This window comes from Mesoplodon mirus, assembly GCF_964341445.2.
Source record: "Mesoplodon mirus genome assembly, chromosome: 6".
NCBI lineage: Eukaryota > Metazoa > Chordata > Mammalia > Artiodactyla > Ziphiidae > Mesoplodon > Mesoplodon mirus.
In genome coordinates, this window is record NC_138982.1 from 41,722,156 (window position 1) to 42,010,513 (window position 288,358).

The window sequence follows — 288,358 nt, forward strand, 5'->3', positions numbered from 1 at the left end:
ATATCTTGATTTTTATAATAAAAATATATTCATCTATTACTTCTATAATAATTAATAAAAAGATACAAAAGTAAAATTCATCCATAATTTTAGCCCTCATAAACCAAATGCTGTTAACATTTATACCACATACTTCCAATTTCATTTCTGTACACATATCCTTTGTTATATAAGTAAGATGACACATTACCTATATTTTTATACACTGTTTTTCATTGAACAACACTTACTAATATTTTTAGATGTACAATCATTCACAGAAGGAGAGGTTGAGGCTGGAGTACTTGGAGATGCAAGGTTTGGAGAAGGAACCTGAGTGAAAATTTTCCTTTATAGTGTGCATGTGGGATACAAGCAACCCAAACCATGTACACTAATTAGCTTTTTTGTTTTTACATAGCCTCTATGTGTCCCCCCACTGTAGAAACTTACATAGTCTTCTAGTGATTGTTACTCGTATTCTGCTTCCTTAATTAAATCATACACTCCTTTAGGTCAGAGACAGCTCTCATCTTTGTATGACTAATTGGGCCCAGCAATTATTAGGTGCTCAAGACATATGGAAAGGAAGGTGGTAAAGGGAACATTGAATTAGGAATGAAGAGAACTAGATTCTATCTAGTTCAGTAAGTAGCTACCAAGAAGTATCTTAAACAAATTTATTCTGAAACCCAGTCTCTTCATCTGTAAATTGAGGGGAGGGGATTAGATCACTTTTAAGTTTCCCATCTCCTCTGACATTCCAGACTCTCTTGTTTCCTTAAAAAGAGAAGTATTCACAGGGCCCATAAATATTCTTTAAAAATGTATATTTCATGATACTATTAAGTAGCCCAGGCTTTCAACAACTTATGACATCTTACAGTAACAGGTGCTTACTTAAACACAGATGGAAATTGTGGTCCCTTAAGAGTGCCAATTTTTCAGTAGAGATGTCCTTGCAGGTTTGGATGGATGAGCTGTTTTCTGGTAAGTAGCCATCGGAATACCAGAGAGTGAGCTTAACGTAAGATACCCATTGGAGCTCTGTTACCACTGAGATTTCTGGCAGGATATAGGGCCATGTCATTTCCTGGCTCGTTTGCCTTTCCATCTGTCCCATGGACTCCAACCTACTAAAGGGAGTTTGTGATTACATCTCCCTCTAGTGACTAAAACCTTTGCATAGTGCAAAGTCTCCTGTGGCACATGAGAAAGAACATTTGGCTAGAAAAATATAAATGAAAAGAGAATATATTGGTCCTTTGATAATTCGAGGAAAATTTTCTCACTCTCGCTCTGTGATAGGAGCAAAGTTCATCATATATTTAGCTTTGCATTGGGAGAACTAATAGTCAGCAGGATTTTTTTTTTTTTGCATGTCTGAGAACCAAATAGTCAGGAGTCTGCCCCATTAATACAATGCACCAGACCAACCATCAACCAAAGTCTCTTATAAACATATAATAGGATAATCTCCAGTGCAAATATACACAAAAATAATCTCTCTTCTATTCATTCTATGTATAGTGGTCCACAAAACTGGTTGTGGTTGAAACAGCCATAGAATAATTTTTTATACTAAAGAACTAAAAATATCAGGAATACAAATTTTCAACCTAATAATATACATTCATAAGAAAAATTCATAATAATAGCTAGCCAAGGTTAACTCAAAATCAATAGTTGGAGAAATGAGATAGACCAGACAGAAGGCAGTTCATCTTTTAGGATGTGATTTCTCATAAGAAAGCTGGTAGAAATGGCCTCTTGTGTATTTGCACCATCCCTTCAGCAATAGTCCATTGTGATTCAAGGGAAAATATTAGGCAAACAAACAGCTATTTTGTTTTCTCCATATTTTGTTTGTGATAAGTGCTGTTGTGATTGTCCAGTACTTATCACAGACCAAATAAGGAGAAAATCTCCCCTGCATTGGCAAAGAACTTACTTGTGGTCTCATAAGCAAGGGGCCAAACCAGTGACATCACCTCAAGACTCTAACCTCAGGATGTCTCACCTTTCACATCAAATACCCTAATCCCTCTATTCAGTACAACTTCAGGTCAAGGGATTAAGATGTCCTGGATCTTTAAGAATTTGCCATCACAAACAGATTCATTTCAGGAGCCTTCTTTTCATTGAAACTGTTATATCTGCAATGGAAGCTAGGAACTGGTCTCTGGGGAAGAAGGGATTTTCACCAGCTCCCTGGGAAGTCCCTCTGGTTTCTAAGTTCCATCTCTCAGTTCATTTTACGAAGCTCTTTATACAGCTGGTCCTGTAATTTTAGACCAACATGGTCAGTTTTTTTCACCATTGACCTTGTGGTTGGACAACCGAAGAAGTCAAGTTTATGATTTCTATACAGTTGTAGTCACTGAATTGACCCAGATGTCAGAAACTAATCAGTCAGACTTCTTAAGTTTACAGCACAGAAAACTAAGGCCTGGAGTGGATAAGACTTCCCAAAATCACACAGAAAGAGTAAGACTAGAAGCCAGATCTCAGGATTCCAAGGACTGAGTCTTTTGCATCTTGCCATACTGTTTTTTTTTTTTTTCAAAACAGACCAGAGATCACATTTCCAAATAAACATAGATTTATTTTTGCCCATTCAAAATAGTCTTTTTAGAAGTTTATGGATATTTAAATAATGGTGTTTTATGCAAATGTATTTAGAATTCATCTTTGGGCATTACACCTAGTCTATGGCACATTATTAATGATTTCCTTAGCTACCAGGCTGTTAGCTCATTAAACTCCCAGTCTTCAGTTTTGCCTGTATCTCCAGCACTTAACATATAATTGGTACACTGTAGCTCATCGCAAATATTTTTTGAATAAAACAGCTCATCACTGTTTATCATTTGATAAAATGTTTAATTATTAGAAATATCCAATATCACAAAGAAAAAAATCATAAAATCAGTGGTTGGATGGATACTCTGCATCATGTGATTGAGTCCCTGTCTCTCCCCTGAAGGGCTAGGGTAATTTGAGGGCAGAAACCATGTCTTATTCACCCAACATCTCACAGCAACACTGCCAATTCTTGCACAGAAAAAGAACTCGCATAGATAATCAATACATGTTTAATGAATAATGGCACAGCAGGTAGGAATTTGGATGAAGGTAGAGACCCATTGTTTCTAGGTTGCTGCAACAAGAATGTAAGGGTAATATTTCTTGGTTGGAACACAAAAGTCAACTTGACCTATTGCCGAAGTTCTAACCCTTAACTGACCCCTTTGAATTGTGACCTTGGATGAAAAAGCATGACAAGGACAATAGATTGTACCATAAGCTGACATCTAAATGTCTTTAGCTGCCAATATTCTCATCCCAGAGTGTTTCAAAGACAGATTTTTCTCTTTTGCAAAGATCTCATCTTGCTCCTTCAATGCAGTGTGTACACACTGCCAGCAGTATATTAAAGAAGGAGTAATATGACTACTGTAAGTTCTCTAATACTTAGGGCTGGTTGTGATCGGTGTTTGGAATTACATATATTATGCTTGGGTATAATGCACAATGGGATATTTTCTGGAAAAAAAACTATACACACACATAAGTAATCAAAGGCTGTGTAATAAATGCACTTGGGCAAAACCAGTGACACCTATCTACCCAAGGTTGTCCCTTTTTAAATCCACAGTTAAATGCTGAGGCTCAGGTGCATATTTTCATCTGATCCCATTTTCTTTCAGAAATGAGAGTTAAAGAACCTTCCTTTTTACCACACATTGTCCTGGGTAGAGTAGAAGTGAATTAATATTTGTGGTAAATAAACTTCAGGGCTCTGAGATCCCATGAAGCTTAATGAGATGTATAAAAAGTAACTTTAAACTTGGGCATAACTACTAAGGTCCTCAATAGTACCTTGGGCATTTTCCCAAAATCCAAAATAATTTTTCTTTATAGAGGAATGTGCTTGAAATATTATGTTTCATTCCTTAAGGGGAATCATCCCTATTTGGAATTCTTAATATATTCTAGTTTAACACGTAGGACTTATTTTTTACAAAGTGTGTTTTATCACTGAATCAGTTTGTGGAAGAGACCAAGAGCTGGTTGCATTCAGTCCCGCCCATATACAAATAAGAATGTTTGTTTGGCAAGGGAAGGAACTTTGTCTTCCATACTATTCTGTCCTACTGTTGCTGACCTAAATCTCCATCTAGAGTGGACGAGTTTATAATGTTTCTTTATAAATATTCTGGCACATTAAAATGAGTGTCTGTACATGGAGCAAGTCGGATGGAGATAAAGTGTGGGGCAGGATAACACTTCTGTTGGACAACTTGCTGGCTGCTGTCATGTTTGCTGGATGCCAACATGAAAGATAGGTGAAAAAATCCTTCAACCCAGGCAATGTACATTTCTCATTCCAGTGAAAATTGAGTGAGTGGCTGTGGCTCTGATTCTACTTCCATGTGGCTCCTAAGCCCCAGCCAGCAAAGGCTCTATCTTAAGTGAGTGCAATGGTGAGGATCGGAAGTCTTCAGCTGCTGATGCTGCTACCATCTGTGCCACTCAAGATCAGTTTGGACCTACCGAGTTCCCCACTTACCACATCAGCACAGAATCTCTTTCCCCCTGACAACCCAAGGGATCTATTGAAGTCTCCAGAATGGGAAGCACCTCTCTTCTCCCTCACACCCTGTAGTATTCTCTATAATCTGATTCGAAACATGTGAATCCTACCCAGACCCCTGAAATTAAGACTTTCAAAAGCCAAGAGCTAACTCTATTTTTCTCTTTTATTTCTGCTATGTCATCTCTTCTTTGAGGCAATACAAAGAATGCCTACCTGGATGAATGGAGGAAATATTAGGAGTAAAAATCACATCATAATCCTTTAAAAATATGATCTCACAATAACTTGTACATGCATGGAGAGAGAAAAAAGGGATACAAGCCCAGAGAAATGCATTCATAGTTTGTTATTTTAAGACCATGGAGACAAATAGAGATCACCTTGTTTAATCCTTTCATTTATAGTGGGTAGAACCAAGGTCCAGAGGAAGGAAATGCCTTGCTCAATGTGACAGTATAAGTTATTGGGAAAAAAATGGGATTTTGGACCCATTTCTTATCAATTTAGTTTACAGAAAAAAATACATACTTTAATGTTAGTCAAATCCATATTTTAATTCATATCTGAAAAAGATTTGTAATTAGTATATGAAATAAATTCTGTCATTTATTAGCATGTGCGATCTTTGGCAACCATTAAACATCTCCAAGGGTTATCTGTAAGTGGGGCTAATATACTCTGTAGACTTGTTATAATCAAACTGTAAGTAAAGTATCCAAATTTTTGGCATATACTAGATGCTCAATAATTCATAGCTATGGTATGAAGTATGATACTATACTCTAACTTTCATATCTGTAGTTGTAGATTATCATATGAACTTGTAGATGAAAGATGTTAGTTAGATGTTTAAATAAATAAATATTATTTATGCTTTTTTAGCAAAATAATGTGCTATATTGAAGGCTATAATATCCCTTAATAGGCAAGGTTAAACCAAAGTACTTTTGAACCTTTATTATTCACTTCCAAAAGTATGCATCCAATTAGAAACACTGAAGCATTTACAAATAGGATTTTTTGACTTTTTAGTTCAAACAGTTCAGCCAATCTGAATACAGGTCAGTCAAAAGATGTAGGATAAGAAATCTAGGTTAAAGGATTAGTATACATTTTTCACAGAAGAAACTGAGCCCTACAGAAAGGAAATGACTTCCCCAAGGTGGCAGAGCTAGTCCTTACAGAGCCAAGCTTAGAATCTCCAAATCCAGATATCTAAACTAGGTCACATTACCCTCTCTGTCCCATTTGTAATTTAAGAGTTAGGAAACATAAAGCTCAAACCTAGAAGTAATCCAGACTCTTCCTCTGCCTTCCTACTACACCTTACATCAACTATCAGAGGTACTATAAATTGCCTTATGTAACTCTTAAGATTCATTTGCACCAGTAAAGCGCAGGTTATGAGACAGATCTTACTGCCCCAAACTTCTTATCAATGGATTCCTAATTTCCATAAACTATTTTTTCTTATTTATAATGCTTTTAAAATTACCTGTTATTGATATATTACTTTAAAGCCTTTTTAAAGCCACTTTTTTTGCTTTATTAAATTCCCACAATTTTATTTCTTTGGTATTTTCTCATTTTTATTTGTCCAGATACTCAATTAAGAGAGAAAAAAAAAAACACAAAAACTGGTTGCTTTACCAGAGTTTCAATCTAGTCCTAAAATAAAGGAGATAGACATTTTCTGATTACTCCCTTTACTTAAACAAGTTGAAAAGATAAAAATAAACAAATGCAGGAGTGATTCAGAGATAATAAAGGAATTTTATCTAAACAATTCCAGTCACAAAGACACAAAAATACTAGTTAAACACACAAAACATATGAAGGAGAGTGAGAACTGCCTTTATCATAGACACACCTGAAATATGTTCTCAAACCAGTCATGTTCAATTTAATAATAGTTCATATAAGCTGTTGCTACAGTATTTTTACTGTTTTTAAATTAAACCTCACCCATTTATAATCCATATAAACAGACTTAAAAACAAAACACAAAATTCTTAGCATCAGTTTCTTGGTCAAAGTGCAGTAAAAGAACAAGTGAAAATGTCAACAGTGAAACTCAGGAACAAGTTCAAACATCATAGACTCAGTTCTTGAGACTCTAAGAGTTGTATCCCATGGTTAAGAAAAAGGGATGCTTTTATAAATAAGAAAAATGTCTTCATCAGCATAAAGCATAGTCAAACATCATTATAACATATGTTTTTGATGTGACACTAAAGAATAGGATTTGCAGGTAAGGGAAGGATCTGTGAGGCTGACTATTTTCCTGTTTACATCTTCTAATTTTTCATAATATATTTTTGTTATGTGACTTTAGTCTTATCACACTTAACCTCCTTGAGTCTCCAGTCTCAAAAGAAAATTAATAAATTAATAATCTACCTCACCTGTCATTTGTGAAGAAAAAGCCCACAGAATTTTTTGACAGATTGAATGTAATGGTGAGAGAAAGAGAGTTGTCAAGAATAACTTTAAGGTATTTAGTCTGAGGGTCTGGAAGGATGGTGTGGCCATCATTTGAATTAGGGAAGCCTGTGGAGAGAGCGTCTGAGATTCCACACTTCTCCAACAGACGTTACCCCAGCTCACTGATCACAGAAGTCAAGAAATTTGAAGGAATCAGAGTTCTGTACAATCCATTATCTAGCCCAGGCCTAGCACACCTGTGCTATGCTTTGTTGGATTCTATGGTAACAGATTTCTACAACTGGCTGCTCAGATAATTCAATATGAAAAAAGCCTCTTTCTAAAAAAGATCTTTACTTCCCAGTAAGGTTACCTGCAGAAAGGTGGTTCCCAGTTATCTAGATTATATACTCTATTTCATGAGATACTTGCATATCCTGATTATTTTATTGTTTAATACATTTTATGTTAGTGGGAAAAAAACATTTGGGATATATTAGATATCATATCTAAAATAAAAATGCAATATACTTTTAGACATAATCGGAAGATAAAATTGCAGCTGAAATGGAGGATATAGTGATTGAGGGACCAAGGTCAAAGGTAATTTTAACATGATATTTTTCTATTTATTATTTTAAGAAGGCACAGCTCCTCCTGTCTGACAAATACCTTCCTTTAGTAACTGTAGGGGAGCTAAATTATTTATCTTTTCTATTGGGAAGTCTAAAATGTATAAATAAAGAAATAGAAATTGCAGTCTATTATTTAGAATTAGAAAGGTATGCTGGGTAATAGAAAATTAAGATCTATAAATTAGTGAGTCAATGGTGAGAGGAAGTATAATTTTCATAGGAAGGAGTCATTAAATACTGTGTCAGTTGGAGTCTGAGTAGAAAACAGATGGCACATTGTTGTTGAAGAGAGTTTAATGAACAGCAATTTACAAAACTATGGACCATGTTTAGGTAAAACAATCAGGGATGATAAAGTACCCAGATTACATGAAGGGGCAGGTGCAAGAAACAATTGCCAATGCCTGGCGTGACCTATAGCTGAAAGGGAGGGTCCCTCACAGGAGCTGTGGCTGACAGGAGTTGTAGCCATAGATGGGAGCCACTTCCCAATGATCACCTGATAGAAAGCTAGCCAGCAAGACAAATTCCCTCCCTTGATCTCAGGATGATGCTTCCCATTGGCCAAACCCATTTGGAAGACTCAGGGAATGGGAGCCTAGACAGTGAGATCCAGAGGTCAGCCTCCTGGGTCACAGTGCAAGGTGGAATATGATGGACAATGGGTGCGGAGAAGCACAGAAAATTCCAGCTTGGATACTCTCTAAGCGGGGAAGCACAAACATGTTAAAGTTGCCTGGGAAAACACATAGATGTTTACAAAGAAACATCATTATTTTTTAATAGAGAAAAGTTGAAAGAGTAGGGTTAAAAATAATTCTTACCACTCGAAATAACCATTGTTTATACATTATTTCAGATCTTTCTAGATAGATAGATAGATAATCAAAATAAATAAATATGTAGGTAGACAGAAGGGTAGAAGATATTTAAAATTATATTACATCATAATGTCTTATAAAGAGTACTAAATATAATACTACTTGAATACAATGGAAGGTAAGTCTAAGATATTTAAAATGTAACTGAAGTGGAATTCAAGGATTTACTGATACATATTTTTTTACCACAAGCTTTATTAGTATAGTTGCCTTAGCACATTTTGCCATGTTTTAAAATTTACACTTTATGTGACTTATTAAACTTTGCATTTATCATTTATTTATATTTTTATGGTTTCATAGATATTTATTTTATTCTAATGGCTACATTCCAATCTTATTATTTATTTGGGTGCTTAAATTGACCCAGATTTGGCCAGTGGGGGTCCCTTCAAACTAGCTTCTCTGTCCTTTTGACATGTACCCATCATTCTAAGAGTATCTCTTTACCCTTTCAGCATTACAGAATGTTCCAGGCTCATCTCATGCTTTCCCTGACCAAGCTCTGGAAATAGCCATTCCTTCAAAGATCCCTGGTTTCTTTTAGTGGAGAATTATATTTCAAAACTAAGACTTAAGTGATATTATGCTCATTTATATAAGCATACCTCTGCTCCCAAGTCCTCTTAGTGAATAGAGCTAGGGAATGCACACACACATTCATTTATGCCTATGTCTATTTATATATCTATTAATTAATTTAGCTATCTCTGTATCTATTTATCTATCTAAACTGAAAACTGAGTTCACACTTATATCTTCAATTCTAACCTAACACTAACAGTTTCATTTTGTTTTTCCCTTTCCATATTTTCAATGCCCTTCTCTAACACTGAGGCACTTGGCTCCCATGATACTTAATAGTTTTGGTTATTTGATTAACCACTTATATGTTAAAAATCTTCCTCACTGCTGACACATGCCCCTACCTTCCACTGCCAGAACTCCAATGTTCCATGTTGAGCTGTCCCTCTCCCCACACACAGAAACTTTCCTCACCCCTGTCAGGCTCCAATGCCCTGTGCTGGGCTCCAAAATCTGCACTTGGACACCTCTCTCACACTAGTTGAGCTCTAAAATCTCACTCTGGGTCACCATAGTTTTTCCTCTCTTCCCAATTTTGATACCAAACTTTCTTTGGGCTGAATTTTTCAGGAAGAAGTGGGAATAGAAAGAAGAATAAGAAAACTATTATTTTAAATACCTATGTTAGAAAGAAAAGAGAAGTAAAATCAATGGGCAAACTTTCCACCATTTAAAAAATCTAGAAAAATAACAAATTTTAGAAATACTAAAAAATGTTTTTAAATAATTGTGAAAGGAGAGAAAACTAGCAATATCAGTAACAAAAGAAGAGACACTACAGGTGTCAAAAGATAATTAGGTGATATCATGAATGACATTATATCAATAACTTTGACAACTTGGATATAAAGGACAAATTCCTTGATAAATACAACTTACCAAGATGAACATCGAAGAAATAAGAAATCTGACTGCTCATATACTTATTAAGGAAATTGAATTCTTGATCAAAAACCTTCCCACAAAGAGAATCCTGGTCAAAAATGGCTTCAGGATGCATTCTAACAAACAACTAAGGGAGAACTAATATTAATTCTGTAGAATATATAGAAAGAGGAAACACTTTCCAAATTATATGCATAATCCTAATTCCAAAACTTGACAAAGATATCACAAGAAAATAAAATTATAGAACAATATAACTTATGACCAAAAATTCAAAAATTTCTAACAAAATATTAGCAAGTTAAGCCTAACAATATTTTTTAAAGACAATAAATACATTGTGACTAAGTGATTTTTAGCTCAGGAATAAAAGCCTGGTTTAATAAGAAAATCAATCAATGTAATTTATCACATAAATAGGACAAAGGGGAAGAATCATACATTATCTCAATAGGTGCAAAAAAGCAGTTATGATAAAACTCTTAATATCCAGGAATAGAAGAAAACTTCTTCAATCTGACTATGGGCATCTAAAACTAACCTATAATTAACATTATTCTTAATTGTGAGGGACTTAAAGTGCTTTCTTTCTTTTCCCATAAGGAAAGGGTGTCCTATTCCTCCTCAACCTTTGCCTTCAGCTTTTTAGTGAGAGTCTTAAACAGTGCAATAAGGCAAGGAAAATAAAAGAAAGGGTAAAAACTGAAAAAAGAAAGTAAAAGTATTGTTATTCATAGGTGAAATAATGTTAATATTAAGAGGCCAATAAACTTCACAAAAAATACTTTTAGAATAAATGTATATACCAAGTTCACAGCAAACAAAGTTACTAGTCAAAAATTAATTGTTGGGCTTCCCTGGTGGCGCAGTGGTTGAGAGTCCACCTGCCGATGCAGGGGACATGGGTTCGTGCCCCGGTCTAGGAGGATCCCACATGCCACGGAGCTGCTGGGCCCATGAGCCATGGCCGCTGAGCCTGCGCGTACGGAGCTTGTGCTCTGCAACGGGAGAGGCCACAGCAGTGAGAGGCCCGTGTACCGCCAAAAAAAAAAAAAAAAATCAATTGTCTTTCTATAAATAGGCAACAAATAATTGGAAATTGAAAAATTTTAAATACCATTTAGTTTATCATCAAATCCATCAAATATATAGTTATAAGTATAACAAGATATCAATGCTGAAAACTACAAAATATTGCTGAAATTAAAAAATTAAAACAAATAAAACCTGAAGATATTGGAGAGATATACAATATTTATGAATTGGAAGACTGAATATTGTTTATATCTTCCCTGTCGAAATTAATCTCTAAATTCACTGCAATCCAAATGAAAATTTCAGCAGGCTTTTTGAAGAAAATAAGATGATTCTAAAATTTATATGAGAATGTAAACGATCTAGGATGACCAAAACAATTTCACATTTGTACACTGTAACATTTATAAGATCCAGAATCAGAAAGTGACAGTTCTCGCAATGACAGAGCGACCTAAGGTAAGGGAAGCCAAGAAGAGGAACTCAAAAATAAAGATTAATAGCTATCTACTTACTGTGTTCCAGGCATTATTAGGACTTCGTATGCATTATGTCTTTTAATCCTCACAATAACCCTATGAGGCAGGTATAATTAGGACCTCTACTTTATAAATGAAGCAGGTGGTGGAGCCAGAATACAAAGTAAGGGTGTTCAGATTACAATACTATCCATGAATGAAAAGGAACAGACAAAAATGCCATTTACATTTCATATCCAATATAAACAAGGTGAAACAGTCTAAGCTTTCCAATATATTATTAGTATCTCTAAATAAGAATGATGTATCACTATAAAGTGACAACTTGCTCTTCATGGTGTAAACTAAAAATATTTCTTTCCAAAATTTTTCAAAATGGTTGAATGAACAATATGTTGATGTAAAGATTTAATGATGACTTGAAAGTAGGAATAATATTAAGAGACGATAAGGTGGGGCTGGATCCCAAGCAATTATTTCCAGAAGTTATACAGTAAAGAGGATAAACATGGACATTCTCAGAAGTCCATTTATGCTACAAGTATGGACACCTGAATTAAACAGTTTTGAAGGAACAAACCTTTATTACTAAACAAGGGTCATTCTCAGAAAATAAAAGAAATCAACATGGTGATAGAAGGTTTTCCCTGTATCATTCATTAGAAAAAAAAAAAAGAATATGAGTAACTTCCCTGTTTGCACTGGGAAATATTTTTTAAATATGTTATTAAATATTTATTCTAATAATATTTGTCGAGTTTTCCTATAGGGAGAAGAGATATAAAAACACAGCTATTGTGTTTGAGAAATTCATTTTAGTGAGTAAACAAATGTATAGGCCATTAACTGAAACTATAGTGAAATCAGAACTGAGAAGATTGTGTAAATTGCCAAAGGATAAATGGATAGTGGAGGCCTGGGGAAGGGAGTAGTCAAGGATGGATGCAATGAGAAGAAATTTATGAAGAAAATGTGATAAATCACTTGTGGGGCAAGGATAGTAAATACATTCTGGATAAGGTATCGCTGTAATCAGAGACATGGTGGCCTATAGAGTGTTCTGGAAACTGCAAGAAAGCCAATATGGTTAAATAAATGTGTGGTAGATGGGCAATCAGTGAGGCTCAGGGGGCAGAATGTGCAGGATTTTGAATTTTACCCCGAGGTTAGAGAACCATGGGAGGTTTTACACATTGGGGTAATCTATTTGTAGTCTATCAGTAATCTGGCCCAGGTTGCAGCCTGGATGATGATTAAAACTCTATTGCAATAGTTCACAGGGGCAAATCTAAAGACATAGAAATGAGATCAAAAGATGAATTTGAGGACATTTAGGAGACAGGATCAATGGAAATGAACAAGGAAAGCAGAAGGAGAGGGGTCACTCCAGGCTGACTCAGGGACTGGAGGCACACGTAGCTGGATGAACATGAGCGGTGCTAAAGGATGCCGCCTTTGATTTGATCGTCTTTCCAGTTATAGACTTCTAGAGCTAAATCGGGGGGGGCAAAGCATAAGATAAGTAGAACCCCAGTTTCTTAATGTGAATTTCACCCACCTTTCTTTTGTGAATTAAGTTTTCATAAAACAAGAGCAACCCTGAATTTTCTAAGCTTTGACTTTCACCAAATGACAGAATGACCGCTACCAACTTTGGCAAGCCTAATTCTACCCAGAACCTGAGAGGTCAAATTTACTTGTCCTAAGGATTCAGATATGTAATTCCTTTCTAAACATTGTGCATGATTCACTCTGTCTGACTAATGACCTGACAGTAGGTAAAAGAAAAAAAGAAGAGAAATTGCCATGGAACAACAAATAACGTGAGACCACACAAATATATTGAATGTGAACACCTGCTATTCCACACATAATGAGTTTCTTTAGAAGTTTCAAGTTGAATAAGCACCAAAAACCCCTGCGGAAACAGAAATATCTCCACCCAGAATGATTTCTCTTCTTACCACACTCTGGGACATTTCTCTGTGCTGCTGAAAGTGAGCTAAGCACAGATATGACTGTGTACTGTTGGTGTTATGTGCATATGGTCCAGGATGCCATGAACAAAATGAATCTCCTCCACTTGTCCTTCTTCCATCTCTACATTTGTTCAGAGCCTGATCTCACCCACCATCTCAATCTAAGCTCTGGAAATTCAGCCTCACACCCTATATCTGACCTCAGGCCAGTCCTCCAGGAAACCCGCTGGCCCTGGGCCCCTTTTTACCTCTGAGGAATCCCAACACAGATTTGTGGTTTCTTGGGAAGGCCCAGGACTGAGGATCAAGAGACCTGAACTACTATCTCACCTCACTTCAAGCTTCCATTCTGTAAAGTGAAATCAGGCATGACTCAGCCACTACATCATAGTAAAAGCCAAGTCAAATGATGTTGTAAAATGGCCCTTGTAAGCTTAAAATGCTATACACATGTGGGAGATTATAATTGTCATATAGTCTTTCTCAGCTAGTTTATACATTTTGTCTGAATTACATGAACAATTAACTTGGGTATCTTCTTTTGTATTAGGAGGATAAATGCACTGCCTTAACAGAGTGGTTATAAGAACAAAATGAGTAAACATGTGGAGCATATGGCACAAGTCTTGGAAGCACTACACACTGAATAAAAGGTAGTAATCTTGGTAGTAATACTTCTATTATTACCATTACTCCTATTGATCTGTTCCAAAGAAATCAGTATTTGATCTCAGCCTATTTACAGGGCACAAATGCAGTGCTTGGTGGGGAATCTGCAGATAGATGGTGCAGAGGGAATGGTGAGCGAGTTGCTTGGTGTTTTTGTTCTTTTTTTTTTGGCCATGCCATGCGGGATCTTAGTTCCCTGACCAGAGATCTAACCTGTGCCCCCTGCATTGTCTTAACCACTGGACCACCAGGGAAGTCCTGTGAGCTGCTTGTTTAAGTGGGAGATGCAGACTAGACCATGGCCCTTGCTTGGTACTAGTACAGCATTACCACTGCTAATAAATAGGGACTGTGAGACAAAATTTTCTTAGAATCATGGAATGATTCTGGAGTGATGCATGGAATGAGGGACAAGAGAATATGTTGTGTGTGTTTTGAATCATCACTGACAGTGAACTTGAGCTCCTGGTCCTTCCCCCATGGATACAGTTGCTACAGGCAAATATCATTATCCTTTCAGGTATGGAAAATACTTGGCTTGCCCTTTATTTCAGATCCTAGAATTGGAGAATTGGACAATACCACAGAGATCATTGAGCTTGACCCACTTACTTCCCAGATGATGAGACTAGGCCCAGAGAGAAGCAACTTGCTGAAGGCTGTATACGTTACCAGTGGAGAAACCAGACCAAGTCTCCTGACTCTCAGCTAGGGCTTTCTTCCTCTTTTATTCCGCACTCAGTAAATTTGGTCTCTGTTGGCCCCGACCACCTTGCTGTTGGTTTTCTGAGATTGAGCACCTGGATGGTTTCTTATCCAAGTCTTGGACAGCAACCAAGCATGTGGATGGGCAGAGGTGGCTGACTCAGACTTCGGAACACTTTGTGCCTTAGGGGCCAAGGTACAGTGTAAAGGAAGGGTGTGTCAGTGTGACTGGGTGAATGAGAGGGGAGGAGAGTGGTTTTACCCTTAGGGGCTCCTGCTAATGAGTTCTGGGACATGGAGCAGCTTCGATTACTCACTCAACTTAAGATATGCTTGGCTCAGGTAAACTGAGCCATGAATTAGAGGGGCATCCCTCAGCATAAAACAAATAAAGAGATTTGCTTTTGCAGGGAAAATCATTATCATTTTTTCATGAATTCATCCATTTGTGCAAAATATATTTGTTGATTACCTACCACACGCCAGGAGATGTGCAAATATTCAGGTATTCAATGGCAAATTACATGATCCCTGTTCTCAGAAAGTGAGAGATGGCAGGTCAAGAGCTAAAGTTGATACAGTGAGATATATGCTGTAACAGTGGTAAGCACAAGGTGTGTATGGAAGCTCCAGGGAGGACCGTCTTGTGTGTGTTTGTGTTGTGCGTGTGTGTAGTGCTCAGAAAGACTTCCCTGGATGTGATGCTTGAGCTGAACCTTTAAGGATACAGAAGGAGTATAGCATCAGAGTGTGAGACAGCATGGCTGTTCTAGGGAATTAGCAATTCCATATGGCCAAAGTACAGAATCAAACACAAGGATTATTAGAAGAGGCTTTTTTAAAAATTTATTTTATTCAAGTATAGTTGATTTACAATGTTGTGTTGATTTCTGCTGTACAGCAAGAAATTACACATGTATATTCTTTTTCACATTCTTTTCCATTATGTTTTACCACTGGATATTGAATATAGTTCTCTGTGTTGTACATTAGGACCTTGTTGTTTACCCATTATATATGTACTAGTTTGCATCTGCTAATCCCAAACACCCAATCCATCCCTCCCCCACCCCCTCCCCCTTGGCAACCACAAGTCTGTTCTCTATGTCTGTGAAGATGCTTGGCATGTAACTATCAACTCGCTGTAGAAATGTCCCATCTCACTTTGCTATCAAGCAAATGGAAGCTCAGGGAGACCAAGCCATTCTCCCAAGACTCAGCAGACATCAAGCACCAAACCACGATTAGACTGGACCTTCATTTCTCATGTGCCTCTTATCCTCAACGTAGAAGGTCATACTTGAAAAAATTATCTTCAAGTCTTCCTTAACATAGAGACTGAGCAGTAGTTTGGAACTGAGATTCAAATTTCCTATGGAAACCATGGCATAAATGTTGGTTAGGGACCCAGGTTTATCTCACAAAAAGCTACTTAGTCTATGATGCACTTATAACACTGTAGAGAACAGTTACAGTAACTGACTATGAAATGCAACCAAGTGTGTGTGGGAAAATGGACTTTCATTTAGAATGCTTGGAAACTCTCACCACCACCTTCCTGAAGTGGGAGATGGAGACTTCAAGATCATACTAACTGGGTCCAGGAGGACAGGGAGTGAGAATGCAAAGGGAGAGTATGACCACAGGACACTAGGGACCTGGAAAATGTGGGACAGAGTGTCTTTTCCAGAACAAATTCCCCATAGATATCTCTCAGTCCTGCAGTCTCCATAATCATCCTGTTCCTCTTCTTCAGGAAATCTTTCCATGATAGCACCTGAGGTGTCAGACCATGTTTTTCTCCTCTCTGATGTCCCATAGATGCGTTCCTTCCCTCCTGAAATAAGCACTAAAAATTTAGAAGTTTCATGAATGGCATATATTGCAAGAAACTATGGAAAACTGAGGAATAAAAAACCCTCTAATGTCCTTTATACTTTTTTCAAGTAGATCCTTTGAAGAAAATCAAAAGTGTATAATCAAACCTGCCTTCATTGTAAAGAGGTTAGGAATAATTCTTTGGCTAGGGATCTTGGGCCAGTCTAAGTTTAGTGTCCAGTACACAAGACCTTGGTAGATTTTATTTCATCTTTACTTTGAACTTACTGAAAACAAAAAACAGAGGGAGGGAAAGTCAGCATGTGGGTGCTTCTCTGTGTCTGGACTCCCCAGCCATCCTGTCACTATAGTCCTGCATGCTCAGGAAGAGAAAAAGGGGCAGGGTGGATAAAACAGAATAAAAAACATGGCAGCCCCTGATATTATTGTCCTTTTACCAGTTTTATCTTCCCACTCTAACAATGACAAAAACAAATATTTACCTATGCTTTAGCGTTTCCCAAAAATGTCTAAACACTTTAACATATTAAGATACAGTTCTTTAAATGTGAATTACGGACTGAGTTAATATAAATACTGGAAGGAATTCAGAGATGATCCTGTCCAACTTATTCATTCTACATATGAGGAAACCAAGGCACACAGAGAGAACTCAATTTGTTCAGGTTCACAAAGGGGACCAGAGGCATATGCAGTTAACTGAGTAGTTTCATATCCGTTATCTCATTTGTTATTCACAAAACTCTGGGTTTACCCCAAATCAGTTTGGTTAAAGCGATTTGCCTAAATCCACACAGTTAATGTGACAGCTGTAAACAGACCCCAAAATTCTTAGATTCCAATTCCAGTGCTTATAAGACTCCATAAAGATGGCCTTGTGGGATTCCCCTAGAAACATTTGACTGGTGGAATAGATTAAGAACTTAAAAATAAATGATTGCTTTTGGGTAATCCCAGATAGCAAAATTAAAAAAGCCCCGAAATCAAAACTGTAAGCAGAACTCTTCTCAGAATGAGTGTTAAATTAACCATCCCCCACCCCTTTTTTTTTTAGGTAATATTTTACATGGCCCATCACATAGCAATTCAGAACACTCTAAAATTTAGGATTTCTATAAATTTTTCATTTAAAGAAAATTCTCTCATACCTTAACTTATTTGGTTTGACCTTTCCTTAGAACAAATTGCTGCCATTGTTATTGTTATTATTATTATTATTATTATTACCATTATTATCTCCTCTTTGTAGATGAGAAACTGAAGCTCACAATCTCAAAGGTAATAAATGAAAGCGTAAACCTAGGTTTTCTGTTTCTAAATCCAGTAGGTTAAACATTAATTCTGGCACATTTCAAACCATTTCTTGTTGTATTTGCTTTACTCTCATGGAGAAACACATTTGGGTACCCACAGTCCTGAATAGTAATTGTATATTTAAATGTCAGTTTGTTTCTAGGTAAATAGTGACCTATAAATTTGAGACCAATGGATCATTATGTGAAGGTTTTTGCTATAAACACTACTAGTAAATATTGGTTTTCAAGATATATTCATAAGTACTCACTTACCAAATATAGGTTTCCAGTTAAATGTTTAATTTTCAATCTGTTCCTCAGGTTTACTTATGAATTAATGAAAAACTAAAGTGTATAAATTTCTAGACTGCATATTCCTCTGAACAATGAACATAAAAAGGAGAAATGATGAAAAATTTTTCTTTAAAACTTTGAGTACTTTAGTGGCCCTTTTAAAATCTTTTTCTTGTTTAATTCCCTTTCACTTGGTCAATGTAAAGTTTTGTTAAATTTTATTTGTTTAATTAAGTTCATACTAATTTAGTGCAGAAAATGATTTTTTTTTCCTTTGGTTCCAAGCAGGTAGATTTATTCTCAGTTGCCTGAGCAGATATATCTCTGGGTAAGTATATGCAATAGATAACAGTTCACAATCAGAACAGTTTTATCTTCCTGGATCCACATGATGAATCTGATAGCAATTCATTGTTATATAGCCTGAAAAAGTACCTTACCAATGTTGAATATTGTAGTTCATTTCAACCATTGTGACTGAGAACTAGGCTAGGTTGTTTTGTGAAGGTTAAAATTTAACTTCATTCTGGAACTGCTCTCAGAATCATGGAAGCCAGAATAGCACTCAGAACTCATTTTAACCATCATCAGACAGCAGCAAAAGACAAAGCAAACAATATTTACAAATGAAATTTAACTTTTATACAAAACAAAATCAATTTATAAGTTTAAAAACATATCTCCTAAAAGAAAAATTGTGTTTTTATCAGTAACTTTTAAAAAATTAGTTATTTTTCTTGTTAGGGTGTTTTTACTTGCAATAACAGAAAACCAGTCAAAAGTAATTTAAACAATAAGGGGTTTTCTATCTCGTATAAATCCTGAGGTCAGTAGTTCCAGTGAAACCTAGCAGTTCTATGGGGTAAAATCATGATAATCTCACACCACTAACATCACTGCCATTAAAGAGATCCAGAAGTGAATGTAATAAAAAAAATGGTCAATGAAATATTACTCAGCCATAAAAAAGAAAGAATTAATGCCATTTGCAGCAACGTGGATGGATCTAGAGATTGTCATACTGAGTGAAGGAAGTCAGAGAAAGACAAATATCATATGATATTGTTTACATGAGAAATCTAAAAAAAGGTACAAATGAACTTATCTACAAAACAGAAATAGAGTCACAGATGTAGAAAATAAATTTATGGTTATCAGAGGGTAAGGGCAGGGAGGGATAAATTGGGAGATTTGGATAGACATATACACACTACTATATGTAAAATAGATAACTATTAAGGACCTACTGTTACAGCACAGGGAACTCTACTCAGTACTCTGTAATGACCTATGTGGGAAAAGAATCTAAAAAAGAGTGGATATATGTGTATGTATAACTGATTCACTTTGCTGTACACCTGAAACTAACACAACATTGTAAATCAACTATATTCTAATAAAAATTTTTAAACGGTCAATACTATGGCTTATTACAGGTAATTTAATATTTTAAATATTAAGACATTATGATGATGACATTAAATGTTTTATTTATATCTTTATTAATGTGCATGTCCTAAAATATTTATGAAATTCCAATAACTCATTAGATTTCTGAAATTAAAAGTTTGATTTCTAACAAATTTTAAAAGTCTGATGTCAGTTATCTTAATATTGATAAAAAGGATATGAGAGGTATACTTCAGAACTTTATTTTTTATAAAAAGAATATTAATTAGTGATATTTATTTATGTAAGGATTATTTTAAATCCTTACCCACATACACACACAGCTTGACCTGTGTTATTTTGAATTCCTGGAATTTCTGTTAAGTGTAACTTTTTCTTAAACAAGGAAAGTGATTATGTTCCGAACTTAAAGAGATATTGAGTGAAAGTGAATCAAATGTGAACATGTACCTACCTCCTTCTGATCTTTTACACCCTTAGAAATCACTAAATGTATGTACACATGTGAGTATATATGTGAAAATTATAAGTGTAGAATTATATATTAAGTACTTGTATCTATTATATATACGAATTTTGAATCAATATAAATGAATTACAGTGCTGAAAAGAAGGAAGATTCACCTCCATTTAACAGAAATTTTACTAGACCATTGTTTTATATATATATATATATATATATATATATGTATGTATATGTATATATTACATATATATATATACAACACACACACACACAAACACACACACACACACACACATATACACACACACTATTTGATTCCTGAGAAAATCACAGTTCAATAGACTTAAAAGGGAGCACTGCTATAAAAGGTAGAAATGGCTTTGGAGGTTTCTTTGCCAAGTTTAAAGGTAATAGATCCTTAAGAAAGGAAGTCTTGGGGCAACCTTCAGGATAATATTCAGAGAGATCTGCTCTTCATATCTCTCACTCCCCAGGCAATAGACAATAGAGGAAAATATGCTTTCACTCTAAGCAAAAGCAGTAATTATGAATGCTTAGACCTGAGACACAGGGTAGGACCTTGGATGACTGGTTACATTTAAAAGGAAGAGGAAATTCTCATATTTTCAATGTCAGCTGTTGGTAAAACCTGACAAACAGCACATTTCTCCCTCTTTTACAATTTTGAAGACAGTCTGGAAAACACAGAAATCATATTCTCAAAACATTAAACATTCTTAAATACAAAGATGAAGAGACAAATTAGAATCATCAGTATCTGAGGAAAACCAATAACATGAGTAATGTTATTGAGTAATTAGTAGTATATATTAGTATAATAATTAGTAGTATAATAGTATAATAATCCTTTAATATAATAATATGCAATAATATAAGTACTAACATTTATTTTAAGTGCTTTACTTAAATTTAGCAGAAGCAATAGAAAGTGAAATTAATCTGAAGTTGCTGACTTTTTTGTGTTTCTTTGCTACAAGAAATATTATTTTGTAAAACATTCTTCTAGATTTAAAACTATTAGTATAGAAAAACAGGTGAAGTCATTATGTTTTAACTATGCACTTTGAATGTAGACAGGATTGTGAATCCTTTGGCTAAAAAGATAAGCATATGAGAACTCTGACCATTACTGCATCAAATCCCTCCTCTCAGCTTGTAGTTTCTATTAGTTTTACACTGCTAATGTTTGTAAAATATACTTCTGTTATCATAATTAGCAAAATTGTTTGGCATTTTTTTCTGTTTTTAAGTGGAGTCACTTACTTACTTAGTCATCTTTATTATTTTTTTAAATCATGCATTTTTCATTTCTGTATTCTTTGAGTCATCCTTTAATTGACTAGATATTATTGTTAAGAAATGTTTTCCAAAAGGGCTCATGCATACTTACACTCCCTGGATTCTTTCATGTGAGAGAATGTCTATCTGTAACTGTCTTTATACAATGAATGAATCTTGACTAGTAGAATATCATTTAGTCAGAGTTTCTTTCCTTAGATACCTGAACACACTGCTCTGTTGTAATCCAGAATTGAATGTTAGTGGTGTAATGTCTGATTTTGGCCTGGATTTTTATATCTTGTAGATTTGTTTTCTCTAATTGGATGCTGGAACAATTCCTTTATTATTTTTCTTCAGATTTTTTTTCTGTTTTCTTTCCTTTTCAGAGAGATAAAATATTAGATATAATTTAGCTACTTATAATTTCCTTCCTGATTCGAATCCCACCCCCATCTCCACAGAACCTCTATTTTGACTTTGTGTTTTATCAAATCTCTATAGACTGTTCTACTTTTACTGTCCAAATTCCATATTATGTTTTTGAGATATATCCATACTAATATACATGACTTTTGTTTATAAATATTAACTGCACAGTTTTTGCTGGATATTGTATTGTTTCTAACTTGTCACTAATGCAGCACTGCAATGCAATGAACATCTTAAAACACATCTCTCAGGGCATGAACACAAGAGCAATTCTTGGGGAGAATTTGAGGGGTCAAAGAATATACCTTCAGCTTTATTAGATATCTCTAAAATTGTTGTATAATCTTATTTTTCCACCAGCACTGTAGAAGAATTTCCATCTTACCACTTACTCTTAAAATAGTATGTAACACATGGTGTTACCAAACCAGACTTGGGTCCACTGACCCATGTGCAGTAAAGTCAATCTACTGACACTGGGTTGAAGTAAAGGAAAGTTCAGAGTTTATTGCAGGGCACCAAGCAAGGAGTCCAGGCAGCTATTGCTTAAAAGGTCTGAACTCCCCAATGGCTTTCAGGGAAAGGTTTTTAAAGACAGAGTGACGGAAAGGGTTTTAGGGTGTGTGATCAGCTCATGGACTTTCTTCTTGTTGGTGATGGTGAGATAATCGGGAGTCAACCTCATCAACCTTCCGGTTTCAACTGGTCTGGGTTCTAGGTGCTTGTGGGCAGCATATAGTTAACTTCTTCCACCTGGTGGGGGTTTTAGTAGCTGTCAAACAGCTCAAAGGATATGGCTCAGGATATTATCTATAGACCTTGAGGAGGAACTAAAAGTCCTTGACTTTGTTTAATGACTAAACTGTTATTATTTTGTCTTGATTGTTTTCCTTTGTTGCTGCATTTTCTCACTTCTCTGATTAAATTTATTCTTTGAAACTCGGAGAAGGCCTAGGAGGCTAAAGTTTTTCTACAAACAAGAGGCAGGAAGAAGAGACAGAGAATTCTGTCCCAGGAAGTCTCCATAGGGTCCTGCTTGGCTACAATGGTAAAGTACCATATACGTTTTACTGTTATTGAGATTAAGATAATATCTACTTCATAATATGAATTGAGTTGCTTTTTCTATATATTCTCTATTTTATATATGTATTTATGTGTGTGTGTATATATATATATATATATATATATACATATATATAAAACATATTCCTTGAATGTGTGGTAAAAATCAACATTAAAAACCTGATCTCTGGGCTTCCCTGGTGGCGCAGTGGTTGAGAGTCTGCCTGCCGATGCAGGGGACATGGGTTCGTGCCCTGGTCTGGGAAGATCCCACATGCCGCGGAGCGGCTGGGCCCGTGAGCCATGGCCACTGAGCCTGCGCGTCCGGAAGCTGTGCTCCACAATGGGAGAGGCCACAGCAGTGGGAGGCCCATGTACCGCAAAAAAAAAAAAAAAAAAAAAAAAAAACCTGACCTCTATATTTTGAAGGGAATATTTGATTATCAAACCAACTTTTATAATTACTATTCATTTAATGCATTTATTATTTTTTGTTAAGTCAAATTTAAAATTAATATTTTTCTAGAAAACAGTCATCTAACCTCATCTTTTTTTTTTTTTTTGCGGTACGCGGGCCTCTCCCGTTGTGGAGCACAGGCTCCTGATGCACAGGCTCAGCGGCCATGGCTCCTGGGCCCAGCTGCTCTGCAGCATGTGGGATCTTCCCGGACCAGGGCATGAACCCGCGTCCCCTGCATCAGCAGGCGGACTCTCAACCACTGCGTCACCAGGGAAGCCCCTGTTGTTTACTTTTTTAAAAATTATTTTTGGCTCTTACCATTTGCATTTTTTTCCTGCAAATTTCTTTATTTTTACACAGTTCCTCTTTTGTAGTTTCTTGAGTTGAATATGAGTTGCTCACTAACTCATGACTTATTTTAGAGTGTGTTTCTTTATTTGCAAATGTGTTATTGTTGAGTGTCGGTGTGAGCATTCTTTTATGTAGCTGATGTCTAATTTCAATCCACTTTGGTTCATGAACATGGTATTGATTCTTTGAAACTTGGTGAAACTCCCTTTGTGACCAATTGCATGGATATTTAGATCAGCTAGTTAATTTTGTCTTCAAATCTTCCATATTCAGCGCTAAATTTTATTTGATTGGTAGATCGGTTGCCGACACGTGTGTTAAAAATTTTCAGCGATTATGAATTTGTCCAATTCATTTTGTGAACTTTGTATTTTGAGACAATATTCTTTATCAACTACAAGTTTATGATTGTCCTCTGTTCCTGGTAGATTGTAGCATTTATCATTATCATTATCATTATTATCATTATGCTGTTTTTGTTATTGCATCTTTCTTAATTCCACTGAACTAAAATAATTAATTTGCATTTTTGTCTTTTAGGAAATATCTACTGAATTATCTGACATATTTTAGCTTGCAAACTCATCAGTGTTAGGAGTACTCTTTCTTCATGAATTCCCAAAGGTGATAAGAGAGGATTTCATATTGCTCAGCAATTCAAAATCATGCTAATAATTAATTAACTGAGGAGATCCATGAGAGATTGCATTGGATTAGGGGGATGGTAACAGTGGTGCTTGTGGTGTGTGTATACACGTGCATGTGTGTATAAATACAACTTAGTGTTTGTGACTAGATAAATAAAACCTGGTGGAGACCTAGAAGCTTTTGAAGTATGGTGGCATGTCATGCTATAAATCTTCACAATTTTAGAAAAAAATTGTTGTTACTGTTGTAGTGGTAAATCACAGCATACTTGTTTTCACACTCAATAAAAATTAATTGGCATTAGTTGTCATAGAAAATACTCTTGAAAAGCCCCTTTTTAATCCATTGTAATCCTGCATGTGGTATTAATTTACTTAAATTCTTATTTCTATACAGTTCAACAAACTTTAGTGATATCTTTGTTGCAGTCTCATGATTTCTAATGATTTTCCTTTTTCTGGTATCAGTATGCACAGTGCCATCTAATTAATTAATTTGATGACTATCCATACCGTGTTCATTTGGAACAGGACCCTGTCTAAGGCTCTGGAGAGAAAAAGACTAAAGGGCAACCTTTTGTAGACTCATACTTTAGTAACAAGGATAAATATATAACAATGGTATTATATGAAAAATGTTATGGGAGCACAGAAGAGATTGTAATGAATTCTGCTAAGCGTTGCTACAGAAGGGCATGGTGTGAGAAGACTTCAAAATGCAATGTCACAGGATCCGAAAGCTAAAGAATGAGAACATTTCATCAAGAGGTTAAGTGAAGGAAGTTCATTTCATCAGAATGAATGACTCAAGACTAAGGGAAGAGATGGGAACATGCCTGGTTTGATTGGGAAGAACAGGGAGTCTGGCATAGTTGGTGTATGAGGAGCAGCGTGAGAACAGTGGTTAATGCAACTGAATAAATTAATTAATTAAAATTATTACTATTATATCTAATACTTTTATGATGCTACTGTCTGCCAAGCTGCATTCTAAGTTCTTTACATATGATAATTCATTTAAGCTTCAAAACAACTCTATGAGATAGCTACTATTATTATCTCCATATTACGGATGAAGGAACTAAGTACAGAGAAGTTACCTTTGCCAAGGTCTCAGAGCAAGAAAGTAGTAGGAGTGGAATTAAAATCCAGGTATTGGGCTCCAGAGCCAGAGTTCATATTATTTTACACATTATTTTAAGTAACTACACATGGAGGGAATTTTTGCAAGATCAGCTGCTATCATAAAAAAGAATACAGATTTCATTTATTTTTCTATTTCCATGGCATAAATGATTCCCCTGGGACAATAGTTATTTGTAAGTACCATCCAGATATAAAGACAGAGGCAACACAGATAGAAACTGACAAAAACCCTAGAGCCTGGCAAACCTAATACCATTTTTTAGAATTATTTGTTTTCATTAACAAAAGCTAAACCTTATAATGTGTGAAGGTAAGACTGTGTTAAAACAAGCCCTCAGGAGGAAAATCATAGTAGACATTGTCAGCTGCTCCTGTCACTCTGAAAATGCAAACTTGTGAATTATTTCAGGCCCTTACACAGCCCTAAAGGTCTTATGGGCAACTGGTTTTATTTTAAAACAATTTAAAACACTTTAAGTTAATTTACCAATGTATTTCTGTGTTCTGGCCTAAAGCCAGCATTTTGCCAGTCCTAATTTGGTACCTAGTTGAACTCAAATTTTAAACTTAATGTTCCCAGTGAAGCTAACCCTAATTTCATTTACCTCCTTAGGGATTCAGACAAAGCTCCTCCCTGTTAATTTCCCATGCTTAGGTGTACTTCTGAAACATGCAAACAATGTATTTTTCCAAACAGGGATCTGGTTAACTTTGCCAAACTTAATTTTAAGAGACTCTTGAGTCCACTGACCTCACACCATTGTTCATTTCCTTTAAACTCAATGACTCCCTCTTCCATGGCAAGGTCCCAACACCAGAACTAACTTCCAGCCTTGCCATGATTCTGGGTACATCAGTAAAACAGAGATTTCCCCCCCAATTTTCTACATTCTCTTTCTTTTAAACTTCATTGATGTTTTTTTTCCACTCTGAAATATCTTTCCCAATTCTTCCTACCCCACATTTCTGAAAAATTTACCCAAATTTCAAGGCCCAGGTCAAATACTATTCATCTCCCAGAACTGTGTTCTTTTTCAGTTTTATATCCAAAACACTTATTTAAGGATTTTAAGAAAGCTCTCAACAAAGCCCACTTGGAATTGTGTTACCTGATATAATTTTAAAATATGGGTGCTTCTCCTCCCACCAAATATGAGCACCACCCCTGATGACGATGACTCACATAGCTTTCATAGCATTCTGTATACAACAGATGCTCAGCAATAGTAGTTGGGATGAACAACAAAGACAGACATGTTGAAATTTACAGCTTTATAGTTAAATCTGGAAGAAGTAGTGAAAAAAACATAAACCAAAAAAAACTCATGTTCAAAGCAGGGCTCTACCACTATCATTTGTAATATCAGACAAGTAACTCTCTCTGGACCAAAGGAGAATGCATTAGATAATTTCTAAAATCCCTTCTAGTACTTGAAATTTGTCATTTTATGGTTTCCCCAGCAATATTATACACACAGAACACTGACTACTTCTATCCTAACCCCTAATCCAGTTTGAGAAATTGTATTTTGGACTATGATCCATGAAACTACATCATATGGGGTCAACTAGTGAATCTACATGGTATAGCTTGACATTCCCTAACATTCTTGGCCACCTGGAGGACAAAAAACAAAACAAAAACCCTAAAAAAAAAACCATTCTTAAAGAGAATTTGAATATAGATTTAGAGGCAAAGCCTCATTTCACTAAAGAAGAATCTCAGTTCCAGGAAGATAAATTATTTTCACTTGTCACACAAATAGTTATGAGCAGAGCACAGGCTTCAGCCCAGAGTTCTTACCTCCCTGAAAAAGCTTTTCCTATAGGAATTTAGAATTTAAATATTTAACTGACTTAAAGGGCTGAGATAAAGGTAATGAAGAAGAAAAATAGAGAAACAAGGATGTGTTTAGAGCTTCATCCGGAGTACTAAAATGTGGTGGAATTAATCACTGGGTTTCTGAAAGGCACTGTAATTTTAGTGTATATGAATTGTAGTTCAAACATGCAGGTGGGAAAAATTTTTCATTTTCTTTATTTGTGTGTATTTGAACATACTGTATATGCTGTATTCCCGTTCTACCAGGAGGTAGAAACTTAATCTTGGTCACTTAAGGGATCCTCTCTTTGTCCCAGGTTTTCAGTTCAGTTCCAAAGGATTTATTTTATGCTGAGGCACCAGGAGACATCTGGTCCTCTACTGCCATCTAACCATTCACTGAGATATCCACCATGAATTTAATTCATGTCCCTAGGTCCACACAGGTCACTGCTCAGTCATCCCTCATTCTCATGGCCAAGAGGTCTGGTTCTCTTCCTGTGTTTCCTTCGTCACCTTCTGCTGCTTCTGGGCCACATTCGGCCATAGGAAACTCTGTGAGGCCAAGGTTCTATTTGCACACACCATACACTCAGTTCCACACTGGGTTTTGTTTCTTGCCCAGGCTTTCCTGGGAAGTAAGGCACAGGCCTCTCAGCTCTCTAATTCTACAAATCTATATGAGGATTTGAGTATCCTTCTCAAGGTTTTAATCTGGGATAAAAAAAAGTGGTAGAATAACTTTTTCAGGATCTCATATTATCTACATGTTCATATCTTTGTAACCCAGTTCTCTCCCCAACCTAAGAAATATTTTCTTCTTTTTTTAGACTTTTTAATAATAAAAGTTTGCAAATATATACAAAAATAGAGAAAATTTCATGAACCCCATGTATCCATTACCCAGATTTAGCAATTATCTACCTCAAACCAATCCTGTCTTATCTATACTCCCACCCATTCCCCACCAAGGTTATTTTGAAGAAAATCCCAGACACCATATTATTTCATTTGTAAACATTTAGGCAATCTCTAAATGATAAGAATTCTTTTAAAAAGCAAGACATAATCCTATTAGCACACAAAAAATAATTCCCTAGTATCATCAAATATCTACTTAGTATTCATATATTTCACACTTAAAGTGTCTAATAAATATTTTGCTTTTTAAACAATTTGAGATCCAGACAAGAAGGGTTTATTGCTACTGAATGATACATTTTATAAATCTATTTTTATCTAATAGGTATGGCTCCATCAATCTTCACACACATCCCTTCCCAAAAAGCAAACAAACAAAAAACCTTTTCTTGAAAAAAAAAAAAAAAAGCAGGTCTTTGTCCTATATATTTTCAAGAAATCTTTATCTGGACTCCAGGTGGGGAAACTCCAGCCCCTGCCCCACCCCTTCCCCTCACATATACATATTCATCAGATATCCTCTTCAGTCTATTTTTCAAGTTTTTTTCCCTGTATTAGTGCATGATACATAAACCCCAAATTGGAGTGGCTTGACACAATAGAAATATATTTCTTCAAGTTTAAACAGGTGTTGCTGATCCTCCCAACAGTGGCTCTCCTCCATGCAGTGAAACGGCTCCATCGTGTCTAACACAACACTCTTGAGTTTGCCAAGCATGTCCTCTCATTCCAGTCAACCAGCCAGCAAGGAAAGAAAAGGAACTTGGATTATCCCATGTAGAGGTATTTGTTTTTTTTAATGCTCCCAGCCTGGATATGGTGCACATCACTCCCATTCATATTCCATGGCAACACCTAACTGCAAAGGAGGCTGGAAAGTAACAATGAGCTGTGTGCTATAGGAGGAAGAGGATATGGGGTGAGTATAAAATCAGCTGGTCTCTGCCCCTCCTCAAGAGCTATACTTTTAAAGCTCAAGAGCCAGGGCTTCCCTGGTGGCGCAGTGGTTGAGAGTCCGCCTGCCGATACAGGGGACGTGGGTTTGTGCCCCGGTCTGGGAAGATCCCACATGCCACGGAGCGGCTGGGTCCGTGAGCCATAGCCGCTGAGCCTGCGTGTCTGGAGCCTGTGCTCCACAGCAGGAGAGGCCACAACAGTGAGAGGCCCGCGTACAGAAAAAAAAAAAAAAAAAAAAAAAGCTCAAAAGCCAAAATAACAGTCTTTTTTACTCATCCTTCTCTGCCACCTCTTTCCTCAATTAATGCATTTAGATTTACCTAGTTTGGCTGGGTAGCATCACGGCATTAAAGGGAGTACCAGGGTTAAGGAAGAAAAATATCAGTTATAATTTCCATTTTTTTTCCTGCCACTCAACATAGTATTTTTAAAGACAGGCTTGTAGTAGGGTTTGATTGAGTTTGGATCCTTGATCTACCCCTATCTAGTTGTGTAAACTTGGTCAATTTAATTCCTCTGAGCTGAGCTTCCCACATTTATAAAATGACACTTACCATTCCTTATTTCATAGGTTGTGGTAAAAATGAAAGAGCATAAACAAAGATTTTAATACAATGCCTGATATGAGGTAGAAGCTCAATAAATGGCAAGTAGTAATAATAAAGCAAATGATGAATTTTTCTGTAACTATAACTCATTCCTCATTACTTTAAGCCTGGTTCTATAGATCAAGCCTCTACACAGGTACATTTCATTTTCTAAATGTAGTCTTCAAAATCTACCTGAAAAGTTTTGAATGTCTATCTCCTCATCATGAATATGAATAACTACAAACATCAGAAGCAGCAGAGTTACAGAACGCTATAAAAATTTGTCAATCTAAATAGTGTATGTGTTTGATTCACATTTTAAATGGATTATTTCCTTTAAAAATGATGGAATAATTTTTGTTTTTATTCTGATTCTTGATTTCTGTTTTGTTTTGTTTTGCTTTGGACTTGTCAGCTTTTTTGCCTTGAGCAATCTTCACAGCTGAATCTCCAAATGCCTGGAAATGAGAATTTGTCAAGGTAGTTGTTGCTCTTCTTCCCTGTCAGGCTGAGGGATCCAGCTGGAAATAAGAGCAGCTGCTCTTGGTGCCCTAGTTTAGGACACTTCAAACACAGCTTTAGCTTTATCCCGTTTTAAGTCCAGACATTTCAAGATCCCATGGAATGGGACACGACCCATATACTTTATATTTGGATGCACTTTTACTGAAGATAGACTGCAGGGGTGGGGGGAGGGGAATGAAGGGATGTAGTGAGAGCCTACTGAGGCCAGGTCAATGATATTTGTATTTTTAGAGTACCTTTCATTTCCAAGAATGTGTCCACTATAGCTCAGTATTCTCAGTCATATCAGGCCCTCAAAATTTAGGTGGTTTAAAAATAAAAAAACAGATAGTGATATTTCATTTGAGGTGAAAAAAATGTGAATCTGGTTGGGAATTGGACCTGTCCACTTTTGTGGTTACTCACCTAAAAGAGACCCTTCCTTCCTAGGGTGGAAGGGAGTCACCATTTCACTGCTGTGCTAACAGCCTATTTTTACGTTCAGGAAGTAGAGTTATTGCAGAATCATGAGAATTAGATATGGAAAGAATTCATGAAGCAATCCATTCCAACTGAGGGCCGTTTAAGAAGAATTTTTAGTCTGTTCTCCAATGAGGTGCAGGCCACCACATTCCTCTCACTGTGTGCTGAGCTGATTTTACCCAAGGCTAAACTTCTGTCAGTTTCATAAATAAAAGTATAGAGGTGTTAATGGTCTATTTACAGTTAGTTTTAAGTGGACTGGCTTCCCATGAAAGAGACTATGTTTCTATAGCTATTTTCTTTCACAGGATAGTTAAAATCCAAAATCCCCATACACTGATGAATATATATATATATATATATATATATATATATATATATATATATATATACCTGTTAAAAAATAAACAAAACTAAAATTCTATATAAAATACTTAAAGTACTTAATGAACAATGAGATAACAATTAAAATTTGCAAGACATGAAATACCCTTTAAAATAATGGGACTCATCTAGCCATTATCATCCTGAGTATTTATACAATAGCCAAATTTGAGTTATAGAGTCAGAATGTAAGAAAAAACTGAGATTTTTAAACCAGTCTCATAATTTTACTAAAGAAAAATGAAGACCTAGAGAAATCAAGGGACTTGCTTAAGGGCTCCCAAAAAATTATTGGTACGATTCTTCACTGATTAACAGACTAGGGATCTTTGCACTATAGAATACTACTGTCAATTAATTGCTTAGGAACTCTGCAAATATCTGATTGAAGTTTCCAAGAATGACTGGTCCAAAATAGCTTCAGCAAAATTTGGTACAACATCTGGTGCACTAGAAGTCTCTCAAGAACTTATGATTAAATTAAGGTTGTGGTGAAATGGTTGGGCCTGGGAAAATTACCTGCTTGAAAATACCATTGACCTTAACTCAGTTACAGAAAATAGCCTCTTAGGACAAAAATCAACAGTACAATATTTTAGTGCCATCTCTGCCTCTGAATTGTTGGGTGAGTTATGGTATTTACTGATCTTCTCTAAAATAAATGTATTTAATTAAATCATTCCTAAAGCTCCTCTGAGAACTCCACTAGTTCACCCAGCATAGCTGTTCTTGCTCAATAAGTATTTATTAAAGGAATTTAGCGCATATGTTCAGTGAAAGATTCTTTCATCATGTAAAGTTCAGAGCACGTCTTACATTGGAAAAAATTAGTGAGGAAATGTTAACCAGGCATATTGATTTATTTTACAAACAACTATAATCTATATAGTCTTTGTGAGGTTATGCCCTAGTGCTCTATAATAATAAATATACATATTTAGTTCTGAAAGGAGTCAAAGACTTGAAAAATGATATAAAAAATAAGTAACCCCCCTATTGCAATGGCCTCTATTCACAGAGGGGTTTTTAGGCTGAGAATTTACCAATGTAGAAAATATAAAATGAAGGGTAAGAAGTGAAGGCAGGAGAAAGACTAAAATGTCAGGGAAATTCTTAAATTAAAAAGTTTCTGCAATGTAGCACAAGTCCTATGAAGGAAAGGTTACGCGCTTGCCATGGTCCAATAGCTTAACATTGCACAGAATGCCTGGAACTGGCCATTTCCTTACTCTTTTTTCAGCAAAATATCTTCAAAATCATATTCTGAGATGTTTATCATCATGAAACTATGTTTGATTTATAATTTAAGTGAAGTGATTAATTGTATTTGTTTTACAGAAACAGGCATCACAGTCAATATTTCTAGAAGGCATTTATTCTACATAAATTTTTATTCATATGCACTCTACATATTGAATTGTTTGATGTTAAGGAGTAGAGTTATAATAAAATGAAGTCTAAATGTTTGTCAGACAGGAACCTTTTATAACTTAGAGATTGAGAGTAAACCTTGTGACTTCCTTTCCTGAAGCTTCCAGCTATATGACCCTCCTTGACATAGTACTGTCATCACATCACCTAGACCTCATGGTTGCACTCTTTCACACACTTGACCTTCCCACCTGAATCGCCTTTGAGGACAGGAAACATGTCTACCTTCATAAGCCCAGGTAAGTCCTATTTCTAAGACATATTAAATGTTCTTAAATTAATTAATGAAAATTAAGTTCTGTGTTTTGGTGACATTACCACACTCACTATCCATGTGAACAAAGTCCATGATCCTCTCTGATCCCATATCCCAAATTTGAAGAAGGAGAATAACAGTTATTACTTGGCCACTTTGTAGGGGGATTGTATCAATCAAATGGAAAAGAGGGTGTGATTGTGTGCTGTAATTGTAATGGGATCTAACAGATGAATTATTATTTAATGCAATTTTTCATGTTTTTTGGTGGTCACCACTTAGTAACAACAACAACAAAAAATTAAGGCACTAAAGAAGAGAAAATAAATTAAGTTCACACAGTTTTGCACTTTGGGCATTAAGAAGGATTTTTTTTCTTTAAGCTATATGACAGTAAACACTTCCCAGAAAGGTTATCTATTAATGCAAGAAATCAGTGCAACTGAATTAAAAATTTTACCAGGCAGTATTCATTATTCATTTCATCCATTAGGTCATTTCCCCACTGCTATCTGCATGACTCTGTGCCTTTCACTCTTCAGGTTGGTTTAGCTCAGAGCATGGATATGAAAAACAGAAGACAGCACAGACTCATAGAATCTGGTCACTTTCATTCTGCATCACATTGATTTTTCTTTCATATCTATTAACTTTCCTATATCTGGTCCAGTTCAGTGCCTTTTCAACCACTAGTGAAATAAATGCCTGCCAGGTTGCCTCTCTCAAATCTCCTTTAGACATATTATTTGGTGAATAAACATCACTGGTTGATTTATTAACTTATAATGCTCTCATTGTCCTAGTCTCTTTGCCTCAAAATCCACAACTTACTCATTTTGCAGTTACCCCAGTGAAAGATTGGAACCCCCCCTAGAACCCGACCTGGGATCGCTATGTACAGTATGTGGAATCACCATAGAGAAATCCAACATTCAAGGGAGTCTTCACATTTTTATTACTTAGACTCACTGAGGGCAGGAAGTTATCAAGTGTACTATTTTCAACTTAAGGATGAGAAAGAGAGAGAGAAAGAGGGAGAGACAGAAAGAGAGAGGGAGGGCTCATTGTTCAAGGTCACTCAGCTTATTAGTAGGAGAGCTGGAATTAGGATTGTAGTTTCCAGACTCCTAATTTAGAGCTCTTTCCACTGAACAATTCCATCTCCTTTTCTAGTGCTAAAGTTTTAAATACTCAGAATTGTTCAATACCTTTAAATGGTTGAGTGTAAATTCCAAGGACTGTTAGCTTCATTCCTCCTGGGGTCACCCTGGCACACAGGCCTAAGCCAGCCATTTTCAGAGCAATCCAGGGACCAAGGAAGGTATCTGTGTTATTGAGTGTGGGTACATTAGTGACTACAAGTAGCTGAAGTTTTAAGGACTCTTCAGGATCGCATTTCCCTGCAAGTTGCACTGCAGTGACCCAGACACAACACTGACAGCTGTAGAGTAAATAAATAAAAACAGAGTATTTTGATCCGAGTGTGGAGGAGGGGCCAGTGAGAAGTTGGGGACAAGAGGAGAAAGAGGCAGACAGAATGAAGCAGCCACAGCTGGGAAAAGAACAGATGCTGGCCAGGAGAGAGGGAGAGCGCGAGAAGGGAGGAGATGGGAGATTAGGGTTCCGCCAATGTCAGAAATGTCGGAGCTCTTGGAAAGGGATACACATACTTGGGACAGGTGGGAAGTGTTTACATTAAAACCAGAATATCAAATGCCTTCCTAAATGCTAGCCAGATCATTAAAGACCCAAGTTGACCCAAAGAAAAAAGCTGAAGTCCTTATCCAGGGAGCCCATTACATAGAGAGCTTCTAGAATTCTTTATATGCCATTCAAATTACTGGACATCAGCTGTGTGTGGCTGGATATCAACTGTGTGCATTAACTCATTATGCTGTAGGCCAGTGGATCTCAGTGTGGTCTCCAGACCAGTAGTGTCAGCATCACTAAAGAAATGGATAGAAATGCAATTTGGGGGACCCTTTCAGATATATTGAATCAGAATTGGGGGGTAGGGCCCCAAATCTGGGTTTTAACCAACTTTCTGGGTGATTCCGATGCTCAAGATTGACCATCTCTGCTCTATTTGCCTGATACTGCTCAGCTTCCTCAGGACTCTCCGTAAACCCATCACCCCAGGCAACAGGCCTCCCTGTGACCTCACACGTTGTCTCTCTGGGTTCTGTAGGACCCATGCCCTGACATTAGCAAGCACAAGTCTCCCCAGAGGGGCAACAGAGGCAAGAGATCACACAGCCTGAACCTCCAACAGCTGGGCCAACAAACCAACTAAACCCACAGGACAAAACCCTAAAATCCGTGCATTGAGATTCCATTTAGTAAGTGGTATCTGACCAGAAATTGGCCCCATGCAAGGGCAGCAGGCTCAGTCTCCAGGCCATTTTAAATAGCCTCTGCAGTGTCTTTCGTTTAAAGAATAAGTTACTGAACTTGAGTGTCTAGAGGAAATTTGGAAACTTTGGTGGAAGGAAGTTCAATTTAACATAAAGAAAAAAGTATTCTCTATCCCTTGACATTATTTTCGGGCATTGGTGATGTTGTAGCGGGGGGTCAAGAGATCTAGCTTTCAGTGTTACCTCTTCTACTGATCTCTCATCCCTGAGCAGTCACTTGTACTCTCTCATCCCTCTTTCCCCCTCCTATAAAATGAGGAGCTTGATTAGAGAGCATACTTAAGATCTTTTTTCAGCTCTCTTAGATAATATCTTTGTAGTGAAGCTGACTGGTTACTAGAGCCAATGAGAGCAATTAATTAGGTGAGGCTTCTAAATTCAATTCTCTGTGTGGTCTGCAGGGCTTGGCTCAGTACAGTCCATCCTCCTTTAATAAACATTGGTTTCTAAAGGACTTTGGTGGTTCACTGTATATGGATTGGCACCAAGAGACCGATCGCCACTTTGGAGAGAATGACTCAAAGTATGTACTGATTTATACCCAGTAGTGTCAACCATAAGGACATCCCAAATTTATCATTAAAGAAACAGTCTTAGAGGTAGGCTAGGGAAGAGTTTCTCGGACCAGGAAACCATATCCTGATTTCCTGGGACTTTTTCCACTAGGTTCTGCCTTATATTAAATACCTCAACATATCTAAGACAGAGGGGTCTCACTTTGCCGAAAGACACATTTCTAAAATTATCGAATATCAGAACTAGAAATTCCTTAAAAAGGAAAGTGGGAGAAAATGACTATGTATTTAGTACTAATCCTGTACCAGAAACTGTGTTAGATGCTTTACCATGACTATGTACCACATTGAGGAACTCTAATCTTACCCTCCCCATTTCACCACTGGGAAACTGGAATTCTTAGAAAAGACACCTGAGGTGATAGCTCACACTATGACTTAAAAGCAGACCTAGAACTAGATTCCCAGCCTAGTAACTCCTTAATCTGTTTCTGGTTCCCTTTCCTCATATACTGCCATCACCCCCCGACCAAGTTTCACTATCCTCCCAGAAAACTTTAGAGGTAATACAGAAGTAAGAAAACATGGGAAAGAAAGAATCCTTTTGATTTTTTTCACTCCTACTGCCCACTATAAAAATAGCTGCCTTTTAAAACTTGGGAACAATGAAATTTCCAAGGATAGTTAAGGACTAGCTCAAAAGAGCACCCGGGCAATTGCTTCAGTGTAAGAAATTCTAGTATGGATTTCCAGAAAGACTTTCTCTTGCAGTTTGGGAATCACAGCAGCCGCAGTTTGTAGATGTGGTGTCGTAGTAATAGAAACATGTGCCGATTACTTACTGTGTGTCAGCCTCCGTGGCATTACCTAATTTAACCCTCAGAGACATCCACTGAGGGGAGGATGCCTTTTCAGAATGGGGAAACTGAGATCTAGCAAAGAGACACAACATGTCTGAATTTAAACAGCTTCTCAGAGGCAACAGCAACATTTGAACAAACTTTGTTTAATTGTAGATCCTGAGCTTCTAAGCACTATTCTACACTCCCCTTGGGAATAGATGGTGTTAATTAACACCTATGTTGTCCTTCAGGGTTTACAAATGTTAATACCCTCCATCTTATTTAGTCCTCATAAAAATGTGGGAAGGTGTCATGGTGGGAACTATTAAACTCCATGGAAGGAATGAAAACACGGAAGCTCTGTAAAGTTAAGGAACTGGCCTCAGATTTTAGCGGTGGAAAGTGCAGAAACAGAACTTCTGAGTCATAGCACATTGCATTTTCCCTCACATCATAATGACAGACCCTAGCTAACCAAGAAGGGGATCGTGGAGATGTATGACCAAGCTTCAGTCCAAGGCATTGCTTAGTGGGCTAAAGGTCAATCCCACTTGACCCTGGGGAAGACAGGAAAGGTTGGGGAAGAGCCCAGAGGTGATGGCAGTGATGTAATATGCACTCAGTGCTTGTTCCTCTCACTACCAAATCCCAGGTTATTCCTCTAAATACGAGGGGGAAATGAGAGCAGAAATCATGGAAGATGGCTGCTCTTCCTGATAACCAGCAAGCCTCTCTCCTTCTTTATCCTCTTATTTTTCTGTCTGTAAATGGACCAGAGCATCTTTAAGCTCTGACATCTGCTGATTCCACCGGCCCTGGGCAGTCAGCTTCGAGTGGGAGTTAGGAATACTCTGCTTTCCCCTATGTTACAGGGTCATGGCTGCCATTCCTGTTGGTTCCCCAACTCCAAGTGCCACTCCCTCCTTCTGACTGTCTCCACTGAATGCGTTCTCATCACACTTTTTGGCAAAATGTGCCTTGTGTTCTGATGAGTCCACATTACACATTAAAGTACAATTTCAAAAACAGAATATAAACTATCATAGTCAGTTTAATCTTTAACTGACAATGATTTTTATACAAAGAGAAAAGTCCCTTTTTTATAAGCAAATTTTACAGATGCTGGATATCTCACCCCTAAAAACAAAACAAACAAAAAATATATATACATAAAAAAAAAAGAAAAGAAGGGATTATGTGACACAGTTCTTGAATTATTCAAATGCTGGTTTAATTGGAAAGTTTTCATTGATTTTTAATGGAATATAAAATTATTTTGCAATTACTCCTTTGCTGCTTTAAAATATATGAAGTCTTACCTTTTTCCCCATATGTCCCTATTTATTGGCCATCAAAACTCTGTAATATACATTTTTAAACACACAGAGATTTTGACGTGCATACTATTACAAAATGATAAGCTATAAATGCATAAGCACTAATGAAAAGCTCTAAGGGCAAGAGTTGATTATTAACCTTTTCTCTTCTTTGACCTTAGGCAAGACTTTTAATATCTCTGGTCCTCCATCTCCATGTCTGTAAACTGGAAATAATAATCTCTACCTTGCCTCCTTCACTACATCACAGAATTTGTATAAAGATTAAAGAAATCATTTATATTAAACAATTTGGAAAACTATATGGCATTGCACCTGTGAGGTATTTTTACTGTGATTATACTTATTTCTCTTTTTTAACCTCCTCCTCAACTGCTACTCCATACAATGTGAATCTGCTATCATATTACAGATGTTGCTCTCTTTAGCTGTTTTTATATCCTAGGAATATATGACCATTTAGCTTGATGATCATATAAATCTTTTCATTATTTATTTTCTTAGTTACTTGTAATTTGTTACTGTTATGTCATTGTTTCAAAACTTGGGCATGCCAGGTGCCAAGTCTTATTAAAAAGATGCAAAGTATAATATTGTATTTATTTGTTAATGATTAAAATAGTCATGTTTCTTTTCATTCATTTTTCTATTGTTTTATGATGCTTTTGTTTTTTTATTGGAAATATCACATTCGATATTTTAATCTGAATATTTATTCAAGCTATCCGATACTGCAACACCCAGAACCTAATAGTAAAGTTGTTGCTATATCAAAGAAATTTTTTTTTCTTTTTGTAAGGATTAGAAGAGTCATAAATCACTGTGGGACACTTTAGATGTCTGCCTGTCACAGCCATCTTAAATCTACTGAATTAGCAATTACACATACATATACATGCACAAAAGGCAAAAAATTTAAATTGTTTTACTTATACAATGGTGGCAGCTGTAAGATTTTGGGAAAAGTCTTCATTTCTCTGAGGCTCAGTTTCTTATCATTAAAATGAGGTTAGTAATACTCCCTTTATATGTCTTATAGGTAGTTGTGGGGAACAGTTATAACAATGGTTATGAGTGAAACTGCTAAACGGTAGAAAGTGACCAGAACAGAGAGAACGTGTTTCTCGAATTTGTTGGCCCTGATGTTGTTTGCAGGTAGAGCTAAGCCAGGGACCAGGGTCGACATTCACAGTCCATGAATCATCACTCAAATCCTTAGTCATAAAGTGAAAGGCAAGTCTAAGCTATCCTTTGATTTGTTGTGGTTTTATGCCCTTTAAAGCCACGCCTACCTATATAAGAACGAAGAACTTATGAGAAATTCATTTGAAACGTTTGTTCTATTGGGTACAGCAAAGTGGGGCCCAACCCTTTTATGATGAACCCAGGTTGATTTAGTTAACGGCTTGCATCTGGTTTCCAAACTTGCCCTTACGTAACCCTGGTGAGTCCTAACTCAGCCTCAAACTTTAATGAAGACAGAAACCTCTCACATCAGGGCAAAAAACCCTTGTTCTTACAAACCTCCAATCAGCACAGCTTGAGTGTCCAAAGCTACACAAAAGATACTAGTGTTTCAGGGGCTTAAGGAGCCATTGGAGTCATCCAGATCTCACCCTGAGCTCATTACCATAACCCAGTTTAAGAGCACAGAGACCACAAAATTGCTGTGTGTGCCGAAGCGGGTAATGCAGTAATCCTCAGCTCCTGGATTATCGTAGGGCCAGGGAAATGTTAAAAAGCACAAGGCCTCGGGTAGCCTCTAGGGGAACTACTGGAATGTTGTTTATCTTCAGACCGCAACAACTGGTCCAGTATTTCACAACAGGAAGGTCTGTCCTGGGGCTCAGACGTTGAAGGCTTAGAGAAACAAGGCCTGAAATAACCCCCCCCTTCTCTTCTACCTTCTATCTCCCCACCCTCTGGGACCCCTCTTCCACCCAACAGTTCAGATGAAAAAAAAAAAAAAAAAAAAAAGGCACAGCCAGGGCTGAGACCTTGAAATAGATACAGCTTTCTGAGCAACTTGCAGTTAATTTAATACTCTGGCTGGGAAGGGACACAGCCTGATCCAACAGGATTTTAGGTAACAGGGAAACTAGAAACTATGCCTTTTTTTTTTTATAGTCTTAACCCCTAAGTTTATAAAAATCAACCTTCCTTCTACAGCATCTGTGTTTTCAGAAGTTCAGATATATTCTCTTAGATCTCTTATATGACAGAAAGGAGAAACTGATCTGATTCACGTTCCAAAATGATAGTCAATGCCTGGTAACTTCATCTTAGCTCCATGTGATGCGGGAAATTCATTTTTAAAAGTCATAATAAGTATCTCTGTGATCTTGGACGAACCAGTTAACCTCTCTGAGACAGTGCGTGAACATTCAGAGGACAGATGACAAGAGTTTATATTCATGCTCATGAAATGGAGAGGTTGCATGAGCTTTGCTAGTTCAGGATCCAGGGATCTCTGAATCTCTCTGGCAACATAGAACTCAGAAAAATCTCGGTGGTTTTATTATTTAAAGAAATGGGAGCAGATTGTTGTTGAGAAAGGAATCTTTATACACCAGACCATGAGGAGGTTCCTGAGCTTTTTGGGAGTTACAGTAGGGACCCATTGGTCTCTAATATTTATAATCGTGTCTCATCACTTCAACTGCTTTTGCACAAACTGCTTCAACTCGGCTCTTCTTTCCTGTGATGGAGAGAAGGAAGAACACTGGATTCAAGATAAATCTCCTTCTGGACAAGCCAAGATGGAGAAGCACTACACCTCAAGACAGATGACTAAATGATAATTGTTTAAGAAAAATGTAACTACTTCACATGCAACTCCTTCTTGGTTACATTTAACCCTTAGCATTCTGGCAGGTCAAAGTGTACCTACTTCTGGTATACTTTCCTATCACCAGGATTTGACTTTGGCTCATGTCATTGAGCTATACACTATCTTAAACTTTACTGTTTTAGAGATGTTAGTAGATATTCTGGATGTGGTGATGTGCACTCGGGTGGACAGCTGGAGAGATGCCAAGACATAGGTAGGGGATTCCTTGGATCCAGTACTCTGCCATTGCCTGGTCTTTCTCTCTGAAGGATATTTACTTGGTTTGTGACTAAATCCCATCAATTGTAAGACAAAAATAATTACAGTGACCACTGAGTAGGGCAAGATCATTAGATGACTCAAAAACAAAACAAAACAAAACAAAAAAACCTCTTTGAAATGGCATTTGGCTAAAATCTAACCAGATAATGAGGTGTCCCAGGATGCCAGAGAGAATTGCAAGAACAATACCATTTTAAACAAGCCACTTTAACAAACTCCTCGGGTACTTTCTTACATTCTGAACAAATTCAGAATTAAGGATGAAAAAGTAAAACCAAAGTTAGCAGCTATGGGGTAATAAAAACTTTCCGATGTTAAAAAGAATATGCATATCAATACATAGAATATACAGATATCTAGTTCTTTTGGATGGGGAATTGGATGCATTAAAAAAATGCATTCCTTCCTAAATTATCCTCAGGTCAGCTAAAAATGTTTGGCACTAGGGAGGAGTAAAAGGTAAGGATGCAACAACAAAACAAAAACCACTGTGGAATGGCTGGAGATTCTTGAGGAGTAAATGTAGAGAATTTAAAAAATATGCTTCATACCCATGGCCTTGCAGACTTGTGTGAATATTGGTATTTCTGTACAATTGATCCTAAAGAGTAGATTTGCTAAATAAAAAAAAAGGATGGAAAATTTAAAACTAATAGGTGCTGTCAAATTCTCCTTTCAAACTATTGTAGCAAGTTATACTTTGTGCCTGGGGGCCCTGTCTTTGACGTCCTGGCCAACAGAGTCCACTGAAAAAAGAATAAGCTGAAAATTGGAAACAATCCATCAATCCATCAACAGTTAATGGATCAACAATTTTGGTATAACCATGTGGTGGACAACTACTGCACAATAAAAAGGGAAAAAAGGTCACTGATGTACACAGCATCATGATAAATCTCAAAAGAATATACTAAATGAAAGAAGTCATACAAAAATAATACATAAGATTCCATTTGTTTGAAATCCTAGAAAAAACAAAACTATTCATAGTGACAGGAAACCAAGGCTGGAAGGGAGAGTGGATTGTCTATGAAGTGGCAAGAGGAAACATTTTAGGTGGATGGAAATATTCTATATCTGACTGGGGTGGTGGTAACATGGGTGAATATATTGGTCAAAATGCTAAGTATATCTCAATAAATTCCATTAAAATTTAAAAGAATAAGACAAAAAGAGGGAGGGTGTGATCCCCAGGATTCAAATGTGGTTCAGATTGTATCTGATCCTGGATTCTAGTGTTTTTTCTCTGTCACAACATCTTCTTTTAGAATATTTTATTTTCACTTTAAGCTCCTCTAAAAGTTGAAATCTCAATCACCAGGGCACTCTTAGACTCTTCCAGGGCTGCCAAGCAAGTAAATTCACTCGGTCTGTAGTCTTTTACATCCAGTGTAAATTTGAAGGAGTCACATTCTGTATGTATACAAGCGCTTGCTTCCCTGAGACATCCATACCACCCCTGGGCTACTGGAAGGCATTAGGGTGCCTTCTTGCCTCCCTATCGTGTGCTTACCTTGGCTTTGGGTCTCACTGAGCCCTTTCCTGCCACGGAAAGCTTTGCACTTATCTCTTCTTACGATCTTTTGATTATATTCTCTTATGGTCCAAGGATTTTCCCCACAAAATTGAAATGACAGAAAATATAAAGATTTCTACATACACATGTTCCTACAAAACATTTTCACATGTCTTATCTCATTGGTTCTTTAGCAACCCTGTAAAACAGGAACATCTCCCATCACTTTCAGGATGTAATTCCAACCCTTTGGGTTAGCTCACAAAGTCCTTTAGCATCTGGTTCTGTCTCATCTGGCTTCCCTCATCTCTAATCCACAATCCCCTACATCCATCCACCTTTTCCTCCAGCCAGCCTGAGACACTAAGGCTTCCTATCCTTCCATGCCCCTAGACATTGATGCATGTTACTCTTCCTGCCAATCACAATCTTCCATCATTGCCTTCTTGCCTAAAACCTAATTACCTCTAAAAGTTGGCCTGTGTCAACCTTCTGAAGTCCACCACTAACTGCTCCCAGGACTCTATTGTAAAGCAAAGCAGAGCATTCTTATTGTTGGTTTCCTGGATTTCCACTCCCACTGTGAGCTCCTGAAGGCCAGGACATTGCCTACTTTATCTTCTAGCCCCACAGTGACTAACATAACGACTGACACATAAGAAGTACTAAAAAAGCATTTGCTGAACGAATGGATGTGATGTGAAATTTCTGGGCAAAAAGATGACTGTCCAATGTCTAAAGTCTGAATTGCAAACTCAAAGGAGAAGACAAGATCCCGATTCTGAGTTCTACCCTGAGTTCTACACATGCCTTAGTGGCATGACTATAGTCTTTTTGTTTGTCTGAAAAGTCTGAGGCCAACTTAAGGACACAGAGACTGTAATTTCGCTGTGTCGATCTCAGCTGAAACCAAGATGTTTTGGCATGAGACAGTAATCACTTAACTGCCTTGCACCTAAGAACACTAATATTTTGGCCTTTCCAGACAGGCTCGGGAATGTGATTAGGAGCCATTTGAAAAATGACACCTCACAGTAAAATGGAGCTTTGTGGCCTCTTCCTCAATCCCAGCTTCTGATCCTTTAAAACCGCCTTTAGAAACATTTTTTTTTCTCTTCTTGTGTATGTTTATTAAAAAAATGAAAATAACAACTCTCTTCTCAAACTACTCTTAGCTGTCAAATTATCCAGTATTTATCTAGCCAAAATTCAAGTCTCCATATTTAGAATAAACCTAAAATCTTCCTATCCAATCAGCTAATGAAAGTCTACACTAGAAGATGTGGTCAGTCATTATAATTTGCCAAATGCATACAAGCAGAAAATGACTTCATGAGTTAGGTCCTCATTTTTGGTCTTCCCCATATCCAGCTGAGCCTTTGAGATCAATTTGTCTCTGTCGATGTTTTCACAGTGCCATCATTAGCTAATAGAATCTCAGGTTTGGACTGGAACTTGTTGTTTGATCCTTTCTGTACAGTTCTCTGCCAAATGGCTCTGGAATTTCTGTTTGAAAACTCCCTCTACAAAGAACTCACTAACTCCTAGGAACAGTTCATCCCATCTTTGAACAACACTGGCTATTTCACCTTGTGAAATCATTTTTCCTGGAGCTTCCATAACTTTAGTCCTACTCTAACCCTTAGAGCACAAGTATAATGCCTCCTCCATGCCAGCTCTTCAGATGTATGAAAATGATAAAGATAATTCCATTAAATCCTCTGCAAGTGACTCCCTCATAGGAAGTGGTTTGAGTCATACTCCCTAAAGATTCCTGTCACTCAAAGGTCTGGTCCCTAGATCTAGGACCTGCCACCCACGTATGTTCTGATGAAACACAAAGAGCAGGACCATTGACTACCTCCGTCATCAGTTTACATGATCCCCAAAGCTCTTTCCTTCATCTTATATTTTCCATTCTGCTTTCAAATTTCCCTTTCAGTTTATTCTTTCATGAAGCTCATATACTCATTATATTGTCTTTCCTTTACCCGTGCTATTAAAAAGTGTAGCACATATGGTATTTCCAATACAGAAAACACAGATACACAAAGAAAACTGTAATACAATACATTTGTATATAATCTTTATATATAGATATAAAGATTATATAATCTTATATAATTGAAATCCCAGTACTGTCTGGTGGCAAAAATTGTTAGTTTGTTATTTGACTGTTTTTTCCTGACCATGAGATTTTTCCAGATCCACAGGCTGCTATCTCTGAACCCTCCAAGTTGATGCATGGAGCATTTCCCATACCTTCCATGCCACTCTGAGGCTTCAGACCCTTCTGAGGTATTTCTTTGTTCTTTTTTGCCCAGACATGATGCAACACCAATCCTTGTTCAGTGCTGCTCCTCTGTGTTAGACAAAGTATCCTAGAACCTGCTAGAATCCAGACAGGGAGTAAGCTCCTGTTCAGCTATTAATCTCAGATCACCTCACCTGGGGAAAGTGTAATACTTAACCACTCACCTCCCAGTTCTTTCAAGTTAACCACTGAGTAGGGGGAGTCACTTTCTCAGGAACTTTCCTCAGCTTCTCACTAGTTTGTTCATCTCTCTTCCCTATCTCCAGATTTTTATCTAGCCACCATCAATATGAAAACCATTCTAGGCTTGCTTCTAGGCCAAAACCAATCCATGTCAGAACCTTCATTATGAATTTCTAAAACAGCCAGACTCTTAAAAGTTCTACTGCATTTTCTCTGAAAGTTTTCATTTCTGTCATGGGCTTTGAAAAGCCTATTTTGAAACTAAAAAATCAAGCCTTTCCTCCTATCTTGTTTCTGTACTTCTGTAGTAACAATTCACCTTGGCAGCATGAGGCTAAAGAGAATAGTCCCAGGATCCAAGAAATTGGAAGGAGGTAAAAATATCAATTAATATTTTAAAACCTTATTTAGCTTTCCAGAAAACAGAATGCTTGGGATTCCTTGCCAGGAAGGAAGGGTTAAAAAGCACTTATAATCCAGAATTCCCATATCCCTAATCTTTCAATCATCCAGGTGCTCCTGCTGCAGGGTCTTAAGAGACAGGCTCAGATGACCCTGCAGGGTACCTTATTCCTCCTACTTTATTAATCTCCTATCCAAGTGATATCACAGAATGTATCCCTATCTGATTTATCTCCTGTCCAGTTAAAATGCATGTAAGTCACAAGAATTCTTTTTGGCCCTTAGAATCTCAGGTAGCTATTAGAGTCTCAGTGCAGAATCATGTCAGCAAATGGACAGGAAGCCATCCTAGGGACGGCCTAGGAGGGGATATAGGCAGGCCCAGGATGGGAAGGAAGAGGGTGGCTGAGTCTGCTCAGAAGGCATCCGTATGTTGGTCTGCTAACCTGGAAAGTGGTGACATCTTCCTGGGTGAAAAAGGAGGGCACTATGAAAAAATGATCACCAGAATGTAGAGCTATTCCACCTCTACTCACGTGCAAGCCAAGGCAGATCTCCACCGTCAGAGTACCTTTCAAAAAATTTTTAATTGAAGTTGATACATCATTCTTAATCAGTTCCTTATGGGTCAATCAACTATTCAAATTATGCAGTGTTTTCTAGGTCCTAGTCTCAAAACCAGGTGAGAGCGGGAGTGTGTTGCCACACAAGAAACATCAGGGAAGTCCCAGGACCAGAGTCAGGCTAAGGTGAGTGGTCAGAATGGGAAAGACAATATTATGGCTCCGATGAGAGGGAGCAATGAAGGAACTGGCAAAAAAGAAAAAGCTCAGTGGCTAGGAGAGCCAAGAGGCTTTGAGAAGGAAGATTTAATCCGGGGTGTCATTTTTATTGCATTTCTAGCACATCTTTCCTTTGCATTCCAATTCTACCATAATCCACTGTGAGCTCAGGTAATGCAAACTCATTTTCATATCAGCAAAAGGGATTAAGAAGGTAAATCTTCAGAGGGAGAAAATATCCATGATGTATTTTAAAGCTGAATGCAGTATAAATGATTTTGTATCCACTCTTTTGTATTATTCATGCCTCAGCTCCCTGTCATGGCCATGAATAAATGAAATTTAACAAATGTTGTTTGGTCCACAGTGGTCCAGAATCACCCTAGAAGATGAAGATCAGCTGCAACCCCATTCCAGGAGCTCTTAGAGTATGAATGTGAAGGCCTTGGAGATAATCAAAATCAAAATTAAAAGACTTCCTCAGTCTTTTCAAGCTCCTTTTGATAAACAAAAAAATCACATGCCCACATTTAATTGCATTTGAAATTCGAGGTAAATTAAGTATTGTGACAAAAAGGCAAATCAGATCAATGGAACAAAGTGTGCTGCTGTGTATTCATGGCACATGTCTCCCTTGAACTTTCACAGACCCTCCTTGGAGAACTAAGATATACGTCAGTGATTGGTAAACTATGACCTGCAGCCTGCTTTTATATGGCCCATGAGTTAAGAATGGTTTTTACATTTTAAATGGTGCTGAAAAAAAAATCAAAAGAAGAATAATACTTCATGACATGTAAAAATTATATGAAATTCAAATTTCAGTGTCCATAGATGAAGTGTCACTGGAGCCCAGCCACACTCACCCTTATTGGCCATGGCTTGCTTTTGTGCTATGGCAGCAAAGCAGAGTGTGTGCAAAAAAGATCATGTGGCCCCCAAGTCCTGAAATATCCACTATCTGGCCCTTTACAGAAAAAAAAACAAAATTGTCTAGCCTTTGCAAACCAATGCTTTCTTTTAAAGATGAGAAAATTAAAACTGAAGGAGAAGAAAGATCTCAAGGTCGCCCAACTGGTATTCAGCAGAGACATCTCCAGAATCCACTCATCTAAACTCCATGTGGGATCCTTTCTCATTATACCAAGTGGCCTGGGGTAGAGGTGAGGGGGGCTATACACAGCATTACAGACAGCAAGCCCGTGACTGAACAGGCTGTAGGAACCAGAGCTACGGTTTCAAGAGTTCAGGAGCATACATGAATAATGTGTTTCCTAAGGAGAAGAGAAGAAAAAACAAGACAAAACAACACTGAAACTAATTATGAAGGTGTGCAGCAAATTAATTTTGGCCCAGCACATGCTCTACTGTGAGATCTGGCCACCTAACCTGGTCTGAACTGAATGCTACATGCCTTTCAGTCCCAGTATCCATCCACTGCTTGTACTTACTCTTACTTTGCTGCTTCCATTTAAGAGCCCTCAGAAACAGGGATGTGGAATGCTTCATGTAAGGGAAGGCACTGGGAATAAACAAAAAAGAGAATCTGGGAGTGAGGGAGAGAGTTGAGCTTGGTTTTCTGCTGGAGGCTACATTTTTATTTTTATTTTTTTCCAACTGGCACGCGTCTTCTTTGTTTTGAATAATGCAGATAATTATACATTCAAGGGATCACACTCTAAACCCCCCAAGTGATTAAGAAATCTTATTGCAGGCAATCTTGAGAAAATGTAAGGGAGGATTACCCAGAGAGACAATGCAAATCATACATCTTCAAGTGCCTCGCTTAGCACAGAGACCTAATCACCATTCTCCTCTCTTTCCCATGGCTGAATTGTTTATATTCCAGGCCTCTCTCAGGGCACAGCAATGTTCTTTCTTAAACCCTGCTCATGTGTAGTCAAAGATTCGGATGGGTCCCTCTTGGGAAACTGCTACCTCGGTGATTTTGATTCTGACCTGTAAGTTCCCATTTACCAGCAACTGGGAATAGAACAAAAGCTTGCATTGTGTTCAGGCTGCAAGATTCTTTATCTAGGGAGAAAGGAACCCTGTGTATCATTTGCTCAATTCAACAAATATTTATTGGGCAGCAACCACAAAGCAGACATTACTCTAAAAGCTGAGATAAAACAGTGGAAAAAAAATAATCCCTGACCTTATGGGTCTATATCTAGTCAAGCCAGATAGATAGACAAGGAAATAGGAAAATCAAATGTGTGTCATGAAGGATACGAAAAAAGTAAGTCCAGATTGTTCAGGGGTTGCCTAGGTGGAGCAAATCAATTTGAAGAGTACATGGAATTAACAAGGAAAAGAGCTTAGAGGGGGCATCTGTCAGGTGAAGGGGACAAATGTGAAGCCCTGCAGGTGAGAGAGGTCATGGATTGTTGAGAAAACTAGGGTGAGACTGATCAAACCTTGGGGAGGGGAATAGCAGACACGTGGATAAGGAGGGACGATGACCAAGGATGGGGCTGGGAATGTCAGCTGTTGACAACCAGGAAGGGTCTTGTGAGCCTTATCCTGGGGATATGGAAGGCAGGCATTTCGGAAGGCAATGCAGAGTCTCAAAGGTGTTTTAGTGACAGTGGGTGATGGGATCAGATTTGCCATTATCTTCTTACCATACCTCGCTGTCCAGGGATTACATATCTGACTCACTATGCCCTCAGTTGTATGGTGTAATGAAGAAGAAGAAAGAAGAAGAAGAAGAAGAAGAAGAAGAAGAAGAAAGAAGAAGAAGAAAGAAGAAGAAGAAGAAGAAGAAGAAGAAGGAGAAGAAGGAAGAAGAAGAAGAAGAAGAAGAAGAAGAAGAAGAGGAAGAAGGAGAAGGAGAGGAAGAGGAAGAAGGAGAGGGAGAGGGAGAAGGAGAGGGAGAAGAAGAGAAGAAGAAGAACAAGAACAAGAACAAGAACAAGAAGAACAAGAAGGAGGAGGAGGAGGAGGAGGAGGAGGAGAAGAAGAAGAGCTAATACATATTGTGTTAATATGTGCCTGGGATTGTGTTAAGCACTTTACCTGAATTATATGATTTACTCCTTACAACAATCCTATGAAATAGATATTACTATTATCTGTAACTGACAAATGAGGAAACTGAGGCACAGATGTTGAGTAGCATGCCCAAGAGTGTACAATTCTTAAGGTGAGGAGCTGGAATTGAAATCCAATGCAGTCTACCTCCAAAGCTCAGACTAAACATGGGCTTGTGAGTGAAAAAATCAAATACAACTTCCAACTCTGATTCTCAGTGTGATCATGGGCTTTCACTCTCTGGTTTCCTTGTCTTTAAATAAGAATGAGCTACATAACTTTCAATCCTCTGTCTCTAGTCTAATATCAAGATATTGTATTTCTCTTAGATGTCAGCAGAAAAGCAGTAGTTCAGGGTAGTCATTTGACTCTTACTGTTCTTAAGGCAAGAAATAGTTACAAGAAATCAACCCCTGTAGAAGATTTATGATCTCTCTCGGGGATAATTCCAAATCTTTCTTCCTCTCCCCTCACCCTCCCAGTCTTCTTCCCCAAGGTTTGTGATGGAAATCCAGTGACAGAGTGATTTCCATAAACAAGTGTTGATTGTCAGTGGATCAGAAAATACAATATCGCTGGAACTTCCCCCCCACACGTCACTGTCATCAGGTTTTGTCTTCTTTGTGATCCATCGACAGTGACAATAATCCAGGCTCTGTTTTCTCTCTGTCAATTACACTTTAAGCTGGTCAGGGTGAGACTTATCATTAAAGAAAAATCAACAGCTCTGAAAAAGCCGGTGTTAAAAGTTAACAAAAGGATTGAATATTCATAGTGGTTAAATTGTGTTTGTTGGATTTGGCATGGCCAACAGGTACCTTTTCCTGAATTTGCACCACCATCCATAATATAGAATGGAAGTCGTGACTGGCAAAAAAAAAAAAAGGTTAGAGAAAGGTAGAGGACCATCTTATTTTAGTGTCTTCAGGATGCCAGGGGACTATCCATGCTCAGTTGGCTTTCAATAGTGGAAACGTAACTCAGTGGTCTCAGCTTCAGAATTCTTAGACTTTGTGGAACCACAGGTCTAAAACCTTGGCAAGCCTGAGTCATGGTTTCAGTCTCTGTCTCCTTAGAAAAAAATCTGAAGAGCAAGTGATTTATAGTATTTGTTCTTCTAGAAAAGCTCTCCAACCCCTGGCCACTGAATGGACTTTGAAATATGCCCACAGGGATCCTTTATCCACAGACAATCTCTGAGTGCTTATTATTCACTTTACTAGTGTAGAAGCTCTTTAATCATTGTCTCTGCATTTGCTTTAATCTAGAAACTGTCAATTTATTAGCTCATAATGTGCCTGAAGCTTTTCACCATCTTACTGGAGAAAGACTTGTATAAATCCAGGAGATGATTCTAAAAAAGTCAGATCGATATGAGATAAGGATAGGAAGAGACAAAATAATATAGCAATTAGAGTACAGAACTAAAGTTTATTTATGAAAAAAAAAGCATTCCATATTTTGTTTCAAGAAGAGTAGAACCATTTTTAACTCCACCCAGTAATAACTGATGAGTGAGTAAAAGAATTATTTATTATAAACATGAAATTATCCATTACAAAGGATTTTCAGCACCAAAGTTTTAGGAAGTTACCCAGAGTGCACACTGGAGGGATATTCCTGAAAATGAAAGTGATTAAGAAATCAAAGACCATGACCCACAAATATATATATATATGTATATATATATATATATATGTATATATACATATATATACATATATATATATATATTCTGAGGTTGAAAAATCTCAAATGTGTGTATATATACATATGTGTGTGTGTGTGAGTATGTGTGTGTTTGTGTGTTTTCATGGAGAATAATCAGAGCATCAAGAAAAATAATGTTCAGGATACAAAGATAAGTAAGGAGCCCAGCACAGCACAAGAGCAAAGCAGCATAGAGTGTACATGCTATAGAGAAGATGGCAAAAAGAGTCCAGAGAGAAGGCACTGAAAGAATGACTCCACCTTGAAATAAAACTGTGGAATACTTGGCTTCCAGATGACCTAAAGACTGATCACAGCTAGTCTAATAGCTATAATTACTATGAACTCTACCTATGACATTCCTCATCTGTTGCTGTTTGTCTTCCATCTTTCTCCCACAGTGGTTTCATTATCAAGTAAAATATTTGTTTCTTTCTTTTTCCTTACAGAATAGACCTTTACAATTACCTAGTCCAATTCATTCACTTTACAAATGAGGAAGCCAGGACCCCGAGAAGTTAAAGTGAATTGCTCAGTCACCTAGATGGAGAGTACCATAGACAGGACTAAAATCCTGAATCTTCTAATTCCCAAACCACACTTCATTGCAAGAGCCCATTCTTCCTCTGGAATAATTACCACTTTCCTCTTCATCATAGTGGTAATTTCTGCAAAGGCAGAGAAATACTGTGGGTGATTCTCAAATGTTAGATGTTTAAATTAGCATTTGGGAACTATATATCTACATAGAATTACTGGAAGTTGAAAGGAAGACAAAATCATCACCTTTACTTTTAAGAGGGCCCCAACAAAATCTTCCCGCATACTTGCTTAAAATTGGTTCTTTTGGGGGCTTCTCTGATGGCGCAGTGGTTGAGAATCTGCCTGCCAATGCAGGGGACATGGGTTTGAGCCCTGGTCTGGGAAGATCCCACATGCCGCGGAGCAACTAGGCCCGTGAGCCACAACTACTGAGCCTGCGCATCAGGAGCCTGTGCTCCACAACAAGAGTGGCCGCGACAGTGAGAGGCCCGCACACCGCGATGAAGAGTGGCCCCGGCTCGCCGCAACTAGAGAAAGCCCTCGCACAGAAACGAGGACCCAACACAGCCAAAATTAAAAAAAAAAAAAAAATTGGTTCATCCTTCCCTGTCAATTAGCCATCTTGTTTTTATTTTCTTACCAGAGATAGAATTTAATGGTTCAAAGGATCTTGGAGATCACCTAGACTTACTTTCTTATCTTATAAATGAGAAAGCTGAGGTTCAAAAAGGATGCCTTACCAAATCAAAAAATATTCGAATTTGAAGAAGCAACAATTTAGAGAAATAGGAGAAGTACTTAACTATTATAACACCTGTCTTTTTCACTACCTATAATTAATAATTCTTCATATTTTGCTATATTTCTTTCAAATATTTTATATAAGAAATAAAGCTATGCAGATACAGTTGAAATACATTTTTCCCAACCCCTAGTCTTACTGACATCCTTATCAACCCAAGGACAGCCAATATTAGAAATTTGTGAATCCTTGTGATCTACTTTGTATAATTTAACATACACATATAGATATCAATGGACAATGTATATTCCCAGCTAGTGCCAGGGGGTTAGGGATATTAAATCAAAACTATTCTGATTTTGTTTGATTGTGTGTTATTCTTCCAAGAAATATTTAATAGAAAACTACTGTAAGACAACAAAATTATAAACAGTTTCAATCTAACAGACCCATTTAACAGGTCAGAGAGGTTAAGTGACTTGCCCCAAGTGACACAATGTCACCATCCAACTAGAACTCAGATGTTTTCCCCCTACACCCATCTCCACTTATCTTTTCACTAGAAAACCCCACCTGATTGTCTCTTTCCCCTTAAGTCCACTAGATGTTTTTCTTTATCATTTTCAGAAAGCCACATTTCTCTCCCTTACCTCCCTTCAGAAAAGGAACAATTCTGGGGTTGAGAAATCTCATACCAGAAACAATATACTCTTTAACTTCACACTTTGTTCTGAACAGCAGGGTAGCCAGGCAGACACCAGGCTCACACACCATTATGAATCTGTCAGCAATTAGAATACTAAACCCTATTCGGTTTTTACTTGCTTCAATCAACTTGTCACTGCAGTGAGGATTATCTACTTTCTCAACATAAACATCAACAGAAGTGAGTGCAATGGCTTGCGTCCTTGGCGACGGCACCACCAGGGAGAATGTTAAATAGAACATTCTGCAGACAGGAGGGATCTGGGGCCTTAATGGGCCATAATTAGAGGGGCAGAGCCTACACTAGCCTTTGTGTAAGGCTTCAGAATTCCCCTCCGTAGGATGGTGAGACATCTTGGGACATGCAAGGAAACTGCTGTTGTCTGCTTTTCCCTTCTCTGTTTCCTGAGCTAGAGAAAGAAAGGGAAAAGAAGAAAATGTATCCCTGCAATGTCTTCACTCAAAACCAAAGGACCTTGGGAGTCATGCCATTCAACCTCCTTATTTAAAGTATTAGGAAGCTGAGATCCAGAGAGGGAAGGCTGTGGCCAAGGTTGAACCCATGAGCCCAGTGTCCTGACTCCCAATGCTGAGCCCTGCTCCCTTCAGGGGGAGTAGAGAGGTTCTAAGTCATAAGCCATGTTCTAACCCAAATACCCAATGATGCAAAAGACCAAGCAACACAGTGCCAGAATACGAGGACAGGGTAAGCCCACGTTGCCAGGGTCACCGAGAGAAGAGATTCACTCCACCTCAAATCCATTGTGAAGACAGAGAGTGTGTAAGTACACAAGTAGCAATTAATTTGATTCCTTTCAACAAGTTATTTTTTTAAGGATTATCTAAGGAACTTAGAGTTAGGTGGGTCAAGACAAAGAAAGTTTGGTATCTTCTACTACTAAAAAGAGCTAAATTATGTATACTAACTTGTTTAATCTTCATAACAACTTTACGAGGTTAGCACTATTATTTTAGTCTTTTTGTTACAGATGAAGAAACTGAAGTATGGAGGGTTGGGTACCTTGTTCATGTTTATGCATATGGTAATGGCAAAACTAAGATTGGAACCTAGATGGACTGGGTCCAGAGGCCCCACTTAACCACAAGAGTAGGGTGACAAACCATCCTGATTTCCTGGGACTGTCCCCATTTTAGCAATCAAAGTCCCATATCCCAGGAAACCCCTCAGTCCTGGACAAACTGGGACAGTTGATCATGCTACGCATAACTATACAGACTCTGTGGTTTGTCAACGATTCAACCCAAGCCTCAGAAAATGATCCAGTTAGTCTGGTTGCCATATCTGTCTTCAAGCCTTGGGAGGCTGAACTCACAGGGAAGAACTTAAATATTCATAGGTGCCAAGTACTCTTCTGAGCAGTTTTGAGGCTTTATGTTATTTAAATTCTCACAAGCACCCTAGAGGAGGTATATGGATAAGAAAACAAAGAATCTGAGAGGAATGGATCAGTTGCCTAAGATCTTAGTGTTAGCAAGTATAAAGCTAAGATTTGAACCGAGGCAAGGAGGAAGATCTTGGGACTTCTTTATAGAGAAATAGCTAAAATGAGGGAGTCTCAAAATCTGAAAGTCCTACCTACTTGGTGTTTTTTTCTGGATGTGGGAATTCACACCTAGAAAATTAGATATAACTCTGAGAATTCCCTCTGAGTAGAGTTTTGTGCTTCCTCCTCCTTCTGACTCAGCCATGGGGTATAGCATCAGCTGACCACAAGTTGGCAACAACACCCTCAATGCCCTCCCCATCTCCATGCTGCATCCACACTACTTCCCCCTCTTTGATGATCACCCCCCTGCCATTGTGTGTATGTAAAATTCTTACCCATCCTTTAAGATCCGGTCATATACTACCATCCCCAAAAGCCTTCCTTGGACTTAGTTTAAATTAACCTTTCTCTCTTCTTCTTTCCCTTAGCCATCTTAAACCTTTTAAAAATAGGCATCCCAATCTGCCTTATTCTACAGTCACAGTGTGCAAAGGTGGGAGAGGGCCATGCCTGACTCTCTTGCTGTGTTAGGGACTCCACCTCAGCATTATCTTATTTCCTCTCTCAGTAGTTCACAGGACAAGAGACAGCACCTGCACACAGCCCATAGTTTGATAGCCTCTTGAATGAATATATGTATACATCAGTTATGAACTATGATGTTTGTACGTGGAGATTTGGATAAGGAAAACAATATCTAGGATGTTTGTGTATGTCAGGGGATAATTTCTTTGGCACTTCTAGGCTCGGTTTTACTCCCAAACTAAAGTAAACGATTAAGGCAATTCGCTCAATGTTTGTAGTAGGTACTTAAGTCTATAAAACTTATCTAAAGTATCTTTGCAAAATTATTTAGAGTTAAGAATAATGATTATTAAATGGTCTAATAGAAATAAATACAGGGTAAGGAGTTAGTTTCCACTTTCGCGGTAATGACCCAAACTCACTGCATAAACTTTGGTCCTCTTTTTGCCCAAACTGTAGGATGATGGTGGTAGAATTACATGATTTCTAGGATCCCCTCCAACTCTACATGCCTATAATCCAATAATTCTAATAAGTAGAGCAAGTCTTCCCCCACAGGGACATTCTGTTTCCTACTGTAGCCTTGGCATTCAGAACATTCTGGGTGAGTAGTAGAATCGATAACAAAGTCAAGGACCAGTCAAAGCCACTGAGGAAGAAAAGGGTGTTCTGTTTGAAGAAAGGAAGCCAGAGATTCTGGAGGGACATGATGTGTGAAATGCAGGCTGGGGGTTAATGAGTTTGAGGCGTGAAAACCCAAGCTTCAGGACGCATTCTCTGGCAGTGTTGAGCACAGCATGTCTCCATGCCCTCTGTGGCAGAGTTCTATTTTAGAATGTACTCGAGCTTGAATCCTCTTAACACAGCTGTGACTGTCTGTTAAATTTTAGGCATGGTTCTCCATTCAAGCAAGTGGCTCTTGGTCTTACATTGACAGACCTGGGGAAAAGCAGCTAGAGGAGGACAGACCTGGAAACTGTCAGAGAATTGATTGGTAGTGAAAGAGGTGTATTTATTGAGATTGAGATGTAGTTAGCTTAACCCAATGAACCAGGGTAGAGAGAAGATTGTTCTATGAAGGTCAGAAGCAAATGGGATGGGGAAGTCTCGCTGGACAGCCCCACCCACCAAGAAATGTTTCATTCAGCATTTGAGAGCCCCTTAAGCCTCCTTAGCCATTAACGTTCCTTTCTAGCTAAGACACACCTCTTGAGACCTTAACCCATGGAAAAAATGAGAGCACAGTTGAGTTGTTTCACCATGCTCCCACCCTTCTCCCTTCTGGAATCCCTTCCAGGGCCCAAAGTGCTGAGCTGTCAAGTCCTGCCCTGAATGCTTTGGTTAAGTGGATGCCCAACCCAACTGAGGAAGCTGTGTCAGGGCTGGGTTAAGCCCTCCAGCTGCTGGAAAGAGCAGAAGTGGTCACCATGGAAACAAGCCTCTCATCAATCTTGTAGTGACTCACAAGATCACTGGGATGCACAGGGGACTAGAGTCCCTGGAAAGACTACACCTTTTTCCTTGAGAAGAGATGACTGCATTCTTGAAAACCAAGGCAGCTGCTTCTAAAACAGAGTGAAAATAGCCAGGGTTGCTTCTGCCTACTGAATTTAGGCCTAGATGCTATGTGCCCTGAGACTGTGAAGGCAGGAAGGTCCACATTTGTGTGGATTTTGCTACTGCAGCCAGTTCTATTTGACACAATTCAATGTCAGAGAGAGAAGAGAACTCTGGGTATTACCTAGTCAAACTCTTATTTTTTAAAGGAATAACTGAGGGGCCAGGGGGTGAATAACTTGTCCAAGGTCCATATTATGAATCAGTGGGAAAGCCAGGACTAGAATCAATAATTTGCACTCCAAATCTGTTACTCCTTCCACAATCCTAAGGTCAGAGTGGATTTTTTGTGAAGCTAATAAAGATTAAATTTCAAAATACCTCCCTTAATGGGTCCATTCTGAGGCTGTGAGAGGAGCCCTAGCAATATACTCCCATGGCCATTTTTCTTTCCTTTTATTCCTTAATTTTCAAAAGTAAATTTTATTTAACTGAAATTGGTTTAAAATGTTCCTTTCCATTTTGTCTCTCCCTTTATCATTCATCCCCTCAAGTTGGGTGTCAGAATGACCATAGGCATTTGTGAGATATGGTTAAAGGGATGTTGAGGTAGACTAGCATTTAGTTGTGGTTAAGCAGATAGGATAAAATTATATGGTTTCCACTCACTTTCACAAAGAGTTGTTATCCCTTATCTTGATTTAAGACTGGCCTCTACTTCCGTAACCAACTAGCAACAAGATTCAAAGAAAGGGCAAGACCAAAGTTCAGCTCATATGAAGATACATATGGTCCCTCAAGCATCTGGCACAGGAAACATGAGGGTAGTGGAGAAGAACAACGGTTAAAATATGTAGAGCCAGGAGGTAGCCCGTGAAAATTCTTCCAAATCTCATATCTCATATGTGGAAGAAACTTAATGAATATTTTGCATTATCAACAATGAATTGTAAAGCTGAATGAAACTTTTCAAAACTATTAACAATAATTTTATGAAAATACACTTCAATAAACTGAAGAAAAAACGAATTCACAATTCTCCTTATGGAAAATATTTTTTTTCTTGTTTAAAAAGCACAATTTATTGCTTTTAGTATATTCACAGAGTTGTGCATCCATAGCCATCAATGTGTATCCATAGCTGTCACTCCCACCCTCCCCACCGCCCAGCCCTGGGCAACCACTGATCTACTTTCTGTCTCTGTGGATTTACCTCTTCTGAACACTCATGCACATGGAATCATACAACATGTGGTCTTTTATGACTGGCTCCTCCCACTCAGCATCATGTTTTCAAGGTTCATTCATGGTGTAACTTGCATCAGTGTTTCATTCCTTTTTATGGCTAAATAATACTCCATGGTGTGTATTACTCAAGATCATCTTCCTTGGTTATCCTTGGAGGAACCAACGCGGATGGTCTGAGGGAACCTCACTCCTGGACCCCAGACCCCCTCAGGTGGAATAGCCTTTGAGGATCAAATGCAGAAGGAGACACAGATCTTTTTTTTTACTTTCTTCTTTTTTTTTTTTTTTTTGGCCGGGCCACTCGGCATGCAGGATCTTAGCTGCCTGAAGTGGAAGCATGGAGTCCTAACCACTAGACCACAAGAGAATTCCCTTTTTTTAACTTTCTTAAAAAACAATCTGTATAAGTGAAATAGGTACCAAAATCTCGGCATTATCATTTTACTCTGCTGTTGCAGCCCACACTGTTGACTTCTGGCTTAGGATCCAAGGCCACCTGCTCCCCTTGTTATAGGAAGAGGTAGTCAAATAATATGCAGTCACAATGAGTATGAACAAAGTATTATTATATAAGTGTGCTAATTAACAAAGGTATTATGTTATTTTCTGAATTTTTAATTTTGTAGTAAATTTCAGGTTTGTAATATCTATATTTTTTAATATTGATTGGGATGATATTTGATTGGGATGTATTTTGCCATTCAAAAACATTCATTTTTGTGCCTAATTTTGTATTTATAGTATTACAGTCTTTTTTTTCTCAAAGAGAGCCCCCTTGTCATATAAGCTGCATAAAATCTGGATCTCTCTCCTGCCTGAGATACCTCTTTAATGAGTTTGCATTAATCACAGTGTTACTGAAAATGATAGTAAATATCCTGGGTTGGTTTTGTGGATCAGGGACCCATTACTACTGCACAATCATGCTATCATGATCCTCAATGGAATTTAGCAATTTAGAAGAGTGTTCGGAGTCATTTGCGTTGTGCACGAGAGCAGTTCCCAATGCCAATTCATTGGGGTCAGTTTCACTACCGGTAACGGAAGTAAAGCCTCATAAGACTTCACTATTACTCATCAGTGTTATGTTTGTCTACACCTATCTCCCAAGTAACCAAACCACTTAATCTCATTTCCTTTTACCACATTCAATTCATCTTCCAAATATGCACACTTGCAAAATATGTCTGTGGGACAGGTTATTCTACCCCATTTTAAAGGAGAAGACTCAATGATAAGGGTGAGTTATTGACATTCAAATTACTCAATTCCATCATCTCTGATATGTTCTCTACTTAAAGAGTTGCTGTGAGGGGCAAATGAAATATCCTAACCCAGACACTGGCACATGAGTGCTCGGTAAATGTTAGTTTAATGTTGGATGATTCTTTACCGATAGGTAAGCATTTGCCAACTTGGGTTCATGATGTACCCAGATGCCTGGAGGTATTTCTACAGTTCCTTGAAAGAAAATGTGGCCACAGTACCCAAACTTCAAATTTCTCTGCTCCAAAATGAACCATGGATTTTAAACCTAAAGCAAGAAACCCAACCCATTACTTTTTTGCAAACTTGAGTGGTCAGGGAACTTTAGTGAGAAAGATTTGCAAGGTGATATGTCATCAGAAAACCTAACTTTACTGTCAACTTCCCTACTTCCTAGTTGCATGACCTTGGTCAAGTCATTCTATTTATTTCTATTTCGATTTCTTTATCTGCAAAACAAGGATATTAATAACTTATAAGCCTGTAAGAAAATCATAAGATACTATATGGTAAATTTGGAGACATATAGACAATGAGTTATTATTTTTGCACCAGCAAAGTAAAACGGAGAACTAAAGCAAAGTGTAAATAATTTGTCTCATGTTCCTCCTTCCACAAGCCTCATCACTTCTTTTCTCAGAATTACCAAGTGCAGACAAGTGTGACGCACTTCATATGATTCCAGAACAGAATGTAAATGTATATAACCTGGATAAGGTAGAAGTAAATGCATATTTGACAAAAGGCAAAAAATAAGAGTTGCTGGAGAAATCCAGAGTTATCTCATCAACATCTTTATTTTCACAGAGGGGAGATGAAATAGAAACTAAAATTGATAGAGAAATAGAAGTGAAAATGTATTATTTAAGTAACAAATTTTATCAATAGAAAAGTGAAAATAAACAGGTAGAGAGGATAGAGAAGTGTGAAGGATAGTGTATGTGAACTAAGTCTGGTCCTTTCATAGAAGGCAGTCAACAGATAATATCTGATATTGATGAATCAATATAGAGAAATAGAAACATATTTTTCAAAGTTATGAAGGTAACTACCAGCAGAACCAGAAAGAAAGGCTCTTAAGATAAGTTACCACTAAGCTGGAAGTGGGAAGAGGTGAGTTGGGAAGCTGTTGGTTTCCAACACAACTGTTTGGTATCATTGGATTTTCTTTACCATTTGATAAAATATGAGAGGAAAAAAAAACTCAAAAAGGCATGTGTTCTTTTTTATCTTTGGTGCCATCAATATAAGCTCAGATATTCAATATTGCTATTATTAAGTATTTCATTTTCAGCATCTTTTCCTTTATTCCTATACCTGTGCTATTCAATAGGATAGCCACTAGACACTTGTGGCTACATGAAGTTAAATTCGTTAAAATAAAATAGAATTTCAGTTCCTAAGTTTCATCTGCCATATTTCACAACAAATGGCTACTGTGTTGGACAGCATAGAATTCTGGAATTTTCCATTACTGCAGAAAGTTCTATATGCTCACTCTAAGCAATTTCATCTACACTAAAGGTTTCAGCTACCACTCATTCTTGGATGACTCCCTGGCCTTTATCTCAAGCCAAATATCTTGTCTCCTGAGCAACATACCTTCACATGTACCTGTTGATGAGACAGGAATATTTTCACTTATGTCCCACAGCCCTTCATACTAAACTTATCCAAATCTGAACACGTTGTATTTCCTGTGGAAGTCATTTTTACTTCTTACATTCTCCACCTCTCCTGTTGGAATCATCATCTGAAAAGTCACTAGAATCAGTTGGCTGGTGTCTACTGCTTGCAGCTCACTTTCCCTGAAGCTGATGGCAGCCTGGGTGAGCTTCAGCTCATCTCTTCTTCCTGACACACTCCTTCTGGCCAGAATACCTACCAGGTCATCATGTTCTGCTTATTCTAGGTGTGGCCTACACTTCTGGTAAACTAGCTCCATTCTAAAGCTGTCAAGCTCCTGGCTGGTGCTCTGGGCATCACTCAGCTAGTCTTTATGATTTTTTTTTTTTTACCCCAGGAAAATGCCATTCCTCACTTTCTGTAATGATGACACATTCTGAGTGTTGCTATGTGTTTTTGATTTAACCACAACAAAGTATGGGAATAAAAAGACTTTTGGTAAAATCAAAATACTGTTTCTTTTTTTCTTTTTTTTTTTTTTTTTTGGTGGTACACGGGCCTCTCACTGTTGTGGCCTCTCCTGTTGCAGAGCACAGGCTCCGGACACACAGGCTCAGTGGCCATGACTCACCAGCCCAGCCGCTCTGTGGCATGTGGGATCTTCCTGGACCGGGGCACGAACCCGTGTCCCCTGCATCGGCAGGCAGACTCTCAACCACTGCGCCACCAGGGAAGCCCAAAATACTAGTTCTTTTTAAAGTCAGGGAGAAGGCCTAAGTGGCTCTGCTGCTCTATAAAACCAGACTACAAAAAGGCAGTGGTTTTCTGGAAGCTTAAACAAGTGCTACTGACATGGCTTGAAACCCAAATGCCTGTGAGATCAGCATCATAAAACACATTTATCAATTACCTAGGTAACTGTGTGTGGTGGAGGAGAAATGTGGATAACTTCAAGGAGTTGATAATCAGGCTGAAAAATAGTTCAACATTTATCTTAAATATGTCAGGTTGAGGATTCAGTAAAATGGCCAGCTCAACATCTCTTCCAACCTTGTTTTAGTAGGCTTTTTTTTTTTTAACTGAAGATGTTAGAAAACTAAACATTACAATTCTCAGATTCCTTTCTAGCTAGATTCTGGATATGATTAAGTTCTAGGTTAATCCAGATCTTCTACCAATGAGTACAGAATCTTGGCCAAGTTTCTTAGCCTCTTTGTACTTTTACTTTCCCCATTTCAAGATGGAAGTTTGACATTAATATTATATTGAGAGATTTATTCGAGGATTCATTGATGTAATGAATGCAAAGGCATTAGCACCCTGCTTGGTACCTATAGATACTCAATAAATTCTTGCAATCACTATTAAGAGGAATAAACAGAATGTTCTTCCCACATCCTACTTCAGAGTAAGTAAGGAGGAAGGGGGCAGAAGTTGTCATATTCATTTTGCTGGTACAGATCTAGCAGATGTAAAGAGGCTCTGAAGCCAACAGTTCCAGGAGAAAACTCCTGGTTATTGAGTTATAGCTAAGGGGCTGTGTTCCTGGTACCTGCTATTGTGATAGCAGCCTCCTGATTGCCTAGCTTCTTGTGTATGGCAGAGATAACTAATCCTTGGGTGCGCCAATTTTGCAGTGTTGTTCTGGGAATCACTTCCAGAGTCCCAGCCTGTGCCTCCAGCCTTTGTAACAATGTTGTAAATACTTAATTCCGTATATTAAAACACTTTGTGTTTAAAATTGTGAAATGGTTTCTATTACATGGAAATGTACCCAACCTGATATAAGCAAAATGGAAGACAGTATCATGTCTCTACCATTAGGAAGCAGTGGTGGCTCTGTGAGACAATGTGTGAGAGTAACTGGATCACACCCCTACTCCAGATATGTTTCCTCAGTTATAAACTAGAAAGTAGTCTTGAAGCAGAACATGGAAATGGAATTCCATTTACTCTGCCCACTAGGAGGCATTTTCTTCAGCATCGTCTTTCAGGACCACCATGGAGAAGATGTCACAGCTGTCCACTTCCAGGTTATGCAGCAAATCATGCAGAGCCATCTATGAATCAGGCTCATTTTTCTTGCCTCAGTCTATTGATTGTAGGGAACCCTCCATGAAGCCATAGGTGTAGGTTGAGAGAGAAGAAAATGTAGTAGGAATAGGTACCATTGTTCACTTACTCATGCAGCTTGCTTGGCCCTCTGGACCTACTTGAGCCTTATCAGGTATATGTCACTTCCAACTGATAAGAGAGTGCTTCTGTGCATGCCTAAACTTAAGACTTGGTGGCTCAGACTACATCCAGTTCATTATGGGCAGCTTAGGCTGCACTGCAACTTGATGGTGTGTGGTCAAGTGCTCAGTCTCTACTAGGGCCCAGTAGCAATCCAAAAGGAAAACTGTTATCTAAAAGAATGGGATATCTTTGCTTAATATCCTAAGGTCTATCCAGTGATTCATCTGGAGGGGCTAGCCAAAGATTCCCTGCAGCATTTCTATCTGCCACAGAGATTTTAAGCATCACTGAATCTACTGCGGATATAGCCCAAGTGACAAAGTAGCTTTCACAGCAGACTGTACCAGTTGCAGAGCCTTTTCCTTTTCTGTCCCCTACTCAAAACTAGCAGCCTTTGGGATTACTTGATCAATAGGTTCAAATAGCAGACCTGAAGGAGATAACTGTTGCCTATATAATCTGAGGAACCCCATTAAGCATGGTGGCTTTTTCTCAGTGATAAGAAGGCAGAAGTTTGCCATTTCCCTTAGGAGGAGTATCTTAACATGTCCCAGACCACTGACACCCTGGAAAAATCACCAATGTGACTTTTGGTGATATAAGCCTCAGAATTTGGAGAGATTTGTGTCACACAAGTCTTGGAATACTTTCTACTTCCTGTTCACCTGGTTAGGTCATTACATGATAGCATCAGGAAAACAGACCAATGCCATGTCTTACAGAACAGAGAGGTGATCAAGTTTCCTATTGACTAGAATATGACATAGGTTTAGAAGGTTGATGCACATTGCTGGTCCTAACACCTGGCAGTAAACTGCCACTGATGATTTTTAATATCAAGTAAGAAAAAAAAACTTGTCAGATCAATACCTGGCAATACCAGGTGCCAGGGAATTTATTGTTTCACTCAAGAAAAAAAAAATACACAATTGGATCAACAATTGTAGTCAGCACGTGATTAAATGTTTAAATGTACAATAATCTATTCTCATTCTGCATTGTTTCTAGTCTTATAACCAAATTCAGCTTCTAACAAATAAGTTAAAAAAATACTATTCGTGACAAGGTGCAACGTGCCCCTAAATAATTTTGAGGTTTTGCCAATTCATACTAACAGAAAACGTGTATGGGAACTGATTCAAAGCGTATTAGATCTAGGTGGCAGCAATATAATGTTGGGACAAACAAAATGTTGATTAGAGGGCACCAGGATAAGATTCTGAATTCAATGTGCTTGAGTCACTAAAAATGGCTCCAACAGGAGGGCCTGGCACAGGGTGCGCAGAGAGCCACGCGGCCGCGGGGCCTCATGTGGAGGGACCCACAGTGTGAAGGTGGCGCAGAGGGTGTGCAGGCAGATGTACTGCCACCTGCCCAGGGAGGCCCTCGCCAGGGCCTGCACCTACAGGGACTGCCAGGGACCCGGACTGGTACTGCGCCTCATACAAGAGCCTACAGTCCAGCAGCCCAGTGCTCCTGTCCCAGGTACACTTGGAGAAGGGCGCAGATTCATCTGAGCGAATCATTGCTGCCATGCCATGGGGCTTGGTCCCGTCTTGGTTCAAAGTACCAGCTGTTGTAGTGACACCATAATGGAGAAACAGTCCTTCAAGGTGCCTCTGGGAAAAGGAAGACACTGTTTTGTTTTAGCAGATGGATTCTGTGAGTGGCAGCTATGTCAGGCAAGAAGCCAGAGGCAACCCTACTTCATCTACTTCCCCCAAATCAAAACAAAGGTGAGTGCTGCATAGGGACCTGAGGACTGGGAGAAAGTCTGGGACAGCTGGAGGCTGCTGACAATGGCCGGGATCTTTGACTGCTTGGGGGTGGGATTGGAGGGGGTTCTTGTATTTTTACACCATCATCACAGTGGATTCCTGCAAAGGCTTGAACGTCATCCACCCCAGGAGGCCTGCCATATTAGATGGAGTCTCTAAGTGGCTGGACTTTGGTGAGGCCTTAGCTCAAGAAGCTCTAAAGTTTAGCCACCCCACAGAGAACATCACCTTCCATCCAGTCTCTCCCTTGGTGAATGACTCCCAAAACAGCACTCCTGAGTGTCTGCTTCCTGTCCACTTACTGGTCAAAAAGGAGCAGCAGCCAGAAGATACTGCAATGGCTGGCCACAAAGTCACCCAAAAAGGAAGACCCCAAAACACTCCAAAAGGTAGAGTCAGATGTGCCCCAGTGGTCCAGGTGGTTCCGGCGGAAGGACCTCCCCCGCCCTGCCCTCCCCCCAAGAGAGGTGAGGCAGGACTCCTGGAGCGACAGCTGAAGCAGAAGAAGGAGGGGCGGGGTTGCTTGGGAGGAGGTAGCACAGTGTTAAAGAGCTGTGGCTTCTTGGGGGAGTGGCTGTCCTGGTTGAGACCAGGAACCCCCTAGTGGGGTGGGTGGGCAGCCTGGGAAGAAGAATGGCCACCGCCATCAATTCCTGGTTGGGGGGGGCCGCTCTTGTGCCTATCACGGTCTCCTGGTAGGACCGGTGCACTTCCCCTCAGAGCCTGACCCTGGTGGCTGTTCTCAGCCTGACCTGACCTGGTGCTCTTGCAGAGGCTGTTTACTGCTCAGCCTTTGGGCTTTTTCAGTCTTCTTTTGGAATTAAGTTTTAAAACACTGTATTTTTTCTGAATAAATTATATTTGATAAACTGTCTACATGTCAGAAAATGCTGCTGGTGGGAGGAATTCCAGATCTCACCGTTTTCTCCTGGCATCAGACCTAGGGAATGATTTTGTAACAAATGTGGGGCACTGGGATTTTCTGTGGACAAAATTGCTTTTTTGGAAACAATAAAAAGGATTTGTGGGAGAAAAATGGCTCCAATAATTTGCTTGGTTAATTGACTGAAAGGTGGACCCAGAGGAAGTGTATACTGAATGAAGTTGAAATGCTAGAAGAAGGTATCCAAAGGCTTAGGGAGATTGTCATGCTCAAGTGTATTTATTATGTAAGAGCTTCTCAGTTTCCCGTTAACTGTATCCCCTCAGTAGATTCAGAGACACTTCCTTCACCAAGGCCAAGAGAAATACATTCGTGAGGGGAAACCCAACATTCTTAAACAGCTTCATTGTGGCTAGTCTCCATAGGCCAAAAATGACAGTGGAAATTATTACCATTGAATTGGGCAATCTGCATTCAATGAAGATTATAGTATTGTGGTGAAATGGAGCAGGATCCTATGGCCTTCTCCCCCACGTCCTCTGCCTGCCTTTTGTCTGTAGAAAAGCTTTAGCCAAAGAATAACTTTAATCAGAGAAGTGAGAAAATGCAGAAGCAAAGGAAAACAGTCAAACAGGACAATATAATAATAGTTTAGTCATTAAGCAAAGTCAAGGACCTTTAGCTCCTCCTCAAGGGCTATAGATAATACTCTGAGCCATATCCTTTGAGCTGTTTTGTAGATACTGAAACCCCTACCAGCTGGAAGAAGTTAATTACATAATAACCAGACTGTAGCCATGACATACACTGCCACAATTCTGAGAATTGGCCTCAAGAAAATGGGAACAAACTGACTCTGGAACTGAAGACTAACTGTACTTTGAACAATCAAGATGATGCTGATCAGACCACCACATGATCAAGTTCAAGATGACTGTCAGAGCTAGCTGTGCTGTTGCTGCATGTAGCCCCCTCCCTCTGCCTATATACCCCTGAATCTCCCCTTTAAAGGTCTTGCCCACTGGTTGTCAGCATGGGGGATTTGGCCTTTGGACATGAGTCCACAATCCCCTCCAACCCCATGGCTAACCCCTGAAATAAAGCAAATTTCCTTTCCACCAACCTTGTCTTTTTATTGGCTTTAGAGTGGCAAGCAGCTGGACCCCACTTTCAGTAACAGTGGGGTGGTAGATGCTGATTCAAGTCAGCCTTCTGTTTACTCTTGCTTACACAGACCAAATAAAACTTGAGTGGACTGCCCATCTATTTTTGCTCTGAGGACAAAATGATCAGCTAGCCAATACCAAAGATCTCTATGGAGTAAACCATTCTGATTACTGTACTTCTTTGGCTCAGCTACCCATCATGGTAACAATTCCCATTTTGTCCTCTAGACTGAAGACAGAAAAAAAAATCCCACTTAAAAATAATGTTGGGGCTTCCCTGGTGGCGCAGTGGTTGAGAGTCTGCCTGCCGATTCAGGGGACACGGGTTCGTGCCCCGGTCTGGGAAGATCCCACATGCCGTGGAGTGGCTGGGCCCGTGAGCCATGGCCGCTGGGCCTGCGCATCCGGAGCCTGTGCTCCACAACGGGAGAGGACACAGCAGTGAGAGGCCCGCGTACCGCAAAAAAAAAAAAATAATGTTGGTTGCCAGATACTATAGAAAAATAAGTCTGACACTGATTCAGGATAAAATATTAAATACATACTTTAGAAAAAATTTAACAAATAAATTTAAAAGTCAAAAGAGAAAAGCAGTGAAACCTGGAGCTAATCTAGGTTTGTTACAATTAATCCATACTTAAATGGCCTCATTGGTTCCTTAAATGAGATTATTAAATCAGAAAAATAATGTTATGTATTATATATAGTATGAAGTTGAACATAAACTTGATGAGAACAAATAGTATAATAAAGAAAACCTGGATTTCATTAATAATAGTACATTGGCAAGTGAAGAACTACTACATTCTAACCTGAACTGGTCAGCCTATATTTGAAATGCAATGCCAGTGTTGAATACAATATTTTAAAAGAAATGTTAACCAAACAGAATAGTCCACAAACAAGGAGGAGTTCAACAGGGGCTATGGATAATCCAGCACATGAAGAATGGTTGTGGTAACTGGGGGTTTATGTCAAAAAACAAAAATAAAACTACTTTGTTGGGAGAGCACCAGTTAGCTGTCTATTTGAAGTGTGGCCATATGAAATAGGAAATTGATTTACCTGGGGTAACTTCAAAGGAAGATCAAGGACCAAATAGGTAAATTTCCAGGGAGGAAGGTTTGGATGTAATATTTTAAAAAACCTTTAACTCACTGCAGTTGCTTGGCAGTAGAATTAGCTGCTGTAGAAAGCAAGGGATTCTCTGCCCTGGCAATGTTTTTGCAGAAGCTGAGCCTGCATCTGCTGTGTGTTTTGGTTGAGGGCGTTCCTGCAATAGGTAGGAGGTTAAACTAGATGATCTTTAGGGTCCCTTCCAATCTTTTTCAATAATTCCATAAAGAGTGAGCAGGGAATATAAAAGGAAGGAAAAGTAGTTCCTGAGATGCATGAGGTAAGCACTGTGGACAGGATGTGAGAGACAAGGTGGTAATTCAGAGAAACTGATCTCAACATACTCTCTACCCATAATGTAACATCACAGTCTCTCATATCTACCTAAAAACATGAGAGTTAATTAAACTGGACCTATTATTTTCTCACCTCAAAGTAACTTATGATACACCGATTTAGATGACAACTGTGAAACCCTGATTTAGATGATATGCCTTTCCCTGGGAATGGTGATATACGGAAAGGGCAGTGGCTAGGAGTAGGAAAATGGAAGCTTTAGAGTTTCATCTCAGTATTGCCCAAAACATACCATCTGCTTTTTGAATGATTTTTTGCAAATTCCATTTAGCTTCACTGAAAAGGAGACTTTGAGTTTACTACGAATTTTAAAAAATTGAGTGTAAAATAGCTCATCAGATACAAGATCTAGGCTCAGAAGCAACCTCCTGACTTCGCCTCTCATATTTCATATTGCAGCCCTGAAATGAAACAGAGCTCGCATTTTTTTTTCTTGGGTTTTGAGGTTAAAGGGAGGATTTTGCAGAGGATATCATAATTCCTCCCTGTGGCTATAGAATTATCCTAAGGGGTTGCTACAATTGAGTGGAGTAAGGTAAGTACTGATCAAGTCTCAGTCCCTCCCAAGGCCTTAAACTGAGTTCTTCCTTAGTCTCTGAGGAACTGGTATCTGTAAGAAAATCAGGAGGCCTGGTCCCCGAACTGCCTTCAGAGCACATTGTGGGAGGTGCAGACCAAAGGTGAGTTTACACATCAGTGACTAAAGTTTCCTGCCACTAAGCATAAGAAGTCACTCATGAGCAGCGTCCCTAAACCACAGCTACAGGATGTGGGCACAAGCCCTCGTACAGTTGTTGGCCAAAAGCCAATGAACATTCATCCTTGTGCAAATACTTGGGCTTTGTTGTTGTTGTTAACCTTTGAAAACCACAGGCATTCATCTCTCTCTTTCTTCCCCTTGGCAGGAGTCATCTTCTTTTCTCCAACTTGGTCTCCTGTGTGTAAAGAATTTCTGAGGAGCTTTTAAGCCTGAATTTAATACTTTTGCCCTCCCCTCTTTTGCCCCACAAAATGCCAGGCAGAGGTAAAGCTGCCTTACAAAATATCTGCTGGCTTCCGCAGCTTTGTTTGGGCTTTTAAATCAGATAGGACATCAGAGAGCTCCATGAGTGACCTTAGCCTTTAAGAAAATACAGGTAATTTCTGGAAATTCCCCCTAAACAACGGTGACCTATTGTTTTCTCACGTCAGAATGAACACAGAAACTATGATATGCTGATTTAGATGACATGCCTTTTCCTGGGAACGGAGGTATATGGAAAGAGCAGTGGAGCTGGAATTGGAGATTGGAAGCTTTAGAGTTTAATCCCCATATTGCCAAAAATTCGCCATCTGCTTTTTTGAGCAATTTCTTTCCAGTTTCTAGGCCTTTGCTCTGTGTTCTGTGAAATGAAAGCACTAGATTAGATGGTTTCTTTGCTTCCTTAGCCCCAGGGCTCTATGAATCGGCTTCCTTAGTAATGCTTCAGCAAAGGGACAATGAGAAGGGGGCGCAAGGCAAAAGATCCTCATAAATTAGCTTCTCTTTTCTGCCTTAGAGGCTGGCCAAATGTCAGCCTCCAAGAAGGCCCAACTGCCCACTGGGAAGCCAGGCATGGTGATTTGTGGCAGCTCACCTTCTTGTCAAGTGTTAGAGAATCCATCAACCTTGGCTCTGTAACCCCAATGCCCCACATCCAGGTACTGAAACACAAGCTGAACCTACTCCAGCATGGGAATCTTATTTTTAAATAAAAGAGATGGTAGATGGATGTTCCAGAATCTAAATCAACAGGAGAACTTTCTAACCATCAGAGCTGCCCAAGATGTATCAGAAGACTATGAGCAATCTGTCAATAGAATTGTTCAAATAGTTTCTGAACAGAGATATATTGGAGATTTTCTAGTAGGATTTCTTGAATGGACAAAGATCAGATAGAGAAAATGGCCAACCATGACATTTTTATGATGATATGCTTTGTACTTAATGCCTCTTGTATCAAATCTTATTCCCAATCAGACCTAGGATGCCCCTTTGAGAGATGTTATTGGTATAGTTCAGATGATAGCCTGAAGGAAAAGCCCAGGTATACATATAGGTCTCCTGGTTTGTGGGTTGTGGTTACTTGTCAAGCTTATGCACAAGGAACCCAAGTGAGAATACCATGTGTCAAATGGGAAAGAGATGGTCGGCAGGTCCATGGTGACCAAAAAACAATTCCCAGAAGTGAATTTAGTTCCCTTGGATGGTGTTCCAGTTTCTGCTGCCAAAGTGACATTGCACTACAGGCAGATACTCAATGATTTTTATTTAATAAAATAATTTAACCTCATTTCATTGAATCCTCACAAGGTCTTTATGAAGTAGACAAAAGAGATAGCATCGTCTCCATTTTGCAGATGAGGAAATTAAACCTTAGGAAAGTTCAGTTAATTTTCCAGGGTCTCACATGATTGATTCAACTCTTTCCAAAAAAAAGGATGTATTACCTAATCATCGACAACAATTATTTGGAGAATCATAAGGTCTCTGATTTTAAATGATTTTATCAATAATCCCTTAACAATCCCTTTCACAATATCCACTTTATCTAGTCCCTACTAGTACACATCAAGTGATGGGAGACTCTTTCAAGGAGCAAAGCTTCCCATCTTTGGACATTTTTAACTATAAGAAGTTCTTTCCTGTCTTAAACTGCCATCCAAATCCCTGAATCCTCTCATCCTCTGGTCACAGTCCTGCTTCCTAGATCCCATTTATCAGTTTCTGGAATATCCCACAGGACAATCTGTGTGAAACGTGAAGACAATTCTCATGTCATCTCTGAGATCATTCTTCTCCACACTAAACAGCCTTGGTACACTATTGGTACAGACTGACCTCAGGGCTAAGAGATATTTCCCTCCTCTCATCTTTTCTGATTTGCTCCATTGATGATGCTGCATTGTGTCCTTTCGAAGGTCATTTGGGAACAGTCCAACCTACGTTACAAGGGGAATAAATATGCAGAAAGAAGTCACTTGTCAGACTGATCCTTAAATGGTAACCCAAGAGAATGTGCTGGACATTTCAGAGGCTTCCGTCAACAAATGCCACTATCTTGAGGCAAATGGGGATTTTCGGGTAGTGGTGTTATAATAATTTGCCAATTGTGCCTGCTTCAGAACCACTGCCAAAACAATCCAACGACTTTTCATTCCACTACTGTTGACAGGACAGCTAAGGATTTCAACATTTCCTTTTACAGTCTGAAAAGAAGTTCCCTGTCTTGGGGACTATACCAATATTTGCCATCGTGAGGGGAAAAAAAGTGGGTGCTGGGAAGTGGAAAGAGAGGGAGAGAAATACTAATGGAAGTAAGATAAAGACAAAATTAAATGAGGGTTATTCAAAGTTTGGATTTTGAATGCCTCCATCAAATTGATGTTTGTGAAATATCAGAAGAAATCTTTGAAATCGAGGAAGTGAGCATTTTGAAGAAAAGACTTTAGACTTCACATAAGCACCTCCTTCCCCCTTTCCACCCCCCAAAAAACAGCTGGAATTTTTAACTTGAATACCAGCCAAGGTGTCTCAACTTTGGTTCTTTGGACAGGCAAAGAGCTGATTATAATAATGTTTATAGTGCTCAACATTAAAAGTTTCTTTTCAAAATAAATTAAAAATACAATAAAATTGAAAAAAAAATTTTAGAGATGAAAACAGAGGAGATGACCTCCTGAGTTGTTCACAATTAGACCTAAGTCAAGGAGAAACAAAGAGGAAATATGAGAGAAAAGAAAATAGAAACAGAATGAGCTAGAAGAGTATTTTTGGAAACATTCTTCTTAAACTCCTGTGGGATCCATAGACATCCCAAAGAGGCACTTCTGACACCCAAAAAAGAGGAGATCAGTGGCATTCCCATCTCTATTTCAATCATAGTGGTCCTACTTCTATCTGTTTTACATATTGGGCAACTGAAACAGATTTCATTAGAAGGAAAGGTCTGCTGTTAAAAAAAGAAAACATATGAGCAAACAAAAAAAATCTGCAAAAGGAAATGAGCCATTGAAAGTTCTTGAACAGGGAATGATATAATCAAATTGTGCTTTAGGAGTCTTGCAACCAAGTATAAAATGGATTAGAAGAGGATCAGCCTTAGAGCAGGGATACCAATTAAAAGTATATAACAAATATCCAGGTAAACAGAATTTAAAACATGATCTAATAACATACCTGTGAGAATGGAAAGGAGAAGGAGTATATGAACAGTTTTGAAAGAAGAAGGAACTTTAAGTTTGACATCCGGGCATTGGGCACAATCTAAGTCACATACAGATGTGGTACTTCTATGGTCTGAACGTTTATGTCCCCCCAAAATTTATATGTTTAAATCCTAAAGCCCATTGTGAGGGTATTAAACAGGGGGCCTTAGCTTATGAGGGCAGAGCCCTCATGAATGAGATTAATGCCCTTATAAAAGAAGCACAAGAGAACACTCTTGCCCCTTTACCTGTAATGATATAACAAGAAATCTGAGCCCCAGAAGAGGGCCCTCACCTGACCAGGCTGGCACCCTAATCTCAGAATTGCAGCCTCCAGAACTGTAAGAAATAAATTTATGTTGTTTATAAGCCACCCAGTATGTAGTATTTTTGTTATAGCAGCCCAGACAAAGACAGATACTATATGGAATGTATCTGGCAAGAAGTTTAAAGACATCAAAACTGATGGATTTCAGGAATGATGACTGGGACCATTAAAATCCCATACAGAAATCCAAGATTTTGAAGATGCTGAGTATAAGTGTCCATTGGAACACTGATATAGATGATCAGCAGACAGAAATGCAAAACTGAGTCTTAAACACCAGAGATGAGAATATGGATTTGGAAGTCATCCTCATAAAAAAAGGTAGCTAAAATAATATAGATTGAGACCCCAGTGAGAGAGAAGATCAGGATCAGAGGGCTGAAAATAAAGACCCAGAACATGCCTACATTTAGAGGACAGAGAAACAAGAACCTGAGGGCCCTCCCCAAGTTTATGATCAGGTGTTCATTTGTCATTCATTTGCCAACATTATTTGATGGGCTCAGGAGAATTTATTTTCTGGTTTTAAGAAATTTGATTATCCTTATATAAGGTCTGAAGTGTGCATTTATCAGTCTAATCAAGCTTTTAGGTCCCCTAAGATACTGAATCTTCAAAATCATGTAATACTATTTAACAATAACTAATGGTTTCAGTCCAAAAATATGGTGGGCTGAAACAGAATCTTCAGTAATGAGTAGCTATGGATGATGTACTTATCCCCCAAAAAGAGTGTCAAAAACCAACACTCCCCCGGGCAAGGGAATAGCCAAGTTTGTTGCAGTTTCCAATGAATGACATCAGACCCATGTAGGTCTCAATCAAAACGGGCTCAGTTAACACCATCAATCCCTTTCCTCTTCCAGATCCAGTGGAATTCCTGTGGGCATTCTGGATAGCTAGAACAAGCTTAGACATGAACCCGGACGACTGAAGAGTAAAAGAAGGCACAGAGTTACTGAATTCAGAGTAGGTCCAGAGACACCCCCTCCCCAGCCAGTGCTCACAATGGTTGACCACTCTCCTGGAGCTTCAGTTATTCTTACTTCTTAAACAGAAATCGTATCTCAGAATTGTTAACATTGCTTCTGTTAGACTTTTAATAAATCAATCAGTTAATAAATTATGTACATAATAAAATTAGCTGCCACATCTTGTTTATTTTTCATTATTCATAACTTGTACAACATTAAGAAGTCAGTTTAATAAATATTTACTGATAGTCTATTATGGATCAGACACCCATCAGGTACTGCTGAAGATTCAAAGACAAGGGAGAAATAGTCTCTGCCCTCACAGAAGTGACACTATAATAACATAAAAAATGAACTTGTGATGATAGTACAAAGTCCATGAAAATAAACAGCAAAAAGAGGCACATGATGCTAAAGAAACACAAAAGAGGGAGAAATCATATGTGGTTAGAGGATTAGGAATGACTTCCAAAGGAAACTCTTGAGACAACCCTTTAAGGGTTAGTAGGGTTTCAATGGGTGAAATGAGGTTAGAGAGGGCCTGTCAGCAGCTGTTCTTTCCAAGCCAGCATCCCTTCCTCCATTTGAGACTCTTCTTCCAATGAGAGTACCTCTTCCTTTGGAGAACCACATTCTTCCATTTAGTCCAAATAGCTTAAGCGGAGCTGACTTTAGCACAAGACTCAGTCCTAACCAACCAGAGGAATCCATTCCTCTGGTCGAGGAGATTGATTCAGTTATGGGCACATGACCAATGTGGCTGTGAAACTGATAGCATCCAAGCCCGGAGGTATTCATGGTCATTTTGGCCACACAGTGAGAAACTGACTGAGACTGAAACCAAAAAAAGTGAAAGAACTAAGACATGGAGAGAGAGTAATTCTTCACAAAGCCATTTGGGTTACTGGATCAGCCTATCCTGAACTTTAAGTTAAATGAGTGAAAAAAAATTCCTTCTTTTGGTCAAATCAAGTTGAATTGGGTTAAGAGGAGGGTAATTCAGGGAGCACTGCAAACAGAGATATAAAGAAGGAAATGAATTAGGAAAGCTCATATCTTTCTATTTCCAATAAGCTCTCTTATATCCATTATTTCATTCCAATATAAGCCTATCAGGTAAGTAAAAGAAAGTATCATCATTCCCGTGTTGGAAATCAAGACTAATAGAAGGTAAATGATTTGTCCAGAATTACCCCACTTTCTGCACCATGGTAAAAAGGAACATTAGGAATAAGGGCCTACTCACAGTAAGATCCAAATATGTTTCCTAGGCAACTGGCTTACAAGTCTAAATTAAAACTTTTAGAGTATATTCCAATATCAATCTAAATTATTAAGCATGTTCAATAAAGACACCATTGTTTTTCCTTTTCTCCATGAGGAGACCAATCTTGGCTTTGAGGGACTAATATAGAATGATGATTCAATGAAGAATGAGAAGCCTGTAGTCTTTCCCCATAATCCCATTTTCAATATAGGTTTTATCCTGGATTCTTAAGTTTATACCAAATTGCCCTTGGGCAACCACTTCTCCATTGTAAGCTTAGTTTCCCTGTTGGTAAGAAAAAGAATCTGAAATTTAGAATATGTCCATCACTACTATTTGACCTAACCTATAAGAAAAAAAAAAAAAGAAAGAAAGAAAAGCCATGCAAATAAAACTGCTGATTTACTTGCTCTGTGACATTATAAATTCTCTTCCCCTTTTCGAGCCTCAGTTTGCTCTTTTGAAAAGACGCATTTAAATCTATGATTTTGGGATAATATCAGAAGTTAAAAAAATAGTGACTTTATGATAAACAACATAGAGTTTGCTAGAGTGCCTCAATAGCTGTGGGCTTTCAAAATAAACTAAGGTACTTGTCCCTCTACTTTAGTTCAAGTAATATTTACCGAATTAGATAATGTCAAACCTTAATTTAAAAAACAGACTCACGGAGAACTCAGCGTGAAGGGGGCTAATGTGCCACAGCTAGCCGGGAGGGAGTCCGGGAAAACTCTGGAGCTGCCGAAGAGGCAAGAGACTTTTTCTTCCCTCTTGGTTTCCTGGTGCGCGAGGAGAGGGGATTAAGAGCGCTGCTTAAAGGGGCTCCACAGACGGGCGCGAGTCGCGACTGAAAGCGCGGAGCCCAGTGACGGGCGTGGGACGCTGGGGCTGCTGCTGCCGCCGCCAAGAAGCCTGTGTGCGAGCGCAGGTCACTGCCCACACCGCCCTTCCGGGAGCCTGTGCAGCCCGCCACTGCCGGGGTCCCGGGATCCAGGGGCGGCTTCCCTGGGAGAACGCACGGCGCGCCTCGGGCTGGTGCAACGTCACGCCGACCTCTGCCGCTGCAGGCCCGCCCCGCACTCCGTGCCCCTCCCTCCCTCCCGGCCTGAGTGAGCCAGAGTCCCCGAAGAGGCTGCTCCTTTAACCCTGTCCTGTCTGAGCGAAGAACAGACGCCCTCCGGCGACCTACACGCAGAGGCGGGGCCAAATCCAAAGCTGAGACCCAGGAGCTGTGAGAACAAAGAAGAGAAAGGGAAACCTCTCCCAGCAGCCTCAGAAGCAGCGGATTAAAGCTCCACAATCAACTTGATGTACCCTGCATCTGTGGAATACATGAATAGACAACACATCATCCCAAATTGAGGAGCCCGGAGTCAGTGCTGTGCCTCTGAGGTGGGAGAGCCAACTTCAGGACACTGGTCCACAAGAGACCTCCCAGCTCCACATAATATCAAACGGCGAAAATCTTCCAGAGATCTCCATCTCAACACCAGCACCCAGCTTCACTCAACGACCAGCAAGCTACAGTGCTGGACACCCTAAGCCACACAACTAGCAAGACAGGAACACAACGCCACCCATTAGCAGAGAGGTGGCCTAAAATCATAAAAAGTCCACAGACACCCCAAAACACACCACCAGACGTGGACCTGCCCACCAGAAAGACAAGATCCAGCCTCATCCACCAGAACACAGGCACTAGTCCCCTCTACCAGGAAGCCTACACATCCCACTAAACCAACCTTAGCCACTGGGGACAGACACCAAAAACAACAGGAACTACGAACCTGCAGCCTGCAAAAAGGAGACCCCAAACACAGTAACATAAGCAAAATGAGAAGACAGAAAAACACACAGCAGGAGAAGGAGCAAGATAAAAACCCACCAGACCTAACAAATGAAGAGGTAATAGGCACTCTACCTGAAAAAGAATTCAGAATAATGATGGTAAAGATGATCCAAGATTCTATTTCCCAGATCCAAAATCTTGGAAATAGAATAGACAAAATGCAAGAAACAGTTAACAAGGACCTAGAAGAACTAAAGATGAATCAAGCATCGATTAAAAACACAATATATGAAATAAAAAATACTCTAGACGGGATCAATAGCAGAATAACTGAGGCAGAAGAATGGATAAGTGAGGTGGAAGATAAAATAGTGGAAATAACTGCTGCAGAGCAAAATAAAGAAAAAAGAATGAAAAGAACAGAGGACAGTCTCAGAGACCTCTGGGACAACATTAAACGCACCAACATTCGAATTATAGGGGTTCCAGAAGAAGAAGAGAAAAAGAAAGGGACTGAGAAAATATTTGAAGAGATTATAGTTGAAAACTTCCCTAATATGGGAAAGGAAATAGTTAATCAAGTCCAGGAGGCACAGAGAGTCCCATACAGAATAAATCCAAGGAGAAATACGCCAAGACACATATTAATCAAACTGTCAAAAATTAAACACAAAGAAATCATATTAAAAGCAGCAAGGCAAAAACAACAAATAACACACAAGGGAATCCCCATCAGGATAACAGCTGATCTCTCAGCAGAAACTCTACAAGCCAGAAGGGAGTGGCAGGACATAATTAAAGTGATGAAGGAGAAAAACCTGCAACCAAGATTACTCTACCCAGCAAGGATCTCATTCAGATTTGATGGAGAAATTAAAACCTTTACAGACAAGCAAAAGCTGAGAGAGTTCAGCACCACCAAACCAGCTTTACAACAAATGCTAAAGGAACTTCTCTAGGCAAGAAACACAACAGAAGTAAAAGACCTACAATAACGAACCCAAAACAATTAAGAAAATGGGAATAGGAACATACATATCGATAATTACCTTAAATGTAAATGGACTAAATGCTCCCACCAAAAGACACAGAGTGGCTGAATGGATACAAAAACAAGACCCATATATATGCTGTCTACAAGAGACCCACTTCAGACCTAGAGACACATACAGACTGAAAGTAAGGGGATGGAAAAAGATATTCCATGCAAATGGAAACCAAAAGAAAGCTGGAGTAGCAATTCTCATATCAGACAAAATAGACTTTAAAATAAAGACTACTAGAAGAGATAAAGAAGGACACTACATAATGATCAAGGGATCGATCCAAGAAGAAGATATAACAATTGTAAATATTTATGCACCCAACATAGGAGCACCTCAATACATAAGGCAAATACTAACAGCCATAAAAGGAGAAATCGACAGTAACACACTCATAGTAGGGGACTTTAACACCCCACTTTCACCAATGGACAGATCATCCAAAATGAAAATAAATAAGGAAACACAAGCTTTAAATGATACATTAAACAAGATGGACTTAATTGATATTTATAGGACATTCCATCCAAAAACAACAGAATACACATTTTTCTCAAGTGCTCATGGAACATTCTCCAGGATAGATCATATCTTGGGTCACAAGCCTTGGTAAATTTAAGAAAATTGAAATTGTATCAAGTATCTTTTCTGACCACAATGCTATGAGACTAGATATCAATTACAGGAAAAGAGCTGTAAAAAATACAAACACATGGAGGCTAAACAATACACTACTTAATAACGAAGTGATCACTGAAGAAATCAAAGAGGAAATTAAAAAATACCTAGAAACAAATGACAATGGAGACACGACGACCCAAAACCTATGGGATGCAGCAAAAGCAGTTCTAAGAGGGAAGTTTATAGCAATACAATCCCACCTTAAGAAACAGGAAACATCTCGAATAAACAACCTAACCTTGCACCTAAAGCAATTAGAGAAAGAAGAACAAAAACATCCCAAAGTTAGCAGAAGGAAAGAAATCATAAAAATCAGATCAGAAATAAATGAAAAAGAAATGAAGGAAACGATAGCAAAGATCAATAAAACTAAAAGCTGGTTCTTTGAGAAGATAAACAAAATTGATAAACCATTAGCCAGACTCATCAAGAAAAAAAGGGAGAAGACTCAAATCAATAGAATTAGAAATGAAAAAGGAGAAGTAACAACTGACACTACAGAAATACAAAAGATCATGAGAGATTACTATAAGCAACTCTATGCCAATAAAATGGACAACCTGGAAGAAATGGACAAATTCTTAGAAATGCACAACCTGCCAAGACTGAATCAGGAAGAAATAGAAAATATGAACAGACCAATCACAAGCACTGAAATTGAAACTGTGATAAAAAATCTTCCAACAAACAAAAGCCCAGGACCAGATGGCTTCACAGGCGAATTCTATCAAGCATTTAGAGAAGAGCTTCCCATCCTTCTGAAACTCTTCCAAAATATAGCAGAGGGAGGAACACTCCCAAATTCATTCTACGAGGCCACCATCACCTTGATACCAAAACCAGACAAGGATGTCACAAAGAAAGAAAACTACAGGCCAATATCACTGATGAACATAGATGCAAAAGTCCTCAACAAAATACTAGCAAACAGAATCCAACAGCACATTAAAAGGATCATACACCATGATCAAGTGGGGTTTATTCCAGGAATGCAAGGATTCTTCAATATACGCAAATCAATCAACGTGATACACCATATTAACAAATTGAAGGAGAAAAACCATATGATCATCTCAATAGATGCAGAGAAAGCTTTCGACAAAATTCAACACCCATTTATGATAAAAACCCTGCAGAAAGTAGGCATAGAGGGAACTTTCCTCAACATAATAAAGGCCATATATGACAAACCCACAGCCAGCATCGTCCTCAATGGTGAAAAACTGAAACCATTTCCACTAAGATCAGGAACAAGACAAGGTTGCCCACTCTCACCACTCTTATTCAACCTAGTTTTGGAAGTTTTAGCCACAGCAATCAGAGAAGAAAAGGAAATAAAAGGAATCCAAATTGGAAAAGAAGAAGTAAAGCTGTCACTATTTGCAGATGACATGATACTATAAATAGAGAATCCTAAAGATGCTACCAGAAAACTACTAGAGTTAATCAATGAATTTGGTAAAGTTGCAGGATACAAAATTAATGCACAGAAATCTCTGGCATTCCTATATACTGATGATGAAAAATCTGAAAGTGAAATCAAGAAAACACTCCCATTTACCATTGCAACAAAAAGAATAAAATATCTAGGAATAAACCTACCTAAGGAGACAAAAGACCTGTATGCAGAAAATTATAAGACACTGATGAAAGAAATTAAAGATGATACAAATAGATGGAGAGATGTACCATGTTCTTGGATTGGAAGAATCAACATTGTGAAAATGACTCTACTACCCAAAGCAATCTACAGGTTCAATGCAATCCCTATCAAACTACCACTGGCATTTTTCACAGAACTAGAACAAAAACTTTCACAATTTGTATGGAAACACAAAAGACCCCAAATAGCCAAAGCAATCTTGAGAACGAAAAATGGAGCTGGAGGAATCAGGCTCCCTGACTTCAGACTATACTACAAAGCTACAGTAATCAAGACAGTATGGTACTGGCACAAAAACAGAAAGATAGATCAATGGAACAGGATAGAAAGCCCAGAGTTAAACCCACAGACATATGGTCACCTTATCTTTGATAAAGGAGGCAGGAATATACAGTGGAGAAAGGACAGTCTCTTCAATAAGTGGTGCTGGGAAAACTGGATAGGGATATGTAAAAGTATGAGATTAGATCACTCCCTAACACCATACACAAAAATAAGCTCAAAATGGATTAAAGACCTAAATGTAAGGCCAGACACTATCAAACTCTTAGAGGAAAACATAGGCAGAACACTCTATGACATAAATCACAGCAAGATCCTTTTTGACCCACCTCCTAGAGAAATGGAAATAAAGACAAAAATAAACACATGGGACCTAATGAAACTTAAAAGCTTTTGCACAGCAAAGGAAACCATAAACAAGACCAAAAGACAACCCTCAGAATGGGAGAAAATATTTGCAAATGAAGCAACTGACAAAGGCTTAATCTCCAAAATTTATAAGCAGCTCATGCAGCTCAATAACAAAAAAACAAACAACCCAATCCAAAAATGGGCAGAAGACCTAAATAGACATTTCTCCACAGAAGATATACAGACTGCCAACAAACACATGAAAGGATGCTCAACATCTTTACTCATTAGAGAAATGCAAATCAAAACTACCATGAGATATCATCTCACACCAGTCAGAATGGCCATCATCAAAAAATCTAGAAACAATAAATGCTGGAGAGGGTGTGGAAAAAAGGGAACACTCTTGCACTGCTGGTGGGAATGTGAATTGGTACAGCCGCTATGGAGAACGGTATGGAGGTTCCTTAAAAAACTACAAATAGAACTACCATATGACCCAGCAATCCCACTACTGGGCATATACCCTGAGGAAACCATAATTCAAAAAGAGACATGTACCAAAATGTTCATAGCAGCCCTATTTACAATAGCCCGGAGATGGAAACAACCTAAGTGTCCATCATCGGATGAATGGATAAAGAAGATGTGGCACATATATACAATGGAATATTACTCAGCCATAAAAAGAAATGAAATTGAGCTATTTGTAATGAGGTGGATAGACCTAGAGTCTGTCATACAGAGTGAAGTAAGTCAGAAAGAGAAAGACAAATACTGTATGCTAACACATATATATGGAATTTAAGAAAAAAAAATGTCATGAAGAACATAGGGGTAAGACAGGAATAAAGACACAGACCTACTAGAGAATGGACTTGAGGATATGGGGAGGGGTAAGGGTAAGCTGTGACAAAGTGAAAGAGCGGCATGGACATATATACACTACCAAACGTGAGGTAGATAGCTAGTGGGAAGCAGCCGCATAGCACAGGGAGATCAGCTCGATACTTTGTGACTGCCTGGAGGGGTGGGATAGGGAGGGTGGGAGGGAGACGCAAAAGGGAGGGGATATGGAAACATATGTATATGTATAACTGATTAAATTTGTTATAAAGCAAAAAAATAAAATAAAATTAAATTAAAAAAAAAAAAAGTAATTCGTTTTGTTAGTAAGTCTGTTGTTTATTCTTGCCTTTCCACGTAATTTTCTGCTTTTATGGTTATTTAATTCGTTTGAATTTAAAGTATTGTTCATTTTCTATCATCTTGAGTTGAATGTTTATTTCATTTATTATCAATAAATTTAATTTTGTCAATTTAGTATGCATTAAGACTTCATTTTTCTCTGAATAGTGATTAGTCAATATCCCATGGATTCTGATAGGTAAAACTTTCATTGTCATTTATTTCTAAATAAAAAAAATCTTGTTTTCTTTTAAAAAAAAAAAAAACAGACTCACTTCTAAATATCACTGACTAAAGAATCCAACAGACAGGTAGGATTTTGCTTGTTTTCCATGAGCCTATAGTGACAAAGACAGACAGAAGTTAACTCTTATTACTAGTTCCCAGTCCTAGCATCCTCTTTAAGACCTTAGAATGGATCTAAATATTAGTATCATTGAATGAAACAAACTATAGTCATGTAACCTGGGGATTCTGGGAAGGAGGACATCGTCCCTTACAGAAAACTCCACCAGTTCTTTAGTTGATTGGATAAGAAAGCCAGAAAGGGGACTTCCCTAGTGGTGCAGTGGTTAAGAATCTGCCTGCCAATGCAGGGGACATGGGTTCGAGCCCTGGTCCAGGAAGATCCCACATGCCACGGAGCAACTAAGCCCATGCGCCACAACTACTGAGCCTGCATGCCACAACTACTGAAGCCTGCGTGCCTAAAGCCTGTGTTCCACAACACGATAAGCCACCACAATGAGAAGCCTACGCACTGCAATGTAGGGTGGCCCCTGCTTGCTGCAACTAGAGAAAGCCCGTGCTCAGCAACAAAAGACCCAACACAGCCAAAAATAAATAAATAAATAAAATGCATAAAAAACAAGAAAAGAAAATACATCATCAGTATCTTAAAAAAATAAAAAAGTCAGAAAGAAGTGTTCTTTCTTAAGTTTCCAAGAGAGAAAAGCAAAATCGGAAGAATAAATTAATAACATGGAATAATCAAGGTCAGAAGTGATCTTAGGTTTATAGATTCTAGCCACTCATTTATTGTTCAATTTGCCTACATTCATCCTCTCCAAGAAGCCACACCCCTCTACATGGACATATCCAGTGATATGGAACTCAGTGCAATCTAACTATGTCCATTCCATCACTGCGTATAGTGGAAAAAAAGTATGTTCCCTCGCCCTATCTGTTACTGATGATTAGACTTTGGAAAAATCATTTAATCTCCCTGAGCCTTAGTTTACACATCTGAAAATGGGAAAATAATAATAATGATAATGATGGTAAATACCTACCTCATTAGATCCAAGTGCATTGCTCAAAAATATTTTTAAAGCATACTATTTATAGATATAAATATTATCACTTACAAGAAAGAAGAATTTTAGCTTCCTTAGTCCTATTCCCTTCAGTTTCAGACTTTGAATGCCATTTCTTTAATACGCATGATAGACTCCAGAAAGCACTTTTGTAAAAACCTGATATGCACTATTTTAAAATAATAAAATTTCCCTAGATGCCAAAGGCTATATTAAATTCCACTCAGAAACCATGACTTCAAAAAACATGAGTTGAGCATCAAAGTACCTCTTCCAAGATATTTATCAATTATAAAGGGAAAAATACTAACTTTACAAAGGAGCAATATAGCATACCCCATCTTAGACAAGTGATCAAGGTTAACATCACTGGTAATAAGACATACAGGCATCGTGAGGCTGCAATATGAGGTAGTGAAAGGACACAACATCATTTCTGCAGTATCTGTGCCCCCCCAAAATCTAATTCAATTCAATCTAATCATGAGAAAGCATCAGGCAAACTCACAGTGAGAACATTCTACAAAATAACTGACCAGTATTCTTCAAAATTACCAAGGTCATGAAAATAAAGGAAAGACTGTGAAACAGAATAAAGACACAGAATAATTAAATGTAATATGGGATCCTGGATTGGATCCTGGAGCAGACAGGGGACATTAGGAAAAACAAAACAAAAAAACGATGAAATTTAAATAAGGCCTGTAGTTTAGTTAATAGTATTGTACCAATGTTTAATTTCCAGGTTTTGATAGCTATATTATAGTTATGTAAGTTGCTAGAAGCATTTGAATGAAATCCTAATATTTAGGAAAGAATTTATGTTCCTCATTTTCAAAAGGGATAGAGAAAAAGTCAGACTCAATAATTTTCATAACTTGTTCCTTAGAACACTAGATTTCTTCACAGGTTGGGTGACCATATAATTTATTATCCAAACCAGGATTCTTTTGAAAAGAAAGAAAGTGCTATTATTAATAATGTTAAAACAACAGATACCTGAGGATCTGGGGAGAAGATATGGAAGAAAAGGTAAAAGGTAAGCTTTAATCCCTATAATCACATCAATCAGAGCTGCTCAATTTTTATAGGTTTTATGTATTTGGGTTCTGAGTAAGATCTTATTTTTTAAAGTCTTTTCCTTTAAAAAAATTTTTTTAAAAACCCACTGTATTAAGCTTGCCTAAGAACCTCTAGCTCTGACAGTCTGTTCAATCCACAAAGATCTATAGTGCTCAAGCTCTTACTCATTTTTCAAAACCAAGCTCAAATCCTATCTCTTCCACAATGCCTCGCCAAATACTCAAGGCAGAAATTATTTTTTATTCTGTTGCATTTCATATATGCATCTCAAATATTTCATCCAGTTTTCTAAGAATTAAAGTCAGAAGTATGGCTGTCCATCTATACAACTAATCCAAGATTTCTCTACATTGGAACTATTGCTGTTTTGGACCAAATAATTCGTTGCTGCAGGGGAATATGTCCTCTGTATTTTAGGAAGTTAAGCAGCATCCCTAGCTTTACCCACCAGATACCAGTGGCACCACAACCCCGGGTATGGCATATAGTGTTGCCCAGATATTGCCAATGTGCCCCAGGGGTAAAATTGTCTCCTGTTGAGAACCACTGAACTAAAGGAAGTATATAGCATGATGTAACATGAGTATTAAGATAAAACAGATCTGCTCTTACATTGCAAATATGGCCCTCACTAGCTGTGTGACCTTGGGCAAGTTATCTATCCACTCTGAATTTTATAGTTTCCTTTCTATAAAATAAGGCTATTAATACCATCAAATTCATAGGTTGGTTACATAGATTAAACTAACTTTAATAAACAGAAGGTTTGTAATAAGCTCTATGTGTGTGTGCCCACATGCTAATGTCTTTCAGGAAGGGTTTGGGAAGGTGAATAAGATGAGGCTGGAATTTGGAGTCATATTGCAGAAGCATTAAAGGAAGCCTATTGCCAATAACGAATATTGTCAATAAATCATTAACTACATCATCACTGTCATCACCGAACTATGATTTCCTAAAGTCCAAAGTGCAATTCATCAATTCACCTCAACATTTCCATGGTCAACACTCTCTGGATTGTCAGGATGCCCTTTCACAGATCAATATATATCAGTTTGGGTTACTGGATGCCTCCCCAGTCCTCATCATAAGCTTTATTTCATGAGAATTCTCTGTGGCCTCAGAATCAAAGTGCTGGAAAGAAAAAGTTGACACTATTTCATACTCAGTGAACTTGGCATTTCATTCGAGTCAGATGCACTTCATTTCTAGTCATTTCTGTGAGCCCTTTAAAAAGAGGAGGGGCTGTGAAAACAGAGGGACAAGCTGTGCATTGAAGGAGGCAGACAAAAGGCCAAGTCCCCAAGCTGGCTCTTGAGCATTTCAAGCACCTGAACTCAATCTGTGTGACAGGAACGCGGTGTCATTTGATATGAATGCCACCAGCCACATACTTTTCTCTAAAAGCTTTTATACACCCACCTCTGGCTCTCTCTTTTATTCCAGTCTCAAAAACAGAGGGTCAAGTTTTAACAACTCTGGTTACATAGGGTCTGTATGCTGCTTAGGGTAAAGTATAGCTCTGTGTGTGTGTGTGTGTGAGTGTGTGTGTGTGTGTGAGTGTGTAATGTTCTTCTTGACTTTACAGCGATTATTTACCAGCTGAGTGACTGGGCCCCTGGTTTGCTTCAGATGCTGTCTGCCAGCAGTTCACTGCCCAGAGTCTCAGTTTTCCTTATTACAACCATCACTTGCTTCCTGTTTACACTGGGTAAAGAGACCAGGTTTCATGCCTGCAGGCCCACATTCTTTAGCTGAGCAGGTTTGCCAAGCCTTCAGGCTACAGGTTTCAGCCACCCCATGCAGCAAGTGAAGCATGTTGGAGTAAAACGTCCATCCAATACCCAGCAATGGAAACCACTTGGGAAGCCACACAGCTGAACAGAAGATAAACAGATGTTTATATCATCCTTGCACGTATTACTTGGAATTACCTTTATAGAGACACCATGACTGTGGGTATGTTCAGGCACATAGACGGAAAAAGGAAGATGCAGCAAAAGCTTTTTTTCCTACAAAAGTGTTGTTTCTACAAATCCTAATTTCCATCCTCATCCTATTCCATTTTCCCAACCCTCCCCGTGCACACACGCACGTGCACACACACACACACTTTAAACTCTAGCTTAAGTTAACAACTCTTTGTCCAAGAACATTTTATACACCTCTGTAATTTGCAGCTTCTAATCATGTTTCTTTTATTTAAAATGTCTTTCCCCACCTGCTTTGATGCTTAAACCACTCTTACCTTGAGTTTCACATCAAATGTTATCACATTTGTTAACTTTTGGACTTAACTGTTCTCTCTGTTGGGCTCTGATAAAAACTTTGAATCTCTCTATCAACAGTATTTGCACATTAAATTATAATTTGTTAATTACCTTTTTTGCTTTCTTCCTCTACACTATAAATGTCTGGGGGCACAATCTGTTTTATTCTTCTTGCTATCCCAACAATTATCTACAGCATTGCTCAGCATGTAGTATTCAATGCCAGGTAGGTATTCAGTAAATATTTGTTAGGGAATTCCCTGGCAGTCCAGTGATTAAGACTCAGCGCTTTCACTGCCAGAGCACGGGTTCAGTCCCTGGTCAGGGAACTAAGATCCCAAAAGCCGCGTGGCCAAAAAATTTAAAATAAAAAATGTATAAATAATTAAATAAATATTTGTTGAATTAATGTGGCAGGAAACCAAGGGGTTAAGAATATAAAGTTATATTTGATTGCTAAAACATTGGTTCACTTTCATAATTCCCTTGAAAATAAGGAGAAAGATGTCAGACAAAAGTTAAAAGTGTTGGTCTATAAATCACTTTGATTAAGCTGTAGAGCATCCATGATCCATTCACTATTATTCCACAGCTCTGGGCTCAATCACTAGTTCCTCTCAGCAAGACTCCGCATAGTCTAAGAATCCATCAAGACCATGTGAAACCAAGGGCAGTCATCAATTAGGTCCCTTGAACTAAAACTTGCTTAATAAATACTATTCTGTAACCTGCCTTCATTGACTAAGCTCTCTTTAATTGTTCCTGCAAATTGCATGCCCTCCAAGCTTCATGTAGGTTAGAGAATACATCACAAGATTCCTTTAACTGCCCCCTATAGATAACGCCTCTAACTTATGGGTGGCCGGAGAAATGGTGGCTTAAGTTGTTTTTCAGGAACATGGAGCTAGTCTTATGCAGTTCACATTGGTCGAGGCCACCGACCGTTCCACTGTGTAAGTGTCCAGAGGAAGACCTTTTGATATCAGAAAGCCAAAAACTCCACCTCAGATTATATCAACATCATCATTTTCTGAATAAGCACTCTAAGAAGAAGAATGTAACTCCGATACGCCTGCAGAGAACACAGATTACCTCAGTGTTTTCTTGCCTCCAATCACCTTTCCCCATGCCTCAGACCACCCTGTTTCTTTATCCTATAAATATCCCAAGCCCCTTGTCTTTGGGCAGGCTGACTTGAGATCTGTTCATCCATCTCCTTGCTTGGCTGCCTTGTGAATAAACCCTTTCTCTGCTGAAAACCTCGGCATCTAAGCGTTTGGCTTGCTGCCCATTGGGCAAACAAAACTGATTCTGTTACAAATGGTTAAAAGAGGAAAGATAATGCTAAAATTTGCAAATATAAAGTGGATGAAACAACTGAGAATAATTAACCTTGGTTGTAAAGTATCATATATTATATCATAGCAATGACTATGAACACACACACACACACACACACACACACACAGTTCTTTCTGGTTTTTAACTATTTCCCTGAGCATTTGCAAATTGTTTGGGTATGGAAATACAGTTATTATTATAATACCTCAGTCAATTCACTTAGTCACTCTAAGTACCTTCACTTTTAAAGTGGAGATAGCATCTTGCCTTCAAAGGGTTTTTGTTACTTGAATTACATGAACACATGCAAATTGTAATCAATAAATATAAAGTGTAATTACATAATTGATGAGATCATTTTATGTCTTATAATATAAAATCAATACCAAAATATTATTTCCTATTTTCACAACTGTTTTATATCAGTAATGCAAAGTATGTGCATGCACAAGTTGAAAAAAGTTGGTAAGGCTTGGAGATAAGCAAGAATGTCTGGAAAGAAGCCATTTGACCATCACACCGGATATAGAAGTGAAATAGAGTTAGTGAGATGGGTAAAAGAAGTAATGTATTTTGACCTAGTATTTCATAAATTTGACAGTAATTTTCTTATATCAGTGCTGAAGGACTTAGAGATAGTATAAATTTGAATTTGAATGCAATTTTTTCCATTAATTCCTCTTCCTCAGGTAATTTTCTGACCAATCAACCCCATCAGTCAGATTCGACCCAGTGTTGTGTGGTCTGAAACCTATATAAACAGCTCAACTTTCTCTCCTGAGCTTCAGACAGACCTAAATTTCTAACTGCCTGGCAACCAACTCAACCTCACATTCCATGGACCTTTCAAACTCAGCATGTCTTCAACTGAACCTTTAAACCTACTCTTTTTTCAGTTTTCCCCATTCAAATTAATGGAATCATCACCTACCCAAACCAGACCATGTCATCTTTGATTCCTTCTTCTCCTTCACCTACCATATCATGCCAGTTACTGTCTTCCATTGATACCCTGAATATCTCAAAATCTCTTCATCTTCTCTCCATTCCTAGCACTCCTAACTTAGTCTAGGTCCTTATACCTATCATCTGAGCCAATACAATTATGGTGGGAAATATACAAGATTAAACTCCAGCTAAGCTGTCTGTGTCTAAGATACTGCATGTACCTTCAACTATCTCCAATTCTCTTCATCTGATCCAAACTCTGTTTCAGTTCTTTAGCACTTATTTTAAAATCTTTGCATTTTTATCTGCCTCCTCTATTAAGCAATGCCTTCCACAAAGGCAAGAATCTTGTCTCATTTATGTTTGTATTCTTTTTTTTTTTTTTTTTTTTTGTGGTAAGTGAGCCTCTCACTGCAGTGGCCTCTCCTGTTGTGGAGCACAGGCTCCAGACGCACATGCTCAGCGGCCATGGCTCACGGGCCTAGCCGCTCCGCGGCATGTGGGATCTTCCCGGACCGGGGCACGAACCCGTGTCCCCTGCATCGGCAGGTGGACTCTCAACCACTGTGCCACCAGGGAAGCCCTATGTTTGTATTCTTAACAACAATCAGAATAGCTGCACATTTTAGGTACCAGAGAACATTTGTTAAATAGAGAGAGTCCAGGTTCTGTAGAAGAAAAGACTCTGAGTAAAAACAAAAACATGAATTTTATAAAAGTACTTTTAAAAATAAGTTATTCAATTAGATTGTAAATAATTTGAAATTTTTGACTGTGGATAGCTCAGCTGTACATGATTCCCTCTCCTCTGCCATAATAGGTTTGCTAAATTGAATTAAATTGCTTCAAGTATTTTATTTAGTTATGCATTTCCCCCGTGTTCTTCTACTTTTTCCTATTTCATTCATAGGGGAAATGAAAAAACTAGTTTATATCACCCTTTTAAAATCTTATTATGTCAAAATATTCAAACAAAAGATTCTATATCCCCAGAATTACTGTTCATCTTATTTATACTTTTACATGAATAAAACTGAATATTAATCAGCCAATTTTGGAAAATGTCCTAGACACAAATAACTTTGTGACATAAAACCCAACAACAAAAGAGAAACCAAGACACAAAGAACTGGATCAGAGTAGACATCATCTCATATCCCAGACTGAGATCACTTGTTTTCTTAGGGAGCTGGGACTCGGGGTGGCCTTTAACTGAGAAATGGCTTGGCAAATGAAAGTTCCAGACTGTTTTCAGGAATGAAATAAAGACTTTAAAACAATAATTTAATGAGAAAAGCCTTAAAGAAAATACACTTAACAGATTCAAAACGTAGTTTGATTGACTGGAAACCAACCAACTAACAAACCACTCATGGGGATCATACCCATGCATGCATGTGCACACATACACACACACACACACCTGTTGTTCTTTCTTCCATCCAAGGAGAGCTATATGAACATCAAGTTTCCCCTTTAGCCTTGGCTGATAGGAAGTCTTAGGCAAAACTTAATGCTCCAGTCTGCTAATTGTGTTTATGGGCATTTGGGGAACAGTTATTCCATTCCCCTTTTTTTCCATTCCCCTTTTGATATTTTATTTTTTAGCTTCCTTTTAAATTATTTAATTTTATTTCTCTATGACAGAAAAACAATAAAGCACTATCAAGTATTAGAGTAATGCAGTGGCATATCTCTGTAGTTCATACAATTTCTTTTTTAACCCTTTACCCTGAATTTCTTCCAGCAAAGGACACTGAGAGAATAAGGGCATAAACACACCAGATATGAGAAATAAGAGAAGACTTTGCCCAGGAAGTGATGGACATAATAACCCAGGCAGTTGGTATTTATTTTTGACTTAAAATAAAAAGAATTACTACTACTTCAAAATATATATTAAATTAATTATTAGAACCAGTTTTCCTTTAAAGGCAGGAAATGGCTTTGGAAACATACATTATTAAGTTCTTTCAGTTGGATTAACAAGTGTTAAAAAAAAGAAACAGATAAATGACTGCACTTTAAATAAGAAAGAGAAAAAGAACAGGAGTTTGGGGAAGAACAAGGGCAGGATAGAGAGGAAAGGTGAGGAGATTATGAAGCGATGCATCTGAGCATTATTATTAATAAATAAGGAGAACAGATATTCCATTTGAATTTTGGGGCATTATTGTGATGTAAACTCCCACTCTATCTCCCAGAAGTCCTCAGTGAGTCTACTCTCATATAAATGCCTTTGTGTCAGTGTTATGTTGTTCTTTCTGGTTTTCATTTTGGTTTTTTGTTATTGTTGATTTTGGGTGGTTAAGAGTCAGGCTAGGGACTGATGTTGATGCATGGGTTGAGGCATTGTGAAATAGGAGTATAACAGGGAGACGAGCAAAACGATCCATACAAAGAACTAATTTAGTGCCTTCAAGAGCTTGGTGTCAGAGGCAAACCTGGAGACCAGAAGCCCCTGAGGACATCTGCATAAATCTTGAGAGGACAATTGAGCAGAATGGGATTCAAGCCAACTTCACCTACATCTTAGGGTGAATGGAGGCCCCATCTAGCCTCTAACCACATACATTTTGCCTCAGATCCTTTTTTATAAAATAGGGAACTTACCAATTAAAAATATTTGTTTATACATATACATATTCACTTATGTGAATAAATGTGTTTAGAATAAGGCAAGAAATGTAATGTATGCCATCCAACCACAGAAGGACTTTAGATGTAGATTGTCATGTTTTGAATTTATAGCAAATAAAGTTATGCTATTCTGAAGTGAATGACAGCATATAAAGATAAACTTAGAGAGAACAGAGAAGGCAAGAATTTCTAGGCTGTAAGCACTCTCCTATGTGTACATCTGGTTTTGTCGAAAGTATACAGGTTGCTCTTTCACTGCATTTACAGCTCCAGGTGTTTTACTTCCTGACTACTCAGAGTGTCCAAAGACTGCTTAAGTATCCCTAGGGAAGATGAAACAATAGTAGAAGGGGACCTCCCTGCCACTAATGACTTTTAAATTTGCTCGGGTAGATGAAATTTAAAGACATTAAAAATAACTCTTAATTACTTTACGATTTATGGAACATTTATATATGCTTTATCCCGTTTAACCTTACAATGGCCCAGTGAGGTTGAGAGGAAGGGCAGTTTTTCATTGTGTCCATTTTAGAGATGAGACTACCAAGGCCCAGAGAAAAAAAGTGACTTAAACATGACCACCGAGCCATATCTGACTTCATATTTCACACTATTCCACATTCCTTCTTTGAATAAAATAATTTGAATTTAATTATACACAGAAAATTTTATGTACCCTGTAAGCAATAAACACAGACAAACAATACTACTGCAATTTTAAAACAATATTACACTACAATTTTTGCTCAGAGATTAGCAAAGAGGAAACAGCAGTGGTATGGTTACTATAAATATTGATATATATTTTTTTCAAATATAAAACAGCTCTACTGTTTACTGAAAAAGTCCTATAAACCTATTATAGCTTTTATATATATAAACCCCAGGTTGTATCTTATTTTTTTTTAACAGTACATGGTTTAAAAGCACATATCTTCACCAAAAAGCTAATTGGAGAGTGATGCCTAAGCTGTCTCCTACCTTGCAGATTTCGAGAAACGCCTCACTGGTGTATTTCATAGGGTGCTCAGTGAAGGTAGCAAAAGGCACCTCAGTGGACCACGAGTTCCAACCGGATAATAGTGACTGCTGCTTTGGACTTCCCCAGTAGATCCTAAGGCCTTCTCCTTGTCTCCTGCAAGAAAGGAGTTTTTCTTTAGATTAGCCATTTTCATTAGATTAAAACAAACAGAAAAGTGTGGGAAGGGAATGTAATGCCCCAGTCAGCCTTTGTATTGATGCTGAGATAATTGGCTGACCAACTAGTTAAATTACTCCAGGGAATTTAGGAGGTGAGAAGAAAAGAGTGGATTTGGTTTCAAACATGATGAATTCAAGATGTTGTTGAGAATTCTGTGGGTAAATGCCCGGTTGGAAATGTGACTCTGGTGCTCTGGACAGAGGTCATGGCTGGAAATATGGATACTGAACTCATGCCAATATTCTGATGGACAAAGTTAAAAGAGAAAGGAAGAGTCAAGGTGGTGGGACAGGAACTGAAACATGGAAGACATCATCAACATGGAAGACAGTTTTGAGGAGAAGGAAAATGACTACAACTACAGTATCCACTAAGCAGTAAACTCAAGCAAGAAATGACTGAGAAAAGAACTGGGACTTCCCAAGAACTGGGAAGAACTGGGACCTTCCCAAGAGGGTATGCCTGATCTTTAAGAGGGTTGATGACCAATTCAAAATACCCTGTGACCTCAGCTTCTATGTCTCATGGTTCTCTATTCTCTGCACACATTCCTTCTACCAAAATTGCAGCAACAAACACATCAGAGCTCATAGGAAGACTATGCCTGGTCACAGTCCTGACCCACATTTTGTAGGAGGCAGTAACCGTCTGTTATAGCACAAGCCTGGTCATCTGGTAAACCCAAATAAAAAGCAAGAGAAAGTCAGCTTGGGAGTGGTGATGGGAGGAAAGTTGTGTCAGGGGAATGTGGCCACACTGGATAACAAATTTGTAATTTCTGTGGCCTCTGCTTTTGCATGTACCCATCAGAATTTATGGTTTATGGTTTTAGACATCTCTGAATGCAAAAGAGGTCCCTGGAGATTAAGCCTAGCTCAGGTGCTTTGCATTCAACAAGCTTTAAAACTAAGTTGCCTGTAATTCTAAGCAGCTCCATGGAACATCACAGAGCTCTCGTTTCTTCTAGAAATTAAATCCTGGGATCTAGAAGGAAAAACCAGACCGCAAGGCAAAACCAGAGCTCAATTGTGATGCCTTCACAAAGCTGTCACTTCCTGTATTAAGGACAGGATTCCTCTGGGAATGTCACTGTGGTTTCTGAATGCTTATCCGTGTAGAAATGTCTATAAACACAATCTCACACGTATGCATATAACACCCCAACGGGCTGATTCCTCAGCTTCTTCTTTCAAAAGGGAAGTAAGAAAAGAGCCTGGCTCATTCTGCTGCTCAGTTCTCAGATTCTTGATGATTATATTTGAAGGCTGATACCCACCTTTTTTGTACTTAATCCTTTGCCAAGAAAGGGGAAAAAAAGAAAGAAAAAGAAGAGAGAGGAAAATAAAAACATCATAAATACCTCTGAAGTTCCCTTTCTAACCCTTCATTTTCTCAGCTGCTATACTGACATTTATCTTCCCCCCCACCCCCGGTACTTTCCTTCATTCTTTTTTTTTTTCCACTGGCCTGGTAATAAGCCCTAAGCTCAATGAATATTCTATGCATGCTAGTTAATGGAGAATTCTGTCTTGAGTCCCTTAAAACAACTTGCACGATATAATTATTTACGCTTCATATGTCAATTTATGTGCTGGGTGCAATTTTGCTTTTATTCAAAGGCAATGAAAATCTTCCAAGATAGATCAGGTTTCGGTCGGAGCGCAGGGAGAGGACTGGGGCTGGCGGCAGGAAGAAAGGCTGAAGGGGTTGGTGCGCCACGGCTAGCCCGGAGGGAGTCCGGGGAAAAAGTCTGGAGCTGCCGAAGAGGCAAGAGACTTTTTCTTCCCTTTTGTTTCCTGGTGCGCGAGGAGAGGGCATTAAGAGCGCTGCTTAAAGAAGCTCCAGAGGGCTTCCCTGGTGGCGCAGTGGTTGAGAGTCCGCCTGCCGATGCAGGAGAAACGGGTTTGTGCCCCGGTCTGGGAGGATCCCACATGCCGCGGAGCGGCTGGGCCCGTGAGCCATGGCCGTTGAGCCTGCGCGTCCGGAGCCTGTGCTCCGCAACGGGAGAGGCCACAACAGTGAGAGGCCCACATACCGAAAAAAAAAAAAAAAAAAAAAAAAAAAGCTCCAGAGACGGGCGCGAGCCGCGGCTAAAGGCACGGACCCCGGAGACGAGCGTGGGACGCGGGGGCTGCTGCTGCCGCTGCCACAAGGCGTGTGTGCGAGCGCAGGTCACTGTCCACCCCCCCTTCCTGGGAGCCTGTGCAGCCCGCCACTGCCGGGGTCCCGGGACCCAGGGACGGCTTCCACTGGAAAGCGCACGGAGCGCCTCGGGCTGGTGCAACATCACGCCGGCCTCTGCCGCCGCAGGCCCACCCCGCACTGCGTGCCCCTCCCTCCCCTCGGCCTGAGTGAGCCAGAGCCCCCGAATCAGTGGCTCCTTTAAACCCGTCCTGTCTGAGCAAAGTACGGACGCCCTTCGGCGACCTACGCGCAGAGGCGGGGCCAGGTCCAAGGCTGAGACCCCGGAGCTGTGAGAGCAGAGAAGAGACAGGGAAATCTCTCTGTCCAGCCTCGGAGGCAGCGGATTAAAGCTCCACTGTGTGCTTGATGTGCCCTGCGTCTGTAGAGTGCAAGAATGGACAGCGAATCATCGCAAATTGAGGAGGTGTCCTTTGAGGACAAGATTTAAGATTTTTTCCCCTTTTCCTCTTTTTACAACGAATTATCCCAAATTGAGGAGGTGGACTTTGAGAGCAAGATTTTCGATTTTTTTCCCCCTGTTCTCTTTTTGTGAATGTGTATGTGTTTGCCTCTGTGTGAGATTTTCTCTGTATAGCTTTGCTTCCACCATAGGTCCCAGGGTTCTATCCGTCCATCTTTTTTTTGTTTTTTGTTTTTTTTTCAATAATTACTTTTTTATTTTTAATAACACTACTATATTTTATACTTTATCCTATTTTACTTTATCTTCTCTCTTTCTTTTTTTCTAACTTCCCTTCCTCCCTCCCTCCCTCTGCCCCTTTCTTTCTTTCTTTCTTTCCTTCCTCCCTCCCTCTCTCCTGTCTTTCTTTCTTTCCTTCCTTCCTTCCTTCCTCCCTTCTTTCTTCCTTTCTCCCTTTCTTTTTCTTTCCTTCCTCCCTCCCTCCCTCCTTTCTTTCTCTCTTTCCATCCTTCCTCCCTCCCTCCCACCTTTCTTTCATTCTTTCTTCCTTCTTTCCTTCCTTCATTCTTTTCCTTCTTCCTTTCTTTCTCTCTCTCTTTCTTTCTTCTACTAATTCTTTATTTCGACTTTTTCTCCCTTTTATTCTGAGCCGGGTAGATGAAAGGCTCTTGGTGCTGCAGCCAGGAGTCAGTGCTGTGCCTCTGAAGTGGGAGAGCCAACTTCAGGACATGGGTCCACAAGAGACCTCCCAGCTCCACATAATATCAAGCAGCGAAAATCTCCCAGAGATCTCCATCTCAACACCAGCACCCAGCTTCACTCAACGACCAGCAAGCTACAGTGCTGGTCACCCTATGCCAAGCAACTAGCAAGGCAGGAACACAACCCCACCCATTAGCAGAGAGGCTACCTAAAAACATAATAAGGCCATAGGCACCCCAAAACACACCACCAGACGTGGACATGTCCACCAGAAAGACAAGATCGAGCCTCAACCACCAGAACACAGGCATTAGTCCCCCCCACCAGGAAGCCTACACAACCTACTGAAACAACCTTAGCCACTGGGGACAGACACCAAAAACAATGGGAACTACGAATCTGCAGCCTGCAAAAAGGAGACCCCAAACACAGGAAGATAAGCAAAATGAGAAGACAGAAAAACACACAGCAGGTGAAGGAGCAAGATAAAAACCTACCAGACCTAACAAATGAAGAGGAAATAGGCAGTCTACCTGAAAAAGAATTCAGAATAATGATAGTAAAGATGATCCAAGATTCTATTTCCAAGCTCCAAAATCTTGGAAATAGAATAAACAAAATGCAAGAAACAGTTAACAAGGACCTAGAAGAACTAAAGATGAATCAAGCATCAATTAAAAACACAATAAATGAAATGAAAAATACTCTAGATGGGATCAATAGCAGAATAACTGAGGCAGAAGAACGGATAAGTGAGGTGGAAGATAAAATAGTGGAAATAACTGATTCAGAGCAAAATAAAGAAAAAAGAATGAAAAGAACAGAGGATAGTCTCAGAGACCTCTGGGACAACATTAAACGTACCAACATTCGAATTATAGGGGTTCCAGAAGAAGAAGAGAAAAAGAAAGGGACTGAGAAAATATTTGAAGAGATTATAGTTGAAAACTTCCCTAATATGGGGAAGGAAATAGTTAATCAAGTCCAGGAGGCACAGAGAGTCCCATACAGAATAAATCCAAGGAGAAATACACCAAGACACATATTAATCAAACTGTCAAAAATTAAACACAAAGAAATCATATTAAAAGCAGCAAGGGAAAAACAACAAATAACACACAAGGGAATCCCCATCAGGTTAATAGCTGATCTCTCAGCAGAAACTCTACAAGCCAGAAGGGAGTGGCAGGACATAATTAAAGTGATGAAGGAGAAAAACCTGCAACCAAGATTACTCTACCCAGCAAGGATCTCATTCAGATTTGATGGAGAAATTAAAACCTTTACAGACAAGCAAAAGCTGAGAGAGTTCAGCACCACCAAACCAGCTTTACAACAAATGCTAAAGGAACTTCTCTAGGCAAGAAACACAACAGAAGGAAAATACCTACAATAACGAACCCAAAACAATTAAGGAAATGGGAATAGGAACATACATATCGATAATTACCTTAAATGTAAATGGACTAAATGCTCCCACCAAAAGACACAGATTGGCTGAATGGATACAAAAATAAGACCCATATATATGCTGTCTACAAGAGACCCACTTCAGATCTAGAGACACATACAGATTGAAAGTAAGGGGATGGAAAAAGATATTCCATGCAAATGGAAATCAAAAGAAAGCTGGAGTGGCAATTCTTATATCAGACAAAATAGACTTTAAAATAAAGACTATTAGAATAGACAAAGAAGGACACTACATAATGATCAAGGGATCGATCCAAGAAGAAGATATACCAATTGTAAATATTTATGCACCCAACATAGGAGCACCTCAATACATAAGGCAAATACTAACAGCCATAAAAGGGGAAATCGACAGTAACACACTCTTAGTAGGGGACTTTAACACCCCACTTTCACCAATGGACAGATCATCCAAAATGAAAATAAATAAAGAAACACAAGCTTTAAATGATACATTAAACAAGATGGACTTAATTGATATTTATAGGACATTCCATCCAAAAACAACAGAATACACATTTTTCTCAAGTGCTCATGGAACATTCTCCAGGATAGATCATATCTTGGGTCACAAATCAAGCCTTGGTAAATTTAAGAAAATTGAAATTGTATCAAGTATCTTTTCCGACCACAATGCTATGAGACTAGACATCAATTACAGGAAAAGATCTGTAAAAAATACAAACACATGGAGGCTAAACAATACACTACTCAATAACGAAGTGATCACTGAAGAAATCAAAGAGGAAATTAAAAAATACCTAGACACAAATGACAATGGAGACATGACGGCCCAACACCTATGGGACACAGCAAAAGCAGTTCTAAGGGGGAAGTTTATAGCAATACAATCCCACCTTAAGAAACAGGAAACATCTCGAGTAAACAACCTGACCCTGCACCTAAAGCAATTAGAGAAAGAAGAACAAAAAGACCCCAAAGTTAACAGAAGGAAAGAAATCATAAAGATCAGATCAGAAATAAATGAAAAAGAAATTAAGGAAACGATAGCAAAGATCAATAAACTAAAAGCTGGTTCTTTGAGAAGATAAACAAAATTGATAAACCATTAGCCAGACTCATCAAGAAAAAAAGGGAGAAGACTCAAATCAATAGAATCAGAAGTGAAAAAGGAGAAGTAACAACTGACACTGCAGAAATACAAAAGATCATGAGAGATTACTACAAGCAACTCTATACCAATTAAATGCACAGCCTGGAAGAAATGGACAAATTCTTAGAAATGCACAAACTTCTGAGACTGAACCAGGAAGAAATAGAAAATATGAACAGACCAATGACAACCACTGAAATTGAAACTGTGATTAAAAATCTTCCAACAAACATAAGTCCAGGACCAGATGGCTTCAAAGGCGAATTCTATCAAACATTTAGAGAAGAGCTAACACCCATCCTTCTCAAACTCTTCCAAAACATAGCAGAGGGAGGAGCACTCCCAAACTCATTCTACAAGGCCACCATCACCTTGATACCAAAACCAGGCAAGGATGTCACAAAGAAAGAAAACTACAGGCCAATATCACTGATGAACATAGATGCAAAAATCCTCAACAAAATACTAGCAAACAGAATCCAACAGCACATTAAAAGGATCATACACCATGATCAAGTGGGGTGTATTCCAGGAATGCAAGGATTCTTCAATATATGCAAATCAATCAATGTGATACACCATATCAACAAATTGAAGAAGAAAAACCATATGATCATCTCAATAGATGCAGAGAAAGCATTCCACAAAATTCAACACCAATTTATGATAAAAACCCTTCAGAAAGTTGGCATAGAGGGAACTTTCCTCAACATAATAAAGGCTATATATGACAAACCCACAGCCAACATCATCCTCAATGGTGAAAAACTGAAACCATTCCCACTAAGATCAGGAAGAAGACAAGGCTGCCCACTCTCACCACTCTTATTCAACTTAGTTTTGGAAGTTTTAGCCACAGGAATCAGAGAAGAAAAGGAAATAAAAGGAATCCAAATTGGAAAGAAGAAGTAAAGCTGTCACTGTTTGCAGATGACATGATAATATACATAGAGAATCCTAAAGATGCTACCAGAAAACTACTAGAGCTAATCAATGAATTTGGTAGAGTAGCAGGATACAAAATTAATGCACAGAAATCTCTGGCATTCCTGTACACTAATGATGAAAAATCTGAAAGTGAAATCAAGAAAGCACTCCCATTTACCATTGCAACAAAAAGAATAAAATATCTTGGAATAAACCTAACTAAGGAGACAAAAGACCTGTATGCAGAAAATTATAAGACACTGATGAAAGAAATTAAAGATGATACAAATAGATGGAGAGATATACCATGTTACTGGATTGGAAGAATCAATATTGTGAAAATGACTCTACTACCCAAAGCAATCTACAGATTCAATGTAGTCCCTATCAAATTACCACTGGCATTTTTCACAGAACTAGAACAAAAAATTTCAAAATTTGTTTGGAAAAACAGAAGACCCCGAATAGCCAAAGCAATCTTGAGAACGAAAAACGGAGCTGGAGGAATCAGGCTCCCTGACTTCAGACTATACTACAAAGCTACAGTAATCAAGACAGTATGGTACTGGCACAAAAACAGAAAGATAGATCAATGGAACAGGATAGAAAGCCCAGAGATAAACCCATGCACATATGGTCAACTTATCTTTGATAAAGGAGGCAGGAATGTACAGTGGAGAAAGGACAGCCTCTTCAATAAGTGGTGCTGGGAAAACTGGACAGGGACATGTAAAAGTATGAGATTAGATCATTCCCTAACACCATACACAAAAATAAGCTCAAAATGGATTAAAGGCCTAAATGTAAGGCCAGACACTATCAAACTCTTAGAGGAAAACATAGGCAGAACACTCTATGACATAAATCACAGCAAGATCCTTTTGGACCCACCTCCTAGAGAAATGGAAATAAAAACAAAAATAAACAAATGGGACCTAATGAAACTTCAAAGCTTTTGCACAGCAAAGGAAACCATAAACAAGACCAAAAGACAACCCTCAGAATGGGAGAAAGTATTTGCAAATGAAGCAACTGAGAAAGGATTAATCTCCAAAATTTATAAGCAGCTCATGCAGCTCAATATCAAAAAAACAAACAACCCAATCCAAAAATGGGCAGAAGCCTTAAATAGGCATTTCTCCAAAGAAGATATACAGACTGCCAACAAACACATGAAAGAATGCTCAACATCATTAATCATTAGAGAAATGCAAATCAAAACTACAATGAGATATCATTTCACACCATTCAGAATGGCCATCATTAAGAAATCTAGAAACAATAAATGCTGGAGAGGGTGTGGAGAAAAGGGAACACTCTTGCACTGCTGGTGGGAATGTGAATTGGTACAGCCACTATGGAGAACAGTATGGAGGTTCCTTAAAAAACTACAAATAGAACTACCATATGACCCAGCAATCCCACTACTAGGCACATACCCTGAGAAAACCATAATTCAAAAAGAGACATGTACCAAAATGTTCATGGCAGCTCTATTCACAATAGCCTGGAGATGGAAACAACCTAAGTGTCCATCATCGGATGAATGGATAAAGAAGATGTGGCACATATATACAATGGAATATTACTCAGCCATAAAAAGAAACGAAACTGAGCTATTTTTAATGAGGTGGATAGACCTAGAGTCTGTCATACAGAGTGAAGTAAGTCAGAAAGAGAAAGACAAATACCGTATGCTAACACATATATATGGAATTTAAGAAAAAAAATGTCATGAAGAACTTAGGGGTAAAACAGGTATAGAGACACAGACCTACTGGGGGTGGGCTTGGGGATATCAGGGGGGTGGGCTATGACGGGGCGGGGGAGAGGCATGGACGTGTATACACTGCCGGGTGTGGGGTGAATGGATGGTGGTGGGTGGCCGCGTGGCACAGGGGGATCGGCTCGGTGCTTTGTGGCCGCCTGGAGGGGTGGGATGGGGAGGGTGGGAGGGAGGGAGACGCAGGAGGGAGGGGATGTGGGAACAGATGTATATGTATGACTGATTCACTTTGTTGTAAAGGAGAGACTAATAATAAAAAAAAAAAAATTAAAAAAAAAAAAAAAATCTTCCAAGATAGCTTTCCTAGTAAATACAGTTTATATCTTTCACTTTAGGGAAACCCCAAATGAAGTTTAAGCATAAAATTCAAGAGGGACCCTATTTCTAAATAACCAATCAATTTGAGTGTGGCAATGCCCTTTCTCAGAGATGTAGTATACTTCTAAACATCCAGGCTCAACCAACCTTCTCTCCTGAACTCCAAAGGTGATAGATGGGAAGAGAAATCTACAACCACTCAGTCTCTCCAAAGGTAAAACTAAGGTGGTATTTCTCAGCAAAACTTTTAGTACTAGAGTGCTATAAAAATCTATCATATTCTGTCAAATGTCTCCTTTGGAAAAGTGCAGAGAATATAGTTGCCTTTATGCCTGGGAATGCTTTATTAAACAGTTACTCGTGCTTACCATGAGAGTGGTCATCCGAGGTGACAAGAATAGAGTAAAAAATGCAGTGAACAGGAGGTCAGGGAGTGCTGTGTCAGTCTTGGTTTTGACACTTAATGATGTATGACTATGCGACTATAGGCAAGCTCATTTCTCTTTCTGAATCTCAGTTTCCCCATATATCCTTCAGGGTGTCTCAATGTGGTGATATTCTATGACCTCGGTAACTGTGTAAATGGTGTAGACAGCTATGGTCATGATGCTACTAACATTCACCCTGTCAAGGACATACAGGATCCATAAGAAGCCTCTGGATTATGGCTCCTGTAATTTAGGGGTATCAAAATAGCCTCCTTATGTAGAACAGATCTTCTGCTGCAAAGCCTACACCCAGTATTATCCCATCACTCCTCGGAAACTTTAGCACCTACCACGTTATTTTACAAACATGGAAAAGCACAAATCAGCCACCATGTGGTGGAAGAGTAGTTTAAGGTTTATAAACTGTAGAATGTCAGAGCCAGAAGGGCTTTAGGAAGCTTTAGCCCAGTGCCTTCTTTCTGGAGATGAGAAAATTGAGACTCAGGAAGGACTAAAACTTTCCCAAAGCATCTCAGCGGGCAGGGCTGAGCTGGTGAGAGCCCTGGTCTCTCAAGACTTTAGTTAGGGGTATTTTCACCATCCTGGGCTATAGTCACAAAATACATTCAAAGTTAAGCCCCTGCCATTACACAACATAGCCAGCTTTATTTCCAATAGACACAGAGTTAAAAGAATTGCCCTAAGGAGCCTGCCATAATCTGCGGGCAAAATACCTGCCCAGGGATCCTAGCTAAAGGTCAGAAAGAAAATCTCTGTCTCAAAAGGAACTGTAAATTTTTATATAAGCTCAACAATAGCAATTATGAGATTATAGGAAAATAAGTTAGCACTAGAAGGGTAGGGGGAAATTACAAAAATGTTATGTTGTCAGGGTGAGAAAATTGGGTCTTTCTCGCTGAGCTGCTTTGGTCAAATTAATCAATGTGGGAGTATAGTCCCAGGTAAAGAATGCCAAAATCAAATTATTTAGCAAAGAAAGACTTGGTAGCTCTCTTCCCCATATCATACTCTGAGTGTAAACCCTGGCTTTCGCTAGCTCTGTGTCTTTGGGCATTTCACACCACCTTTCTCATCTTCAGGTAACAAAAATTTCATGAGGGACAAGAGGATAATGTATGAAAAAATGTTTTGTATGCTGGAAGGCTCTGTCTGACTAAGCAAATATTAAGTCCCTATTATGTACCATAATGCTTACTGAGTACTGTTAGAGTCTTTATATATTTTTTTCATTTTATTCAACACTTATAAGCAATTTTTAAATGTTTTTGATAGAAATAGATGAAGTTAACAGGACATAAGATAAAAAGTACGACCAGGTTTAATCAGATCATCAAGTCAAGAACCACTAATGGAAGAGAATAAAAAGAGGGAGGATAAACACCATGATCCCTGGACATAGACAAAACCAGAGGAGCAAATCTTTAGCACAGAGGAGGTGCTGGAATCTTCTATGTTCTGCTTCACCTATTAATCCCTTTCTTTCATCTGATTCTGAGTCCCAGGGTATTTCTTATGCATTCAGCTTCTGTTTCCCATCAATGTATTGATGTATATAATTTTCTACTTAAACTTAAATCCATCAGAGAGGCTCTCATTCACCTTAAAACACCATTTCAATTCTCTGTTCTTCATACTGAATAAGCCTAGTTCTGTAAAACTTTTATAATAGGTTAAAAATGATCTTTTAAATCACCTTAGAGCTGGTTCTCTGAAACATTCATAAGTTGTCTATCTTCAATTCCACCATTTAATTAGCACATTCTCTGTGCAGTGTGTTATCTCAAGTAGAGAAATGGATAAGGCCCAATCCCTGAACTCCAGATGCCCATGCTCTAATGATCTCTGGGCCTATTTTACTATTATCTGCTTCCCAGGCCTAAACAGGTACACATAGAAACTTGACAGTCCCATTACGGAAGTAAAGGAGTTCACCTATTGCAACTTATTTTGTTCGCACTTTCTATCCTCAGAGACACCACCTGGATCTGGCCTCCATTCTCACAGTAGTGGAAGCAAGAAGGTTAATGTACCCTTCACTTCTGATAAATTTCTAAACCTCACAGAAAGGTATAGAAGTAAAAGAAAGGATCCATTAGGACTCAGAAGAACTTGGTAGAGGAAGAGGGTTTATAATAATAGCTGGAGATTTTTAGGATCCTAGACTGTCTGAGTTGGAAGGCCCCTTAGAGGTGTGTTTCTAATTCTTTCATTTTATAGATATATAAACTGAGGACCAGAATTTTCAAAGACCAGAGTTCTTCCTTTAGTCATGTTAATTACACGTTTTACTCAGTGACTCAGATGCAAAATTCTACTCAAATACAGTTGCTGGCAGGGTGGAAGGCCCAAGCAATTACTACTTTGAACCATCACAGCAGCCCAGTAGAAGATTTGCTTCCTACACCAGAAAAGCAAAGGCACGTTGAAGCGATGAGGCTTATACAGAAGAAGCTATCAAGCAAGTGCCTAAGGACCAATCATGGAAAATAAATATGGTTTAACAACACAAAGAGGAGCTCAAGTTCAATGAAGGGAAAACTTTCTTCAATTACAAGCTTTGTGAGACAAAAATTATTTTTGTCAGACTCCTCTCCTTGAAGTCATTTTTAGCTGAAGTAGAAAAATATGCCAGCCGGTCACCAGTCTGGGTTCATTTGCTCATTCCACACATTCTTCTTTGTTCGGAGAGAAGCCATGCATCCTTTTGCACAGTGTGAGACAGCCAACATCTTTTCCCACGACGCCCCCCGCCCACTCTCCTTCCATCCTGGCCTTCACAGATGCTGTGCTGAGGTATAAACTACCTGTTCAAAGAAGCAAATGAGAAATCTATCTAGCTCCCCGGAAGGAGCAATGGCGGCTTCCATTACTACATCCATCCGCTGCCCCTCCTTTCTACTCATTCTCGACTCTCAAAGCTCCACCACAGAATTAAAAACATAGCTCCAGGCAGCAAACCGAGATTTATGAGGAAGCACAGACATTAACGCTTGCTCTAAACGCAGGGCGTGTGCTTGTAAGTATGGGTGAGCAAACAGAGGGAGGCCGCACTGGAGGAAGGAGGAGGGCGGGCAGCCAGGGGGAGAGAGCAGTTCAGAACAGCACAGCGTATTTTCTAAATGGCTCCTTTTCCCTACCTCCCAGCCTGCATTGTTGAAAGGTGGGCCTTCTAGGCCCATGAAACGTTAGTCCCTTGCTTATTTAACCTGGACAAAAGGGGGGACTGGGTTGGCACCCTGGAGGGTATTCAGTGCTCCTCTGTTCAATGAATGACCTCAGAGGAAACATTTTCCATGACAAGAACCCAAAAGACGCTGGCACAGAGTCAGACAATAAGATTTGCAGAATGTGTTTACATTCTCTCCGTGTCCCCAGGCTGTTCCAAACCCAAGGCAGGTGCTGCCTTTATCTGCTCTCTTTGCTCACCTGGCTCCCTCCCAGAAGTTTCCAGGTCCTTGGACTCAGTGATATTAACCATTTACTGGCATGGGTAACCAAGAAAGTCTGTGAGTTATATTCCTTGAGGAAGAGGTGAGTGATAAAGTTAATAACAGATCATCAGTGTCTATAAAGAGAGAATTAAGGGGCAGTGTGGTGCCAGAGGTGGAACTTTGTGTGGCATTTAGGAAGCCTGCATTCAACGGATTGATCTGCCACCAATTTGCCAAGTTACTTGAACCAGTTTCTTCTCTCTGGGCTCCAAGGATCCTCTGTGAAACCAGGTAGTTGAACTAGATCATCTTTAAGATCCTTTTCTGTCCCAATAAATTAATATCTGTGCAGAAAGACCAAAATAATGTATATTAATAATGTATATTATTAGACAAAAAGCCAAAGGATAACTTAATGGCTAAGAGAAATTCTCAGACGGCTGCTGAGACCTGACCTTTCTCCTCCTAGAAGAAGAAATCATCTTAAACAGCAGAATAAAAGACTTAGGGTGAAAACAAAAGCAGAACTCAGAGAAAGTGAGGGTGAATAATTACACCCTCGCAGGGTAACAGAAAAAATGTATGGAAGCTCCAGGGCTGAAAGTCCTTAAAGGAGAAGTTGATCTGCTTGGGAAACTTTAGATGTGCTTGTCCTTGAGGTGGTCACATTCAGGGTTGAGGTGAAGAAGACTGAGGTCCAAACCAAAGGTATGACCTTTGATGAGCTAAGATATCATGGCTCACAGTGCTGGTGTTGCATGTGTGTGTGTGTGTGTGTGTGTATGCTCACAGCAAATACTTAGAATAAAGTAAACATGGACACTTATAGTGCCAGGTACATAGCAATCACTTAATAAGTCCTTCTTTAATGATGATGGATGAATAAATAAATTCACAGACCAAGTTACGATGCCTACAAGTTTGAATGCCATATGAGTCCATTCTTAGAATGTTACATGTTATGGCAGTATGTTTCCTGAACTGGCAGTCACTAAAACCTGGGTCTAATCCTAGCACCAATGCTAACTTTCTGTGTGGCTTAGAGCTGGGCACACTATCTCTGGATCTTCATTTCCCTTTGCTATGTTTTCACAGTGTTTGTGTCCTCCCAAACCTTATATGTTGAAATCTTAATGCCCAAGATGATGGAATTAGGGAGTGAAGCCTTTGGGAGGTGATTAGGTCATGAGGGCAGAGTTCCCATGAATAGGATTAGTGCTCTTAAAGAAGAGATCCCAGAGAGGTCCCTCACCCCTTCTGCTATTTGAGGACACAGAGAGAAGGCACCATACTTGAAGCAGAAAGCAGGCCTTCACTAGATGCTGAATCTGCTGGCACCCTGATCTTGGACTTCCCAGATTCCAGAATTGTGAGAGAGAAATTTTGGTTGTTTATAAGCTACTCAGTCTTTGATGTTTTGTTACAGCAGCCCCAAAAGACTAAGACACCCTTCTTATAAAATACTAAAGGCTCTAGATTAGTTACCCTCTAGAAGACACTCAACTATGCACATATCTAGCATTTCTGACCAGAAAGAGCCAAAGATTATCTACTGTGGGGTTTCATTTAAATGACATACAGAAATTTTTTTATTTTCCAGAAGTTGTACGAATGGATTATTTGGATGGATATCATTTTAAAACTTACATTCTTACTTTCTTAAACAGTTTATATTAAAAATAACTAATTCTTTTATGGCTTAATAAAAATCATCACGAACCCCAGACTTTAAGACGTGGAAGGGATTTATTATTCATGTATGTCCTATGTCCTTTGCCCATTAACTTTGTCAAAACAGAGACAGAAATTTAGAAGAGTACCTAGATTAATACTTAAACCTCCATACTTCTTTCCTATGCTCTCACGTTTTCCTTTAAGAAAGCCAACTGTTGTATATGAAGAGTAAGACTATTACTCAAGTTCTAAAACATTCTTGACTGCTAACTTTATTAGTTCTTATATCAGCTCTCTCTTCTCTCACCATCATGCTGTCATTTCCTGCTGCTATCAACACTCCTGACTCCAGAGCTCTTCTTTCTAATTTGCTATTTCTATACTCCTATTGACAGGTTAACTAGGAATATGTTACTATTGGAGTCATGGGCAAATAATTAAACAAACAAACAAAACAACCTTCTTCTCAGTCCCTTTCCTAAAGGGAAATGTGTCCATTTTATAGCAAAAGCTTTGGTTTCACAGATGCCACTTAAATGGAAAGCTAATCCCATAAAGTTGAGGGTAAATAAGTTTTAGATAAAGGAGAAGAAACTGTATGGTTCTTTTAGTCTTGGGCACCTAAATGCTCATGTTTTAGAAGGTCATTTGGAGCTCCATGCTTGTCAGAATGAAACACATTGTGATCCCAGGATTAAAAATGATAACCTGCTTGTCACTGACGAAGATGACATGAAATTTTGTCATCCTTAGAGACATACTCTGGTAGACTGGCGTTATGATATTCTATACAAGGAGCCTCATATTCTGATCCTTCCTTCAAACCTTTTAGAGTGTAACTCCCACAATATTTAACAATTGCTTTGAGTGTCAACATTATCAGCAAATCCCCATTAACATTCCTCTATAAAGCCCAGAGAAATTGCTCTGGATAAAATTGTAAATAAGACTTAGAGATTGGAACAATCCCTTAGAGTTGAATCAAAGAAGGTTTCATTTATTTAACACATGTTTAATGATCTTCAACCCTGTGTCAAGTACCATGCAAAGAGCTTGAAGAACATATAACAAGTCTTCAAGAAACTCAGAGCAGTCTAATGGTTTTGTAAAGTAGATGGTCTTTAACTGGGGTTTGATGGATATGAGGATAAGTCAAGAAGGTGATTGAAAAAGAATAGCATTAAGTGCACTGAAGACAGAGGAAATCATGAGAGCAAAGACTCTTTTGGGTTGGGGTTGGGGAGAGAAACAGAGAAATTCAGTGTATGTGTCATGATTTGTATTTTTATGATGCTCTTATCTATTTCCAGTTTGACTACATACGAGTCAGCAGGGTAGTGGGAGACAGGCCAGAAGAAGGCTACATAACTGGTAAGGTTGAGGTTAGGTGGTTGATCAGGACTGTGAAAAGTCTGGAGCAGGCTAATCCTAACATAGAAGCTAAGATGGGACTTCCCTGGTGGTTCAGCAGTTAAGACTCCATGCTCCCAATGCATGGGGCACTGGTTCGATCCCTGGTCAGGGAACTAGATACCGCATGCCACAGCAAAGATCCCACGTGCCGCAACTAAAGACCCAGTGCAGCCAAATAAATAAATAAGTACATATTTTTAAAAAAGAAGAAGAAGAAACAGCTAATGAGAAGCCACTGGAGAATCAGTGGGGAGTGTTTTAATTAACTGAGAAAATATGTCCCTGACAGCCACACTCAAAACTACAAAAAATATCAAAAACAATAACAACAATAACAACAACCCAAACAAAAATGAGCAGAAGACCTAAATAGACATTTCTCCAAAAAAGACATACAGATGGCCAACAGGCACATGGAAAGATGTTCAACATCACTAATTATTAGAGAAATGCAGATCAAAACTACCATGAGGTATCACCTCACTCCAGTCAGAATGGCCATCATCAAAAAATCTACAAATAATACATGCTGGAGAGGGTGTGGAGAAAAAGGAACCCTGCTACACTTTTGTTGGGAAGGTAGATTGGTGCAGCCACTATGGAGAACAGAGAACTCTAAAAATAGAGTTACCATGTGATCCAGCAATCCCACTGCTGGGTATATATCTGGAGAAAAGTATAATTCAAAAAGATACATGCACCCCAATGTTCATAGCAGTGCTATTTATGACAGCCAAGACATGGAAGCAGCCTAAGTGTCCATCAACAGATGAATGGATAAAGAAGATGTGAGATACACACACACACACACACACACACACACACACACACACACACTCTCACTGGAATATTATTCAGCCATGAAAAAGAATGAAATAATGCCATTTGCAGCAATACAGATGGACCTAGAGATTATCATACTCAGTGAAGTAAGTCAGACAAAGACAAATATCATATGATATCACTTATATGTGGAATCTAAAAAAATGATACAAGCGAACTCATTTACAAAACAGAAATAGACTCACAGACATAGAAAACAATCTTATGGTTACCAAAGAGGAAGGGTGGGGGATAAACTAGGAGTTTAGGATTAACAGATACACACTACTATATATAAAATAGATAAACAACAAGTACCTACTGTATAGCATAGGGAACTATACTCAATATCTTGTAATAACCTATAATGGAAAAGAATCTGAAAAATAATAGATTTGTATATATAGGTACAACTGAATCACTTTGCTGTACAGCAGAAAGTAGCACAACATTTTTACAATATAAAAATGTTATACTATATATAACAACTATATTTCAATCAATCAATCAATAAAAAATAGAGATATTTATCCCAACCAGTCGTTCATTCCCTCAGTGAGCCAATGTAAAGACAGTCATTTTGTTTGTTTGTTTGTTTGATTGTCTTAACATCTCTATTGGAGTATAATTGCTTTACAATGGTGTGTTAGTTTCTGCTGTATAACAAAGTGAATCAGCTATACATAAACATATATCCCCATATCTCCTCCCTCTTGCACCTCCCTCCCACCCTCTCTATCCCACCCCTCTAGATGGACACAGGGAGGGGGAAGGGTAAACTGGACAAAGTGAGAAAGACAGTCATTTTGGAGCTCACATTTTCATTTGTACTCTCTCTTCATCTAAATTAACCCACCCTCTGCCTTTCTCCTCAGTGCTGATCCAACCAGCTCAGAAACTTAAAGGCACTTACAGATGCCTATCAAATTCGAAACACTTTCCCAGCCTGACATTCAAGCCCTCAAACAGTAGAGTCCTAGCATTCATTTCCAATATTCAAAGCCAGAACTCCTCAAGCCTCTAACCAAACAATTCAACTTGCTGAGCCTATCTTACAGCATGTGTGATAATTTCACCAACATGAAAGTATTCTGAATATTTGTCTTATATCATCAGATGAACTGGAACTGTTCAAGAATAGAGTCTATGTCCAAACCATGGCCATTGCTTTCACAATATCTACCTTGTAATTCATGGCCAACCAGTTTGGAAATGAATAGACCCATGGTCTTTACTGTTAAAAATACAAATCACAACACAACAGAAATAGTCATCCCTCAGACCAGATTGATCTGGCTGCTGCTTTTTCCTTTCATTAGTCTACATTTCTCAATTTCATAGTTTTAAAAATGAGCTCTTGAATTGTTTTTTGTTTGTTTAAGAGAGATTGGGGAATCCATCCATTCTGAGGTATACATAAAGTGAGATTTTTAGAGAAATGCCCAGGACAGAAGGGGTTGTACTTTTGTATGCAGGTAGTCTATCTGTGATCCTGCTCTGAAAGCACTGTGCTGCTGAGGCTGCCATGCCAGTTCCATATTGGGATCCTTCTGTGCCAAGAAGCTGCCATGTATACAGAGGAGAGGTTAACTCTTGCAGAGCTACCAAGAAAAAATGCCACACAATAAAGGAAATAATTTTGAGGCAACTCCCTCTATTACCAATTGGGATGTTTGGCAAATTGCATTGGCTTCAGGTTTGTATAAGTTTTTGTTCCTTTCTTAAAAGGAAGTTACTTTTGAGCACCCCCAAATAACCAAGTTTCAACAAGCACAGAGTAGCTAAGTTAAAAAAAAAAAAAAAAAAAAAAAACAGCTTCTTCTGAGAAAAACATTTTTTGAATCTTATCTGTTTCATTTCCTCTCAAGAGAGGTTGAGAGTAGATTGTCTGGAGTACATAAAAGGGCAATTAGAGAGACCAGTTATTGCAAACTCCTGGCCTACCTCTCCATGGCCTTTTGGGAAACAACCAGGGCTGCCCAGAAAGGCAATGGACAGAGAAGACTCTGACTGACAGAGCAGAAACCCAGATCCTCTCCTAACACTGCCGCTTGGATCATGCTCCAATGGCTGCAAACGTTTTGCTTTTTTCCACTTTGGTGGAACTGAAACAGAATAAATTTCAAGAGACTGAATGTCATATACTTATTTATTTTTCCCTTTAAGTTTATGAAAACACTTCTTGAGGAAGTTTATTTATGGTATTTAATACAGTACATTTTGTGGACAAAGCAAAAATGTCCATCTCTAACTTCCACACAAAAATGTAGTCATAATGAACATCACGTTCCTTCTTGGTCACGGTCAACATGAGCCGTTTAAACTGTTCAGAAAGAATTGGGTGTTCAGTGGCCCCTTCCACCCCTGCCCAAAAGGAATATACTCTGCCTATCACAAGTGAAACTCAGACAACAAAAAACCTCATGGTATTTAATGAGGAACTTTGATGTACTAAAAGAAGTCATGAAGTTTAGAGGATACAGATCTGGGTTCAAATTTCAGTGTCTTCATTTACTACATGGTCTGGGGAAGTCACTTCAATCCTCATAGTCTGTTACATGGTTTGCAAAATGAAGATAAGAATGCCTACCTTGCAGAACTATTGTAGGGTTATATGTAGAGTGCCTGGTACTTCTCAAAACAGGTATAAAGCACTCCTTTAGCAGAGATCTGTAAATTAAATCAAAAGAAGAGTCTGAATTCTCTTGCCCTCCTGCTAGTTTCTTTTGCATTTTTGCAAAATCTGCCAAATCATAATTTGATGGGGGAGGGTATGTGACAAAGATGGAACATGGTGTAAAATACTAAGCTATGTACAAAGTTAAGAAATTCCAGACATTTCCTGAAATAGAACTGATTTACCTACATTCCACAGTGTATATTTGCTTTGAGGTAAGTGAGGTAGGGTTTACTTGGGGTTTTTGATTTATCTTCATGTTGAAATAGTATTGCTTTGCATACATATGAGCTTGGGGTTTTATGATTTTGTTTTTACTTAAGATTTACCTGTACCACAGAGCTTTATATTTCCACCCAGGCCCAGAGCAACAATACAGATAAAGAACTGAGATCCTCCCTCTTATTTCAATCCTTGTGTTCTCTCCATCAGTGTGGCAGCTTTGCATACATGAGTGAGAACAATCAACCCATCTCTCCAACTTCCATCCATAGGTGTGCTTCCTAAAGGGTCATCTCTTGGTCACCGCTCAGGCCTAAGTACATGTCCATTGGCAGCATGGTATGCTCCTGGGAGGACAAACCCATTGAAGAGCCCTGAAAGCAGGTGTGAGGCCACTTGGGCCAAGAATACTAGCATCTCAGGTACCCAGAGCATGGTCTAAAACAATGCTTGACAAACTTTAATACATATTTGAATCATCTGGTGACCTCGTTAAAACACAGATTCTGATTCAGTTGTTGTAGTGGATCCCGAGGTTCTGGACTATACTTCTAATAAGCTCCCAGGTGATCCTAATACCACTGGTCCTAGTAAGAAGTAGCTGGGAGGGAGGGACATGGGCTATGGGTGGGCATAGCCCTTTGGCCCTAAATGCTCCTCACCCTGTAGGGATGGGCACAGCTAGATAAGGATCAAAGGAGGGCTATCTACACTGAGGACCTAGGGCAGGGGTCTTGGTTGGCTGGTGGAAGGCACAATGGTTTGTACATAATTGCAAGGCAGGTATGTAAGAGAAGAGGGTTCTGTTGGTAATCTATTATAGTTCAAGGCAAAATCCAAATGCTAAAATTGAGACAGTTCTCCTACCATATAATGGAATTATCAAACAGAAACCCTCAAGAAAATTCATTTTTCATCAAGAAAATTGACTTGTATTAGGTTTGCTTGAAGATTATTCAAATGTTGACCGTGATACAACTTTCTATCATAGAATCTCCCTCTGTGTGTGTGTGTGTGTTTTAAAGCAACAACAATGACAACAAACACCTAGTTCCTTCAACCATTCCTCACTTGACAAGGTCAAAAATCCCTGATCAGCCAAGTTACCCTCTTCTGAATATGTTCCAGTTTCTCAATGCCCTTATTAAAGTATGTGGCCAAGAAAGGAAAACAATACTCCAACAGTGATTCAGGCACTGTGGAATACACTATGACAGCCCGCTCCTTTTTTCTAGAGGTTGTATATCTGCTAATTTAGCCAACAACAACATGAGCTGTGCTGGTGACTTACCACATGGCTGACTTACCTGGAGTTTACCATCAAGTACAGTTTCTAATACCTGAGTCTTTTTCACACCTGCTGCTGCTAAAATATCTTGTGAAAAGTTGATTTTTCAAATTGACTTTTGGAGAAAGTAGACATGGAAAATATAACTCATAGTTAAATTCTACCTTTGGCACCTGATATTTCATAAAGAAGTTTTTGATCAGAAACTATATGGCAGAACAAACAAGCCCTTCCGATGACTTATGTAGGCTAAAAGCTCAGGGCAAAAGCAAAAGGAATTCAACATGCTATATCATGGTAAGACAGGCATTGAATTACCAGCTTATCATACAGTGTACCTCCATTTTAGAACTAATTCTTGAATTAAGGGAGATAGAATCCCAAACAGGTGACATTGATAGATAGATTGATAGATAGGTCTCCTATCTCCTAACCTGGCCAAAGGTTAAGAAATGGCTTAAGTGTTAAAAACAAAAGAGATAGTTTAAAAATGAAACCAAATAAATCATCTTCCCACAACATAATCAGGAAGTGGCAAAACATTTCAGTGTCTGGCAAAATTAATTCCATTTGTATTATGAGCATTATCCAAAATGCAGTAAGAGCCACAAAGACAGTTTGAGCATCATCTTTAATTAATCCTGCATCATGTCTAATACAGTAGCATGCATCCTTGGGAACTTCTAATCATTGAAATTAAAATTTGCACATACGTGAATCCCCTAAAGATGCTTCCGGTCCAACTACAGCCTTCTTCTACCATATCCCCACATATTTCTACAGACAGCAGAGAAGAAATGAGTCTCAGAATATCAAAGTAGCTTCTTCATAATAATTTAAAGGACAAAGAGACCAAGGTCCTTTTTGTAATCAGAGTGATGCCCAATAGAGTTTATGCTAACTAAGTACTGAATACTAAACAAAGATGAATTTCCGTTTAAAGCCATAGAGACGATGGAGTTTTAAAGATGTAAAGGATTGAACTCTATCTTAGCAACAATAATATTCATTCAGCAAATCTGAGCTCAGTGGGACCAAATACTGCCCTAGCAGCATTCACTGGTCCAAACACTGCCCCAGCAGCATTTACTGGAGATAAGCCAGGGAAGTCCTCTGCATTAGGTTGTCACAGTCTACTGGGAAAGACATACATGGTCTAAGAAAGAAGGGAGGAGAAAACCATGAAAAGAAAAGCAAAATGAGAGATTTCACCACCGACTTAACGATCAGTGAATTCTGAAAGAAGTAGCAACTGGAACATGAAGGTATAAGAAGAAGTGGATACCCATAGATGAGAAAAGTTATTCCAAATAGAAAGACATGATACAAAGGCATGAATGTGGGAAAGTGTTGGAGTTTTTCGACTTCTCACGCTAGGCAAGATGAATATTGAGAACTGTCAATATTAATATTGCACTTAAGTCATGAACCAGTTGCTCCCTGCTCTAAAATAAGGGAGAAATTCTCTCTCTTCACTGCTCCCATTGTGTGTGCATGTGTGTGTGTGTGTGTGTGTGTGTGTATGTGGTGAGTGATTGGGGATGACACAGAAAAGGGGAGCATTCATGTTCTTCATGGAAGCATGTAGTGTGTACATAGAGAGCTCTCTCTGGTAAGTCATGGCCTGGTATGATAAGAAACATGGCTGCTATTTATTAATCAGACAGTTTACATTCATTGCCTGTACACCTTATAGCAATCTTTCAAAGCAGATATCATTTTCTAGATTTATGAGGAAATTGAAATGCAAACTATTCAAAAAGCCTAGTTGAAAGTAGTGAATTATTGTCTTTGGTCTATTTGACCTTAAGGCCTATGTATTTCCCCCTAAGATACACAGCCTACTCTTCATCTCTCCAAAGGAGGTAGAGGCAGGCTGGCAGTAGGTTTTACCCAGCCAAACTCCCCGCAAAAATCGCGTAAGATGCAGAGTCTTTCAGTAATGTTAGTTTATCATTCTAGTTCTACCTTTGCTCAGTCTCTCCCACTCAAGAAGTAAAATGGGTCCCAAGCACAAATTTTATTGTCTCATATGGTGATATTATGCCATCAATCTGATTATTACATTATTTAGAATTTGTTGCAAAAAAGCTTGTTTTTTTCTTTTTTGTTTGTTTGTTTGTTTTGTTTTTCCATCTGTAGGATCTTAAATATCACTGTTGCAGAAGCAACACAGTCTGAACACTGGATCCCAAATCTTCTTCACACTAATCCTTCTCTTTAAACTTCAGTTAAAATCACCAGTCAGTCCCCCGTGGGCAGAACCAGCTGGTGGGAAGGTTAAACTGACAGGGAGACATTCACATATTTCATATATCCAGCTACCCCCTTGTACTTAGAATATTGCATCATATTCCCAGAAGAAATTTTCAAACATTGCACAGAAAATGTTGAGTGTTCCAGTGTGACTTAAGCCTAGTATACATGGGAGAAGAAGTCAACCCAGAGGTTGGACAAATAGACTGGAGCCAGGTAATAAAACATATTGAAAACTAGGCTAATGAGTTTATCCCTATCCTGTAAGATATGATCCTATAAACAACTGGGGGCTGAGGAAAGCTTTTCATAAGAGTAGAGATATGAACTTGACCACAGTTTTGATTTGAAAAAGATTAAGTGGTCAAAACTTGAGAGGCAGGTTGGATTTGGGAGAGTAAAATGTAAATGAGATCATTTAGGAGCCTCTGCATGAAGGAATCGCAAGACCTGGATCAAGGCAGTAACAAAAATATTAAAATTTAAAAAAGAAAGGACTACAAATCTACAGTAATCAAGACAGTATGGTACTGGCACAAAAACAGAAATATAGATCAATGGAACAGGATAGAAAGCCCAGAGATAAACCCACACACATATGGTCACCTTACCTTTGATAAAGGAGGCAAGAATAAACAATGGAGAGAAGACAGCCTCTTCAATAAGTGGTGCTGGGAAAACTGGACAGCTACATGTAAAAGAATGAAATTAGAACACTCCCTAACACCATACACAAAAATAAACTCAAAATGGATTAAAGGTCTAAATGTAAGTCCAGACACTATCAAACTCTTAGAGGAAAACATAGGCAGAACACTCTATGACATAAATCAGAGCAAGATCCTTTTTGACCCACCTCCTAGAGAAATGGAAATAAAAACAAAAATAAACAGATGGGACCTAATGAAACTTCAAAGCTTTTGCACAGCAAAGGAAACCATAAACAAGACAAAAAGACAATCCTCAGAATGGGAGAAACTATTTGCAAATGAAGCAACTGACAGAGGATTAATCTCCAAAATTTACAAGCAGCTCATGCAGCTCAATATCAAAAAAACAAACAACCCAATCCAAAAATGGGCAGAAGAACTAAATAGATATTTCTCCAAAGAACATATACAGGTTGCCAACCAACACATGAAAGAATGCTCAGCATCATTAATCATTAGAGAAATGCAAGTCAAAACTACAATGAGATATCATCTCACACCAGTCAGAATGGCCATCATCAAAAAATCTACAAACAATAAATGTTGGAGAGGGTGTGAAGAAAAGGGAACCCTCTTGCACTGTTGGTGGGAATGTAAATTGATACAGCCACTATGGAGAACAGTATGGAGGTTCCTTAAAACACTAAAAATAGAACTACCATACAACCCAGCAATCCCACTACTGGGCATATACCCTGAGAAAACCATAATTCAAAAAGAGTCATGTACCACAATATTCATTGCAGCTCTATTCACAATAGCCAGGACATGGAAGCAACTGAAGTGTCCATTGACAGATGAATGGATAAAGAAGATGTGGCACATATATACAATGGAATATTACTCAGCCATAAAAAGAAACAAAATTGAGTTATCTGTAGTGAGGTGGATGGACCTAGAGCCTATCATACAGAGTGAAGTAAGTCAGAAAGAGAAAAACAAATACCATATGCTAACACATATACATGGAATCTAAAAAAAAAAAAAAAAAAAGGTCTAGGGACAAGACAGAAATAAAGATGCAGACCTACTAGAGAATGGACTTGATGACATGAGGAGGGGGAAGGATAAGCTGGGGTGAAGTGAGAGAGTGGCATGGACATATATACACTACCAAACGTAAAATAGATAGCTAGTGGGAAGCAGCCACATAGCATAGGGAGATCAGCTCCGTGCTTTGTGACCACCTAGAGGGGTGGGATAGGGAAGGTGGGAGGGAGGGAGACCCAAGAGGGAAGAGATATGGGGATATATGTATATGTATAACTGATTCACTTTGTTATAAAGCAGAAACTAACACAACATTATAAAGCAATTATACTCCAATAGAGATGTTTAAAAAATAAAGTTAAATAGGTAAAACTGTTCTATTACAGAGATTATCATTTTTTTTTAAAAAAGAAGGAAAGTAAAATCCACTATGTTCTGCTTATAAAAAATACTCCTAAAAAAAAACCACACATAAACACTGAGTATAAAGTGAAAGAAAAAGATATGCCTTGCAAATTATTGCACAAAGTATTTTAACAATATTAATATTAGTCAAATAGAATTTGAATAAAAGAACATTAAGAGAAATAAAAATTTTTAAATATTAATAAAGAACAATCATCACACACAGACACACAAAAAAGAGGTAGACTTCAGAGTCAAAGGTAATAGGTTCTTGACCTCAAGTTGGAAGTATCCTTGAAAAATTGTTTAGTGCACCCTTTGCTCAGCTTTTTGATGGCCCTGAAGTTTTCATTCTCAGTGAGTGAGAAGACAGTTGTGCCCATAACCAGAAGAGTCAGTGCAGGTCTGGGAGGAATATGGGTTTATTCCCCATCCTGCTGAGTTTGAAGAGTCTGTGTTGTAGCAAACCCACCCTTGACATTTCTTTGCTCCCTTTCCTGCCACATCTTTCCCCACCTTCCCTCAGCCAAACCCTCACCAGGAATGAAAAAGCTCTTCAATTATCCAGGCCCCAGATCCGGAGGCCCTAGGTTTTACGTGCAGAGGGAAAAAGGAAAGTGGCTGGTTCCTGTAGGCACTTTGCCACCAGGGCTCTTCCCTGTGTGCGAAAGTGAGGATAGAAGATGGGGGCCTCCCATCCACACAGCCCAGGCCTCCAACTCTGTGGAAATTGGGAGACAATATAGGGACACTGCCAGAGGAGCTGCCACAACACCTCATTTATAACCTGAGGAAAAACAAAACAGATATGGGTGTCACGGAATCTCTTCTCACAGTCTGGCTTCAAGTCACCAACTTTAAAGAAAAGAAATTCCTAAAGAATGACATAAACCAATTAGAGAGCTGCCTACACTGAGCCCAAGCTCTGAAACCTAGGCCGCAGGTTCCTGTGGAGTGACCTGAACAAGGGCCAAAACAAGCAGACGCAGGACCCCGGGATGCCTGAATTCTGGCCTGTCCCAGGAGAAAGCCAGACACTCCACACTGCACAGGCTACTGTCATCCGTCTCCTCACAGCTAAGGATGTCTTTGCAAACAGTGCTTCACAGCCTCCTGTCTATGATAACCTGGCAGGCTCCTCTGCTCATTGCCACGTAGCATTTAATTAGACTATCTTGTAAGAGCCTGTCACCAAAGGACATGTGGGAAAGAATTGAGATTTGGGTAATTAGTCACCTTAAAGCATTCACTTAGTTTTGCAAATGTGTATATTTTATTCCACATAGGATTATTTTCCAGCCTAAAACTACTATAAGTTTGAAGAGTAGGAAAGAAGAGGTTAGGGTGATGGTAGATATATATTCATTGATCACCTATCATATGCCATGATCTTTATGTTATTTCTTTTAATCCCTCACAACTCTGTGAGCTGTGTGTTATTATTACCTTATTTCATAGATAAGGAAATTGAGATTCAGGGAGGTGAAGGAAGTTTTCCAAAGTCACCCAGGTAGCAAGTAGAGGAGACGTACACCAGCTCCAAAGTGTGGTAGTGTTGCCAACCTAATATAATTGCTATTTTTACATAAAATTTAATGAGGAGTAAAAAACAAGCAGCAAGTCCAGAGAAGCAAAAAAGCAAAAAATAAGGAAAATTACATCTAATCCCACCACCCGGAGATAATCCCTTTTAATATTCTGTTGTAAATCCTGCAATTGCAAAAGTTTTAACTCACTTTTTGGAGCTCCTACACTGATGCTGCAGAAAGCTTTCAAACAAATTACATCTTTTTGCTATATTCGGAATCATCAAGCAAAAACAAAAAAGACGTCTTTAGAGTTTTTAAAAAGTGAATTTGAGAAGTAGTCAACAAGGCCTCCGATGTCCTTGAACACCACTTGGTATGCAGAAAATTAAAAGGCATTGGTGTTCTTTTAGTACCTGTCTTCCAGAAGCTCCCCCAAAGGGCAGCCATGGATGAGTAGAGGAATAAACCGGAACTCTGCGAGGTCTCTGCAACAGCAGCAGATGGATCCACTGTATCCTCCATAAGCTTGTTTTGTGACCACGGCCATAAAACAATGCTCCCGGCTACAATTTGTCCATCTCCCAGTTGGTGTTTGTCACTCTCACCCTGCCTAATGATCAGGATTGTTTTCAGGGGTTAATCAGATAAATATTTATGAAAGCCCTTTGAAATAAACAAAGCACTATGCAAATGAAAGATAATTGTCAAAATCTCTAATAATTAAGGACTTGACTTCTGAGATGAAGATTTTGCCAAGGGGTTAAGGGAGTCGTGATACTACTTCTTTAAAACCCTAAACAATAAATTAGTGGCAAAACCATAATCAAAATGCTACCATAATAAAATCATACCTTTTCATAGGTGTAGAATATAAGTAGTAATAATAATGATCATGATAATGATGACTAATACCTATTCCCCTTGGCATCATTTTTCAAACACTTTGTAAATGATTTGCATGGCTTTCTCATTTAATCCTCAGAATAACCTTTGTGGAGATATATTATCTCCATATATATTATCTCCATTTCACAGATAGGGAAACTCCACTAAAATTTACAAAGTGTTTTTATATATAAACAGATCACCTAATTTGACTCTTATATCCCTACTATCATTTCTATTTTTTGGATGATGAAACTATGACTCAGAAAGTCAATTTACCTAAAGTCACAAAATTTGTAGAAGTCAGATCTTGGTCTATAACTGGGTCTATCTAGTGTTTTTTCAACTAAATTGTGACTGCCTCAGTGTTCAGTCACACAATCATCAAAAACTTCCTCATCCAGTTAACTCCCCAAATACCCCAAGGTCGGTACCTGCACCCCCTATTTTAAGAGGGGGTTTACCTGACTTAATTCCAGCCCATATAACTCCAAAGACATCTGCAAAGGTTTTCCAAAATGACCACTTCCCCAACTTCTTCTCTACCTAAAGCAGTCTGCAGTCAAACATAGCCATTCCTCTCTGTCCTGGAATCATTCAGAGAACTTTACTTCACAAAACCTTATTCCTTCCAAAGAGATCCAACCTCTCTTTAATCAATGCTCCCCCCTGAACTGCTGATTCCACTGATGACAAATAATATATCTATTTGTTTATTTATCTCTAACATGGCTTAAGACATAGCTTTCTACGTTAGGGTGTTCAATGAAAAAAACCTTCAAGTCACCTTTCATACCTCTCTTTATCAATTCATCATCAAGACTCTAGCTGTAAGACATGGATGAACTTAGACCAAAGGAAAGTACATGCAATGTGTGTGAGTGTTGGTGGCGGTGGTCGAGTGGTTTAGAACAGTTCAAGAGGAAGGAACCAGTTGAGTCCATTTATTGACAGAGGAAAGATGGGACATGTATGGGAAACATTGATATGTCTGATTCAACAAGGTTTTGAATTATATAAAGGGAATTTAGGAATGGACAGACTAGAAAAGTAGGTTGGGACCACATTGCAAAGATCTTTTGAGTCAAGCTATGAAGGTGTATATAACTACTTCTCACACTTTGCAGCAGAATATCATCAGTGCTGTAGGGTCAAAGCCACTCACCACAAACACAAAATTTATTTGCAATCTCTTGCTTTGTTTTGTCATTAAAATCATGTAATTATGTTTCCTACTGCATTTAATTTGCATGGATTGATGTTAACAAGAATTAATATTCTAAAATTTAAACCACTTAACATTGATCAAAATTTAGACTTCAGAAGGATAAGGCATGTTTATCCTGTGGCTTCTCATAACCCCTAGCACAACTCTCTGTTACCTGAGATTTTCTGTAATCCAGTTTATGAAGCATAAGGAGAAAATGGAGCAACACTGGTGGAATTTTGAGCAGAGAGATAAATTGATCAGAGTGATATTTGAAGAAGATAATCTGGTAGCACTAAATTGCATGAATTTAAGGACTAGTGGACAGTGGAGGCAGGAAAATCTAATCACCTTACAGTACTTAATATTTATTCAGTGTTGTGTTAGACATTTAAATAGTCTCAATTAATCCTCACAATACTATGAAATACAAAATAGCATCATCTCCATTTTACGGATGAAGAAACCAAAAGAAAGAGAATATAAAAGATATTCTGAAGAGTCTATAGTAGGTAAGTGGCTGAACATTAACTTAAGCCAGCACAGAAAGTCAGGAGAGTCCAGGCTCTTAACCGTTGCATTGAAGCACAGTCAGGAAACAGTCATAATTATTAAAATGAAAATGAAAGATAAAGACCCAAAAGAGGACCCGACACTGGAAATGGAAAGGGTTAGGTTTAAGAAATGCAGCAAAGATAAACTTGACAGTATGTAACAACCTGATTAGACTGGCGGAAATAAGAAGAAAAAGTCAAAGATGAGTGATTTTTCAAGGCTGGATAACTGGGAAGATAATGAGGCCATCCTCATAAATGAAGGCCTGCAGAAGAGAAACAGGTTTGTTAGGGGAGCATGAGATGGGGGGGCGGGGGCGGGCGGAGATGATGTGTTGAGCTTGAGATGCCTGTGAGGCACACAGGTGGAGACAGCCAAGGGGAAGAAATGCAGGTGTGGAGTGCCTCCCATCACTGGGCCTCCGCATTTGCTGAAGGTCCAAGCAGCTATTGTCAGCCTAGGTTTTCAGTCTTAGGCTTACTCTGCACCTTGGTGAGAGACACAGGATAAAATTTGCCATAAATGCTTGGAATTGAAAACAAGAAAAAAGGCTCACTCACAGACACAGGCACCCAGAAACTCGATCACCTCATAATAAGCTGGAGTCTTTTCCAAAACCATCTTAGGCTGCTTATTTTCCAAACTCAAAATATTAGGCACATGAATCAGTGGCTTGAGGATAGATGCAGTGACATCTGAGTATTTCCTTCCTTCCCTGCAGCAAGCTGCCCTTGTAAAGGTGAATTTGCTGCAGCAGGATAATGAAGTCTATTTAGGAATTTTGAAAGTGCAGGTTGGTTCAAAATGATTTCCACTGCTCAGGGTTGGGCTTAAAGGGCCCCTGGCCCTGCTGAGGTGGAAAGAGAAAAGAAAGGCAAAAGGGGACAATGGAGAAGAGTCCAAGGTTGGCAGAAAAAAGAGGAGATGAACTACAAAACCCCCAAGGTCCTTTACATAGCTGGCTCTGGATGTCAATTACTAGGGATTTATGGTCATGGGGTAGACTGGGTTTGCCCTTCCTAAAAATAAGCATAAACCCAAAATTATATGGTAAATAGTATGTAACTTTTCATAGTAGTTTTTTATACTATTCTTATCTTTCCTTTCCTCCTACAATGTATGTGGACCTTTGGAATTATGTTCTTACTTCTCACTGCCATCTCATTACAGATTCCAGAAAGAACTAAACAGAGTATATAAACTTTGCTATCTCAGTTTTTCACAGATAGCAGCATCTGCTTGTTACACACAATATATTATGCACTTTTTAAGATAAAAGTGTAGTAGCAACATTATTTGTCCAAAGCCAAAAAATTTGAAACTAGTTTTATTATTTAGCTGAATTTTGGACATGTACACACACACATTTTGCACATCATTCTCTCTTTTTCTCTCTCTCTCCTCTGTCACTGTTTTTAATATAAACTGTTTGTTAAAAATCAAAATGCTAATTTCCATGAGTATAGAGTTAGGTGATATAGCCCTATTTCATCATTGTGAACTCAGTTCTCTAAATCTTTCCCCATACTCCCACCTAATTTTTTTCTTTAAAAATCAGACCTTAAGTTGCGGAAAATTTTACAAAGATGAACACATTTGAGTTATGCTTTCAAAATTTGACTTTGCATTGAAAATGCTGATATATTAAATACTCATTACAAAACCCTGGTGATTTTTCTGGGCAACACTAACTCAGCATCTTCAACCAGATTGACATTGGTAATGACAGATATTGTGATGCCCATACTTAGAACAGTAAAGCAACACCAGAAGCTCTGAACACTTCCCCTCTGAAATCATCAGTACCCAGAGCAAATTGTTCAGATATTAGAAACGCTTTCCTGGAAAAACCACAATCACAATGCCCTTTGAGCTGCCTGGAGTGCGAGGGATCTAAAGTATTTCTTGTTTCTTTTCTCATCTTATCTGTTGGCTTCCACTTTCCCTCTCACTAGTGCTCATAGTCGAAGTCTATCATCACAGTACTAGCAGATGACCACTTAAAACAAGCATTATAATCACTTTCGGCAAAGTTTATAGTCATGTTCTTTTTACAGAATCTTAAGCATTTGATGGTATCTATAGGAAATTTATTTATTTATTTATTTATTACTAAAATCAAATAAAACATTACTTTTATTTGAATTCTAGAAAAATATACAAAAAATTAAACAGTACCAAAAAAGTTTTTAAATGAGTAAATAATTCACCCTCTGGCACAGAGAGTTCTAAGATCTGGTACTCAATGACATGTATATTCACTTTTTACAAATTCGTTGAGCACTGACCATGAAGATAGCCTTGTTAGAAGTGTATAAAAGAAAGTTAAGGCCCAGCTCCACCAGCAACTGCTTACAATGGAGCTATAGAAGAGTTAAGACATGAAGTTACACAAGGAACGCTGCTGGAGTCAGAGAAGATGGCAATTAATATGGTTGGAGCTGAGCCTTCCCTTATGGAAAATAAGATTCTCAGACAAATTAAAATCCATGATTACATTTCATATGGATACATGTTATATGTCCAGCACTATACTGGGTGCTCTGAAGGTCACAGGACAAGCATTAGATGTGTTCCTTCTCCCAATGTCTTGCTTTCAAATTGGATAGAGAAAACAACTGAGAGCAACTAAGGCTCAACTCTGTGATACATAGCAGGTTCTTTGGGCCTCTATTTGCATCACATTCTGTTGACCAGCTAACTAAAAGTCATTAACAACTTCCTTTTCCTTTGCCATCTGAATCTAAAAAATCTAAAAGCTAAAATGCTTGATTTCTCTGCTTAGGAATGGGACACTCTTCTGGACAATGAGATACACGTAGAATTCCCCAAGGAAAACTTTCTGTCCAAAATGAAAAGGCAAAGCCTCACCAGGAGAACATTCTTTGCCTCTTCCTCCTTCCCCTTTTCTCTTGTATGACGTGCAGAAGTGAGGCCAGGAGGTGCAGTGCCATCTTGCCCATGACATGACAAGCATGAACACCATGGTCTTCAGGTGAAGGACGACAGAATGGGAAGATGAAAGAAAGGAGGCTGAATTCTTGATGGCCTCAGTGAGCCATCATGGATGCCAGCCCTGAACTTTTAAGTGTTTAAGCCACTGCTAGTCTTAATAGCTACAAATCAATCCCTACAACTAAACCACTCAAGCTCACCTGAGTGAAAAGAAAGAATTTATTATAAGGATACAGAGATCTCTCACCAAACCTGGTAGAGAAATGCAGCCTGGCTTCCTAAGAAGTAGAGAACAGAAAGTAGAAAGCTGCCCAGGAACCCAGACAGCTATTCCATCTCCCTCTATCTCAGGCCACATAATCTGTTATGCCTAAACTTCTCTGTGAAGCCTCATCATTATTCTCTCTTTGGAAAAAGACCAGATGTTTCCTCTGCCTCCATGCACATGGCTGGCCTCCAAATCTAAGGTTACACGTATTTTCTCATCCTACTCACAACCCCAATTCCTAATCCCCACCTAGTGTCTCTCAGACCCAACTCCAAATACCTGGGTGGGAGAATATGATTGCTTCTGCTTGGGAGAGGTATCTGCTCCCATGGCCTTGTTGTAGGGTAGCACAGAATGAACATTTATTCACTTAGTTGCAGTCAGCTATTATTTATTGAGCTCCTACTCTAGGCTGGAGCTGTTTTAGACACTGGGGATACAGCAGTGAACAAAAACAAGTCTTAGCTCTTGTGGAGCTCACCTTCTGGCTCTTGAAGACAGGCAAGAAACAAACAAATATAAAATATGTTGTGGAAATATGTGGTGTAAAGAAAAATAAAGCACTATAAAGCAAAAGATCAATACAACAGGGAAAACTATTTTTTTCTATAGGGTGATCTGGGTTCTGGAAAGGTGACATTTAAGCATAGATCTAAAGAAAATAAGGGATCGATCCACGTGATATCTGGAGAGTGATGTTCTCAGCAGAGAACAGCAAATGCAAAGACCCTGAAATCAGAGCATTTGCTTGGCATTTTTTAAGAAACACCAAGGAAGCCAGCATATTTTCAGCAGAGGGAGGTAGGGTGCAAGTTGTAGCAGATAAGTCAAGTGAGGGATCAGACTGACTTCTGGAATTTCTTGGGAGCAGGGTCCCCATGCAAACCAGACTGATATGGACTGGACAACAGTCCTCAAAATATCTAATACAAACTGGTATAAATGGACTAGAGTACTTACAAAAGATAAATCATCATATGTGGAAAGTCAGAGAAGTCTCTATGGAGAAAGTACAGGCAGAATTGAATAAAGGGTAGGTCATGGGGTGTAGAATCAGAAAGACCTGAGTTCAGATCCTACCTGGACCACTAGAACTGCAGGATCTTCGACAAGTGAATTACCCTCTTTGACTCTCAGGTAAAACAGAGTTAATACCCACCTTAAAGGATTGTTGTGAGAATGAAATAAGTTAAATTATGCACAGTGCCTCTGATATTTACATGCAGAAAGTCTATGAAGAAAGAGTTCTATGATCAAAGAACTTTGGGAAACACTTCTCTCTTCTAGACATTCTCAATGAACGTTAGTCTAATAATATTCTGGATGTGCATCAGGAAGAAATCCTTGTCTTTATGCAGGCTGATATGTCTTCATTTACTTGGAGCACTGAACACCTCTCTTATGTATGTGATTCCATGGAACATATCAGGCCTGATGTCCTGGAAGGACGCTTCCCTCTCTGACAGAGAAAAGCTGCAGTGGCTCACTAAGTGGAGCCCTGTTAGCACCGCAGGCCCACCTTCCACAGGTCTGCTGGGTCCTGGCAGGTATTGGAGAGAAAGATTCACAAATCAAAGTCCACCAACATTTTCCAAACTACTTGTAACACCCTTCTTCTCCCAACAACGTGACAACCAGTTTTACAGAAGAACGATAAAGTCCATTCTTAAGGAAAAGTGGGGAATTTGAAAGGGAAACTAAAAATGAGGACAGAGGACAGGGAGAACATTTTCTTCCTGAAGTTAATGGGACAACATTGATCCAGAACTTGGGAACATGAGTGGGACGACGTTGAATACCTGCCGTTGTATTAATAATATCTGTGTATCCTTTTTCTGTTAAATGTCCCTGCTCTGCCCTGCTTTTAATACAATTCTGGTCATAGGAGAAGGGAGAAAGTCTCCAGTCATCTTGTCTATTGCAAAACATAAAAATGGCAAAGTTCAAAGTGTCAATCCCTCTATCCAGATGTTTGATTTATTCAACACAAAAGTCAGGTTTAGATCTTGGCTCTGCTAATTTCTAGCTCTGTGATCTAGACAAGTCACTTAATCTCCCCATGCCTTACTTTTCCTGTTTTTAAATGAAACATTTGGGCTGGAGGCAGTGACAGTTCCTTGCCATGCTCAGTTTTAACAGGTGTTTATGGAAGCAGTGACTGACTGGTCACTGCTAACCATTCTCCATCATGAAAATACCTTCCCTTTTGGCTTTCATAACTCCATCCAATATTATTTTTAAGGATATTGTTGAAAACATCAATTTCATAGTCAGTAAACTCTAACTGTATCCAGTTACTCTCTAGTAAAATATATTTTTAAAAAATAAAGCACTCTAATTTCATAGCATGAAAATTGCCAAGTCATATTATAAGAAAATCATTTTGTTTATTAATTTTCATTATTGATATAAAATAAATGATTCATTGTCTTTTTGAAAGAAAAACCAGAATAAAACCTAAGAGTCACATAAGAGACATTCCCAGTCTTAAATTCTGAAGGAAGTCGAATACCTATTTAATGGATCTGAAAATGATTAGCAGTCCATAAGATCTAAGATGTCCCATTACTTTAAAAAATAGGCACAAACATGAGGCACAAATAACTGAGGTTTGATATAAAAATGAAAATGAATGATTGAGGAACGCCAAAGCCTTTAATAATTAATACATAAACCTCTGGTAATTTAAATTATGGGCAAGGTAACTCAGACCCAATATACTAATTCACCTTGAGAGTGGGTCGACTTAAAGTTTCCTTTTTAGATATGCATGGTTTACTCAGTAATAATAATGAAAGACAACCACAAAATTCCACATATATAGCATCACTCCCTCTGAACTAGCCCCAGCATGCCAGGTTGCAGAGCTCTTAAACCCACACACCAAGAGTTTAACTTGAGCTTGGCTGGAGGACTTGGATGAGACTTTCACTATTTAGACACAGAAAATATTAATTATCATCAAATCTGTCATTATCTTCCCATCCCCCCTCCACATCCTCATCTCACCTATCTGATCCTTTTTCCCTCCAGCCAGCAAAATGAAAAGCAGTGATTTGCTGAGTGGATTGTGGTTTCACTCAAAAAGAAAAGGGGCCAGCTGTGTATACCTATTCGAAGTAATCAAAACAAGGAGATGGGAAAGATATTCCTTGAAGTGCCCCAAGGCAATTTTGTAGAAAATCCAGAAAATATGATTTCTTTAGAACAGCTACAAAAGAAAGGCAGAGAGGAAGAGGGGAAAGGGAGAGAGGAAGACAGAGACTGAAACAGAGAGAGACAAAGGGAGGGAGGGAGGGAGGGAGGGATAGAGGGAGGGAGCGAGAGAGGAGATGACTGAGAGGGAGATGGGGAGAGTGAACTGACAAGAGAGGAATAAAGGGAAAGAATAAGAGAGAGGAAAGAAATCAAAGGAGAAAAGAGGCAAAAACAAAATGAGGCTCGAAACCACGTATTTAATGCCCTCTCCCCAACTCTCTCTGACTTTTGAACTGCATGTCCAGGCAGATAAAGGTGTGCAGAAGCAGCAAACAGAATTGGCCTGGCGTCCTGAAAGAATACACAAACGCCTACAAGATATGACTTCAGGAGCGCCTGGATGACCCACTGCCCAAAATAACACCATTCATCCACTGGCTGATGTCTAAAATTCCACTGTTCATGCTTCATTTATTTTGGAAAGCTCTATGATGCCTACTGACATTGCCCTGGGTTAAGGAACTCTTTCAGCCTGCTTGCAACCATTTCTAATCTTCTTGTAGGTGACTTTCAAAATCTTTCCTGGGTGCTGGTTTGGACCCGGGGGGTAAGAAGAAAATATATGACACTAGTAGATACCTGAGCAGGAAAAAGAGTCAAACCAGAAAGCTAAAGTCATGGAGGACAAAAATTAGCCTGCTCAACTAGTGCTCAATCCTTGTGAAACTCAGGCTTACAATGAACATTAAGTCTGTATTTAGAAATTAAGGATGATGAAAAAATACCAATTATTATACATTTTGACTTTATAAAGTTATATATGGTCCTCCCAGATGTTTACTTATGTAAGAAGTAGTATTGTTTAGTGTTTAGGAGTAGAGAATTTGCTGCCATACTCCTAGGTTTGAACCCAGATCTACCACTTATTAACTGTGTTGCATTGGACCCGTTACTTAACCTCTCTGTTCATTAGTTCCCTCATTTATAAAATGAGGTTAATTAACAGTATTTACCTCATAGGATATATGTAAATGTATGTAAAGACCTTAAAATAGCATCTGGTTCATAGAAAGTCCTATTACATGTTAGCTGTTGTGTCTGAATTGGGTCATACACTTATCCCTAAAGCCTTCACTGACAAGAGAGGGAGCTCACCAATCACTCATCTCAAGTCCTGGAGAGCCCCTTCTCTGAATCACATACTTCTCAGAAGAAAATCAATACACAAATAAAACTAGTTCTGGCTAGAATGGAAGAAAGGGGTAAGTGATTGCTGGGTAGGCAATCAACAGTGGCTGCTACATGTGTTGTATCCATTCATCCTTATTACAACCCTATAATGCAATTGCATCATCCCCATATTACAGAGAAGCTAAGACTCAGAGGGGTTAACTGGCCTAAGGTAATGGAAATAGCAATGATAGGCTTGGTACTTTAAACCAGGCTGTTTGCAAGTCCTGTGTTCTCTCCATCATGATCATCAGATCCACTTTAATGGAAGATCCAAGCCTTCTCCAAGTCTCCATTTGTATAGCTCTCCATTTGTATAGCTTTCCCTTAGCCCTAAGGAGCTGCATGCAGAAAGGATTTATGCCCTTGTCTCTATTCTACAACTTAGGAGAGTGGAGAAATGGAGGAAGTGGGTAAGAAGGACATAAAAAGGAGCCACAAGTTCTTCATTTCTTATTATTAATACATCTATTAAATGAACTGTGTTTGAGTCTCAGCTCACTCAAGACACTCATACTCTTTTTTTTCTAAAAGTTTGAAAGGCATTAGAAGTATCTTAAGTGCTTACAAATAAGAAAGAAATGATATGAATTCTGATGCACTTTTGATAGACCTTGACTCATTTTTCTAATATTTTCCATGATAATAGGTTTTATGGAGTTTTCTTCTTCATGAATTATTTTTTGTATTTTACATTTTGCCAAGAAATCATGTTTCCTTTCAGATGTCAAATATTTTCCCATGTTTGTAGTATTCTCTTATGATTATTTTAACCTTTTCTCCAGAAGTGGTTCTACTCTTTTCTCTTTCCTAATTTTATCTATTTCTGTCTAAAATTAGTGATTTTAGTACCTAATTCTCTGTTTTCATATTAGCGACAGCTTTATCTTCCTTGTTTTGCCTTAAAATGAATCAGGTTTTAGACGATTTGTATATTTATTGAGCTAACTTCTACTGTTTTTTTTTAATTTCTATTTTCTCATTTCTTTTCGTTTTACTTTAATGTTCTTTCTCTGTTTTATAAATATGAGAACTAAGTAATTTTTAGATAGTTTCTCTTCTGTAATGAATGTATGAAAAAGTTTGCTGAGTAGACCATGTTTCCTTTTAGAATTTACTATATCACATAGGATATGATATATTTTTTCCTAACTAATTTATCATTTCAAGTATGATTCTCATACTTATAAAAAAAAATCATTTTCTCCTATACTCTGCTAGGCTAGAGGGACCCAAAGCTAAGTAGAACCCAGTTCACCACCTGGAATATCTTCAAGTCTAGCATGGTGATAGTCCTGTAAACAGCTGATGCTGCTGATATAGGATTTATATTAACAGCAAAATCCCTAAATAGCAAAAGAGAAGGTTATTAATATCACTACTCCCTCTGTCCTCTGCAATAGGAATCCCATCCAACCACAGAGATCACAGGAAGTGGCTGCAGATCCAGTTCAGAGATTTTCCAGATAAAAACCTGTGGTTTAATAGAATATTCAGAATATTCTAACTCCTTGTTTAGAGACCTCTTCTTCTAATTGCTCTGCCTATTTGAAGGACTGGACCCAGTCTACCCTTTTATTCATAAGTTCCCCCTCTGTAACTTTCTGTAAACACTTCACTAAAGAGGGAATCACCTTTCTGCACTGTTCCATTCCAAGTCACGATATACAGGTTGATAATGTCTCTAAACATAATGTGAAGTAGCAGTTGGGGGATTCTGCTTCAGTGTGATGAATCAGCTTATGTCATTTCTCCTCCAGACTGGACAGCTTCCTTTGTTCCTGTAATTGATTCAATGAGGTTACTCATGCTACCTTTCATTGAGGACTTACTACGTGCCAGATATTGCATTAAATAATTTATATACATCATCTAATTTAATCCTTACAACAGCCCTTTAGACAGGTAAAAATATGGCTACTTCACAGATGAAGGAAATAAAACTCAGAGAGGTTGAATAACTTACACAAGTTAGTAAGAATTCTTCCAAATAGAAAGTGGCAAAGCTACGATTTAAATGTTGGTCCACCTAACTCCAAAGGCAGTGCTCTTAGCCACTAGACTATACCTTCCCCCTTCTGCACCCTAATCATGTTGTATAATATATTAGAGAACATTCTCGATTTCCTGAAATAGGCAGATTTACCAGGTGTGCCCTCTGCCTTCAACTGAATCACGCACAGGAATGTTGAACAGGACAGAACAAGACCTTGCTATAAGCCGCCAAGGACTATCCTCCACAACACTAACTGTCCACCCTCTGGGGTAGGGATTGACAAACTAGGGCCTGTGGCTAAATCTGACCCACTGCCTGTAATTACTTTAAAAAGCTTTATTGGAACACGGCCACATCTATTCATTTATATATTGTCTACGGTTGCTTTCGTTCTGTAACAGCAAAGTTGAGTAGTGTGATAGGCACTGTTGCTTTCATTCTGTAACAGCAAAGCTGAGTAGTGTGATAGACACTGTAAAGATCCCACATGCCGCTGAGCGGCTGGGCCCGTGAGCCATGGCCGCTGAGCCTGCACGTCCGGAGCCTGTGCTCTGCAACGGGAGAAGCCACAACAGTGAGAGGCCCGCGTATCGCAAAAAAAAAAAAAAAAAAAAAAAAAAAAAAGAATATGTGCTTCGTATATACAATGGAATATTACTCAGCCATTAAAAAGAATGAAATAATGCCATTTGCAGCAACATGGATGGACCTAGAGATTGTCATACTGAGTGAAGTAAGTCAGACAAAGAAAGAGAAATATCGTATGATATCCCTTATATGCGGAATCTAAAAAGAAATGACCCAAATTAACTTATTTACAAAATAGAAACAGACTCACAGACTTAGAGAACGAACTTATGGTTAACAGGGGGAAAGGATGGGGGAAGGGATGGTTAGGGAGTTTGGGATCAACATGTACACACTGCAATATATAAAATGCATAACCAACGAGGACCTACCGTATAGCACAAGAAACTCTGTTCAATGTTACGTGGCAGCCTGGATGGGAGGGGAGTCTGAGGGAGAATGGATACATGTAATGTATGGCTGAGTCTCTTTGCTGTGCACCTGAAACTATCACAACATTGTTAATCAGCTATACTCCAATATAAAATTTTAAAAAGCTTTTTTCTAATAGAATAGAACTGTGTTGCATTCCTATTCTTAACTTCATCCTACTATCTGCATTCCTTCTTCCACCAGACTATCAGACAACCCAGATCAATTCCTCTCCTTACTTTGAACTAACACTTTTTCTGCAACATGTATAGGGGTTTTGAAATTCCCCTAAGATTGCAGAGTAGGAGGTGTTGTGTTTGCTTATATCTGTGTTTAAGCTGCCCCTTCAGAGCAAGATAAGATACTGGGGACAAAAGCAGTATCTTACACTCCCATCTTACACTCAATGTCTTGAAAGCCCTCAGAGGGCTGGGACCTGTAGGGGAAGCTGCCTTGGGGGCAGAAAGCCACAAGGCTACACGTTTCACACAGACCTCCTGTCCCATGTTATTTCCTCTCTACCTTTCTGTTGCCAAACCACCACAGTGTAGCTAATTCCTCCTCCAGCAGCATCTCCCCCAGCCCTGCAATTACAGTGGAGACAGAGATGGGGTTGCAAGTGATGTAATAAGGAGGCAAGGAGAGGAGACCACCATGATTCACCCCTAAAGCATGCGGGGTCATTAAATATATATATGCGGTCCAGTAATCACTAATTTTCGCCACTACGTTAAAAGAAAAGGGGAGAAAGAAATGAAAATTAGGTGTTTGGAGAAAACCCTGCCTCTGTTGGTTTCTTCCCCAGGAAGAAGTTTGCTTAAGGGGGCAGTTATATGTTCCAAGAAGAACGCCAAACCTGTCATCATAAATAATCCCAAGGTATTATTTAGAACATCCATAAGCCAAGCCAAGGAATTGTTAATAATATCTGGTTTTTACACTTTACAGTTAATACACACAATCTTTTCGCCCTAGACAACAGCACTTTAAAATGTACTTGAGGCAATATTTGGCCACTTGTCCTATGTCCTGAAATTTTCCAGGAAGGAAGAAAGAGAAACTATGACATCATAACCCAAGCATTTTGCTCATGGCCCAGTTTTACGGAATTTGCTTTTACTGCTTTTCAGTAGTCACTCAACACTGAATTCCACACATTTCCCCTGAAACCAGCTTCTCATGACTGCTACTTTCTCTAATAATAATAGCATCATCTTCCTCACCTCTCAGACTGTCAATCATTGTTTTTAACTCCTTTTCTCATTCTCTTCCACTTCTGCCTTTCCTACACCCATCCCCACTTCCAACATCAAATCATGATCTACTGCTGCTGCTTCTTTCATAGGAGTCACCATCTCCTTATCCTCACAGCCATCTCAATGGTCCAGGCTCATCCTCTCTTACCTATTCTGTTGCAGCAGCCTCCTAACTGGCCTCCCTCTCTCCCTCATCCTTCTTTCCCCATCCCTCCCACTCAAATCTCTCTTCCCGGTGTTCCTTGTGTTAACAATCATATAAATTGTTCCAAGGGTCTTATTGGAGCAGAATTTCTCATTTTCTCCACCTAGATGACTCCCATCCAATCCTTAAGGTTTAGTGCCTTTAAGAAACTTCCCATAATCCCCTAGTTATGTGAACAAGATATCCCTTTTTGTACTCATGCCTGTATTAAAATAATTGTATTTGCTTCTCCTCCCTGCAGACTTTGAGGTTTGAGATTGTCTATTTTCTTTCTTTGAATTGTCAATAGTTTACATACTGCCTGACCTATACAGGGCACTTCAAAAAATTTCTGTTAAATGGAGGCACTTCCTCATTTAAAATTCAGTAGTAGCTCCATTTCCACCAAGAAAGTACACACACTTTATACTGGCATTCCAATCCTCCCTCTTTTATCTGGCCCCATCTCTAGGCTCATCATTCCCTATGCCTTCATTATACTCCAGCAAAACTGCATCCACTCACTCTTCTCTGAATTTCCCTGCTCTTTCCTGACCATATGGCTTTATTCTTGTTGTACCTTCTACCTGGACCACCCTCTTCCCCTAACCCTCTCTTTACATCCCAGCTCACCACCAATATTCTAGCTCCCTCCTTCAAAGTCATGTCATAAAGTATTTCTTTTATGCTCCCCAGATACAGACTCAGCTGTCTGAATTCTCTCTTTGGTGCCAACTTCGTTCCAATGGCAAAGCTTACTGCACCTTAAAGCATAGCTGTCCGTATACTCAAATTAGCTATTGCAAAATGCATCCTTCATAGCAGAGACTATGTTACTTAGCTCTATATCACTACAACACCTGATATAGTGATATGCACATATTCATACCCAATGCATGCTTATTCTAGTTGAACAGATTGTTTGAACCTGGCTTGAAATATTACTTTTATGTATGCTACTTGGTGTCTGAGCCAAGTTATCGAGTAGAAGCTTGATCTGGGGGAGATCAGTCAAAAAGGAAAAGGCCTCAGGCCTCCCTATAGGTGATGCATTTTCCATTCTCTTCTTTCTAGAGCAATCAAAAGGCATAAATATGTGCAGTGCCCTAACCTTAGTAAATTTTTGATAAATTAATGGTTTTGTGTCTTACAATTATTACAGTAAATAATAAACTTCACTTTTATACATATATCAAAATTCACTAAATTCCCAAGATATGCCCTCGGGAAGACTTAGTGTCTTGTATTTGTTTTAGAAGAAGCATAAATGAAAATTAAATGTAAGGTAGGAATTGATAGCTATTCATATGTTCTCAAATATGATCAAAATTAGTCAACTCTCTCCAAATGTTTTTAAATCAATGAGAAATACCTATTGCCAAGTTGAGGGACAAGCCTTATTTCCTTTAGAAAAAAAATCAAAAAAGGAGGTAGAAAATCCTGGGGATTCTTTTGCAAAAATTTGAATCAGTGGTGGAAGTTTACTGAAATTTCATTAGAAAACCTATACCCTGACAACATGGTCTTAGAGAATTCTCAGTGCTATTACCTAAGTCCCATGCCTTAATTACTACTCTCCCTACCACACATGTGAGAGTCATTCAAAATCCAAAATTCAGTGACTCCACTGTCTCTGTGAGTCCATGTTCTGATTTAAGTTCCGCCTAATATAAAAATACCTCCCAAGAAAGATTGGCATTGACCTTGAAATTTACCCAGACCGGCCAAAAAATAGCAATTATATTTTTTCCTATTCCAAAGAAAAGAATATTTGATGTAATGGGACTTGGAGACTGGATTCCATATCCCATCATTAAGAGATTTCCCTCCAGTGATTGTGAGATGTTCCATTCACCCAATATTTTCATTTTATTTTAGTTCCAAGAGCTTATCAGAGCTTGGCTGAAGCATGTGGGAGTAATGCCTATCTCAGATCTAAAAGACTTCTCAGACCCCTGAGTCTGGTCCACTAGCTCTTTCTCTGAAAATCCCTCCAAGGATCAGTGAAAAAAATTGGAATGAAAGAATTTTAAAAATAAAGGATTTGAGATATCAAGGCATTTGGGGTACAAAACAACTTGTCATCAGACCATCTCCAACATACATTTTTTCATTGTCCTTCAGACAAACACAACATTATTTCCACATAGGAGTGGGCAGACATTGCCTTAGTCATCTTTTTTGTGCTGGTCAAGGGAAAGATCCCAGGGGCAACTTCCAATTTGCCTGGACACGTTTAAAATTTCTGTGGGTTTCTCTAAGTGTGCTTTTAAATTTAATGCTTTTTAATTTAATGCTGGGAACTGTTCAGGCACAAGCTAAGGGTCACCCCCATGCAGGCACATAGTATGGAAGAGGGGGGCTCAGTGAGACTTGATAAGGCCCAGATACAGGGAGAATTAAGTGCTAATTTTCTACTCTAGGCTAACCAGTGAGGAGCAGAAATAAAGAAGAGGGAAATATTGGGAGATTCATCAGATGAGTGCATCGACTGTTCATTGTAAAACGTCCAGGACTAGTAACATGAAATGGTGCTATCTGCGTCCTTTACTACAGGACATGGGCTGATGTGTTCCATGTCTCACAGGGACAATGGTAGCAAAACTGGGATTAGAACTCAAGTCTCCTGAGTCTTTCTGTAACTTCCAAAATTACACTGCCTGTCACATCCTAGAAGTACAGTTAACCTGCAGAGGATAGAGATGAAGGAGGACATAAAAACATTTAGTTTTCAAACTCTTTGGGGTATCTTTCCTGCCCTCCTCCTCTGAGTAAGATGCACTCCTCTGTGTCTCCATGTTTTAAAGCAGCAATTGCTACATCATACTGCAATTGACCTTGTACTTGTCTAGCTCTTCAGCTACACTATAAGCCCCTGAAAAAAAAAGTCATATTTTGCCTTTCCAGAACTCAGCACAGTGTTTGACATATAATAGGAACTAAGTAGTTGTTGAGTTAATGAACTGACGTTTGATTCTGTGTAGCTACAGAGGACAATACTAGGACCAACAGGTGAGAGCTTCAAGAGAAGCTTATTTCAACTCATTAGAAGAAAGACCATTTTAACCAGAGTCTCCCAGAGTGGGACAGACAAGGTGAGAAATAGTGAATTCTCTTTTACCAGAAGCCTGAAAACAGAGGCTGGATAACCACCTGTCAGGTTTACTGGAGAGAAGATATCTGCTTTGGGTGGTCTCCAATTTAGTGATTCTATAATTCCATTCCATTCCAGATCCTAGGCCTCCTCATTTTTCTGAGACAAGAGTCTCTAGTGCCATCTTCCTGTAACCTGGGGTACTTTGTAAAGGTCTATCCTTGCCTGAGCTGACTAGTGAACTTGCCGATCTTATTTAGTATTGGGGCTCTGCAGTTAATACCAAAACAAAAACCAAGAGCAAAAATAACCAAAAACCCACCCAATTTAGCAGAAGTCTATGGTTGGGAAGCCGCTAACACTTGCACTATTAGGTTGATTTGAGTTAGAAGAATGACACTTGCTCACATCCCACTAGAGCACAATACAGTCATAATAAACAGGGGTCTCAATATATACCAGTAGAAGAAATATAGACAAATGAAATCTGAAAACTTATCAGAACCTTATAGATCACCTGAACTAATAATGCTCATGTATAGTCCTCAAGAGGAGGCATTTATAATCACACAGCTAGTGCCTGGTAGAGTTGGCACAAAATTCCGCTGATTACAAGGCCAGAATTCTTTTCATTACCCAATGCTGTGAAGCCCACTATAATATAACACTTAATTACACAAGTTCAGAAATACAAGTCAAAGCAGATCCCAATGTGATAAAAGATGCTAAAACTACATATGGGAAAAGCATGCTATAACATGGTTAATCTATGATGTAAATAAATTATACAGGGATTGATTGCACTGTATTTTTCCTATCAAGGACTGAGTTGTACTCCTGTATCATGTAGTTCATCTGTGCTGTAAACTCTAAAACACATGATCCCATTAGAATCCAAACCAAATAAGAGACATTGGGGCATCAGGCTACATAAGAAAGACAGAGTATACAAGCACTAGGCTTTTGAATACACTAGCTTATTTAGACTAACCAACTACCCGTAGTTATAATTATCTCTATTCTTAAAGATGAGACTGGGGCTCAGAGACATCAACTGTTTAACCTCTTGTCACACTGCCAGTAAATAAGAGAGTCAGGATTCAAATCCATATTTATTTGGTTCTCAAGCCCAAGCTCCTGTCCCAAGGGATGAGGACACCCCAGTCATCCATGACTCTATAAATGAGTTTGATTTAAATAAATAACTTTCCCTCTTTTGGACTTAGTTCATCTCTAAGGCCCATTCTAGTTCCAGAAGTTCTCTGATGCAACCTCTGATATTCAAGATTTGAAAGTTCTTATATATATATTCTATCCAAAAATAAATAATGTAAAAGATAAGCATGCACAATAGCCAAGATATCTAGATTACTTTCTTTGTTATTTTCTGCTAGGACTCATTTAGCTAAGTTTGTCTGAATGTTGGCACAAACTGAGGGCCTTCAGTAAAGAAGCAACACATTCAGTTTCTTTATGTGCATGATGGGCAAACTTAAGTGAAACATATACTCTGTGCAGAGCTCTGTAACCAGCTGCAGCTTACATAGGCATCATCATAAATGCAGGCTGGAGTCAGCTTGTTTTGAAAGATGAGGGCCACCAAATGGATGGAGACCATCTCAGTTCTATGCATTAAGGCAAAGGTGAACGGTCCATCTACCTTTGGTCCAATTGATCTTAGAGGACAGCCCGTGTAGAGAAAATAACCCATCTCTTCAAGGCACTGTGGTTTAGTGAAAAAGCCCCAGCCTAGGGATCAGGAGACCCAGCAATGCACTATTTACTGAGGATTTTGCCACCTTGAGGGACTCACCTTCAAGTGAGTCTCAGTTTATTCACTTATAAAATTCAAAATTAACCAACCCTCCTGCATTTATTATGAGATCGCACATGCCATGTGTGTGTGTGTGAGAGAGAGAGAGAGGAGAATCAAATCAAATAATGAGTGTGCAAGGTGTCTTGCAGATTCCAAGACACTAACATACTGGGAACAGACATTACTATTCTCTCTCTAGCCAAAATTTTGCCTGACCCATTGATTCACTCACATCAAAAACAGAAGTGAGATTTCTGTTGTTGGCTTTATTTTTTCAGCACTCCCATGGTAGGAAAAGTCTAGGTTTTGGTGTCATATGGTAGGAAAAGTCTAGGTTTTGGTGTCATAGGGATCTGTGTTTCATCCCAGGTAAAGTGCTGGCTGGTTTTGTGACCTTCAGCATGGTTCAGATAATTTTTCTTTTCTTCAGTTTTCTCATCTGTAAAATGGGGATAATAACACCTTGCTAATGGTGATATATGAATTCACAATGACATATCTAAAGAGCCTAAGGCAGTGCCTGGTCCATGGCAGCTGTTCAGTAAATTGTAGTGGCTACCATAATTATTTACCACCCTTTTCAAAGGACCAGTGACAAACAATGGGAAAGGAAAGCTTCTTCCTTTATCTGCCAATCCCAGCCCTACTAGCCCTTCCAGCTATATCACTCACTTGCTATGCAGACTAGGGCATATACTTGGTGCTCAATGAGCCTCGGAATGATTTTGCCATTCTGCTTTTTACATAGGCCACCACTTCAGCACTTCTGCTGCCACCCAGCAACTGCCCAGGGAAACTGCATAGATTTTTAAGAAAATTAGGATTTAAAGAGATGGTTATTTGAAAATTCTAAGAAGCAATGAGAGGAAACCTTTTTTGAAAGACTCTTCCCAGCAATGACAATTGACAAAGGCACAAGGGATTAAATGCTGAGATCAGGTCAAATTTAAAACTACTTCCATATAGTATAATTTCTATAAAACCACCTGGACCTTTTTTCCACCTTAGTATATCACTCTTATTATTATTTTTAAGAGCAATAACAGTTTCATATTATAGAATTTTGGTTTTGAAAGACACCTGGAAGATCACAGACTGCTCTCATCGCTCTACAGATGTTTAAAAAACAGTCCAGAGAAGAGAGAAGATATTCAAGTGTGATGTCAGGGAGCTCATTTATGGAAAGTCGAAACTCTTATTCTACATCTTCTATCTACCTGGGCAATGCGTCATTCTCTAGATGTTTCTGAAAAGCAGATTCCCTGTTTTCTGATGATATAAGAAGAAGAAAACCTAAAATGCTGGAATTTATAGACTTAAGTCAATGAACAACTTCCTTGGTTGTCTCTCCATCTTTAAGCTCTACTCTCAGCGTTGCCATTGGGGGTCTGGACCACAGTCCCCTAAGACCACAGTTTACATCTATAAAATGAGGAAGATTTACCCAGATACTCTAAATTTCTTTCCAACTCCAAACACCTATATTTCTTATCACTCATTCTCATTTATTGAATTATAATAATAGCACATTGAAAGAATTTAAACACATCATAAATAGCAGTTTTTTTCTGCAATAAATCAGAAGAAACAAATCTTGAACTTTGACTCTGCCAAGTGTCCCCCAGTCCCCATGTCATTCCTCCAGATGGATTCTCACCAAAACAGACCCTACATAGACCGGGGGCTCAGCCCCATCTGTTAAACTAGCCTCTTCTCACTTGTATTTTAGCTGGTACACATGGGTAAGGTTTCTTCTTTCTGACATGATCTATGTCAGTGGATCCCCTAATGAAAGGCATCCAAAGTGTTAAAAACAAAAATAATACATTGAATCATGGGGAGAGTCACAGCTTGTGACCCTGATGCCACATGTTGTCATGGAGAGTATGTGTTTAGGATGGATCTTGATAAGAGGACCCCAAAAATGAACTTTGATCCAGAACATTTGAGTGAGGATCTCTTTACTTGTGTTTTTGCTTATGCCTTGTTTTTTGCTGTGTGTTTTTATTTGTATTTTGTTTTGAGTTCTTAAAAGAAAAAAATGAGGGTGTTAACTGGGGAATTTCTAAGGAGAGACGATTCCCAAAAAAGTTATAAGATTTAATTGCTGAGTCCTAATAGTCTCATTCAGTGAAAATGGAAAGAAAATACATAAACTAAAAGGATTCTCTCCATAGAGAGACCAGAAAAAGCTAAATTGGTGGGGCCTGAAAAACCAACATTCAAACATTGATTACAAAGAGCAATAGCAAAGGCAAGAGTGTCTTACGTCTGAAAGATCCAAATTCCCTAGCTTTCCAGATTCTGTGATTGGATTCCAGAAAGAACCAGGCTCTTTTTCAGAGAACTGATTTCTCTCTTTAAATCCAAATCCTTAACTTGGATTCCATTTGTTCTTCAGAGTCCTGCCATTATGACACTGAAGACCAGAAGCATTTCCCCCAGACAAATGTAGTGTCTCTAACACTGCTGGGTTTTCTTGTAATTCAGAGCAACAGAGTTCAGAGAGCCTCAAAGTGGATGCCCTCACACTAAGTGTATAGTGAGTACAGAAAACATTTTAGGGTGGTTCTCAAACATTTCCTAGCAGGGGTGGGATCCTGCCCTCTGCAGGAATTCCTAGGCAATAACTTCCTAAGGAGGTATTTCTCATTTAAATATAACCTCCTGGCAACCAAATATTTATCTAGAAGAATGGCCCTATCCAATCAGGCACCTGGGTTCAGTCCATTACTCAAAAATAACAGTATTGTGGCATTTGGGGAACGCCTCCTCTCAGAGATTTGCCAAGAAATAGCTCAGCAAAACCCCACCATCCACCCATCCTTGTCAACACGCCTCCAAGGGCATTATGAGTGAGTGGACAGCACCGCACCCAAGATCAAATCCAGGGCATTCTTGGCACAGATTTCCAAAGGCAAAGTCAAGAGCATGTGTGACAAAATCCTTGCCTGTTGCCCAGTTCATCGCAGTATGTGATGTAACTTGATACTTGCTGAAGATGGTAGGTCCGTAAACCCCAAGGCAATTCTGTTTCCAGATTTCATGTCATCCAAGCAAATCTCAATGACTTTGCTCCACTGGAGTCTGAGGCCATTAATCAGTGTTGCCTGCAAGAGAATGATACTCAGATTCTCATTTATGACTTCTCCTTTCCACACTTAGGTCAAGCATCCAACACTTCTCACCAGGACTGACTCAAAGATCCAATTATATTTTTCTCAGTGCTCCAATCCATCCCAAACACCACTATCTGGTGTGGTCAGGTACTCACCAGTCACTGAGTACACAGTGATGTGCCTGCCACATACTAATGTACTATAGGCTGTAGGGACACAAGAGAGGCAGAAAACCTCTCTGCAATGAAACCTCTATGACTCCCACTAGCCAATCAAAATATATACAACCTCCTTATTCTGTCATTTGCCACTCTCCACGAACAGGCTTTCCTCTCCCCCTCCTCTCCCCCACCACTCTCCCTACACTCCAGCCACCCAGGAAGCTAGTCATGGTTTCTGAAGCAATGTTTTATACTTTTATATCACCACATCTTTTGATAATACTCTTCCCCTAGTCTATGAGGCACCTTACTGTTCTCTACCAAAATTCAGCAGTCTGTTTCTTTAGCAAAAACTCCCAACCTTAAAAAGAAATAATTGGGGCTTCCCTGGTGGCACAGTGGTTGAGAGTCTGCCTGCCGATGCAGGGGACACGGGTTCGTGCCCCGGTCCAGGAAGATCCCACATGCCACGGAGCGGCTGGGACTGTGAGCCATGGCCGCTGAGCCTGTGCATCCAGAGCCTGTGCTCTGCAATGGGAGAGGCCACAACAGTGAGAGGCCTGTGTACCGCAAAAAAAAAAAAGAAATAATTACCTCATCATTGTTCCCATAATACATTGTTTCTGTCTTTCACTTAGGGTTTGTCATGTTATGTGCTGTTCTGTGAAAATAAGTTTTCTATATATTTACTCTCCCTGTTCCCAATTACAGCTCAGACTATTTGAGGGCAAGACCAAATAGGCACTGTCTTCCATTTGTCAAATCAGCACATTAAAACTATTACAACTAAATCTTGTTTCCAGAATCTAGGTGCAGCAATATCTAATTTACTGTGAAGGAGAAAAAAATGCAACGGCAACACACAAAGACTGTAACTATATGAAGTATCTGAAACAACTTTTTAACTAAAAAATCAAAGATTATTAATTACTTAATGTTCTTAATTATAAGTCAGGTTTTACGCTAGAACCAGCTTCCTCTGCCTGCTGCCACATCACCAAATGGTAAAAAAAAAATAACCCTAGTTGTTTCAGGTGGCCGTGTATTGGGTTTAAGGCCACTTCTCTATGCATACCTATAGAGTTGTCCCTTCTTATACGTGCCTCCTGCTTGGTCTAAACTGGGGGCTACCATCTTGTTCCTAGGAGCATTTTAACATGTACTTTCCATGCTCCCAGAAATAGACCCCATCTCCCATTAACAGGGCTTAGGCTTTCTAAAACCAACTCATCAAGTTCCTACTTCCACCAGAAAACAGGCTCCAGCTCTCCATTATTTTGCTGCAGAGTAACAGGCCTTGAGTTGAGTGAATAATTAACATTTCTTTCCTGTGAAACTTACAGCATAGGCCTGTAGTCCTAACTGTCCCATCAGTGACTCAGTAACTTTTCAGGGAGTGTCTCTCTATTAGTATTATGTAATACTTTAAAGGATACTTGTAGAGTGCCACCTTACTAATTAAAAAAAAAAAAAAAAAGCAGAGCATATTGGAAAGCAAAAAGAGACTAATGTGTTTGGAGCACCTATACCAGTCATCAGCTTGGCACTTCTCAAGTGTTCTCATTTAATCCTCACAACTCTATACGGTAGATATTTATTAACCCCAAAATATGAACTATATGGCTGGGTCCAGGGAGTTTGTACTAAGAGAAGAGCAGGGGGGTAAAAAAGAGGAGAAAGAAGAAGAATGTGTCAGTTGAAGCTGGAAAAAAAAATGTATCAAACACCAACTCTGGCCTATATTCTCTCCACTGGTTCCATCTTTCCCTGGGGTCTGCAAAATGAATGCACAAAAGTTCAAGTTCTGCCACCAACGTTAAACACTTTCCCAAAACAAAAACTGTCATTGGTCACAATATTCCTTCACTGTTGACAAGAAGTTCTTATTGTTCTCATTTCACAAGAGCAATGGTGGAAAGAGGTTATAAAATCACTGGTCCACAAGATGGCAGAGACCTTAAAGATTGTCTGATTTCATCCCTTTCATGTTACATGGGGGTAGAACAAGTCTCTGAGAGGGGAAACAACTTTCTTTCAAGGACACACAGAACACTGAAGACACAATAAGGATAAAAATTCAGATTTTCTTACTCCCAGCCCAGCAGAACCTCCATGGTGCATTTCTAAGTAGTCACATTCATTTGACTTGGATTGACGAAGGCTAGTGCCCTTCAATAGCAGAGCAAATAGCTAAAAAGAGAGACCTCCCCAGCCCCCACCCTGCCTCTCCATGCCTACACCCATTCCGTCCACCTCCCAACACCTTGCTGCCTCGACTTCTTAACGTGAAACCCTCCTCAAGAACTCACATGAACTTCCCAGGTCTCTTAGTTGGGAGTAAAATGCCATAGCATCAAGGTGCACATCTGATTTTAATCCCCTAAATCTGTTTCCATCATCACTGATAAAGCCTTGTGTTTATATACCTTTCCCCAAGAAGCCCAGGGTGATTTATGAACATTATTACATTACACAGTAAGTAAGTATCCTAAGAGATAAGTGGGCAATTTGATTCATTTTATACACTGAATCAGACCCATTTTCCATCAGTTCAAGAAACGGTCCTACAGTTTAGAGCGAGGGCTTTCAAACTAGTTTTACCTGTGAACCCCTTCCCTCTAGGGAATGCCAATGCAAGTGACAGATACAAGCTGAATTACTCTAATTCTTCCAAAAGCCATAGCTCATCAACAACTAAATATAAAACTCATCTCCACATCGGTGTCCCTTGGGCCCTCATGTTGGCCTGTTTTGAGTTCCTCAGAGGTGCCAGGCTCTCTCCCTCCTTTATACAAACTCTTCTCTCTCCCTGGACCACTCTCCATAACTTCCTTCACCTTGTCAACACCTACTCATTCTTTCAGTCCAAGTTCCAGAAGCCCTTCCTCAGAGAAATCTTCCTTCATCTCCACCCTCCGACTTAGGTCTAAATCCTGTAATAAATGCTCTGAATCGCCTTCATGCAGTAAGCTACCTGTCCCACAGCCTCCAGTGTCTACCTCCTGACATGCATGGCCTCGTGTGGCATCCACCCCTTGAGCATAAGCTGGATTTAGCGACTTGCCTCCAGTGAATAGAACATGGCGGAGGTGATAAGCTGTCCCTTCCAAGATTAGGTTACCTAAAGACTGTGGCTTCTGTCTTGCTTAATCTCTCTCTTTCCCTCTCACTCTCTCCCTTGTTCCCTGTGAGGGAGGCCAACAGCCATGTTGTCAGTAGTCTTAGAGAAAGGCTCACACGGCAGGAACCGATCTCTCTGGCCATCAAGGACTTGAGCCTGCTGACAACCACATGAGTGAGCTTGAGATGTCACGTCCCCAGTGACCTGAACCACAGGACTCAGCTAAGCCACACCCACAGTCCTGACCCAGAAACAGAGAAATAATAAATGATTTTTATTTTATGCTACCAAGTTTTGAAGTAGTTACATAGCAAGCTATAATTCACATACCACATATAGCTCTTCTTCAAAGCACTTTCACTGTTGTAATTTTATACTTATTGGTATGATAATTTGACTGTCCCCTTGACTGTGAACTCCGTGAGGTCAGAAACTCTCTCTTTAGCACAATGGCATCACCATGCCCAGCCCAGCACCTGGTAATGGCAAATGCTCGGTAAATGTCAGTGGCATGAATAGTTTATTCCAACCATCGACTTTTCCCCTAGCCAAGCAGGCCCCCAAATAATAAGCGTGATGAACGTCTTCCACTTGTAGGCTCATAGCTCCTTCCCTCACTCCCCCTCCCAAACAAAGAACACCTGATTCGGTCATGAGGTGCCAGAGTTTCTACTGCAGCCAAGTCTTCTCACATCTATGGTCTCCTTTTCTCATCCACTGACCCAGTTCAGATTATTATAATTTCCCAACTCTACCCTCAGAGAATCTGAGAATCTCTCCCTTAGCCTGCCCCTTTCTCCAATATCTGTTTCCTCCAAACCATCTCTTATACTGTTGCCCCCCCATCTTCCCAAAGAAAAATGCCAATCGTTTTAGCTCCTCCCGTAAAACCTTCAACGTCTCAGATCCTAAGATGATTAAAACCTAAACACCTCATATTACAAATATCATATGATATCACTTATATGTGGAATCTAAAAAAAGGGTACAAATGAACTTATTTACAAAACAGAAGAAGAGTCACAGACGTAGAAAACAAACTTATGGTTACCAGGGGATGTGGGGGGAGGGATAAATTGGCAGATTGGGACTGACATATACACACTACTATACATAAAATAGATAACCAATAAGAACATGCTGTATAGCAGAGGAAACTCCACTTAATACTCTGTAATGGCCTATATGGGAAAAGAATCTTAAAAAAAAAAAAAGTGGATATATGTATATGTATAACTGATTCATTTTTCTGTACACCTGAAACTAACACAACATTGTTAATCAACTATACTCCAATAAAAATTTAAAAGAATAAAAATAAACACCGCATATAATTATCCAAAACCATTCAAAAGCTTCCACCATGCCTTCTCAACAGCTGAGACCCAGCCCCACAGGAGAACTGGCATGATCACACTAGTTGGGCATTTGTCTGCTTATGCCTGAACTACTCCGCACTCTCTGCCCAAATTCTGCTCATCCTATAAAGACCTCCTCAAATTCCACCTCCTCTCTAAGACCTTCCCATATCTCCCAGGAGAAATTCTCTCTCCCTCTCCTGTGCCCATGGCACTGTTGGCTTTCCACTGGAGCAGTAATCAAAGCCTGGTTAAAGCATTAGCTCATATGTGTTTGTCTTCCCATGAGACCGTAAACATCCTGGGGACAGAATCCAGGTCTCATCACCTTGTCATCTTCATGCCTGCCATGTGGCCAGAGCTCAGGAAGGACTCAGTGAATGTAATCGAGTTACTACTTTGAAAGAACACACATTTAGGGAGCCGCTTTTTATTTTCAGAATGCTGCTGGGAGGGCAGATGACTAAGTCAGTGGCTTTTTTTTTTTTAAGCAAAGAGACCACAAACCACCTTTGAAGCCAAGAAAAAGATGTGATTGGAGGGAAATGAATTGCTACCTTTAATCCTCCAGGGAGTTTGGAAAAACAACAAAATGCCAGCTTCCACCAGATCATTTCTTTTTAATTAAAAGTTAGTTGGATTCCTTTGGAGCACTCAATTTTCTGGTCAACAAGAAGTAACCAATGCTATCCACACCCCCTCCCCTGTCCTTCCACCACCACTCCTGGAGTTAGGCAACGCTTGGGGGTGGTAAACACTTCAGCTGTTTGCTCCACGCTCATAATTAGATTGTCTAGACAGGAGATGTTGCTGGAGCAATAGGAGAATATTTTACAAGGCGTTCCACAGAACCACACTTTATAACAGTGATTAGGATGCACTGACAGACGCGAAGCCAGCAGAATCAGCCTGGGCCATGAGCTGGTTTCACCCAGAGCAGAGGAGAGGCCCCTTTGAAGCTCTCATCTGACAAACATATGCCAAACTAGAACTCTGGGGGCACAGAGCAGCTCGTTGGCCTTTGGATCTCAGGGAGCAAAGTTGAGGTGATGGGTTAATGTCTGGGATGCCCTCCTCTCTCATGCATTCCTCCTGCTGATACTACGTCAACAGGGACAGCTCCTAGCCCCTGCTTTCACCAGCATCTCTACGGACAGGATGAGGGGTGACCACCTCAAGCAATTTCCAAGCCTCCCTCCTGCAGCATTGCTATCCCTTATATTTTGCAGAATGCAAATTTTAAACGGCATGGAGAGATAAATGTGTAATGCCTACTCTTTCAGGAAGGCATTTCTAGGCCTGACCTTCCCACTCAGCTTTTGTTGGCATATCAATGTGTCAGCAACAATATTTTCCAGCAGAAAATCTTAGATCTTTTTCACAGGAGTAATTGATTAGGTAAAATCATTCAGCCCTCTAAGATAAATGACTTGGGAAAATTGCTACATAAATAGAGTGCCACAAAAGCACAGGATTTCAAGACCAAAAAAAAATTTTTTTAAGGAAAACATTTTTTAGAGATTTAGGGATAAATTAGGAATTTGGGATTAACATATACACACTACTATGTATAAATAGGTAAGCAACAAGGACCTACTGTATAGCACAGGGAACTATATTCAGTATTTTATAATAACCTATAAGGGAAAAGAATCTGGAAAAGAATATATATGTGTGTGTGTACATGTGCGCATATATATATATATGACTGAATCACTTTGCTGTACACCTGAAACTAACACAACACTGTAAATGCTAGGAGTTGCCCCCTGTTGACTTAGTATCAGCAGGAGGAAGGCATGAAAGAGGAGGGCATCCCAGACATTATACTTCACAAAAAAATTCAGAGATTTTATAAGTGAGGAAACTGAAATTCAGCCAGGGGAGGAGACTTTCCTGATTAAGAAAGTAGATCAGGACCCAGATCCCTGAGTCCTCAATCAGTGTCTTTCTCCCAAACCTGTTATAGAAGCTTACATCCTTCAAGTGCTTATTACATACCAGATATTTTTCTAAATATTTTATATGTATTATCTCATTTAATCTTCAACATGGACTGAGATAGATACTATTACCCTCTCCAGTTTCCAAGTGAAGAGACTGAGGCACAGATTGTTGTGTGACTTGCTCTAGGTCACCCAGAAGCAGATCTAGGATTGACTCCCAGGCAGCCTGACTTCAAAACCTGCTCTCTAAGTTCTAAACTATTTATACTCTACCTCCTGATTACAGACTTCAGATAGGAACAGAGGTCATGAAATGGGGCCCATTTATCCTCAAAAATTACAATGCATTTGAGGACCAGTAGGAACTAGGTGCATGACAAAGGGAGGATTTGAAATCAGAGGATCTCATGTTCCAGACCCCACCATCATGTATCTGTTTGATTACATACAAGTCACTTGACCACTCAGTTTCCTCATCATTATCTCTTGTGGGCATATTTTTTAAAATGGGAGAGTTAGCAAGTAAATATGGATTTTTAGAACTCTTTAAGTAACAATTATTTTAACACCATACAATTTACAAAACACTTTTATATCCATTATTTAAATCTATAATGACCTATGAGTTAGGCCTGACAGGGATTTTTATTATTGACATTTTAAAGATCGGAAATTGAGAGCCCAGGAATTAAAATGAATTGTCCAAATTCAAGCAGTAAGGAAATCGCTATGGTTAAAATTGGTCATAGCTTTAACCTAATGGTTAATCTCATAGAAATGGAGTCTTCCTTTCCCTCCTCCACTTTTCTGGGAGGTTATAGACACAACAGGATTACAAAAATTAAATTTTAATTAAAATCTGGGAATGAATCCAATTATGATAGAAATAAGATATAAGGTTCTTATCTCAGATAAGGAACAATAACAAAGGCTATGTACTAGCAACTAGTTAAGCTAGTTACTCTGTAAGATAAACTAGACCTTTTACCATTTCCTGGTTTTGTGTCTGGTGAATGTTCTAATCCAAAGAGAATTTTCCTTCATCTCACAGATAAATGATCCATAGCCTGTAGTTGTCTCTTCCCATCACACTCTCACTTCATATTAAGCCAAAGGCAAAACAGTGAATAAAACAGAACAACTCTGTTTTGTAAGTACCAATACGTGGGATACACTGGCACAGGTTCTGCTAAGTTCCAATATTCCTCTTCACAGCTTCTTATGAGAAGCAGAAGCTGCATTAACAGGAGAGGTTATCTTCACCCAGAGAGACAGAGAGGAGGAAAGGAGAGGACAGAGGATGAAAAAACAGAAGCAAGATCATAGAGAGAGAAAGAGGAGAGGGAAGGGAAAGGAAGGGACAAGGAGGGAAGGGGAGGAGAAGGGAGGGGAGGGAGAAGAAAAGGAGATAAAATATTATTTATTAAAGGAAAAGAACACTGGACAGGAAGTTAGAAGAATTGATTTTGAAGCCCAACTCTAATACTAAATAGCTGATGGTGCATGAATCCCTGGACCCCTCTCAGTCTTACTTCTCTCATCTCTAAAATGTAGTCAGTCCTTGCTATTCATTCTTGCTGTTGAAGGTCAAATGGCACGAGGGAGGTAAGAGCTCTTGGTAAGCAGTGTCAGCATTACCTTCTGTAGCCAGCACGTGCTAATGTTAAGTCACTGCATTTTCTTATAACAAGGGAATTTGCTTCACTCTATTCAGGATTTCCTCTGGATTCAGTTTATGATTATTTAGCAGGTGATTTTCCCTTGCCTCTTCCTCCTTTCCCTGCCTGCTGCTGCCTGAAGTCTGACTTATAATGGTGACTTAATGCCCAACCAAGAAGGGCTAACTGACTTGGAAATAAAGATAAAAATCAAATTAATCTACTTAGTTCCATGTTAACAAAAGCTTTCATCTGAGAGAAAAAAATCAGAACTTGTTAACACCTGATATCTATAAGGCATATTACAAAGTGCTTTCAAATTATCTCATTAGAGCTGTACAATAAGACTATTAATGAAATAGAATGACAGTATGAATGACCTTTTGAAAGATGAGGAAACAAAGTTAACAGTTGTAAAATTAGGACTGAAATCCAAGACTCTATCCCCTGTCCAGAACTCTACTATGGAGGTTTGCTAAAAAAAACTGAGCAGAACTTTAAAAACCACCCTTTCATCACACCATGTTCCTACACCCGGGGGGCCCAGAATAAGCATTTTAATTTTTTTTTTTTAAGATTTTTCTTTTTAATTAATTTATTTATTTTTGGCTCTGTTGGGGCCTCGTTTCTGTGCGAGGGCTTTCTCCAGTTGCGGCAAGCGGGGACCACTCTTCATTGCGGTGCGCGGGCCCCTCACTGTGGCGGCCTCTCTTGTTGCGGAGCACAGGCTCCAGACGCGCAGGCTCAGCAGCTGTGGTGCACGGGCTTAGTTGCTCCACAGCATGTGGGATCTTCCCAGACCAGGGCTCGAACCCGTGTCCCCTGCATTGGCAGGCAGACTCTCAACCACTGTGCCACCAGGGAAGGCCCAGCATTTTAATTTTTAACAGCATGCTAGCTGCTGGGACAGGCTTTCTTACTCTAACCCAGGATGAAAATCTGAATAAAACCACACAAGTTAATTAGGAGGCCCAGAATTACACCAACTCTCTATGGTAATAACTGGGTGCCTCATGGGAAATCAAATAAAATAAGCCATCAAAAATGAAATTTGTCTGGTAAAACTAATGAAAGAAGGGAGGTGAAGGATAAGAGAATGTGAGAATAGTATGAATATGTAGATTTCTTATGTTTCACAATGGAGCTTTAATATACACTGCTGAAGATGGCATATCAAGTGGGGCATATTCTTTAAATAAATAACCATGATGTAACTAATAACAATAATTATAAGCACCTTTTAAAAATGAATGATAGAGAAGTATAAAAAGAAGATGAAAAAGTGGGTTGTTAATGTAAATGAGTTTATCTTAGGAAGTAAATAGATAATATTCAAAAAAGATAGCATTAAGATTACTATAAATTACACTTATAGTCACTAGTAGAAAAAGACGCTAAACTTTCTTGCTTAAAGAAAAATATGCTCAATGGAAAACAAAGGAAATATAGAAAATATGGTAATATATTTAGAAAAATGCAATAATACAAAAATCAAGATGGCAGAACTAAGACTGTAACTGTCATATTAATACGTATAAATAGGTTAATCTTACCAATTAAAAGAAAAGACCCTCAGGTTGGATCACAAAGTAAAATTCAATCATATGCTGCATACAAGAACACATCAAAATATAAAGAAACCCCAAAAGTTTACAGTAAAAAACAGGCAGAAATATATGAAGAAAATTCAAATAAAAAGGACATAAGGTTCACAATATTCAGCAGACAAGACCAAAAGCAAGGAAGACATTAAAGGAGATAAACTTTATAATGAAAAAGATTATAATCTAAAATAAGGATTCAACATCTATAAATGTTCCTACATCAAACAAGACAATATGAACATTCATAATGTTAAGTCACAAAGTAAAAAAAAAAGCATAATAGTTAAGGAAAATTTAATTCTCCTCTCTCAGTCTATGAGATGAAGTAGCCAAAAAAACTGAATTAATGAATAATAGGCAAAGACAAACAAGACACAAAGAACATAATGATAATGGATCTAAGTACCATTTATCGAATTCCATACAAAGAAAGCAGAGACTGCACATTCAAGCATTTATGAAATGTTGATATAAATTAACAATTGAAATGTAAAAATATTCAGTAAATCCTAAGGAGTAGAAATAGTAGAGAAGACATTTTCTAAACAGTGTAATATTAAAACTTGAAATTAATAGCAGAACTCAAGGGAGTAGGCACATTATAGTCAAACTTCTGAAAACTAAGATAAAGGTAACATTTGAAAGCAGCTAGAGAATACACAGAGGAATAGCAAGTCAAATGACTGTGGACTTCTCTTCAGAAATTATGGAGGCCAGAAAACAGTGGAACAACATCTTGCGAATGTTGAAAGAAAAAAATGTCAAGTCAGAATTCTCTAACTAGAGGAAATATTCTTTAAGAATAAAGGCTAAATAAAGACCTCCCCCAAAATAAAAAATAATAAATTTTATCATAGTAGATTACACTACAAGGAATGCTAAAAAGTAACTTTTCATGTGTAAGGAATATGACCTCAAAGAGAAACTTGAATCTTCTGTAACAAACGAAGAGCATCAGAAATGAAAACATGTGCATATAAAAGATAACTTTATTTTCTAATTTCTTTGAAATACATACGATTTCTTAAAGCAAAATTTATAATGTTATCTGTAGGGTTTAAAATGCACATGAAAGTAATATGCATGACAACTGCAATGTAAAAGGCAGTGAGGAGGGGATGTAAATGGAGCTATATGTATATTGTATACATATATTTTAATTTTCTGTGTATTATAATGTTCTGACATCTTTCTGGCAGGGAAGAGACTGCCCCTCTTAGGGGTAGCCAACCCTTAGAGATAGCAAAATGCCCAACACATGGACTTTGATATGCAAATTAAACAATCCAGAGGCATACCTCCTCTATCTAGCCCATACTTCCCATAAGGCAATATTCTTTTGCCTTAGCCAAAAACCAGGTACCAGGCAACCAGGAACCACCTGCAGTTTAAAGTTTATCAAAATTATTCATACTGGCCAATCATAAACTGTTTACCCTGCCCTGCCTTGCCTTTCCTGTGGAAACTCTAATAAAGATCATGGCCTAAGTTGTCCCCCAGCTCCTGCCCCTCTGCCTCTTGATGGACACTGTGTCTTCCCTTATGGCCCTACATGGCATCTGGTGACTCCCTTTCTGGGACTTGTGAGTATAATAAACTTCTTCCTTCAAAGCCTCATTCTTGTTTCCTCCTGTGACTACACTGACTTTATCATAATTACAAAAGGAACTAAACACTAATTAAAAGGCAGAGATGATCAGAACAGATTAAAAGTATGACTCAATTACGTGATCTCTACAAGAAATGCACTTTGAATAAAAGAGAGATAGTAAATGGATGAAAAAATATATACTATGCAAAAATAAGTATAAAAATGATAGAGTGGCTATAATAATATGAGATACAAAATAGATTTCTAGACAGAGTATTGCCAGAGATAAAAAGTAACATTTCATAATGAAAAAAGGCTCAATTCATCAAAATGACATACCAGTCATGAATGTGTGTGCATCTAACATAGACTCTCAAAATACATAAAGCAAAAAATAATAAAATTAAAGAGACAAGAGAAAATCCCACAATAATAGCAGATTTTAACATTTCCCTCTCAGTAACCAATAAAAAAAAAAACTAGACAAAAGTCAGTAAACCCATAAATAATCTAAACAACATTATCAAACTCAATGAACTAATTGATATCTATAGAAAACTAAACACAAAATTCTTTTCAAATGCACATGGTACATTCAGAAAGATGTACTATATAGTTAAGTCAATAAAAAAGTCTCAATACATTTACAAGGATTAAAGTCAAAGACAGTATATTCTCTAAGTTAAAACTCAGTAATGTTAAAATATCTAGGAAAACTCAAAATATTTGGAAATTTTCCAGTACACTTTCTAAAGTATCCATGGGTTGAAGAAGAAATCACAAGGAAAATTAGAAAATCTTTCTAACTGAATGATAGTATAAACACAACATACCAAAATCTGTGAGATGTAGTGAAAGCAGTGTGTAGAGGAAATTTATAGATTTAAATGCTCACGTTAGAAACAAAGAAAGGCCTAAAATAAATGCCCTCAGGTTCCACATTAAGAAGTTAAAAAAAGAAAAAGAGAAGTAAACCAAAAAGTAAGTAGAAGAAAGAAAAAAATAAAGAAAATAGTAGAAATCAACTACATAGAATCAGACAATCGTGAAAATTAGCAAAGTGAAATGCATGTTCTTGTTAAAACAAACAAACAAAAAAATCAATAGGTTCATCAACAGAAAAAATAAAGAGAGAATGCAGATCACGAAAATTAAGAAAGAAGACATTAAATGGATAATAATGGAATATTAACAACTATATGCTTTCAAATAAAACAACTTAAACAATAAATTCCTTGAAAAATATAATTTACCAAAATTAACACAGAAGAAAAAATACGAGTAACTCAATATTTATAAAACAAATTAACTTTATTATCTAAAACTGTCCCACAAAGTAATCTCAGGCCCAGAAAATTTCCTTTGTAAGTTCTATCAAACATTCAAGGAAGAGATAACACCAGTTATACACAAAATCTTTTAGAAAATAAAAGAGAAGGGAACACTATCCAACTTGTTTTATGAGGCCAGCATAACACAAATACCTGGCAAAGACATTACAAAAGAATGAAAATAATACACTAATATCCTCATGAACATAGACACAAAACTCTTTAATAAAACATTAGGAAGCTGAATTCAACAATGTATAGAAAAGATAATACACCATGACTAAATGTGTTTATTTTAAGACTGAAAGGTTGATTTAACATTTGAAAATCCTATTAATAATAGGATTTTTTTTAATTAGGCAAGCTGATGGAAAAATAAATATGCATAAATAAATAAATTCTTGTAAAAAATTAATAAGAGGGGAGTAACTCTACCAGATATTAAAATGTAATAAAATGTTATAATAATTAAAACCATTTTGTACTCTAGTAAACAGATGAATGGATAATCCAGAAATAAACACAAATACACATGGTAAAATATGTATTGATAAAGGGGAGTATTGAATAAACAATGTTGAGAAATCTAGCCTGCCATCTGGTTAAAAAAATAAAGCTGATTGCTTATCTTTTTTCTTACTTAAGGTAAATTCCAGATGAAACATAAATTTAACTATTTTTTAAAATAAATTGTAAAAACTTTAGAAGAAAATGTGGAAATATATTTTATAATTTCAGAGTGGAGAAAACCTTTCTCAAAAAGAAATGAACTCAGAAGTCTTGAAAGATTGATACATTTGACAACCTAAAACTCAAAGACAGTAAAACATAGCATTATAAAGTTAAAAGAGATATGACAAATGGGAAAAAAATATTTGCAGTATATACGGCAGAAACAGGACCAAGTTCTTTGATATATAAGGAGCTCTTACAAATCAGTAAGAGAAAAATCAATATCTCAATAGAAAAAATATGGGCTATGATCAAAAATAGGCAGTTCACAGAAAAAGAAATAAAATTACTTTCTAACCTAAGAAAAACACCCTCAACTTCCTTCAAATTCTAGTGATGGAAATTAGAACAAAAATAAGACATTTTTCTTTATTTCCCTGGCAAAGAAAAAGAGTTTCATAATACACGATATTGGTGAGAGTGTGTGAAAAAGGATACTCACACATTGAGCGAGCATGAACTGGCATCACCTGTTTAGAAGGCAATTTGGCAGTAGCTGTCAGTTGAAATTCACATGACTTTTGACCTAATAATTCCACTTGCAGAAATTTACATTACAGATACATTTGCACATATGCGCAAAGTCCTGTAGACAAGGATATTTATAGCAGCTTTGTTTGTAGTAGAAAAGATAAAAATAAATATCCATGAATGAGGAGCTGGATAGATAGATTAGACTTGAAATGGAATATTCTGCACTATTAAAAAGACTGAAGTTAATCTTTCCATGACTACATAATAAAGTCTCCAAGGTATATTTTTGGGTAAAATAGCTTGAGGCAGGACATTTTATGGTATGTGTACCCACTGGATAAAATAATTTGTGATAAATGTATGTGTATATCAATATTACAAATATGTGTAAACCCACACATATACATACAAAGACATTTTTATTCTTATATATTTGCAGATTATTTCTCAAAAAAAAGAATAAAACACATGAAACTGCTAACTAGCACCTATGAAAATAATTCTGGAAAACTGAAAGTCTGGGTTAGGAGAGATATCCTGACAATAAATAAATTTCTGCGATGTTTAAATAGACGTTTACCACGTGCCTATATTATTGAAAAATCCACCAGTTCAAAAAGTCAGTGAACAAAATCAATCATTTCTAGCATCCATGAAAAGAGCAAATAAGAAATAGGTCTCTGATATGATATGCTTTATGTAAGGAAACCCAATCACTTGATCGGTCTATACTTTTTTCAGTATTTTAGAAAGATTTTTCAGCCAGGTGCTTAAAGAATGACAACAACAAAAGGTACCTGCCCTGAAAGAGCTCACAGTTCCACGGGAAGAGTTCACATTCAGAGGTTCAGAGGAAGGAAGCTGTCCTCCAGCTTAGATTTAAAATGTTGAAGAAAGTCAGTTCCTCCTGAGACCATAACAAGAATTTGCTCAGTTCAGCAACCCTCCTCTATAGACCTCACCAGGTCTCTTGGTAACTGTCAACCTCTCCGAGAGAGGTGATGTCCCCTCCTCCACTAAGCTTCCAGGAAAGATCCCAAAGAGACTTCTTTCAAGAAGTCTTATTAGCCATCTTGGGTTCTGTTCATTAAGCTTTGTAGAATAATTTCAATTCCCAAAGGCAATTGACAGCTGCTGGGGGTGAGGATGGCAGCAGGACCTCAAGAACAAGGTCCTCCAGTGGTTGCTGTTATAAAGCCACACTGGTGTATTTGGCTGCACCTCTCCCTGGAATGTTTCAGACCTGGTTGACCCTGTGTGGAAGGCATTACCTTTGTAGAAAAAGTTGCAGGAACATTGTACAGCAAGGAAGGGTAGAAATGGTTAACTGCTTGGGGCTAGAAGCCACGGGTTAAAATGTCACGAATAAAGGCACCAAGGTGTCTAGAACCAGACTGCCTTAATTAAAAGTGCTGGGTATTTTGCAGGTGACAGCACTCTTAGGAGACAGGGGGGTATTCAGGCTTACATCACAGATGGGAGTGGTACTATATGGTGTTTACTCTACAGAACTTTTTCCCACCTTCATTCCTTTGGTTGTTCTCTCTTCCTTCTGCTTGGAATATTCTTAAGCTTTTGTTCTTCTTCGGCTGACTCCTACCCCATGTCAAATATTGGCTCAAGCTCTTCTCCTGGAAAGCTTCTCTGATCTCTGCCACAGGAATTAGGTTAAAACCGTTTCCTCCATGTCCCCACAGCTCTTTCCACTTTACATTCAACCACTGACTTGTCAGGTACTCATATGAAAGTACAAATGTACTTAAAATTGTATCCCTGGTGTCTGACGTAGAGTGGAAACTCAAGGATTGTTTGATGAATTCAGCCACAGCGTCACTGTTCTCCCCTGGATTCTCCCAGCATACAGCACTGAACTGAACTTGGTGATTGTTTCCCCTGCCTGCCCCACACCCACTGCACCATTTTCCTGAGTCTAAGACATCATACTCACTTGTCCAGTGACATTGTAGGGAAGGAAAACTTGCCCAGGCAGATGCGATAGACAGCACTCGGGAATCCATTGCAACTGCACACAGCTGAGCATGATGAAGTCGTATTTGCAGATCAAGAGAATCCTGTCTGTGACCAGCAAAATCCTCTCCTTCTCATTGTTCCAGCAGTCTATCCCGTGAAAAAAACACCACAGAGAAGAAAAGTCGTTTGCATAATCTTTCCAAGTTGAAAATAATGGAATTGTCTGAAATGTATCTGCTGACACAGAAAATAATGAGGTTTGATCACCTCAGAAGAAAGAGAAGCTGAAGAATGACATCCCTTTTCTCTCATTCTGGTCCCATGACTAAGGGAGGAGGGAGGTGGAGGATCACAGGGAAAGGTATTGTTTTTTGGTTTTTGGTTTTTTTGGCTGTGTTTGGTCTTGGTTGCTGTGCGTGGGCTTTCTCTAGTTGCAGCGAGCGGGGCTACTCTTTGTTGCGGTGCACAGGCTTCTCATTGTGGTGGCTTCCCTTGTTGCGGAGCACAGGCTCTAGACACGCGGGCTTCAGTAGTTGCAGCATGCGGGCTCAGCAGTTGTGTCTCGTGGATTCTAGAACGCAGGCTCAGTAGTTGTGGCACACAGGCTTAGTTGCTCCATGGCATGTGGGATCTTCCCGGACCAGGGCTCGAACCTGTGTTCCCTGCATTGGCAGGTGGATTCTTAACCACTGCGCCACCAGGGAAGTCCACAGGGAGAGGTTTTATGGCCACAGAGCTCAGAGATGATTAGCCTTGACAGGATCCTTTAGGGGAATAGCAAGATTGTATCACGCTGGCAGTCAACTGATTCATGCTCCTCCGTGTCTTCCCAGTTCTCTAGAAAACTTTCATGGAGCTCACCTTCCTCAAAGCACACCAAAAATAATCTTTGTTCTAACTCAATCTGGATGACTCACTAAGCATTAGTTTATGCTAATCTCCAAAGGTCGCATTGCTGACTGAAGATAAAATGGAGACTTGAATATAGGTCCAGTGACCTCCACCCAAGCTACCACTATTTCAAGCTCATTCTATCATTTTCTTATGGTAGAAATACAGTGAAACAAGTGAAGTGAGATTCTTACAAGCCAAAGACAAAGCAGACACTGGATAAGTGTTTACTGAATTGATTTGCTTCAGATTTCAGAGCCTTTCAGGGTATGCATGGAAAATTCTGAGGGTTAAGAATCTCTGCAACAGAGAGAACAGAGACAACCAGAAGCAATGGCTTCTGGTTAAAAGAAAGTGAGCATGGTCTGAAATTCTCACTCTCAGTGCTTTTGCTGTCTGTCTGCTACAGCCTTTGTATATAGCACTGCATGACTTGTATGATAACTGTTTCAGTACGTGTTTTGTCTTCCCTAAGAGACAGAAAAGGATGATCTGTGACTGATTCGTATCTGAATCCCCACTACACAGAATCAATCTAATGTAAGATTAGGACTGGGCACCCTGCTCCCATCCATTCTCACATAGTAACCAGAGTGCTATTCTTCAAATACAAAAGGAATGATGTGACTCCCCTGTTCACTCTATTAAATGACATCTTTTTGATTTCAGAATCAAATCTAAGTTACATAACATGGACTACAGGTCCCTGTATGGTCTGGCCTCTGCCCAGCACCATCTCACAGCAGGCTGAGAAAACTCATTGTTCAAGTCATGGTTCAAATGCCTCATTCAAAGAAGATTTCTTAAACTCCTATATAAACTGTCCCCCTATTACATTTTCTCAAAGCTTTCTGATCCTTTTCCATTTTCAGCACTTCTCATAGTTTGTAAGAAGGAACAATATGTTAAAAGTTTAGTAACTGGTACCACATGAACACTGACAAATCAGAATGGACACCAAAGTACAGAGGGTAGGGCAATGCCAGCGAGTGTCATCTGAGGATCATCCCTATGTGTGTGTGTGTCTGTGTCTGTGTGTGTGTGTGTTCCATGAGGGCTGTGACTGTGTCTGCGCGGCTGTTTACTCTGTTCCTGTTGAAGAGCCTGCTCCAAATAAATATCTGTTGAGTGGTAAAGGAGTGCCAATCATAATCATTTTGGAGGCCTTTGGGTTGGGTGAGTATGGGGATGAAAACTTCCAGCTAACTAACTCTGTAAGATTGTCTATTGAGCCTGTCTGTAGCTTACGTTCCTTACCTGTGAAACGGAGACAGTACTCATCTCCTAAGTTTGGGGAGAGGATTAAGGGACATGATTCTCAATCGGTGGTTTGTAAATGAGCTGTTATTATCATTGTTATTATCATTGTCAGGGACCTAAGTGACTAAGTGACCTTGGGTAACCCCAATATGTGCCATTCCTCAATGTAGTCTAAAGACAGGCGAGACAAAATTGTAAGTTTAATCAATAGGAAGAGGAACAGGAGGAGACGTAAAGGAGAGAAAAAGGGAGATGAAGGAGGAAGAAATAGGGAGAAACAGAAGGAAGGAAAGAAAGATGAGATCATGCCTTATTATATGCCAGCCATTATGCATGTACAAGTATTAGCTCTACATCTCCCCACCACCCTTTGAAGAAAGTCACATTGAAAGTCACTCAGCTAGAATATGGTAGTAGTGTTAGTGATGTAGGGTCAAGAGATCTGGTTTAAATCTTGGTCCTATGGTTTCCATCCACTCTAAGAATGCTGCAATAGTCAACTTCTACTCCACCAAGAGAAAGAGAGAATTCTTGATAATCTGTTTAACATTCTCCATCTTAGTCAGAAAGAGATGAGGATTCTGAAATGTTTTATCGGATATCTACATAAATTTCTCTAAATAGATTGTATCTACTTAGCAGCAAGTTATAAGCTGCTGCCTAATAAACCAGACTTGTTTTTAGTCTAAAAAAATCCTCAGATTTTAGTTTAATGGTTTTACTGAAAATGTCAGCACTCCATAATGAGATTTATTTTAAAAGGTAGAGGATGGATTCAGGAAAAAAAAAAAGAGAGAGAGAGAGTTCTTTTTAGGAACAGAGTGCTCTGCTGTGACACAGACTCTGCATAATTTACATGTCGGAAAAGTCTGAATCCAAGTAAACACACAGGCTTATACATAGTTTGGGGCCACCATCTCTAGCTTCTGGGTGGTATATTTATTTATTTAGACTTCAATCACACCTTTTTCCCAGAGAACCCTTGGAGAAAACATTGAATTTTATATCCCTAATATTAATATAAGTTTGGCAGTAATATTCAGAACAAATATAGGAGTAGGAATAACAATCACATATTGTGTTTGTGCAGTCCATGGACATTCACAAAGCTCTTGAATATCAATGCTTTTGTTTAATTCTCCCAACAATCTTTTGGACTAAAAGCTACTACCCTCATTTTAAAGATAAGAAACTAAGGTCCAGAGACCCTTAAAATGACTTGCCCAATGCTTTACACCTAGCAAGTAGTAGTTCAAGGCCCTGAAATAAGTATGGAGACAGCAAATCCAGGCATAGTGTTGGCTTTCTCCATGGGACCACTCACCCCCAAATAGAGGACCCTTCAGTGTGGTGTGCAAGTGTGGTAGGAGCTATCTCTGCAAGGAGCTGAAGTGATGATCTACAGCACTCCTGAAATTGTTCTCTCTGGGAAACAAAGCAAACATCTATGACTGTCCCCTCCAAACTTTCACTCTTCCAGTGTTCCTATCTTGGGGGAATACCCTTCTTCCATCCAGTTAGGTATGCTAGAGACTTAGGACTCTTTCGGGGCATATCCTATTTCTTCACCTCACATGACGAGTCCTAAACATTCTACTACCCAGACATCTCTCAAAACCATCCACTTCTCTCCAACTCGACTTTCACTATCTTAATCCAGTCTTCCCACAGCTCCTGCCTGGACTCTTGCAGTCCCCTTCTCACTGGGCTTGAGCAACTAGTCACCTGGACCTGGTTTATCTACATATACTTTAGTTCCCTCCCAGCCTCATACCATACTGCAATGAGGTAGACCTTTTTAAAAACAAACCTGGGGCTTCCCTGGTGGTGCAGTGGTTAGGAATCCACCTGACAATGTGGGGCACACAGGTTTGAGCCTTGGTCCAGGAAGATCCCACATACCGCAGAGCAACTAAGCCCATGCACCACAAGGACTGAGCCTGCATTCTAGAGCCCGCGAGCCACAACTACTGAGCCCACATGCTGCAACTACTGGAGCCCACACACCTAGAGCCCGTGCTCCACAACAAGAGAAGCCACTGCAATGAGAAGCCCGTGCACCGCAACGAAGGGTAGCCCCCGCTCGCCACAACTAGAAAAAGCCCTCATGCAGCAACCAAGACCCAACACAGCCAAAAGTAAATAAATAAATAAATAAATAAAAACAAATCTGTCTGTCCTTTACCTCCCAAGCCTGGCTTCAAACACTTCAACAGTTCCCTATAGCTCTTACAAGAAATGAGAATTTTCACCTGGTCTAAGAGGCTCTGTAGAGTCAGGCTTTACCTATTTCTTCAATGACATTTCAGGCCTCTGCACTCCCTTCTCTTTGATCTTCTTTCAGTTTCTTGGACTCAACAATGCCCACTCCTGCTGAAGAGACTTTGCACGTGCTGTTCCCTCTGCCGGTCATGTTCTTCTTGATCTTCTTTACTTAATTAACTCCTATAGTGCTGAGCTCAATTACTCCTTACTCTGGAAAGTTTTCCCAGAATTCCATGACTACTTCTCTTCTTTCTAATATATACTTTCATAGAACTTCACATCTCTCCTTCACAGCACTTCTCCCAGATGCAATTTTATAGTTATTTCTGTGATTACCTAATTCATATCAGTCTTCTCTCCTATACTGTAAACATCACAAAGAGTCAGTTCTTAGCATTGTGTCACCACAGTAGTAAGTGTCCAAAAAATATTTCTGAAATGAATTGGTAAAGAATTAACAATTCTTGTGCAGTGCAAACTATATGCTTTGCCTCATGCTGCTTGAAGAATCCTATCCACAGTTGTACACAATGAAATACTCCCCCATAAAATAGCACATTTTCAAAAAAAAAAAAAAGCAACATTGGGAAAATGTTCATACCAAAAGAGTGATAAAGAGCAGGATACAAAATGGTACCTTCAGTGTACTTCCAATTTTGTAACAACAGCAAAATATATAGATCAAAATATTAACACTGATTATATCTGAGTGATGGGATTTCAAGTGACTTTCATTTGTTCTCATGCTTTTATTAGCCAAAGTTTAATCTTTTATGATAAACTTTCTACTTTTATGATAAAAGAGATATATCTTTTAAATTTTTTATTGAAATACAGTTGATTTACAATGTTGTGCTAGTTTCAGATATCCAGCAAAGTGATTCAGCCATACACGCATATATAAATATATATATTATTTTTTTTACATTCTCCTCCTTCACAGGTTACCACAAGATATTGAGTATAGTTCCCTGTGCTATACAACAGGTCCCTGTGAGCTATTCATTTTATATATGGAAGTGTGTGTACTTTAACCCCAAACTCCTAATTTATCCCCTTCCCACTATCCCCTTTGGTAGCCATAAGTTTGTTTTCTATGTCTGTGAGTCTATTTCCGTTTTGTAAATAAGTTCATTTGCATCTTTTTTTTTTTTTTAGATTCCACATATAAGTTATATCATATGATATTTGCCTTTGCTTGCTTAGTATGATAATCTCTAGGTCCACCCATGTTGCTGCAAATGGTGTGAATTCATTCATTTTTATGGCTGAGTAATATTAAAAGATATATATATATATATATTTTATTATTATTATTATTATTATTATTTTTTTTTTTTTTTTTTTTTTTTGCGGTACGCGGGCCTCTCACTGTTGTGGCCTCTTCCATTGCAGAACACAGGCTCCGGATGCGCAGGCTCAGCGGCCATGGCTCACGGGCCCAGCCGCTCCGCGGCATGTGGGATCTTCCCAGACCAGGGCACGAACCCGTGTCCCCTGCATCGGCAGGCGGACTCTCAACCACTGCACCACCAGGGAAGCCCAAAAGAGATATTTTTTAAATTAAAAAAATCACCTATCCTTCAGGTTCCCAGCTTAAATGCTATCTGTTTAATGGCACCTTCCCCTCACCTCCCTTGCCCCCAAGTCGATACCATCTCTCTTTCCTTTAAATACACACACAGCCTTTATCAAGGTTTCAGTTGTGGCCTTAGTCACAATTTTCTATACTTGTCCTTCCGTTCCCTGCACACATGATGGAAGACCCTATGGTGTAGAGACAGTGATGGAGCCTTATCTGGGTCTCCTCACTGTGCCCAGCCCAGAGTCAAAGAGAGAGCAAGGTCTTAGTAAAAGAACAGAGCATGGAATAAAAAATTAGAATCATAAAATTCATCCCCACAGTGATGAGAGCCTGTCTCTCCTGGCAGAGAATTTGCTACATTCTCCTACCACTGCTGTTCCTCAGCAGTAGTTGCATTTCCCCTCTTTGATGGGGAAGGGGCCTAGACCTCCTGGTGGAAACAGGGAACCTAGTTGCTCCAGATTTGCAGTTTCCTGGTACTACAACAGTTTGGCCAGCAGAGGGCAACAGCGAACCACCAATGACAGGTGGGACCCATCTGAGCAAGTTTCCAGGACCCCCACCCCATTACTCAAACCATCCCAAATGCTTTGCCAGTTGCCCCAGCCCTACTCCTAACAATACTCTCAGTTGCTCTTTTAAGTCCATGTCAAATCAGTTTAGGGTTTGGAAATGATTTTTCTCCCCCAAATATTTTCTTCTAATATTATTCCCCCAAATATGCACACACATGCATGTACATGTGCATGAATACACACACACACACAAACACACACACACACACACACACACACCACTAAGACATCGCCCCGATATTGAATAGAGTGATTATACCTGATTTACAAATCAATCTTCTTTCCTGTGCCCCTCTAGCCTCTTAGAATAACCAGCCCTTGAAAGAGGAAGACAGCTTCTTGGCTATAGCCAGGAATCAGGACTCAGGAGGAAAACACTGAATCATTCATTCCACACATATTCCCTGAGCACCCACTGGGTTCCAGGCCCTGAAGAGAATCCAGTTTGGGTTTGCAATTCAAACACAAACAGATGAAAAATGCATGGCATTGAAGCAAAGCAATTTGCCTCCCCCTGAGTTAAGTGAAGTCTTATAAAACCTTTAGCTAAATAACCCACATGCAATTCTTTCAATCATTTGGTTAATCTCTCCCTGGGCCTCTCCAATGTGTTTAAAATAGGGGACCCTCCAAGTAAACACAGTATTCTAATAAAAACCCGATGTCCACAAACCTTCCCTGTTCCCGTCCCCTGACTTGACTTCCTGTGGTTCATTTTTTTCCCACTACCCCATGCAGCCAGCCATGTACCTGGCCCTGCACTTAGCTACTGGGAATACTGAGAAAACCATTCAACTCTTAAGGAATACACAGTTCTCTAAGATGTGAGGTGAAATCAACTAAGGAAGAGTTAATGGGTATGATGATGAGACTGGATAATGAGAACACAAGTCCACAGACTCAGGTGTCTGGATTCCCAGCCCATTGCCCACAGGGCTGAGGAAAAGGAACCCTAGGTATCTATTTGATGTCCTTAAAGAAAAGTCTCTTATCAGCTTTTCATTTCCTGCTGTTTGGTGAAGATCTCAGTGTTGGAAAAGCACAAGTTGCAAAGTACAGATGATTCTCTGGAGGTACACTAAAAAGGCCTCAGGAATATTTATTCACTTCTCCAACACGTCTTTAACATGTACCACTCAGTATAGGGCAAAGTGTCCCCGTAAAATATGGACAAGGATGAACCTGGAAACATCCACTTTTGTATCCACAGAACTACTTTTTGCCTGAGTAAGAGAAGTCCTACCATGAAATTTCATATTGCTCCAGTTGAGTGAAGAAAAAGACAATGGTCAATTTTCCCCCTGGAAAACAAAGTCCACAAGATGGGATCCATCACATTTTATGAAACAGCAAGGAAGCCAGCGTGACCAAAGCAAAAGGAACGAGGAGAGTGGAAGGAGATTTAAGCAGAAGCCACATCTCGTGCCGAAATAACCACAATTTCTTTGCAATTTGAGAATGTTTTCACATTACATGGTTATTATCCCCACTTCACAGGTGGAGGAACCAAGTCTTAATAAAGTAACATGCATCTAGTACCAATGACAGAGCCATGGTGAGCATCCAGCACTTGTGACCCCCCCAGCCCAGGCCATATACATTCCATCTAGCGGCTTCTCCCACATATCTTCCCTGTGCAGCAGGCATTTGTGCTCTCCCCACCACAGTACCATCAGTAAGCGGATATTTTAAAAGCTACCAAAAAAGAAGACTCTGGGCACACCCCATCCTTCTCTCTTTCCCACAAAACAACTAAATAGCTGTTGCATAGCTACTGGGCACACCAGGCACTGATAAGAGGCCCACCCCCGAGGGGCTCTCTCCTCCCCGCCTCCCCCAAATTCACTTTAGGGGATTCACTTGATCAGAAGCCAAAGAAGCGGCAGGAGAACAAGGACTAATTTTGAGGAGGCGACAGAGAGGGAAGAACAGAGGGATGGGATACAACAAATGCTCACATCTTGCCACCTCCCTTGTTTTATTCTTTTAAGTGGGAGAGATATTTGCTTATTGTACTGTGTTAGTTACACCTCCTTGGGTACAGAAGACACAGCCCACATCAAGCAAGTCCAAGAAGAGGAGATGTGTTATAAAAATACTCTGAGGAATCCCACAGAAATCTACAAACAGGAACCATAGCACAGTTGGGATTTAGGAAACCTAGAAAGTCACAAGGAATGAAATTCACCCTGGAGGGGTTGTCTCTCTCATGATGTCTGTGTATCCCTCCATGCATCTCATCTGTTTCCTCTTGACTGATGTGGCCTTCTGCTTACTGCCAGTGTTTGCTCCTCTTTAATTCCACCTTGCCTGTGACCTTACTGTTTCCTTAGTCCTGACTATACATGAGTTTGCAGAATCTGCTCTCGTAGCTAACTGGCCTCTGTTGTCCTAAATCTCCTAGTTCAGACTCTCAAGATAAGGGATTTTGTTAGCCCAAATCATTCCTCTGAGTTGTCTTTTTGAGTCTTACATCAGCTAACCCATTAGCTCCCCTTTGTCCAATCAGCTCTGGCCAGGGGCTGAAGTTATATAGTAGAAAATAGGATTTGCCAGTGAGAAACACTTTATCCTTCTTTTTTAGAATTGTTTTAACTATTCTAATTCCTTTGTCTTTCCATAAAAATTTTAGAATAGTGACTTCCCTGGTGGCTCAGTGGTTAAGAGTCCACCTGTCAATGCAGGGGACACAGGTTTGAGCCCTGGTCCAGGAAGATCCCACATGCCACGGAGCACCTAAGCCCTTGTGCTACAACTACTGAGCCTGCGCTCTAGAGCCCGTGAACCACAACTACTGATCCTGCATGTCACAACTACTAAAGCCCGCGCACCTAAAGCCCATGCTCCACAACAAGAGAAGCCACTGCAATGAGAAGCCTGTGCACTGCAACTAGAGAAAGCCTGCATACAGCAACGAAGACCCAACACAGCCATAAATAAATATTTTAAAAATAAAATAAAAAAACAAAACAGGCAAACTGAAAAAAAATTTTAGAATAGTTTTGTCCATACCTACAAAAATCCTGCTGAGATTGAAAGGAATTATGTTTAACCTGTATGTCAAATTTGTGGAAAATTGACATCTTTACTATATTGATTCTTCCAATCTATGAACATGGGATTTAGATCTTTGTTTCTTTCTTTAGCAGTTTGTAGCTTTCAGTGTGTAAGTCCTATACATATTTTGTTAGATTTACACTTAAATATTTTTCTTTTTTTGAGTGATTATAAATGTTATTATATTTTTGTTTTTACCTCCTCAATGCTAGTGTATAGAAATATAATTGATTTTTTTTTTTTTTTTTTTTTTGCGGTACGCGGGCCTCTCCCTATTGTGGCCTCTCCCGTTGCGGAGCACAGGCTCCGGACGCGCAGGCTCAGCAGCCATGGCTCACGGGCCCAACCGCTCCGTGGCATGTGGGATCTTCCTGGACCGGGGCACGAACCCATGTCCCCTGCATCAGCAGGCGGACTCCCAACCACTGCGCCACCAGGGAACCCTGATTTTTTTAATTATTACTAAAATATTTTTTGTATGTTTATCGTGTACCCTGCAAACTTGTTAAACTCATCTAATAGTTCTGGAAACTTTTTGGTAGATTCCTTGGAATTTTCTACATAGACTATCATGCCATCTACAATTAGGAACAGTTTTTATTCCTTGCTGTTTGACCTGTATGCATTTTATTTACTTTTCTTGCCTTGTTACACTGGCTAGAACTTCCAGGACTATGATGAATATTGGTAGTGAGAGTGGACACCTGCTTTGTTCCCAATTTTAGGGAGAAAACATTGTCTTTTCCCAATAGCATGATGTTAATTATAGGTTTGATGTAGATGTTCTTTATCAAATTGAAAAGGTTCCTCTCTGTTATTTTCTGAGGGTTTTTGTCATGAATGGGTATGTTGAATTTTGTCAAATGCTTTTTCTGCATATATTGATTTCATCATATGATTTTTCTTCTTTAGCCTGTTAATATGGTGGATTACATTGATTAATTTTCTAATATTGAACTAGCCTTGCATCACTGGAATAAACCCCACTTGGTCATGGTACATAATTATTTTTTTATATTGTTGAATTTTATTTGCCAATGTTTTGTTAAGAATTTTTAAATCTATATTCATGAGGGGTATTGGTCTGTAGTTTTATTTTTGTACTGTCTTTGTCTGGATTTAGTATCAAGTTAATACTGGCTTCATAGAATGACCTGGGAAGTATTCCTTTCTCTTCTATTTTCTGGAAAAGATTATGTAAATTGGTGTTCATTCTTCTCTAAATGCTTAATAGAATCCTCCAGTGGAACCATCCAGGCCTAGATATTTCTTTGGGGGAAGGTCTTGTTTTTTTGTTTTTTGGGTGTTTTTTTTTTGTGTGACACGGGCCCCTCACTGCTGTGGCCCCTCCCATTGTGGAGCACAGGCTCTGGACGTGCAGGCTCAGCAGCCATGGCTCACGGGCCCAGCCGCTCCGCGGCATGTGGGATCTTCCCAGACCAGGGCACAAACCCGTGTCGCCTGCATCAGCAGGCAGACTCTCAACCACCGCGCCACCAGGGAAGCCCTGGGGAAGGTTTTAGTTACAAATTTAATTTACTAATTGTTATAAGGCTACTTAAATTATCTATTTCATCTTGGGTGTGTGTACTGAGGAAAGGGTTCATTTCATCTAAGTTGTCAAATTTATGTGTGTAGAATTGTTGGCTATAATTCCTCATTATCTCTCTGGTGTTTGTCAGGTCTGTGTGATATTCCCTGTTTTATTCCTAATATTCGTAATTTATGACTTTTTTGGGGGGGGGTCATCCTTGCTAGCAGTTTGTCAACTTTATTGAAATTTTCAGAGAACCAGCTTTTTGCTTCTTTAATTTTTCCTATTGTTTTTGTTTTTTATTAACTTTACTTTTATCTTTATTACTTCTTTCCTTCTCAGCTTTGGATTTGTTCTTCTTTTTCTAATTTCTTGAAGCTGAAGCTTCTACTATTGACTTAGGATGTTTCTTCAACTGATTTGAGCACTTTTCCTTTAATGCTATAAATTTCTTTCTCAGGACTACTTTAGCTGTATCCCATACAGCTATGGATATGTTTTATCTTTATTTGTATTCCATTCAATGAACTTTTTAATTTCTTTGAAACTCTCTCTTTGACCTCAGGATTATCTACCCATATTTAGAAGTATATTGTTCTGTTTCCAAGCATTTAGATATTTTTCTGTTATCTTTCTATTATTGATTTCTTGTTTGATTCCACTGTAATCAGAGAACATACCCTGTATGATTTCAATTCTTTTAAATTTGGTGAGGTTTGCTTTGCAGTGCAAGATATGGTGGATCTTGCTATCTGTTCTGTGGGTGTTTGAAAAGAACATGTATTCTGCTGTTACTTGGTAGAGAGTCCTATAAATGCTGATTGGGTCATAGTGTTGTTAAGTTCTTCTAAATCCTTGCTGAATTTTTGCCCATTTTTTTATATCAATTATTGAAAGAATGGTCTTGAATTCTCCAACTGTAATCATGGATTTGTCCATTTCTCCTTTCAGTTCTATCAGTTTCATTTCAAAAATTTTGCAGCTCTATTATTTGGTGTATACACATTTAAGATTTCTCTGTCTTCTTGGATGAAAGGATTGACCCTTTCATCATTATAGAGTTTCCTCTCAATTTTCCTGGTAATTTTCCTTGCTCAGAAGATTACACTTTTACTAATTCACATAGCACAGCATTTCAGAAGCCACAGCAATTCTTAAACTTGGTAGTTCTTTCTATTGAACATACTAGTGGAAGCAGAGGCTCTTTTCTCTTCACATTGATTACTCTTCCTAAACCCAACCTACTTTCCCTACAACAGGGCATTTTGGGATAACCTAGGGACCCAATAGAATGGAGACAATTTCCTCTTTGTGTATCAGGCAGCAGGTTTATTCATAAGAGCCTATAATAGTTGTCTGTATAACAGCTGTAGTGACCTAAATGTGTTGATAGCCTCAATATTAAGGTTGAGGTGTTATTTGTTTTCTTTAATAAACCACACATTGGCAGTCCCCTAAATAACCAAGACTAAGCTTAAATTTTGGCACAATTATTTCCAGAATCTATTGCCTTTCTAATAATGTCAACACCCTATTTAACTCAAGACAGCAATGCCTATATAGAGGTCATGAAGGAAACATAAAGGCAGTGGTGTGCTATAAATGGTAAACATATTCTAAAGTAACAATAATGATAATGATGATGCCCTGATTTTGTTTCCTTGATAAATTCTCCTGTCATGACTGATTTCAATATCCCAAGGTGAGGTCACTGGACCTGGAGTTGGAAGAGATGCACACAGCTGGCCATCATGAGGGGAGAGCTGAGCACACACACCACTGCATCAGGGAATGAAGAGGGGCCAGTGTAAGACAATGGGAAGTGACAAGGTGTTGGCAAACTGGAAGCACATACCTTAACTAAAAACATTCAAATTCAAATTTTGAAAAATACTTAGCAGGGTGGAAATGGCTTATGGATCTCCAATTTGTGACTCAAGAAAAAAATTTGATCCATGCTCCTTAGACTGGTGTTCAAAATTCTTTCCTTTCTGGTTCCTTTCTGCCTTTCCAACTTCTTTCTAGTTCTCTGACTCTTTCTCACTAATCCAGCCACAGAGAACTGTCTGTGGTTCCCTGAACCTGTCTCAGTTACTCTGCGCAGATTCTTCCCTCTTCCTGAGATGTTCTTTCCCATCATATATTTTTTGGAAATTTCTCTTCCTCCCTTAATCTTGGACATTCCCTTGACCTATGTCAACAATACAGACACACTGAGCTCTGAGCTCCCACAGAATAATTTGTAGGACTGTGTATCAGCAAGTATCATATTGTGCTGTGACTTCTTTACATGTCCTCCCTCCCCACAAGACTGAGAGTTCCTTGAAGACAGAAATTTTGTCTTACTTGTTTCTGTATTTGCCTCAGTTAGGGCAGAGTCTGGCTTATGTAAGGAGCTCAGTAAACATATAACTGGTTGTATAAATGGGTGAATATTATTATTAATAATAATAGTTATTATCATTATAAAAGCAAACTCTTAGGTGGCACATACTATGTGGCAAAAATTGGTATAAGCATTGTATATATTTTAAATAATTTAATTCTTAAATTAATATCCCTCTTTACATAGCCATTTTATAAATGATAAAACTGAGGCCCAGAGGATGTAAGAGACTTACATACCAAGGTCACATAGCTAATAAATGATGGAGCTGGGCATTTAGCTTCATCAGACTTTTTTTCACCTCTTGGCTCTTCCTGACACCTCCTTAACTCATAGCAGTCTTGGGAAAGCTAACACTTCCAAGTACATTTGTGACTGCAGTATCTAAATGCCCTCACTGTCCTGTAATTCAGGTTACTCAGGGACCATTAGCTATCTGGAGGAGGCTGTTGCCATGGAGGAATTTATAGAGAAAAGCAATGTGTTTAATTAAGTGGTTGTCGAAAACACCCGCCCAGTATAAATGGATTCTGGCAACAGAGGTGCTTTTGTTGCTGCCAGAGTCCTGCCACAGGTCATTAACATCTTGAGAGATTTGAGGCATTTTCAGCCTGAGTGCTTTCACCCAAAGATGGAGGAAGTCTCGTTGGGCTTTGAGCTGCTTGAAGGCCCAGGGTAATAGAGGCAGGACTCAATGGATGGACCCTGCTAGTGTCAGTGAAGGGCTTCAAGCAATAGATGGCTCTATCAGAATTAGATGCAAGTCAAGTCCATGATCAGTTCTGAGCCCCTACCAAATGCCAGACACTGTACTAAGTACTGGGAGATGGGCCGAGATGGGCTTGGACAAAGGTGACTCCAAATCAGGCCCTGACTTAAGGAATGCTTTCCTCACAATGTGCACAATGAACTATATTATGTTGTATAAGGTGAGCACAGAGAAGGGAGAGAAGATGATTCTGGTTGAATTAATATGGAAAGGCTTTATAGGCATAGTGTCCCTGAAGGACAGGAAAGGTCTGGATGAACAGGAAGGAGAGAAAACATACCAAATAGAGCAAATTGGATGAGTACAATCATGAAGACAAGGTATTGTGTCAGGAACTTTAGGGAAACAGCAGGCAATTCAATTTGACTGGTAGAATTTGTTAAAGGGCATAATGGTAAATAAGGTTGGAAAGGTAAATTCGGTCTATGACATGGAGGGTCTTAAAGATGCAACAGAAGGGTACATAGGCAGTGAGAATCCACTGATACCCTCAGAGCATGAGCATGAGAGTGATCTAGACCGGTGCTTCTCAAACTTTAATGATAGGAATCAACTGGAGATCCTATGAAAATGCAGACTCAGGTTTAGTATGACTGGGGTGGGTCCTGAGGGTCGGCATTGCTAACAAGCTCCTAGGTGATGCTGCTGCTGATGATTCCAAGACCACACTTTGAGTAGCAAAGTCTAGAATAAATGAAAGTATGCAAAAATGAGTGGGGTTGGGTAGGAGATACATTTCAGGTTGTTAATTTGCATATTATATTTATTATTCATGACTAAAATTTTTAGCAATTCCTGATTCCTCAGTTTACTTGGGGTTTTTGTTTTATTTGTGTTTTTATATTTTAAATTATTAGTAGCAGTGTTTTTCACTCCAAAAGTAGTTCAGCATTCCTAATTATACTGTGACAAGATAAAGTATGATTGACCTTAGCCCATCAACGGCAGCCACCATTCCCTACAAGTATCTGACTTTTTACTTGATTCTGGGAAAAGACTAAATAAAGTCAAATGGACAACAGAAGGCGAGAAAGATCTGGAGAGGAAAGAGGAAAATGTCTCTGAACCTGCCCAACGAATCACTGCCCTCCTCCCTGAAAGCAATAGACAATCAATGAAGAAAGCAGACACAGGCACAAAGATCATTTAACCAATTTAAACCGTGGTGATGGCTGCATCAGGAGATGAAAAAAAATCACAAAAGGCAGCAAGAGCAGTACAGTGAGAAGACACCTGGGCTGAGAGAGAGGTCCCGAGAAGTCAAGCTGTCCTGTGACCCTTAATAAGTGGTTGCTCTTAGATAGGTCGTTTAATCTCTGGGTTTCTTCAACCAGAAAATAAAGCCAATAGTTCCTTCTTGCCTTCTTCCCTGGGTCTGTTTGAGGATCAAATGTAAGTGCAGGTGTGAAAGCAAACACAGGCATTGCTTTGGGGATCACTGAACTCCACCTGTGCCCTGTGCCTGGGAAATCATTTGGTGTCCTGTGCCTCAGCATTGCTTCGCTTCCTGGATGACTTTCTTTTTATTTAAACATCTAGGATAGTTCTTTCTTCTGGGAAATCATTCTAAATTAAGCAGAGATGCCCTGCACAATTCCATTTACCCCACCAAGCCCAAGAAACAGAATTCTGAGTTTAACCATTGGGTTACAATCTGATAAGGGGCACACATGGAATCTGGGCACAGTAGCAAAAGGCCATTTTAGCAAAAGTCAGGGCAGCATAATGCATTGGAGCCCTGTCTCTGCTACTTTAGAGCTGTGTTACTCTTCTTTCTCAAAAATTTTTATTGAAATATAGTTGATTTATAATGTGTTAATTTCAGGTGTGCAGTAAAGTGATTTAGTTATACAATACATACGTGTGTGTATATATATATATATATATATAATATATATATATATATATATATATATATATATATACACACATATATATTCTTTTTTTACATTCTCTTCCATTATAGGTTATTACAAGATATTGAGTATAGTTCCCTGTGCTATACAGTAGGTCTTTTTTGTTTATCTATTTTGTATGTGTTACTCTTCTGAGCTTTGATTTCCTCATCTGTAAATTGGAGATCATGTTTCCTGCCTCAGACAATTGCTATGAAGATTGAATAAATGAAGAAGAGTAATTTTTTAACTATAAAGTGCTACAGGAATATTACTTACTATTTTTTATCAAAAAATAAGTGGAGAATGTCTTATATATTTTCATTTCTCTTTCCAATTGTGGAATGTTACTCTGGCCCACTGGTAACTCTTCCTTACTTGGTGCTTCAATTTTAAAAAGATAATATAAACCTTTACATTTGTGTAGCCACTGACAGTTTAAAAGTAATTGTCTAATACTTTACAAAAACTACAAGATAACCAAAAAAATATGCGGAAAAAACCCTAAGAAAAATGCCATTTAGAGATCATCAAAATTATATAAATTATACAAATATAATGGTAAATGCGTGGAAAGCACTTATTGCAAGGTACAGTTTAAGTGCTCAATAAATGTCATCTATTAATATTCTAACAATCTTTGACAGAAGATTGCATGGAGAAAAGCTGGAATGATATATACCAAAAATTAACAGTAGCTGTGCTTCTTTCAAGAGCAGTGGATTTCTAACGGATTAAAGACTGTATTAAAACAAATTCACTAATTTAAAAAAACAAAATGGAAAGCCCACTCAAGTTCACCTAGCTACATTGATAATAAGTAGCAGAGCCAGGAATCAAACCCAAGTCTTCTGATTCCAAATTCAGGACTCTTTCCATGACACCAGGCTGCATCCTTGACTTCACTTTCATTCTACTGTCTTTATGTCCGACACAGATAATTAGTCAGATTTCACCAAAGTCTGAGGATAAAAACCTAGGTGGGTTTCAGGAGAGGTAGGCAATGAAACATGCTGAAAGTATTTGCCATGAAGATGAAGAGCAAGAGTTACTTGATCCCAGCCACTAGAGGCAAGTCCTCTCGTTCAGGAATAAGGGGGATGAGAACAACAGCCCTCACCACCACTTCACACTAATGTGTGTGGAGGGAAGATCTCATCTCCTACCACCTCTTTAACCACCACAGGCAAAGACATCTTGAGTACATTTGACTGAAGAGCCACGTCATTGCCATCGTATTGCACTTTTCTGAGACTTCATAGAGTGTCAAGATGTTCTCCTTGGTACTGGCTTAATGGATCACTTCTAAAAGCGTATGCACTATTTATTGTAAAAGTCCTTTCCCAGAGGGCCAAGAAAGACAGTACGAGGAGGAGATAAACATCATCCTGTCTTTACAGCTCTAAAGTTATAAAATTCCTAAATGGGCTGGGCTGGGCTGGAAGCCTGAGTCTCACTTGAGGTCTCCTTATGGTATTCTTTTTTTCTTTCTTTTGAATTTTTAAATTTTATTTTACTTATTTATTTTTTATATAGCAGGTTCTTATTAGTTATCTATTTTCTACATATTAGTGTATATGGTACACTTTAAGAATATCTTAGGATATTCTTAATGGTTTCAGCTAACTGGGATCTTGCTGGAGCTGATAGCATCTCTCTAGTTCTCCTTTTGGTCTGTCCATCCTCCTTGTATTCGCTACCCAAGTGCCTTCAAACTCATTTTTCTAATCTGCTGAATGATATATCTGTCTAAATTTAGAACATCTCAAAGAAGTTAATCTGCACTAGTTTGGGTGATATCCCTTGGAAAATGCTTTGACTGACTTAATGTTATTTCATGCCCTTAGCACCTATAGAAGGAGGGCCTATATAAATATGTCAGGATTACTGTCCCTTTTGAAAACAAATGGAGATGGCATCTGTACACATATGTAGAACCATCTATTCAATACGACTATGAGGAGGCACAATGGACACCTCAGACACATTTTTTCCCCACAACTTTATACAAAAAGTTCTGTAAAAAGTGAATGACAAGACTGTTGGGAGGATTAAGTGACACTGTGTGCACAGTTTCTCCGCCAATGTTTGGCATATGGTGGTTTCTCAATAAGGTAGAGTTACCATGTCCTTCTTAACTTAGAATTGTGGCACAGACAGCCCATCAGTTTGCCAGGCCAAAGCCCAAGCATTACCCTGAACTCTTTCCTCTTAGATGATTAAACACAAAGATCCACAAAGCCCAGCTATGTCAGTTATCTGCTTATTGCTTCTCAGTTCCTAATGTACACTTCAGTATATGCTCTATGATAAACATCAGATTCTCTTAAGCACTTCTGCTTTCAAGTGTGCCCTCATGTTATGATTTTGCAGTAGAGAGCACTAGAGGGATACAGAGGAAGAAGAGGCTTTTTCGAATTTCCAGCTTAGGCTGGGAGTCAGCAGGTTGATGTGAGAACAGCCAATGGCCTCTGCCCCAGCCAGAACACAGACCCTCTGCAACCTTGCAACTTCTGCTTGGCATTCATCTTTCCTCAACCACCTGTCCAGACTTCATCCATTCACCAATGAAAAAGGTGACTTTTTGCTGAATTGGATAATAGTTTTTGAATTCTGGAAGAATATTTCCTCAACTTTTTTGTACTATGACAATATTATAGCCACAGACACAACTCACTTTTAAACTTAACCTGCATTGTTAACATACCCCCTATTACTTTCTTAAGTTTAGACAATAAACAAAACAATAAATCAAACTCTGACCTCTAGTTTGCTTATTTCCATGGGATAATTGCTGCCACCGCGGCCAATTCCAAGCTACCAACCTGATATCACTGAACATCCAGTTGGTAGACAGGGGCAGGAACACACTGTCGTGTATTATTTCCACCACACAAATAGAATAGGCAAAAATAACCCACAGAGCACACATAACAGCAAAGTGAAGTAAAATCATCAGAGGATGAGGCATTTTGAGTATATTACATTTGTTTTAAATTTATTTGGGGTGAAAGGTAAAAACCCATCAGACCAAACAAATGAAGAGGAAATAGGCAGTCTACCTGAAAAAGAATTCAGAATAATGATAGTAAAGATGATCCAAAATCTTGTAAATAGAATGGAGAAAATTCAAGAAATGCTTAACAAGGAACTAGAAGAACTGAAGAGCAAACAAACAATGATGAACAACACAATAAATGAAATTAAAAATTCTTTAGAAGGAATCATTAGCAGAATAACTGAGGCAGAAAAACAGATAATGACCTGGAAGACAAAATAATGAAAATAACTACCACAGAGCAGAATAAAGAAAAAAGAATGAAAAAAAATGAGGACAGTCTCAGAGACCTCTGGGACAATATTAAACACACCAACATTCAAATTATAGGGGTCCCAGAAGAAGAAGAAGAAAAAAGGGGGACTGAGAATATATTTGAAGAGATTACAGTCGAAAACTTCCCTAATATGGGAGAGGAAACAGTCAATCAAGTCGAAGAAGTGTGGAGACTCCAATCCAGGATAAATCCAAGGAGAAACACGCCAAGACACGTATTAGTCAAACTATCAAAAATTAAATACAAAGAAAAAATATTCAAAGCAGAAAGAGAAAAACAACAAATAACATACAAGGGAATCCCCATAAGGTTAACAGCTTATTTTTCAGCAGGAACTCTGCAAGCCAGAAGAGAGTGGCAGGACATATTTAAAGTGATGAAAGGGAAAAACCTACAACCAAGATTACTCTACGCAGCAAGGATCTCATTCAGATTTGACAGAGAAATTAAAACCTTTACAGAGAAGAAAAAGCTAAGAGAATTCACCACCACCAAACCAGCTTTACAACAAATGCTAAAGGAACTTCTCTAAGCAGGAAACACAAGATAAGGAAAAGACCTATAATAACAAACCCAAAACAATTAAGAAAATAGAAATAGGAACATACATATTGATAACTACTTTAAATGAAAATGGATTAACTGCTCCAACCAAAAGACATAGACTGGCTGAATGGATACAAAAACAAGACACGTATATATGCTTTCTACAAGAGACCCACTTCAGACCTAGGGACACATACAGACTGAAAGAGAGGGGATGGAAAAAAATATTCCATTCAAATGGAAATCAAAAGAAAGGTGGAGTAGCAATTCTCATATCAGACAAAATAGACTTTAAAATGAAGACTATTACAAGAGAAAAAGAAGGACACTACATAATGATCAAGGGATCGATCCAAGAAGAAGATATAACAATTGTAAATATTTATGCACCCAACATAGGAGCACCTCAATATATAAGGCAAATGCTAACAGCCATAAAAGGGGGAATCGACAGTAACACACTCATAGTAGGGGACTTTAACACCCCACTTTCACCAATGGACAGATCATTCAAAATGAAAATAAATAAGGAAATACAAGCTTTAAATGATACATTAAACAAGATGGATGTAATTGATATTTATAGGACATTCCATCCAAAAACAACAGAATACATTTTCTTCTCAAGTGCTCATGGAACATTCTCCAGGATAGATCATATCTTGAGTCACACATCAAGCCTTGGTAAATTTAAGAAAATTGAAATCATATCAAGTATCTTTTCTGACCACAACACTATGAGACTAGATATCAATTACAGGAAAAAATCTATAACAAATACAAACACATGGAGGCTAAACAATACACTACTTAATAACCAAGAGCTCACTGAAGAAATCAAAGAGGAAATAAAAAAATACCTAGAAACAAATGACAATGAAAACACGATGACCCAAAACCTATGGGATGCAGCAAAAGCAGTTCTAAGAGAGAAGTTTATAGCAATACCATCCTACCTCAAGAAACAACAAACATCTTAAATAAACAACCTAAACTTACACATAAAGCGATTAGAGAAGGAAGAACAAAAAAAACTCAAAGTTAGCAGAAGGAAAGAATTCATAAAGATCAGATCAGAAATAAATGAAAAAGAAATGAAGGAAACAATAGAAAAGATCAATAAATCTAAAAGCTAGTTCTTTGAGAAGATAAACAAAATTAAGAAACCATAAGCCAGACTCATCAAGAAAAAAAGGGAGAAGACTCAAATCAATAAAATTAGAAATGAAAAAGAAGATGTAACAACTGACACTGCAGAAACACAAAGTATCATGAGAGATTACTACAAGCAACTATATGCCAATAAAATGGACAACCTGGAAGAAATGGACAAACTCTTAGAAAAGCACAACTTTCTGAGACTGAACCAGGAAGAAATAGAAAATATAAACAGACCAGTCTCAAACACTGAAATTGAAACTGTGATTAAAAATCTTCCAACAAACAAAAGCCAAGGACCAGATGGCTTTACAGGCAAATTCTATCAAATATTTAGAGAAGAGCTAACACCTATCCTTTGCAAACTCTTCCAAAATATAGCAGAAGGAGGAACACTCCCATACTTATTCTATGAGGCTACCATCACCCTAATACCAAAACCAGACGAAGGTGTCACAAAAAGACAAAACTATAGGCCAGTATCACTGATGAACATACATGCAGAAATCCTCAACAAAATACTAGCAAACAGAATCCAACACCACATTAAAAGGATCATACACCATGATCAAGTGGGGTTTATTCCAGGAATGCAAGGATTCTTCAATATACGCAAATCAATCAATGTGATAAACCATATTAACGAAATGAAGAAGAAAAACCATATGATCATCTCAATAGATGAAGAAAAAGCTTTCAAAAAAATTCAACACCCATTTATAATAAAAAACCCTCCAGAAAGTAGGCATAGAGGGAACTTACCTCAACATAATAAAGGCTATATGTGACAAACCCACAGCCAACATCATTCTCAATGGTGAAAAACTGAAAGCATTTCCACTAAGGTCAGGAACAAGACAAGGTTGCCCACTCTCACTACTATTATTCAACATAGTTTTGGAAGTTGTAGCCACAGCAATCAGAGAAGAAAAAGAAATAAAAGGAATCCAAATTGGAAAAGAGGAAGTAGAACTGTCACTGTTTGCAGATGACATGATACTATACATGGAGAATCCTAAAGATGCTACCAGAAAACTACTAGAGCTAATCAATGAATTTGGTAGAGTAGCAGGATACAAAATTAATGCACAGAAATCTCTGGCATTCCTATACACTAATGATGAAAAATCTGATAGAGAAAGTAAGGAAACACTTCCATTTACCACTGCAACAAAAAGAATAAAATACCTAGGAATAAACCTACCTAAGGAGACAAAAGACCTGTATGCAGAAAACTATAAGACATTGATGAAAGAAATTAAATATGGTACAAACAGATGGAGAGATATACCATGCTTGTGGATTGGAAAAATCAACATTGTGAAAATGACTATACTACCCAAAGCAATCTATAGATTCAATGCAATCCCTATCAAACTACCAATGGCATTTTTCACAGAACTAGAAGAAAAACTTTCACAATATTTATGGAAACAAAAAAGACCCCAAATAGCCAAAGCAATCTTGAGGAAGAAAAACGGAGCTGGAGGAATCAGGCTCCCGGACGTCAGACTATACTACAAAGTTACAGTAATCAAGAAAGTATGGTACTGGCACAAAAACAGAAATATAGATCAATGGAACAGGATAGAAAGCCCAGAGATAAACCCATGCACATACAGTCACATTGTCTTTGATAAAGGAGGCAAAACTATACAATGGAGAAAAGACAGCCTCTTCAATGAGTGGTGCTGGGAAAACTGGCCAGCTACATGTAAAAGAATGAAATTAGAACACTCCCTAACACCATACACAAAAATAAACTCAAAATGGATTAAAGACCTAAATGTAAGGTCAGACACTATAAAACTCTTAGAGGAAAACATAGGCAGAACGCTAAATGACATAAATCACAGCAAGATCCTTTTGGACCCACCTCCTAGAGAAATGAAAATGAAAACAAAAATAAATGGGACCTTAAAAGCTTTTGCACAGCAAAGGAAACCACAAACAAGGCAAAAAGACAACCCTCAGAATGGGAGAAAATCTGCAAATGAAGCAACTGACAAAGGATTTATCTCCAAAATTTACAAACAGCTCGTGCAGCTCAATATCAAAAACACAAAAAACCAATTCAAAAATGGGTAGAAGACCTAAAAAGATGTTTCTCCAAGGAAGATATACATATTGCCAACAAACACATGAAAGGATGCTCAACATCACTAATCATTAGAGAAATGCAAATCAAAACTACAGTAAGGTATCACCTCACACCAGTCAGAATGACCATCATCAAAAAATCTACAAACAATAAATGCTGGAGAGGTGTGGAGAAAAGGGAACCCTCTTGCACTGTTGGTGGGAATGTAAATTGACACAGCCACTATGGAGAACAGTATGGAGGTTCCTTAAAAAACTAAAAATAGAACTACCATATGACCCAGCAATCCCACTACTGGGCATATACCCTGAGAAAACCATAATTCAAAAAGAGTCATGTACCACAATGTTCATTGCAGCTCTATTTACAATATCCAGGACGTGGAAGCAACCTAAGTGTCCATTGACAGATGAATGGATAAAGAAGATGTTGCACATATATACAATGGGATATTACTCAGCCATAAAAGGAAATGAAATTGAGTTATTTTGTAGTGAGGTGGATGGACCTAGAATCTGTCATACAGAGTGAAGTAAGTCATAAAGAGAAAAATAAATACCATATGCTAACACATATATATGGAATCTAAAAGGAAAAAGAAAGATTCTGAAGAACCTAGGGGTGGGACAGGAATAAAGATACAGATTTAGAGAATGGACTTGAGGACACAGGGAGGGGGAAGGGTAAACTGGGACGAAGTGAGAGAGTGGCATAGACATATATACACTACCGAATGTAAAATAGATAGCCAGTGGGAAGCAGCTGCATGGCACAGGGAGATCAGCTCAGTGCTTTGTGTCCACCTAGAGGGGTTGGATAGGGAGGGTGGGAGGGAGACACAAGAAGGAGGGGATATGGGGATATATGTATACATATTGCTGATTCACTTTGTTATATAGCAGAAACTAACACACCATTGTAAAGCACTTATACTCCAATAAAGATGTTAAAAATAATAATAATAAATAAAATAAAATACAAAAAAATTTATTTGGGGGTGAAACTAATTTAATTTAATTTTACATATAATAATAACTTGTAAAACTATGTAATTTAAATTTAAGAATTAACAACTGACTCTCAAAATTCCTTAAATCCTACCATTCACCTCTTATGAGCACGTGTGAACCAGCTCCAGCATGCCACTAGATCAGACCTTCATGGATATTGCGTAAGTATCTAATATGTCACCTAGCCTCCCACCCATTCATTGATCCTCCACATTTCAAACATGTACGGGCCACAAACCCTGATCCACAATTTCAAATTCAACAAAGCTCTGAAAATTGCAGCCGTGGTGTAAACTCACTTTGTGGTAAAACCAGATCTGAACCAGATGACCATTTATTCTATTTTTAATATCACATGTTTCCCTGCAAAGATATTAATATGTTTGATTAGGGGAGGTTGTCCCAGACCTCTACTTGGAGCATAATTAAACAACATATGCATTGTTTTACATTTCCAAAATATGAAAATTTCTCAGCTGATTCAAGGTTTTGGATAAGGGACTGTGGACTTTCAGTGATCTTCATAAAATATAAATACAGAGCCTCACCCATCAGAGCCTCCTGATCACCTAAGGGATAGAATTGAAGTTCTTAAACATGATACACAAGGCCCATAAGCCCTTTTCAAGTTTCCTCTCAACAGCTCCCACCTTGCCCTCCTATATCAAACTACTTCTAGGAGTCTGACCAACCATGACTAAAGATGGAGCTGGGCTTATTAGTCACCCCACACCTACACTGTATATCCTTGGGGAAAGAATCAGAACCCAACTAATGCAGGAGTGTGGTGGTCCATCTTTCTTGCTCTATCAGTTATGGGATCTTCATCTGGCCACTTCATTTTCCCTAGTCTCCACCTCTCATCTATAAAATGGGAATCATACAACTAACAAGGACGTAGGGAAGGTAAAGCAAGTTCATGGACATGAAGATACTTTTGCATGTGCTATATACTACATTAAAAGGGTTTTTACTATTCATCATTCTGAAACTGGAATACTGGTTTGAAAGCAGATATTCTTTAAACCACTGATGAGTAGCCAGGGATTTCTCATCTCCCCAGAAGGAGCTGAAAGTTGATGTACATGAAGCCCAGTCTTTTCTGTCACATACAAAAAAAAGTGTTATGCTTGAAAAGAGTCTTGTGTGGTTGGTGAGGCTGGGGAAATAGGTCTATGTTACAGCCCCTGTAACTCTAAGGAATGGATGGGTCTTATTCCATTAGAAAAAGGAGGAAAGGGGACAAGAGCAGCCCAGGCTCTCACCTTTCTGGGCCTGTGTGTTTGTACATTTGTTTTGTTTAGTCTTGCTGTTGTTATTTTGGAGGTTTTGTTTTTTGTTTGATTGGTTTTGCTGTTGCTGTTTTTTGCTGCACTACAAATAAACAGAGGACTTAAGTCTGAAAGGTCATTCAAAACCTATGCATGCCCCTCCTTTGACAAACAGCTTCCTATCTTCTGCTTGAACAGTCACAGTGAATGGGAGCCCATTCATTTAGTCCAGATGCCTGAACATTTTCTTTACAACTGGCACCTCCTTCCATTACATGAAGGCAGTCTGAACCAGCTACAAAGAGTAACAGGAAAAGAAAGGAAACTGGCAATGTCTTACTCTGGTAAAACGACTAGAATCAGATCTTTTCTTGAAAGTAGATTTTTTTTTTTTTTTTTTTTTTTTTTTTGCAGTATGTGGGCCTCTCACTGTTGTGGCCTCTCCCGTTGCGGAGCACAGGCTCCGGACGCGCAGGCTCAACGGCCATGGCTCACGGGCCCAGCCGCTCCGCGGCATGTGGGATCCTCCCAGACCGGGGCACGAACCCGTGTCCCCCGCATCGGCAGGCGGACTCTCAACCACTGTGCCACCAGGGAAGCCCCATTGAAAGTAGATTTTGATGGAGGGTTGTGGGAGAAGTAAAAGAATTTTGAGAGAGAAGAATGACCAAAAAAGAACACAAAATCACTACAATTTAAAAAGGAGAAATGGGTTCCAATGTGCAAAGGAAGAAAGTCTGATAGCAAATAAGCAAATATGATTGCTTGAAATTCTACATGCACAGGATACATGCCTCATTATTGTCCTTAATATAAATGGATACCACAAGACAAAAGAGAAATAGAAAACTAGTTGCCAGAGACTTCTTACCAACTTTCTGAGCTTCCTATTAGGTTCAGAGGTAGGTACAAGACTTGCATCTTTGGGGCAAAGCTGTTCATGTTTACCTGAAAACTGCTGGTGTTAGCAATCATCCTAGTTGATGTTAAATCAAGCACACAATTATACTGCTAAACCTCAATGCAGATCACACAATCAGATTTATCTTTCAAAAACTGATATCTACAGGTCATTGCAATCATTGAGCAGAAACATTGAAACAAACAAAAAAACAAGTCAAACTTCTGTACAAATAAAACCAAACATAATATGCACCATTAAAGAAATTACTGATTCTATTATTTGAGAATTCAAAAATAGCCACCACTGGATTTGAAAGACCATGTTTGTGTGTTCTTTCTTATAAATGAGATACATTGTAGAAATGAAATGAGATATACTGTAGAAAAAATGTGAGATACATTGTAGAAACAAAATAGGTAAGTGTTTACTTTTGATGTGACCTTCAGAATTTATGTAGACATCTCACTTAATCAAGGCAGCCTTTTCATTTGCACAAATCATATTTTACTCTGCAGATGGGAGGTGGAGAGTAGAGAATAAAATGTAAGTTGGTGAAAGTGAATAAAGTAAAAGACTTTTCATTAAAGGTAACCCAGAGATGATAGAGATAGAGATGGACAAGATAGAAATAAAGGTAGAGGCTACCAATAACAACGTCAAAAACTATTGCCTTTTACCAATAGTTAGTACTTGAGAACAGAGGAAGGACACTGATGTCCATTGAAAATCCACTATGTGCTAGGGACTTTGCTAAGAATTTTACAATGTTACCTTGTTTAGTCTTCATAACAACTTGTCAGGTATATATCATTATCTACAATTCATAGATGAAGACACAAATGCTCAGAACTTGTCAGCTAGGTTTTCAAAAATTCATTTTAATTCAATTTTTGGAACCTATTTGAAACAAAAATATGATATGGTGGTCAGAAAGATGGAGTCACAGGTTATTTGGTTCTGCATTCCTTTGATTGAGGGATTTGTTCTGCTCAACTGGAAGGTTAAACATTCCAGTGTTGTCCTCCTAAAATTTATTCAAAGAAGATGTCCCTCCCAGAAGGGAAAGATAAAATGATTCTTCACTCAGGTGTAGAAATGACTGAGCTTTTCGGCTGGAACCTTTGGTGATTGTATTACCAAGAAAACTTACTGAACCAATTAAGTATCTCAAATGGAGTTCTAATTGCATTCTCCATTTAATATCATGGATTCTGCAGAAGAAAAGAGATGCCTTTTACCCTTATGATGTGCATATTTTACTTATTATTATAAGGACTATGGCATTCCTAATATTCACCTGGTGGGTGAAAAAAAGGTCACAAAGACACTAGAGTTTCAGGGTAGGACAGAAAGTTAACCATCTTCATTGTGTCTTTGGCAATGAAAACCCCTGTAGCTAAGATAAGCCTTGAGGGTGAATGTAGCAGTCATTAAAATGACAAGCACTTAAGTGTTAGATTTGGTTTTTATCTTAACTCTGGACAGGTAGCCTTTCTTTTAAGGGCTTTTTATTTGCTTGTTTTGTTTTTTAAAATTTTTATTTTATATTGGAGTATAGTTTTTTTTGTTTTTGTTTTTTTGCGGTACGCGGGCCCCTCACTGTTGTGGCCTCTCCCGTTGTGGAGCACAGGCTCCGGACACGCAGGCTCAGCGGCCATGGCTCACGGGCCCAGCTGCTCTGCGGCATGTGGGATCTTCCCGGACCGGGGCACGAACCCGTGTCCCCTGCATCGGCAGGCGGACTCTCAACCACTGCGCCACCAGGGAAGCCCTGGAGTATAGTTGATTAACAATGTTGTGTTAGTTTCAGGTGTAGAGCAAAGGGATTCAGTGATACATGTACAAGTATCTATTCTTTTTCAAATTCTTTTCCCATTTAGGTTATTACAGGATATTGGGCAGAATTCCCTGTGCTATACAGTAGGTCCTTGTTGGTTATCAATTTTAAATATAGCAGTGTGTACATGTCAATCCCAAACCCCCAATCTATCCCTCCACCCCTCCAAGGTGGCCTGTCTTTATCCTGCATGATTTCCCTAGTTTTGTTGCTCATGTTATTGTACCCAATTTATCTAATGATAAAATTCACACTGTATATGTTGACCTCATTCATCCTCTTTCCCAACCTTCCTTTCCACTGTACCCAGAGTGGGATGGTTAGTAGCCTGATGTGGTTGGAGGGAGAGTGCTTACAAGAAACAGAGATTGGACCCAGAGAGATCAGTTAGGAGGCTAATACAATGGTCCCTGAGAGCCCTGATGAGGGCCTGACCTAAGGTAGTCACAGTGATGGTTGAGTGAAGCAACTAGCCTGGAAAACAGTGGTAGAAGTCAAACCTGGTCATACCATCAGCCATGGGGCACCATGAAACTTTACTCTCCAGCTCGATATGTCAATCAATTATCTCACTGTAACCAGGAGAAATTCTTCCACTGGGCCATCTCCTATTCTATTGTGGTGTTGTCAAGGAAAAGGCTAGATTTCCACTGCCCTTCACTTAGTCATAACTACTCACTCTGTCGAGAGCCAGAAGCCTTGAATTTTCTCTCCAGAAGTCTTGGCAATGTGGCCTTTCAAGTCTTCCATGGCAGTCTCAATAGCCCCTGGCTGAGTAGGAAAAAGAGAATACCTAGTTTAGAGAAGACTGAGTCCTCTTCATGCTTATGATTAATTACTATATCCCAGCAATTCCTCCAAGAAGTTGAGCAGGAAAGATAATTCTTGGAGTTGCCTGTTTGTTGTAGGCACTGCCTGCTGGAGAGCTTAGTCTTAAACTCTGGTATTTACTAAGTTGCTCTCCTTGAGTGGGACAAAAGTGATCCAAGTCCTGTGAGACGTTTATAATCTTACTCACATTTTCTCATAGAAATGAAGATAGCCATTTTCAGAGCACCAGTTTTTCTAATAAACAAATGTGTATCAGGAAGTTCAATGCATTTAGCAATATATACATTTTTAAAATCTAACGTTTCTCTCTTCAAAGAGTACATGGCCATAAAACACAAAGGAGGAAAGCTTCTTCCAATATTCTGACTATAATTTTATTTGGCTCTGGGAAATGAATTTTTTGTCTCCTTACCTCTCTTTTTTTACCTTTATTCAAAAAGGAATTCCTACTATGAGCCTGCCTCTAGCTTAAAAATGGATTAGCCCTGTCTTAATAATAAATTCATAGACCCTCTAGCTCAGTGATTCTTAAACTTCAGCACACATCAGAATCACCTGAAATGTGTCTTAAAACAGATTTCTGGGCACTGTCCCCAGAGTTTCTGATTCAGTAGTTCTGGGGTGGGCCTGAGAATTTGCATTTCTAACAAGTTCCTGGGTGATGCTATTGGTGTGGGACTCTACTATAAGAACCATTGTTCTCTAGGCAGTTACTCTCAGCCTTGGTTACCCATCAGAATCACCGGCAGAGCTTTTGAAAATCCTAATGCCAGGGCTGTGCACCAGGCCAATTATATCAGATACTCAGTGGACGGGATTCACCTAACAGTACATCAGGATTTTTAAAAGCATCCCAGATAACTCCAATGTATAGCCAAAGTTGAGAACCACTACAGCCAAGGGCTTATCTATTATAAGTCATTCCATTTTATAAGTGTGAAAACAGGGGTCTGTGTAGGGAAGTATATAACTTGTCAAGTTCACTCAGCCAAGAAGTGACAGAGACAAGACAGAAAACCCAGACATTTCACTTCCAGGCCTACAACACAGTGCTGGTCTCATGCCCAACCCTGGGACAAGTATGTTACACGTTCTCATATAGTCTCTATATAATAGGGCTTTATGCTAGACACCTAATCTTCCATAAACATTAACATTCCTAATCCTCCTAGCTTGAGACCTTTCTCTCCCAAAAGGAAACGGGGATACTAGCCTGGCTAGGACCCATTCAAATATCTTCTCCCAGAGGTGAGGTGATTGTAGGATTTTGGTTTGCTTGTTTTCTCAGACTATGAGAAAAGGCTTTGAAAGACGTAGGCCACAGAGTCCATCAGTTAAGAAAAATCTTATGAGTCCACATGTAAAATACAGGAAAAGAATGGAGCTGCTTCAGATGAAGTGGTAGTAAATGGTACAGAATTTTAAGTACTTATCTGTCCCCCTCCCTTCCACTCATTCCACACAGCACAAGTCATCCAGGAAATGGATAGGACACCTACAGAGAATTGAGTGACCTGTGTTCATATTCCAGATATGTCATGAATAAATTCTGTGACCTACAGATAATTATTTAACTTTCCTTGGCTTCCATTTCTTTATCTATAAGACAACTGAGTAGACTGAACCAAAGCTTTCTGAGCCAAGCTGATGATCAAAACCTCCTGGAAACCTTTAAGAAAATATGACCATAGCCTTTTACACTGAGAGATTCTAATTTTCAATTTTAACAAGTTTCCTGTTGGATTGGACAGTCAGCCAGGGGACTGAATGACTTCCAACACTTTTGTCATCCTCTGCTGCTGGTTAAAGGATTGTCAGAAAGCTAGTATGGTAACCCGTGCTTGCTGAAACCTATGTGTCACAAAATCAGTAAGTTCTGGGACACTAGTCAAATATTCCTTGAGCTCCCACTGACACAGGAGATTGTGTCAACATCACTGGTTTCCAGTAATCCAGCTGGTAGGACTGGACTACCCTGCAGGGAAATTTCCTGATTCTGCAAAAATTCTCCCATCACCCATCATCTTTGGCTCCCCATGATACAGCCTGACTCTACTAGGTCCACTGGTCAAAGTTCTCTAAAAAATGATGCTTTCTTTGATGACTCATCATGGCTATTTTTCCTGTCTCTTTTCTTGTATTCACATAATTTCTGCCTCAAGCTAATATAACTTGGTAGTGAAACTAATAATTTTCAGGAGAAAAAAAATTATAAGTGGGATTGGAGAATAATGAAATAATCCTAAAATAAGCATTTTGTTGGATGCTTTTATGCCAGACACTTTGCCAAAAACATGTAAAGATGAATAAAAGAATGTAGAATTTTTCAAAACCTTACTTGTTTTCCCTATGGAAGGCAATTGGCAAAAGCTATCAAAATGATCTAATCTTCGATCCACACATTCCATTTCTGTGAAGTTATACTATAGATACTCTTGCATATATACAAAATGACATATGTATAAAGTGTCCTTTGCAGCCTAGTTTGTGGATAGCAAAAACTTGGAAACCATGCAAATATCTATCAATAGTAGACTTGTTAGATATATTGTGGGACATATCCATGCAATGAAATATGATAAATATGTAAAAAATGAAGAAAAATGTACTAATCTTTGATTTCAAAATACGTTATTAAGTGAAAGGAAAAAAATGTTCAGAAGAAAAGGTAAATATGCCAACTTTTTGTGTGAAAAGGAGGAGAATGGGTAAGAATAAGTATTTGTGTTTGTACAGGCCTAAAGTCACTCTAGAAGGATACATAGAAAATGTTAACAGCGGTTCCCTAAGGGTAGGGAAGGAACTTGGTGGATGGAGCCAGTGGATGGGTGTTGTTTGGCTGTACACATTTTCAAAAGTTAAACATTAAAAATAAAGTGTGTTCCTTATAGAACAGTTTGGAAGTCTCTGGAGTTCTATCCGTGTCCTCACTGCCTGAATTCTTACCTTCAGTAGAAATATCAGTTATGCCCCTATGGAACAGTTATGCATCGTATCCTGATAGAGTATTTTACTCTCCTCCATTTGTTATTATTGGTTACTATGATAAATTAACTTCAGCCTTTTAGTGTCAAAAATGAAATAAAGTGTGTGAACACTTTGACTTGTGTCCGGGACAAGGTTTTAAATCTCAGCCTTTCTGCTGGCTGTGAGACCCATGTTAAGTCACCTTGTCATTCCATGCATCGGTGTAAGCATTTGTTAGATGGATAAGATATCATTAACTGTAACAGAGCTGTTAGGAAATGGTGAAAACATTTGGTTACACTGAAGAATAAAAGACTTCATTATCATTCTTCTTGTTAACTTTAAATAGAAGGGAAATCATTGTACCGGGATTTGGGGATCAAATGGTTACTGCAATGGAACAATTAGCTCTGAGACGCCTTGCGGTCTAAGACTAATAAGAAAGTATAATGGAATGATATGTACTCATCACTCGACCAGAGAAAGCCTGGCAAGAGAGTACACATACATTTCTAATTCTAAATTTTAAGAAAAAATCATTAGGGGGATCCTTACTTATAAGTCTCTACATAGCTTAATGGTCAATATTCTCTCTAATAGTCTAGCACTAAATATTTTCAATCAAAACCAACGTACTGAGGAAAGTTCAAAGACATATGTATTTGTCTCCTTGTGTTTCCTCGAGCTAGAATAGCCCAGGGCCCGGAGTCACACAAACAATATACATGTCTGCTGCTAATATTTTCCCATGTACTGGACCCCTTAGCTAGACAGTGAGAGGAGGGGACAAGATAGAAAGGAATGCTCCTAGGGACTTAGACACAATCAGCTCTCCCTTGAGGGTGTCATCATACAAAGAGTTTACTTTGTGGTATATTCATAAGGTAAGAAAACCAGCTGTGAATTGGATGTGGCTTGTAAAGCCCAGGCAAATTTGTCTCTCCATGAAAATGAAGGAAATGCTTCTTATTTCATGATTGTTAAGTGTCTGCCCTCAGATAGAAACATCAACTTTATTACCATCTTCAAAGGATTTCAGTGTAAGGAGGGGATCCAAGAAACATTTTGCCCAGTGAGATATATAATTTCTAAAACACAAAGAAGCTCTCACAGATAACAATACAACTAATATATTTAGTTGTCCCCAGTACAAGAGCAAGACATGGGGAAGCGTGTAGTAAGAGAAGAGGGAAAAGGAGAGCGTATGAAAGTCAAATTAGTGTCATGAAGGCAACAACATCTTGCCACACAATGGGAAGTCCCAAACCTGCTTATTAAAATCTTGTTGCTCACAATAGAACACAGGCTATAAAAAGGCCATGGGGAACCATTAATTAAATATTAAAAGATCAAAGAGTTTTAGTCCCATTCGTTTGTATGTAATTTACATTCTCAAGTATAAATTTAGAGATAATTCCCCATCTCTAATCGCTTTCAACTTTCTGATAAGGTATCTGCAAATATAGAGTCCTACAGGGAGTTTAAATATATCTTTCTCCATGCGGATCAAGTATTGTTCCTTTCATAAGAAGTTGCTTTTCAATATCACTCTCCACAACTAAAGTGATTATCATAATATACCTCAAGTTATTAGCCTTGAGGAGTACTTTTGTTGAGAGAAGACAGTAGGCCATTTTTAGATATGTCTAAGCAATAATAGCAGATGAACAAAAATATGAGGAAAAGGTTATCCAAGCAGACCGATAGCAAGTGGTTCAGACCTTCATTACTGTGACTCCTCATTCATTGTCGAAGGCCAGAGGCAGTGGATGGGTGGTAGAAAATTCCAGGAGTCTTGGGTTCCTGGCCTGCTATGACCCCTAAGTTGCTGGTTGCCTTTGGACAAGTCACATCTTCTTTATGTGTCTCAGTGGTGGGGTTGGATATTTTATGAGGCCCCTCCTGGCTCTGAGAAAGAATGTTGCTAAGCTGTATCAGAAGGGTAAATTTGCAGTAAATAAATAATTGGCTGGAAGCCTGAGGGAAGAAAGCAACAAACCAGAGTGACCCATAAAAGAACACAAGAGGTTTAAGGGACCAGATTGGCTTGGTTTACGACCAGGTATTCAGAGATGTGATCTAATGCACGATATTATGATGCTAAAAATGCCTTGTTTGTCCTAAATTGATCTATACTTTCATATCAGTCACATCTTTGCATATCCAGCTTGAAACTCGTATACTGATCCTCCTTCTTATTATAGCATTGGGGGTCCACTCCTGGCAGCTGAGTAACTGAGTGCCATCTTGCCTCAGCAAGCCAAGGAATAACTTTCCTTTCCAGATATGAACAAGAACCGACTTAAATATCCAGCAAAACTTAAAAAAGCACATTCATATATTTTGGTTAACTTTGAACTGTGGAATTATGGTGACTTTTATCTTGCTTGCCCACATTTTCCAATTTTTTTCAATAAACCACCTCCTGTGAAATTATTTTAAAACCCTGTAATAAAATAAAATGCATGGCTAAGGAATTTCTCCACTCAGTCACTTACTGCTTTTCTGAATTTGCAAGATATATCCTTAAAATTCTTACACTGTAATAAATTGATTTATTTTAAATCACTGCATGGGATCACAGAACTATGAATGGGAATTGAGGAACATTTGTTCTAACCCTAGCTTTGCTGCTTACTAACCTCTTGGGCAAGTCAGTGCTCACTGTTAGGACCTTGAGTGAGCCACTGCCCCTCTCTGGACCTTAGTTGCCTCTAAAAATGAGAGAATTGACTAGCAACTTGGTGTTCAAAGTGTGGTCTGTGGACAGAAAGCATGAGCATTGCCAGAGAGTTTATATAAATGCAGAATTTAAGGCCTCATCCCAGACCCACTGAATCAGACCAGTATTTTAACAAGCTCTCCAGGTGAGCCATTTGCACGATAAGGACTGAGAAGCACACTGGACCATATCATCCTTAGATCTCATTTCAGCTCTAAGAAGCAAAACATTATGATGTATGTTTCATAGATCTGAGTCATTCAGAGCCCTGGCCTGATTTAATTATCCCTTGAGAAAATCAGTTAGCTTCCTTCATTTGAACCTCTTTCCTGCTACAGACCCTATACGTCTACATTTATATCTCACCTTAGGGGTCATGGTGAGGTCATGGGCATCTTAATATCATTCCTATTACCAATAACAGAGATGTGAAATGCCAAGTCAGCAAAAAAGAGAAAGAAAGCATTTAGAATAGCAAGAGATGCTGTTTATGAAATGTTAATAGATGTGTCTTACACTGTACAAAGAACTCTTTAAAAATTAGCTTATTTAAACTCCCATATAAAACTGATATTTTATCCATACTTTGAAGATGAGAAAATTTATATATATGTATATATATATATATATATATACACACACACACACATATACATACATACATACATATGTCTCCTCCCATTTCCTCAGCTACCACCACATCAGCAGATTTGTGGTTTACAAGGTAGTAAAACTGGATCATTATTTATTCAAAATAATATTTATCATTGTTTCAGTCGAACCAACAATTGTATTTTCATTATCCTCATATGCATTAAAGCACGTTCATTATACTCACATGCTAAAAAAGAAAACACCTCTTCATATTTTGTCTCTTGGTCTGAAGGAAAGTTAATGCTGACTGCTTGGGAATGTAGCCCTTACAGATACCTCCTAAAGAGTCCTCAGGTCTACTTCAGACTCACTGATAAGATTAGAAGGTTTTCCTTTCCCAAACTCTGGAGAACTTAAAGTTATTTTCTATACACCTGTTGGAGAAGATGTTCTTTACATGAATCATAGTCAATCACTGAAAACCTTTACTAGGGGGCCATACGTTCAATTGTACATTATGTTAGAAAGAGCACCGGACTTAGAGACAGAAGGTACAGAGTCTAGCTACAGCTCTTACACTAATATCACGTGACTTAGGTCACTTCACTCCTCTGAAACTTCAATACGTTTACCACTAAAACAAGAGTGATAAGCCCTTTCCTGCCTACCTCACAGTGCTTCTCCAGGGGACTGTATTTTATAAGCTACATAGAGCCACACAAATAAAAGCATCATGTAAATAAATAAATAAACAAACAAAAGCTCTGTTGTAGCTTTAGACTGTGTCAATTAGCTAAGCTAGAACTACATTTTCTAGAATTTCCTTTCCTGTCTGCTTCTAAATTAGTGTTGGCCACAAGAGATGTTTGTGTCAGATTTGAAAGGCAGAAGTGAAACATCAGTCATGATTCCTTATTGAAGATCAGGGCAGGACAGTCAGGCCCAAGTCTAGCTCATGTTCACAGCTGCCAACCTCCTATTTACTTGATGGCATGGGAGGGGGTGGGGAAGCCCCTGGACCTACAGCTCCTTTGTTACAGTCAGACCTCCGCCCTCAGATCCTCCTTCCCTGAACTGGGTAAGTGTGCAGCTTGCTCAGTGGAGAAGAGAACTGGCTTCTCCTGAAAGTGACACATCTTCAAGTTCAAACTTGGTGGGAGACAAACACAGGTTCCATTTTTCCATGGTGGGAGCCGCTTGGTCAAAAGGAATTCCACTTTGTCCATCCAGGTTCAGGTTTTTCCCTATTTCCTATTCCTACTTCACAACAGCCAATTTGTTGATCTATAGCAACTTCAGACCCATCATCAGATGCAAAGACAACAGCTTTGCATAGACTTCTCAGGCAGCTCGCTTAATAGAACCAGCTTCCAATGATAAAGCCCTTATTCTATATCATTCATCACTGTTCTTCTCATCAAATCCTGTTCTTCTCTCATCATCACTATCAAAGAAAAGTACACTTTAATGGATGCTTTGATTTCTTTCCCAGCTATATCTTAAGCTTAACTTTGCATATTCAATAAAGTTCTTATACTTTGGAAAATAAACCATTTGCTTTACCTATGCAAAAACACACAAACACACACATAGTATAGAACATGCCAAAGCACTCTGCACATATGAGTCACTGAATATAGGTTAAGAGTCACTGAATATAGGTAATATAGGTATATATCTTCAAACACACACACACACACACACACACACACACATATTGAGTCTCTTTAGCTACAACTTTATCTTAACCAAAGATATATTTTAAAGGCTAACAAATCAGGGTTTGTTAGTTAAAACATTATAAATAGTCTCAAACTCTTGGCCACCCCTTATTTAGCAGTTGAGTTGAAAAAAAAATTTTTTCAACAAAGAGATGTTCCATGTACACTTGAAGAATCTCTCTGTTGCCACAGTGCACAATCTGCAATGTTGCCCCCAGTTGATGGTAGCCTAAAGCTCACTGCTTTGATGAACAGGGAAGAAGCTCAGCTCCAAACTGCAGCTACAGGTTTGGAATAAAGTGTTTGTCCCCGCATTGTTATACCAGCATGCCCATGTAGACCCTTGAGGTTTAGCCCATGCTCAGCAACCTTTTCCACTCCATCACCCATGTCTTTTCCAGACTTACAACAAATACTCCCTCTGGGCTCCCAGCCTTATATTCTAGCCAGTCTGGTTCTCTCTCCATAGAGCATTAATTTATTGAGGTCAGGTCTAGCATGAATACAGGACTCAGGAGCCAAAGACCCATGGAGGCTGGAGGGCCTGCTTCTCCTCGATACTATCTGGTGGTCAAAAATAGACCCTTAACTTCTCTGAAATTCAGATCCTTCACCTATAAAATGGAGATAAGGATGACTACTTCACAGTTATTGTGACTATTACACAAGACAACAAACATGAAAACAGTTGGTAAAACATGTGGTATATGGAAGGATATTAGGATATTTTTAAGGAGAGGTCTTATGTAGTATTTAAATTCATGATTTTATTATTTTACCTGTGTAACGAAGTACTTCCATGAGATATAAGGCTGGTGATAGGGACTGTGGTAGAGTGCTGATTTAGTCACACTTGGAGGCCTTGAAGTCTGCCTTGGCTCTGAGACAGTGCCTGGGTCACCCTCCTCCATGGACAGCTGATCAGTCTCAGAGGTTTGGTCATCTCCCTCTTGCTTCGGAGACACAGGCTGGAATCCTTCAAAACTCCCAATGGTTGACATTTCTTCAGCCTAAAACAAAGGAAGAAACAATCTTCTCAGAAAAAAAAAAAAGTCACCTGTGTCCTAGCTATGGCAAAACAGTGTATGATGAGCAAATGATGCTCCTGAAACTGACAAACCCATCACACATTAACTAAGAAGAGGCACTGATGGATGAAGTTCAATAACACAGACTCTACAATCCTCTGTGGACATTTACCAGGGGAAAGAAGTAGAGACCCTCTGGACAGAGAAAAGGAAGCTGCAAGTATTTCCATTTTCCCCATTTTTATGCCCAGGGACAGGAAGCTGAACAAGGGTACAGCAGTATGAAATCATTATCAGATAATTTCTCTTCAAGTTTTCATAGCATTTTTGCTTGAAAACCTACTAGCCTGCAAGCTTATTTAAGAGTTAAAAGCAATGATATTGCAGCTTCTTGTGTACTTCTTGGGTAGTAATAGGGCACTAAAGCACTTAGAACTGAGCATATTTTTAACCGCAAGATTGCAATTCTAAAAATGTATCTTCAAGGATACATGGGGAATATAGTCAATAATTTATAACTGTAAATGGAATATAATCTTTAAAAATTGTGAATCATTACATTGTACACCTGTAACTTATATAATATTGTACATCAACTATACTTCAGTAAAAAATTTTAATAATAAATAAATAAATAAAAATGTATCCTAAGGAAATAATTTAGACAAATGCAAAGACGTAAATATAGAAGGTTGTACATTACAACACTGTGTCTAATAGTAGAAAAGTACATAATTTTATGTCTAATAGCAAAACATTGCATATAATAGCAACATTACACACTCACACAACATTGCATCTAATACCAAAAAAATATAGTGAAACTAAGTATCCATCAGCAGAGAATTGGCTAAATAAGACATGTTATACTGCACAGTGAATACAATGTAGTCATTACAAATGTTAGGATATATTTTTACCATGGAATGATGTCCAAAAAAAATTGTTAATGGAAAAAATGTTATAAAATATTATGAATAATTTTATTCAAATTTGTTACAATAATTCAGAAAGAAAGAAGGAAGGAAGGAAGGAAGGGAGAAAGGGAGCTCGGGAAGGAAGGAGTAATACCTGGACTTGCATATCTATAAACATGTGTGGTAGGACAGAGGTTAGAAGCAATCTAAAAGGAAATAAAGTATTAATAATGATTATCTCTGACAAACTAGTGGTTACCAGTGAGGAGAGGGAAAAAGAGAGGGGCAAGATAGGGGTAGGGGATTAAGAGGTACCAGCTACTATGTATAAAATGAATAAGCTATGAGGGTATATTGTTCAGCACAGAGAATGTGGTATTATATTTTATAATAACTATAAATGGATTATAATCTTTAAAAATTATGAATCACTATGTTGTACACCTGAAACTTATATGATATTGTACACCAACTCTACCTCAATTTAAAAAAATGATTATCTCTGGGTGATAGGGTTACAGGTGATTTTTATTTTCTGTTTTCATAAGTCTCTGGATGCTTACAATGGCTATATCTGACTTAATATAAATAGAAACACAATAGATTTATTTATATTTTGTAAATATAAAGAAGTAACACAGAGCAAAACAAAATAGAAGGTACATGCTAGCTTAGCAAAAAGTGCCCTCAGTCAAGTAGCCATTCTCAAGCGGAGGCCACATAGTTATGGCTACAGCACGCACACCTCCAATGCTACAAGGTAGGAGGGTCTCACACACAGCATCACAGTGGGACTGGAAATGCCATCTTAGTGTCAAAGTTGCCTCAGAGTTCTTAATCAGACAAATTCCATTCCTTTGTTCTTGTGAAACACCAGAAAGTGAGAAATGGCCCCTACCCATGGCAAGTTTGCATTATTGAAACTGGGAATAATTCAAGTATTCAAGAGAGATAAAAATAGTATGAGCATATAATTTATTGCCTAACCCTGGACACTTAAAAGCATGAAAAAAGTGTTATTAACAATCATGCCAGGATGATAGGAGTAAACCAGCATTGTCTCAGGAAAATGTAAGCATACACAGTCACCCCAAGGGGCTTCAGTGGAGGGAAAACACAGTTGGTTAGGGACTCATGAGTGAAAAACCCTCTGTAGATCATATTACAGGTTACTTCCTCTGATTATCCCAGCAACCCTAGAAGGATGGTTTTATCTCCTTCTCTCTCTGGGGATCCCAGAGTTGGTGGGACCCCCCCCACCAGGGCACACTTGGATACTAGTGACAGCACACAGCCTCCCACTCAGGACTCCCAAGCACGATTTGAGTCCAACAAGTCCACCATGATGCACACTGTCTTACAACAGAAAGGGCTTCGCTGAGTTTTCAGATAATTTTTTAAAGTTATTAACCTGTGAGAAATACAAGGGCACGCATGGAAAAGCAGGAGAAATTTACTCTGTGTGTGAGAGAGAGAGAGAGAGAGAGCGCTGAGGCACTGCGGCCTCCCTGGCAACTGGATGCTCTATTTTTGCAGGTCTGTCGCCTTTATTACAGTGGCTGTTGGAAGGACATGTGTTTCTATAGAGTTCCCTGTAACCTGCGAAGGAAGGTTTGTGCCTTTGGGGAAGGAAAGCCTGCTTCTGTATTTGCAGAATTCTGTGAACTGGAGCCTAACAACAGACATCTGTGAAAGGCTCCAGTGCCTGGAAAACAGAGGGAGGATTTAAATAGCACCACTTCCTCTCCCTCAGGCTGCCTTCTCTGGAAATACTCGAGAAGGGAAGTGAAGCACTTGGAGACTGAGATTTTGAGGTCCAGGAAGAAGGAAACTCTCAGCTCCAGTTAAATTCTGACAGTCATGAAGCATAGAAAAACTGAGCCCAGCCACCTCAGTGCAGAATGATTCCAGCTCTGTTGCAGTCATGGGGACTTCTTTGCAAGGACAATGAATGTAACTTTTCCAACAACCTCCCGGATATGAGAGGAGTGCCATGCGTCGAAGCAGCCCCCAACGGTCCTCAGTGCCACCTGCCCAGACAATGTTTATTCCCAATTCAATAAAACACATCCTCCTATCTCTGCTTAACCAGACTATATACATTGAAATACTATATACACTGAAAAGCTTGTACCTGGATAAATTACGTCTTGCCGCAGACCCATCTAGAGCCATTTAGATTTGAAAAGGATCATCATTCCCTAAGATTGCCCAGAAAATTTATCTTAGCATGTGGTGCTCAAGAAAGTAAAGGCAGTATAATTTCTAAAGGAAGCAAAGGGTCAAGGCTTAGAAACGAATTATGTCCATACTTTTTGACCTCATTTTCTCATTTGAGGGAATTCATGTAATGAAAGTTATCCTAAAAAAAGAAAAGCCTACAACACTGCACTAATTGCATATTCTAGGCAGTAATGAAAAATTGGGAACCAGCTAAACACCCAATGGCCAAGGAATTGCTAAGCTACCCAATTGATATTGAGCAGACATTTAAAATATGTGTTGCAGCAGCTGGAGTAAACGATGTATCTTCTTGGGTCAAGAAAAGCAAAAAACAGAGATTTTCTCTGGGATGATTGAATAATCTTTACATTGGTAAAGACCAGAAGGGAAATACTTGGATTTATTGATAGATTGACCATAAATGAATTTTTTAACTTTATATCATGTTAGTTGTGCTTTAGTAATAAAAAATAAAATATATGAATAAATGTGTTGATTCACAAACTCAGGAGAGCTTCCTGGGTGAAATCTGAAACTGACCCCCGTACAGAAAGGCCAAAAGAGACCAAAGAAAGAAGCAGACCACTCCAGATTGGTAGGTGGCAGGGTTCATAATCAAGGGAACTTACATACCAGGCTTGTCTTGTGTGGCCTCAAGGTGAGTAGATCTCCACACCTGCCCGCCAGGATCTTAAAAGCTTATAGAGAGGCCTTAACTGGGTCCAGTCATATATTCAGTCCAGATGGTCTCAATACCACACTGTTCTCTCAAGGCTGTGTCCTCAAAAAGAGCTGCCATGGTGGGAATGGTGGGTGAAATGTACATGTACATTGCAAGGACAGGGCAGGGGTGAGGAGCCGCCCATTGCCCAGTCCACTTGCTGGTCAGCTAGCAACCATGTCCTCTGGATGACCTCCTCCAACAATGCCAAATAAATACATAAGAAAGTGCTACCCTGGGCTTCCCTGGTGGCGCAGTGGTTGAGAGTCCGCCCGCCGATGCAGGGGACACGGGTTCGTGCCCCGGTCTGGGAAGATCTCACATGCCGCGGAGTGGCTAGGCCCATGAGCCATGGCCACTGGGCCTGCGCGTCCGGAGCCTGTGCTCCGCAACGGGAGAGGCCACAACTGTGAGAGGCCCACGTACTGCAAAAAAAAAATCAAAGGGAGATCCAACATAGTCAACCTCCAATGAATATGTGTTTCCCGGAGAAGTAGATGAATAACTACCTGAGAACTACTAATCAGCTTGAGTGGCCACAACCCCAGCCAGAGGCAAAGAAAGGTGGAGTCTGGGGATTTTTTTTTCCCTCTCTCAAGAGTTTGATATAGAACAGTTTGGACTTAACAAAAAGCATCATATTTCTGATCAAGAAAGCAGGACTGACATTACATAGAGATAGATACTGGTAAAACTTGGGGCTGTTTCATGGTGAACCACTTCTTAGGGCAATGTACTCTCCATTTCCACAGCACAATTTTCCTCTTTCTCCATCTAGTTTTAAGAAGTCCTTCCTGGCTCCCTGCTCTCTCTGCCACTCTGGAGAGCCTGCGTGGCCAGTCTCAACCTTGCTTTCTTTACTTTCCATGTCTGTCTCCTAAGAGCTCCATTAAGTCTCCCTGAGATTTATTTTTTAACCCTTGCAACTCGAATGCAGATATCTGTGATTTCCACAAAGTTTTTGCAATATTAATAGCTACTCGAGTCTCCCCATTACCACCTCCCTGGATCCTTGGAAAGATAGAATGCCTCATTAGAAAACACCCATCTATTCTAACCTCCACATTTTGTAAATGAGGAAACTGAGGCCCGGATGGGTCATGAATCCCCTGAACTCTCAGTTTAGTTAAGTTTTTAAAAGTTAAAGGCAATAAAAAATGAAGTTACAGCCACCATAGGATTAAAAATATAGTATCCAGAGGAATATCTGTGGGCTGACCAGGAGCTTAGAAAAGTCTATGATTTTTTTTTTTTTTCTTTTGCGGTACGCGGGCCTCTCACTGCTGTGGCCTCTCCCGTTGTGGAGCACAGGCTCCGGATGTGCAGGCTCAGCGGCCATGGCTCACGGGCCCAGCCGCTCCGCGGCATGTGGGATCTTCCCGGACCGGAGCACGAACCTGTGTCCCCTGCATCGGCAGGCGGACTCTCAACCACTGCGCCACCAGGGAAGCCCCAAGTCTATGATTTGTTACCAAGAAATGCTCCCCTCTTGCAGGTGAAGTAGTGCTGAGCTAGGGAGGAAGTGTGAGCCTTAGCTCCTGTGGCTTGGGTTGCATTCAAAGATGTCAACTGTGTTTTTCTGATGGTGACACCTCTACCCACATGAAAGGGTTAACATTCTCGAGGCACAGGCCCCAAGTAAAAACCTGCTTTTAGTTTTGACATTTCGTAAAGGTAATTTATGTGAATTTATGTGTGCAGCCTTTCCTGGGTCTCTCTGTGAGAACAGCTGAGGGATGTGCAGTGGATACACAACAGTACTCTAACACCTCGAAACTCTGTGCCAGTTGAGATAAGAAAATTGGCAAACAATTCTTCACAATTTCACATTTGTACATTAGTGATAACACGCCAGCAGAGCTGCTCTGTGTCCTGAGGGAAAGTGGAATTTATGGAGGGTCTTTTCCCTCCCAGCTTCTCTTCTGCCAGGCAGGGCCCTCTGCTCTGCTACCTGAGCTTTCACTCAGTAGACGGGGGTGGGAGGATGAGGGGAGAATACAGGCCCGGGATAAAGAAGTGTGGGTCCCCACTCCCTCCCTCCCTCACTGGGTAACCCTGGGCAATTGCTTCCCCCATTTTGTAAAGCAGTTCTTCATCTACAAAATGAGGGGCCAGACTTTATGGTTGGCAAATGTGTACTCCTGAAAATGACTCACCCGTTTCCATCAAAACAGATCCACTTATCTGTTTCTGTACTTCCTCTGAAGCTTTCATTTGTGGGGGGAAATGTATTGAAGTCTGAAGTTGTTGGACTAAATTATTTCTTCCAGCCCAATCACTCCACAAGATTTAATTTTTCTCCAGTGCCCAGAAGATTCCAGATCTAGGCCTACAGAGGCCATTCAATATGATTTCCCCATCCCCTCTCCAGCTGAGCAGGTTAGTTCCTTGTGATGCAAATGTTGTGAGGTCAAAGGAGGAGGATTGTGATGGCTGTCGTGAATTCAGGCACCCACTGTGGAAATTCTGGGGTGTTTGGCCTCTGACTTACCTCTAATGCAAGTGGATATCCCCAACAACCAGAGATGTTAGGGACACCCACAGTGGAACATTGGACACCCCACCTGCACCATGGCCAGAGACATGCTAGATCCCTCAATAACTATTCTTGCATTTAGGAAGGGAAAAATTTAGAGGTTTGTTGAGCTTCTCACACAAAACATTAAGTTTTAGAGGGGTTTCCTCAAAAATATACGGAAAAGAATTGATTAAGATAAGGATATTGGCTAGAGAACTCGGTGAGATTATAGATCCCTTGAAATTAACTTTGCCCATTTCCATGAACACTTCCACCACTCACCCAGTCCAGGTTACAATGACACTGGAGTTCCTGACTCCTGTAGTGTTTGTCACACTGTTCTGTAGTCACCATTTACTTTGCTCTCCTGGCTTCACTCCTGGGCTGTGAGCAACTCTGGAGCAGGGACTGTACTACCCTCATTTCTATAGACAGCCCTTAGCATGGGATGATCCAGAACAGGCACTTAGAACAAGTTCTCAAATGCATGAATGGATGCCTTGCTTGTTTCTCTGTTAGGTCTGAGATCTGAGGGCAAGTCTTATGTCTGATCCATTGCTGTTTGCACATTACCTCATGCGTCATCCATGAGCACTCAGTAAATGCTTGTGCACTGACTAATGAAGCCCTTTGTGGGGCATGAATGGAAATAGCTCTGTACACATGCACTTACTTACACTCAGACACACATCGAAACACATGCCACAGTCTTTCATCTACAGAAGCTCATAGTCTAGTGGAGGTGATGGAAACATAAGTGGATAACTGCAGACTGATATGATAGAGCCGGAACACAAGAATGTGCACAAATGCAATGGAAACAGAAGATGGGAGTAACAGGGGTGAGTGGAGAGAGAGGCTGGAGAGGGTGGAAAGTTAGAGCTATGGAGAAAAGTGCCTCAGAGCTGACTGCATGTTAGAGGATGGGTGAGGACATTCCTGGCAAAGGTGCAAAGGTGTGAGGTGTGAGGAGAAGGGTGTGTTCAAAGGATGGTGGGTAATATGGTGCATGTAATTCAGATATCAGCTGCCCACATCCAGCCCCTACCCCTTGAAGAGCTGGTAACACTTGGTTAAAACTTCAGATCTCTGACAGGATGAAACTCTGGAATCCTCCTCACGTGTCCTCTGTATTCCCTTCTCTCTACTGTCACACCTCCATCCCTGCTGGTATAGGTCCCCCACAGTCAACCCAGATGCAGTGTCTGGGCTCAGCACTGTAAGATTCCACTTGCTTCAAGAACTTCATGAGATTAACAATTTCCTTAAAGATTTAGAGCAGTTGTGGAGAGGTGAGTCACATTGTGTATGGTCCAAATTTGCCCCATTCATTTGTTTCTTCTCCATCCAGGATAACAATTTCTGCTTTGTGTGTGTTTTCATTACTTGAAACACTTATCTATTTTATCCACATAACCTGATCTCTCAGGTTCTCCCCTCAACATCCCAGAATAAATGGAATTCCCCCACCAAGATGAATTCTGGAGGTAATTATTAATATAAACCTGTACAAGGATTTGTGAGTCAGGGAGATGTGTCTGAAAAAGTAGAAGGCATCCAGCCTATAAGCCAGACATCAAGGGTAATGACTTATCTCAGGCAGTAGCAGAAGCATCTACTTTGCAGTTGGCCTAGGTCAGAGAGGGGACAGGAAAGTGGTGGCATTCTCCTCCTGTGGAAGAGAATAATTAAGGTTAAATCAACAGCCTCCCTACATGCTCCAAAGAAAGAAAAAAGAAGCATGCGAGGAACTGACCAGGTTAAAGATATTGGTCCCAACAATGTACTTTGGGGGTCTTGTAAGCACTCAAATATTTTTTTCCTGTACAAGTGAAAAAGAAAGGAGCAAAGAAATGAAAAGATTCAACCAAGGCCAACAATTCAGCTTGCAGCAGCTCCAATTTTTTCTCTCTCTAAAGTAATAAGATCCCTGATTTTGAATCTGCTGATTCAGAAACTAGATGGTGACAATGCCTAGAAATTAGAGCCAGCCTCTTTCCCAGTTATTGGGACATTCCAGGGGAGTGTGTGGATTATGCTACCAGGGATTACTACCTACCCAGCATTAATCCTGGTGCCAGGGAGAGGGGCACTAGCCCACATTCCTCAACCAGGTGTTCCCATCTGGGAGCTCTGTTTCAGGAAGTCATCCCAGAGCCTGGGTTTCCTGCTAGGCCAACCGTGACTTCTCACATACAGATTTCATGAAATTCAGGGAAAGACATTTATCCAAATGCTGACAACAGTCTTTTTCTCCCCCGAATAAAAACTACAGCCTTTATTATATTAATGACGTTTTCATTATAAACATTTTTATTGAAGTAGGACATGCATTCCAAAACTCATAAGTGTGCAGATCAATGAAGTATCGTAAAAATAAACACACACATGGACCCATCACATAGATCAAGAAACACCACATTACTGGTATCCTGACAGGATTATTTTTCTCAAAGTGAATATTCAGTTGGTTTAATGGAATCACTGCCAGACAGTTGACATCTAACTCAACACCCTCAGTTTACAAATAAGAAACCAGATGCTCCCATGGGATCAGGGAATTGACTACCTCAGGTCACAAAGCAAGTTAGAGGCAGTACCAGGGTTTCAGGGCCCTCTTTCCTGTTTTCATTGCCTTCAATTCCTAGGAAGCCTTAGCTGGCCTGTGAAGAAAGAGGAACTTGCTTGGTGACTCCTTTCTCCAGGAGTCTGAGGTCAGCCCTCGCCTGTTCCCATGAAGCCAGGCTCTGAGGACCTGTCCTGAAGACTCTGCTCTGAAACCTACACAAATCATCGCTTTCCTCAGTTGGGGTGCCTGGTATACTTCCAACACATGGTAAACTGCTAAGTGAATTAATGAAGAGACACTTCCTGTTATCAACAGATGCTCTTCAAATCCTCCCTCTTCTTTTTCCATTACCAGACTGGTTATTTGGACCCACGGCCTGTGAGATGGCCTTCCTCTTTTCTAAAGAAGTTATCACATGGATGGTGAGTGACCACTAACTGCGTCACAAGAAGAACAACAGAGGGAACTGGAGAAACTGAGTTGAGAAGAGAGAAAATGTGGAGGACTCTGATCACTCTCTTCGGATATCTAAAAGCTTACCAGGAGGAAAAGAGCACATTTATTTCATTTGACCTTAGAAAGTCCAAGAAGGATGAATGGTTATCTTGTTTTTCAAAACCAAGTTTCTAGAAAAAATGGTCCATTCTTGCCGTCTCTCATTTTATCTCATCCACCCCTTAATCCACAGATTTTAGCATATCTTTGAAATATTCTCAACAAAGCTCTCATGATTTAAGCCAATACTTTCCACTCTTTATCTCCCTTGCTCTCTTTTGCACTGTTGATTGCTGACTCATGCTTCTTGAAATTCTTGTTTTCTTCTGTTCCTTGGCATGGCAGATTCCCAGTTTTTTTTTCTACTTCCTTGTTCATGGCTTATAGTTTCCTTCATGGAAACTATACCCCCATGCCTCTCATGCTGATGTTTGCCAGAAATCACTCTGTATGCTCTCACTAAGCTATCTCCTTTGTTCTCAGTGTTTAACCACAGTTTGTAGATCTATGACTCCCATATCTACAACTACAGTCAGATCTCTCTCCCAAGCCCCAAATCCATCTACACAACTGTCTATTAGATCTGTCCTCTTTGCTGGCCCATAAGTAATTCTTCCTGTCCAAAGACGAACTTATCATCTTCTTACCTCCCCCATAAACATGCTCCCCCTTTTTGTTCCAAGCTCAGTGAAGGAGGTCACAGCTATACAGTTGCCCAGGCCAGAGAGCTGCCTGATTCCCTCTTCTTGCCCAATACTGACCAATCAGCTGCTTAGTCCCACAGTTTTTAATTCCTTAGTAGCTACTGAATTCTCTACTTTGCTCCACTCCTTGCCACAGCCTTAGTTCATCTCTTGAGGATCATCATAAAGGTCTTCTAACTGATTTCTCTCCAATATTACTCTCTCAAATGTATGCAGCACACAGAGGGAAGACTCATCTTCCTAAAATACAAACTGTATCGTGTCACTAGCCACTTACCCTTCAATGAAACCCCACTGCCCTCTAAATAAAATCTGACTCCCGAGCATGGTAGGCAAGACCTTCATGATCTGAACTCCTACTAACCTGTACAGATTCATGTCTCACCAAGTCTTTTCCTTCCTTTTTCTTCTCCCTCTTCTTCTCCCATCTTCTTCACCCCACCACACATTTATATCCTATGCTTCAGCTGTACTACTCTACCTGTAGACTCATAAATTCACCAACCTCCTACTCATTTCCTTTACCTGATTAACACCCATTTCCCTTTTTTGTCTCAGCTTAGAAAGCAGCTATAGGCTTCCTTGGCCAATCTCATCTCATGACTTACATGCCTCTCCACTGTTTCTCCTTGTAGACCGTATTTATCATTACAACAGAACTTATCATACAGTACCTGTCAACTTGCCTTAACTTTCACAGCCTCCTCACTAGTATGTAAGATCCCTGATGATAGGGACAGGGTTTTGTGGTTTTTTTCACTACAGTATCCTTAGCACCGAGTGGAGCACATAGAAAGCATTCATTATGTGTCAACTGAACAAAATGGATCAATAATAAACATCCACGCTCCATGGAGCGCCCATGGCAGAAAATGCAAAGGAGATTCATCTTAGAGAGTCTCTCCCCTCAGATGTGATGGAATGGGACCTGACAAGTGATGATTTGAAACCCTTTCTTCTAGACCAAGCTCCAAGCTCACCAGTTCCCTCAAGTTTAGCATAAATGGCAACTTAGAAATGCAATTTGACCTGTGCTCTCCACAGGCACCATGATCTTTTATCAACCCATTCTTTAGTCATTGCCTGTAACTGGTCTCCATGAGGAGATCATGAGCTCCGTGAGGGAAGGAACCATGCCCTCATTTGTCCTATTGGATGCTCACAGGATGCTGGTCCCTGTGTTTGGCACAGTGAGCTCAGTCACAGAGGATGTCACAGAAGCTATCTATACCACAAGAGACACAGAACAAGGAAAAACTCCCTTCTGCCTGAAACTACCCTGCGGGCTAAATGACAAAAATGAGAGCCTCTCTTAAGAGCTGGATGGAGGAATAGAGGAGAGTTTATCTGAAAACCAAAGGGCAATATTTGTTGGGGAGCAGGCATTTGAAAGGGGTGGGAAAAGGCCAGAAAGCAGAGTGTCTAGTGTCACAAAAACAATACTACTACCTTCTCATCTTGTGGGTCACCATCACTGAAGGACAGTCTGTGGTTTAATAATGAAGTACACACTGAGTTCCTAAAATGCTGAATGCTAAACAAGACACCTAATTGGACAAATTAAGTAGTATAAGAAAGTGTTAGGGCTTCCCTGGTGGTGCGGTGGTTGAAAGTCCGCCTGCCAATGCGGGGGACGCGGGTTCGTGCCCCGGTCCGGGAGGATCCCACATGCCACGGAGTGGCTGGGCCCGTGAGCCACGGCCGCTGAGCCTGCGTGTCCGGAGCCTGTGCTCCGCAATGGGAGGGGCCACAGCAGTGAGAGGCCCGCGTACCGCAAAAAAAAAAAAAAAAAAGAAAGAAAGAAAGTGTTAGAGGAATAGTCTAAGGCAACTTTGACCCTTTTCCACTCCTACTAGGCGAGAATGTAAACACCTGAAATTCAGTCTGTTCTACAAGGTGCAAGAAGATCTAAATAGGTCTAGAGAGTTCCACCAGAGAGAGAGAAAAGGCAAGAGAACTAGAGCAAAGGGGTAGCTCTCATGAAAATAATGAAGGCCAGGAAACAAGTATAGAGAAACCAAAGCAGTTCAGTTTCAAGAGTGACATTCAGATTCATTACAAGATGATTGAAGAAAAGTTCACAGTTCAGAATGCTAAAGAATAAAAACTATATATATATATATATATATATATATAGAGAGAGAGAGAGAGAGAGAGAGAGAGAGAGAGAGAGTATGCATATATAGTATATATAGAGAGTATTTATATAGTATATATATATTAGCTTGCTGAAGGTAGTTAGATAAGAGACACAGGTGAAGAACAGTAACATCTGTCAAAAAAGGCCTTTTCTTGTTTCTGTATTTCAGCAAGAAAACAAAACAAAAATATGTGTCTAAGAAAATAGAATTATATACACCTATAAGTGCATAATTTTAGAAAGTAAGGATAAATATATATTTATGTGTGAGTATTTTTTATGTGTGAGTATATGTGTGAGTATATGTGTGTGTATATTTATGTGTGCTACAACTACTATTAAAGCAATGAGTAACATTAGCCAGAATAAATAGTAAATGCACTGAGAAAATTAAAATGCTACCTTGATATTCAGATTTCCTTGGTTCTGTGAATGTATATCTCAAGGCTGGCTAACTCGGGAGAGGTGATGTTTGGTTTGGTTTTGTTTTGTTTTTTGCAGTACGTGGGCCTCTCACTGTTGTGGCCTCTCCCGTTGTGGAGCACAGGCTCTGGACGCGCAGGCTCAGTGGCCATGGCTCACTGGCCCAGCCACTCCGTGGCATGTGGGATCCTCCCGGACTGGGGCACGAACCCGCGTCCCCTGCATCAGCAGGCAGACTCTCAACCACTGCGCCACCAGGGAAGCCCTGATGTTTGGTTTTGATCAGCCTTTCTGTAAATGTATGACTTTATTCAGAGTGATCAAGATAGGGGTAGCATATGGACCAGGGAAAACAACCATTATTAAGTGTGATCAGTAATGTCATCTTCATATACTAACTGTAGGCATATGTCCTAGTAATACATCTCAACTTCTTTCTCTGCGAAAATGTGCATGGAGACACCTGCCCTGCTTACTTCCTGAGATTTTTTTGTAAAGATCAAATAAAAAAGTTTTGAAAGTACTTTGTAAATGATGGAGTGCCTTGATCTTACATCTTTTGAAGAGCCATTAGTATATTATCATAGAAGGAGAAGGCAATAAAATAATATTTGAGCAGTGCTATTGGCAGTCTCTGAAAGATGCCAAAGGGAAAGTGGCACTGCCCAAAGGTTTTAGGGAGGTCAATTCTATATTGACGGAGTTGAAACTACTGGCAAGATGTGGGGGTGATGGTGAGGAGAGGCAATGTATTGAGACCAGGGCTGTGCTAAACCGTCTCAGGAGGCCATCTTCCCACCCAGCCCTGGGGACCAAATGGAAACCAAAGTCCACAGGGCCAGAATTTGATGCTGCCCAAGTTACTTGCACACATACTTCCTGAGTCAATTCCTGCTCTAGAGTATCCTTTCAGAATCCGAAAGCAGTGAAAAAACATCTGTGGCTTATGTATGTCCTATTTGTGATGGAGAAATTCAACTGAATTGATAAGTTTGACCACTCCTTAAAGCTTCTCTTTTGAGATAAGTGTCACCAAAGTAGGTTAGTTCACAGTATAACCGTTTGACAGAATCTCTGCATCTAAGAACTTCAACTGTGACACTGCATGGTATTTAAAGAGATCAAGGAAATGTTTGACACATCTCCAAAATACATTCCCTGTTATCTGTAAGGGAAGTTCCATCTTCCTTTCTTAATGAAGTGGGACCAATCTACAATATCCAGTACTATTCTTAGTTAATGTTATCACTACTTCTCTTGCAACCCCCCAAAAATAGGTAATGCCAGGTTCCAAATACCATCAGTGTTTGACTGTGAAACTCTGTAATTCTCCCACCAAAGCCCAGCCAGTGGATAAACTTATTAGAAAATGCTACAGAGAGAGCTAAAACCAGCTCTCCTGTTGGGAGTGACTGAATGTAGAATCTTGAATTTAGGAGGGACCTTAGATAGTTCAACATCATATCCAGTAGGTATCTCTAAGCTGGTTACTTTGCTTTTCTAATAACGTTACCTACCTATAGATTTAGGTCTCATGACAAAGGAAGTGGGATTAATCAGTACATCACTAGAAACTGTGCTGGTATATTTTAACATATGAAATAGAGAGATCATTTAAAATAAGTGATATATCTAGCTATCTTTTTAATTCATCATCTTCCAGTGGCAAATCTAAGTGCATTCCTATGCCATTGCCTTTTTGAAAACAGTGATACTATTTTATAATTTATTTTATTAGCTAAACCACCTAAATGAAGTTTAGATAAAATATTACGCAGCTGTTATAATTAACATTGTACAAATACAATAGAAAAACATCCACAGTATATTTTTGAAAGTTATAAAATAGGACATAGAATGATCTTAGTTTTTATCAAAATAAAATATCATTATGTATAACTAATATATATGTATTACAAGAATATCCACAAAAAATGTTAACATAGGTTTTCTCTGGGTAATTTAGATTATAGTTTTTTTACTTAATTATATTTTCTAATTTTCTACAATGAAAATATTATAAAGAAAGTAAAATAAGAAAAAAGTATCGGTACTAGTCAGAACACTTGAAAACATAAAGGTTTTTTAAGCATTCACATTTTCATCACAAATTACCTATTCTCCAGTACAAGGGGAAAAAATAGTTTCATACAGTAAATACACCAAAATTTAGCCCTCAGAAATTTTCCAAAAATTAAAGTCAAAAGAAGACTAAAATTCATACCCAAATAAAGACTTTCCTATACACAGATGACTGTATTTTTGGGCAATGACTTTTATCTGCCCACTAATATGCAAAAGCTGCATTCAGGAAATAAAATCAAAGAAGTTTTGAGAGATGGTGAAAGATAGTGTCTCTTGGGCAAGTTTTATCACAAGAATTTATGAAACTGCTATGTGGGCCAAGAAGTTACAAACTCATTATGTAAATTATGTAATGGAAAAAGGTGGGAGAAATATTGTCTTAGAGAGATAAGTCCAATGCACCTCCAGTGAACAGATCCTAAGAACAAAGCCCTTAGTTACAGAGGGACTGGACAGAATAATTTGGCAGAAGTTCTAGTTTTCCCAGAAAAAGGTCATAGCAAGTGATGTGGAGTTGGAGAGGAAAGGGGTGGCAGTGACCCTGTTTTAAAGAGTAACCTTGGGGAGGGATAGTTGGGGGGCTGTGGAGGGGAGCCATTCCATACCACCCTAACCTTGACCTAGGCCAGTTTCAAAAACATTGGTCTGAAACGAACTAGAGGAAAATAATTTTCCTTTTTCCTCCTGTGTTACATCAAAAGAATTAGAAGTCATGGTATAGCCCATCTTTCTTTGAAAAAAGGTCAAGAAAAAATGCCTGGCCAAGGGAATCCATATCCCAAAACATAGCCCCAAATTTCTTTCAAGCCTGCTAACTCTTCCATGACTCTTCTGACATCAGTGCTTCTCCTTGAATACATTCTCTCTCTTAGCAGAGATGACATTACTTAAATTGAACAAGGTTTTTTTCTTTCTTTCCCTTTCATGCTTCTATTTTCTTCAACTTTTGCAAAACTTTAATTATTGTTTGTTTTCCATTGTTAAGCTTCAATCCTAATTGAAGCTTAGCTGAGCTCCATTGGCCTGAGGCGACCCAGCACTGGAGCCTACCCGGCTCTTTGGTGGGGCTAATGGTGGACTCTGGGAGGGCTCACGCCAAGGATTACTTCCCAGAACTTCTGCTGCCACTGTCCTCGTCCCCGCGGTGAGTCACAGCCACGCCCCACCTCTGCAAGAGACCCTCCAACACTAGCAGGTAGGTCTGGTTCAGTCTCCTATGGGGTCACTGATCCTTCCCCCTGGGTCCTGATGCGCACACTGCGTAGTGTGTGCCCTCTAAGAGTGGAGTCTCTGTTTCCCCCAATACTGTCATCAAATCCTGCTAGCCTTCAAAGTCTGATTCTCTAGGAATTCCTCCTCCCGTTGCCGGACCCCCAGGCTGGGAAGCCTGACGTGGGACTTGGAACCTTCACTCCAGTGGGTGGACTTCTGTGGTACAGTTGTTCTCCAGTTTGTGAGTCACACACCCAGCGGTTATGAGATTTGATTTTATTGTGATTGCACCCCTCCTACTGTGTCATTGCAGCTTCTTCTTTGTCTTTGGATGTGGGGTATCTTTTTTGGTGAGTTCTAGTGTCTTCCTGTCGATGACTGTTCAGCAGTTAGTTGTGATTCCGGTGCTCTCGCAAGAGGGAGTGAGCGCACATCCTTCTACTCCGCCATCTTGAACCAATCCAAACAAACCCTCAGCTGAACTCCATTGGGAGCTCAGCCAATCAGTAGGAGGGGCTAAGCCACACAGTTTAGCTTCCTCCATTGGAACCTGAAAGATGCCTTTATTTTTTATTTAAACACAACTTTGTGGGCTATGTGTTAAGATCACTCACCTACAACTCAAAGACACAATAATGTTTGGAGAATTAATTAAGCCAACTTTTCCACAAGATAATGGATAAGGAACAGGAAAGACATAAATTGATTCATTTCATGTAATCAATTCCTGTATCAGGAAGTAGGCTGGCATAGTAGAGAAAGCTTTGGAGTCAGACAGACCCGGGCTTCAATCCAGACTCCACAACTTACCAGCTGCCTGAGGTTGGGTAACAATTTAAAAATCCTGAGCTTCAGTTTTCTCAAACGTGAAATGGATCCAGTATTTACCTTGTAGGACAGTGTAAGAATTAGGGGAGCTAACGGATCTAAAGGCTTACCTAACAAAGTACTTAAAATATAGTGGGGTTTCAAAACATAGTTTTCAAGGTTTGAGGAAAAGGATGGATAGAAGGAGTCTAATAATCAACTGAATCTATGTGAGAGCAACTTGAACAACTGGGAGAAGACGCTACGATAACTAGTGATGGTGGAAAATGCCTTAAAGTGATAGGAGTCAGGAAATCTGGGTTCAGATGTAAGTCATTTCTTCTCTCTGGGCATAATTTTTTCACCTGTACTAAGAGGGTATTGAACCACTTGGCTCCCACATTTCCTTCTAGCTCTGGTGGTCTAAGACTCCACACAGACCTGATGGGGAGTCTCTATTCTAAATCAAGGTGGAGAGCTAAGAGGTCATCTGCAAAGCAGGTCAAATACCAAAAATAATAAGGCTGGAATATATTTAATTGTATCACCTTTATCCCACTACAAATCAAAACTTTCTAGTCCTTGGTTGTATGTTTAAAGAAAATTGCATCTTTAAGAGCATCCTGGAAAAGAAATCAATAAGAACAAGAGACCAAGCTACCAGCTTGTTTTTGTTTTTGAATTTAACAGGCAAGGAACACTGAATGGTAAGAACTTCTCATTTGGTTTCGTTAGCTGATTCCTCCAAACTATGAGAGCGGCACTTCAGAGAGGACTGGCCTTCCTAGGCTGGGACATCATCCACCTAGACCTGGTCCACCCAGAGTAAAATTCTCCCTCCCACCCACCCAATTACAACATTGTGAGTAAAGCCTCTTCACCAGTCTCTGAAATAACCCAGTCACAGCTTCCTGGATCCCTGCACATCATAAAGGCTTCCACTTAGAGTTCATCTCATTTAGAACAAAGGATTTTATCTTTGTCAATTAACTACAAGACTACAAAGAAGATTCAAAACTAGATCTTCCTGCATGGAGTTCAGAACTTAGAAGAGGAGATCATGATTTAAGCATCAATCCTAAATTAGAGGTACTTATTGTATCACACTATATGTACACACTCATAGTGGAATATTATGCAACCCTCAGAGATGGCATTTTTTAAGACAATTAAATGACAGAAGAAAATTCACAGAATAATGCTAAGTGAAAAGTAGGGTCCTAAGCTACACATACCCTATGGTTTTATTTTCAAAACCACAAGTATATACAAATAGGCAAATAAAGATACTAGAAATTAACATATTGAAGTGTTAAAAGGAGTTTATCTTTAGGAGAGGGAGGTTGTAAAAGATCTCATAGAATAATTCTGTAGATAAATATTAATTGGCATGAAAAGATATATTATTATGAAGCAGAAATGCAGCTTATAAAATAATATTAAAAATCACCCACACACGCATTGGAAGCACATGCACCAAAATGTTATAAATGATTATTTCTGCATGACTAGCTTATGGATGATTTTTACATTTTTTTTACATCTTTCTAAATTTTCCATTTTTTTTTTGGCACTGAACATACATAATACTTATGATTGAGGGAAAATATATTCAAGGAAGTATACCAAGTGAATATAAGTCAGAGTCATAGGGCTATGGCTACAAAAGAAATTAATTGAAATAGAATAGAAATCAAAGACCCCAAAAAGTGGTGGGTAAAGAAGCAGTCATACAAGAAATCTCATCAAAGGTAATGTGACACAAGGAGCTTGGAAGGACTCCATCCTAGTCAAAGATGACTATACCTGTGGGCTATGGAAACATAGTTGTTTTTAAAGTCCATCTAATAATCGTTCAGCCCTACCTCCTTAAAGAAGGTTTCCCTAGTTACCAAAACTCATTTGTGACAGATGGACCTTCTCAACAAGATGAAGCATCTCAACAAGATGAAGATGAAACATGCACCATTAAGGTAAATGTCCTTTCCCTATATGGCACTCTAAACTCCTCTAGGTCAGAAACCACCCTCTGTGCTGCTTGATAACCCACCCCACTGTCAACACTGAGTGTTCTGAACAGAACAGATGCTTAACAGATATTTATGGTGCACACCACATGGGATATGGCAGAAGGACAAGGATAGAGGAGCAAGGGAGACCTGGAGGTAATCAACCAAGCACTACCAACCATTGGATATATAGCCTTCATAACAATAGTATGGAGAGATTTTCGTGACTTGACAATGAGGAAACGGTGATGACACAGGCAAAGAACTACTGCATTGATAAATGTTCATTTATTTATAGGGATAGATGTTAGTGATTCATTGGACCCATTTAACTTTTCTTATTACATTATTGGCCATACATAAAAGCAAAAGAAGAAAAAGAAATCTTTCCTTAAATCGACCATGCAGAGAAAATGAAAATAAATCATTTTGATGTATATCCTTCAAGACTTCTTCTACATTTATGACAGATAATGTTATTTTTTCTACTTCAAAAACTGAGTTATGCTGTAAACATCGTTTCAAAAGCTGCCCTTTACACTTAACATATTGATGAGGATGCTGACACTGACGATGGTAGCAATGTTTATTAAGCACTTACTATGTACCAAACACTGGGCTTTAATTGCATTGGCTCATTTCACACTCACCACAGCCCTGTGCTCCAGGTATTACAATGATCCTCATTTTCCAGATTAGTTACAATGATCCTCATTCTCCAGATTAGTATACTGAAACTCTGAAAGGTTGAGGAATTTGCTCAAGTTTGCACAGTCAGTGATAAGAGCTTTAAGTTGATCAAATATCTCTCAGATTTCAAGCCCCTATTTTCCACCACTTGCTACACTACTCAGCTCATGAATAATTTTCTACAACAGCACATTAGTGACTGTGTAGGGTTCCATTATATAATCATTCATATTTATTTAACTCACCCCTTATTTTTACTTGTTCATGTTGCTTTTTTTTCCCCTTTGCTTTTATAATGACCATGCCCTGAAGATCCTTGTAGGTACAGTTTTTCATAATCCTTATTTTTTTCCTCTGTATAAATTCCTAGAAATGGAAATGCTGGGTCAAAGAGTTTCTAGATTTAAGGTTCTTGGTATATATGGCCAAATTGCTCTTCCCAGCAATGTTGTAGCAGCTTAAGTCTTAGCAGATTATGAAGCTTATTTATATGTGGAATCATTAAAAAAAAAAAAGCTCATAGATACAGACAACAGATCAGTGACTGCTGGGGGTAGAGGGTGGGGGGGAGCTAACTGGGTAAAAGGGAGCAAAAGATATAAACTTCCAGTTATAAAATGAATAAGTCTTGGGGATGTAATGTACAGTACGGTGACTATAGTTAATAATACTCTATTGCATGTTTGAAAGTTATTAAGAGAGTAGATCTTAAAAATTCCCACCACAAGAAAAAAATTTGTAACTATTTGTGGTAATGAATGGTAACTGGACTTATTGTGGTGATCAATTCCCAATATATACAAATATTAAATCAGTATATTGTGCACTGGAAACTAATATAATGTTAGATGTCAATTTTACCTCAACATTTTAAAAATTACAAAAAAATTTTAAAAGAATATGAAGCCCATTTTTCTGCAGGTCAGGAGACGGTTTCATAATTTAAATAAATAAAAATAATTTAAATTTCATAATTTATATTTGGCAATAAATAGTTTTAAATAGCCCAATATTTGTTTAAATTTGCAATGCTTTTTTGTTTTTTAGTTGTGAGATTGAAAGGTTAGGGGAGTGTATGTTTGAACATTTTTATTAGTTTCATCTCCTTTGTCTTATTGATCCACAAGACTTCTTCATTTATTAAATACATTAACAATCAAATGAATGTTTATTACATCAACAGCTGTTAATGACTGTACTGGCACTCCTGAGAGTTATAGGCATGAGTAATGATGATGTGAAAATTTCAAAACGGACACATCCATTATACAGGTTTATGTATCCCTAACTATAGAGCAAAATGAGCCATACCAGCTAGCTTGCAAATTAGTGATTTGATTTGCCTCATTCATTAATTCTGTTTATAAGGATATCTTAACTTGGATACTCTACTTTTTTCTTATATGACTTAGGTTAACCTCCATCATGAAGCTCTACATGGTATGAATTGTTTCATTTAATTTAATATTTCAAACACATTTTGGGGGGACTTTCTCTGTGCCAATCACTGTGCTAGGGAAGAAAGAGAGAGGTGGAAAGTAGAAGAAAACCTGCAAATATAATTTCTTTCTCTTTTTAAGGAGCACGCTGTCAGTGAAAGAATTAGATCTGCAAATAGATAATTACAAGATGGCTGGATAAAGCCTAGATAGTAATCTGTACAAAGTGCAGTAGGAGCATTCTAGGGGCATCAAAGAATCACACTAAGCTGTCTAGATACATTTGGATCAAAGAGCTCTTGCACAAAGCAAAACAGGTGCCAAGAACCCAGTATGACCTGCTGCTGAAAGATAACAGCTATATTTTATGTTCCCTTTTGGTGTCATCAGTGATGAGAGAGAACACCTGCCAGCAGGCAGGAGGGTGGGGGGCTGAGGGGGAGAGGGGACAAATGGTATGCAAAGTTTTTTATTCTAGACATTGATGACAAATTGAAATTATAATGGAATAATCATAGTTCAGGTATACAAAAATGGAATGGAGTGGCCAGTGAGGATCTAGTCTCAGACATGTCCCTGCACCACTGAGAACTTGAATTTTCTTTACCCAAGGACACCACCAGCATATTCAGAACAACAGCCAACAGCTGCAACTTTATGGTGTCAAGGTCCTGCTTTGTAACCATCAACCATTTCAGATCCTAACCAATCCTTGCTCAATAAACATTCTCACTTCTTGCCAGCTGCGATTCTACTTCTTGACAAACAACTTGTGTAACTCAATAGCCTTGCAGCTTTTGCCTTTATAAGCTTCCTCTATTTTGCTGTCCAGCAGTCCTAACAAACCCAAAGTAAATGTCTCTTTATTTCAAGCAGGTCTCCTTTTCTGCAATTTTGGTTAACAACCTGCACTGTCCAGGGCTGGATCAAATAATATGTGTTTCACTGTATCCCTGTTTAGGGACTAGCAATATCCTGACCCTGAAATGTGTGGTTGGAGCTCCATGTAAACAGAAAGAACTTTAACAGTGTATCAACCTCAAGTGGACAGAAAGCAGAGAGCATTAAGAATGTATCGTGAATGTCAGTGAGCAGATAGAAATTCACTACTAGAGGAAGAGATTGATGTGAGAATCAGTCCAAGATTACCTGCCCAAGAAAGTGCATTCCCACCCCTCAGCAGACAGATGGTTCAACCTGAAGCCCTGTGTTGACCATATTTGAAAGGCTCTTTCCTAATATTGCAAGTTTCCATTGATGCAGATGCTGAGTTCTAGTTCCCTCCTAGGGTCCCAAACATCCTGCGTCTGGTATAACAGCACATGCAGCTCAGGAGACATACCTGAGAAGCATGAATTCCTGGGATTTAAGAAAGGTCCTTAAATAATAACAAAGTGAAAGTTCTCTAGAGCTTCATAGAGAGTTCTAAAGCTATAAGTGACCTCCAAAATTATCTGTTTAGTATGAGGCAGTGGCAGTGAAGAGAAAGGGGACTTCGACTTTTTGAACCAAGGTGTGAATCCCATCTGGTATTAATTTGCTCTGTGTTTTAGAGCAGATGACTTCAACCCCCTGAGCCTTATTTTCCTTCCCTGAAAAAAAAAAAAAAAAGTAAGAAATAACCCTTACCAGGACTACTTACAGGGGTAGGAGAGATAAAATAAAATACTCTGTGTGGATCAATCAAGTTACAATCTCTATAAATAAAGTACATTTCCATTATCTTCCAAAAGTAAGCTCCTGATGTTCCTTCCAAAAACCTGCTCCTCTCATGGTCTTCTCCGACCCAAATGAAGGCCACTCCTTCCTACCGGTTGCTCAAAAAAATCTTGGAGTCATCCTTGTCTCCTTCCTGTCTCATTCCTCCCCATTAAATCAATCAAACACAGGTCAAAATGCTTCTCACCACCTCCACCACTACCCGCTTGTCCAAGCTTCCACAGCAATCATCTGGACGCTAAGGAGAGGTCAAAGTACCTAAAACTTGCAATTGAAAGGAGTCTTAAAGGGCATCTAGGTATAGTCCCCAAAATGACAGAGCTAATGCTTCTACTTAGGGGTGCCCAGCACCATTCACTACGTGTAATGGGCAGTGAAAGAGTTACAGCCCCAGAGACTACAGGCTGCCTGGCCCTGTGCACACCATGTCATCTTTCTGAGCCTCAGTTTCTCTATTTTGAATAAGGTAATTGGTTAAGTGATTTCTTCAAGACCCTTACAGCCAGAAAGACACTTAAGAATATATAGAAACCTGCTAAAAAATTACATAACATTGCAACCCACTGCATTGTGGTAGGCCCACGGGGATGAATATTAGTACTGTCATAACAAACTCAAACAGACACACACACACACACACACACACACACACACACAAAGGAAACATTTCCTTCCACAACTAAGAAAGATGCAACCTTTAGCGCATGAAGAAAACAAATGATAACTAAAATTAGCATCTTAAAAAATAAACTACATAATCACCGAAGATGAGATTTTCTTAAAACTGTAGGACAATGAGATATAACGATAGCTGTCATAAGAGAAGAAATTGTAGGAGTCAATCTGAAAGAATTTGGGGATGTTTTTCCCCCCTATTGAGATTTGTTTTTCCACATACCACAGTAAGACAGAAAAGCTAAAATATTTCCCCAGGGCCGGGCCGTTGTGATCCGTGCCTCATAACACTGCTGATGACATTAAGAAATTGTCATTCATGTTGATTGATTTGTGTATATTGAAGAATCCTTGCATTCCTGGAATAAACCCCACTTGATCATGGTGTATGATCCTTTTAATGTGCTGTTGGATTCTGTTTGCTAGTATTTTGTTGAGGATTTTTGCATCTATGTTCATCATTGATATTGGCCTGTAGTTTTCTTTCTTTGTGACATCTTTGTCTGGTTTTGGTATCAGGGTCATGGTGGCCTCGTAGAATGAGTTTGGGAGTGTTCCTCCCTCTGCTATATTTTGGAAGAGTTTGAGAAGGATAGGTGTTAGCTCTTCTCTAAATGTTTGATAGAATTCGCCTGTGAAGCCATCTGGTCCTGGGCTTTTGTTTGTCGGAAGATTTTTAATCACAGTTTCAACTTCAGTGCTTGTGATTGGTCTGTTCATATTTTCTATTTCTTCCTGGTTCATTCTTGGCAGGTTGTGCATTTCTAAGAATTTGTCCATTTCTTCCAGGTTGTCCATTTTATTGGCATAGAGTTGCTTGTAGTAATCTCTCATGATCTTTTCTATTTCTGCAGTGTCAATTGTTACTTCTTTTTCATTTTTAATTCTATTGATTTGAGTCTTCTCCCTTTTTTTCTTGATGAGTCTGAGTTGTTTTTCCACATACCACATGGTTAATGGTTTCTCAATTTTATTTATCTTCTCAAAGAACCAGCTTTTAGTTTTATTGATCTTTGCTATCATTTCCTTCATTTCTTTTTCATTTATTTCTGATCTTTATGATTTCTTTCCTTCTGCTAGCTTTGGGGGTTTTTTGTTCTTCTTTCTCTAATTGCTTTAGGTGCAAGGTTAGGTTGTTTATTCGAGATGTTTCCTGTTTCTTAAGGTAGGATTGTATTGCTATAAATTTCAGCCCCAAATGAAAGCCAAAGCATGTGTCAGGCTCCACGTAGTGATCTTCTCCAATCTGCATAACAGTGTTCAGTTAACAAGGCCGCTTTACATGCGTATTCTCATCCATTCTCTAAAAATAGTCCATTTGATGAAGCCTAGATATCACTAGAAAAGCTCTCTCAGATGAATTCAAAATATCCCTCCCAATCTGCCTGAAAGAAAAGAACACCTTTTGTTTCCCATTTGACAGTTCAGGAAGCCCTTTCACTTCTCTTGGCTTTTAGAGAAAAGGTGTGACCTGCTTGGGTGGGGCGGGGTGCAAGGCGTGCAGCAGAGAGGGAGAGAGAAGGAGGCATCAGATCTAATCTTGGCCTTAGTCTGCAGATCAAACTTGAACAAATCACTTCTATTCACTGAGCCTCAGTTCCTAAGCCACTGAATAGAGAAAATTATACCTATCCCATGGTTCTTACAGGGCAGTTAAGATCAAAATCAACAGAGAGATAAGTATGTCAAGGGATTTTATAGGCTGAAAAATACTGGTCTACAAATCTCATCAACCCTGAGCAGTAAGGAATAGAGCACTTTTCACTGGGTCATGGAGAATAGGTGTCTAGATGGAACTACAAGGCAGTAGTGGAGGGGACTCAAGACACAAGTTGGGGACAAGAGGAATCAGCTCATAGAGAGGAGACCTATCTCTTTGTAGAACCAGTGACAAGCCACCTGGCCTTACCTGAGTAGACTCTGGCCAGTCCTCAAGGATCTTCTTCTCTTCTTGGACAAAGGGGGCCAGACCACAGACAGTGGCCAGTGGAGACGTGGTTGGCTCAGAGGAAGCCAAACAAGAGGGTGTTTTCGTGCTGTCACTCCACTCGGTCTGAATCTTGCCTCACCCAGAGGGCTGAGAGTGACGTGCTCAACCTCCAACAAAGGGTCAAATGAAAGGACTGGAGATATTTACAGGGAGGAACTCCATCTGTCAGAGATGGGGAACTGGGTTTGTGGGTGGAGCCTTTCTTGTTCTACAATGACACACCTCTCTCTCCTGTCCACTCCTTCAAGAAGTCCTGGATTTTTCTGCCCACTCCCTCTTTGATTGACCTCTTATGATGGCGTGGGCAGAAGCAGCCTGCTGTCCATTCCTCCCTGGCATCAGTATGCTTCCCATTCGCAGTAAGAAAGCTTAAGCCTGAAGACTATACTCCTTTTATTAATATTAATGATGAGTTGGGTTTTTTGGCTATTTGTGATTTTGAGCATCATCATCACTTTCAGATCAGGAGAGTAGAGGCATGTAGAGCAGTATGTCTATAAGAACAAACACAAACTCTCCAGTCAGTATTCCTATTAGCGTATTTGCCACATGACACTCTTTTCCATTTAAGTGGATGTCCCTCTCACTAGACTATGAGGTCCTTGAAGGCAAGGACCACATCTTATTCTGCCATAGATTTCCCACAATGCCCAGTATGTGGCAAGAAGCAAATAAATGCATACTGAATAAATGGTGATCAATTGGTTAGTATCTAGTCAGTGAATCCTGATCTGCCATTTAATGGCTTTGCAACTTATGGCAAGTCATATTTTTACCATTTCGAGCTGATATTTCTGTAAATTGAGGATATCATTCCTCCTTCAGGGATGTGGATGGAATTTGAAAGGCAGCCTATGAAAATGAATGTAGGATAAGACTTGACATGGCAACAATGGCTAGAAAATGTAATTGAATCTTAGATTTTGAAACTCAAATAAGAGTTTACTACTTAGAGAGTCATTATAAAGTAAAATATGAACTGTGAAGAGAATCATAGGTCCACATGTCTTTTTACAAGTCTCCACAATATCTATTATGTAATCAGTTTATGCTTTCATTCAGCAAGTAGTTAACTGAGCAAAGACCTTGGCCATTCTCAGTTCTCAGAGCACACAAGGATCAGAAAATGAACTAGACACAGCCTCTGACATAAGGAGTCAGGAAGATGAAATATGTAGAAAATGATGAACACCTCAGATAGGATCAGAACAAGCACTGTGGTAAGTCACAGGAAAAAGCAATCCAGGGAGGCTTCACAGAGGAAGAGGCACTCTGGGCTGTTAAGAAGAGCTGGCATTTCAACAAGTGCAGACGATGGAGTTGGATATAAATGTTAACTGTGAGATGGACTGAGTCACTGTTCCCTGATCTCACTGATTTTTGTCCTCCTTAATATAGACTCCAGGATGAAAAGAGTTTCACATAACTGGTATGTAGGTCACACCACTTACACACCACAAAACTACAGGGCAATTAGAAGTAATTGCGAGACAAATACTGTTCCCACTGAGCTCCAAGTGTCTTTATGGTGGCTCAGGATGGGGGCAAAAGGCGGAGAGGAGCAGAGAGATGCTGGATCCCAGCCTGGTCATTTAGGAGGGGGACCAACCAATGCATTGCTGTTGAAGTTATTGCTGCATTGAGTTAGTTTAAAGGGCAAGATGCTCTGTGAAAAGACACCGTGTGTCCACGTGGCAGCTATCTAATTATCACTAGGTTTCCAGGGGCTGCTGAACCCTCCTCCCAGCTCCTGCTGCACTCCTGTCACATTGCAGCCTGCGGTAACTGGAGCAGGAAACAATATACATCCAGGAAGACAACAAGCAGAAGAAAGAACGTCACACAGAAAACATGGGCTCTGGTCCCTCATCTGCCGCTCAAGGGGATCGGCAGCAAGTAGCTTAGTCTTCGCCAAGCCTCAGTTTCCTCTTCTGTGCAATAAGAATTATAATACAGACCCCACCCACCTCCCTGGGCGAGATTCTGGAAGTAATGCCAGCTTTGTGAATGCTAATATTTAGGCATGAATGGGCAGTGCTATTATGATGGGACATATGATGACACGTGGGATTTGCCTCATGTCTACCGTTTCCAGTTGTATCACAAGCTATGTACAGATCTCCTGGTCGACGAGAACATAATCAACAGCTGTGGAGCACAGAATCACAGAAAATTTTTACTAGATAGGCACTTAGATATCATTTCTCTTGGAGTGTTCCTCCTTCTCTCTCTTTTGCAACAGGCTTTACAATTAATTCCCCTTCCTCCGCTATTTCAATCCTGTGCTCCCTGGGAGAGAATGTAAGTTGTTCCTTATTTGGGTTAGGAAACACTGGTTTATTAGACCTCCTCCTCTCCTGCCATTTTTCAGATGGGGATGGAGGAACACCCTGATGCACACTCAGCTAGCTCTCATCCTGGCCTCCGCAGGGCTATTCTCTTACATACGTCCCAAGGGCAGCAGATGGACAGGAGAAAGCATGAGTAGGCACGGATCCTCACCACATCTGAACCAGAACCACCTTTTCCGCCCTAGCTTTCCCCTCCCCCCAAGTGCAGAGAAGGATTGGTACATAGCCATGCATCACTGAGGATAAATAGGTCTGTCTATAAGAATCCCACATCCCTACTCCCCAGCTATGTGCCCTCCGTAGGAGTCTTTTAGGAAAAAGGAGCACAGTGATGATAAATAGATCCAGGCAGCAGTTGTTGAAGCAAACAGGAACCAGCAGGCTGCTTATCAACTGAGAAATGTAAGTGGTATGACTTTCTCCTTCTCCTGAGTTCCAATAGCACACAGCAGGCATCGCTAGTATTACTCCTATTGTGGTTAGTTTTCTCCCCTCATACATAGCTGTCTACTTTCTGTAAAGGCAGGGGCAATATCGTAAACATTCTTTTCAGGATCTAGCATGGTACAGGAGCTAGAGGTACCATCCACTAAGGAAACAGGTGCTCAAGAGATGCCTGATAGATGGAAGGCTGAATAAATGCACGAATATGTGATCTACTCTGTTCCCCTTCCCGGCTCCATGAGGTCTTGATGCCTGAGAGATGACAAGCAGGAGAAAGAAGCAATAAGTTCCCCCATGATTTTGACATGGAACTAAATTCAGCCCAAAGCATCTTTTTTCCTCTCTCTATTTACTCTGGACAATCTGTCCCTTATCAGATGAGCTCAAGGCTGGTTGGAAATATGCGTATTTTATTTGAAAATATCATCTTCTTCCAGTTTTGTTTTGCTGCACAGACATTTGTCTGCTTTGCTGTGTGTTGTGCATCAGATAAGATTCAGACAAACTGCTTTGGCTTTCTAAACTGTTTTGTTTTCTCCATTCAATTATCATTTATCTCATTTCCTTTCCTGCATCTCGCTCTTACTCTCAAGTTCCAATTTAACCCACAGTGAGAGAGCACAATTTTGTTGTTACTCAGCTTCAGGCTGAGAAAGGGCATGGAAACTAGAAGGTCTGAGATTTAGTCCCCATTTGTCACTAACCAGCAGTGTGACCTTCCAGGAATCACCTTTCCTATCTTGGCATGCTTCTCCTTTGCAAAATAAAGTCTGCTCTTGACTGCCACAGAATCTAAGGGCAATTGCTTGAAACTCTTGGGGCACCAAGCTGCAGTCACCCTTGTGCCATTTTCCACATTCAGTGCAGCTGGGGAAGACTTCTCATCACTTCTGGCTTTGGTTCAAGGCAACGGTCTGGGGTCTACTGGCCGAGTCAAGCCCCTCCCTCTCCACCCCAGATTCCCACCCCACTCCCTGAGCCACCCTCCCGCAGGGCAGCTTCACGGGCCTGCAGTCTGAACATTGTGCACAGCCCAGCTTACGGAAGGGCCCCATGTTTTGTTTTGCTCTGCTGTCACCATTTTGAGAGCCTTTATAATTTTTGAACAAGGGGCCTGCATTTTCATCTTGCACTGGGGTCACAAACTATGTAGCCAGTCCTGCCCCTCCTCTTCCACCCCCAGCCCCCAAAGCAAGAAAACTAAGAATCGTTAGGAAGAGGGCAAAAATGGTGCAGCTTTGCCAGGCAGGAATGGCCCTGAAGGGATCATCCCAATGCAGAGCCTCCCTTCCTTATACATATAAAAGCATTAAAAGGACAAGGATGTGGAACTGGCCATAAGCTTCATCTCTATCAACCTTCTCCCTCTTGGGAGCCTTGGGGGCCTGACTCATGCCAGGGTGTGTCTCACCATTCCTGCTAAGCCCTGGGCTCCTCCCTGCTCTTAGGGCTCAGGTGGAAACGTGGGCTGTCCTGGAGTGGATGTGGAAACCATCCAGACACCACCCGACATGGCAGAGCTGGGCAGGATCTCAGAGAAGAACCCAGACAGCCATCACAACCGAACTTCCTTTATCAGTGAAACAAACTGGAGCATATTAGAGAATGGACTGACCCAAGTTCACACTGTGAGTCAGTTTCCCAGGCTGCTCTTGTCATTAATTCTCTTTTAGATCCCTTCCCCTTTCTAGGTAGTTGGGATCCACAGGGGGTGGGGGGGAAACTATTCTTCAGTCACGCAGATAACATAGTCCCACACCCAGTGCAGAGAGCAGCAGGTTCTGATCCTCACTTTACATTAGTCAAATTAAATCAAGATGATCCTGATATCTTAAAACTGCAGCAAGATAAAATGATTACCATTGGGTCTCTTCTCCTATCCCAAGTTCTTCTGAGAGCCTGAGTCACTTCACATGTCTCAGGGGGAAAGAAATCAAAGGAGGAGGGGAAGCTTGACAAAATATAAACATGTAAATAAAGAGATTAATGTAAACTACAATGCAAATAAGACATGCTTTTGAAACATTGAGACTCCAAGGAAAATAAGAAGGGCACTAGTTAGGATAAAAGGTATTGTACATCTGTGTAGGTATGGAGAGTTACTTCTGGGTCCTAGTTCACTAACTCTCTCCAGGTGTTCCTGGGCAAATACATCTTTGAGAAAGTTTCTCTCTCTGGTCTTTGGCTTCCTGGTCAACCACATGAAGAACATCAGACACACTCAAAGTGACGTCCCTTTGAGGGCTGGCATTCTATGGTTCTAAGTATCAACTGTTATCACCTCCATATCAGTGTCATGACCAAAAGACTGATCTGCAGAGTAAGATTACATTCTAGAACCTAAGTTCGTGTGGCAAAATAATGAAGACAGCAAAAGAATTCAATTCAAAAAGTTGAGCTCTGACTATAGGAAGTGACCCAGAGAAGAAACTGCTATAGAATTCTTCTGATGCCAAAGAGGATACAACTCTGAGTGACAAAAGCATATTGGGGTGGGTTGGATCCCCAGATCAAGCCTTGGGCAACAAGGCTCCCACTCCCAAGTGACTTAGTTTGGACTGACACCCCCAGCCCAAGCACAGTCACTTGCACAGTCATTCTGTTCTGCTGGGACATGTGAAGATGACAGGAACAGTGGCCTCTAAGGCCAAGGCTATATTACTGAGGGACTTCAACACTAGGCCAAGAAATTTGTTCTTAATTTTCATCTTATTAATTTTGGGGGACCATGTTCCCTGATTGTCTTGACAGTTGATGAGTTCCTGTGAGATGTGACAGCCTCAGATAGCCTCTGCAATCCCATGGGGAAGGGGAAGGAGTGTCCCTTTTGTCTGACTTCGTCCCTGACCCAGCCACACTCCTGCAACATGAGGGATCCGGCATGTCGGAAACATTCTGTGACATCTGAACCAAAGCCAGAGCTGCAGTGTGGGCTTCATGACCCCAGTCTCAGGCCACACCTTCAACTCAGGGCATCCTTTAGTGCTGAGTCCAGGAAAGACAACCCTGAAGATATTTGATGTGTGGGCAGTCTGCACCACTGGCTTGAGAACTTTTCACTAAAAATGCATATTCTCGGGTCCCATTCTTGATTTGCTAGGTGAGAACCCCCGGGGTGGGCCCAGGAATTTCCATGTTAAGAAGTTCTGCCACAGAGCTTTTCTGCACACAAAAGCTTGAGAAGTAGAGTGTTAGACTTTCTCGATCTACTACCAGAAAATTCCAAAATGGAACAGCCTGTGAAAAACCCAGGGGCAGGAGCTTGAAGGCTGAATCCATCCACCTGCAAGGAGGCAGTGGTGAAACCCATGCAGCTGGGCGGTGGGCAGAGTGTGTGGTAAAGTTAGAAGACAAATAATTTGTATGTAGATAACCTACAGCCCTTTTATTTCTGTCTTGTTCCTGACTCCAGGATGCTAGAGGTCTTAGGTGAACTTTGAGTTTCAACACTCTCCATCCCAAATTCATAGCTGGATTCCTGTTCTCTCACTGCCTTATTATACACAAGAGAGGTGCTTGCTTAGCAATGATAATAAGAATAAAAATGCAAGGGACAGGGGCCAGAGCCACCCACATGATGTGAAGGTTCACAAGAGAGAAAGCCTGAAGGCTCTTGTAAAGGGAAGGAGTTTGGCCATCCATGCTTCTAGAGAGGCTCTCTGCCACGTTCAGGTGTGGGGTCAGTGAGGACAAGCTCCCACACTCTAGAGTTTTCTTAAGCACCCAGGTGATGTGGGACTGCAGAGGGAACCTGCCACACAACATGCCATATCCGTTTTCAGAGGGTGTCAACACCCTCCTTCCCACACCTGCTGTTCCCAAATATCACAACCTGATTTTTTTCTCCAACCTCCTGTCTTGATGATGATGATTAAATATTCATAAGATGCTGTGATGCCAGCATACTCTGTGAAATTTCAGATACCTTTTTTTTTAATGGAAGCTTTTTTTTTCTTTCAGATGATCCCAATTTTGAAGAGAGGTAAAAAGAATGACAAATGCCAGTGATTCAAAAACTAGAAACTGAACCAAAAAATCTAGTATCCTAAGTTTTCACAAATGTGTACCAAGCCCACAGAATCCCACTTTAAGAAGAAGAGGAAAGCATAGAATCTAGAAAACAGAGACATCCAGGAGTTGTTCGTACTACAAAAGAATTTGTCTTTTTAGCATGGGGTCCATTTACATAGCAAAATCTCCAGCTCTGGGTAAAATACAAGTAAATTTATTCCCGTCTGTATATATTTATCATTTAGTTAATTATCACGCAAAAAGAAATTCACCTTATTTGAAAATAAATGTATATTTTTTAGAAGCAGAGTCTGTTAGCTAAAAGCATCATCTTACCCAGTTGTTTTCAGAATGAGATTCAGGGGGCCCTGGGTCAACCAAGATGCCTTGGGGGCCACCATGAGCCATAGGCTGAGCCCAAAAGGGTAGAGCTGGGGGGTGACCATCCCAAGTCACCCAGCACGACGCTACTCCCCCCAGGGTATATATTAGAGGTATTTATAGGATTTAATTTTTAAGAAGTTGGGCAGAGGTCTCCGTAGTACACAGAAGCCTAATTCCTTAATTTTACATTTTGGGAAACTAACACAGAGAAGTGACTTCCCCAAAGTCATATATTTTAGCTTCAGTCCAGTATTTCTTTTTACACTGTAACTTATTGTCCCACAGAATTTGATTAAAGAAGCTTGTTCATCTCCTAGAAAAGTTAGGGCTTAAGCCTGAAATCAATCATTAAAATAACCAATCATAACACACAGCTCAGAAATAATCATCAACTGAAGGTAAATTGCAAAACGTTTTCTTGTTGATCAAGCCTGACATTCTCAAAGGTCTCCAGTTGAGCTAGATAATGTCAGTGTTGATCACAGCTCCGTCTTGAATCACAACACAGATAACTTGAGCTAGCACCTTCTAAAATGTTATTCAAAATAGCAACTAAAGTAAGGCGCCGTCAAGTTGAATCAATGCCTCAGTGAGAAGAAGTCACTCAGAGGAAGATGTATTAATAAGAACCTTATGTTGGATCAACGTGTGTCCTATACTCATTTATTTCTAATTATTTAACAAATACCTATGTAGTTGCTTGCTATGTGCCGGGAACTGCTGTAAGCGACTTACGAATATTAATCATTTCATCCCCACAAAAACGCTGTGAGGAAGGTACTATATATCATTGCCATTTTACAGGTGGGAGAGCTGCGAAGAGACTAAGTAACCCTTAGTGGCCACGATCACACAGCTATTCAGAGCGACGAGTCTCAGAGACAGTCTCCTAGGTCACATTCAACACAAGGGGTACTATATCACCATCAGGATTATTTCACCAACCTCCTCTGAAGTTACTCCAAGACCTCCGAAAAGCAGAACCAATTAGAATCTGTGCCATTAATTTCATTATTAACATTCAGCTGATAATATCATCTAATATTAAGGCCTTGTAGTCTGCCAGCACTGCGTTAATATACTTATATGCATGACAAGTCTATTAGGGAGACGGCATCATTAGACCCATTTGGCAGCTGAGGGAAGAGGCATAGAAAGGTTATGAAATAGGCCAAAAATTATGGGAACCTAAAAGGTAGAGTTGGAATTCAAAAGCAGATTTATCTCACGACATGATGTATGTTCTAGTAGTGTTCTTTAACTGACTCCTGCAGATTTGTTTGTTTTTCCCAGAGTGTTTTTACAATTTTTTTTGAATGAGATGCTAAAATCTACTAATTGCGAAATTTCCATGAAAAATCTAGAGTTGGTAGAGGCTTCCCTCTTTAGAGGAGGCATGCCCTTTCCAGGATGCCGTGGTTTCCCATCTTCAGACACCTAGCTGGCTTCGTGCCATTATGTTTCTAGCCTGGCTCCGTGAAGCACTTAAGCTTGAGCTGCTGGGCAGGATACTCCGGGAGGCTCCCTGTGGCAAGTGATCCTTGGCAGACCCTCAGAGTTTTTCAAACTTGAGAAATGTATGGACACGTTTTACAAGGAAAAAAAAAAAAACAATAGTGGCGCGAACCTCTGAAATATATCAAAAATCTCTGAGTTGCCAGAGCCTTATTCAAAAATCACTACTTTAAAAGGTAATTGCTGTGACCTATGCAAATATTTTCAACTGCAAATTATCACTGCACAGCATAAAGATTGATACAGCTTGTCATTTTCATTAACATTGAAATAATACAAAATATAAAAGCTTCTATAGCATAATGCTTTCAAAGGTCATCAGCCATGGTGTAGCATGTATCAGTCCTTCATTTCTTTTTAGGGCTAAATAATATTCCACCGTATGGTTATGCCAGATTTTGTTTATCCATTCATCCATCTGTGTTTGTCAGAGGCTGGGGGAAGGGGAGAGTAGGGAGTGGCAGCTTAACAGTTATGGATTTCCTTTTGGGGTGAGAGCCTGAAGGGGTTAGTGCACCACGGCTAGCCCGGAGGGAGTCCGGGGAAAAAGTCTGGAGCTGCCGAAGAGGCAAGAGACTTTTTCTTCCCTCTTTGTTTCCTGGTGCGCGAGGAGAGGGGATTCAGAGCGCTGCTTAAAGGAGCTCCAGAGACGGGCGCGAAGGGCGGCTAAAGGCGCGGACCCCAGAGACGGGCGTGGGACGCTGGGGCTGCTGCTGCCGCCGCCAAGAGGCCTGTGTGTGAGCGCAAGTCACTGTCCACGCCCCCCTTTCCGGAGAGCCTGTGCAGCCCACCACTGCCGGGGTCCCGTGATCCAGGGACGGCTTCCCCGGGAAAGCGCACGGAGCACCTCAGGCTGGTGCAACGTCACGCCGGCCTCTGCCGCCGCAGGCTCTCCCCGCACTCCGTGCCCCTCCCTCCCCCCCGGCCTGAGTGAGCCAGAGCCCCCGAATCAGCGGCTCCTTTAAACCCGTCCTGTCTGAGCGAAGAACAGACGCCCTCCGGCGACCCACACGGAGAGGCGGGGCCAAATCCAAAGCTGAGACCCGGGAGCTGTGAGAACAAAGAACAGAAAGGGAAATCTTTCCCAGAAGCCTCAGAAGCAGCGGATTAAAGCTCCACAATCAACTTGATGTACCCTGCATCTGTGGAATACATGAATAGACAACGAATCATCCCAAATTGAGGAGGTGGACTTTGAGAACAAGATTTAAGATTTTTTCCCCTTTTCCTCTTTTTAAAACGAATTATCCTAAATTGAGGAGGTGGACCTTGAGAGCAAGATTTACGATTTTTTCCCCCTTGTTCTCTTTTTGTGAATGTGTATGTGTATGCTTCTGTGTGAGATTTTCTCTGTACAGCTTTGCTTCCACCATTTCTCCCAGGGTTCTATCCATCCCTTTTTTTTTTAAATTTTTTTTAATAATTACTTTTTTATTTTAATAACGCTACTATATTTTATCATACTTTATTCTATTTTACTTTATCTTCTCTCTTTCTCTTTTTCCTACCTTCCCTCCCTCCCTCCCTCCTGTGTTTCTTTCTTTCTTAATTCTTTCTTTCCTTCCTCCCTCCCTCCTGTCTTTCTTTCTTTCTTTCTTTCCTCCCTCCCTCCCTCCTTTCTTTCTTTCTTTCTTCCTTCCTTCTTTCCTTCCTTCCTTTCTTTCCTTCTTTCTTTCTCCTACTAATTCTTTCTTTCTACATTTTCTCCCTTTTATTCTGAGCCGGGTAGATGAAAGGCTCTTGGTGCTGCAGGCAGGACTCAGTGCTGTGCCTCTGAAGTGGGAGAGCCAACTTCAGGACACGGGTCCACAAGAGACCTCCCAGCTCCACATAATATCAAGCAGTGAAAATCTCCCAGAGATCTCCATCTCAACACCAGCACCCAGCTTCAGTCAACGACCAGCAAGCTACACTGCTGGTCACCCTATGCCAAGCAACTAGCAAGACAGGAATACAACACCACCCATTAGCAGAGAGGCTGCCTAAAAACATAATAAGGCCACAGGCACCCCAAAACACACCACCAGATGTGGACCTGTCCACCAGAAAGACAAGATCGAGCCTCAACCACCAGAACACAGGCACTACTCCCCTCCACCAGGAAGCCTACACAATCCACTGAACCAACCTTAGCCACTGGGGACAGACACCAAAAACAACGGGAACTACGAACCTGTAGCCTGCAAAAAGGAGACCCCAAACACAGTAAGATAAGCAAAATGAGAAGACAGAAAAACACACAACAGGTGAAGGAGTAAGATAAAAACCCAGCAGACCTAACAAATGAAGAGGAAATAGGCAGTCTACCTGAAAAAGAATTCAGAATAATGATAGTAAAGATGATCCAAGATTCTATTTCCAAGCTCCAAAATCTTGGAAATAGAATAGACAAAATGCAAGAAACAGTTAACAAGGACCTAGAAGAACTAAAGATGAATCAAGCATCAATTAAAAACACAATAAATGAAATGAAAAATACTCTACATGGGATCAATAGCAGAATAACTGAGGCAGAAGAACGGATAAGTGACGTGTAAGATAAAATAGTGGAAATAACTGCTGCAGAGCAGAATAAAGAAAAAAGGATGAAAAGAACTGAAGACATTCTCAGAGACCACTGGGACAACATTAAACGCACCAACATTCGAATTATAGGGGTTCCAGAAGAAGAAGAGAAAAAGAAAGGGACAGAAAATATTGGAAAGGATTATAGTTGAAAATTTCCCTAATATGGGAAAGGAAATAGTTAATCAAGTCCAGGAGGCACAGAGAGTCCCATATAGAATAAATCCAAGAAGAAATATGCCAAGACACATATTAATCAAACTGACAAAAATTAAACACAAAGAAAACATATCAAAAGCAGCAAGGGAAAAACGACAAATAACACACAAGGGAATCCCCGTCAGGTTAACAGCTGATCTCTCAGCAGAAACTCTACAAGCCAGAAGGGAGTGGCAGGACATATTTAAAGTGATGAAGGAGAAAAACCTGGAACAAAGATTACTCTACCCAGCAAGGATCTCATTCAGATTTGATGGAGAAATTAAAACCTTTACAGACAAGCAAAAGCTGAGAGAGTTCAGCACCACCAAACCAGCTTTACAACAAATGCTAAAGGAACTTCTCTAGGCAAGAAACACAACAGAAGGAAAATACCTACAATAACGAACCCAAAGCAATTAAGGAAATGGGAATAGGAACATACATATCAATAATTACCTTAAATGTAAATGGACTAAATGCTCCCACCAAAAGACACAGATTGGCTGAATGGATACAAAAACAAGACCCATATATATGCTGTCTACAAGAGACCCACTTCAGACCTAGAGACACATACAGATTGAAAGTAAGGGGATGGAAAAAGATATTCCATGCAAATGGAAATCAAAAGAAAGCTGGAGTAGCAATTCTTATATCAAACAAAATAGACTTTAAAATAAAGACTATTAGAAGAGACAAAGAAGGACACTACATAATGATCAAGGGATCGATCCAAGAAGAAGATATAACAATTGTAAATATTTATGCACCCAAAATAGGAGCGCCTCAATACATGAGGCAAATACTAACAGCCATAAAAGGGGAAATCGACAGTAACACACTCATAGTAGGGGACTTCAACACCCCACTTTTACCAATGGAAAGATCATCCAAAATGAAAATAAATAAAGAAACACAAGCTTTAAATGATACATTAAACAAGATGGACTTAATTGATATTTATAGGACATTCCATCCAAAAACAACAGAATACACATTTTCCTCAAGTGCTCATGGAACATTCTCCAGGATAGATCATATCTTGGGTCACAAATCAAGCCTTGGTAAATTTAAGAAAATTGAAATTGTATCAAGTATCTTTTCCGACCACAATGCTATGAGACTAGACATCAATTACAGGAAAAGATCTGTAAAAAATACAAACACATGGAGGCTAAAAAACACTACTTAATAACAAACTGATCACTGAAGAAATCAAAGAGGAAATAAAAAAAATACCTAGAACCAAATGACAATGGAGACACGATGACCCAAAACCTATGGGACGCAGCAAAAGCAGTTCTAAGGGGGAAGTTTATAGCTATACAATCCCACCTTAAGAAACAGGAAACATCTCGAGTAAACAACCTGACCCTGCACCTAAAGCAATTAGAGAAAGAAGAACAAAAAACCCCCAAAGTTAGCAGAAGGAAAGAAATCATAAAGATCAGATCAGAAATAAATCAAAAAGAAATTAAGGAAATGATAGCAAAGATCAATAAAACTAAAAGCTGGTTCTTTGAGAAGATAAACAAAATTGATAAACCATTAGCCAGACTCATCAAGAAAAAAAGGGAGAAGACTCAAATCAATAGAATTAGAAATGAAAAAGGAGAAGTAACAACTGGCACTGCAGAAATACAAAAGATCATGAGAGATTACTACAAGCAACTCTATGCCAATAAAATGGACAACCTGGAAGAAATGGACAAATTCTTAGAAATGCACAACCTGCCAAGACTGAATCAGGAAGAAATAGAAAATATGAATAGACCAGTCACAAGCACTGAAATTGAAACTGTGATTAAAAATCTTCCAACAAACAAAAGCCCAGGACCAGATGGCTTCACAGGCGAATTCTATCAAACATTTAGAGAAGAGCTAACACCTATCCTTCTCAAACTCTTCCAAAATATAGCAGAGGGAGGAACACTCCCAAACTCATTCTACGAGGCCAGCATCACCTTGATACCAAAACCAGGCAAGGGTGTCACAAAGAAAGAAAACTACAGGCCAATATCATTGATGAACATAGATGTAAAAATCCTCAACAAAATACTAGCAAACAGAATCCAACAGCACATTAAAAGGATCATACACCATGATCAAGTGGGGTTTATTCCAGGAATGCAAGGATTCTTCAATATACGCAAATCAATCAACGTGATACACCATATTAACAAATTGAAGGAGAAAAACCATATGATCATCTCAATAGATGCAGAGAAAGCATTCCACAAAATTCAACACCCATTTATGATAAAAACCCTGCAGAAAGTAGGCATAGAGGGAACTTTCCTCAACATAATAAAGGCCATGTATGACAAACCCACAGCCAACACCATCCTCAATGGTGAAAAACTGCAACCATTTCCACTAAGATCAGGAAAAAGAGAAGGCTGCCCACTCTCACCACTCTTATTCAACCTAGTTTTGGAAGTTTTAGCCACATCAATCAGAGAAGAAAAGGAAATAAAAGGAATCCAAATTGGAAAAGAAGAAGTAAAGCTGTCACTGTTTGCAGATGACATGATACTATACATAGAGAATCCTAAAGATGCTACCAGAAAACTACTAGAGCTAATCAATGAATTCGGTAAAGTAGCAGGATACAAAATTAATGCACAGAAATCTCTGGCATTCCTGTAGACTAATGATGAAAAATCTGAAAGTGAAATCAAGAAAACACTCCCATTTACCATTGCAACAAAAAGAATAAAATATCTAGGAATAAACCTACCTAAGGAGACAAAAGACCTGTATGCAGAAAATTATAAGACACTGATGAAAGAAATTAAAGATGATACAAATAGATGGAGAGATATACCATGTTCCTGGGTTGGAAGAATCAATATTGTGAAAATGACTCTACTACCCAAAGCAATCTACAGATTCAATGCAATCCCTATCAAACTACCACTGGCATTTTTCACAGAACTAGAACAAAAAATTTCAAAATTTGTTTAGAAAAACTGAAGACCCCGAATAGCCAAAGCAATCTTGAGAACGAAAAACAGAGCTGGAGGAATCAGGCTCCCTGACTTCAGACTATACTACAAAGCTACAGTAATCAAGACAGTGTGGTACTGGCACAAAAACAGAAACATAGATCAATGGAACAGGATAGAAAGCCCAGAGATAAACCCACGCACATATGGTCACCTTATCTTTGATAAAGGAGGCAGGAATATACAGTGGAGAAAGGACAGCCTCTTCAATAAGTGGTGCTGGGAAAACTGGACAGGGACATGTAAAAGTATGAGATTAAATCATTCCCTAACACCATACACAAAAATAAGTTCAAAATGGATTAAAGACCTAAATGTAAGGCCAGAAACTATCAAACTCTTAGAGGAAAACCTAGGCAGAACACTCTATGACATAAATCACAGCAAGATCCTTTTGGACCCACCTCCTAGAGAAATGGAAATAAAAACAAAGATAAACAAATGGGACCTAATGAAACTTCAAAGCTTTTGCACAGCAAAGGAAACCATAAACAAGACCAAAAGACAACCCTCAGAATGGGAGAAAATATTTGCTAATGAAGCAACTGACAAAGGATTAATCTCCAAAATTTATAAGCAGCTCGTGCAGCTCAATAGCAAAAAAACAAACAACCCAATGCAAAAATGGGCAGAAGACTTAAATAGGCATTTCTCCGAAGAAGATATACAGACTGCCAACAAACACATGAAAGAATGCTAAACATCATTAATCATTAGAGAAATGCAAATCAAAACTACAATGAGATATCACCTCACACCAGTCAGAATGGCCATCATCAAGAAATCTAGAAACAATAAATGCTGGAGAGGGTGTGGAGAAAAGGGAACACTCTTGCACTGCTGGTGGGAATGTGAATTGGTACAGCCACTATGGAGAACAGTATGGAGGTTCCTTAAAAAACTAAAAATAGTACTACCATACGACCCAGGAATCCCACTACTAGGCATATACCCTGAGAAAACCATAATTCATAAAGAGACATGTACCAAAATGTTCATGGCAGCTCTATTCGCAATAGCTCAGAGATGGAAACAACCTAAGTGTCCGTCATCGGATGAATGGATAAAGAAGATGTGGCACATATATACAATGGAATATTACTCAGCCATAAAAAGAAACGAAACTGAGCTATTTGTAATGAGGTGGATAGACCTAGAGTCTGTCATACAGAGTGAAGTAAGTCAGAAAGAGAAAGACAAATACCATATGCTAACACATATATATGGAATTTAAGGAAAAAAATGTCATGAAGAACCTAGGGAATGGAGACAAAGACCTACTTGAGAATGGACTTGAGGATGTGGGGAGGGGGAAGGGTAGGCTGTGACGGAGCGAGAGAGAGGCATGGACATATATACAGTACCAAACGTGAGGTGGATGGATATTGGGAAGCAGCCGCATAGCACAGGGAGATCAGCTCGGTGCTTTGTGACCGCCTGGAGTGGTGGGATAGGGAGGGTGGGAGGGAGGGAGACGCAAGAGGGAAGGGATGTGGTAACAGATGTATATGTATGACTGATTCACTTTGTTATAAAGCAGAAACTAATAATAAAAAAAGGGGGGGTTTATTGAGCACCAAAGTCTATTGTATTCCACCAACCAAAGATTATCGTAAATAATATACCAGCACCTTCCATGGGGTCCCCACCCCCTTGATGCCCATGTGGGATTATCTTCCCACCGTGAAGAAGAAATCGCCCAATCAAATCCCCAGAGTCAACTCACAGACTGCCTAGGGTCCTTCCACTCAATTTTATTTTTCTTTCAGAAAATTCAACTCATAGATCATTTGTCGAGAGGTGCTAACTGACATCCTGGACATCCGTAAGTCCCAGTGAGGTCTGTAGCCCATCTCAGTTCAGGCTGACAACTCCACCCACTTCCTTCTCAGCAATGTCTACCCCTCCACCCATCTGCCCACCCAACCACCAGAGAGGTGTTCCTTTGGAATTTGAATTTTAGAATTTATTATGACACGAAGCAGAGAGTGGCAATGTCTGAGAAGGCCACCTCCTACACTCTTTTGCAATGCTTACAAGACTGATGACAGTGAATCTTTGCAGCTCAAACTCCACAAAAAAACTTTCCATCAAAGCATCAGCTACCACAACAGACTTTACCCTAAAGTTACGGGTATGAACCTGCAGGACCTGAGAAAAACAGAAGTCCTGTTTCTCATTGCCCATCCCACATTACATTCCTAAAACCAAGAACAAATAGAAGATAATTTAAAAACACCAGCCCCTGAATCAAATCATTCCTGTGTGGGACTCATGGCTGACTTCAAGTCTTTGGTAATAACAATGACAAGAACACGTAAATAACAATATCGGTATGAGCAAACGCAGCTGCCTTATATTAGTGCAGCGCTCCATAGTCTATAAACACTTCCCATCGTTCATCTCTATTGGGCTTCCCTTCAGTTCTAAGAAATCACCAGGACTGGGGATATAACTCTGTCCTTCCATCTTCCCAGCCTCCTCCTCCAGAATCATCTCTCACTTTCCCCTGGTCTCTCCCTTTCTATGACCTTGACACACCATGCTTGCTTATGCTTCTCTAATTTTGTCCATCCTATTTCCTCTACCTGAAATACCACCTCCATCTCTTCCTTTACCTGATGAAATATGCCACCTTCGGAGACCTATTCCTTGGGTAACTTTTGTAATTCTCAGAGTTGGTTCTTCCCTTGCTTATCTCTTTATCTGAAAAGCTGGAAAGAAACTTTATCTTTTTTTAAGTGCATTGCTCAGATTAATTACCATTTAAAATATTTTTTAAAGAGTATACTTTGATTTAACATTGAAGCAAAAAGTTGTGAGCACAGAATGGCACAGACCCAGGGCAGCAGGGTGTAAATGTGGTGTGAGTGGAGTACATTTTTATCATTATAAGAATAACTGCCAGCTACTCTGAAGAAAATTTTGGAGACAACAAACTTTGTTGTCTTCACAGCTTTCACAATAATTCTTAAGAAGAAATTTGCCTTTGTCTAGGGCAAAAAGAAAAAAAAATACCTTGATAAGCTCTTGAGATAGAAAATGTGTTTTTGCGGACAGCTTCAAAGAAGTGGGCAAACATCTGCAGTGAAAATGAGAGTAATTTGGTTTTATTCCTCAGAAGAGGGAATGAGAAAAGAAGACAACAGAGCTGTGAAAGGAAGGAAAACAGAGAGAACCCAACAAGATGGGAGCAAACTGAACTAAATAAATGGAGGCCAGTGTAATTCCACATTGGTGGGAATGATGGTTTAAGAAAGGTGATGCCTGCTTTTCCCATTTGATGGTATTAAAAGGCTTTAGGTCCCCTTGATTTCTGGGAGCCTCGGTTTCCACAGCTGTCCAAAGAGAATAATAATGAAACCTAGTTCACAAGGGCTGCTTGGTGGACTGAGTGATACAAATTAGTAAGAACAGTTTGAAAACCAGGAAATAAAGATGGTTACTATTTCCTCCATGAGATGGTTTGAGGGACCCTCCCACGGTGATGGTGAATAACTATGATGTCGTCATTCAATATCTTTTCTATCACAAAAGGTTTGGGCAGAGTCTTTGTTTTATAAATGTAATCCCTGAGAACAGAAAGAGTGATGTAACATTAATGAAGTCCCGCAGTAAATAGACAATATCCTTTTAATCCATTTGCTTATTTATTCAAGCTTTTATTAGTCTATATAATACACATTGCACAATACATGGCACTAGTAATTCAGTCTTTGGTATTGTTAGACAGATCAGGTTCCCCACAGCCAGAAAGGAGAGAGGATGGTGGAATTTATGAGAACTCCTGTCACGTAGACCCAGCAGGCTCCAACTCATCAACCTGGCCCAGGGAAGAATACGGAAAGCATGTTCACAAAGCAGATCTGCCTGTCCTCCTGGGATGCAGCAGGAGGGTGTTTTGTTTTGTGCTTTATTTTCATGGAAATGTCCTCCCTCAAGGTAAAGGATTTCCGCCACACTGTCTAAACAGTCTAATCCCTTCCTTCTTTGCTTTTTCTCTTCTTCCTTGTCTTTCACCAAAAGCATCATTAGGCAAACCAGAACAGAAGGTGGCCGGAACCTGCCCTGTGTGTCTGCCTCAGAGAGCTCCGAGCCAGAAGGAAGGTGCCCCTCACCGAGTTCCTGGCATTTGATGTCCAGTCTGGAAAGGAAGTGTGGCCATCTGCCTTGGACTCTATTGAATAGATAGAGCCTCACAGCTCAGTCCTGTGGACATGTGAATCATGGACTACTTGGAACAGAAACAAGCCCTCTAATGCAGCCTAAGAAATGATCACTCCAGGGTCAGAATAAAGCCCCGTGGGATGGCAGGGAAGAGAAGATATGAGAAGCAGGTCAGTGCCTGCTCCTCAGAATGCAAGACAGAACCATGGCTGGCTGAAGGCTCGTTCAAGCTTCTAAGACACACCACTGATATTGGTGAGAACCAGAGAATCAGGTTCAAGGAGCCTCGTGGAAAACATTGGCTCTGGAACTCTCAATTTACAGATGAGGAAACTGAAGCTGAATAAGAGAGAGGGACAGCAGGTGAGTAGCAGAGTCAGAGTCAGAGTCAGAGGGGCCTGTCGCTCCTCTCACTACTCTAATTACTCGTCACTGGCTGAGGATAGCCAGAGAAGGGCAGTGTTGTAAGCGGCTGTTTCAGTGATGCTCTGTGTAAGGAATCTACCCCACAGCCTGAGAACCCCATCAGCAGACCATCAACAGGCCTCCAGATAATACAGTTTACATCAAAACGACTTTTATTTCCTGAGTGTTTTCTCAGCTGTGCCTTAAAATAAAATATATGTGTCTAATCTCATCCAGCTCTGTGCTACCTGCTGGCATCAGAGAACAGTGAGGAAGTGCTGATAGAGAGAAGCTGCAACAGAGAGTGTGAAACTCTGCCGGGAAATTAGGGGAAGGGTGATGGCAGTGGAGAAACCCATCTGACCAACTGAGCTGGGTGCATCTCCCATGAATGTCATCCTGGCTCAGCTCTTTCGCATAGTAAGAGCAGAAAGGGCACAGCCAGATGGACCTGGACTCACTGTCACAGAGCAGGTCTTTCCCATCACAATAAAGGACATCCTTCCAGTGACTCCATCACAGACTCTTAAAGTTAGCCCCGACTTTCTTTTTCTCCCATTTTGCATCCATTCCATCAGTAAACACTGTTGGTTCTAACTCTATAATATAGCTTATATTTCTTCCCTGTTGCTGCTATAACAAATCACCACAAATGTAGTGGCTTAAAAAAACAACACAATTTCTTTTGTCTTATAGCTTTGGAGGCCAGAAGTCTGCAAGGCTGCATTCTTTTTAGAAGCTTTAGGGGAAAACCTTTTCTTTGACTTTTCAGAGAAGCTTCTGGAAGCCAGCTCTATTCCTTGTCTCATGGCCCCTTCCTCCATCATCCAAGCCAGCAGTGTAACATCTTCTCTCTCTGCTTCTCCTATCCTCACGTTGTTTTTTTCTCTTTCTTACTCAGCTGCATCCCTCTTGTAAAGATCCTCGTGATCGTGATTACACTGGGCTCATCCAATAACCCAGAATAATCTCCCCACCTCAAGATCTTTAAACATACCTGTAACATCCTGTTTGCCATAAGGCTCTAGGGATTAGGACATGGACATGTTTGGGGACCATTATTCAGCCTCCCACAGAGCCCAACTCTGATTATTTTCTCAGCAATCTTAGCCTCCATTATCACTCACCTGGTCTATTGCAGTAACGTCCTAACCAGTTTCCCTGCTTTTGCCATCCCTCAACCAACACTGCCCTCCCCCACCCCCAGCCCTACACACAGGAGTCCTTCTAGAAACAGCAGTCAGAGTGATTTATTTGAAATGTAAGTCAGATCACGTCAGTTCTCTGCTCCATACATTTTCTGATCTCCAAAGCCCCTGTGATCTAGCCCAGTTACCTCCTCTGGCCATTCTCTTCCTTGCTCTCTCTGCCCCAAACACACTGGCTTCCATGCAGGTCCTTGAGCTTGCCAGGTGCACCCATGCCTCCTAGCGGTTTGCACTTGCTGTTCACTCTGCCTGGGAACACTCCTCTCCAGACCCTCACATGCCCACCCCCTTATCTCTTTCAGGTCTTTGATGAAATGTCACTGTCTTAGCGAGACCTACCTTGACTGCCCAACTTAAAATGGCAAAATCTTCATAATAAGTCCACTTCCCCCCTCTCCCTCCGTGAGTTATATTTCTTTCTAGTATTTATCTTGATCTGATATACTGCGGGATTTACTTATCTATTATTTTCTGCCTCTATCACCGCCAACACACACAGACATGTACACTACATGAGGGCAGGGATTCTTGACGATTTTGCTCACAGCTGAAACCCCAGCATCTAGAAGAGTACCTAACACACAGTAGGCACTCCACAAATATTTGATGAATAAATGATTGAAGGTTCTTAACCTCTCTAAATCAGTGAATGAAGTTACTCCTCCAAACCTCAGTTTTCATACCTATAAAATGGGAGTAACAATATCCATTTTGCAAGTTTCTCAGGAGGTGTTTTACACATGCCTTCCATTTTCTGTCCAGCATCCAACCTTTCTTCCTATTTCTGAAGAGTATCCCATGATGTGAGTTATGGATAAGATGAAGTGCCTTCTTCCCATCCAAGAAAACAAAAGAGTTTCCCTCTCTTTATTTCCAGGCATTTGGTAAATGGACATATGATCTAGATTTGGCCAACAGGTGCTTCTAACCAGAGGTCTGGCTTTGGAGGCATCATGGGATTTACTTACAAGGCTCTGGTCCAGTCCAGTGGCATCTAGACATGGTGCTGTCTTAGCTAGTCAGTTATGGCTGAAAGATCCTCACTGCACTGGGGGTCTTCTAAGACGTGATCCTCTTGGCCCTCTTAAGACTGCATTGGCTTCTGCCAATGGTCCAAATCTATTCCTCCTCCCTCCCCTCAAATCAGTCAGCCCTCTATGGCTTCCAATCAGTTCTTCTTTTGCCTACACTAGTCAGAGATTTTTTTGCCTGCAGCCAAGCCCCTGTAGTAGACTCAGGGGCGAGATCTGGAATAGATGCTACTGGTGCCCCATCCAGATCCCACTTGCCAACTGGTGCACCCATCTTGCAGCCCCTGAAGGTAGTGCAGCTAACAGCTTACACACATGATGTTCAAAGAACTGCCCTGGGCTAATGGAACCTGGCTCCTCAGAGACACTTGGGAGGTTATCCCATCCCTCACCCCTTATATTCAATGATTGACTGATCAAGGAGTCAAGAAGCCCAGACCTCTTGCTTCAGGTTGGAACCACTCTCCTGTGTGAATTATACTCCAGACCTGCCCTGAATCAGAACAAGTCTTGATGTCACCTGAGATCACATTGTTCCTTGGTTCTTCCCTTCCCTCTCCTTCCCTTTCCTCATTCCCTTGGTGACTTTTTTTCTGCAGAGCATACCCTCAATTCACCATGTGCACCCAAATCCCTTCTCAGTTTCTGATTCTAAGGAACCTGAATTAAGACAGATCTTGACTGATAACCAGATGAAGAGAACTAAAATATTTACTTGGAACAACCCTATAGCCAGTGCCTGGCACATAAATGCCCAATCAGTGCTAATGATGATACCTGTCAAAGTCTGGCAATGGTAAGCTCATTATCTGATATAACCTCCAACTCCATCTATATTGTGCTCTGTCAGAAGAAATATTTTCCTTAAGTTAAAAGATGTTTCCCTATATACGTCCTGTTCCTTTGTCCTATTTCTCTCCTCTAGAGTGATCCGAGCCACACTTGATACCACTTTCATAAGATAGTTGTGTAAATAACAGTGTGGCAACCTTAGTCCTTCTAAGGTGTTCTCTTCACCAAATGAACATTCCCAGCCAAGCTGACACAACTGCCCCACCATCACACAGTCCTTTGTAAAGGAAACTGCCCTTGTACCATCTTCACTGAGTGATGGGATCTCCCTCTGGGTTTAGAGTAGTTATGTTCATAGGCTAGAACCTGCTTCTGGTCAAAGCTGTTTAGACCAGGAAGAACCATGATCTAAGGGTTGCTAAAATATAGGCTAATCAACAACTATGGAATGACTTGAAGAAAACAATCTATCCAGCGAGGGGTTATGGTAATTAACCACAGTAATCAGATCATGTCTCACCAGATTTTATATTATGGACTAAATAACGAAGTTTGGTAGCATAAAGAGAAAAGGATAGATTCTGAGAGAAGCAGTCACTGACAGCAACCGAGTTGCACTGAAGACGAAGCACAGGATCAAGGCAGGTGTGCCTTACTTCCCACAGTCCTTAGAGCAGGTCTAAGTCAGTCTGTTGGACCCAGATCGCCTTCCCTTTCCAGACTCTGGGTGAGGCCTGATGGTTAAGATTTACCTGGCTTCCAGTAAATCCAGAGGCCTGTTTTCACATGTATGTACCCTTAAAATTAATCCTCCATCGCTTGATCTAAGTGGAGTGACTTTCCCTTTGTCACAACCAAGGGAACTTAACACCCTCAGTTACTAAGTACAAAGTAGTACCCTATTCTAAAGCCCTTTGCAATGCAGTGGTTTTAGCTATATTTCGGGTCAGTTTTGACTCCATAGAACATCTCCAACGTACCTACATTACAAAGTGAGAAGACTTTGGATTACTGACTTTGGTTACTGGATATCAGCTCTCCCTCTCAACTCAAATCAGTTTCTTCAGCATTGGTGAGTACCTAATAATACAGGAACTGCAAAACCCACCTGCTCTTCTGAATGCTTGAATTTATTGCACCCCAAGGACAAGCAGTGCTAAGGGACTCATTTTGGCAGCATGCTTGCCGTTTGAATTATATCTGCCCTGATCTTTGCCCAGACATCTTGAGAAGTGAATGGGAGCCAACACTGGACTTTTACTAATTGAAAATTACTCAGCAGTTTCAATCAAAACATTGGGTTTTTTTTGGTACCTGAGACAAAACCAATGAAATCTAAGGCACTGTCAGAGATGGAAGGTCCTGGAGAGTCAATGTCCTTATTTCACAGGTGGGAAAACTGAGGCCCTAAGGTGAGTGACTTACCCAGGGTCACGTATGCAGGAGCTGGGAGAGCCAGGGCTCTAATACAGATGTCAGAACCTCCAGCCCTGCCTCTCTCCATCAACATTCACTCCTCCCTGCCCTCAGGGAGCTACAAAGGAAGCTGAACAACCCCAATGCATGAGTAGCAGGGCATTGTGTTTACTTACTGATTTTCATTTGAAATTATTCCAGGAAAAAAAAAAAAGGGACATCTGGTCTTAAGGAAACTCTACTGAGGGCCCACATGTCTTCTGTATCCATATGGGATCTTATATTGAAAATCCACTGGAAAAGTAGTTATTGATCATGTACTGGGAGCCAGGTCCCAATCCAAGCACTGAAGGCTTCTTCCTTCGAGGAGTTCAGAGTTTAACAAAGGGAGACAAGCATCAAAACCAAGAGTTACAACTGAGTGAGGTAAGTGAACAGTGGATATTCATACGAAATCTAGACAGTGCTCAAAGACCCTCCGGCCTCGCCTCGCTGCTCTTCATCAAGGGCTATAGGCTAAGTTACGTTTCCACTTTCTCTAATAAAACATAGAAGGGCCTCAACCCATTCACTCCAAAGTGTGCTATTCACTCGGTTAATGTTTACTGAACTTGGCACTGGGTGCATAAAAGGACACTGGCCAATGTGTCCTCAGGAAAATAACAATTAACTTAAGTAATGCAGGCAAGAGTCTATGCTAAAGTACCTGTTCAACCATGTGGAAAATTCTGTGTACATAATCAAGTCCTGGGAAAAGTCTGAATGGAAGTTAACATCTTTTTGTGAAAGCTTCCAAGAAAAGGTGGGGGCCTGAGTTGGAAAGATGTGGCAGATGTCAGCTGCCAGATGGCAAGAAGGAGGCAGTTCCGGACACAAGCCTGAAACAGAGAAGCTAGTGTGGGAAGGTGAGAGCAAACTGACCCCATCGTGCTGAAAGAGTGGGCAAGGCGTGAGGAAAGACAAGGAGCAAGAGAAGGAATGAGAGGAAGTGCTGTAGGGTGGGTGGCATTTGTGTTTTGAATCTGAAAGTGTAGATCTGAAAGGATAGAAGGATAACCGCATCAGGGGAACAAAGCAGCTTTTGGCCATCAAGGGCACAGTCACTGTTGATCAATTAGACTGAAATCCCTCTCCTTGTGGCAAATGCCATCCAGAGGCTATGCGTCTTTACAGAACAGAAAGACCTGCAGCTCTCCATAATTCAGCCACTCATCAAAAGGCTCTTGAATATTTTCCCGGAGTGCAGTTCTTAGAATGAAAGCAACAAGTTGCACGACATTAGTGCGAGCCAAAAGATTCCTTCTCAAAACTCCTTCATAGATGGTCTGTGGGCTGAGGCTGGAACATACGCTGTAGATACTGAATGTGAGTTTATATATTGGGCAGTAGACAAATGATGCTTAATAGACACTGCAGAGATGACTGGTCTCTAGTCACCTTCCTACAGATGCCCTCTTATAACGGGAGCTAGGGACCGGGTGATAGAGGTTTAGTGTTTAAGAAAGTTAATTTACTCATAAAAGGGGGGTTACCATAAAATGGGGTTTTCAGAACTGTAAGCAACTCTAGTAAAATGCATAGGAAAGAAGTCAATCTGAAAAGGGTACATACTGCATGATTTCAACTATATGACTTTCTGGAAAGGCAAAACTTTGGAGACAGTAAAAAGCTCAGTGGTTACCAGGGAGTGGGGAAAGGGATGAATAGGCAAAGCACAGAGTATTTTTAGGGCAGTGAAACACTAATGCAAACTGTGCACATTGGTTGATTATGATGTGTCAATGGAGGTTCACCAGTTGTGGCAAACGTACCCCTCTGGTGAGGGATGTTGATAATGGGGGAGGTTATACATGTGTTGGGGAAGGGAGTATATGGGAAATGTCTGCACCTTCCTCTTAATTTTGCTAAAACTGCTCTAAGAAAAAAGAATATTTTTAAAAATCAAAAATAAGTAACACATTTTTTTGATTAATTTAAAAGATAGGAAAAGATCTAGAACCTAGTATATGAAGACCCATGTCATAGGAGGGAAGGATGTAGTTACCTCCAAAACCAGGCAGAGATGATCATGTTAGCTAAGGGACCCTCCACAGTGGTAGGTATCAAACCATGTTTGGCTGGGCCTTAATATTGCCCCAGAGCATCCATATATGCCAAGGATGGGAGATGGGAGATGGGAGGTGGGAGACAATTCTTCAGGCTCTGGACTGTCACTTCTGCTTCAATATGAATATCTATGGCTTCACCTCGTTCACATAATGGATTTCCATTGAAGATTTCAAATAACAAGAGGGTCCAGATGCTTAAAATCGTACGTACAGACACTTGTCTATATTAATTTACCAACGAAATCTGATCCCATCTTTCCCTGCTAACTCATCTTGAGTGGAGTTATTGCCTTGCTCAGACATTCAAGGTCCTTCGTGGTCTGGCCTCAAACTTCTTCCAGCTTTTTGTCCATAGCTTCTTTCCCACATTCCTTACTTACCAGCCAGACTACCTAACAACTTACACTTTACACTCCTAAAATGGTGCTTTTTAAGTTAAAATTACTTGCTAACATGTCAAGTGCTTCCATTAGACTGGGAACTCTTCAAAGGCAGGAACCATGTTTTGTTCATTACTGCTTCGTAACAAACGGGAGAACAGCCTGGCCCCTTCTAAGCGTTTGTTGAGTAAACGTTCTCATCCAACTTGCAGTGACCAGCAGTTCCCACCAGATGGCAGTGTGTGGATATCAATCAGAAGGGAGGGGAAGGGTTTAGGGCAAGTTGCCTTTCATCTCTGCCCTTGCAGACCGACAAGCAAATCTCTGCAGACATCAGGGCTTGTGACTGGGCAGGAGAATTCACATCGTTGAATCAGAACCTCAGGCGGCCGTTGCATTCCCTCGATACTGCCTCTCTCTGAAAACATTCCTCCTGGAGGCTGAGAAAGGATTATGCTGCTCTGTGTTCTAGGAAGGATGGAGGAACTTGGAGTTGAGTTTGATCGTCACAGGCACAAGGTGACCATCTTTTCAGCACTTAGGAAAAATGGCCACCAACACCCACTGATTGCTGCCATCTGTTGAGGTTCTTTAATCTCCTGCCCACCCCCGTCTGCCAGACCCAGGCAGCAAGCAAAAGTCAGCCAAACTTGCAGGCTGACTTCTTAAGACAGTGTCTTCCTGGGGTTCCTGCCTTCCCCACTTGAGAACACTGGGATGGTCAGCTCAGCAGACCTGAGGTGCTCTGAGTATAGAGCACCTCCCCTCTTTACCTGGGGACCCTGTGCTCTGCTCTGGAGCTTCTCAGAAGCAAATGGCTCCCAAATGGAAGACATCCCCAGTCCAAATGAAAAGCAATGAGAAACATCTCCAAAGAAGGTCCCAGACTAAAAACACCCAGGGGCAAAAGGGGCCTCACCTTTTCACGTCCTTCTGTTTCTGTGAGTCTCTCTCCTCACTAGAGTCCAGGAAGGCAGGAGCCTTCCCTTCTTGCTACTATGAAAGCTTCTATGTTGTTTCTGCCATCATCCTAGATGCTCTAGCTCCTCTAAACTCATCCTATTCTTACAGACTTCTCCTTTCTCACTGCTAGAGCAGAATTTATAATGGGATGTGAGTCAAGAAGATTCTGGAGAGTTCAGCTTCTTTAAACTAAGCAAGGCTCTCACTTCTAAGGGGGTCTCCCTGGAGATGGGACTCACTGGCTAACTCTGCCCCACCCTGGGCGACATGCCTCATTCAGTGAATAGCAGGGTGGTTAACACTCAGGCTTTGGAGTCAGCAGACCTGGGTCAGCTCTGGCTATGCCACGTCCTAACTATGTGATCATGGGTGAATTGCTGAGCCTCTCCAGATCCTTGATTCCTCATCTATAGAATGGGGAGAGTATCTACATACCTCAGAGGGATGTTGTGCTAGTTAAATGACATGTAAGGTGTTTAGCACAGTACCAGTTCAAGGTGCACTAAATAAATGCTAGTAATCACTACAAGCATTAACAGAAATACCCTGCAGAAGACACAGCTCCCTAGGAGTAATTCTTGGTGTTACACTCAGCGCGGCTTCAGAAACATCTAAAGAATCCAAAAGCTCTTCATAAATCATGTCAGGACCCAACCCTTAAATGAGAGCAGTTTTGCTTTTATTTATTTAGTCTTTCATTCAATAAGATCTAACTGAGTCTATAAGCTGGGGCAAGCTCGGGGGAGGCCATGAAGATGCCCATTTGTATGAGACATGGTCTCTGTCCTCAAGGAGCTCACAGCGCATGGAGAAGCCCACCCATAAGCAATTATAGTGTAGTGGGATCCATGCTCTAACCTGGGTATGCATATGATACAGCAGATGCAGAGGGAAGGAGCCTGAGACCTGACACGCCTTGCAAGGCATTGCCATTCTTCATGCTCTAACCCTTGCCTCCCTGTCAGCGTCTGCTCCCAGAAATAACTGTCTCCCTGATGATACATTATGATATCACAGACATCTAAACTTGGCACTGACTATGCTCTCTTATGGAATGCCCGCCTGCCTGGAAAACGCCTACTAATCCTCCAAGTTTCTGCCTAAAGGTGGCATCCTGTGAGAAGTCTTCCTCAGTCCCCCCAAGGAGACTTAGGGGCTTCTTTTCCCCAAGTAGCTGTGATCTCACTGAAAGTGGGACCCACACACTTCCACTTTGGCCCTCAGCACTTGACTCAGTGGCCAGTGCACAACTGGTATTCAGCAATGGTGATGCACAAATGAAACCTGCTTCCATGCTCCCCACCCCATCCCGCCCCTTGCAACTAGCACTGGCCTTATTTCAGCCAGTCCAGGGAAACCCAGCTCGCCGAATAGAAGGTCCACTGTCCATCAAATCACCCGGATCCATTATAGGAATGCTCTATTGCCACAGAAAGTTTTCTAATGTCATCTGTAGTTTCCTTCCTTTTAATGCCCACAAGTTTGGGCCTGGTTTTTCTCTTTAGATCAATGCAGAATAAATACGTTCCTATTCTCTTCAATATGGCAGCCCTTCAAATAAATGAAGACATCAGACAAATATAATATGAATATAAAATCCTCCTTTGTGCTTTTCCTCTTCAAACACACAGAGCTAATTAAGCCATCATTAACACACATTATTTAAGTGCCTAACATACGCTGAGCTCTTCTTAGAAGCTTTTTTTTTTTTTTCATAGAGATCTATGCATGTTTGGTCCAATTTCTTCTTAAGGAAGAAAATGGTGAATGGTAGACAAATTTACGATAGTGGTTACCTCTGGAGGGGAGATGAGGAAATGGAATGGGAGGCTCCCTTCTCCCCAAAGAAAAATAAATTAATCAGTTATTACATCCCCAGAGAGTGTTCACTGGATTTTTCACACACACACACACACACACACACACACACACACACACTGTATTTTATTTTTACAAGAGAGAAATAAACTGACACCAAGCATTGTAAATGGATGACCACAACAAAAGCAACAATGATTGCAATTACCAAACACAAAACACACTCATACTATGTCGTAATATTGACATTCAGTCCAGTAATCCTCCACTGTAACAGCGCCTTTATTCTGCAGTGAAAATTGATTTGTATATTTTTTGCCTCTGAGTCCTTGTGGGTTCTTAGAAGCTTTGAGTGTCCTAAATTTAGTCCTGATACCTCCAACACCACCAGCATACACATACCTAAGTTTCGATTTATTTCATCATGTTGGTTTCAGTCCCATGTTCTAGAGGTTCTAGATCATTTTAGATACTAAAGCTTCATTATTGGTATTAATATTGCATTAATTTATTAAAAATATATGCCAAGCATAATATTAGGCTTCTTTTTAGATACTCATATTGAACTGAAAGGGCAAGCAACTATATTGCTTCTTTATAGGTAATGAGACTGAACCATCAGAGATTAACCCCTGTTCAATGTTACCTTGCTGATAAGGGTCAGAGACAAGAGACAAGGTCAACCCAGCCTTCCTCCAAGGCCAGGCCTCCCTCCACTGTATGTACAAGGCCATCTCTTTGTGCCAGTCTGTGGCATTGCTTTTCATTTTAGTTTGGTGTCATCTGTAAATTTGGACATTTCTCCTTCTAGAGAACCTTTCAAGTCATGAATAAAAAATATTGAAAAAAGCTTTTGGTCCTCACCAGGGATCTCTTTCTAGCTGACACGGAGCTGTTAGCAACCCTTAAGAGACATTTTTGTTACCTGTGAAACCACTGAATACATGACACGATCCTGCTCATATGTCACCATCTTATGCAAAATCATGTCACAGGAAGCCGTGTGAGGTCCGTTGCTAAAACTTCCTCATCCTGCTGATTCACCAATTTAGTGGCACAATAAGAAAAGAAAATGTGGTGTGTCTAGCATGACCGTTAGTGGTACACTTGCATGAACTTCTAGTGATCAGTGCCTTTTTTTCAAAATGCCCACAGATCAGCTGTGTAATGATCTGTTTCAAAATTTCAGAAGGAACCTAGATAAAACTCATTATTTCCTGGCTTCAGTGTTTAGTCCTGTATTAGGATGCCAAGTAAACCCCTTTATTCAAAGGGAAAACCCTTATGAAATTGTCAAAATGTTATCTGTTCCCAGGGCTATTGAGAAGCATCACCAGTTACGTTGAATGCTCAGTTTGACAGCAGAACCTCCTGTTTCTTCATTTTGGTGCATGATGTCACATCTGTATTTCATGTCCCTTTTTCTTTCATTGCCTATTTGTCACCTGGAAGAGTGTTTGGCTAAATTTCCTTAACACCCAGATTAAAGGCTAAAAGCTCTTTAAAATTGTAGGAATAAATGGCTGCCTATGAGGTATGCGGATCTCAGAAGTCCACTTACAGGAAACAGCTTTCTTGCCCCAAGTGTGTTAAATCCAGGAGGATGTGGGTGAGGTCAGATTGTTCATCATTGTATCCCCAGTGCCAGGAGCATAGTAAGTGCTCAGGAAGTATTCTTTACAGCGAGTGGGGAGAAGATACAGCAGCTGCAGACCAAAGAATAAAAATACGAAAGTACGTATACCTTTAGGAGAGGGAACTCAAAGTTTCGAATTCATACTAAAATATGTGTGACTGATATGAGAGACTTCCTAGAAACCAGGTCTTGTTGGAAGACTGCAGGAAGAGTTCCTGAAGATTCCTAAAGGAGGATGGGAAAGCTGCGGAGAGAGGAAAGGGAAGGGAAAAGTAGAAGGGCCGGGGAGCTGCACTGGAAGCAGTAGAATAAGCTATAATGTTGGAGACAGAGGTCCAGGGTTTAAGCCTCCAGTGTCCACTGTTGGCTGTTTGCCCTTGAATAAACCTCACACCTTAACAGAGCCTCAGTCCTAAGTGATGTGACAGAAATAAGAAGTCACATCTCACAGAAGCGCTGTGAGCATCTAATGAGATAAAGAATATGAAAGCACTGTATCAAATCAGTGTCACCTACACCCAAGTCTGTGTTGGGGTCAGCGTGAATAGAAGAGCAGTGGATCACAAGAATATAGTTAGGATGGATGAAGAGACTGCTGTCTAACTGTGAGCTTTCAGGCAAACTTGAGATGTTTCTGACTTAGGAAAAACGTTGATCTCCACAGGGTTGAGAAGACAGTGCTTATGCAGTATTGGAGCAGCTGAGAGACAAAACCATACACATACCCATCCAGCTCTGGGTCCTCTAGTCCACTGAAACTCAGTACATATTAAACTGAATTTAGAATCTCTCACAGAGAATCAGTCATCCTTATTTCTGTTACTGATAGAACTGTATCTCAAGCCACTTGAGCCTGAAATCTGTGTCTTCATTATCAACCCTCTACCAGCCTAAGGTGGGGGGGGGCGGTGGTAGGGATGGAGAGAACTGATGCAGATAATTGTCATCCTGAGACATCTTTTCTCTGCTCTGAGCCCCATTATTCTCATCTGTTGAATGGAGACGACTCCACCTGCCCCACTTGATTTCAGCATTTTATGAGAATCCGTGATTAATGTAAAAGCTTTTTGAAAACTGTAAAATGCTCTGAAAAAAATAAAGATGTTCTTAATATTTGCAACAGTTAAGACTAAACCTGCAAGACTGCCTTTGTCTAGCTTGTATGCAGAAAACTGAGTCCAAAAAACTGCTATTTAGTAATACCAAAAGATATTGTCACGAACAATCATACTACCACTTGTCTAATTGTTCTACTTGTTGTCTAGCTAAATAGCTTGAATCTACAGAGTTCTGATGCTGAAAGAATTAAGGAAATCATTACCACATTAAAAGTGCAAAAATTTTTTTAAATGTATTAATGAGGTGGTGGGAAGTGGGCTGAGAGTAAAGTAAGTTCGGAAGTGTTTGGTTTCCCTAATTAAATGGAGCTAATGAGTTTCTCCACTGAGCCTCAGTGCTGGGCTAAACAGTCAAACAAGCCTCAGATTTCTGTGATCTCAATAAGAAATGGCCAACTGGCAGCTGAAAATAACCTGAGTAGGGTGACTCATCCTTCACACCTTTGGGTGAAACCTTTGCATCAGAAGGCAGGAGCAAGTCACAAGCACCATGCAAGGCTGAAGTCAGATCCTCTGGGGTCTTCAGAAGATGCAGATTCCTCATGACAAGGGACCTTAGCATCATGTCATGACGAGGTACAGAGAATCACAAAGTGAAAGCTACCCTAGATCACGGATCAGAACAAAGTGGCAAAGAGGAGATGGAATTTAATTTAAATGACATTCATTGAGCCTGGAGGTGGGGAGTAGGATAAAGAGATATAAAAGGCATAGCCCTGCCCTCCTCCTACAAGCTTTCGAACAAGTTGAGGAAATAGATATGATTTTTTAAAATTAAAAGACAATTTAGAGCATCCTCAGGGCTTCCATGATATCTCCAGATATAAACAATCTCTCAGCATAGTTTATGAAGCCAGTTATGACATGGCCCCACCTCCCTCTCCATTTCTGGCCACGCCCTGAATTTCTCACCAGCACACACAAGGGGCGTGGATGGAGCTTCTCTCAGACCTGGAATGCCCTTTCAGACCCCTCTGTGTGTGTGTGTGTGTGTGTGTGTGTGTGTGTGTGTGTGTCTGTGTGCTGCCCCTTTTGCCTGAAATGCACTGTTTTGCCCTCTGGCCTTGGAGAACCATCCTTAGTGAGGCACATGGTCGAAGCCCTTTCCGGTCACTCCTTCTGGTCACTCTGTTTCTCCCAGTTCCTCAGACTCTCTGTGCTCATTCGCCTGTGGGACTTTGCGCATGCACTTTCCTGTCTCTCCCATTCTTGTTCCTACTCAGCTCTCAGGTGTCCACTTAAATACAGCATAGAGAAGCGTTCCCTGATGCCCCACCGCATCTAAATCAGGGCCCTATCTTATTGTCAGCTAGAATCCTGTTTTCTTCCTTCATTACACATATGGAAGCTTTGAAGTGAGTAATAAATAATAAATTGTGGCTTAATTTGTCTGCCAGCTTCCCTGTGGCAGGAATGGATTGTTTCCCACTACATCCCTAGTGCCTAGCACTGTGTCTGGCACACAAATCATTTTTAAGAGACTAAATGAATCAATGAATGAATGAGTAGAATTTCTTCCCCCCTGATGTCCTGATCCTCCAAAGTACTCTTCAAATGCTGAAAGAATATTATGTCCCAGGTCTCTGGTGTTTCATACACCTTCTGTGCCTGTGATTCCTGCTTGGAGCACATCCAGTAAAATGTATAAAACTTCCTATTTACAGAATAGTTGCACAACAAGGGCATCAACTACCTTGAAATAATGATTTTTCTCCACAAAATGATGCAAAGACCTGGAGGCATGAAGCTTCCCTCCCCCACTGAATTTAAAGCATCATGTGATTTATTGAAAATTGGTATCTTTGAATTTCCCAAGGAGACGTCTATTCTGTAAAGCTTGATGTAGTCTGGCAAAACATCACTCATCACCAGATAGGACCCAGCAGATAACAGGCCCCCTCTAAATACTGTGCTCGATGCGGCATGGACACACCCCAAGCAAGTCCAAGAAGAGCGGCCAGGCTAGAAGGGGGGCTCAAAGCTGCACCAGAACAGATGAACCGGTTTGCAGGGCAGAAATTGAGACACAGATGTAGAGAAAAAATGTATGGACACCAGGGGAGGAAAAGCCACTGGGGGCCAGGGGGATGAATTGGGAGATTGGGATTGACATGTATACATTGATGTGTATAAAATGGATGACTAATAAGAACCTACTGTATAAAAAAATAAATTAAATAAAATTTTAAAATTAAAAAAAAAAGAAAGCTGCACCAGAATAGGAAGCTGAAGGTATAAGAGGTGCTGCATGAGAGTAGAGAATGTTTGCAGGGTGCCTGATAGCCTCTCCAAATACCAAAGGGCTACCACCCAATTCAACTTTGGTTGTGTGTCCCAGAAGAAAGGCTCAAGATGGGGGTGAGATTTGTGATTAATATAAGGAAAAACTGTTTCACAGAGTCATACAGAAGAGAATGGGCTGCCTTAGAAGGGACTGACATCCTGGACACCAAAGGGATGCAAGACCAGAACAAGAGAACAATGAAGGGTGAATCTGTAAGAGGCGTGAAGCATCTGATTTGGGACTGGGGATGGTAGGGAAGAGGTAGTGAATCCTAAGGGGCATAACTGATTGAGTCAGGTGTGTGCTTAGGCATTTAATCCTCACAATATCCTAAGTTGTGAAGGTACTCTTATCACCCTCCATTTCATAGATGAAGAAACTGAGTTATACAAAGCTTCAGAAAGTGCCCTATGGCACCAATCCGGGGATGGCATCAAGATTCATGCCCAGGTTCACCCTACTTCAGAGCCAGTGCTCCAAAGACTGCTAAAGTCCCTTGCAAACCTAATATTCTGCGACATTTTGAACATGGAGATATCAAGGAAAAAAATCAATAAACCAGTCTCAAATGTAACTCATGGAGCTGAGTGAGTCCTTTGCCTTCTCCCTTCCTTTGTCCTCCAGTGTAATGCCTATGCTTGTGAGTACAGAGCATCTAACCAGGTTTCAAGTTTCCCGTGTGTCTCTGTGCGTATAGATCTGACAGGGCTAGTTCATTTCAAGTAACCAAGTATGTCTTTGGACAGCTCTTGTCAAGATCCAATAGAAGAGCCAATTCCAAAAATATGTTCCTTTAGTGGTTTTTTAGGGTTCTCTGCTCTGCACGGATTGACAATGTGGTAACAAGAGACATTCTGGAGACTGGATTTAATGCAACCATATGCTAGACAGAATGAGAACCCATATTGCAGCAGACCAGCCGGTACATTTCCATGTTAACAGAAGCTTGATTGCAAATTACATTTAGTCTCAACAGCTCAGTTCACTGCACACAGATGCCATGGGGGACTGTAAAGTTAGCGAGATGTGGGGGAGTACGACTAACATTTTTTTCTTGAAAAAAAAAAATCCTTCAGCTGATAGAATGCCAAGGAGCATCAGCGCTGATGCTGAAAAGAAAATGCTGCTATATTTGTTTTGCCAGGAAAGGAAAAATAATCATTGTCGCGAGTTGTTAGTCAAATTATGAATACGAGCTCGGCTGGTAATTGTCTGAAAATACAAACAGTGATATTAGGGCTATCAGATGCTTCATGCGCTGTTTGACAGCTAACATGTACATGCTCTCTGAATGGGGAGTTGGTTCACTAATTCCAAAAGTTAAGCAGACAGAAGGGCGGGTAATGGAGGAGAATTTCCCCAGGCTCCTGGCTTCATATCCAGGACTGGATCTGGGTCAGCTTCCTAAAGTGTGGTCAGTATCTCCCCCATGCAGAGGCGGATCTGTGGAATTATAGAAAGAGCACAATATGGGTTTGCGTTGCAGGTCTATCTTTACTTGCTGTGCAACCCCGGGTAAGTCATCTAACCACTCTGGGCATAGGTTTCTCCACTTCTAAAATGGGAATGATAATATTCAACCAGGTCCTCTTTCCAAGGATATTTTGAAGATCAGCTGAGAGCTGGTGTGTGAACATACAGTAAACACATGGTGCTCTAAATGTTGGGGCTATAATTTGCCTACTTGGCTGAGTTTCTTTTTGTTCCCATTTTAAGAGCTGAGCTGAAATGATTTCTTGTCCATTGTCTCGTGGCTGGAGCAGAATTTTTTTGTCTAGGTACAGGCACTTTTCAGTTAGGATTATCCATCTTCTTTCTTTGAGGAGTCTGGCTACCAGGCACCTCTCACCCAGAGCCTGACTTGACTCCTTTATCACGTGCTTTTCCCATAGGGAAGCTAGAAGGCTTTCATCAGATCTCATCAAGGATGCAGAATGCCTTTATTCTCTCTACCCTCCTGTACTCCAGACTCCAAGCTGTGGTAGAGACTGTTCTATTCAACAATACATACATGTTCTCCCCTTAACCGCTAGTTCCCAGAACCCCATTGCAGCTAAGTGTGGCCATGTAGCTAGGTTCTGGCCACAGGAATATGAGCAGAAGTAAAGTCTACGACTTCTTGGTCTTATCTTTAAACTTCTTGCCTCATTCTCTGTTGCCATACACCAGCTGAGTGGCAAAGACTCAAGGATCTATGGGAGGACAGGGCCAAAGATAGAAGGAAATTGGGCCCCTGAATCGCTATCTGGAGCATAATTCCCTGCCAACCTGCTCTAGGCTCTGAAGTGAGTGAGAAATGAAAGTCTACTCTCTTCATCCACTGAGGTTCATTGGTCGGTTGTTAAAGTCAGTAGCCTACCATAAAACCCAAGCAATCGTCTATTTTATCTCACCATATAAAATGTACTGTTACCAGAAACACAATGAGTATCTCAACAAACACACCCCCAACAAAGCACGCACATTCACACGTTTCCTCTGCCTCTGTCATGCCCCTCAACCCCAACTATATACTTTTCTACTGAGCAAACTCCTACTTCCAGGGTTCAGCTCTGAAGAACCCACTCAGATGGAGTTAATGGCTTTCTTTTTTGGGTTTTCACAGAACTTGTACATGCCCCTTATTGGATTATAGTGGAATTATGGTTGACATACATCTCCCTCCTCTTAAGGCAGAGAAACTGTCTCATTCAAACCCTTAGTGACTGTGTGAGAAAGCATCTTTCTTACTTTGCTTGTTTTCTTTAGTCCACTAGCTGTGAGATTGGGGGCCCTGGGGCTATATCTTCAGCTTAAAGATGGAAGAGCACAGAGGCAAATGTAAATGCCCATTTAACTTTACAAGCTCTCTTCCTACAGCTCAGGAAAAGAAAGATCATATCTCTCTTTCTATGCATCCACCCACGGCGGCCTGCACTTGATACCTACAGAGATGTGAGGAGGGGGCGGGTACTGGCCTGAGAAAAGCCTACAGAATGTGTCATGGGCATGAAGTATGCCCCATGAATGGAGGCCTCCTCCCTCTCTCTGCTCACCCTGTCCCCCACTGTCACCCCACTGGGACCCCTATTGATCATCCTTCAAAAGGCAAGAGGTAAAACCATGGCCTTTTCACATCAGAGTCCAGCTCAGCCTGTCAATCAGGGATACTTGGAAGATACAAATGTAGAGTTCTGTCCACAGCAGGATGAGATGCTCGCATCAAACACCGCTTTGTACAACTTAAGGACACCCTGCTGGGTTCCAGCTCTAAGGGAACAAACCATTCTTGTTTTTGTTTTCCAGTGGCTATTTCTCTTGTTCCTTGTTTTGGTTTGTGATCTACTCCCCTTCCCCCACCTTGGGGTTTTCAAGAACTGCTTTATTTTCTTACTTTCTTCTATTTGTTACTTTGGGCTTTTCTATTTGCTGCTCTCACATCCATCTGCATTGGCATTAACTATTTTTTTCAGATAACACCTAGGGAATGCTCAGGGATTTTCCAATGGCAGTGAGACACAAGGATGGCTAAATTAGGGTCCTGGATTGGGAATGGGCAGTCCAGCTGAGTTCCAGCTCTATCCCCTACCAGGGACAAATCATTTCACCTTTGTCGCCTTGTCTCTACAAATAAAAATATGAACTTGGTCCCTCTAGACTGTAAGCTCCATCAGGGCAGGGGTCATGTCCATTTTGTTCAAAACTGAACATACCCAGTGTTTGGTATGTTGTAGGCCCTCAGTAAGGATTGTTCAGTGACTGATTGTCTATTGTAGAGACCAAATAAGGTAACAGACATAAAAAAATCTTTGTAAATCCTATAGTGGTATACACAGGAAAGCGTTATTATTGCACAGATGGGGAATGCATGGACTGTCCTCAAATTGAGAGTTGCTTAGGTATTTTAAGATATTGAAAGATACTTTGGCAAATATGTTTCAAATATGCATAATATCCTTGGAGTGGCCCAGGGATGCAATTCAAATGGGAGACAGGGTGGAGAGGTAATTGCTGTCTTAACAAAGACAAAGAGAGGAGAAAGCAGCATGTGTTAGAGTGGCCTGGAATGTTCTGAAGCAGAAGAGTTACATGTCAGAGGGGAATCTTATGCTCACTTGTTCTAGCAGAACAGGTTTTATTGGCTGGCGAAGGTCACTGAAATCTAGAGTCAGATAAGGATTTTCCCAAGGAGTCATTATTTCTTAATGTGTTTTATATTTATTTATAATCCCACCGAGTCTGAAAAATGACTTGTCAAAATAGACCATCCCAGCTGACATTTGAGCTGGTCGAATCTCTCATCTCATTGATGGGAGGAGAATTAAGAAAATGATGTGTCCAAGGTAACTCAGCTAGGTGTGATATTCAGTGCTAGCCACATTCTGAGCACAGCTTTCTGAATCACAAATAGCTGGGAACACTGATATTGGCCTATAGCAAGAAGGAAGATTAAAACACAGAAGAGGCACACAGAAAGAACAAGGGCAAAAGTAGAGCCGCTTCTTGGGTTTCTATGGCTCTCCATCCCTTGGTTCCAGCTCAGTTCAAGACCTAGTTACTTCCTTGCCCCTGGGTTCTGACACCCTCACATTCTTAAAATAAATTTCTCTTTGTAGCCTGGCTAGCAGAGTTGGGTTTCTGTTCATGGGAGCCAGGAGTCTTTACCAACCCAACTACTTGCAAGATTCTCCTTGAGGGTTCATATGTTCCCACAGCTCTGGCACAATGCCCTGCACAGAGAAGGTGCTCAGTAAATACAAGATTTGATACTGAAGCTTCAGGAATCTTCCCCAATATCCTCTCTCCAGGAGTAGCTCTCCTTTCCCCGAAGTCCCCTCCCATACAGATCTTGTACTGTAATTACCAATAGACTCATCCCATCTCCCTTTCTCAATGCTCCCCTGTCCCAACATAACCCCCACAGCTTGCCATCTAGACCAGGTAGTAGTGGGGGAGGTGAAGAGGCTGGAGACCACTGTCCTAGAACTGTAAGCTTGTGTATACATGAAGTTCATCAAGCATCCACCATAAATTACTCAATGAATGTCAAAGGAAGTGAAAGAGAACAGAATCACCATTCCAGACTTGTGGCAAAGAAATGAATAAAATATAGTCCCCAGCCCTTAAGGAGCTTAGAATTTGTTGGGAGATACAAACAAATACACACAACTAGAATATAACTTAAACATCGTAAGAGACAAGTACAGAGTCCTCTGAGAGCTCAGACATCATTCTGAAACGTGGGATCAAAGAAGGCTTCAGAGAGTAGGAGACATTTGAACTGGGCCGTGAAATATGCGTAAGACTTCCCCAGATGGCCAGAGTCAGGGAGAAGGGCATTCTAAGCAGAGGAAATAAAAAGTGCAGTGACAAGTAGGGGTGGACACATGTGCCAGTGATGGGGGGCTACAATTCATCTGGAATGGCTAAACTAGTATTTTCCAGGAGATGCTCTGGAAAAAAATGCTCTATGGCCAATAAGTATGGGAAATGCATCCTGTATTCCCATTTAGAAATTTAAAATGCCTATTTGCCTATTAAAGTCTCTGAGAAATAAGTTAGGAGACTACATAGCTAGTCCAGGGAAATATGGCACAGGGCCTGAAGAGGGGCAGTGGAAGTGAGGACAAAAGGGCATGAATGTGAGAGAGATCTCAGAGGACGCATAATCAAGACTTACCAAATGCAGAAGAGGAAGGGATTTAAAAGGACCAAGTTTTAGCTTGTTGGACTGAATGGGTGGCAGTGCAATTTGAGAAGAGAAGTATTTGAGGAAGATAGCACAGATTTTGCTTCAGTCCTGTTGAATGTGAGCTGACAATGGGGCAACCATGTGAAGATGTTAACAGAGAGCTGACAATACAGGTCTAGGTTCCAAAAGTGCTGCTGTAGTTCAAGAAGATGCTGGACAACCATTATAACCATTATGGAAAAGGTCAATCGCTGGACAGGGCATTGGATTGGATAAGCTCCAAGGTCCCTTTTGGCCCAGAACTAGTATGATTTTATGGCCAGAGGGGCCCACACTGAGGAGTGTAGATGGTCCAGTCTCTGCCTGCTGATCACATCCAAGTGCATAACCTCTTGCAGCCGGTCATGGACGTAATGACTGCAGAGGAGTTTGACATCTGCACACATCCCAATGAATGGAAGTGGTTTTAAAAGAAATGTCTTTTACTAGTAAAACTTTGTAATGACCCTGTAAAATGGTTCCATTTCTTATGGCCTGGCCTCACTGGGGAGAAACAGTGGAAATACAGGATATTCAAGAACCATAATGGAAATTGAGTGTGTTCCTTTCAGTGTATTTCATTGACCCTTCCTAGGTATCCATGCAGCCTGGGAGAGTGGAGACAGCACTGGGCTGAAAGTCAGGTAGCCGAGGTCCTGACTATATCATTAAACCACTTTACATCCTTCGGAAAACTACCTACCTTCTATGTGTCTCCATGCTTCGATTTACACATGTGTAAAATACGTTAAAATAATGTTACCCTCACTGCTTATTCCTAAGGTTGTCAGGAGGGTTCAATGAGATGGGTTTGTATTGTGAAAGATAACGTTAACAATGAGGACCGCCTGTTCTAAATATACATCTTAAACTAGTGGAGCCTCATGGGGCCCTGGACACTGAATCACAGAACAGGCTCATTTTGCAGATGGGAAATCAAGTCCCAGGGAGGGCAGGTGATTTACCCAAGATCAGACAGGAAGCAGAGCAAACCCAGCATATAGGTATGTGCTCTTCCTTCCAAGCACCACTGCCTTCCAAAGACCAAGAACTGGGACCGTGGCTGGAAAGAAACCACAGGCTGGAAAAAAATGTGGTTGCCAACCAATAGTATTCAGAACCCCAACCAGCAAATCAAGCCTTCAGTGTGAGTAGGCCAGCTAAAAACTATTTACCCCATATTTCTACAAACTGAGCAATCTTCCTTTGTTTGTGTCAAGCTGAGTTGGCCACAGCTGAGTCTCCCTGACCCCTCAGCTCAATGACTTCAACATACACTAACACATTCTATGATGGTGAGCATTTTTATATTGACATCTTCACTGACTAGATGAGAAGTTTAGACATATGAACTTCATCCTCTCTTGTAGATCTTCTCCTCTCTAACTCCAGAGGGAATGTTCTAGGTGGGGAGCGACGAGCTGTCCTCTGACAGCAAATGTGTGTGGGATGGTTTCCTACACTGACCAATTGTCCAGCTATCTAACGCTAATGACTCGGGATTAAGGTGGACCCCACGGGTTAAGAGCTCATTTCCACAAGACTGTCCCCATTTCAGATGCCAGTTTTATCATGTATACCTCTGACCAAAGAGTTATCAATTCAGGGGTTTCCCACAAGCCTCTCCTCACGTTTGATAATTTGCCATAGTAACTCATAGGACTCAAGAAAACACTATTTACTATCACAGATTTATTATAAAGGATACAGGTCAGGAATAGCCAAATGGAAGAGATGCATAGGGCAACACATGGGGGAAGGAGCATGGAGCTTTTCTGCCCTGAGTGTGTTACCCTGCCAGTACCTCAATGTGTTCACCAACCTGGAAGCTCACCAAACCTCATTGTTTAGGGGTTTTTATGGAGGTTTCCTTATGTTGGCGTGATTGATTAAATCCTTGGCCATTGGTGTTTAATTCAAGCTCCAGCATCTCTTCTCATTCCAGAGGCTGGGAGATAGGGCTGAAAGTACCAACCCTCTAATCATATCTTGCTCTCTTTCTGGCAACCAGCACCAATCCTGAAGCTATCTAGGGACCCCCAAACACGAGTCATCTCATTGAAAAAAAAAAAAAAAAAAGACATTCCTATCACCCAGGAAATTCCAAGGGATTTAGAAGCTCTGTGTCAGAAGATCAAAAGATGCTCTTATTACTTCTATCACTCAAGAAATTACAAGGGTTTGAGGAGCTCTATGCAAAGAACCAGGGACAAAAACTAAGTGGTGTATATTTCTTATTATGCCACAGTGGTCCAATTTTATTTAGGCAGTGTCTCCTAAGTGACCCTCCTGGATCTGACTTCTCTTTCATCTCTTCTCCCCACAGTTGGCTTGTTATCTTCCCATAGCGTCACGCTTCTCCCCCTCCCCAACTCCACAGAATACAGGGCAACACCCAAAACTTCATCTTGGCATTCAAAAGCCTTTTTGATCTGGTCCCAATCTGTCTTTCAAGATTTATTTCTTCTACTCCCTTACTTGTACCCCACACGCCAAACTAAACCTGGACTCTTCACTGAATCCTGAATACACACAGGCCTTCCTTCACACTAATCTCACACTCTGGTAGGCCATTCGTCAAGGTCCACCTCTGTTTCTTTTGCACCTTCATAGTCTCATGTTTTTCCTGTTTTCAGCACACATTTTCTTTCATAATACCGTGACGTGTGTACTTGTCCCACTTCCTCATTAGATGGTCCTCATGTCCATCCCCCACTGCACTCAGCTCAGTGACTGAAAACCAAGTCTTAGCCAGAAAATAACATATTATTTGAAAGAAAAAAAGATACACACACTGCACCAGAACTGAAGACCACCATACTCAAAAACAAAAGCAAAAACAAAAACAAAACACCATTGGCTAAAGATGAGAGCAGTTCCATGCAGCTTCAAATCAGAGTGAAGTAGCTAGTCCTCCAGACAAGCACTTGGAAAAACTGTTTTACCTGTTCCCTCTCTTGTCTGTTCAGTTGTCTAAGTTGCTTTGAAGTCTCTAAAATGGCCAATAACTCCAATCAGAGCGGCATTTCCTTTCCAGACAGGAAGACTGCTAAGGAGAGAAGCCACGCTTGTTTTTGAGGTCTGGGCTGCTGCGGTGACTCATCCAGTAAAGCCAGAGTCTGTCTATTTTGATCTTTCTATGTTCAGAGTCTATTTACGGTTATAATTTTCTTTCTTTCTCTTTCTCCCTTCCCGCCTGTGGTGACTTATCGGACTGGTCACACACATTTGACAAATGGAACCTGTATGAGGAGACAGTGAGCAGAATGGAACAGGTTTTCAGCTAAAACCCAGGAATGAATGAATGCTTGTGTTTACAGCTCTGTTGATAGTGTTCTGGTAATGACTTGGCCTTTTTCTCCTTGACTGAATATTCCCCTGGGCCTGCCAGTCTGGGCTCCTGTTATTTAATGAGGACATTGGAGCACAACCTCAAGATGTATGCAAAAATGACCTTTTCTTCGGGCTCATTCCAAATGCAAAGAAAAGTAGAGCCCCAATTAGACAAGGTGCTTCTGGAATACAGCTTTGGAATCCACTCTTTTCCCCAGAAGCTCAGAAGCTTGGAATCACACCCTCTCAGAGCCAGAGAGAACCATAAAGATGATCCGGTTACCCATTTTCATTCTGTGGATGCAGAAATCCAGGACCAGATTAAAAAAGCAAGTCGTCATAAATCACCACCGGGCAGGCACAATCACAACAAACTCAGGCTTGGGGCCTAAGTCTCTACATTGTAGTCAGTGTACTTTTGAATGGGTAGAGATAGAAATTAACAGCTGGCTAAATGGTGGTTTACAGAAAGGAAAAGCTTCTCTTAATTTCCCCTGTGTGATACCATGGCAGCATTACGTTCTCCTTTAGCTGTGCTCACAATGAGAGAATAGCAGCAGAGCAAAGGAATTAGCCTCTAACTATAAACTCAGTCTCACACTTTTAGCTTTAAAACGCAAGAGGGAAGAGATATGGGAACATATGTATATGTATAACTGATTCACTTTGTTATAAAGCAGAAACTAACACACGATTGTAAAGCAATTATACTCCAATAAAGATGTTTAAAAAAAAAGCCAATATAGGATTAGCATAAGAGTCAGTGGTGTTGAGTCTTAACTAGGACAACCTCTGGGGTCCCAGAGCTGCCTCATTCACTCTACATCTGCATTTTGGCTTCACCTGCAAAATGGGGAGGGAATTCATTTACTGACTGTGAGCTTTCTTATAAAGTTTAAATGAGAAAATATGGTCAGAAAGTTCTTGGCAATATAAAGCTCTGTTCTACTCGTGAAAAGGATTTTTTTATGTTGTTAGACTTCTACTTATAGGGTCTTATTTTCTTCAACTTGGTGATTTCATAGTCTCCTATCAAAGGTGACCCCTTAATTCTAAATGAGAGATTTTAAAGATTACTTTTCACTACAAATGTTTCACATGCTCATTGTAGACTAGCTGGAAATCCAGAAACATATTTTTAGAAAAGAAAATCAACCATCTCATTACCCAGCTATAACCACATCCTTACACTAGGACTAAATTATTATAATTTTGCCTTTTTTGTGAGTTTTTTCCCAGGTCATGAAATATATGTATATAATATATATCTGCATACTATTCCAGCAGAATGCATCATAATATATTTAAATGACAATCATTTTTTTAAATATTTAAGTAGTTTATTAGTGATTTCCTTAACATAAGTTTAAAGACTGCATGCAATCCAAGTTGGAAGTTCTCTGAGCCATCCTATAAATAGGGTGGCCCTATGTTCTCTGGTCCAAAACAGGGCATTTTTTTAGAGTAGAAAGTCAAACTATTGATAATTATGCTGTGACAAAAAGCATAAATCTGAACTGTTTTGGGCAAAGTGGGACATATGGCTACTCTACGTACAGTCATAAAGAATTTTAGAAATATCACTGTCCCCAGGCAACATTGCATAAGGTAAAAAATACACACTCCAGAATCAGAGCATTTGGGTCCAAGATTGGGATCCACCATTGTTAGAAAAAATAACAGAATAGCACTGGACTTCAGTTTCTTCATTTTAAAGTACAGGCTACTACCTGAATCTCAAACTTACCTGCATTTGAGTAAGAATGTAAATGAAGGCCTGTTGTAGCTGGAATTAGCTCAACAGTTGGGAAGATTTTTTTTTAATGGTATTAGTGCAATGGAGCTGGGTTCTCCTCACATCAGCATTCTTCATGGGGTGTTCTAAACAATTCATATTCTGCCTCAATATGCAAATGATTCCTCCAACAGGAGATAGGATAGTAAACCACTGACCCACACAAGGAGAAGCTACATTTGCCCCTAGACGGATCTCATTACACTGCACATAAAAGGACAATTAGTGTTCTCTTTAAAGCTGTCCTTTAGCTTTATTGACTGCTGGTTAAAATAATAGGCTACAGTTTAGAAATCGTTTGACCATGCCAGTCCTTTATCCTCTGATGATATTTGGGTCACTGGGATTATACCTATATGGTCTGTTTCAGTCCCCTGTTAAGAAAGAAATCACTAAGAACAGAAGTTTAACTTTTCCAAGTAATTTCCAATTTCCTAATGAGGAACAATGCTTGAATTCTCTGAAGCCTCATAGTTTCTCTCAGGCAGGAAAGGAATTGTGTGTCCCAAAGGTAGTCAAATGGTTATCTTTTAGTTGGGTTCTTCTCTCTATGAATTAAGAGAGACTATGGTGCTTATAACTCTATGAACGAAGGCATCCAAGATCTGCAAATACATCATCATATGGCTGGGGTTGCTGCACACTACACAGAGCGGACCTTGCAGTGAGAGCTTGATAACTGCATTATGGATACACCTGTCCTTGCCATAACCACCAAAGCAGTCATTTATCAGTGCAGTATTCAACTGAAAAGCTTCATTATCACTTTAATAGAGTGCCTTAAGTATTGACCTTTATCAGCCTCCTTGAGATATGTGTACATTTTTCTTTTCTTCACAGTGCTTCACCCAATGCCTTGTACAGAAATAAGTGTTTGATCAATACTTGTGAAGTGAACAAAATAATTCCCATCCCCTTTCCAAGGCACACTTGAAACAACCATACCTTTACAGTAACCCAAACTCTTTTACTTTCTCTTTCACCTGTGCTTTAGTAACAGGAGCAATAAACTCGGAATTACAATAACTGAGTTTAAATGAGAGTGAAACTACAACTCTTTCCTACAGAAGAATTTCAATTAATAAATGTAGAAGGAATAAGAAAAATAGAAAATGGCCAGAATACCACAATAATCGTGCAGTAAGCTAGATCCACCAATAGATGCTAAAATTAGTTGGTGAAAGTTTAAATAGAAACATGGTATTTATATCTCCTCAAGGCATGTCCTCTCAAAATATTTAGTAAACACAAAGGAAAAAAAATAGTAAATTTACAGTGGAGAAATCCAGCAGATGCCTTTTTTTACCAAGTGATTAAGGTTAATGCTTCCAGTAGTACCTATCAATGTAATCTGATATGCCTTGAGAAAAATACATCCCCTCTGCATTATCCTTCCCAATACCTTCAGTATAATCACAAAAAAAAAAACATGGTAAGCCAGAATTGAAGGTTATTCTACAAACTAACTCATCAGTACTCTTCAAAAGTGTTAAGATCATGAAAGACAAGGAAAAACTGTGAGGCACGGTTCCAGATGGCAGCAGATGACAAAGGAGATGTGGCAATGACAGTAGTGTGGGAATCAGAATTGGATCCTGGGAAAGAAAAAGGATATTAGTGGGAAAATTGGTGAAATCTGAATAAAGTCTGTACTTCAGTGAATAATACTGTACCAAGGTTAACGTCTTAGTTTTGATTATTGTTCTATGGTTATACAAGGCATTAATGTTAAGGGGAGTTGGGTGAAGGGTAAACATAAATGCTCTGTACTATTTTTGCAACTTTTTGGTAAGCCTGAAATCTCAAAATAAAAGTTTAAAAAAATAACTGAACTTGGGTGCTAACACTGCCACCATCCATGTCATGTCCTTGGGTAAGTCGCCTAACCTCTGGGACCCTCACCTTTCACCATCTCTAAAGTTAGGAGACCTGTCCTCCTATTTGTTAATGTGAGGTCAAAATGAGATAAGGGAACTAAGGGCACTTTTAAAATTATAAACTCTTTCTTTAAAAAGGTGTTTTTATTATCATTTACCTCCCTTAGACTTTTCTGCCTCATCCACCTAGGGTTGCCAGATAAAATACAGGATGCCCACTTAAATTTGAATTTCAGATAAATAATAGATTTTAGTATAAGTATGTCCCACATGATAATTGAGATACACTTAAAAACCGTATGTTTGTTTATCTGGAATTCAAATTTAACTGGGTGTCCTGTATTTTCATTTACCAAGTCTGGCAATGGTACCTCCACCCAACTTCCAATACTCTGTCCCTTTCTTTAAGACAGCCCTTTCTTCCCTCATTCAGTCTCTCTATACAATGCTGATGCTCTCAGCTCTGAGCATCCTCCAGCGCAAGGATTCCACCTATGCACTATGGCAGTCCATGCTCCAGGAATAACCCATGAAGGTTAGTCAATAACAGGACGCAACTCTGGCAAAGTGAGTTCACAGGGAATATGTGACTCAGAGGAATCTCTTCTCTCTGACTTGTGATTGTACACAATTTATTTTTAAATTGTTAGGGTATTTTTATGACCCACCATTCACAACAGCCCAACGATAGTCTTATGCACATTTTTAAGCCACAAGGAAAAATCGGAACAACAAACAGCCCAGATGATAGACCACCTCTTGAGACCTGTGGTCTGGTCTTGGGGAGGGAATGAGAAAAAGAGGTAGCGTTGAGCACAACACTTCCATATACATCACCTAATCACATGGGGAAGTAAGCCTGTTCTCTCTTTCCTGAGTAACTGAGGCTGAGGGAAGACGAAGAACTCAGACTCTCTTAAACTTATAAGGACATGACCATCTTTTTGCTTTAGGTCTTTCATTGCATACACTTCTTATTCCTCCAGAGCATGTGGTCATCAAGGTTCTGCTCAAGGGCCACCTCTTTTTGTGAGTTTTCCCCCCTGATTCTCCAAAACAGGTATGGTTTGTTTTTTTTCAGACTTTCCACATTACTTTGAAAAGAACTAAGACTTTTACCTGGGATTGTGGTCACACATGTGCACATTTGATCTCATTTTTTGGCTTTGAGGGCAAAGAGTGTGTTATGTTCATGTCAAGATTTCCTACAGTGCCTCCAAGCAAAGGTGAGACTCTCTAAATTGGGGATTGAGAGGCCAAGTCCTGGTTCAGATTAACCACGAACCTGGCCCATTGGTAACAGTACATACTGTTACAGGTAGAATTTCAACGTTGGTAAATAGTGCCTGTTTATTCACATATATAATTGCCTAGATGATTTCTAAGATCCTTCCAGGTCTGACATCCTGCACTCCAGGACCCTGATGTCTGATGGAGCAGGCATCTGAGTAATGGGTTTGCGCTGCCTGGCTACTGAAAACAACTTCCCGTATCACAATCTTCCCTTTTGGTTGAGACTCCTACATTCCTTCTCTCCACCTTGGAGGTATATCAGAAATATTAAAAGCAAGGATCTTCTGTAGGGGATGCCCCAGGCTCCAAGCATGCCATTGAGCGAGCAGTAGGCTTTCGGTGAATCAACAGCATTAAATCTCGGCTGTCTTTTCCCCCAGGTCATCTTCAGGAACGATGTTTGCTGCCTCAAAGGGAAGATGCAGTTTAATTCTAACCAGCAGTGGTCACAGGCTCTAAGTTTATATGTTGCTTTACAGAATATTCCTGCTAGATTTAAGTAGAGTAACTTAAATTACATTTCATCTTTTGGGGCCTTAGGTTACCAACTGTTCCACAATGGAAACCATGTGAAAAAGAGATGCTCTTCTTTCCTCACAGTATTAGGTAGAAATCAAATAAGATATAACTAGTAACCACTTAGAAAGTGCACATCACAAGCCAGGTACTGGGTACTTCACATGTATCATTTAATCCTTCTAATGCCCCTGTAACTTTGGTATTACAATTCTCATTTGAACAATGAGGAAATCTATGCTCAGTAAGTTTAAGCAAATTGTGCAAGGCCACAAAGCTAGGAAATAATTGGAATGGGATACAGATGCATTGCTGCCCCACAAACCCAGGCTCTTAACCTCATGCTCCCCACTTCTTACATGAAAATGCTTTAAAATCAGAAGGCATCATGCACATGAAGGAATTGTCACTTAATCCTCACAACACATCATGGGATAGTAACACAGATATTTTTATCCCCACTTTATAAATAAACATAGATCGGACCTATTTTTGTCCAGCTAGTAAGTTGTAAAACTAGGAGCCAAAATCATTGCTTGGTTCCGTGACCAGATTCCCTCAACTAAAGAAAGAGGTATATAGTTCCCTGTGCTATACAGTAGGACCTTGTTGTTTATCCATACTATATATAATAGTTTGCATCTGTGCATAACTGAATGATTTTGCTGTACAGCAAACTAACACAACACTGTAGATCAACTATACTTTAATAAATATTTTTTATGTAAAAAAAAGAATAAAAGGTATTGCCAAAAAAAAAAAAAAAGAGAGAAAGCCATAACATTCAAGCTCTGTCTGAAAGTAGAATGGTATATATTTTTAATACTAGAAGAAGGTCATGCCACCTAACAAGAGCATGGCCCTCCCCTCCATGTGTCTTCTGAGTCAAATTGACTTATTTCATCTGGAACAAGGAATTTTCCTGATGTCAGCACCTCATAGCTCGAAATGGGCTTTTCTGTCTCATGTATCATCCCCCAAACCTAAACTGCCAGCAAAGTCCTGCTTCCAGAATTGTTATTATCTATAATGATGCTCTAAACTAAGGGAAAGAGCCGACCTCTGTTCCAGGCATCAGCAGTGCTCGTTGTGCTGGCAGGGAGAAATCCACCTTGCACTTTGTCAGGAAAGTTCATCTGACAGGAGACAATAAAGATGGAAAGCCACGAGGGCGATGTTCCCGCAGAAGCACTTTCCTGATCATGACAGACATTTGAAAAATAAAACAAAATATAACAACAACAACTAAAAAACAGAAGCTCCATTTTCTGAGCAGATAATGAAATCTCTCACTGAAAAAAAAAATGTAAAATCTGCCAAGAAGGATCTTGCAAAAGAAGAGGATGGTCTGCTCAGAGGTCTGAGGTCCTGCAGCTGCCAGGATCCTAATGTGGGGCTGGAAGGTGCTGCTTCCTTTGTGGCTGTTATTAAGAAGGCACATGAATAGGGAGACCAAAGAAGGATTAAGTGGGAGAGAAGTTGTTTACATGAAGCTGTAGATTTTCATTTCTTTGCCAATCCCCTACGTCTGTGGACCTCAAAAAGCAGGAGAAGCAGGGAGGAATTAATCAACTATAAATAAACAACCCTGGAAAAGATCATATGGTCTGGCAGGGCCAGGTCTCAACAAATAATAAGCACCTTCATTTATGTAACACTTTATAGTTCACGGTACACTTCCAGTTAGATTATTTCTTTTGATCTTCAAAAACAATAAGGTAAGTCAGCTGGGATTAGAATCCCCATTTCATATGGGAGAAAACTGAAACCCAGAGAAGAAACAAAATTTGGCCAAGGTTACACAGCCAGTTTGTAACAGAACAAGAATTTGGACCACTTTCTCTGACTCTAGAATACGGCTATCCCCCCACTATGCAACATTATTATCATAAAGTAAATGCTGAAAACAATAACACTTATGGTTTGAGTATAAGTACAGTTCTTCATGTAGCTGCATAGAAATTAAGTGAATAAAATCTACCTTTATCATCCAAGATTAGAAAACAGAAAGTATAAGCGAGCACTTAGTGCAGGCAGGTACCTAAAAGATCACCTATTAAACCAAGTCAGAGTGAATCACTTAGGATCTCATTGCAAGATCTATTGTTGCTTTGGTAGAAAGTTTACAAGATAACAAACTACATGTCACGATTTCTTTAAGGTGAGTCTTCTATACAAAGATAGGTCTAGTCACTGCAATGGTTCACCCATTCAGCAAATATTTAAGGGCTTCCCTGGTGGCGCAGTGGTTGAGAGTCCGCCTGCCGATGCAGGGGACACGGGTTCATGCCCTGGTCTGGGAAGATCCCACATGCCGCGGAGCGGCTGGGCCCGTGAGCCATGGCTGCTAAGCCTGTGCGTCTGGAGCCTGTGCTCCGCAATGGGAGAGGCCACAACAGTGTGAGGCCCGTGTATCGCAAAAAACAACAACAACAACAAAAAAAAGAAACAAAAAAACAAATATTTATCTTGCTCCGAGCCAGTTGCTAACCTTCCCAAATTGAATGCAAAACTACTTCAGTAGGTAGGTTTCATGGAGGAAGAACTAAGGATCACTATTTTTAGCAATGACTACAAAATAACAAATATTTATTTAAGATAAATATTTTCCTCACATGTGAAATGCGGAGGACATTGACTCGTGCTACCAGGAGTTAATAAAGACAACTTATATTGTTTGTCTGTATTTTTTCTATAAAGTCCTTTGGTCTCAAAAACTCATAAGAAATATGTCCATACAAAGCAAGAAAAAGAGGAAGTCTTCACTTGAGGGGAGGCGGGCGGTGGCGGGACGGCAGAAGAGTAAGCCAAGCCCTCCTGGTCAGCCTGTCTCCAGCCTTCTCCTGCCAGAGCCCCATTAGGGAACCACTGCTTTATTCCCTGTACAAGAGAGCCCTCAGGCCCCTCTGAGCCCCCAGTGCACATTGCAACTGCCTCTCTTCTAAGTCACCGCGTTTTACTGTCATAAGGAGTTTTCCTGCCTGACCTCCCCCCTACCCCACCAGACTGAGCAGCCCTTGAGGACACGCCCCATGTCTTATTTCATGTCCCCACTCCAGAGCCTTCCCCGTACTGTCTCCCACACTCTGGAATCTGTTAATTAATGCGTTCTGAATAAAAGTCTGAATTAGTGAGTGAGCGAATGAACAATAAGTATCTTTAAGGAGGAAGGCAATATTCTTGAAAGATCTGATCAGAACAAATATAATTAGGGAAAGACAATATTCTGGCATCACTCTAATGCGTTTTGAAACCTAACTGATCATAGGGTAACACCCCTATTTTGTAAATGGAGGAGACGCCAGCCTCGATGGACCTGCCAAGACCAGCAAGTCAGGGTCTGGGCAAGAGGGCCCCAGGAGAATAGTTCCCAGGCACATTCTTGTCCTTAAGGAGAATGGCTGCTGTCAAGTTAATCAGCCAAATCCTCCTGATTACCAGAGGTCAAGAGCACAGGCAGCAAACCATTTCTCTGCTGGCTTAGGCCAAGGAAAGCCTTGATAGAGTGCCAGGAAATACAATGAATGTTTTACCTTACAAATGCTGAGGAGACAACATGTTCCTTTTAGCATTAATTGCTTAATTCAAAAGAAGCCATTTAGAATCTGAGCCTGGTCTTTTTCCTTGATGAGTAATTTCAGGCTGCCTACCAAAGCTTTTGTTTGTTGGGAGGAGAGAGGAAGAGAAAGCATTTTGTTAAAGCATTTTAATTTTCATATTTAATGAAACAGACTGGGTAGCAGGTTCCTTTGATTTTATTTTTCTGTTCTCTGAATACCTTCTTGTGTATTACATATTCTGCTGGAGCTTCCTGCAAGAACTTTTCAATATTTCATGAGTTAAGGCTGTCAAACGTTACCCACTGAATCAAATACATTTCTTGCACAAATATTTGGTTGTTATTATTATTGTTACAGACCAATCATAAAAAGCTGGAGAGAAAGGGAACATGTACTGATGTTGCCCCATATTCTCTTGAGCACATAAAACTATATAACTCTCTGAAGCCCTCTTTTTATTGCTGCATCTAAAAGGCTTTGCATTCTTTACAGAATAATTTTTGAAGGGGTTATTTCTCCTTATTAAAAGAGAATTAATCAATCCATCAGATATTTCATTTGTTTTAGTTAATTAACAAAAACATTGAGAAAAACACCACTGGATTAGTGTCAGGAGGCAAGCTCGCTCATTTCAGCTATTATTTATTATAGTGCTTTCTCTCTCTTTCTCCTGGATAAAAGGAGGGCAGAGACTTTGTCTGTTTCATTCATAATTATAACAAAACAAGAACAGTGCTTGGACCATAAAAGGGGCTCAATCAATATTTGTGGAATAAATGAATAAGATAATTCAACGATTTGGCTTGCTTATTCTGGGCCTCAATTTCCTTGTTTGTGAAAAACCAAAAGAACTGTTAATGTCTGTGTTCTCCAGCTTACATAGTTATTGTAAAGATCAGAAGAGATAAATAATGGCTTTGTGAAACTGTTGAGTTTATGCACATAATTAAAGGAGCAACAGCATTAGTAATAACAGAGAGTCTGTACCTAATCAGCTCCTGTGACCTTGGCCTAAACATTCCCATTCTCTAGGCTTTTGTTTCATCATCTATAAACAGACAGGCTTGGACTTGATGATCCCTAAATTTCTTTCCAGCCCAAACCAAGATCTTTAAACCAGTCAGCAAATACTTAGTTACTCCCCACTCTATGCAAAATACTCTTCTAGGAAAAAAACACCAAGGAATACTGGAAGAGATTTCAAAGAAAAACAAAAACAATAACTTTTCTAAAATACTTCTTCCTGGTTATTTTTTTGAAATATAAAAGCAATCATTAAGCGAAGAACATGGGAAGATGTGAAAAGCAGATTTCACAAGAAAAAAGTCATTTGGGGAAATCAAAAATTGAGTTAGCTGCTGGTACATATCTTGTGGAGATCATTCTGACCTTCCAAACTGCTTGTGCAACAAACTTGGATTTGACATTTTGTGTTGGCTTTTACCATCTATCTAAGGAGAACTATCTTTAAAAAGAGCAAGAGTATGCTGCATAAAAATGTTCAGGAAAATGTAGATTTGGGGGGAGGGGAGCCAAGGAGAATGCAGCACAAATATGCTATTATGATTTAAACAATCTACTTCCTTTGAGTGTGTGGACAACTCAAGGCCATTCCAGCACAGAAAGAATAAGCATCTTCACAGCTCTCTGGGGAATTCATTGAACCAAGGAGTCAGAAAAATTCCTCCAGAATTCAGCTGAGCTGTGAAGGAACCAACCCATCAACAAATGTAGGTGTTATATCCATAGATTCTCCAGGAAATTAAACCTATAAGACCACAAGTATATACACAAAATACCCTCAGTGATATTTATAAGATCATTCATGATATAAAGCTAAATATTCTTCTAACATAACATGTCCAAAATTAATTTCATATTTTTAATTCTCAGACCTACTCATTTCAACTCACCATTTCATCTACACAAACCAAAAAACACAAAAGTTTTTCTTGATTTCTTCTCCCTCACCTTCTATGCCCAATGATTTATCAAGCCTTATTTTTATAAATGATCCTCACAATATCCAAAGAAGGGCACAGGAATACCTCTAAGTGGAGGAGTGTATTTGTCAGAGTGTGCCAGGCTATGCCTCAGTAACAAATAATCCCTGGAATACCAGTGGCTTAACCCAACAAACATTTACTTCTTGCTCATGATGCAGTTTGACATAGGTTATCTCTACTCAGTGGTTCTCCTAAGCCATGATTCAAGGATTCAGTTGCTTCTGCTTTTTAGCTACAAAAAGTATATTGTAGAAAGAGAGATGATATATGAGATATTTTCACAGGCCAAGGTTAGAAGTGGTTTACATCTCTTCTGCTCACATTCCATTAGTTAAAACTCAGTCACACAATCCTAATCTAATCCTTAATCTTAATGAGTCACTCAGTCCTAATCTAACTTCACGGAGGCTGCTGAGAGATGTAGCCTTCTAATGTATTCAGGAAAAGGAAGTCGTACAGTGAACTCAGAGCCACAAGGACTGATACTTAAATTAGATTATCTTATCCTATTAAAAGAAATTTATCAGGCACTGAGATTCACAAACACTCAGGGTTCTCTACCTAACTGACAAAATCCACTCCTAATTAAACTGTTCCTACAATTCTTGTGGTTTTATCCCCTAAGAAAGTTAAAATATACAGATCTGTGTCTTTATTGTCACTTCTCTCATTCTGAGATAAAAGACTTCTGCACATACATTTCTGCACAATTTAATAATTTACCTTTAGCTTTCCCACAAGTGTAATCCTTTCTCCATTACACAATAAAATGCTTTACTAGTCAAATAAATTTTCCCATTTTCCCACATTCCTTTGAAACTGCAGAGATCTCAACATAACCTGGGCTCAGGCAGAGGTGTCTGACAATGAGGAGAAATTTAGATTTCAAAACCCTGAAGTCAGTTGACCCACACCATCAAGGTTGACCAGGTGTGCCTTTCAGCTATAATTTAGACAAAATTTCCTGAGTCCTTTTAACATTTTAGCCTCTCCAGCCCCATTTAGCCATCCAACCCTCATTCATCTTTCAGGTCTAAACATAGATATCACTTTTCTCTGGGAGGCTTTCCTGGCCTCCAAAGTCTGTTTGGGTGTCTCTTTTATGTGAACTCAAAGTACACTGTTCTTACTTTTCTCATAGCATTTGCCATGCTCTGTGTTCAAAGCATGCATTTCTTTTTCCCCCCGATGGGGAGGTGGTCAGTATTCCTCACTAAACTGTAAGCTCTTTGACATAAAGATGAGTTCTGGTGGCAGTGATGGTGGTGGTGGTGGTGCTCATTGTGTCTCCATCTCCTAAAGCCATGTAGATCCTCAAAACCATGTTTGTTGAATGAATAAATGAATGAATGAATACATGCATGAATAAGGAAAAGTAGCAGCTAAATAAATTTTGGAGTAATTTAAGGGAGGCCAAACAGTGTTGGTAATTGGTGATCACCGCTGAAGTCCATGTAGATGGGAATAAGAAAGTTTCAGAAGGATTACCTCTGGAAAAGAGCAACGACTTTCAAGGCACACTTGAACATCACTTCTTTCACAAAACTTGCTCTGGTCACCTCAACTTAGAAGTGGTCATACTCCATAATCATAGGACCTATAATGCATGGGACATTTCTTATAGCACTGAATATATGTGATTTGGGGTCATAGTGACTTTTTCTTATGGTTCTAACTAGATGGTGAACCCTTGAGACAAGGAATATACTGTGTTTTAGTGTGTTTCCCAATACTTAGTTCACTGCCCTATGTGTAGTAAGATTCCTAAATATACGTTGTAGATATTATACCCTATAAATGTATGTTGAATTGAGTGTAGATACAACATATAGTAGAATTTTATATCTGAACACACAGTAAATTTTTACATCTTTAAATCTGTTCTTGTGTGTTTATGTTGTTTCAAATCTTATCTTAAAGACTCTGTTTCCAGTCTCTCTCCCATTTCATATAATTGTTCAGGAATATCAATGACTAATAGTTTATAGACCACAAAGTAGCTGCATGACTTTTGGCAAATTCTTACACCCTGTGTTTCATTATTCTCCTTTGGAAGTAGAGGATAGCAAACCTTGTCCTACATAAATCATAATGTGGTATATAGCTCAAATTGGATATTGTTTATTATCACACTTACAGTGTGAAAAAGTCTTTTAACCATTTTACTTTACAGGCCACTTGAAGGCAGACTAGCTGTTCACTTTGAGGGAAGAGACCAGCATACTCTTGGGGTAATATAGCTCCCACCTTTATGAGAGTTACTCTTAATCAACCAAGTTGTTCCTTTGCGTATCTTCTGGGACCGACCAAGGTGGGCAGTTTAGCTTTTGCCTATAAAATATTCAAATCGGTAAGAAGAGGAATTCATATTATACTGTAGACCAAACATTCTCTTGTCATTCTAAATTATTCCCTTTAGCATCATTCAAAATATAGAGAGAGACAATGAGATCAAATGTCAAAGTAAAGATAATTTTTTTTAAAATGTTTTAGATTTGAACAATAAGAATTTCAACCTATTATCAAATTCTCTTGGAGAAATTGAGATCCAAAGATTAATGTCCTTATTGTATGTCTTGTGCCAAGAGACAAAATATTCCCTATTTCTTTTTCATTTCAGCCAGAAGGTCGATTGGCTCAGAACCCTGGACAGAGTCTGAGTTCCGGTATCATCCTCCGCCTGAACTCTGTTAATACAATAGGGTAGTTCCTTAAATACATTCCAAATTAAATTAATCTAATCATGGCTTTCTCGTGGCTCACGAGTTTAAAACACCAGAAAGTTAATAGACACAAATGTTATCACAATGCCTGCTCCACACCATCAAAATATAAAAACCACAAGCAAATTCCCAACCCCTAGAACAAAGACACCAGTCAAAATGATGCCCTAGATCTCAAGTATAGAACATTAAGACATGTAGCTGTTGCCAGAGCACAAGCAGATAACCAGGATATCTGAGTAGAGGAGAGTAAAGAGAAAAAAATAATATCCACACCTTTCAGCCTTACCAATCTCTTCACCCAGAGTCTACTTTGAACAAAACTTGGAAGTTATACTTGGTAAGAATAAAAATCACTAAATTAAGAATAAGGATATTTACCCTAACTGCATGTGGGGAGAATTCACCTGTGCATACTCTCAACATTTCTTCAGAGACTGACTTTCTTGCTTTTTTTCCAAGTTTAGAAATTTTCAGTGGTCGCAGCCCCAGGCATCAGTCATTGTTGAGTTTGTTTGTTTTCCTCAATCCAAAATACTAAACCTCTAAAAATAGCCAACTCTACCTTGAACCTGTGCTCCTGATACATCAGCTCTGGATTGAGAACTAATATAGCCTCCACACTCTATTTTAAGCGGGCATTGTAAGCATAGTGGCTATTGCCACTGCCTCTGACAAACACTGTCTGGTGTTTTTGCAGTAAGCACCTTTGCTATAGACATTTTTGCCACAAACTTTTCATTGCATAACTAATTGACCTTAAGGCAGTTTTGCTGTGAAAGATAAAATAACTTGTTGACAGTTTTTGGTTTGACAGTTTGGTTTTAACTGGTTGAAATGTGTTAGTATTTCTTCCAGTTAGTGATATTACTGATGGCTTTATTGAGCTGACAGATGATGCTGATTTAGCCCAAGAGTTGGTTTCTTATTTTGAAACACACTACAACGGAGGAGAGAGGCCCAGGGCCTCATAGGTGCAGAGTTGAACCCATATTTCCCATAGAACACCAGAATGTCTGTCAACAAACATGTGACAAGATGCTAAGAGCAAACAACACAACACAAAGCTCAGTTACAAACATTCATCCTAGTATTTGGAACTGATACCTCTCTTAATGAAGGAAGAAATTTTAGCGAAAAAGAAAAAGTGTGATGCCAAACCAGGAGACGAATCAACACACACAAAAAAAATGTATAAACACTATGAACCAAAGACTTGAAAGACAAATGCTTAGGTACAACCCACAAAACAAAGTCATTTATTTGCACAGTATTGCCATGAACCTACACACATTTTAAATGTATTCAAATATTTTGTATTTCACAATGGAGTCTTTTTAACTTTGTTATTCATATCTCATGTTTCATTACATTCTTTTTAATTCCCTCTTTTATTTTTCATGATTTTCTCTTTTACAGCAAGTTAGTTATACAGCAAAAATGCTTGTGGCAAAGATGCTTAGAACCCAAACACTGATATTTGGGGTTTTGTTACAGCAGCTGCTATCACTTACCCTTACTAACATAGGGACTCCTTCACAGAGAAAGTTATGAAGTCATGAGTTCTGAGTTTTCCAATTGTGTTTATTTTCAACAGGATCTGGTCTGTCCACATCTCCCAGCATTACATGGTCACATTTTGAACATGTTGTCCCATCAGATTAATATTTATATCAAGCCTGGACACCATCTCTATTGACTTAGTATTTTTTCCTTTAGTATGTCTCTGTGTTTGGCACAGTTAAAATGCCCTTTCAGGTCTCACACTTTCTCACTTGTTTCCCGGATATTTGGCTCTTCCCCATGGAGAGCTCGGGATGCCTCTGCCATCTCCAACACCTCCTCATCTACTAACATGGCCTCCACTGTGCCTGCTCTGGCTGCAACTGGAGTAGCTCCAGAAGCCAGGTCACAAAGGTGTTGCTTCCTTCTACCACTTCTGGACTTGGATGCAGTTCAAATCCATAGGGTATGGAACCCAGCTTCCCCAAGGACTAAGTACAAGGGAGTCTCTCTGTAATGAGAAGTTTGAGTAACAGGTGGTTGTAAGGAGCTGGCAGGTTAATTCCCCTCCCTCCTCCTTCCAGAGATGACCCCCATGATTGAACAACCACTGATTGCTTATGAAGATGTGGACAGCTCAGTAACTCCCACCTTGTATTTCCTTACCCTCTTTTCCTCTTTACCCTCTTTTCCCTCACTCTCTCTGACTGAGATTGTACCTCCCAGTGAAGTATTTATATTAAACTTTGCCTCAGGTGAAGGAAGAAAGACTGTTTGAACTAGAGAAAGAGAGATTTCCTTAAGGGAAAGTTTGAGATCTTGGAGGACAGGCAAATTGATATGAAAGGAAAGGGGGATACAGCCAAGTCTAACTTCTCTTTGAGAAGAATATTTTTAGTGCCTTTTTTAAATTATTTTATTTTAAATTGTGTTAAAATATGTAAAACATAAATTTTATCATCTTAACCATTTTTAAATGTACAGTTCAGTAGTGTTAAGTACATTCACATTGTTTTGCAACCAATCTCCAGAACTCTTTTCATCCTGTAAAACTGAAATGCTACACTCATTAAACAGGTCTCCATTCCTCCCTACCCCCAGCCTCTGGCAACCACTATTCTACTTTCTGTCTCTATGAATCTGACTACTCTAGATAGCTCATATAAATGGAAACATACAGTACTTGTCTTTTTGTGACTGGCTTATTTCACTTAGCAAATGTCCTCAAGATTCATGCATGCTGTAGCATGTTTCAGAATCTTCTTCTTTTTAAGGCTGAATAATATTCCATTGTATGTATATGCCATATTATTTATTCATTTACCTGTCAATGGACACTTGGGGTGCTTCCACATTTTGGCTATTCTGAATAATGTTTCTATGAACATGGGTGTACAAATATCTTTTTGAAACCGTGCTTTCACTTCTCTTGGGTATATACCCAGAAGTAGAATTGCGGGGTCATAAGTTAATTCTATTTTTAAATTTCTGAGCAACTGCCATACCATTTTCCACAGTACCTGCCCCATTTTAAATTCCTCCCAACAGTACACAAGTGTTCCAACTTCTCCACACCCTTGCCTAAACTTGCTATATCTGTATTTATCTATTTTATAGTTGCCATCCTAATGGGTGTGAGGTGGAATCTCAGTGTAGTTTTGATTTGCATTTCTTTGAAAGGGATTTTTAAAAGAGATTTTTCAATTGTTAGTAGATTCAAACAGGTAATGAGCCCAAGGAAAGTCTCACAGAGAAAGAGAGGGATGATGATAAGAGTTAGAACTCGAGGACCCGGAGGAAGATGGCAGAAGAGTAAGACGCGGAGATCACCTTCCTCCCCACAGATACATCAGAAATTCATCTACACGTGGAACAACTCCTACAGAACACCTACTGAACGCTGACAGAAGACCTCAGAACCCCCCAAAAGGCAAGAAACTCCCCACATACCTGGGTAGGGCAAAAGAAAAAAAGAATAAACAGAGACAATAGGATAGGGACGGGACCTGCACCAGTGGGAGGGAGCCGTGAAGGAGGGAAGGTTTCTACACACTACAAGCCCCTTCGCGGGCGGAGACTGCGGGTGGCGGAGGGGGAAAGCTTCGGAGTAGCGGAGGAGAGCACAGCAACAGGGGTGTGGAGGGCAAAGCGGAGAGATTCTGGCACAGAGGACCGGTGCCCTCAGGCACACACCAGCGCGAGAGGCTTGTCTGCTTGGCCGCCGGGGCGGGCGGGGCTGGGAGCTGAGGCTCGGGTAACGGGTTTCAGTCGGAGCGCAGGGAGAGGACTGGGGCTGGCGGCAGGAAGAGAGCCTGAAGGGGTTAGTGCACCACGGCTAGCCCGGAGGGAGTCCGGGGAAAGGGTCTGGAACTGCCAAAGAGGCAAGAGACTTTTTTCCCTTTTGTTTCCTGGTGCGCGAGGAGAGGGCATTAAGAGGGCTGCTTGGGGAAGCGCCGGAGACAGGCGCAAGCCGCGGGTAAGGCACGGACCTCGGAGACGGGCGTGGGACGCTGCGGCTGCTGCTGCCGCCGCCGCCGCCGCGGGGCCTGTGTGCGAGCACGGGTCACTGTCCGCCCCGCCTTCCGGGGGGCCTGTGCACCCCGCCACTGCCGGGGTCCCGGGACCCGGGGACGGCTTTCCCGGGAAAGCGCACGGAGCGCCACGGGCTGCTGCAACGTCACGCCGGCCTCTGCCGCCGCAGCCCCTCCCCACACTGCGCGCCCCTCCCTCCCCCCCGGCCTGAGTGAGCCAGAGCCCCCGAATCAGCGGCTCCTTTAAACCCGTCCTGTCTGAGCGAAGAACGGACGCCCTCCGGCGACATACGCGCAGAGGCGGGGCCCGGTCCAAGGCTGAGACCCGGGAGCTCTGAGAGCAGAGACAGGGAAATCTCTCTGTGCAGCCTCGGAGGCAGCGGATTAAAGCTCCACGGTCCATTTGATGTGCCCTGCGTCTGTGGAGTGCATGAATGGACAGCGAATCATCCCAAATTGAGGAAGTGGACTTTGAGGACATGATTTAAGACTTTCCCCCCTTTTCCTCTTTTTACAACGAATTATCCCAAATTAAGGAGGTGGACTTAGAGAGCAAGATTTCAGACTTCTCGCCCTTTTCCTCTTTTTACAACGAATTATCCCAAATTGAGGAGGTGGACTTGGAGAGCAAGATTTTTGATTTTTCCCCCTGCTCTCTTTTTGTGAATGTGTATGTGTAATCTTCTGTGTAAGATTCTCTCTGTAGAGCTTTGCTTCCACCATATGTCCCAGGGTTCTATCTGTCCGGTTTATTTTCAATAATTACTTTTTAATTTTAATAACGCTACTATATTTCATACTTTATTCTATTTTACTTTACCTGCTCTTTCTTTTTTTCCTACCTTCCCTTCCTCCCTCCCTCCGCTCCTCCTTTCCTTCTTTCTTTTTCTTTCCTCCCTCCCTCCCACCCTTCTTCTTTCCACTTTCTTTTTCTTTCCTTCCTCCCTCCCTCCCTCCTGTCTTTCTTTCTTTCTTTCCTTCCTCCCTCCCTCCCTCCCTTCTTCCATTCACTCTTCCTTTTGCTTTCATTCCTCCCTCCCTCCCTCCTTTCTTTCCTTCTCTCTTTCCATCCTTCCTCCCTCCCTCCCTCCTTTCTTTCTTTCTTCCTTCCTTCCTTCCTTTCTTCCCTTCTTCCTTTCTTTCCCTCTCTCTTTCTTTCTTCTACTAATTCTTTCTTTCTGCTTTTTCTCCCTGCTATTCTGAGCCGGGTGGATGAAAGGCTCTTGGTGCTGCAGCCAGGAGTCAGTGATGTGCCTCTGAAGTGGGAGAGCCAACTTCAGGACACGGGTCCACAAGAGACCTCCCAGCTCCACATAATATCAAGCAGCGAAAATCTCCCAGAGATCTCCATCTCAACACCAGCACCCAGCTTCAGTCAACGACCAGCAAGCTACACTGCTGGTCACCCTATGCCAAGCAACTAGCAAGACAGGAACACAACCCCACCCATTAGCAGAGAGGCTACCTAAAAACATAATAAGGCCATAGGCACCCCAAAACACACCACCAGACGTGGACTTGTCCACCAGAAAGACAAGATCGAGCCTCAATCACCAGAACACAGGCATTAGTCCCCCGCACCAGAAAGCCTACAAAACCTACTGAAACAACCTTAGCCACTGGGGACAGACACCAAAAACAACGGGAACTACGAACCTGTAGCCTGTAAAAAGGAGACCCCAAACACAGGAAGATAAGCAAAATGAGAAGACAGAAAAACACACAGCAGGTGAAGGAGCAAGATAAAAACCTACCAGACCTAACAAATGCAGAGGTAATAGGCAGTCTACCTGAAAAAGAATTCAGAATAATGATAGTAAAGCTGATCCAAGATTCTATTTCCAAGATCCATAATCTTGGAAATAGAATAGACAAAATGCAAGAAACAGTTAACAAGGACCTGGAAGAACTAAAGATGAATCAAGCATCGATTAAAAACACAATACATGAAATAAAAAATACTCTAGATGGGATCAATAGCAGAATAACTGAGGCAGAAGAACGGATAAGTGAGGTGGAAGATAAAATAGTGGAAATAACTGATGCAGAGCAAAATAAAGAAAAAAGAATGAAAAGAACAGAGGACAGTCTCAGAGACCTCTGGGACAACATTAAACACACCAACATTCAAATTATAGGAGTTCCAGAAGAAGAAGAGAAAAAGAAAGGGACTGAGAAAATATTTGAAGAGATTATAGTTGAAAACTTCCCGAATATGGGAAAGGAAATAGTTAATCAAGTCCAGGAGGCACAGAGAGTCCCATACAGAATAAATCCAAGGAGAAATACGCCAAGACACATATTAATCAAACTGTCAAAAATTAAACACAAAGAAATCATATGAAAAGCAGCAAGGGAAAAACGACAAATAACACACAAGGGAATCCCCATCAGGTTAACAGCTGATCTCTCAGCAGAAACTCTACAAGCCAGAAGGGAGTGGCAGGACATAATTAAAGTGATGAAGGAGAGAAACCTGCAACCAAGATTACTCTACCCAGCAAGGATCTCATTCAGATTTGATGGAGAAATTAAAACCTTTACAGACAAGCAAAAGCTGAGAGAGTTCAGCACCACCAAACCAGCTTTACAACAAATGCTACAGGAACTTCTCTAGGCAAGAAACACAACAGAAGGAATATACCTACAATAATGAACCAAAAGCAATTAAGGAAATGGGAATAGGAACATACATATCGATAATTACCTTAAATGTAAATGGACTAAATGCTCCCACCAAAAGACACAGAGTGGCTGAATGGATACAAAAACAAGACCCATATATACGCTGTCTACAAGAGACCCACTTCAGACCTAGAGACACATACAGATTGAAAGTAAGGGGATGGAAAAAGATATTCCATGCAAATGCAAATCAAAAGAAAGCTGGAGTAGCAATTCTTATATCAGACAAAATAGACTTTAAAATAAAGACTATTAGAAGAGACAAAGAAGGACACTACATAATGATCAAGGGATCGATCCAAGAAGAAGATATAACAATTGTAAATATTTATGCACCCAGCATAGGAGCACCTCAATACATAAGGCAAATACTAACAGCCATAAAAGGAGAAATCGACAGTAACACAATCATAGTAGGGGATTTTAACACCCCACTTTCACCAATGGACAGATCATCCAAAATGAAAATAAATAAGGAAACACAAGCTTTAAATGATACATTAAACAAGATGGACTTAGTTGATATTTATAGGACATTCCATCCAAAAACAACAGAATACACATTTTTCTCAAGTGCTCATGGAACATTCTCCAGGATAGATCATATCTTGGGTCACAAATCAAGCCTTGGTAAATTTAAGAAAATTGAAATTGTATCAAGTATCTTTTCCGACCACAATGCTATGAGACTAGACATCAATTACAGGAAAAGATCTGTAAAAAATACAAACACATGGAGGCTAAACAATACACTACTCAATAACGAAGTGATCACTGAAGAAATCAATGAGGAAATTAAAAAATACCTAGAAAAAAATGACAATGGAGACACGATGACCCAAAACCTATGGGATGCAGCAAAAGCAGTTCTAAGGGGGAAGTTTATAGCAATACAATCCCACCTTAAAAAACAGGAAACATTTCGAGTAAACAACCTGACCCTGCACCTAAAGCAATTAGAGAAAGAAGAAAAAAAAAACCCCCAAAGTTAGCAGAAGGAAAGAAATCATAAACATCAGATCAGAAATAAATGAAAAAGAAATGAAGGAAACGATAGCAAAGATCAATAAAACTAAAAGCTGGTTCTTTGAGAAGATAAACAAAATTGACAAACCATTAGCCAGACTCATCAAGAAAAGAAGGGAGAAGACTCATATCAATAGAATTAGAAATGAAAAAGGAGAAGTAACAACTGACACTGCAGAAATACAAAAGATCATGAGAGATTACTATAAGCAACTCTATGCCAATAAAATGGACAACCTGGAAGAAATGGACAAATTCTTAGAAATGCACAACCTGCCAAGACTGACTCAGGAAGAAATAGAAAATATGAATAGACCAATCACAAGCACTGAAATTGAAACTGTGATTAAAAATCTTCCATCAAACAAAAGCCCAGGACCAGATGGCTTCACAGGCGAATTCTATCAAACATTTAGAGAAGAGCTAACACCCATCCTTCTCAAACTCTTCCAAACAATATCAGAGGAATGAACACTCCCAAACTCATTCTACGAGGTCACCATCACCTTGATACCAAAACCAGGCAAGGATGCCACAAAGAAAGAAAACTACAGGCCAATATCATTGATGAACATAGATGTAAAAATCCTCAACAAAATACTAGCAAACAGAATCCAACAGCACATTAAAAGGATCATACACCATGATCAAGTGGGGTTTATTCCAGGAATGCAAGGATTCTTCAATATACGCAAATCAATCAATGTGATACACCATATTAACAAGTTGAAGGAGAAAAACCATATGATCATCTCAATAGATGTAGAGAAAGCTTTCGACAAAATTCAACACCCATTTATGATAAAAACCCTGCAGAAAGTAGGCATAGAGGGAACTTTCCTCAACATAATAAAGGCCATATATGACAAACCCACAGACAACATTGTCCTCAATGGTGAAAAACTGAAACCATTTCCACTAAGATCAGGAACAAGACAAGGTTGCCCACTCTCACCACTCTTATTCAACATAGTTTTGGAAGTTTTAGCCACAGCTATCAGAGAAGAAAAGGAAATAAAAGGAATCCAAATTGGAAAAGAAGCAGTAAAGCTGTCACTGTTTGCAGATGACATGATACTATACATAGAGAATCCTAAAGATGCTACCGAAAAACTACTAGAGCTAATCAATGAATTCGGTAAAGTAGCAGGATACAAAATTAATGTACAGAAATCTCTGGCATTCCTGTACACTAATGATGAAAAATCTGAAAATGAAATCAAGAAAACACTCCCATTTACCATTGCAACAAAAAGAATAAAATATCTAGGAATAAACCTACCTAAGGAGACAAAAGACCTGTATGCAGAAAATTATAAGACACTGATGAAAGAAATTAAAGATGATACAAATAGATGGAGAGATATACCATGTTCCTGGGTTGGAAGAATCAATATTGTGAAAATGACTCTACTACCCAAAGCAATCTACAGATTCAATGCAATCCCTATCAAACTACCACTGGCATTTTTCACAGAACTAGAACAAAAAATTTCAAAATTTGTTTAGAAAAACTGAAGACCCCGAATAGCCAAAGCAATCTTGAGAACGAAAAACAGAGCTGGAGGAATCAGGCTCCCTGACTTCAGACTATACTACAAAGCTACAGTAATCAAGACAGTGTGGTACTGGCACAAAAACAGAAACATAGATCAATGGAACAGGATAGAAAGCCCAGAGATAAACCCACGCACATATAGTCAACTTATCTTTGATAAAGGAGGCAGGAATGTATAGTGGAGAAAGGACAGCCTCTTCAATAAATGGTGCTGGGAAAACTGGATAGGGACAGGTAAAAGTATGAGATTAGATCATTCCCTAACACCATACACAAAAATAAGCTCAAAATGGATTAAAGACTTAAATGTAAGGCCAGAAACTATCAAACTCTTAGAGGAAAACATAGGCAGAACACTCTATGACATAAATCACAGCAAGATCCTTTTGGACCCACCTCCTAGAGAAATGGAAATAAAAACAAAGATAAACAAATGGG

At 39.6% G+C, this 288,358-nt stretch overlaps 1 protein-coding gene and 1 pseudogene across 2 annotated transcripts; one reads left to right on the forward strand and one right to left on the reverse strand.

Moving 5' to 3' along the window:
• The first annotated feature begins 64,155 nt into the window (after nt 1-64,155).
• On the forward strand, nt 64,156-65,411 carry LOC309805940 (abasic site processing protein HMCES-like; annotated as a pseudogene). Its single transcript has 2 exons — nt 64,156-64,174; nt 64,438-65,411. The product of its transcript is annotated as an abasic site processing protein HMCES-like (transcript).
• An 8,208-nt stretch (nt 65,412-73,619) lies between these two features.
• TPRG1 (tumor protein p63 regulated 1) lies at nt 73,620-196,829 on the reverse strand (the record flags this gene model as incomplete). The annotated part of the gene is given in 6 exon segments (XM_082624683.1): nt 73,620-73,814; nt 92,702-92,855; nt 158,399-158,458; nt 158,460-158,573; nt 187,480-187,571; nt 196,415-196,829. Coding segments are annotated over 6 exon segments (837 nt in total). The 5' UTR covers nt 196,637-196,829.
• Between the last annotated feature and the right edge of the window lie 91,529 nt (nt 196,830-288,358).